We start from the raw sequence: 285,455 nt of genomic DNA, 5'->3' as shown, positions 1-285,455 counted from the left end.
TAATTTGAGGTAGTGCTAAGCAGAGGTAAAAAGTAGCTAGACAGTTCACCAGGGGAGGAAGTTAATCACAGCCTGAGGGAAGGGAAAAGCCTCTGAAAACAGAAGAGATTACATATATTTGAATCAGGTCTTCAATGCCTATTGTTATACTAGTGGAGCTTAGAGGGTGGGAATTGATCATAGGGAGGCATTTTCTGATGAAGAGTATGAGCAAAGGTCCTCATGACTTTGGTTTTTTCCTTCTGTGTAATTTTTATAACTGGAGATCTAAATTTAGAGCAGGTGTTGTCAAGCATTCATAAAGACAAGGAAATGCATTTTATTACTTCCTTGTTCTGTTTCAAAAGGAGTAGTGTTCAGCTTTACAAAGAGTTTTGTTTTTTTTTTTTTTTAACATGCATTTTCGTTTGATTTTCACCACTACTTTGTAAGGTATTGATGAGGGCACAGTCTCTGGGAGCCCCCTTGAACTGTCCTTGAATCTTCCAACTGGATCCGGCCTTCCCCTAAGGCCACAAGCCTCACATTATCATTAGGCCCAAATCTCTACCTAGCCTCACCCTTTGTTGTTCAGCTACTTCCCACCCTTAATCCCATTACCTCACCTTGCCCTCCTTGGACTTCCCCTCAAGACCCTCCCTAAACCCCTCCTCTAGTCACCCCAGACCACCCCTCAATCCCTCCTACAATCTTTGTGTATATAATCTCCATCTTGCCTCCATGAAGGTGCTCAGGTTCAATCTAATTCAGTAGGTTGAATCTGGCCCGCTTGTGGAAACAGGCGTCACAAAGGGTGGGATTTCTTAAGACACCCCATTGTGGTGAATCCCTAATAAACTTTGTCTTTTCCCTTGGCTGAGAAGGCTTGAGTCGAATTCTTTCGGCAGGACCCGGTGTGTCAATATTTTGGGGTGCCCAGCACTCCTCAACCTTAAACCTCCTCAGTATTACAAGTTATTACCCCTCTCTTATAGAGCAAGAAACTAAGACTAAGAGGTCAAGAGCCTTGCTTTTTGTCTTCCAGCTAATAATTTTCAACCCAGGTCTCTCTGGATTCCCAGTCTGTTTCTCCTACATCATGCTGCCTTCATATCACATAAGGCTCTGAAACCCACTAAGAAACACAGATCAACTAGCCAAGTGAAAATGAGTATATCTCCCTATCAATGCGCCATCATTTTCATCATCGGCACTTAATAAATGTTCATTGATTAAAAGCTAGAATTCATATAGCACTTTAAAGTTTACAAGGCTCTTTAAAAATATTTTCTCATTTTTTCCTGACAACAACCATGTCTATATTGCCCACAAGCAATTTAAAGATTCCAGTCACCAAAGGGACCTAATGAAATATAGCGGAGAGCTGGCTCTTGGGTCAGAATCTGGAGTTCAAATCCTACCCTGATACTTACTACCTTTGTGACCTTGGGCAGGTCACTGTTATGTGACTCCCTGGGTTTCATTTTCTTCACCTCTAAAATGAGGAGGTCAGACTAGATGGCCTCTGAAACCCTTTCCAGTTCTAGGCCTGTGATTTTGTACTGATAAGGCCATGTTATATATGTATTAGAGATCAGATCTGAGTTTGGGACTTCCAGACTCCTCAGCCATGCACCATGTCCACTGCTCCCTGTAATGCTGTATCCCTCTAAACACTTGTGATGTTAAATTGTCATTTCATGAAGCCAAAGTTGGGCAGTTCTTTAAACTTATGAAGTGGAAGCTCTGGGACAATATACTATGACCAAAGAGTTATTTTGTCTTTTGAAACTAAGGTTAATTTATGAATTCAGGAAAAAAAAAACATTCTTGGGCATAACCTACCTGTATAGTTCTTTACTCACCTGTATATTTTATCCTAGGAAAAGGGGAGAAATATTGAGACTCCTTTGAGACAAATCTTTCACCACCTCTTCCCTCCTTCCATCTTCCTCCCACATATGCTTCTAAAGAGAATTACCAAGGTACCTTTGCTATTTCTGAAGCAGGACTAAAGAAGCTAATAAACAAATGCATACTAATTATGGAATGAGCCCATGTAAGAGGTTTGAAAATGTATGTGAGAGAAAACATAATAAAAATCTTAATTTTTGTTTTGATGTATGATAAAATCACATTCTTAAAAATAAATATATTGTTCATTAATAAAATACAAAATGACTACTCTTTTTACTATTAATTTTGTTGGAGTTATGCTTGAACCATTATAATTTTAGATACTGACTTCTGAGTTACTCATAAAAACGGCTGGGTGAACGGGGGACGGGTGAGGAATCAAGATTTTGGCCAATAAGAGCCCACTCAAATCCTACCTTCTTATAGGGAGTTCTTGAACTCTCCCTCCCCCTTTCCTTTCCTCTGAGATTACCTTCCTTTTACATGGTATGGATCTTGTATATACATAGTCATGTATTTGCATGTTGTTCCCCCTGTTAAGAAGTGAGCTCCGCAAGAGTGAAGGACTATGTTTTTACTTTCTTTGTATCACCAGAGCTTAGCCTAGTGTCTGCTCAGGGCTTACTAAATATTTTGTTGGCTGATGTCATATTCTAAGGGGATCAGAAATGTTTGCTTCATGAAGAAAGTAGTTGAATTTAGGATCTTTCCTATATTACATGTATTCTGGGCTCATAGGATCATAGATTTAGGGCTGAAAAGGACCTTAGAAGTCTAGTCCAACCCCCTTACAGGCTTGGAAGTAAAATGAGTTACCCAAAGTCACACAGGCCGTAAGTGGTAGAACCAAGATCTGAACCCTAGTACTCTGACCATCACTCTTTCCATCATACCGCAAGTATGTCATCTGATTTCCTATGATTAAGCATATACCCTAAACTGCTTTGTAGAATATAATTCTTCTTCGTTACACTCATTTTTCACTGTTCTCCATATGGGGAAATGTTCTTCTACTCACAGTGAAATTCCTGGTTTTGATGCAGCTGTGTCAATGACCCTTCCAGTTATAGCCTTCAGGGAGATGTTCTCACTGAAGCAAACATAAGCCATCTTATTCATTCTCCTGACTTTGGAAGGACCATGCCTAAGCATTCCAGAAAGATTAAAATTCATAGATTCTGAATGCCTTCCAGAATGGAAAATTCCAAAAGGAACATATCCCTTTATTAAAGCAATGCACCACAGCAAGTTACTAAAATTAAAAGCATGTCTTTGTCTATTTTCCCTCTTGTATTTGCATATGTCCGTCTTGGTGAATTGATTTGTCTAGGTAGCTAGGTGGCCCAGTGGTTAGAGCACTGGACCAAGAGTCGAATTCTGCCCTAGTTCAGATTCTGCCCTAGACCTTATCTTTGTGATTCTAAGCTAATCACTTAACTTCTGACTGTTCCAGTTTTCTCCTTGGTAAAGTGGGGATTATAATTGGCTTGTTGAGAGCCTAAAATGAGATAATACTTGCACTTTGCAGATACTAGAAACACTACATAAATGCTAACCATTGATTTCTCACTGGGCAGGGTCTGTGTCAGTTTGGCAGAGCACCTTATGCACTTAGTAGGTAGCTGTTGCCAGACAGATGTGTACTGCACTGTTATAACTTTCAGATAGTTAAGAGGGAAAGAAAGCCCCTAGAACTGGTGGCTAAATACCTCTTTTGGGAAAGCTGACAATTCTTTCAATTCAGGAAGCATTTAAGTGCTTGAAAATGTTGTCAAACAGTCCTAGGCACTTTAGATACAAAAATAAGTGAAATCATCCCTGATTTCAAGGCCCTTACAATAAAATGGGGGAGGAAATATATCCGTGGCTAAGTAAAAAGTAAAGGAAGATAAGGCACCACTAATAATCAGAGGGGAAAGAGATATCAGGAAAGGCCTCATTTAAGAGCTGTCACTTGAGCTGAGCTCCTAAGGCTTGTAAAGCCTATCAGTAAGTGAAAAGATCTTTCCCACCCATTGAATAGGCTTCAGGTGGGGCTTCTGGTGGGGCCAACCAAGGGAGATCTGATTAGAGAGAGAGGCCCACACCCTTTCACTAATTAGGTGTGAGGTCCCAGGCTGGTTAGCAAACCATTTTCTTAGTTTGAGAGAGGTGGGAAGCCCTCAGGGCCCTAAGGGGAGTTCCTAAGACCAGAGCCAATGGTATGTGCCTGAGTTCTAGTCAATCAGATGACATCTTAGTCAATCAGATGACTGCTAAGGGCTGTATAAAAGAAGAGAACAGAGCTTAGAAACTGCAGAAGCTTTAGAAACTGAGGAATGGAGGACTGAAGTGAGAAGCTGCAGAAACAGCAGCAGGATTCAGGAGCACGAGTATGGTCTGGCTTGATGCTATGATATTTTGTTGTAACCTCCTTGTTACTATAGTGAGGTGAGCTTATTGGTTTTGGAATGTTGTTGCCACAGTATCCAACTGGGGGCTTTGGTCCTTGGGTCTGATCCTTTGGAGTCTAAATAAATGTTATAATTCCTCTGCCTTCTACCCAGAGAATTCATTATATTGTTATATTCATATTCAGGCATGCTCATGGTCCTCTTTGAGGTCATGAATTTTGCCATAATGATATAAGGACTTCCAAGAAGGAGAAGTTAGGGTGACTATTCCAGGCTTTCTGGGTGGAGATAGTTTAGGCAAAGGCATGGAAGCAGGGGATGGAGTATTATATATGGGAAACAAGAAGTGATCCCATTTGTCTGGAATGAGTGGTAGTCATGTGTGATCAGTGTAGAAATAGAGGCAGAGGTGTTCTGAGAAATTGTTAGCAGCTGCCTCTCCCCCTACCCCACGCAATACATACTTAATACACTTTTAAGTTTAATCTACATTATTAATATTTTCCCCATCACTTTTTTAAGTCTACAATCAACAAAGTAATCAGGCCCTGATTTGTAGCATTTCCTAATTTCCAAGGTGTAACTGCTCACACTGAACGCTTAACAATATCTCTGAGGTCCACGATGACACTAGCATCCCTTGGATAAGTCAGCCACATTTTGAAAGGTTTTAAATGCCAAGCAGAGGAGTTTGAATTTTATTCCAAGGGCAATAAGGAACCACTGAAGCTTCTTAAACAAGAAAGGAACAGGTAAACTAGTAGTAGCTTAGGACTATTAATTTAGCAGCTTGTGCAATGGGTAAGCTGGGATGATGAGAGACAGAAGGCAGAGAGATCAATTAAAAGGCTGTTGTCATTGTCTAGGTGAGAACTGATCTCATCACCATGTTAGAAACATACTTACATTGTCTAGGAATAAACAAGACTGGTTGGGAAGCCAGGAACATTTTAATTATAACTTAAATTTATTCCCCCTGAATAAATGGGTACCTCCCTTGAACAGAGTACAGGAGAAAGTACAAAGGACTCAGATGGATGTTAGTACTTTAGTAGACCCTCACCTCAAATCTCCCACCAGGCTCTTCATTGGCCAGATACAACCCCCTGACTGCCTATGTCATACCCTCCTCAAATGGCTTGTTTAATCATGCGTACAAGCCTCTGACCTTTCACCTGACCGACCTGAGGCCTGGTTTCTGCTTAAGCTGGGGTGAGGGAGGGGGAAAGGGACACCTTCAGCTCTGTGGAAACAAAACTTCTCCCCCCCCCCACCCCCCACCCCGCCAGGATCTGGTCCATGTGATTAGAGAAACCTTGTGGAGGGAGAAACAACAAAACTTGGTAACTGAGCAGATGTGCAGAGTGAGGGAAAATGAGTGGAGGATGATAAAGTTGTGAACCTGGGTGATTGGAAAAATGGTGTGATCCTCGACAGGAATAAAGTAGTTCAGAGGAAGGGTAGGTTTAGAAGAAAAGACACTTCAGGCCAAGATAATTACCTGAATAGTCAGAGCTCCAAGCAAAAACCTGAAATTCACACCAGATGAACTAATGAAGAAATCCAATGAGACACCATGGTAAGTGACTTTTTCTGCCCCAAAAGTGCATAAAAAGAAAAGGGTCTACCAGCACCAGAATACACAAACAGCCCTGCAGCCTTGCCTGCTAATGTAGGAAGAAATGGGTCAGACATATGTTGTTTGCAAAGCCCTGTGTCCCTAGGCATCAAGAACACAGTGCTCCCCCAAGGAAGCTCCAGGGGCATCAGAAAACTGTAGCAAGTAATTTGCTTTGGGGATTAAGGGGGTGCTTTGAACTTTGGGCTCAGAAGTCTCTAGCACTCTATCCTGAGATGCCATAGAAAACTAGAACTGACCAAACAAAAATAATTCCATGTGACAGCAACAGTTTTAAAAATTAAAAGATTGAAAAAATAGAAGAAAATGTAAGATATCTCATAATAAAACAAATAGCTTGGAAAATAGATCAAGGAGAGATAATTTAGGAATCACTGGACTCTATGAAAACTATGATTTTAAAAGCCTGGAAACCATATTTCAGGAAATCAGAAATTTAAACCACCTAGATGCATTTCAACCAGAGGGCAAAGTGAAAATAGAGGTCACTGATCACATCCTGAAAGAAAACAAATGGAAAAAAACATCAAAGCAATGTCATAGTCAAAATCTAAATCTACCTTTCCTTCCCTAATTTCTCTGCCAACCTCCAGTTTTGCATCTCCAACTGCCTTTCAGACATCGCAAACTGGATGTCCAGTAGATACCTTAAATTCAGCATATTCTAAAATTGAACTTATCTTTCACCTTAACCCTTCCCCCCAACCTATCCTACCATCCCTAGTCCCTATTACTATAGAAGGTGGTAACATCTTCCAGTCCCTCAGGCTGGCAACCTAGGAGTTCTGGATTCCTCACCATCTCTCTCTCATTGCCTGTATCCAAGCTCTTGCTAAGCCCTGCTGATTTCACCTTTGCAATATCTCTTGAATACACACCCTTCTCTCCTCTGATCCTGCCACCACACTGCGGTAGGCCCTCATCACCTCACCTGCTGGTGGGTCTGCCTACCTCAAGTTTCTCCCTGTTCCATTCCTTCCTCCATTCAGACACTGTGGAAAAACCATTATTTCTCTCTTGTATTTAATAACTATTGCATTAGGACCAATATTTTTCCCCTTTTCTACTTCCTCACCCAGAGATTAACCAGTATGGGAAATCTTTCTAAAACATCCAGCCAGGATAGCTAAGATATAATCAAAGATAGTAAAAGAAATTCTAGATTTGGGCTAATGGATATATCCCTCCTCATTGTGTTTGCTTAGGTCTGGGAAGTGTTGATTCTCCCTTTTGCCAGGTGATATGGAAATTGATAAGTCTCTTTGACCAAGATTTGGGTGACCCAAGTCACTACCCCAAGACCCTCAATGTAATATAGCCCATCCTCTCATTGTAATATTCATTCTTTCATTAATTGTTAACCAGTCAGAGTTGATTACCACCTTCAGGAACACCTGCTCTTCCAAGGGCATATGAACTGTGAGCCCACCACCATGAGAGGTCTTTGGTCTAAGAGGATCATCATTTTATTAATAAACATGCTGACCTTATAAATAAAATGATTAAATTACCCAGAAATTATGTCTCTTGGAATTTTTTTGAATGCCACAATACTATAGTGATTTTTCTCAAAACTTAGGTTCAATCATGTTATCTCCCTATCAATAAACTTCAATGGCTTCCTACAGCTTCTGGAATCAAACACAAAATGCTCTATTTGGCATTCAAAGCCCTTCATAAACTAATCCCCCTCCTACCTTTCTAGTCTTCTTACACTTACTCCCCACAAGTATTCTTCAGTGCAGTGACACTGGCCTCCTGGATGTTCCATGAATAAGACACTGCAACTCCAGACTCCCTGCATCTTCGTTGGCTGTCCTCCATGCCTGGAGCCCTTCCTCCTCTTCAGGCCCACTTACTGACTTTCTGGCTTCAAGTCCCAACAAAAAATCTCCTCTTTTACAGGAAACTTTTCCCAACACCTCAATTGTAATGACTTCCCTCTGTTAATTATTTCCTTTTTATCTTGTACATAGCTTACTTTGCTTACATTTGTTTGCATGTTGTCTCTCCCATTAGATTGTAAACTCCTTGTGAGTGGTGACTGTCTTTTGCCTCTTTTTTGTCTCAGCACTTAGGACAGTGCCTGGCACATGGTAGGCCTTCATAAATGTTTATTAATTGATCGATGTCAAAGAAAACTACTATGAGCATCCAGAAAGGAATTCAAGTACCAGTGAACCACCAAGGATCACACAAGGCCTGGCAGCTTCTACTACTGATAATAATAGCTAGCACACTGTAACAACAATGTGGCTAGCAGCTGTGTGGCTGTGTAAAACCAACAACAACCAGCACACAGAAGGCCACTAACACAGGTTATTTTGATCTGCTTTACTAAGCAAAGTAACTAAAGGGTTAACAATCTTACTTTAATCCAACATACAAATATCATTCACTTAGTTCAGGAGGAAAAGCCAGCAACCTGAACTTCAGAGCAAATACAAACAAATTACAAACATCTACAGACAGACCTTGTCTGATTCAAATCTCAATGCATAGTTACCAGAGTTTAACAAAGTCCAAACATCCGGGTTTACAAGCTGGAGGGCTCTTAACTACAGCTGCCCAGAGTCTCCACATCAGCACACCACCAAGAGTGAGAGTCCTAAGCAAATAGCTCTGTTCTCTCTATTTATTCACTCTTTAGCCAACATCAAATGTCATCTGAACGACCAGAACTTAGGCTCTTACTATAGGCTCTGGTGCTGGCAACTCCCCTTAGGACCCTGAAGGCTTCACACCCACATAGGCTTAGCACCTAGTAGATAGGGGTTTGGGCCTGGGGCTTTGGACCTAGTAAAGCTCAATCAAAGACACTTAATTAATCAATTAATGCAAATACAGGAATCAAAAGGTATACCTAGATAGACAAATTTATTTGAGCAAATAGAAGGAGTTATGTGATGATATAGTGCTAAAGTTCTAATATAGGGAGAAGAAACAAGTATTCCTCCATAATGTTAGTTCTCTCAAAGGGTACTGAGGAATTTAGATTTTTTGAAAATTGAGGACATGGGTTAGGATTGGTTTTCTTTTGGGGGTTTTGAGAGGGAAAAGAAAAAGGAGGACAAAAGGAATACCCTGATGTCAAAAAGAGGAAGAAGGGGGTAGAACTCACTATTCCTCATAATTGGAATGTGTAAGGAGAAAATAAAACATGGAGGAAAGGGGTAGACAAAGCAGCATCAGATGAACCACACTATTACCTGAAATGGAAAAAAAAAGTTTGAATTTATACACAGTGCTGTGTACAAAAACATCAAACTCAACAGGAAAACTAACAGGGAGAGGAGAAGGGGGTTTAAGAGGTAAGATAATATCTGAGAGGGAATGGTCTTGAATGGAAACAATGAAAAGTGAAAGGGGTGATGAAAATAGGGGAAGAGGAGGAAAGAAGTGGAAGGAGGGTATGATAGGAACAGACAGACCTACTAGGGTTCTCCCCTCCCTGACTTGAATTGAATTAGATTTTTCCTGAAAAGGAGTCAAAGCCAGGACTTCATTGGCCTAGTAGTAGAGCAAGACTCCATGCTTCCCTAGATTCAGTTTCCTGGTACCTTCTGGTTGTATTGACTTGGGTTTCTGAGCACTTAAAGTCATAAAAAGGCCTACCCACATGGAGTCAGAACCCTTCAGACTTGATGGATGTCCTGTGTGCCCTGAGATCACAGGTGTCAGCACACCTCGCTCTCCCAAAGAGAAGTGTTTCCTTATAGAGCTAAGAGCTACAGTAGCTTAGTTGGATGTCCTTTGTATGCTAGGACTAATCAAACCGCTTGTTATTAACTAATGGATTAATCCATTGATTCCCAACAACCTCATGAAAGTGCAAATTGTGTTTTTATTAGGACCTGTGAAATTATGCAAACTTCCTGAATGGAAATTAGCTTCTGTGATGCAGGTCAGCAATTTATCTGCAAGCAACAGTCTTAGTTGCCTGGGGCACTGCCAGTTTAAGTGACTTGCCTAAGGTTGTATGGGTCAGTTTAAATTAGACTTAGATCCAGGTCTTTCTGATTCCTAACAAGGTCTCTATCCATTACACCATGCTTTCTCTCTGCAAGTATAATTGTCAACTTTTTTTCCACATTATGAAACTAATATTTAGAAATTAAGTATGTTAGTTTTAAGTTATCATAGGATCATAGCTAGAGGTCTGGAAAGAACTTGAGGCCATCTATTTATAGGATCGTAGATTTATAAATTTTTATAGATGACCAAACTGAGGCCCAAAAAGGTTAAATTATTTGTCCTAGCCCTCATAGAATGATAGAAGCATAATTTAGAATCAAAGCTATGTCATATTCCAACCCCCTCATTAGAATGTGAACTCCTTGGGGACAGGACTGTCTTTTGCCTCTTTTTGAATCCTAGTGTGTGGAACAAGTGAAGACCTCTCATAAAGGGGACAAATTAAATAAATAGAAATGAGTCCCATTTCTCTACTTAGATATTTTCCTTTCTGTAAAGCCATTTCAATACTTAGATGTTTTCCCCTCCATAAGCCAAGCTAGTGACCGTAAGGCCCCCAAGGTTAAGAATAGGACACAGGATGCTCACATCCTGTGTATTTACCTAATGGTGAGAGGCCTGAAAGAAAGAAGGGTTGAGGTGAATAAGTCAGCAACCATAAAATCCTCTGAGAGTAAGGATAGGACACAGGATGCTCACCTCCTGTGTATTGACCCCAAGATAAGGGACCCCCAGCTCGGAAGAAGAATGGATGAAAAGCCAGAAAGCCAGGTGCAATGTAGACGTGCAAGACCAGTTAGGTATGAGAATGATGGGAGACAAGGTGTAAGGGTGCTGGGGATATCTGTCACAGATGTAAAGGTGATGGGAAAGGCTAGTTTGCCACAGATGTGAAGATGAGGTAACCAACAACTGGCTTCTGCCTGTCACAGATAACCAAACCATTTGTTCATTGTCATTGTCATTAAGATAGATTTATCACTTCAGATTAATGGGAGAATGGGATAAGAATGGTGGGAAGGTTATGTCTGTCACCTGCTTGTCAAAAATAATTAAAACTTTGTTCTTTGCCATTGTCCCTGGGATAGATTTATCACATCCAGATTGTACCCTCAAAGCTTACATCTGCAAGCTGAGAGGAAGGAGGTTGGGAGGGGGAGTTGCAGTTAGGGACCTATATAAACAGCCCAATTTTCTGTGTCCAGTGCGCTCTGACACTGAGAGGTGTCTGGAGTTGCCCTTTCCTGCGGGATCTTAATAAATTTTCCTTTCTACTTTCATCTTGAGATGCCTCTGTTTTTAATTCTTGGATTCGTAAATCCATGACACACACTAGTGTTTGTTTAGCATATAGTAGATATTTAATGAATGTTTTTGATCAATTTTACAACTTTCAGAATAGAAAGGCCAAGAGAAGTTAGGTGGCTTTTTCAAGGTGATAAGTAGCAGAGCTAGGATTTTGAATGCAGGTCCCCTGAGCCTAAAGTGTTTTCACTGTTATCCCACAGCTTCTAAGAATGTTGGAGCTAGGATTCAAACATCAGTCTTTCTGCTTCAAGATCCCATCTCCTTCTGGCCAGTAACTCTTCAACAAGAGTCCCAACCACCTTACCTGCAGTATCAGAGTCCTTAATTGGTCTCAAGGATTACAGAGAAGATTTTGTGTAGGAGGCAGAATTTCAAGAGAATACTTGCTTTCTAATGGTATCTTTGGGGAATGGGAAAGCCATGAGTTACCTTTTTGCTGTTGAGTCGTTTACAATTGTGACCTCATTTGGGGTTTTCTTGGCAAAGATGCTGGAGTGGTTTGTCATTTCCTTCTCCAGATCATTTTACAGATGAGGAAACTGAGGCAAAGAGGGTTAAGTGAGATGCCTAGGGTCACACAGCTAATAAAATGTCTGAAGCTGGATTTGAAGTCCGAAAGATAGATGAGTCTTCTTGATTCCAGGCCCAGCACTCTATCCACTGGACTACTTTGCTGTTTGCTTAGGAAGGGATTATTTGAATGCATAGAATTCAGAGTGAGATTCTGACAAAGGATACCACTTCCAAGAACAGTTAAGGTCCTCTTTTGTAAAACAATTAGGAGTTAGGGAGATGTTAAAAGGGAGAGATATTTCCCTTTAAGCTATTCCTGAAGCATTTGCTGAGGTGTCATTTAGTCAAAACAAGCAAAGTAACAGCAAATACAGAACAAAATAGAACTGGTTATATTAATTCTTAACCAATCTCTTTTAACTCTTAAAAAAAACCCCTATTTCAATAGACACTTAGTCAATAAAACTCATCTTGAGTTCAAATTGGGCCTCAGACACTAGCTGTGTGACCTTGGCCAAGTCACTTAACCTCTGCCTCAGTTTCCTCATCAGTAAAAATGAGGATAATAGCACCTACCTGCTGGGATTTTTGTGAGGATGAAATGATATCATAACTGTGAATAGCACATAGCAAACACTTCATAAATGTTTGTTTCCTTCTTTCCTTCCCCTCTCCTCTAGCTATTGCACTCATCGCCTTTTCTGTGACCTTTCTCTTGACAATCCTTTCAGATTATGTGAACCCCAATAATATCCAAAGCATCCAAACTGCTTTTGCTCTACTCTGAAAATGCCCTTTCTGCGTCAGCAACTTCAAAGACCAGATAAGAATGACAAGGGGTATCTTTTCTGTTGGTGACAGGATGTCTGCAACCAGAACAGTGGGATTTCTTTTATCTTGATATTCTAGGGACATTTGCATCTTGTGATCATAATCTCTAAGTGACATTGTCTCGTTCAACTAAGAATTTCCTTTCTTAAGCTGTGGAGATCATAAACTGGAGTTGGGATTGTCACTTAAACCTTGTCTTTCTTCTTTCAGTCAATCAGAAGTTTCATGTATCTGCCAGCTTTAAGGGAATAAACAATAAGAATTATATATCACCTAACTTGTTTATGTCCTTTAACCAAACTTTCAGGTTGACACTCTACATCCCTGCCACACAATTCTTAATATACTGTCCTATGACAGTTTGTTTTGCTTCCTAAGCACAGTAGCCTTCAGAACACTATAGCTATTTTCTAAGAACTTTGTAGAAGATACACTGTGCCATTACTGTTGCTAAGGGCAAGAATGGGCAATGAGGCCACAGTAAGGACTTGGCATGGATACGGTTCTGTGTGGGATGGATTTTACGAATCCAAGAATTAAAAACAGAGGCATGTCAAGGTGCAAGTAGAAAGGAAAATTTATTACGATCCTGCAGGAAAGGGCAACCCGGACATTGAAAGGACTGGGGGTCCTCTCAGTGTCAGAGCGCACTGGACACAGAAAATTGGGGTGTTTATATAGGTCCCTAACCGCAGTTCCCCATCCCAACCTCCTTCCTCTCAGCTTGCAGACGTAAGCTTTGAGGGTACAATCTGGACGCGATAAATCTACCCAGGGACAATGGCAAGGAACAAACAGTATGGTTATTTTTGACAAGCAGGTGACAGACATAACCTTCCCACCATTCTTATCCCATTCTCCAATCAATCTGAAGTGATAAATCTATCTTAATGACAATAACAATGAACAAATAGTTTGGTTGTCTGTGACAGGCAGAAGCCAGTTGTTGGTTACCTCATCTTCACATCTGTGGCAAACTAGCCTTTCCCATCACCCATACATCTGTGACGGATATCCCCAGCACCCTTACACCTTGTCTCCCATCATTCATACCTGACTGGTCTTGCACGTCTACATTGCACCTGGCTTTCCAGCTTTTCATTCATTTTTCTGCTGAGCTGAGGGTCCCTTATCCTGGGGTCAGTACACAGGGGGTGAGCATCCTGTGTCCTATCCTTACTTTCAGAGGATTTTATGGTTGCTGACTTATTCACCTCAACCCTTCTTTCTTTCAGGCCTCTCGCCATTAGGTAAATACACAGGATGCGAGCATCCTGTGTCCTATTCTTAACCTCGGGGGCCTTATGGTCACTAGCTAAGCTTGTGGAGGGGAAAACATCTAAGTAGAGAAATGGCTTTACAGAAAGGAAAATATCTAAGTAGAGGAATGGGACTCACTATCCTACTTATTTCTATTTATTTAATTTGTCCTCTTTTATGAGAGGTCTTCACTTGTCCCACACAGTTCCAACACTTTCTGGGTCTGCTCTAATTTTCCTGGTACAGGGAAGAGATGGGTGCTGACAACAGAGGTGGAAATATGGAAAATACAAAGGAAACACTGTCCTCCAGGCACACAGGGTTTAGAGGGAAAAAAGACTATAATTACCCCTGCCCCATCTTTTGTATGAGTTGCTCCTACTGCCACCCCTACAGGTCAAACTCATTAAATAGCCCTCCTCATTCCTGAAGAAGGTGGAGGAAGGAAAAAGACCAATACTAATAAGAGATCCCTGGGACAGGCCAGAACAGCTGAGATCTATCATTGAACTCCCTTTGTATTCTGCTTGTCGTCTATAATCCCTTCTCTTAAAGTATGTCTTAAATTCCTTTGGAACAAAAACTGCTGCTTATTATTTGTTTTTAGTTCTTCAACACTTGAAAGGCACCTTGATATCTTGAATAGAGTCAGCCTGGAAATTAAGAACTGGATTAAATTTCCAACCTCTGATCCAGGCTGTATGACCCTGAATGTGTCACTTAACTGACAAAGTACCCACTGACAAATCCCTAAGATTTAATTGCAGAGCAGGTGTAGATCTGAACTGATATAGGGAGTTTCCTCACCAAAACTTCTCAACAGGAAATCACAGGTTCTGTGGAAAAATACAACTACAAAATCTTCATCGCTTAGAATAGCACCTTTCACATAAGTAGGTGCTCAGTATTGTTTCTCCTCCCCAAAATAATCTTCTTTTCTATTTCATCATCCTAAGGGAGAAAAGGAAATAAATAACCCTAGCAAAAAAAAAACAATGTATTATGACAAGAAATTCTTAGAATTAAAATAAGTTTCATGTGGGCAAGACTATTATATCTTTTTTTCCATTTAATTATACATATACATACATATATTTTCCCCTGAATACTCAGTATTGGTTATAACTCTTATTTTTAAAAAAAGAGGATAGAGGACTCAAACCCACTGGATCAGGGTTCGTGATGGGAAGATATTGCAGGAGGAGCTATTGTGGCCGTAGGATGTGTTCTTTGACTCTCCAAAGAGATCAAAAACACTTCTACTCTTTCTCACAACTAGGGAGACCAAAGTGTCAATTCATTTCTCCAGATCTACCATCCCTGGAATAATCCTGATTATAAAGGAGAAGTAGAAGTAGAAGTCTTAGTTCAATATGCCTCAAGGTTTGGAGCCCCACAAAGACCAAAGAGGAGTTAGGTGTCTCCTCAGCCTCTACGTTTGCATATAGCTAGTAGCTATACTTGCAACTGCTTCCAGAGACAGTTAGATGGGTTTATTGTTCTAACTTTGGGCAGAAGTCTCAGAGTCCTGTGGGACAAAAGCCAAATGTAGGGTAGATATTTATAAGATACCTTGTCAATCCGTCTATTGTCAGTCAGAGAATGAATGCCAAACATATAACACAATTCATGATTTGATACCCACTTCTAAAATTTGTCCGTGATAATATTTTCAAGAAATTAGAAAAGCAGAAAATTAGATGGCAGAACAAAGACAATGGAAAGAGAATCATTTTTGAACCTATAATACTGTTTGTTTTTGTGCTAAGTTCATTGTAAAATGATATTTCCTGCTAAACTCATACATCTAGCAAAGACACTGTTTTTTTTAAAAAAAATTGTATGTCTCTCCCAGAAAATAAATCATTAAGTGGCTAAAGGATCTGAACAACAGTTTTCAAAAGAATTGCACACTGCCAAAAAACCTTAAGAAATATTGCTTCAAATCAAGACCCCACCTGCACCCATGGCACCCAATCTAGTTAGTGGGAATTTTGTTTGCCACTTTAATTGCCAGTCTCCCCCCAGGTGGGGGGGGGAGCTGACCTCCTGAGGAGCAAGCCCCTTTTTGGTGGATGGGTGGACTCCCTTGACCCCCTGGGTCACTACAGTCAGGTCCGCTCCATCCTATGGGGGAGCCAGCTGCAGCTTATGTGTGTGTGGAGCAACTCAGCTAGAGTAAACGATTTGAGTCTCTTCCTTCCCTTCCCTCCTCTCAACCCCTTTCCAGCTCATCGTAGCTTTTAGAACTTGGTTAGGAGTCTTCTGGCCCCTGATCCTCAAGACCAAATTCCTTACAACCCCCAAGTTTAAGACGTGTATGTGTGTGTGTGTGTGAGTGGGTGGTATGTTTGTCTATACATGTATGTGTACATATATACAGTGGTTAGATAGATGAATATAGATAGATATACATTATGTAGATACATACTATATACATACATATATATGTATATATATACATATATATATGTATATATACACATATATATTGAGAATACCAGGTATAAATTATGCCTGAGGGCAAAGAAGACTTGTATTTTGCACATTTTGTAAAAACTCTAAGAGAAGAGTGATTTCTGCCTGTATATTTCTAAAAAGAGAAACAACCTCCTCTACCCCCAACCTCAAGAAAGCCTGATAGAGACTAATTTTGTTAGGAAAAAAAAAAGCTGAAAAAAAGCCTCCAATCCTGGTTTTGTCCCAGGTTTTTGGTCCTCAGTCTGTCCTTCCTTACCACCAAGAGTGGTGAGGGGAGTTCAGGTCTGGGAGACCAGATCCCTGACTCTGCCTCCTCCCCAGCAATGCTGATTGCCTGTGGCATGGTGCCTAGTATTTATATGTATTGAGGCCTGGCTTTTTAGGAGAGAGGGAAGGGGTATCTCCCAAAACACCAACCTGGCACAGTCCATGGTGCCACTGTTCACACTCACTGCCACCCCAGCCCCTTCCCTTAATGCCATCCTAGGAAGGGAAAGGTATGATCTGGGGAAAAGAAGGGGCACTGGAGGGCATCTCAGAGAACCCCTGCCCATGCCCCACTTCTATGTCTGATATACTTTGCATGTCTCAGTCTTCCACACAGAAGCTTTAACCTGCCTTGTGTCAAAAAGCAAAATCCCTGACAGACAGCCAAAACGGGCCTCACAGAGGCTGACCCACTATAGGTCTTGGGGGGTGGGGGGTTGGGACGGTGTGACTGCTAAAAAGCTACCTGCAAACATAGCAATAAAGACAAGTCGTTTTTCAAAAAAGAAAAAAGAAAAAAAGAAAGATTGCTTCAAATCATTAATAATAAATCATTAATAATAAAAGGAATGCAAATTTTTAAAAATCTCATATCCAGTTTATTGGAAAAGATGACAACAAAAATGGTCATTATTGGAGGCCTGCATGAAACCATGTATATCAATACACTTTTTTTGGTGGAGCTATGAATTGGTCCAATTGTTCTGGAAAATGATTTCAAAATGGGGGGGTGGAGAGAGAGAGACAGAGAGAGAGAGAGAGAGAGAGAGAGAAATCCCATTGCTAAGCATATACCTTAAGGAAGTCAAAGACAGAAAGACCCCACATGCATTAAAATATGTATAGCAGTACTTCTCGTGGAAGCAAAATAATGTAAGCAAAGTGGATGCCAATTAATTTGAGAATGGCTGAAAAATGGTGGCATATCATCGTGCCATAAGAAAAGGGAATTCCTGAAAGTATAAGACTTGTATGAACTGATAGAGTAAAGTAAGCTGGGAAAAGTAAAGTAAAACTGGGAAAACATAAACAAGGAGTAAAATAATGTAAAGCAAAATAGCACAACAATGAAGCTGAATATTGTCTCATTTTAAAGAGCACTTGTGGTACCAGGGATGGGAATATGTACCGCTCTCTTTCCTTTGGAGAGGTTGGGGGCTACGTACACCCTGACAAATGTGGTTACTATATCAATTGGTTTTACTTGACTGTTTTTCTCTTAGGAGAAAGGCTCACTAAGTGGATGGTGACTTGGGGAAGGAGGATATATATCTTGTAATAACTGTGATATAAAAAAATCATCAATAAAACATTAATTTAGAAAAAAATCATCATCATTATTGACAAATGGGCATCTGTGTAAGTCCATGGCTCATGTTAATCTGAATGAACTTAAAATGAACTCTTAACCTACTTTATGAAAGTTATTTCTTAAATCATTAAAGGAAAAATTGTTTGGGGACCTATACCAATTGCCTTTGCTTTAAAGAGGAAAATGTTTTGATGGAAGGAGAATCTAGGCTTACAATGATTTCTTCCCTCAACACCTTCTGTCATAGAACTTTATGTGACAGTTGTCTTTCACTTCTGAAGGACAAAGCCCTGACTATGTCTCATAGCATAAAATACTTGAACATAGTAGATATATTTAATAAATATTCAGATGAATGGAAGGAATTTTTTCATGAAGCTTGCTTCTTAACATGCTACTCATGATGACCTATCCATATTCAACTACGCATAAAACATATTCCAAAGCATTTGTTTATGATGGTGCTTCCTTAATCATTTTAACTGCTATTTTTTTTGAGGGAAGGAGGAGGATGCTACATCTGCAAGTTATTTCATGTTGGTATTATCTCTACTTCAGATTATAAATTCACTTTTTCCACTATTCAGTGCCCCACATATAGGCTTTAGATGCCGTGGTACCTGTTGTCCTAAGAGCCCCAGCCTACCCAGGCCTGTCCAATTTGTCTTCTGTGCCCAGGCTATCTGCCTCCTGCCTCCACTCATTCCAAAATCCACTAAAGTGTATGATGGGCTTCAGGTACAATTCTGGGGGGTGACAGCTTTGGTTCAACATAATTCGGCTCTAAGAAATGTCAAGGTATAAGGAGTTTTCTTCTCTGCAAAATGAGGAGGTTGAATTAGATCATGGGTTCTTAACTTTGTTTGTGTCATGGACCCCTTTGACAGCCTGGGGAAACCTATGGACCCTTTCTCAGAATAATGTCTTTAAATGTACAAAATAAAACATATAGGATTACAAAGGAAACTTCGTTGTTCAGTTGTTTTAGTAACGTCTGACTCTTTGTGACTCCATCTGGGGTTTTCTTGGCAAAGATACTGGAGTGGTTTGCTATTTCCTTCTCCACACAAAGAAAACTAGTTATATTGAAATACAGTTATCAAAGCATATATTTAAAAAAAGTTCGCAGACATCCAGGTTAAAAAACTCCTGACTCTATGACCTTTAAGGTTCCTTCTAGTTTTAAATATGATCTTCTCTACAATATGATCCCTATAATTTAAGCAAAAATGAGAAATCTTGCCTCTGAAGCATGATTTTTGCTCAATAGTGGTACCTTAATGTGCATTCAATTGTTTTTCAGTTGTGTCTGACTAACCCCATTTGGGGTTTTCTTGGCAAAAATACTGGAGTGGTTTGCCATTTTTTCTCCAGCTCATTTTACAGATGGGAAAACTGAGGTAAACAGGGTTAAATGACTTCCCCAAGGTCACACAATTAGTAAGGGTCTGAGGTCAGATTTGAACCCATGAAGATGAGCCTGCCTGACTTCAGGCCAGGCACTCTATCCACTGGACCCTATCAGTTATGCTTTCCTTTTAAAACATGACAACCCATCTCTTCTTCCAGTTATACATTTTTTTGAAAATATCATTAACACACACAATTTCTTTTAAGTAGTTCTGTGTTATAAATTGGTGGCATCCTATTCATGCCCACTATGGGCCTCTCTGTGGTCTTTTGGGTGACTTGCAATTTGAATTCTTTGGAGACCATGGTATCCCATGGTTTGTAGCCATGTAGTATCACTGGAAGAATGTTCGGGGTTTGGTTTTGTTTTTTAAGGTATCTAGGAGAAGGGAAAAGCTTAGGGGTCTTTGAGAGCACTCGTCACTTTTCCAAAGTGTGAGAATTATCACAAATTCGCCTCTTGGAAGAGGAAGACAAGAAGTGCTGTATTTACAAGTTTGGCCACATTGGTGTTACACTTCGGGAAAAGTCTAAATCATCTTTATGCTGTCTGCGACTCTGAAGAGATTGTTGTACCATAACTTTTACTGAAAACTACTACGCAGGAAGTTTGTCTTCACACTCCTGTGTTGCCCTCCTAGTTCCTTTCATGTAGAAGTTGCTCAAGAAATATTTATTCAATGAATGAGCTCAGAATTTTGACAGCCCAGCCACTTCACTTCAACATCTACTATAACCTTGTGAATCATGTTAAAAAATTCCTGGAGAATGAATCTTTGCCTTCTTTCTGGCAACCATTGCTGAAATGCAAATGAGATGAGATCTAATAGTCCCTTGGCTTAGATAGAAGGACTCAAGGTTACGGGGGAAAAGAAGTTTCCTATATCCTTGTGAGATACAGATGCTTTTCTTAATTAGTAGTTAATTCCATGGTAAAGAAAAAAAAGAGAAATTATCTCTTGACTTCTTTAAGGTTCTTATTTGATATGTAGCTTCTTTCTAAATACTCTAGATTTCTTAGTTATTGGGGATAAATGTCCCCAAATACTGAGTATTGAGTGATAGTTTAGACTAGTATTTCTGGTTCCAGAAAGGAGATAACATCTCTTTATATTAAACTCCTACTTGTCTTTCTGCTACCCTTCCCTATCAGTTTCAAGAGTCAGAAAGAAAGCTAAAATGGCAAGAGTGTCCTGAGGAGGAGGGAACTTACGGATCTTGCCTTTGGAGATTGCTGTAGCAGAAAACCACACACAAAGGAGCAACCTGGACCTATGCCTTCATGTGAACCATGTGGACTATGTAAATCCCTGGAGAGAGGGGAGTGGTAAATGGGGGAGTGAAGGGCACATATTCCAGCGACCCTGGTCTAGGAAGTATATCACTGTAAATTGGAGAGACTGCACAGGTTTCTGTAAAAAAAGGAAGAGAGTTTCCCTGTTGTATGAGGGACTGTAGTATAAGACTATTCTGAATTTGTTTGCGAGACTAAAAAAAGCCTTTTCCTATAGTCCATGTCTCGTTGGCCTTGTGAGTGTTTGTAGGGGAGCTCAGCGTCCCTATGGGGAAAGCAAAATGACACATATTGATATTCCCAGTATTTCTCTGGCTGGGGACATGAATTAAAGATTAATAATAATAATATTATAACAATGATTGTTGTTGTCATTGCTGTCAGGTGAGAGGATATTGCCAGGGCTCTCCTAGAGGGGGGGAAGGCGGGCACGATGTTACAAGATCTCCCCAAATTGTATCCATGTTTATCATTTCAGGATCTAGACCCCACATGACACCCTCATAGCCGTTGGCTTCAATATTTTTATTTCAAATTTGTTTGTTTGTTTAAGGGAAGAGAATAAGCATTTATACAGCACCTACTGTGTACTGGGTGCTGTGCTAAGCACTTTACAAATATTATGTCATTTTGATCCTCACAACAACCTTAAAAGGTAGGTGCTGTTATTATTCCCATCTTACAGGTGAAGAAATGGAAATAGAGTTTATAAGTGGTTTTCCCAGACTCACACAGCTAGGAAGTATGTGAGGCTGGATTTGAACTCAAGTCTTCCTGATTTGTGGCCTAGCACTCTGCTATGCTGCCACTTAGCTGCCTGCGTTTTCTTTTAAGAATGGAAGAGATCTTGGCATATCCTTTGATGTTCATCACTTTGCTTTTAAATAAATACTCTGCCTCATTAGAACTTCACATTTGGGGCAGCTAGGTGGCACAGTGAGTAGAGCACCGGCCCTGAAGTCGGGAAGACCTGAGTTCAAATTCAGCCTCAGACACTTGACACACTAACTGTGTGACTTTGGGCAAGTCACTTAACCCCGATTGCCCTGCGTTCCCCCCTGCAAAACAAAACAAAACAAAACAAAAAAACAAAACAGAACTTCACATTGGTTCAAATGTTCTTCCAAGAATCAAGATAGTTGCTTAGTTTTTGTTTGTGAAGAGCTTTTCATACATCAGATAATCTATAATGTACATCCTGCTGTTTCCTGTCAGTGTACATGATTGTGCTTTGTCTTTCCACGAAGGCTGCTTGAAGGCAGGGACTGCTTTCATTTTTGGCAGTGCAGCCTCAGTTCCCAGCAGAGTCCCTTGCAATAGTCAAGTAGGTGTTTAATTCATGTTTGTTGAATTGAAGCAGCTTTTCTCCACCATCAAAGCTATTCAAGAAACATTAGAGAAATGTGTCTTAACTTTGAATCACAGAATCTGAGTTGGAAGGAACCTGCAACATAGTTCAATTCATCACTTTGCATGTGAGGAAACTGAAGTCAAGTCAAAGTAAAAAATCAAAGCCAAAATCATCCAATAATGTATTTCATTAAGTTTTTTAAAAAAATAATTAAAGGAGAATTGATCTACCAAATAGGTAGTTTCTTTTCAAGAGCTATGTTCTTCCACTCTTACTGACTCTCTTCTCAACTACCAGGGATGGCTCTCTTGACCAACACCTTAGAGAGAATGTATACCTTCAGAACTTGGTGGTTTTTTAAAAGCCACCAGGGGTGTGAGTGATCCTCAACCAACAGGGTGAGCCAGCCAACCAATAGGGCTATAGAGCTAAATGCCCCATAATTCCAGCAAATTGATGGAGAAAATTTCTTCATAACTCCTAAAGGATCAATAAAACAAACTTTTTATATTCCTTTACAAGTGTGAACTAGACACTCCCAGTTTTTAACACAATAAAATCTATAAATCGGCCACTCAGGGTGTTAAGTCTCTCAAGGTCTCACAGCATTTATGAGGTTTAAGTGGGACTACTTTAAGTCTGAAGCAGGTGGGACCTTAGTCCCTCCTCTCTGTTTTCTGCCCCTTACATCTTATTATTTCATTAAGTGGGCTGGGGAACTCAATTGATCAAAGATTCCATGATCAGTCTTCCTACTATGCATTTAAATTAATTTATACCTTGTTTAAAATAGTTATAGAACAAATTTTGGGGAGCTGATCTTGTGCTAGCTGACCTTGTCTTATAGAGGAATATGTTTTAATGGAGAATCCATTCCTTTAACTAATTTATATTTTAAACAATTATATGTTCTTATAACAATAATTGTATGTTCATATATATGTTGTATATGACAGTCATTTGAGAGATATTTTAAAGTGTAGAACATTGATATGTGGCTCATTTCTACCTTCCCACCTCTGAAAAGAAAAGCAGACCCAAATATATTCAGGAACTCATGAAGATAGAAGGGAGAAAGCTTGGGAGGGGGAAGAGAAAAAGAGAAATGGATAAATATGTTCATAGTAAGTAGTTATTTACTATTGTAAACATGTATATACTCACTCTGGGCTATTTCCTTTCTCTCATTTGCTCTGTGGAGCTAGGGAATAATTATTTTTCCCCTTGGGATTTTAGGGATAACTCTAAGGAGTTGAGGGCTTTTCTATTACTATTCCTCATGAGCCCAAATCAGTGTACTTTCCATTAATTACCAAAGAGTCATACTAAATTAGCTTTTAGAAAATAGAGGTGGAGTAACAACAGTTGGTCAAAACCATTCCCCCAAAAGACTCAGATGCAGTCTTCCACCAGTACATTCTGAATCCAGGGTACAGTGGTCCTGCTTTATGGAAGTCTTTTTCTCCCACTGTGGAGTCCTCATGAAGTTCTCCTGTGTGTGTGTGTGTGTGTGTGTGTGTGTGTGTGCGTGCGTGTGCGTGTGCATGTGCATGTCTTGTGTTTCTCTATTGGGTTCCAAGGGTTGATGCCTTTATAGCTTGAGTGAAGCTTCCTTTCCTCAGTGTATCTAATTTGTCCTTGATCCCAACATTAATGGAAGTCTAAATCATAGACCTTTCAAAGTTCACAAGTTCATCTTACTGTAGGGTATGAGGGTGGCAAAGAATGATATCTCTTCTTCCCCTCTGTTATCCCACAAGTAATTGCCTTTCAAAATCTTAGCTGAAACTGCTGCATTGTAAGGGTTCACTTCTATTGGAATTCTGGACTGTCTTGTTTAATTCAAGGCTTGCAGGGTATGACTGATTCTCTTCAATTATAACAAGACTTTTCTAGTATGATATCATCTGTTTGAATTCAATTTGTACCTAGTTCAGGGCTGTCCAACTTTAGGTTTTTATTGAAACAATAGACGATATATTTTGATTTGCCATTTTAGTGAGAGCTCTGCGGTAGCTCGGGCCACACTTTGGACAGCCCTGAGTCCTAGTTTATACCCTTGATTGACCAAGTCATGGCAATATCTGGATCTGTTCATAACTAGTTTATACCTTTGGTTGCTTGATAAATGCATTAAGTCATCGATAATGCTGTTGTATTCATTGGAGTTGAAGGGTATGGGATGCCATTCTTACACATGTAAAAGGGTACTTCATAACTATCGAATCTCAGAGGGCTTTCCTTTCCAATAGGGCTATACACAAAAGAGTTTTTCTTAACTAAAAGAAATAGCTAAGGGGTACATGAAAATATAAGTAACTTGAGAGTGTATCACAAATGACAGATGGGATGGACTTTAGAAACCACTTAGTGTAATACCCTCATTTTATAGATTAGGAACTAAAGACAGAGAAGTTAAAAGGTTTGTCCAAAGTCACACACACAATGAGTAGCAGAGTCAGCATTCAAACCCAGATCCTTGACTCCATACCCACCATTCTTTCCACTAGTGGATTAATGGGAAAGACTTGAAGCTGAGACCTCTCTATCACCATATGGGCATGACCCCAATGTGATTGTAGCCTCGCTTCCTAATTATGCTTCTAGAAGTGGGGAAAGGAGGAAAGGGAAAGTATGTGAAGTTATCTTCTACACACCATGCTGTCCTTGTCTGTATCAGAGACAAAGAAGGGAAGTGACGTCCATAAAGATGAGAAGGCAAGGAGGTAGAAAATTAAGGGTAGTCTTTGTGTGTTAATGCTATGCTGTTCCTCCCTCTTGAGCATCCTTTCAATTTTTCTCAGCAATACCTCCGACAGGCATATTTGTGTCAGAATTACTCCTACCTCTGCCCGCTCCCCATGTCTAATTCCATAGCAGCACTTGAAAATGTCTAGAAAGGTGACATGATCCCAACAATGAAATGAACAAAATGAGGAGTAATCAGTCTACTTAATGTGCAGTATTAAATGTTATCATCTTTTATGTCTGTTGAACTTAGAAGAAGAAGAAAAAAAGAAACTTTAGTGAAAATACCTCTGAGCCAAAAATAGACTAAAGTTGCTCCTTACTGCTGTTTGATTAACATAGTGAACAGTAAATTTAATTTTGGGAAAATCCAATGAACTATCAATTTTATTCTTGTTAGTAAAATGGGCTGAATTTTAAGTTAAAATCCAATGGATGTGACTCTTCTTTCTCATGTTCTTGGAGTACTAATGTTAGAAGCACTCTCTCACTTTTTCCTACACAGTCTTTTCAAGCCAGGTTAATTTTTTATTGAAGGAAGAAAATTAGTTGCCCATGACCTGTATTATAGCTGGTTGCATCTGATGTTAACACTTAAAAAATGGTACCAGAGATTGAAACAAATGTAAAAAATGGTGGGGTATGTGTTGCAGATTTGTCAAGAGCTACTGTACCAAGACCAGGAGAAACCTTAGTCATATTCACAAGAAATTTTGGCGTAGGCCATATCCCCAAGTGTCAGGAAAACTTCCACTCTCCTACCCCTCCACCATCTCTCATCTAAAAATCTTAATATCACTGTCCTCAAACAGAGACATTATTATTCTATGAGGTTCACTGCAAACTAAAAATACAACTAGGGAACATTACCAAGAGAACTAAATTCTTTCCAGAAAAAGATCTATCTCTTTCCTTTCTATATCTCCAGATATTAAGTCTTACGCAAACCCTGCTTCTTTTTTTTATTTTTATTTTTTTTTGTCATGTAAAAATATTTATTTGTCATAGTTGTGAAAGAAGAAATAAAATAAAGAAAAAAACATGAGAAACAATAAAGTAAGTGGAGGAAAAAATATGTTTCAATCTGCATTCAGAATTCATTAGCTCTTTGGATATGGATAGCATTTTCCTTCATGAGTCATTTATTCTTGTCCTGGATCATTGTGTTTTTTTTTAATTTATTTATTTAATTTATGTAATATATTTAGTTTTCAGCATTGATTTTCACAAGAGTTTGAATTACAAATTTTCTCCCCATTTCTACCCACCTCCCCCACTCCAAGATGGTGTATATTCTGGTTGCTCCATTCCCCAGTCAGCCCTCCCTTCTGTCACCCCACTCCCCTCCCATCCCCTTTTCCCTTTCTTTCTTGTAGGGCAAGATAAATTTCTATGCCCCATTGCCTGTGTATCTTATTTCCTAATTGCATGCAAAAACATTTTTTTTTTTGTTTTTGAACATCTGTTTTTAAAACTTTGAGTTCCAAATTCTCTTCCCTCTTCCCTTCCCACCCACCCTCCCTAAGAAGGCAAGCAATTCAACATAGGCCACATGTGTATCATTATGTAAAACCCTTCCACAATAATCATGTTGTGAAAGACTAACTATATTTTGCTCCTTCCTAACCTATCCCCCGTTACTGAATTTTCTCCCTTGACTCTGTCCCTTTTCGAAAGTATTTGTTTTTGATTACCTCCTCCCCCTATCTGCCCTCCCTTCTATCATCCCCCCTTTTTTATCTTCTTCCTCCTTCTTTCCTGTGGTGTAAGATACCCAATTGAGTGTGTATGGTATTCTCTCCTCAGGTCAAATCCGATGAGAGCAAGATTCACTCATTCCCCCTCACGTGCCCCCCTTCCCTTCCTATAGAACTGCTCTTTCTTGGCACTTTTATGTGAGATAATTTACGCCATTCTATCTCTCCCTTTCTCCCTCTCTCAATATATTCCTCTCTCATCCCTTAATTTGATTTTATTTTTTTAGATATCATCCCTTCATATTCAACTCACCCTGTGCCCTTTGTCTATATATATGTGTATATATGTATTTATATGTATGTATATGTATATTCCCTTCAGCTACCCTAATACTGAAGTCTCATGAATTATACACATCATCTTTCCATGTAGGAATGTAAACAAAACAGTTCAACTTTAGTAAGTCCCTTGTGATTTCTTTTTCTTGTTTACCTTTTCATGCTTCTCTTGATTCTTTTGTTTGAAAGTCAAATTTTCTATTCAGCTCTGGTCTTTTCACTGAGAAAGCTTGAAAGTCCTCTATTTTATTGAAAATCCATATTTTGCCTTGGAGCATGATACTCAGTTTTGCTGGGTAGGTGATTCTTTTTTTTAATCCTAGCTCCATTGACCTCCAGAATATCATATTCCAAGCCCTTCATTCCCTTAATGTAGAAGCTGCTAGATCTTGTGTTATTCTGATTATGTTTCCACAATACTGAAACTGCTTCTTTCTGGCTGCTTGCAGTATTTTCTCCTTGATCTGGGAGCTCTGGAATTTGGCAACAATATTCCTAGGATATTTCTTTTTGGGATCTAATTGAGGAGGCAATCGGTGGATTCTTTCAATTTCTATTTTGCCCTCTGGCTCTAGAATATCAGGGCAGTTCTCCTTGATAATTTCTTAAAAGATGATATCTAGGCTCTTTTTTTGATCATGACTTTTATGTAGTCCAATAATTTTTAAATTATCTCTCCTGGATTTGCTAAAATGATACCAGTATTTGTTCCAGTTTCATCTCAACTATGACAAACCTGGACATTTTAGATGTTTATCAAAGGTCTTTTATTGGGAAGAAAGTAATTGTATGAAATACATGTGTGACATTTATGAGTAATGTTTGCTCTAAACAAACTTTTGAAAACTCAGTTGACAAAATTTTGGATCAACTAAAAAAAGCATGACTTTTGAAATCTCTGAATGCCTTGGTTCTCAGTATTATCATTCTTTATTGAATTTATTTCTTATTAAAATATGTAGTTTTAAGACTTTTTTTCTGACAGTATTATGTAATTTTTTTAGAGTGGGTAGATGGGAGTGTCACTTGTATGCTACCGTACAGCTGACATGTATTTTGTCTATTCTTTATTATCTTAGTAGTTTCATGCTATGTATGTACCATAACCAACTTATTGCCTATGAGAAACATGTAAGATAATGTATTTACAGCCATTGTTACAAGTTTATCATGTATTTTTCTATCTTGTTTTATATGTATGTTATATAACATTCAAAAAGAATATTTTTCCTGATTGAGAAAAAGATACAAAATGCAAAACCCATAATTTTGATAACTGAAAATTGCTAATTGTTTTGCAGTACTTTATTATATTGAGAGTGTTGTCTTTCTTGGGCTTTTAGTTAGCTACTGAATGAATACATTAGACACATTCAGGTTTTAGTTGGGATTTTACATAGCTTGCATTTTAATTCTTTGGTTCTTTGCTGTTTCTATTAACCCATAGCATTATTTTAATAAATGTTATAATACCAACCTAACAAAAAATAAATTATCTCTCCTGGATCTATTTTCCTTTTTCCAATGAGATATTTCACATTGTCTCCCACTTTTTCATTCCTTTGGTTCTGTTTTATAATATCTTGATTTTTCATAAAGTCACTAGCTTCCACTTGCTCCAATCTAATTTTTAAGGTAGTATTTTCTTCAGTGGTCTTTTGGACCTCCTTTTCCATTTGGCTAATTCTTCCTTTCAAGGCATTCTTCTCCTCATTGGCTTTCTGGAGCTCTTTTGCCATTTGAGTCAGTCTATTTTTTAAGGTGTTATTTTCTTTAGTATTTTTTTGGGTCTCCTTTAGCAAATCATTGACTTGTTTTTCATGGTTTTCTCACATCCTTCTCATTTCTCTTCTCAATTTTTCCTCTAATTCTCTAACTTGCTTTTCCAAATCCTTTTAGAGCTCTTCCATGGCCTGAGTTCATGTTTTTCTTGGAGGCTTTTGATATAGGTTCTTTGACTTTGTTGACTTCTTCTGGCTGGATGTTTTGGTCTTCTTTGTCACCAAAAAAAGATTCAAAGTCTGAGTCTGAATCTGAATCTGTTTTCGCTGCCTGGCCACGTTCCCAGCCAACTACTTGACCCTTGAGTTTTTCATCAGGGTATGACTGCTTGTAGAGTAGAGAGTACTTTGTCCCAAGCTTGAGGGGATGTGCTGTTGTTTTCAGAGCTATTTCTATACAGCCAGCTCTGCCACACCAGCACTCCTCCTTCCCCAAGAACTGCCAACCTGGACTAGACTCAGATCTTAAGTAGGCTCTGCACTCCTGCCCTGATCCTCTGCCACTTAGTTCCTCCCAGCAGGTGGGCCTAGGGCCAGAAGCAACTGCAGCTATAGTTCTGTAGCTGCACAACGTCTGCTGCCCCCCAGGGAGGTGGTGGAACTGTGAACTCCTTTCACTCTGTCCCAGCAGCCTTTCCCTCTAACCTTCTCTGTTGTCTTTGGTGTTTGTGGGTTGAGAAGTCTGGTAACTGCCACAGCTCACTGATTCAGGGAGCTAAGGCCTTTTCCGCCTGACTCCTGGTCTGGTTGGCCCGCGTGGCCCATGCTGTGCTCTGCTCCCCTTCCGCTCCCAGCTCCATGCACACTAGACCTCACCCAGAGACCATCCAGGCTGTCCTGGGCTGGAGCCCTGCTATTTTGTGGGTTCTGCAGTTCTAGAATTTGTTCAGAGCCATTTTTTATAGGTTTTTGGAGGGACTTGGCAGGGAGCTCATGCAAGTCCCTGCTTTCCAGCTGCCATCTTGGCTCCGCCCCCTGATCATTCTCAAACTCCACTTCTAAAAGGAATAAATGGCTAATGCTGCCTAGTTTATTATGGTCTTTCCTATTTCATAGAGTATTTTCCACCTTTTGGACCTAAAAACTTTCAATAAGCATTTATTAAAGACCTACTATGTGCCAAGCTTTGTGCTAAGCACTAAGAATACAAAAAAAAAAAAAAAAGAAAGAAAGAAAAGACAATCCCTGCCCTGAAAGTCCTTAAAATCTAATAGAGGAGAGAACAAGCAAACAAATATGTGCAAACAAACTATACACAAGATAAACAAAAAATAATCAACAAAGAGAAGGGATAGAATTAAGAGGAGTTAGGGAAGGCTTCCAATAAAATATGGGATTTTAGTTGGGAGTTATAGGAAGCCAGGGAGATCAGTAAGCAGAACTAAGGAGGGAGAGATTCCAGGCATGTGGGACAGTTAGAGAAAATACCTCACTTTGAACGTGGTCATTGGGTTACTAATTTCTTCTGGCATGGAGCTCAGGAGCCAGCCTCTTTCCTTGCAATAATATGCTCATTGAAATAATCTGCCTTATCTTCTCTCTCCCCTCATTACCTATCTTATCCAGGATGTATGCTAATACATACATAATAATGTATGCTAATTCCAGGAACATCTCACATTTGCTGATCAACATGCAGGTGAACGCACTTGAAAAAAATTAATCATGATTTGATTTAGATCTACTCCCCAAAATATGGTTCAGATTTCATTTTATTTTTTTAAAAATAAATTTTGTTGATGTCTTTTGTTCTTATATCAGCTACATTTCCATATGTATCCTTCTCCTTCTCCCTGATCTAGAAAGTCATCCCTTATACTAGAAAATAATAGAGAGGGGGGAAAACTATTTAATAAAACCAGTCAACATATCAAAATAGCTTAATGTCTTCAGAATTCTAGAATCCTATGGTATATGTTGTCATATGTTGCTCTACACCTAATTTTTATGAGACTGCTTTCCAGTTTTCCCAGCAATTCTTGTTAAATAAAGAGTTCTTTTATGCCCAAAGGGCTATAAAACTTTGTATATACCCTTTGATCCAACAATACTACTGCTATTTATTTGTTGTAAGAAAGGATTCTAGAGAGTTGAGGGTGGATCATTGGGAAATAACAGTGATATGAAAAAGAAAAAGTACTAATGGAAGATTTACAAGGAACCAAAAAGGAATTTTGTGAGAGACATGTACTTTCCTACACGGTTTGTGAGGGAACCAGCCCTGAAAATCTGGCCCTGTAGAAAGCGATAATTGGAGTTACTGAGCAGTATGCTTACTAGACAAAGAAGATGTGTGATCCCTATGTGATCCCTACAATTGGAGATCCGTAAAGGACTACTAAAGCCATCAGATGGGACAACAGAAAACCTACACTTTGCTCCCTACTATTCTAGTGAGTTACTCAGATATTACAAGTCTGATGGGAAGGGAGTATTTAATAGCCCCAAAGTATGTGTACCTTATAGGGGGAATCTAAGTCATAGGGTACCACCAAGAATCTGGAGGGACTGTATAAGAATCTGTAGAAGAAAAGGATTTCACCAGACTTGGTAGGGTGTTTTCACAAAGGCATCCTCAATTTAAATTTCCTTCCAAGGGGAGTTTGTGCATTATTATGAATTTTTTTAGTGTCTAGTGCTTAGTGCTTTTATCTCAGCATCATATACAAAACAGGTAAATGCTAATTTAATGTTCATTAAATTGATTTTTGATAGTTATAATGGTTCAAATACTTCTTAGCATTTGGGTTCAAAAAACTAACTGTATAAGTATGGAATGGGGAGATATAATTAGAAATCTGTTCATATGAAAAAATACTTAAGGCTTTCAATGTACTGTGTGTTTAATGTGAGCTAATAACGTGATATAACAGCCAAAAAAAAGCTAATATGATCTTGGCTACATTAACAGAGGGAAAGTGTTCAGAACAAGGGTGGTTGCAGACATGTGATACAATGTCTTCCCTGGTAAAACCACAGCTACAATATTGTGTTCAGTTCTGGTTGCAATATTTGAGAAAGGACATTGATGGCTAACACAAATCTGTCTATAAAAGGAACTGGGAATGTTAAGTCTGGAGAAGAGAAAACTAGGGGCAAAGGGGAAGAAGCAGGAAGAAGGAAGAACACAGGTATGACGGTTGTTTCCAAACATCTGAAGCATCATCACACATAGAGAGATTAGATTTTTTCCTGCTTGGCTAAGAAGGTACAACTGGGAGCAATGAGTTGAAGTTAAAAGAGTTAGATTTTAGCTGTAATTGTTATGAGGTCTTTTCTTTTATTTAACGCTGCAAAAATAGAATTGGTTTCCTTGATGGATGGTGAATTCCCTGTCACTGGATATTTTTGAGTAGAAGCTAAAAGATAACTTGTTGACAGAAGATATTAGTGAGGAGATCCTAGCCTCAAGTGAAGATTGGATTCACTGGTCCTTTACATTTCCAAGAATCCACAATTCCATGATTTATCTTTCAAGAATCACTTTAATTTCTATAACCATTGTTTCCCATTGTACAAGATGGGCATATTGTTTGTAAAGTGGGAATACATCTCATAATAGTTCCAAAATTGCTCCTAATTCTGCATGTCACTCTTTTAGTAGTAGTAGTCAAAATATTCAAAGGATTAGTTTTTTTAATGGAATGATTTCTGATAGCATTTGAATGGCATTTATAGAATAAGCCTTTGATAATAAACTCAGTGGGGATAATCAGGAACATAGAAAATCTAAAATTTCTAAAATTATTTACCTTTAAAATGACTATGTATTTACACTTACATATTTCAGTTTACTAGAATTCACTTTGAACAAAATAGTGGCTTATCTATAGCATGCTGAAGAGGTAAACATGATGTAGTAGGAAAACCACTGGATTAGAAATGAGAGGATATGGACTCGAGTTCTGCCTCTACTATTTATTACTTGTGTGATCTAGGGCAAGTCATTGAGCCCCTCAGTTTCCATGTTTGTAAAACAAATGAATTGGACCAAATTAATTTCAAGTTCTCTTTCAGCTCCAAATTTGTGACCCTATGAGTCTCCCTCCTAGCTCTTAATTCTGATCCTATGAAGACGTAATTCTGTAGTAACCAGAATTCACAACCACCGCATACCATCTCCTTCCCCCAACCCTAACTCCTTCTTTTACCTGACTTCAGACTAGGACCATTATGATGCACAGTTAGCTTTCATTTTTAGTCATTATTAAGAACTTGGGTTTTCAAAGTTTTTTCCTATGCACAAAATCTGATGAAGTAATTTGAAAAAAATCAGTAAAACTGTAATTAAACAGATCAAGTACAACTTGCCAATAGTGAATTCCTGAGATGTCAATCAAGTAGAAGCTAGATAATAAATGTAAAGGTCCTGAGTAAGTTCAATACGGACAATCTGTCTGGGATAATGGAGCAGCAGTCACTGGATTCAGATAGGAAATTGTCAGCTGAACTATTAGAGGAAGAGGGATAATTGTTGGGTAAGAATAATGTCTTTGTGACTTTCATGTTGAGTATTAAGTCAGTTTCATGATGAGTTCAGGTGTCCTTCATTTTACAACATAATTGAATTCATTAAAAGCAGATTTGTAAATCAACTCTTAGTGTGGATGCATTAGGGGACCCTAACATTTAAAGGAATACTCTAAATGAATCCTTTTATGACACCAAATCTTGGGATGCAAAGAATGTCAACAGTTTCAAGTCAGGGTATTGATATATTGGGGAATACCTGTATTAATACCTTATCATATTTTTTTCTTACTAAAACAGTTATCTTGGAGCAATTGTTAGAGCACAGCTTGGGGAACTTGAAAGGTTTAAATTCTGTCTTCTTTCTGTTGCTATGGGCAAGCTGTTTGAATGACTTGAACAGAATCTTGCACTGAACAGAGATTGCATCCCACTCAGTTATAATTTTACTGTGTGGAAGCTAGAAATCGAGAGTAAAAAAATGAAAGAGGTCACTGGGGTTCACATTTAATGTTCTGTGTGGGATGAAGCTGATAATTGGAGAGGTAAAACGTGACCTAGTCAAAGACAGATCTTGCTTCATGCTCTGAAATGGATTCTGGTAACTTTGACTTTAAATTTTCATAAGCTTATAGAATAATGACTCCCATGATGAAGAAAAATAACAGTTCACCTTTACATAGCTTTTAACAAAGTGAATTCTTCATAACAGCCCTATGAAGTAGGCATTATAAATATTATTATATGTGAATAAGAAAGAGGTGATTCTTCTTCTTGCTAAGGTTAATCATCTGTTTGTGTCCTTGACCCCATTCCTTCTCTTGCCAGAGTTTATTCTTTCAACCATTCCTCATATTATAACTCTCTTACCTACTGATCCCTATGTACTTATGAACAAACTCAAGTTTCCCACAGGCTTTTTAAAAACAAAATGAAAAACTCATGCCTATTTCCTCAAGCTAGCATTCTGTATAGCTTTCTTCTCTTCACTATTACACTCCAAGAACCCTTTGCAATAAGGCTTTCAACCCCATCTCTTTATCAAAACTACTTTCTCAGAGGTAACTGATGTTCTCTTAACTGCTATATTACTCAGACTTCATCCTTCTTTATCTTCCTTGGAAGCTTTTGACAGCATTGGCCATACCCTCTTGCCTCGGTTTCTGTGACATTGCTCTCTCTTGGTTCTGCTTCTACTTGTCTGGCTGTTCCTTTTTCTCTTCCATGCTGGATCATCAGTCATCTCTATCAAACACTGGTGCATCTAAAGGCTCTGTCCTAGACTTTCTTATCTATGCTTTTTTTCTATGGTCTTCACCTTGGAGATCTCATATAATCTTTATGCGTTCAATTACTATCTCTTTATACACGACTCTTAAATCTGTATTCCCAGTTATAACTCTTTGTCAGAAGTCCAGTCCCACATCACGAACTGCTTTCTGTACATCTTTTATCTATATGTCCCATTTAGTACCACCTCAAACTCCATATCGCTAAAACAGAGCTCATATCCGTCTTCCCTAGCCCAAACCTAACTCTTCTCCGAAATTCCCTGTTTCTGTTAAGAATACTACCATTCTTCCAGTTACCTGGGCTCATAAACCCTGAGTCATCTCATACTCTTTTTACTTCCTTAACCCCCATATTTAATCAGTTGCAAATTCCTACTGATTTTGATATGATAACATCTTTTGAATCTGTCCCCTTTTTTTCCATTTACATAGTCATATCCTAGATTAGGTCCTCATCATCTCTTTCCTGAACTTTTAAACAGTTTACTAATTGGTCTTCTGGTTTCTAGTCTCTTCTGTCTTCAATCAGTCCCATATATTACAAAACTCAAATAGATCTATGATTTTATGGATATGGCTAATCTCTCCAATTATGCATCCTTGCCTGTTAATCTTGTTAACCTTTTATCCAAGCTCTTTCATAAACCTATCATAAATGATTCACTTAATATAGGAATGATTTCCTAGCATTCTCCTAGAATTGTATGGATTCCACCATGGCATGCTGGCTGTTCATCAGATATTGCTAACATTTGTTACATGATCAGTCATTTTTTTTCTAGTAAAACATTCTATAACATCCTTTCCATTCCTACGTAGTTCTTAATTTGTAATGAGCACTTGCACATGTCCACCATTAGCCATTGTACTTTGGATGATTCTCAACTTCTTTCTTACAGGGATGGGGAGATTATATTTTATTCTAGAGGCAATAGGGAGGCACTGAAGAGTTTTGGTCCAATAGCTATATTATCAGACCTATCCCTTAGGAAGATTATTTTGGTAGCTATATGGAAGTCTCAAGCCTTTAGTGGATCAAATACAAACTCCTCTGATTGGCATTTTAGGTGCTCCACAATCTGACTCCTATCTACCTTTCCAGTTTTATTTATTCTAAATTGCTACTACAACATTCCAGTTAAATTGAACTACTGACTGTTCCTTTTATTCAGTATTCCAGTCCATCCTCCATTCATTTCCAGAAGTAATATGCAAATTTTTGCTAATTGTAAAAGTCTCCTATGCCTAGAATGTACTTAGTCACTCTCTTAGAATCTGTATTTCATTCAAGGCTCAACTCCTGTGCCGTTTTCTCTGATAAACTATCCTTAATCCTGCCCCCACCCCCTTTAGTGCTTTCTTCATCCTCAAATTAATTGTATTTACTTGTTTGTTTTGTTTTTGTCTTTGTATTCCCAGTGTCTAGCATGACACCTTGCACCTATGTAACCCATGGGTCAATTGGACAATGACCCTTTCCACATTCAATTTTGGGGAGGTCCCTCTCAAAATTTCTCTAGCTTTTAGCTCCCTGAAGGAAACCCTGGGAACATCCATGCGTAGCTTATTTTGCTCTCATAAAAAGGGCCCTCAGCTCCTGGCAAAGTACTTAGGCTAATAGAACATCAAATGGAGGAATTGTTTTATTCACATAGCAAAAACACAGAAAGGATTTACACCCAAGCCTATGGACAAACAAGAAAACTCTCCTACCTTCCTCATGGGGAAAGAACACAGGGATACTTGACTCTCCATTCACTCCTCTTCTCCACACATTCAGCACATATGAATTACAGCAGCAACAAAGAGAGAGGTCTGGGCTGTTTCTCATTATTTTTGTTCAGTCATTTTTCAGTTGTGGCCAATTCTTCATGACCCCAACTGAAGTTTTCTTGGCACAGATAGAGGAGTGGTTTGCCATTTCCTTCTCTAGCTCATTTTACAGAGGAGGAAACTGAGGTCAACAGGGTTAAGTGACTTGCCCAGGATCACAAAGCTAGAAAGTGTCTGAGGCCAGATTTGAATCTTCCTGACTCCAGGTCCAACATTCTATCCACTGTGTCATCTAGCTGCCCTTGGCCTGCTCCTCAGCACCCAACAAAACGTGACCCCTCATGAGACAACATCACAATAAGTGGTGACCTATTTTTTTCAGTTTCTCGTTCTCTATCCTTTGCTAAGTAGTTCTTCATTGAGGCTCTTTCCTCTTTTTCTCTTTCTTGTGGTTCTGTCTTTTGTGGGGACATGTTCCAGCACTGTGCAGGTGTGCTTTCTATCTCTGTATCTCTGTTACAGAGATACCATCTTTACCTGGCACTGTTTCCTTGGTGCATGTAACTGAGCTTAGTATTTCCTCTTAGATTGAGAAGCAGGCCTGGGAATCTTCTATGAATAAGGTAGAAGACCTAAATTCCTACTATATCTAATAGGAGCTTAATGACTGTTTGTTGAATTAAAATGATGGAAATAGAAGTCTAAAATATGACACCAACTGTTAAAGGTTACAATTCTAATATATGGCACAGATCTGGCTCTCAAAACTTAGACTTTGACTCTACATTTAATGTACTTTTCACCACAGTACATTGTATCAAACCATTAAAATATAGCTTGTAGATTTAATAAAAGGCATGCATCTTTAAAAGAGATATAATAGCCTACCCTTGAGCAGGCAGCACACCTCTGGGATTACTGGATGGGAAAGACAGAGAGAAAGAGAGGAAAAGGAAAGCAGAGAAGGCAAAAACTCTGTGTTCCTGAGTCGTCTCAATCAGTCAATCAATCAATAAACTTATAAGGTGTCCACTATGTGCCAGGCATTGTACTAGATATCTGTTGGGGATAATCCCTACTTGTGGAGAGTTTGCAGTCTAACAAAAAAAAGTGGACACTAATCCTAATAAAAGTGGTTATGGGGCATACACAGAAGATAAAGTCTTGGATTTGGAGTGAGGAAAACCTGAATTCAAACTCTGTCTCATATACTTACAGCTGTGTGACCTTTGGCAAGTCACTTAACCTATCTCAGACTCAGTTTATTCATCCGTAAAAGGGTAGTAATGATAGCAGCTGGCTTGTTATAGGGATCAAATGTGTATTTAGTGCTTTGCCAACTTTAAAGCAATATATAAATACTAGCTATTGTTATTATTCTAGCAGAACATTTTGCCTTGGGTGGGAAAGATCTGAGGGTCAGACAACTTGCTAGCTCCTCATGGGAGAGTCTAGGGATAAGAACTCAACTCCAGCTTGCCTGCTAAAGGGAGATTTGGGCCTAATTTGAGGAGGATAACTCAGACAATTAATTCCTATTATTCTGATTGATTTTATATGCAATATATTTTATTTTTAAAAATAGTATTTTTTCCTAAGTACGTGTCAAGACAATTTTTTAGCATTCATTTTACAAGCTTTTGAGTTCCAAATTTTTCTCCCTTCCTCCCTCCTCTCCCCTCTTCCTAAAGTGATAGGTAATTCGATATGAGTTATACATGTGCTATCCTATAAAACATATTTCCATATTAGTTGCAATTGTGAAAGAAGAAACAGATAAAAAGAAAAGTAGCCACAAAAAAGAATAAAGTGAACAAAGTATGCTTCAATCTGCATTCAGAGCCCATCAGTTCTTTATCTGGATGTGGATAGCATTTTCCTTTGTGAGTCCTTTGTACTTGTCTTAGATCATTGTGTTACTAAGAAGAGCTGAGTCAGTTGATCGTCACACAATGTTGCTAATACTGTGTATAATGTTTTCCTGGTTCTGTTCATTTCACTTTGCATCAGTTCATGCAAGTCTTTCCAAGATTTTTGGAAATCATCTGTTCATCATTTCTTATTCTGGGTAGTATTCCATTACATTCATATTCTACAGCTTATACAGCCATTCCCAATTGATGGGCATCCACTCAGTTTCTAATATTTTTGCCACCACACAAAGGGCTACTATAAAAATTTTTCTACATGTAAGGCCTTTTCCCTTTTTATCATCTCTTTGGGATATAGACCTAATAGTAGTATTGCTGGATCAAAGGGTATGCACAGTTTGATTGCCCTTGTTCCAAGTTACCAGAATGGTCGGATCAGTTCACAACTCCATTAGCGTCCCAATTTTCCTCCATCCTCTCCAACATTTATCATTTTCCTTTTTTTGCCACATTAGTTGATCTGATAGGTGTGAGATGGTACTTCAGGGTTGTTTTAATTTTTATTTCTCTAATCAAAAGTGATTTAGAGCACTTATTCTTATGCCTATAGATATCTTTGATTTCTTCATCTGAAAACTACCTGTTCATATCCTTTGACCATTTATCAATTAGGGAATGACTTGTTTTTATATAAATTTGACAGTTCTCTATATGTTTGAGAAATGAGGCCTTATCAGAGATACTTGCTGTAAAGATTGTTTGCCAACTTTCTCTTTTCCTTCTAATCTTGGTTACAACGGTTTTGTTTGTGCAAAAGCTTTTTAATTTAATATAATCATTTATCTATTTTACATTTCATAAGGTTCTCTATCTTTTCTCTGGTCATGAATCTGTAATGCACTTAACTTCTTTAAGATTTGGATGCTTTACTACTTGGTGCATATATGTTTAGTATTGATATTACTTCATTGTCTATGGTACCTTTTAGCAAGATGTAGTTTCCTTCCTTATCTCTTTTAATTAGGTCTATTTTTGCTTTTACTTTGACTGAGATCAAGATTGCTATCCCTGGTATTAGTGTATGCCTGTTATACCACACTGGGGCTTACGAATTCCCACTGGTTTGCTGATGTGGGACTTACTGCTGGCTTGATGGGATGTTTCTTGTCCTGGACTGCATTCCCCTTTTACCTGAGTGAGACGGATCTTTCTTGCTGATCTTCCAAGTTTCTTGGGCTCAAAGATTGTTTCACCCCATCTTTTTGCTGGTTCTGCTGTTCCAGGATTTGTTTCAGGGCACTATGTTATGGTTGTTTGGAGGTGAATATGGGAGAGTTATGGTGATTTACTGCTCACTCTGCCATCTTGGCTCCTGGAAATCTGCAATATGCCTTAAAATGGAATTAATGAGTCATGGCTAGTAACATAAGGAAGGAGAGGGGCTAGGGAGTGGGCTCTCTATCTTTCATCCAGTTGGGTAATCTATACCAACTGTAGATATAGGAAAAAAATTTGGGTTACTGAGTCATAGCCATTATCATAGTGCCTGAAAGAGGCCTCCAAAACTGGATGATGCCCAGGGGCTCCCTCTGGTGTTCTTTGTTGCACTAACAGGTGAAATGAATGCACATCAACAGGTTCTTGCTATGGAATAAGAGCAAGTACCATCCATAGTAATGTCAGCATCATCTCCAGCAAAGACTGTGATTCAATACCTTTAGATTATTAATCTATGTTACGCCTGATGTTGCTTCGCATTTTGAGAGGAGCTGAGGCAGGGTGAAAAGTGCTGAACTTGGAATGCTGAGCATGGAGTCACTGGACTAGGGTTTGGATCCAAACTGTGCTTCTTACTCTCTGTGTGACTTTGGGTAAGCCACTAGACTTCTTTGGCCTTCCATTTCTCCAAATGTAAAATGAGGGGAATGAGCTAATGTAAGGTCCTTTGCAACTTTAAGTCTATAATCTTATAATCATTTAACAGGCCAGCACAACCCATATGTTTCAGATAAAATCTTAGTAAACCACCCCCACAATTTTGTTTATTTAAGGTTAGATTCCAAGCTTTGCTCTGTATTTGGAGTCAAAACCTACATGTATATACTTCATTAAGATAGAACAAAACACTTAGGGACCTATTCCCAACATAAAAGAAAATGTTTCACTCTCTTGGGAGATTTCCATGTCATTTTCCAAAGACTAGAGGAACACCTAAAACAGTAAATGGAAGACCTGATTATTTGAAAGATAAGAACAGTGGAAATAACGTAATCTAAATGTATTTAACCCTTGTGATCAGGTTTGATTCCTTGTAACTGTGGCAGGTAGGGGCAAATGTATTTGAGGATTTCACAAACACTGAGATTGCAAAGTTTTGGAATTAAATTTCTACTTGCTATGCTATCAAAATTATCTCCAGAACTTTATTTCTGCAGTTCAGGGATCTGATTGATTTGGATTTTTTATATACTATTTGTATTTTTACTAGCATCCTCTTTCAGGATTCAAAGTGACCTCTGAGGTCCCTTCTAACTTTAAATCCATGATCCTTCCAATATGTATACATATATGTGTATATGGTATGTATGTGTATCTATCTAAATATATATATCTGTCTGTCTGCTAAAGTATGGCAAGCAATTAATGCCTATCAGTGATAAGCACATTAGTTAATAACATAATGGTCTATTTAACTGTAACTACAAGGTGCTCTGGCATTTCAAAGAAAGAATAATCTTACTCAGACCTCCTCTTGCCACCCCCCAAAAAGGAAAATTAGACATGAATGGCAATTAAACAATGCAAACAAGCACAATATTTCTTTGTGCTAAATGGCCCATAAAAAAGACAAACACTTATTTATGTCTTTAAGACAGAAATCATTAGGATGAAAATAGAAATGATTGAACAGAGTGAAGATGTCTAGCCTGGATAACAAAATTTAGGGGAGACATGATAGTTGCCTTCAAATATTTTAGAGGTTATCCTATAGAGGAGGGATTATACTTGTACTGTTTTACCCCAGAGAGATAAACTATAAACAATCACCGGAAGTTACAAAATAGGAGGTTTAAGCTTGACGTAAAAAAAAAAAAACCAAACTTCTGGGCAATTATATTTGCTCAAAAATGAAACAGGTTGCATCAGGAGATAGTAAATTCTCTCTTAATGGAGTTCTTTAAGGCACTACTAGATAGAGAATACAGTTGTGAAAATTAATATTGATTTTGTATCTTGTGATTTTATTCTGTAACCACATTCTGCATTCTGTGTAAGGAACCTAAGCCTCTTCTCTTCCTCTGAGTAGAGAAGCATGTGAGTTCAAAAGTTCAGCCTCCATCTCTGAAGTTAGATTCAAAAATTTAAGCTTTCCCACAACCACCATTAAAGGAAAAAGCTCTTATCTCAGCACTACCTGCAAAGTTTGTTGTTATCCCTCATAACTTAAACTTCCAAGGCAATGTGTGTAGTATCTTTGAGAAGCCAACTATTTGACCTTGTCCTATCTTTAGCCTCATCCTTGTTGATTAAAAAGATAGTCTTATCTAATCCCTAGGCATCAGTGGGTCTATATCTGTGGGTCCATATCAATGATGTCTGGATGCAGCTGGTACCCATACATTCACAAAAGCATTTTTAGGGTGGCCTTAATTCCACATATGTGCTGTGCCCACTTTCTTTAATGTAACCAATCATGATCCCTCAACCCCATGATGTTGACAGTTCCATAATTAATGATATAACTTTTGTTCTGTTTTTGGTTCTAGTTTATAAAAATGAGTTGCATTTCCAGTTCTGGATCTTTGACTGGAAACTAAGACAAGTCGTTAACCTGTTTTATTGGTTGTCTGGTAGCACCCCTGCTAATAAATCATAATCTTGCTTGGAGATACATGTCTTGGTTAATCCTTTTGTTAAATTTCAATCACAACAGAGTGCTGGAATTGAAGTCAGGAAGACCTAAATTTGGATCCTGACATAGATGATAATTAGCTGTGTGACTATAGACAAATCACTCAACTTCTTAGTTTATTGAGAGGTTCCTGATCTCCAGTTTCTTCATCTATAGACTGAGGATAATAAAACCTATAGTACCTAACTCATAGGGTGGCTGAAATCAGATAACGTATGTGTAGCATAAATAATTATTAACCAAGAAAATTGCAGGTGGCCACCTGTCAATTATGTTGCAGAGTGGATATTTGTTCAAATATGGGTTGGGCTGAGATACTTTCCAACCTTTAAGAATCTGCAATTCTCTAATTAGTAGAAAAACAAGCTATGTTAGTTGTTTGATGGACTCTATCAGCAACACATGTTTATATGCTTAAAGTTTGCACTAGAACTTTACTTTAGAATTATGAACTTAAAAGCATGAAAAATAGATGGATCCATCAGTGTTGGAGTGTCTGTTGCCTTGCCTTCTGTGGCTGCTGCTGGTGAATATCACTACCTTGAAACAAACTTCATTCCCTATTATTGTGATAAATGAATGAGTAAGACTTTTGTTTTTTCTTCAGATATAGCTTCTCTGTCCTCAAGCAGAGAATCAGTCCTTATCTTGCCTGGTATAGATATTTTCAGATGACAACAGAAGAATATGTCAAGAAGTTGAAGAATTTCCAACTTTGGATGATTTTCACCGGGTATTATTCTTGAAATTTGTGAAAAAAATCAAGTTACCTTAAAAGAAGTTATTCAGATGAGCGAATTGTAAATAGAAACTGACACATGTAACAGACTTAAATCTATTCTCTAAGCCTGACTTTTCAGCCCTAAGTTTTTGGCTTCTACAAAGATTTGACCAGAATGAAACAATGGCATAAAATTACTTTCATGTGTATTCCTTGTTCTTTTCAGGTTTGTGAATTTTCTGTCAGCTCTTAGAGCTAAGTCAAATCAATGTAAACACGTGCTTAAATTGAATGACGAAACAAAAAATTATTCCAATATTCTCCAGGATGTATCTGAGAAACCTGCTTCAAAGCAATCCAGATACAGCCTAACTTGAGACTGCTATGATCAAAGAAATATTTAGAAAATTCTTGAAATTCATTTCTTAGGAAAATCATGTGTAGAAACACCACATAGATTCCTATCACCATCTGTTTTAGTCTTATAAAAATATTAGGGAGATATTTTACAAAGATACTAGTGAAGTCATTATTGAGATTGTGTGGGAAGGACACATAGACATTCATGGGCAGGGGATCTGGGTTCATGTCCTGGCTCCACCAGTTACTTGGGCAGCTTACTTATTAACCTCTCAACTACACTTTCTCTATTTGCAAAATGGAAACCATAACATTCTTATCACCTATTGTGAAAATGAAATAACAATGCATAAAATGCATTTTGTGAGCACAAAGCATTACATAAAATATAAGTTATCACCATTAGCTAAGTATAGAAAGGCTTGTCATAGGAAGCTTGGATCATAGCTCATTAGTTTTTTTTTTTTTGGCCCTAGTGACCTCAAATACTCAAATGGATCTGTGAGCTCTTTTATTTGGGTGACCCCATCAATAGTGCTGATCATATATAACCCACTTGGGCTTATGCATCTTAGGTAATTCTTGCCCAAGTCATCTCAGAACTTTGTCACAAGAGGTCCATCCTAAGTACTGGAATCCTTTCTTATTTTTTCTTGACATCATAAAGACACACTCTAGCTGTCTACCTGTCATCCCTCAACTTGTGATCAGCCTATCTTTTCTCTATGCTGGTCTGCAATAGATAAAAGTATAAAACAACATTCTGTCTTTTGTGGCTGCCTTTCATTTCTACAGTGATGGTGGCAAAGTGGTGGAAAAAGGGATGGTGCATGCTAACAATACCATTTTAGGCCACCTAAAATATTAACTTAGAACTTCATATGTGTAAGAAACAGGGGGAGGAGTTTTGTTTCCACAGAGCTGAAGGTGTGCCTTTCCCCCTCCCCACCCCAGCTTTAGCAGAAACCAGGCCTCAGGTCGGTCAGGTGAAAGGTCAGAGGCTTGTACGCACGATTAAATGAGCCATTTGAGGAGGATATTATGTAGGCAGTCAGGGGGTTGTATCTGGCCAATGAAGAGCCTGGCGGAAGATTCAAGGTGAGGGTCTATAAAAGGATTGGCATCCATCTGAGTCCTTTGTACTTTATCCTATACTCTGTTCAGGGGATGTACCCATTTATTCAGGGGGAATAAATGTAAATTATAATTAAAACGTTCCTGGCTTCCCAACAAGTCTTGTTTATTCCTAGACAATGTAAGTATGTTTCTAACATATCTTCCATAGACCAGTGAGATGATATACCACAGGAATTGAATCACATCCATACTGACCTTGTTGTAAATGAAAGCTGAAGACGTGAAAAGTTCATATTTAGGTGTCACATTGGTACCCTCGGTATATTAAAAGAACTATTGTAAGGCTTCTAGTGCATGGGGCAAATTCCTCTGGGAAAAGCAGGAACAAAAATCAAATAGGATGAGAGAACATGAAGGAATACCAATCTCCATGAACAAAGGGAGCAAATCGCTTGAGATCTTTGGAAGTGTTATTATTGATTATTACCTAATGATTATTATTCAATGACATTTATTTAGTGATATGGTTATTAGGTAATATAATGAATTTACTACATCGCAGTCATGCCATATCAACTCTAAGGGAAAGGAAATCTATGTTTTCAGATTGTAGCATTCTCTATGTATCAAAAACATTTACTCTCCAAGCTGGAGTTAAGGATAGAAGGTATTTTTTAGGGGTATAGGGAAAAGGAAAAAGAGACAACTATATGCCTAACACATCTTTAAAAAACTATTCAACTAGGCAAGCAAACTTTGCATGTTTTATGCAATGGTAATATAATCCGAACTTTTAATTATGCTAAAGCATATTTTACTATTCTTCAATACAGTGACATTGTTCTCCTATCTATTCTTCAAAAAAGACAATCCATCTCTCACCTCTAGACATTTTTACTGGCTGTCCCCCATGCCTAGAATGCTTTCTCTCATCCCTACCTCCTAGCTTCCCTGGCTTCCTTCAAGTTCCAGCTAAAAATCTCACCTTCTACAAAAAGCCAATACCTCTTAATTCTAACATCTTACCTCTGTTGATTATTTCCTATTTATGTTGTATGTAGCTTGTTTGTACATAGTTGTCTCCTCCAATAGATTGTAAGCAATGTGAGGGCAGGGACTATCTTTTTGCCTTTCTTTGTATCCCCAGCACTTAGCAAATAATAGGCACTTAATAAATGCTTATTTCCTGTTGGATTGACAACTACAAGGTAATACAACTTGTGACTGGTGAGATAAATAAAAGAATACTTGTGACAATATCTCTATGGTTACTTTCCTTAACCTGCCAATACGTTGCTATCTCAAAATAGATCTAACCATCCTCAAAAAGAAATGGTTCTCATTATCAGAAAAAAATTACAAATCATGTCACAAGTTTGATGCTCAGAGATCACAAAGAAGCTTCTGTTGATCACTCAGCTTTAATCTCCCACTAGGGATGGCCATTTTGATTTGGTTGTTTGATCTTCCTCTTGGGTCTGAGTAAGAGAGTTTGCCTCCAGCCCAGTGTATCATTTTTAGAAGATTCTTTGTAGAAGAAAGAATAGCAGACTTGTGTACCCTGGAGAGCTGTGGACCTAGAATTAAATCCTTAGGTGACCCTGATACCTTGAGATAGAATATCTTTCAGCTGTTTTCTGGGTTCCTGGAAGTTGTGGGAGGAAAGAAGACAGATGTTCAGAAGACTTGAGAATTCATGATTTTATCATTTTATTTCTAGTATCATAGAGTCCATCTCCCTCATTTTCTATAGGAGGAACTGTGGTTAAGAGATTAAATGACTTGCCTGGGGTGTCACAAATAACAAGTATCTGAAGTGAGATTTGAACCCGGGTCTTCCTGACTCTAGGTCTAGCGCTCTATTGACTACTCCATATTAAGTAGACAGAAACACAGAATGTTATAGTGATACTTAAAAACTATTGTTATTTGTAGGACCTCAAGCCAAAATAATTTTCATCTGTATTTTTGGTTAACCGATTCATGTAAGTGTAGCTGATAAGAATGAGTATTTTGCATATAATGTATTTTTGATGGAATACTCATTTGTTTGTCTCTAGAAACCCTGAAGAACATACCCTTTCTATTTGTACTCTAGCAACCTTCACAGTTCCTTTATTCACTAAGTTGGAGAAATGTTTCCTCCTTCAGACAGCTCCCAAATCCCAACTCCACATCAACCTTGTTCTCTTTCAGCTTAACACATTCTTGATATGTGGATGATGACAATGATGGTTTGAACTTGTATTTATGTAGAGTGTCTCAAAAGTCTTAGGACAGTTTTAAGCTTAAATAGGCTTAAATTAAAATTCTAAGCTACTTAAGTTAAAGTTTTAAGCTTCAAAAATAATTTTAAGTTTTTAAAAAACTTTAATTTTAAGCTTAAAGCTGATCTAAGACTTTTGAGATGCCTTATATAATTGCTTTATGGTTACAAAACCCTTTTACACAATAAGGTGTGAAGTGGGTAGTACTAGTAATACCCTCATTTCACACAAGAGGAGACAGAAGATATACAGGTTGCGACTTACACCACTAGTATGTAGTAGAGTCAGGAGTCAAGCCCAATTTTTTAAAATTTCAAATTCAATGATGTTTTAATTATTATTTATTCCTAATAATTGTAACTCACCCTTCCATAGTGCTTTAAGGCCAATAAAGTATCTCTCTTCCAGCAACCCTGTAAAAGAGAAAACATAGGTATTACACATGAGGGAACTGAGTCATGAAGAGTTAAATGACTTTCCCAAGACCAAACAGAGGTTGACTAAATAAGAGATAGACCCTATAGTTGAACCCAAGTCTTCTGACTTCAAGTCCATTGTTCACTATAGCATACTGGCTTTGAGGAGGGACAATATTCCAGAAACTATTTATTACTACGAAGATTCTATCCTTCTGTTAAAACTCTCTGGCTACACCCTGGATTCTTATCCAGGTTTGATTAATTTTATTGGTAGGAGTCACTCTTCCTAGGGAAATCAGCCTGGCATGAGTCCCATAACAGGGACTGTCAAATTGTCACAATTTAATTAGGAATATATGAAACAAAACAGTAATAACACAGCATTTTAAAAAGATCAGTAAACAGAGATTTGGAGAGATCAGGGTTCTCATCTTTTGTCACCTCACACCTGGACTACTGCCATAGCTTGCTGGTTGGTCTCAAGTCTTTTTCCATTCCAGTCCATTCCCCACTCAGCTATCAAATTGATTTTTCTGAAGTGGAGGTCATCTTACATTCCTTCCTACCCCACCACCTTCAATAAATTCCATTGTCTCTCTATTGCCTCCAGATCAATTATAAAACCCGCTGTCTGGTTTTTTAAAACCCTTCATAAACTACTCCCACCTACCTCCATAGTCTTCTTATACTTTGCTCCCCTCTACACATTCTGTGATACAGTGACACTGGCTTCCTTGCTGTCCCTCACATGAGACAGTCCATCTTTTGACTCTCACCTCCTCAAATCATTTCCCAAAGTAGGATTTCATCATACTCCCCACCCCAAATCACCCCTCTTTTCAGCCCCTATGTACATATTGTCTTCCTCCATTAGAGTGTGAGCTCCTTGAGGGTAGAGACTATCTTGTGACTTACTTTGTACCTCCAGCAGTTAGCAAAGTGCCTGGCACATCATAGGTGTTTAATAAATATTGATTGATTCTCGCTTTGCCTCTGGCCCTGATTCTGAGTGTTTTCACTATTGCTGCTGTCTGGAACTCTCTCTTTCCTCATCTCTGCCTCCTAGTTTCCTTGGCTTTTAAGTCTCAGCTGAAGTCACATTTCTGCAAGAAGCCTTTCCTAGTCCTCTTTAATTTCAGTGCTCTCCCTTTGAGACTACTTTCAATTTATCCTGTAGATACTTTGTATATATTTTGTTTGTACATAGTTATTTGCATGTTGTCTCCCAAAACAGACTGTGAGTTCCTTGAGAGCAGGGACTGTCTTTTGCCTTCCTTTGTATAGAAAGTGCTTAGCACAGTGCCTGGCACATAGTGGTGGTTTAATAAATTCCAGTTGACTAACTGACTAGTTACCATGTCTGCCATAGACCATAGGTGTGCCCTTGGAAAAAGACAACTTTTGTAAAATGAAGAGGTGGTTAAAATGAACTCTGAAGTCCCTGCTGGCTCTAAAATATTATGATTGTACTGTGAAATTTGCTTCTGTACACAAACTTCAATTAAAGTCAAGAGGAGCTCTGTGTAGCAGGAAAATCTAGACCGATGTTTTTAATAAGATAGAGTAATCTTATGGAGCAATAACTGCTATTATTTTGAAACCAAATCGCATCTTATCTCTTTGGGCAGATATGAAATAGCTAGCTAGGATGCCAGCACTTACAGACCAAAACTAGTGCATGAGCATAGCCTGTTGGCAAGCGAGGGAAATTACAAGACATTCATTTTACAGAATCAGTGAATTTTCAAGCTAGGAGGGATTTCGGAGGTCATCTCACACAAGCCCCTCATTTTGTAAATGAGGAAACTGTAGCCAGAGTGATTAAGTGACTTGCCAAAGGTCATAAAGTGGGTCAGCAGCAGAACCAAACCCAGAACCTCAGATTCTTTACTGTCCTCTTTCTTGTTTACCACACTAGCCCTTCCTCACATAAATCAAAGTCAGCTGCAAGTCACATCATTGTTTCCTTGATGCCATGGTCCTCTTTGAAAACAAAGGACAGACACAATAACCACCTTATAAATTCAGTCACATTCAAAGCTGGTTGGCACTAACACAGGAGTCAGCTTACACCATTGAATATTCACACTTTGCACATTGACTTGTTTAGTTCTTATTTTTTATTATTAATTTTAAGCATTTTCTTACTTTTGAACAATTTAATTGTCTACTGAGAAGAAGGAGTGTGATATAGCCGGCCTCAAAGTCAAGAATTAGGTTCAAGTTAGCGTCTGAAGTATACTGGCTAATGTGACCTTAGGCTTACTTTCTCAGTATCCTGGGCAGCTTTCTAAGTCCTATAGAATTAGAGCATTACCTGCAAGGCGATGGAATCCCATCTACCACAGGGGCCTATATCATCCACTAGGCCAGATATATCAAACTCATGGCTTGATATCAAAATTTTCTAGGACAGTGGAACCAGATTAAAACATAGTTGGGAAATGTTTAACAAACAAAACAAAAATATAATAAAACAGAATGTTAATTTGTTTTCTAAGACAATATGCAGTCAACAGGGAACCATTACTATTTGAGTTTAACACCACCATCCTAGATTATAGCACCTACCCTAAAGTGGAGCTCCCCTGTGCCCCGCTCATAAACATTTTCTCACATATATTTGTGTGGACCTCTGTCTTTTCCAGAGCTAATACGATTTTCCCAACTCATAGTACTATTCTAAATGGCCCTGACCAACCCTCCCCATTGAGAAAGAACTGGGGAGTCCAGCAACCCTCCCCTCTGGTGGGTCTTATATTCTTCTACACCTACACAGTTCACATCACTCAGTACATAGTGAAGGGATAGGTTGGATCCTGCTATCTCAAACACCTTGCATCTCTGTTTGGTGTTGATTCTTATCTATATCTATCCTCTATGCTGTTAGTCCGCCATCTTGGCTCTGCCTCTGGTGACCATTTCTTGATATTCCCTGGGAAGGAGACAGAGATGAAGATACTTGCCTGTGCATGGCCACTACCAATTAAAAAGATATCATGGAAAGATGGAGGGAAAAAGATTTGAGACAGTAGAAGAAAGAGGAGATGATTTCTGGAACAAGGCAGAAGAAGGTAAGATCAATGATACCAGTAGAGGGATAACAAAACCAATGGTCTCATGTATATGTGTGTATATGCACACGAAAGGGTAAAATGATAGGGGCTTTAGGGGAAAAATGGCCATTTCATCTTATAACAGAGAAGAAAAGAAAGCCATGCCAAATCTTACATGCACTCTAGACTTTGAGAGAGCAGATTTCAAAGAGGAAGGATAGATAAGTTCCCATAGCCCAGAATTCTATAAGGAAAGACAAGGGAAGATGAGAAGCATTTCAAGGGTAATTCTAAGGACACCAAAAGCAATTCTAACAAGAAGGAAAAAAGCAGATTATCTAAAGAGACTGATGTCTCTGAATTTATTAATCCAATTTGATAAACATATATTAAGCCTATATTGTATAAAGCACTGTGCTATATAGCAGAGAGAACAAGCCAAAAATAAAACAATCCCTGTCTCATTGATCCCTTTCCCTTACTCACCACTTCCAGGAGAAGATGGGATTATCAGGAATGCTGCTACATACATTTTATTGATGATGTTGAAAAGTTGGAAGGCTGCAGGATGAAGACAATCAGGTGATCAGTAAGATGGCAGAGAACCAACCAGGATAACAAAGGTGACCATTCCATATGAGGACTGGCTAAAAGAATTGGGAATGGTTAGCTGGGAGAAGAGAACAATGTGGGACATGATACCTATGGAAGAGTTATTAGACTTGGTCTGTGTGGCTCCAGAAGGTAGAACTAGGTACAACAGTGGGAAGTTGTCAAGAGACAAATTGATATATTTGCCTACGGAAAAACTTCCCTACCACTGGGGCTGTCCAAAAGTGGAATGGATTTCCTTGGAAAGTCTATGTTCTGCCTTCCAGGAGGCCTTGGAGCAATGCCTCAATCACCACTTGGTTGATATATTGTAGAGGTAAATCTTGTTCAGGTATGGGTTGAATTAGATGGCTTTGGTGTCCCTTCCTACTCTGAGATTCAGTGATTCTATATTTTCCTTAATGAAAAGTAGGGATGCTTTGAGACAGGAGGGAAGGAAGAAAGAAAAAGTTTTGAGAATGGAGGATAGGTGAGGAAGTTCTTATCACAAGATCTCAATCTCAATAAGAGATAGTAGGATATAATGGGAAGAATTCTGGACTTGGAGTGATAAGATATATGAATTTAAACCTTTACCAAGCAAATCACTCAGGGTCTCCAATATTCATTTCCTTGGGAAAAACTGCAGTCCTAATGCCTGTAGTAGGTAATTTTATTGAGTTGTAATGAGAATTGAATAAAATAATACCTTTGTAACCACCAGGTATGGCAGAGGAACACAGGTGTTTAGGCTTCCTTCTGAAGGAGGAACCGAAGTAATACCAATAGTAAAACTGAAGTCATGCCAATAGTAAAAGGGTAGAAAAAATACTCCATATTTCAAAGGCTCTCTGTCTTTTGGAAGAGATATGGAGCTGTTAATAAGAAATAAAATTAGTCAACATTAGCTGGTTCTTGCTCCAAGGCAAAGAGAAAAACCCCCAATCTACATACAAAGTGAGATGAAGAAAACTCCTGTATTGTACATGCTACATGGTCTTAGGTCAACCACATATGATTTATATAAAGATGCATTCAGGATGAAATAATATGTGAAACATAACCAGGGAACAGATGGTAACATTTTCTTGATACACCAAACAGGGAAATACAGAAAGGGAGGTTGGATAGAGACAATTCAGTTCAGCCACATTCTCTACATGGCATCTCTAATTTGCTAGGTCACCTGCTACAGTTTCTATACCTCTCTGATGATCATGGACCTGAAAAGGGATAACTGCTATGCTGCCTTTGACTGCCTTAGCCACCAGTGGTTTTTCTCTCCTTTTGGCATCCCTTTCCTAGCTTAGGTTTTCATTATCCAGCAAATTTCAGGGGCTTAAAGATATAAGATTTGAGTTCAAACCCTACCTCAGATACTTACTAGTTATATGACCAGGGCAAATCACTTAACTACTCTGTGCCTCAGTTTCCTCATTTGTAAAATGAAGGGATTGGACTTGATGATATACAAGGTACCTCCCAGCTTTAGAACTATTATCCTATGATCCTAGAGTTTATTCTCACATCCCATGTGTTAGGCATGGTGAACTTCATCTCCCATGGCAATATGTGATTAGTCCTTAGTCATTTGCCTGGTTGGAGTGTGTATGTTTTGGTGCCTTGTAAATCTTAAAGTCATATGTAAATGACAGCTCTTATTATTAGTGGTACTATTTCATCTTTTTCAAAGAACCAAAACTATTTTCCCCCTATATTTTCCACTATTGTGATATACAAAGGGGAGACTAAAAATGCCAATATAGCCTTTTCAAATTAAAGTAGTTCTTTAAAAACATCATTTCAGTAATATAATTTCCATTTCCTTTAAAGATAATCCTCTTTCAAAAATAAAATATTGGAGGCTGGAGATCTTTGGGTAGGTATTTTGCAAAAAGAAAAAAAAAGATTTTTAGAATTGTCATGTTACTGTCCTAAAAATTAATTCAATGACAGAAATCAATATAATTTCTTTAATAGAATAACACTTAATTTTTTTGAGATTTTTCAAAAGACAATGTACATTATAAATTTTTGGAGAAGTAGGATGTCAGATGCATTCACTAAAGAAAGCAAATTTCCTTTGTATTGTTTGATAAATGATGTAATTTGTAAGATTGATGACTTTTTAAAAAACCTATCTGTCCATTTTCTGTGAAATTTCTGTCTCCTCCTGCCATTCTTTTAATAGCCCACTGGAAAAAAACAACACCCATTATGTTTAGCACAGAATTCTGACAGCCCAATAGATGAAAAACATCCATTATTTGAGCTATCTCAAATATGAAATGGAAATTACTTTGATCGAAAGGGACATTTCTGAAGATACACTGCTAGTGGATTAAATAGCAAAAGGTCCTATTTTTTCTTTGCTTCAAAAGGACAATTACAATATCCTGAGTAGTATTGATGGTAACCTGGTAAGACATTTTGTAATAATCAGGAAAAATAGTGTTATTTCTTAAACAGCTTAGGAAATTTTATTTATTTTCTTTTAAGGTATCATTAAAATAGGATCTTAAATTTCCAAGTTCCTACGGTATTACTTTGTATTCAGAATTAACTTTAAGAGGCAATAAAATTCTGTACCTCTGATCCTGTTGGTGAGCTCATAGCTGGATGGTTTACATGGTTCTGAAGAGGAGATAGAACAAACTGAATATCGAGGAGAAAGATCAAGTGTTCTACAAGAAATAATAGCTAGAATTTATATAGTGTTTTCAGTTTTGTAAAATCCTTAAAGCTATTATCTCATTTCTTATTATACCATTTTACAGATGAGGAAACTGAGGCAGAGGTTAAGTGACTTGCCCAGGGTCACATGGCTAGTAAGTGTCTGAAGCTAAATTTGACCTCAGGTCTTCCTGATGCCAGGTCTAGGGGCTGGAAGTCTGTCACTAATTACCTGTGTGACCTTTTAGTTCTAAAGTTTTGTGATTTTTATGACTTAAATATTGATCTTTTAGATGAAAGTGACAAACCATAGAGAAAGCTTGGAAGAAGAGGCCACTTGTAATCCAAGGTGCACATAGATACTGTCTTTACTATTATACATGTTAACTAGTGCCATGGAAACACTAATTAGACTTATGCTTAGTGTATGTGATCAAACTTTATGAATCAAAATGTGCTTAGCAATTCAAATGATACTCTCCTCTAAGAATAAACCACCAACTTAAGTTTTAGAGGTTAAGGTAACCTTCTTTAATACAGGACTCACAAGATTTCCCTTTCTGCCCATGTGGAGGCCATGTAAATACAGACTTACTCCCGCCTCTAGTAAGGGGTAGGAATGTAGCAGCCAGTCACAATTATAACCTAGGAACCAAGATGATGGCTGGGGGCCCTGAGGATCTTTTTTATAATTTAGTGGTGGTTGTTCTTAAACTGTTTATCAGGTAATTTGATTGGTAGTTTACTATATAAATTATTAATAAAGTTGTTTATGATTTTTTTATTGGGCAATCTGTCTTATCAGAGGGCTACATATATTTATCAGTAGTTTAAAACACATACACGTTGTTTACTACATGATATCGCAGAAGTGCTTTTCTTATTATTGAAAAATCACTGATAGAAAAACAACTAACTCAAAACGACTCAATCAAAAAATGAAGGTTTAAAACAAAATGGAGGCAGTTACGCTAAATCGACAAGCTTATTCCCACTAACTATGGTACTAAAACATTCTTACAGGTGTAAGCCCATGATTGACTATGTAATTTCAGCATTTATACTGGGGTTCCTAAAGATTAGGAGTCTTCCTGGGCATTTTCTCTGGCTTTCCTCCATGTCAGGAATGCTCTTCTTCATCTGCAAGGACTACCAGCCTTCCTGTCTTCCTTGAAGTCCCAACCAAAATCCCACCTACAGGAAGCCTTTCCCAATGCCTCTTAATTCCAATGCTTTCCCTCTTTTAATTAACTCCTATTTATCCTGTATATAGTTTGCTTTGAATATATTTGTTTGCCTCTTGTCTCCCCCATTAGATTGTAAGCTCCTTGAAGGCAAGTATGGTCTTTTGCCTCTTTTTGAATCCCTTGTGCTTAGCACAGTGCCTGGCAGATACTAGGTGCATAATAAGTATTTTATTTACTGATTGATAGAGATCCCCTTCTCTTTCACACCTCTAAGATATCAGGCAGAGAAGAAAAGTAGCCAAACAGGTTCTTCAGAATTCGTGTACCCTTGACCCAAGAACAATGCCTTTAAGAAGTAGATTCACTGCTGTAAAATGGAGTTAACTGAGAATGGCACACTGGGAAGTGTTTAGATATCATTAACTTTCTCAGCTTAGCAGAGCAAAGAATAACCCCTCAATGTGCTTCAGATTGTGCTTCTTCCTTCTTTTGTGTCATAGAAATATCTCCTTCTCTCTCTGTCTCTCTGACAGACATCTTCTTCTCCTTCTCTCAGTGATTATAGCCTGAGGTGTAGACAAACCAGGGTATTTTTAATTGTATTAGGAAAGATCTTGGGGGAACCGTCTGTCCGTAGCATGCTAATATATCTTTGAGCTGTAGAATTTCTGGGGTGATAAAGTGATCCCTAGAAGTACATCAAGGCCTTCCAGGCTGGGGTCTTGTGATGATAATGGTGGTGGTAGTGTGTGGAATTATGAAAAGTCATCAGAACTTATTATTATTATTTGTAAGTTGAGGGAATTCTGCTTAGTGGCAGAGATAGAGTTAGCATAGAGATGCATTTGCCCCTCAGACTATAGGAATGAGATTTAGGGCAAGTGATCTAACCTTTCAGCTGTAAAGTGAGACTTCTCTCTATCATCTGCTTCCATAGCTCTATCATCTGTAAACTGAACCTATCTCTATCACATGTATCTGTAGCTCTAGAATGTGTACACTGAGCCCCTTCTCTGACATCTTGCTTCCATAGCTCTATCATCTGTAAACTGAGCCCAATCTCTATCACCTGTATCTGCAGCTCTAGAATGTGTAAACTGAGCCCCTTCTCTGTCATCTCCTTCCATAGCTCTATCATCTGTAAACTGAGCCTATCTCTATCACCTGTATCTGCAGCTCTAGAATGTGTAAACTGAGCCCCTTCTCTGTCATCTCCTTCCATAGCTCTATCATCTGTAAACTGAGCCTATCTCTATCACCTGTATCTGCAACTCTATAATGTATAAACTGAGCCCCTTCTCTGTCATCTGCTTCCATAGCTCTATCATCTGTAAACTGAGCCAATCTCTATCACCTGTATCTGCAGCTCTAGAATGTGTGAACTGAGCCCCTTCTCTGACATCTTGCTTCCATAGCTCTATCATTTGTAAACTGAGCCTATCTCTATCGCCTGTATCTGCAGCTCTAGAATGTGTAAACTGAGCCCCTTCTCTGTCATTTGCTTCCATAGCTCTATCATCTGTAAACTGAGCCTATCTCTATCACCTGTATCTGCAGCTCTAGAATGTGTAAACTGAGCCTATCTCTATCACCTGTATCTAAAACCCGGCCCTAAATCGCTCCTCTCTCAGGGTAGCTTAGGGGAACAAATAAAATACTTTCTGTAAAGCCCGGTGCAAAAAACCAAACAAACAAAACTTAATGCTTTATAAAGCGAGCATTTATTACTATAGTGAAACTGGGTTTTAGACAAAAGATTTGAGAGATTCTAAGGTAGACTGAATGGGTATAGAGGGAGGAGACTGGGCTGACCAGTAAAAAAAAAATAAAAACGACAAAAAACAAAGCTTTAATAGCCAAAAACAGTGAGTGGGAAGGGCATCCAGGGCAAGGATGGGAAAATGATCAAGGGGCGGTTTTATTTTCTGTACGTTTGTATCCTCAGAAAATATAAGCACACAGTTGGCTCCTAATAAACGCTGACTGACTGACTGTTGATCGAATGGCTATAATTTGAAGAAAGCGCAGCCCGGACTATATGTGTGGGAGGGGAAAGAGATGTCTTACGTAGGCCAAGGCCAGGGGAGATTAATGACATAATTAGAAAGCGTGAGGGAAGGTGTAGGGGTGGAAAGCGGGGGTCCCGACGCCACTACCAGAAATACCCGGAGTGGTCGCCCCCTCCCTTCCTCGCAGCCCCTGCTTGCCCCCACCCCCCCCAGCTGCTGGGCATCCTGTCGCCCAGTATGTCACCAGCTTTAGCTTCTTCTTCCCCTCCCCCCTCCCCTTTTCAGTCAGAAACGCAGGCTGGACTCGAACTCGCGCTTCCTGGGGGTGGGCCCAGGCCCCGCCCCGAGCAGGGACGGCTACGCCCTCCCTCCGTCCGTGATAGGCCGCTTCCTCTCTCCTTTCCCTTTCCTCCCTGTCTCAGCCCCAGTCCTGATTGGCTTTCTCCTCCCTCCCCTCTCCTCCCCACCCCGCTCTTCCCCCGCCGGGCCGCCTCTCCCCCTCCCCCCAGGCTGGCCGGGTAGAGCTTCGAACGGGCCCGGGATTGGCTGTGGTCTCGAGCCGGATTCGGCCTTGACAGCTCCTAGCAACCCCGGGGACGCGGCACCTCCCGAGGGCTGCCGAACTGGGCTCGCCCCCTCCAAGCCCTCAGGCACCATGGCTTCGAAACAAGCCAAAAAGAAAGAGGTTCACCGCATCAACTCCGCGCACGGGTTCGAGAAGACGAAAGAGTAAGGGAGCACGTCCCACCTTATCCTCCCTTGCTCACAGCCTTACCCCTGCCCCGGTGACGGGCGGGGCGGGGGGAGGGGCAGCAGCCCGCAGAAGCACCCCCAAATCTCTTAGGAGCACACATCTAGAGACCATTCAGCCCGACCCCCTCGCTTTTCTGAGGAGGAGACTGAGGGCCAGGGAGGTTGAGCGACTTGACCAAAGTTACACAGAGTCAGAGGCGGGGTTCCCTCACTCCAGACCCACCCTTATACCCTGCCTCTCCTGGTCACCCCAAAACCACGTTTCTTCCCCATTTATGTTTCCCCTCCCCCAACCTCCTTACCTGAGCAGCACCCCTCCCCCACCAGTGCCTTGTAAAGGCCCCGGCTGGCGCAGGTAGGTGACAGGTTGGCTTGGAAGACCTGAGTTCAAATTCGCACACAGACACTTACTAGTGGTATGACCCTGGGCAAGTCACTCAACTTTTAGTACTGCTTAGCCTCATTGCATATTAACTAGCACTCCCCGAGCATTCTAACCCTGACCCCAGCCCCTTTGGGAACCATCAGCCAAAAACTGACGCTTTATAAGGTAAGTGATGCTTCACCCCCGCTTGATTCAATAAAAATTCATGGTTAAATGACATAGTAGATATAAAATCACCTGGAATTAAGTTAAAAGTTCTATAAGAATGTGAGATTGTTAATACATCTTAGTGTTAATTAATGCTAATTTTATTTTTTTTTCCTAAGAAGAAGTACTGCCTAGCTTATCCTTTGGACCACCGACATTTGGGTCTGTTTGGGGCACATAGTCTTGTTTCTCCTTTCTCTCCAGAGGTGTATGTTTAAGGTCGGGATTGTTTGATTTTTTACTTTTATTCCCAATACCTAGCAGCACAGGTACTTGGTATAAAGTAAGTGCTCAATAAATAAATGCTTGTTGGATAGAATGGAATTGAGCAAGAATAGGGTTTAAGTCTTGGCAGTCCTTATATTCCTGTCTTTTTTCCAGTTGTGATGGTGTCACTGAAATTTAGGTTCACACATGAGTGATATGTGATGCTCCTACCGCAAAGAGGTAATTTTTTTTTTCCTTTTTAAAAAGGAACATATTTAAGTGAGACCAATCCATTCAGCATTTGTGGCTGTCTGAGCTCTGGATTTCATATTGGCTGTTGCACTTACTCTGACTGAAGTAGCCTTTTTGTGTTGTTTTTATTTACATATTGATAATCATTTAATATCAGTTTAGTAACTCCAATAAGGGCCAGAGCCTGAACTAATCAACCAGAGGAGAAGTTTGGACCTAACAACTTCTTTGTTCTCTTAGTAAACTCAGAGAATACCTCTTCTTATGTCAACAAGCCCAGATGGGGCTGACTTAAGAACATTCTTTCCTCTGTTCATGGCCATTAAAGATGAGACCCTTAACCTGAAACACTGTCTTGAATAATGGGACTTTTTCTTAATATTTTATGGATGTATACTATGTTATGGTATGTTAATGATAAAGAAAACACAGATGTCCTGGATCATAATTCCTTTTTTTTTAAATTTCTTTTTTATTTTTAGTTTACAACACTCAGTTCCACAAGTTTATGGGTTCCAAATTCTCTCTCTTCCACTCCTCCCAACCCCCCAAGATGGCATGTAATCCAATGCAGGTTCTACATATACCTTCACCTTGAACCTATTTACGTAATAATCCAGTTGTAATGAAGAATTATAACTAGTGGAATGAATCATGAGAAACAAGAAACGAACCCCCCTCCCCCCAAAAAAAGGAAAAAAAAGAGCAAAAAGTTTGCCTCAATCTGCATTCAGACGCCATAATTCTTTCTCTGGATGTGTATAGCTTTTTCGATCATGAGTCTTTTGGAGCTGTCTTTGAACCTTGCATTGATGAGAAGAGTCAAGTCTATCAAAGTTAGTCCTTACAGATCACCGTCTGTCTGTAATCATGTATAATGATCTCCTGGTTCTGCTCCCCTCACTCAGCATCAGTTCATGTAAGTCATTCCAGGTAATAATGAAGTCTGTCTGCTCCTCATTTCTTATAGCAGAATAGTATTCCATTACATTCATATACCACAATTTGTCTAGCCATTCGCCAGTTGATGGGCATCCCCTTGATTTCCAGTTCTTTGCCACCACAAAAAGAGCTGCTATAAATATTTTTGTACATACAGTTTCCTTTCCCACATGTATGATGTCTTTGTGATATAGCCCTAGAAGTGGTATTGCTGTGTCAAAGGGTACGCACATTGTTATAGCCCTTTGGGCATAGTCTGGATTGCAATTTCAATTTGACATTTTGTCAACTCTCTTATCTTATTGTATTTACAACCTATCCAATTAAGAAATTCCTTTCTTATACTGTGATTAAACATACATGGAGATCATAAATTTTGAGTGACACAGACATGCTGAGCTGGGACTGTCCTGAGATGCATTTAAGCCTTCTCATTCTTTTGTTCAGACAGTCAGATTTCGACTGGCTCCATACATGTATGCTAGTTTTAAGGGAATAAACAATATGGATTTACATATCACCTAGCCTGTTTGCCTCCTTTAACTAAACTTTCAGGTCGACAATATGTTGTTCTCTTGGTTCTAATTGTCTCAATCTATATCAGTTTATACAAGTTTTTTCATGATTTTCTGCATTGTCTTTGAGTATTAGGGAGACTGATGTGGCTGCTGTGACCCAGAAAGTTGCAGAGGGGAGGATTTTGCTTAACATTTAGAGCTTCTTAACAACTAGAGTTTGTCTTTGACTTTCTTTGGGACAGTAGTGGTACTGCTGGGTCAAATTTTAACTTTTCTTGTATAGTTCCAGGTTGTTTTTAAAATAAGTTTGTACCCTTTTACAACTCTGCCACTAGTAGTGTGCTTGACTTCCCTGGGCCATGCAACTTGGACTATTTTTGTTTTTGATCATATTTGTCAATTTGATGAGTGTGAGGTGAAACCTTAGAATTGTTTCAATTTGCATTTCTCTTATCACTGATTTAGAGTATTTTTACATATGGTCATTTGGTCACTGATAATTTATATTTCTTTTGAAAACTGCTTCTTCATATCATTTTAAATAGGATTTTCTTTTTTCCAATTACATGTAAAAACAATTTTTAACATTCTTTTTTTTAATAAAATTTGAATTCCAAATTTTCTCCTTTCCTCTCTCTTCTCCCTTCTCCCTAAGAATGTAAGCAGTTTGATATAGGTTATATGTGTGCAATCATCTTCATATCTTTCCCTCACTTACCTATTGGAGAATAGTTCTTGGTCTTGCACTTTTGTGTCAATTCCCTATATAACTTGGAAATTATACTTTTGTTAGATAAATTTGATGTAAAGATTTTTTCTCCACTTTACAGCTTCTATTTTTGTTTTAACTATTAGTTTTTGTTCTTGCAAAAACTTTTAAAACTTTGTGAAACATGGCTCCTTCCATGCTCTTCTCATCATGATATGTCATCATGTCTCTATTAGGTGCTTGTTGTGGTACGCAGTATTACAGATTCTGTTTTAAACCTATTTTCTGTTTAGAAAAACTTTTCTATTTTTTCCAGCAATTTCTGTTGAATAAGGATCCTTTCCTACAGTAGTTGTGATCTAGGGTTTACATGTTTGTTTACCTTTGGGTCTTGCTTATATGTTCAGTTCCATTGATCTACTTTGCTATCTTTTAATAAAGTACCAAATTCCTGTTGATGAGTACAATTTTATAGACTAATTTAAGATTTGGTATTGAGTCATTCTTGTTTTTTCCATTGACATTCTTGACTTTTTTGTTCCATACTAATTTTGTTATTTTTTTGTCATCATTTTCTTCAGTTTTATAATACCCTTTGGTAGTGATCGGGTGCTTGGGTGCCTGTGCTTGGACCCTAATTCTAACATCACATTTCTCCTTAGACTCTACTTGGGTGCCTGTGCTTGGAGCCCAATTCCAAAACCACATCCAGCTCTAAAATCACATCTTTCCCTAGCCTCAAAATACTGTCTTAGGCAGTTTCTCTCCAGTTCAAGGGCAGCATGCCCTAGCAAAATACTTATCTCTTCTTCTGACACAGTAGCCAGCTGCACCTATAGAATTTATTAGTTTGGACTCACTGTGTACATGCTAGACTGACTGTGTACTAGTTCATAACTATATTTACTATTTACTGACCTATTATGTGTATCCTAGACCTAGATATATGTAATACTCCCTTAAGTTTATCTTGCCTAAAAAGACATTGATGGAGGCAGCCTAGATATTTCCAGTCGGCCCTGACCATTAGTTGACTTAGTGACTTTTCAGGCCTAAAACCACACTTGCATATAGCCCCCAACCTTGGGCTATTTCCTAGTGAACTCTGGGAAAAACCACCTGTGCAGTAGATACTAAATGTGCGTGTTCCTTTAAGAACTAACCACTGCTTAACCACTCCCTAATCCCACCTCAAAACAACTAATTAGCATATTTGGCACATGTTTTACCACTGAATATCTTATATAAACTATACCTGTATCCCCTTTTAGATCGCAGGTTCCCAAAGAACTCTTGCCTGCTGAAAAGCGTAACAATAAACTTTTGCCAACTTGACTTAAAGATTGCTTGGGTCCGCGAATTCATTTCAGGTGACCTTGCCCCAGGAACTTTAGTTTTGGGATTCCTGAATCTCTGAGTTTCTCCCTCAACAGTAGTCTGGTTAAATCTATAAAATAATTTAGATAGTAGCATGATCTTGATTCTGTTGAAATGGCCTAGCTATGAACAATGAATCTCTTTCAGATTTTTAAAGCCTTCTTTTATGTATATTATATATATATATATATATATATATATAATATATGTGTGTGTATATATATATGTGTATATATATATATATGAATACTTTATAATTGTATTTATATAGATCTTAAACAGGTCTTAAAGGTTAAATCCCAGGGTTGTTTTTTTTTGTTGATGTTATTTTGAATGGAATTTCTCTTTCTGTTTCCTTCTCTTGGGTTTTGTTAGCAATATATATGAAGGCTAATGATGTTTGCAGGTTTCTTTTGTATCCTACTTTGTTGTCATTATTGTTTTAATTAGCTTTTTTATTGAATTATTTCTATTCTCTAAGGAAACTATCATGTTATTTGCATATAGACATAATTTTGCTTCCTCTTTGCCCATGGTGATTCCTTAGATTTCTTTTCCTTGTCTTATTGCTATAGCTGGCATTTCTAGCAATATATCAAACAATGAGGGAGATGGTGGACATTCTTGTTTTACTTCAGTCTCACTAGGAAAGCTTTTGGTGTTTTTCCATTGCAAATAACACATGCTGTTAATTTTCAATTTTCTCAAAATGTTTGCCTGAAGCTTGAGTTTCAGAGGTCTGAAGGAATTAGTTTTTTCCCATTTCTAATACTGATACTTTGAAATAACTGATTACTATGGTAGGGAACTTGTGAGTCAAAACAACAGCCCAGAAAATCTGTGATTTTGCCATGTAGGGCTGTGTTATGAATTTTGAAAGATAAAATTGAACATGCAAAATTTAGTTTTGAAATACAGGGAGTTGAAATTTAACTGTTTAATAACCACTCTGTCAGAGACATGTACTTGTTTTGATATTTTAAAAAAAGATCTGTGATTTTGTCAGTGTGGGTATTTACTTCACTAGAAAAGGTGACAATCCCTCCAACAGTAGAAGGTACATTGGTCTCAAAGTCAAGAGACCTGAGTTGGAGTCCTAACTGTCACTAACTTACTGTGTGATCCTGGGTAACTCACTTAATCTCTCTGAGCCTCAGTTTTCTCATCTTCAGAGTGAAAGGATTGAACTTACTGCCCCTCTTTTTCTACTTTTGTCAAACGTTTAAAAAAAGCCAAACAAACCACTGGCTCCTTTATTTCATCTAATGAGCTATGAATCATCACATACAAAAAAATCATCACCTAGTAGCCAATTTTCCATCGATGAGACTCTCCATTTTTAGCTATGACTTGGATAACAGCCACACAGACTTTCACTGTTACCATACTTGAAGCCTTTCCAACTTAGTAGAAACTTGGGAGTTTATGCTTTGTTGGTGTAGCCTTTGCGAATTCAGAGTTAACTCTAAGTCATAAGGAGGTATCAGGACAGCTTCTTAGGGTTTCCAGAGCAATACTGACCTTGAAGATATGTGCCTGCTAGTCAGGATGTAAATCCTCCAAGCTCCTCTTCATCTTTGGGATTTACACAACTGGATTTAACTAACAAATTTCACTCCCTGATTCTTAAAAGGTGAGTACAGAAATGCCATTGGGAATGAATGTGCTGATAAAGGGAGATAAGGGGAAGAAGCCCAGAGGAGAGAGAGAATACTGGTGAGGAAATGATGGATATACCTCCCTCCATTCCTTTATTCTTCCCTTCCTTTCTTTCTCTTTCTTTTCTTCCCTTCTCCCTCTCTTCCTTCCTAATACAGAGCTAGAGTTTTCTCACTTCTTGTCCTTTCTCTTTCTTTTCCCTCTTGGGACATAGTTCTGACCCTTCCCCAATTTCTGTTTCATGAGAGGTTTATTTTTTCTGTTTTACTGTGCTTTAAAGGTGGTTTCTCCAGAATAAATGTGGTTAACCATTGTATAACTGATCTATGTGTGTCCCTGTGCAGAGGACACAGAGGGAGAAGCAATAGTTGATAGAATTCAATTGGAGATATAAAAAAATTCTCAGGGTTATTTCATGGTATAGGTGTTGCAGTGATAAAAGATACAAATAAAAGATAAATATTGATTTATATTTTTATAACTTCCAAGAGGACAAAAAAATGTGAAAGGCCATAAAGGGAGGCTTTGATGAGCTGGAGCTGGTTTAAGAGCCGCACATTTTCTCTTCCCATTGTTTTTTGCCCCAGTCAGCTTGAAAGGAAAACCAAGACACACCTGTTATCACAAGCCCACATATACACCCAAGGGGCAAAGCCAAGAAGGTGAAGAGAGGAAAAAGTCATACCCAAAGGAGAGGACAAAAGGAATGGTTGGTATGTAGTGTAACCTGTACAAAGGTAGGGTCTAAAAAGAAGGTATGATTAGCTTCTCTCCCTCAGGCCAACACACACATTACAAAAGCTTTTGAGTTTGTTTCTCAACTTCTTCACAGTTTTGGCCAAATAGATTTTGGGAAAATATTTTGTAAACATTTGATTACTGACTTAAAGCTCATTTGCATATGACTGTTCATTGGTGGAGATTGATTACTCAATGTTCTATACCTGTGTAAAAGGAAAAGTTGTATAGCACTTGAGAGAAGAGAAGTCTTAGTCTTCTGGCTTTCAGCTTTGAGAGAGAAGTTACAAAGTTCTGAATTCTGTTTTGGTCCCTGAAGTGAGAGAAAGACTCTGGGAAGAAGCTGACATTTAGAAGAGTTGGTACTTTGATCATATCTCTAGCCCCATCTTGCTACACAAAACACTTTGGTGCATGAAATCTGGGGCTCTCTTAGTTGAGATGAGACAATGTAGCTCCCGATAAAGATCTCATTTGCTCTTTGTATTGTCTGGGATATTGTCATCTATATACCTTCTTTGATTTCTGTTTGTTATCGGATTGACTAAAATGGTTTATCTGCTGTTTGCTATTTGTGGTGGTACAGTAGATAAAGTGGTGGGCCAGGAGTCAAGAAGACCTAAGTTCAAAGCAATACTCAGACACTTACTACTATATGACTCTGGGCCAGTTACTTGACTTTTGTCTGTTTCAGTTTCCTTTAACAGTAGGGAAGCCTTTCAATAACAGGAAAAGACAAGTTATATCATCATGCTGAAGAAGGAACAAAGACAACAAACACAAGATCAATACTATGGCTATGTGGCAACTTTATAGTTTTTTAACTCTTTTTCAGACACTAGATTCTAGCCTCAGCATTACTTAGCTCCAGAGGGCAGAATTAGAAGCAAAGGGTGAAGTTGCAGAGAGGCTGATTTAGACTTTTATGTAGGGATAAACTTCCGGGAGGAAGAGAGTGCAGATTTGCAGTCATATGACCTATGCTCCAGTTCTGCTACTTATTACCTGTGTTACGTTGGGCAAATAATTTAATTTCTCTGATCCTCACTTTGCTCATTTGTGAAATAAACAGATTTTCTAGATAATCTCTAAGATCCTTCTGTTATCCAACCTCTTGACTCCTCCAGGACCTTTCCTAATCAGTTATCAATTCTTTGCAATCTTTAGTTTCCTTCCATTGTGACCTCAAAATCCCAATCTGCAACAAAAGGACACTGATGCACTCCAAGCAGTTTCAATTTATTAGGGAAACCATGGTCCTTAAAAAACTGGATCCAAGACTCACTTCTGAAGTCATGAACTGCTTAGTTTTGAGGCAATATTTATACAATCTGTGAAATCACTAAAAATAGAATGAGGTGGTACAATTCTCCAATTGGTCAATTCCAAAAAGGGGAAATCCACATGATTGGCTAAGGGAAATGTCCATTAGTCACTTGAATTTAGTTATCAGACTTTTCACATGTCACCAAGCATGAGTGTTTAGTCAGTGACCAGGCAACAGGATTCTGGGACTTTCCACGAGCATGTTATGAACATCAGGTATAAAGAACAAAGTAAAAAAGGTGAAACTTGTTTTTCTGGAACACAGCAGCTTCCAGGGCACATTCACAGGAGGGGGCTGGGGCGGTAGGATAGCAAGTTTCTATCTCTATCCCTAACACAGGCCTAAATAACAAACTATAAATCTTTATAGTATAAATCTTCCTTATAAATCTTTTAAAAGCAAGATAATCATCGATACAAAATGAGTTAATTAATTCTAACCTACATAATTCCCATTCTGACAGCATTAACCAACTCAAATTTAATTCTGTACTACCAAACTCACTAATGCAATCATTGACTGAAGGGGAAAGTGAAAAATGTTGGAGGGGATGTGGAAAAATTAGGATACTAATTCATTGTTGGTGGAATTGTGAACCAATCCAACCATTTTGGAGAACAATCTGGAATTATGTCCAAAGAGTTATTAAATTGCCTATATCCTTTCACTCAGCAATATCACTACTAGGTCTGTTTCCAGAGATGATGAGAGAAAAAGGGAAAGCCCCTATATGTTCTAAAATATTTATAGCAGCTCTCTTTGTGATGGCAAAGAACTGGAAATTATGAGGAGGCCCATCATTGGAGCATGGCTGAACAAGTTGTGGTAAATGATTGTGATAGAATACTACTATGCTATAAGAAATGATGAGCTCGGTGATCTTAGAAAAATATGAATAGACTTGCATGGAATAATGAAGAGCTAAACGAGCAGAACCAAGAGAATGTTGTGTCTAGTGACAGCAATATTGTTTTAAGAACAACTTTGAGTGAATATGTCATTTTGATCATCATAAATACCCAAATTAACTCCAAAGGACCTATGAAGGAAGATGCTATCAGCATCCAGAGAAAGAAATGATAAATAGACATATGTATGGAATAATTTTACACATATATGTGTATGTCTCTCTCCATATACTTACATACACACACATTTGTGTCTAATGGTACCCATTGCTAAGGCAGGATAGGGGGAGGAAAAAAAGTAAAAAAAGGCAATTTATATGATAACTTTATATTTAAAAGGAATGACCAGTTGTACATAATAGATTTGCAGTTTCATGTGCAATCACCCTTTTTATTATACTATGTTATGGAAATGCTTGTTTTATTCCATAAATTAAAAAGAAATAAAAGTTAAACCAAAAAAGGAACTCCAATAGCAGACAGGACTATAGGGATGGTATGTACTACATTCTGTTCCCATGTAATTTTGATCTTGTCTGTTGGATCTCAGTACTCTGAAAGCTTTTTATTCAAATGGCATAGGGCTTAGGGATTAATGCAGCATCTATTAAAATGTTGTTTTTAACATTTTATGGTTCATTGTTATGTTTGGGCATTTGTGGGCCTTACCTTGGTCTGTGGTAACACTCTGGTTCAAGTACAGTTTAATCGTTGTCTGTTCAAGCATATTTTGGGGTCTGTATGGCTTCCTCTAAGACAGCTCAAATGTCATCTTCTATAGGAGGCCTTTCCAGAACTCTACAGTGGTTAGTATCTTTCCCTCTAGGTTACCTGCCATTTATTCTGGATGTGTCTTATATTTATTTATATATTTTCTCTTCAGTGTAATATAAGCTCTTTTAAAGCAACGACTGTTTTTGCCTTTCTTTGTATACTCATTGTTTAGAACAGTGCTTGTACTTTGGTAAGTACTTAATAAATGCTTATTGAGTGACTAGCTGATCATATTTCTGGTGTGAAGATTTATTGTGTTAGTCTGTGAAAGACAGTGAGTTCTTATTTTGCTGGGTGTTTGGCCCATGCTAGATTATTTTTAGCCTAAAATTATTTGTTTCTATCATTTCCTTTATTGTATTTATCGTATTGATTATGATAGCACAGATATACGTATATCTATATCTATATATATCTATCTATATCTAGTTCTATATCTATATATATGTGAGGTCCCCCAGTGGGGGACCTCAACTTTCCCCTCACAGAACTAGGTAAATATAATCCTAAAATAAATAAGAAAGAAGTTATCGAGATGAATAGAATTTTTGAAAAATTTGCTATGATAGATATCTGGAGAAAATTGAGTGGAAATAAAAAGGCATATACCTTTTACTTAGCTCTGTTATGGCACTTTCACAAATATTGGCCATGTATTAGGACATTAAAAACTTCACAATCAAATAAACAGAAATATTAAATGCACCCTCTTAAAACCATAATGCAACAGGAATTACATTCAATTAAGGTCAGTGGAAGCACAGACTAAAAATTAATTGGAAACTAAATAATCTCATCCTAAAGAATGGATGCATCAAAGAAAAAACTATAGAAACAGTAAGTAATTTCATTAATGAGAATGAAACAAGATAACATACAACATTTGTGGGATGTAGCCAAAGCAATACTTAGGGGAAATTTTGTATCTTGTTTTAAATGCATATGTCAGTAAAATGGAGAAAGATCAGATCAGTGAATTAATTGGGCATGCAGCTAAAAAAAAAAACTAGACAGAGCACAAATTAAAACCTCAGATTAAACACAAAAATGAAAATCCTGAAAACCAAAGGAGAGATTAATAAAATTGAAAGTTAAAAAAACCACTGTACTAATAAATAAAACTAGGAGCTGGTTTTACAAAAAAAGCAACAAAACAGATAAACCATTGGTTGATTTGATTAATAAAAAGAAAAAATCCAAATTATCAGTCTCAAAAGGGGAAAAGGTGAATATATCACCAATGAAGATGAAATTAAAGCAATTATTAGGAGTTACGTTGTCCAATTATATGCCAGTAAAGTAAACAGAAGAAGAAATAGAATATTTAAATATCTCTATCTTTAAAAAAGGCATTGAATAAGTCATAAATGATCTCCTTAAAAAAAAGAAAATCCCTAGGACTAGATGGATTCACAAGTGAATTCTACCAGACATTTAAGGAACAATTAATACCTCAATGGGTATTACCTACGCCAATGAAATCACGTCTAATAAAAAACCCAATGAACTTGGCTCTACCAATTCCTTTATTAGGTTCTCCAAGGAGAAACTTTGATCCATACTTCATTTATCTGCAGCTTCCTTCTTTCTTCTAGTTTATTTATGTTGAAAATATCATTGATATAACTCAGTTCCTTCAAGACTATTTCCACTCATTGTTTATTGGACAAGGATATCTCATTTATAGTACTGATAGTTAAATTTAAATTTATACGTGGTCTAAAAAACCTGTAATTCTCTTACTTGCCTTTTAGTCACCATCTCTACCGAAGTGATCACACAGAACAGAGTGGTTAATTATGTTTTATTCTTTGTTTCATGGAATTCAAAGAATTCATGAACTCAAAGAACTCATGACTAAGAGTAGCCTATTGGTGATGAGTCTCTCTGTATTTAACTAGGGCCGTCTTTGAAAAAATAAACTTACTCTGTTGCTAGGATCGTATTCAAAGTCTTTTCTGCCAGATCTTGTGCTTCACTGGTATAACCTTTGAGAACCCAGGATCACCAAGCAGGACATTAGCAGGATGCTAATATTACCTAAAGTAATGTACAGATTTAGTCCTATGCCAATAATATTCTTAATGATACTTCATAATATCAGATAAAACAATAACAACTTGGAGAAATGGAAGGTCTTCTGTAGGGGAAATAATAAAATGGGATGGATCACCAAATTATGAAATGTCAAACTATAAAATAGTAATAATCAAAATAATTTTATGTTGGTTAAAATTTAGAAAAGTAATCAATGGAAAAGACTGTGCAAGCAAAATCTACAAGTGATAACATTTGCTTAGTGTTTGCTAAACACTAAAGTTTAAGTCACTAGTTGGAGAACTTCATCTTTAAAAAGAACTACTAGGAAAAGTGTAAGAAGTCTGGTAGGAATTTAGGCTAAATCTTTTTCCTTCTTTAATGACTTTTTTAACATTTAATTTTTATTTTATTTTTTCTCAATTACACATCAACATTTTTAACAAATATATTTAAAAAATTTTTGAGCTCCATATTCTTTCTGCCTTGCTTCCCTCCTCCTTTCTTGAGAAGATAAGAAATTTTATTTAGACCATACATGTGTACTCATGTAAAACATTTTCATGTTAACCATGCTACCAAAGAAAACATAGACTGCCTCTCAAAAACCCCAAATAAACTCAAAACAAAAAACTCGAACCCAAATAATGAAGTGAATAAAGTATGATTCAATCTGCATTCACATTCCATCAGTTCTTTCTCTGGAGGTGGATAGCATTTTTCATCATAAGTCCTTCTGAATTGGATTTTGAATCTAATGCTGAGAATTGCTAAGTAATTCATAGTTGATATACAATATTGCTGTTACTATGTACAATGTTGTAATTCTGCTCATTTTACTTTGCATTGGTTATTGTAAGTTTTCCTCCTTCTCCTAGTGCATCCTTCTTTCTCACCCCTTAATTTTGTTTTTTGGAATCATCCCATCATAGTCAACTCATACCTGTGCCCTCTGTCTATGTATACTCCTAACTACTATAATAATGATAAAATTCTTAGAAGTTAGAATTATCATCTTACCATACAAGAATATAAACATTTTAACCTTATTGATTCCCTTATGATTTCTCTTTCATGTTTATCTTTTATGCTTCTTTTGAGTTTTGTATTTGAAAGTCAGATTTACTATTCAGCTCTTGTCATCAGGAATGCTTGAAAGTCCTATAAATGTCCACTTATTTCATATGAAGGATTATATTCAGTTTTTTTGGATAGATTATTCTTAGTTGTAATCCTGGTTCCTTTGCCTTCTGGAACCATATTCCAAGCCCTCCACTCCTTTAACATAAAAGTTGTTAAATCTGGTGTGATCCTGACTGTGGTTTTATGATATCTGAATTTTTTCATTCTGGCTGTTTGCAGTATTTTCTCCTTCACCTGAGAGCTCTGGAATTTGTTTATAATATTGCTGGGAGTTTTCATTTTGGGATCTCTTTCAGGAGTTGATCAGTGGATTCTTTCAATTTCTATTTTACCCTCTGGTTCTAGGGCAGTTTTCCTTGATAATTTCTTGAAATACTGTATTTAGGTTCTTTTTTTGATCATGGCTTTCAGGTAGTCCAATAATTCTTAAATGATCTCTCCTGGATCTCATTTTCGGCTAAGTTATTTTTCCAATGAGATATTTCATATATATTTTCATTTTTTTGATTTTATTTTATTGTTTCTTGATATCTCACAGAGTCATTAGTTTCCACTAGCCCAATTCCAATTTTTAAGGAATGATTTTCTTCATTAAGCTTTTGTACCTCTTTTTCTACTTGGCCAATTCTTCTTAAGTTCCTTTCTTCAGTGAATTTTTGTACTTATTTTTCCATTTGGCTAATTTGGAATTTGGTAGGACTCCACCTACTTTTCCAAATCGATTATGCAGATAGATGTATAGATTATATAGTGTTGGGATTAATTGTTCTTTAAATGTTTGGTAGAATTTGCTTGTGAATCCATCTGGCCCTAGGGATTTCTTCTTAGGGATTTAATTGATGGTTCCATTCTTTTTCTAAGATGAGATTATTTAAGTGTTCTATTTAATTTTTTATTAATCTGGGCAAGTTATATTTTTAAAAAATATTCATCCATTTCACTTAGGCTGTCATTTTATTGGCTTTATTTTATCCTATACACGGTTACAAGCTTAAACAGGAAAAATGATTAGTTGACACAAGGAAAAGCATATTTCCAGGGGGTAAGTAGACTTGTGAATATAAGATATTTCCCCCAGGTACTTATAGTATACAGAAACACATAGTCATGCTGGTTCACAACTGGTAGTTATTGGATTTGGGAACTCTTTGTTGTTTTAGGCTTGGAAAGATGGAGGCTTTCTTACCTGAATCTGTCCTCGGCCGCAAGGTTCTGAGACAGGTTGGCCTGGCCCTTTTTGTCTTTTGATTGTTCTTGCAAGAGAATTGGGATAAAGGAAGATAAAACATAGACTAAGATGTAATTACTCATTTACACTTGAAAGAAAGGTTTATTCTAAAATGGCATTACTTGGGCAAAGAAAAGGAAAATAAAGTGACCTCTGCCATTACAACAATGTATCTCTAGCTATGTTTCCCTGTTGTCTGCACTCGTTGTACTTGGGGGTGCATATACCTCTTCTTCTGGAGTAGGATTTATTTCCAGAAAGCATTACCCTTGTCCAGAGAAGATGACCACTTCCTCCTGGCAAAAACCCCACTATAAGGCTCATGTCATTTTTGCTCCACAGGAAAGCACTTGCATTACTCCCAGTTGTCCTTTCTACTAGTCTGAGATCTACCCTTTCAATTTCCCCTCACCTGGGCGTCTCTTCTTTAGTGCTCATATCTAATCTCCCATAGCTTCCTATGTATATCAGAAAAAATAAGAACATTTGTTATTTCTTTCTCTCCTTGGACACATGTAAAAATATACTCTTGCCTTTCTTTGGCCTTTGCGTCTCCTCTTGAGCGACTATATTGTGTATTCTGTCTGTTAATAATTTATGAATTCTATAAAATGCTTTTTTTCTGTTTGTTTTCATTATTTCTGAGCAATTTTTTTGTTACTGCATTTTGTAGTCTACCTCTGATACATTCTGGCTGGATGTGCCTAGGTAACGTCTCAGTCATTCTAGGTAACCCTCTGAGACTATATGATGTAGAGACAGTATTCACCTGCTTTGTTAGTGGGAATTTTCTAACTGGGAGTTCCTTCATCATATTTTTCTGGGATACCTAAGCTATGTAGGTTATCTCTGTGCATTCTGTTTTCAAAGGTAGTCATCTTGGCTTATATAGAATTCATATCTTCTTCTAAAGTTGTTATCTTTTGCTTATGTTTTTAAAAATTTTCTTCCACTTGCATATTTTTGTTTTCTAAGTCTGTAATAACCTTCAGAGTCTGTACTCATTTATAGGGACTATTCTGCCTTGTGTGTTCTAGGTTGTCTACTCTCTTATCTTTCATCCTAATATCCTTTAATTATTTTATTTCTTTTTTGAACCAGTCTGGAGGTTATTGTTATTATTCCATTATTTCTTGGGAACTCTTAGGATTTTTCTTGCTTTTTTCTCCCATTGGCCATTTTGTTTGTTTTTCTATAAAACGTATTTATTGTGTGATTTATTGTGATATGTCTTTTTCTAGAGTGTTTGCATGTTTTTCTTTTGTACCAACTCTTTTTGGGCAAGTAGCTCCACTGCTAGATACTGTGGGTGATTGGGGGAATAAAGGAAAGGTAATTCCTCCTTCCCCTCAAGAATTGAAGATCGGGGTTCTTTTCCAACTGCTATTTCCTCCCTTGATGGATACAAAGTGACTAGGCTGTGTGTTTTAGGGATTCCCCAGTGCATGGTCAGTCATTGTTCATCCAGTGATGTTTTTTACCTTCTTACTCTTTGGGAAAGAGGTACTTGTACTTCATAAATGAAGTACACAAGATGGTAACATCTTGATATTGTATCTTCTGAACATCAGTTGAGTTATGAGGAACAAAACCTTCCCTTAAATTTTACCCCCATTTAAAAAATTTTCTCATCCAGCAAATCAACAGGAGTGGTTTTCTGGCCAAGTCCATGTGACACAGTTAAGAAATTAACATTCTTCCATGACAATCTAGGCCTACCATAGCTAGTGAACTTGGGTATTACCCTTATCACTAAATGCAGCTTTATGTAATTTAACATAATTTTACAAAATTCTCGTGGGTTACTTCTTATATTGGTGTTTGCAAAGTCCTCCTCCAACCCAAATACGATTAAGAAAAGAGAAATGAAAAGTTTCTCCTTCACACAGAAAGAAAGCCTGGTCTTTACAGAGCTCTCAGTACAAAGGGAATTTTCCCCACAGGAGAATTTTACCAGGAATCAACATCAAGTTCAGTGTCCTATCATTTAAAGAATCTTGCTTCTTCCTTGTTTTGGAAATTGAAATATCTATTCCCTTCCTGATCCTGTGGCATCTCTTCCATCTTCCGTGATTGTGTATGGAGGTTTTGAAGTAGAGGCTAGATGACCACTTGTCAAATATGTATACTATAAATTCCTTTTAGGTCTGGGTTGGCCTAGATAATCCCTGAGGTCCCTCACAACTCTTGATTTTGTGATTATATGACAAAAATGAATGTTGTCAGCTATTTCGGGGGCAAAAGGGAAATCACAATGGTGAAGGACAATTGTTTGGGGGTATATAAGACAATGATCCTTGAAAATGAAGAGAAATAATACGTATTCAAATTTATTTTTGCTTTTTTCATTTCATCTTCTCCACCAAGGAATGATCTCCAAGGACAGAGCAAAAATAGTAGATGGAATTGAAACTCAAGGAAAATGAGGCCTGAAGGAATAAAAGAACATGAAGTTACCCTCAATGAATTCAAGATTCTAGACCAAGATAAGCTACCTTTTAGAGTACACCCCACTTTCATTCTTGAGAGCTCTAATTATTAGTCTCTGTTTGTTCTGAGCTCTTGCTCTTCTGACATTGTTGCAGAATTCCTTCAATCTTTCATACTCATTCTTGGATACTTGCCTAATCTTCCATATTTTGTACATGTCTTATTAAAATCCATGTGTAGGCAATGAGTTATATAGTCATACATCATCTCATTAAACCCCTCTCCTTCCTCTTTGGAGTCCACTCCAATTTTTATTTTATTTTATTTTTTTCTCATAAGCATTTAATTCTTCATAACATACAGACACTCTTGGGCTTATTTCCTGTATAAAATTTAGGGTGTAGGATTCTTCCTAGCCTTACTGTCAACTCCTTGACAGTATTCTTCCCAAGTATGATGTGTATGTAAAACTATACTAGCTTTTTCTTTTCTTATCTATCAAACTCTAAAATGGAATGGTCACTTGTTAGGGGTTCTCATCATTTCTTCTAGAAAACCTTATCTTCTTTATTGGTTTCTTTGTTGTTCCTTTTACTTACTGAGGAATGCAATTATTATTAAGGCAAGGCAAGTATTCGTGAACTGCTGCTTTTTGATAGAGAGCTTGAGAGCTTCTGTATATATTTAGATAGTTGAATCTTTATCTGTACTACATCCTACCTCAGTGCCAAATTTTTGGTCTGTTTGCCACATTTGTAAACCATTTCTGTCTCCTGGGTAGTGGACCATACTACGTGCATTCAAATCTGGCCTCAGAAAGCATGACCCTTAATAGGTCACTGAACCTCTACTTATGTCAGTTTCTTCATTTGTGAAATGGGCCTAATAACAGCACCTACCTCCTCAGATTGTTGTGCAGATAACAAAACACTTTTAAAACCTTAAAGCACTATTCTAGCTATTGTTATTATAATACACTATGATATTGTTTCTATTCCTCTGTTATTGATCTGTAGCAAATGTTCTCCATCTAATGATTCTTTGCTCCCTTTAGCATTGAGAGGCCCTTCATGTGATCCACGACCTGAGCAGAGAATCATAGGATTATTGATTTAGAGCAGGGAGGAATCTCTGATACCCTAAGAAAATAGATTCCCACAGAGGTGACATGACTTGCCAAGGTCAGAGAAATAATAAGTAACCTTTGACTTTGGATCTTATGCTCTTTTTACAGGACCATAGATATATAGTACTACTCCATACTGAGATTTTGTTTTGCTTCACTATGCCTACTTGTTACAATACCGCTGCCCCGCCCATCCTCCACAAGTGGAGGAAAGGGTGGGAGAAAGAGAAAAATAAATTCTTGTGGATTGAAAAAAGATAAAAATTAATTCAGAAAACAATTTCTGATCCATCAGCTAGAGTCAGATATAGGTATAATAGTTATCTTGTATATTCTTCCCCATATTTCACTTATACCCTCGCAGAGGTTCCCAAAGTGGGTGATACCGCCCCTTGGTGGACACTGGAACAATCCAAGGGGACAGTAATAGTCTCAGGTGCAATTGTATACATAATCTAAGACTTCTTTCCTAGTTTGTAAGATTTCCAAGTGGGCACTGAGGGATTTTTTTTTTAAATGAAAAGGGGGCGGTAGGCCAAATAAGTTTGGGAATCTATGCAAGAAAGACAAGGACATGCAAATGACAGATTATGGGTCTTTGATACATGAAGCACTTAAGTCAGGATCATTTACTTTATTCTTTCCTACTCTTCATTCCCTGTATCTAACCAGTTGGTCAATTCCGGTCTAGCTAACCTCCTAAAATGTCTCTTCCATCCATCTTCTTTTACTATTGTTAATATTGTAATATTACTAGTACTAGTACTACTACCTTCTTTAAAATGATTCCCCCCAGTCCCTCACCTTTCTAATTGAATCATCATTCTGCTACCAAAATAATTGTATTTATACACAAACTTCATAGGAATTCTTACTTGTTTGAAAACCTTTAATGGCTCTTCATTGGCTAAGGGGTATAACTCAAACTTCTTAGTTTGGAATTTAGGTTCTCCACATTCTAGTTCCAACAGTCCTTTTTACTCCCCTCCCCATCTTCAGCCCCCCACCCCCTTTCTTCAGGGACTCTGTTTTGGCTAAATTGTACTATATGTTATTGTTCCTTATCTCATTCTGACCAATGCCTCCCCTACGTTCCAAGGTAGAAATGATACCTTTTACTTTGATTCTTCCGTATCTTTTTATTTGATTTCTCTTCTCTGCACTTATAAAAGAAGACCCAAAAAATGAATTAAAAATATATTAAGTTCTTACTGTATATATATATACACATACACACACACATATGTCAGGCACTGTGCTAAGTTTTGGGAATATAAAAACAAGCAAGAAAAACAGGTTTTTTTCCCTTAAGGAGCTTACATTCTAAAAGGGGAAAACATAAAGAGGAGCTAGAGTTGGAAAGGTATAGGGGAAGATGTGAGCACTGACGCCTGTTTTGAAAATGACTTGAAATGGTATGAAAGCTCACTTATCAGATCCTAGTGTTCCAGGGGTAGAGTCTGAGTTCAGTTATTGGTTTGGGCTTGTCTTTTTTCTTAGTTGTTATATACTTGACATTATGTTGGAATTACCCATAGAATGGTTTTGTGGGATCATATATGCTCCCAGATATGTTTCTCTATGGGTTTTTGGCAACAGTGTTTGAACTCTCCATGCAAAGAATATAGTTGCATTATGTGAATTAAAAATATAAATGTAACCTAGGGAATTATCTGTCAAGTGATAACACTTTAGTTCTTTTAGTTTATAAGCTTAGTTTGAGTCACCTAGTAGTGGCTGTAGGATCCAAGACTTAGAGATTCAAAGGACTTTAGAGGCTACTGAGTCTAAACCCTTCATTTTATAGGTGAGGAAACTGAGGCATAGAGAAGTTAAGAAATTTGCTTATGAATCTGAGAGAATAGCATTACAGAAGAGGTAAATTTTGAGGGGATCATGGAGATCTATAGCAAGAGTTTCCCAAACTGAAGCATGGAACTCCAATATGACATGCCACATGAATAGGGATTATATGATATAATTGCAATGCTGGTTATAATTTCCCCACTGAAACATTCAATATGAAATGATGTATTGTCAAAAATGCTCATGCATACTCATTTTTGGATATTAAGCTAGGGTTAATTTTGCATAAATATTTAATGTGAAAGAATTGCTATTCCCACAGAGTCACTGGGTTTCAGATTGGAAGGGGCCTCAGTAGCCATCTAGTATAGTCTGTGTCTGCATGAGAATCCTAACTACAGCATTCCCAGCAAGTGGCCATGTAGACTTTGCTTAAAGAAAAGCAGGCCACTTTCTCCCAATGCAGCTGCCTATTTTACTTATTTGTTGTTCAGTTATATATCTGACTCCATGTGGCCCAGTGGACAAAGTCCATGGTTATCTTGGCAAAGGTACTGGAGTGGTTTGCCATTTTCTTCCCTTTCCAAACCCCCCTGCCAATTTTATAGATGAGGAGCTGAGACAAATAGGGTTAAGTGACTTGCCCAGGGTCACAGAGCTAGTAAGTGTTTGAGGCCAGATTTAAACTTAAATCTTCCTGACTCCAGGCCTGGTGCTCTATCCAATTTACTACCTAGCTGCCCCATGCCACTTATAGGGGAGATATAATTATAAAGAAATTGTCCCTCAAATCAAGCCTAATTTCTCTCTTTTTAGATTTTGTTCATTGCTATTAGTACAGCCCTCTGGGGCCAAGCTAGAACAAATCTAGAACAAACTAGAACAAATCTAGTACCAAGAACCTAAAATTTGCTACCCAAACATAATACTCCAGATATGGTTTGACCATTGACAGAGTATAGCAGGACTTATTTTACTAGAATTAGACACTATGCTTCTCTTAATGGAGATTAAGATCTATTAGGCATACTGAATTGGCCTCTAACCTGTGGATGGCTATAACCAAAAAGATCAGGCTAAAGACAGGAGAGTCAGGAATCAAACAGAAGTTTAATTTCAAAGTGAGGGAAATGGCTTGCAAGCAAGGAGGCAGATTAGCCTTGTACTGGGCCCTGCCCCTAGTGGAGGGACTCAGCAGTGCGGGGAGATCTTACTCTACTTATACCATTGGCTATGCAATGAGCTGCAGCACTGACAGTGAGAGGTAACAGTAACAATGAGATAAGTTTGATTCATAGCAGGCTTCATGACCAGAACATGGATGCAGCAGGTACTTATCTGAGCTCAGAGAACAACTGGTACTGGTCAGTTCTGGGATTTTGCTGTGGCTATTACCCAGACTCTAGAGAGTGAGCACAAAGGATTGTTGTTATGCTAATCTCAGGGCACAGCTTGCTTGCTGGGCCTTAGCTCTGGGCAACAGGATATCTCATATCTTGACATTTCCCCCTTTTGGCCAAAAGAAGGGGGTTTGTCTTCTGACAAATAGAGAAGAGGCAGGTATGGACCAAGGTGTCATGAGAGGCCCTTTGGGCCAGGAGGAGATGTTGCCCAGAGGGTTGTTAGTTCCTGGGGAGGACCTATTGGGGAAGTGTGTCCCAGTTATTATTGCTAGCCATTGTTTGCTTGCAAGCAGAAGAGAGAAGGGGGACAAGAATGCAGAGAGAGAAAATGCCATCACAAACTTGAATCAGGTACTTGGTGGTTGGGCACATAACAAAAGGAAAGGGGACAGTATTATACTCAGTGCTCGTCCAGAGTCTTGAGACAGCTGTCTCATCTGGATGTTGGCTGCTTCTGGGTCCATAGTAGTTGAACCTTGAGGTCCCTGGAGGGTTCTTCTGTTCACTCAGGAGCAAGAGCTTTCTTCAGATGATCCAGCAGTTCACACCCACAAGTCTGACAGCTGTGGAGTAGTCAGAAGGACCTGGTAGGTACCTTTAGAAGACATATGGGTTAACAATTGTGAGAGAACTCCTTGTATCAATCTTTGGATCTGAGTTTCTGGTCAGCATAACATAGGTCCTTGGTTTAGGATCTCTAAACAGCACATAGAGATAATCCAGTTTCCCAGCCACACAGAGCTAGGTTCAAACAGTTCAGTACAGTTTTCTCACAGTTCCCATAGTTGCATAATTACATTAAGTCAGGTACAGATCAAACTATTTAGAGGGCTCACAATGGACTAGTTTTGAGAAGGGAATCAGCAAGGTAATCAAGAAAACTTAAACATAAACCATGCAAAGCAACACAATAATCACCAATGTTAACTAATAACAAATCTCCTTGTATCTTAGTAACCCATTCTCAAATTCCATTTATTTTTTAAAATTAATTAATTTTTAGTGTTCAACATTCACTTACATAAGATTTTGAGTTTTAGATTTTCTTCCTCTTTCTCCTCTCCCCACTACCCAAGATGATATAGACTCTACATATACATTCATATTAAACATTTTTGCATTAGTCATGTTATAAAGAAGGATTAGAACCAATGGGAGGGACCACGAGAAAGAAGAAACAAAAAAAAAACCAGGAAATATTATGCTTTGATCCACATTCAGACACCATAGTTGTTTCTCTGGATATAAATAAAATTTTCCATGATGAGTCTTTTGGACTTGTCTTAAATCCTTGCATTACTGAGAAGAGCTAAGTCTCTCAAAGTTAGTCATAGCATGATATTGCTGTTATTGTGTACAATGTTCTCCTGGTTCTGCTCATTTCACTCAACATCAGTTCATGCAAGTCATTCCAGGTTTTTCTGGAGTCTACCTACTTATCATTTCTTATAGCACAATAGTATTCCATTACATTCATATACCATAACTTGTTCAGCTATTTCCCAATTGATGAGCATACCTCGATTTTCAATTCTTGGCTACCACAAAAAGAGCTGCTATAAATATTTTGGTACTTGTGTGTCCTTTTCCCATTTTTATGATCTCTTTCAGGCATAGACCCAAGAAGTGGTATTGCTGGGTCAAGGAGTATGCAGTTTTCTAGCCCTTTGGGCATATTTTCAAATTGTTCTCCAGAATGGTTAGATCAGTTCGCAGCTCTACCAACAAGGCATTAGTGTTCCATTTTCTCCACATCTTCTCCAACATTTATCATTTTCCTGTTTTGTCATATTAGCCAACCTGATAGATGTGATGTGGTATTTCAGAGTTGTTTTGATTTGCATTTTCTCTACTCAGTAGTGATTTAGAGCATCTTTTCCTATGACTATAGATAGGTAAAATTTCTTCCTCTGAAAACTGCCTGTTCATATTCTTTGACCATTTATCAATTATGGAATGACTTGTATTCTTATAAATTTGACTCAGTTCTCTATTTTAGAAATGAGGCCTTTATCAGAGACACTGGCTGTAAAAATTGTTTCTCAGCTTTCTGCTTCTCTTCTAATCTGGTTGCATTGGTTTTGTGCAAAAAAATTTCAATCTAATGTAATCAAAATTGTCCATTTTGCATTTCATGATGTTCTGTTGTTTGGTCATAAATTCTTCCGTTCTCCACAAATTTGACAGGTAAACTCCTTGCTCTCCTAATTTGCTTATGGTATAAGCCTTTATATCTAAATCGTACACCCATTTTGACTTTATCTTGACATATGGTGTAACATGTTGGTCTGTGCCTAGTTTCTGCTATACTATTTTCCACTTTTCTCAGTAATTTTTGTTAAATAGTGAGCCTTGGGTTTACCAAACAGTAGATTACTATAGTCATTGACTATTGTGTCTTATGTACCTAAGCTATTCCACTAATCCAGCACTCTGTTTCTTAGCCAGTACCAAGTAGTTTTGATGATTGCTGCTTTATAATATAATTTAAAGTCTGGCACAGCTAGGCCATCTTCCCTTGAATTTCTTTACATTAATCCCCTTGATATTCTGGACCTTTTGTTTTTTCAGATTAATTTTGTTATTATTTTTTCTAGCTCTATAAAATAATTTTTTGGTAGTTTAATTGGTATGGCACTGAATAAGTAAATTAATTTAGGTGGAATTGTCATTTCTATTATATTAGCTTGGCCTGCTCTTGAGCAACTGATAATTTTCCAGTTATTTAGATCTGACTTTATTTGTGTGAAAAGTGTTTTGTAATTGTGTTCATATAGTTCTTGGGTTTGTCTTGGCAGATAGACTCCCAAATATTTTATAATGTTTATAGTAACTTTAAATGGAATTTCTCTTTCTATCTCTTACTGTTTGACCTTGTTAGTAATATATAGAAATACTGATGATTTATATGGGTTTATTTTATATCCTGCAACTTTGCTAAATTTGTTTATTATTTCAAGTAGTTTTTCACTTGATTCTCTAAGTATACCATCAAATCATCTGAAAAGAGCGATAGCTTTGTTTCTTCTTTGCCTATTCTAATTCTTTCAACTTCTTTTTCCTCTTTTATTGCTAAAGCTAACATTTCTAGTACAATATTAGATAACAGTACAATATTAGATAATGGGCATCCTTGTTTCACCCCGATCTTATTGGAAATTCTTCTAGCTCATCCCCATTACATATAATGCTTGCTAATGGTCTTAGATAGATGCTACTTGTCATTCTAAGGAAAACTCCATTTATTCCTACGATTTCTAGTTTTTTCTAACAGCAATACGTGTTGTATTCTGTCAAAAGCTTTTTCTGCATCTATTGAGATAATCATATGATTTCTGTTAGTTTTGTTGTTGTTGTCAACTATGCTGATAGTTTTCCTGATATTGAGCCAGCCCTGCATTCCTGGTATAAATCCTGTCTGGTTATAGGGTATTGTATCTTCAAGATAAGTTGCTGTAATCTCTTTGCTAATATTTTATTTAAAATTTTTGCATGTATATTCATTAGGGAAATTGGTCTATGCTTTTCTTTCTCTGTTTTGACTCTTTCCAGTTTAGGTATCAGCCCCATATTTGTATCATAAAAAGAATTTGGTAGGACTCCTTCTTTGCCTGTTTTCCCAAATAGTTTATATAGTATTGGAATTAATTGTTCTTTAAACATTTGATGGAATTTACTTGTAAATCCATCTAACCCTGGAGATTTTTTTCCTTAGGGAGTTCATTGATGGCTTGTTCAATTTCTTTTTCTGAAATGGGGTTAAGTATTTTGTTTCCTGTTCTGTTAATCTGGGCAATTTATATTTTTGTAAATATATATCCATTTCACCAAGATTGTCAAATTTATTGGCATACAGTTGGGCAAAATAGCTCCTAATTATTGTTTTAATTTCTTCTTTATTAGTGGTGAATTCACCCTTTTCATTTTTGATACTGGTAATTTGTTTTTCTTCTGTTTTAAACCAAATTAACCAAAGGTTTATCTATTTTATTGGTTTTTTTTTCATAAAACCAGCTCTTAGTTTTATTTATTAGTTCAATAGTTTCCTTGGTTTCAATTTCATTAATCTCTCTTTTGGTTTTCAGAATTTCTCATTTGGTATTTAATTGGGGATTTTTAATTAGTACTTTTTCTAGCTTTTTTAGTTGCATATCCAGTTCATTGATCTCCTCTTTCTGTATTTTATTCATATAAGTATTTAGAGATATAAAACTTCCCCTAAGAATTGCTTTCACCGCATCCCATAAGTTTTGGTATGTTGTCTCATTATTGACATTCTCTTGGTTGAAATTATTGATTGTTTCTGTGATTTGTTGTCTGACCCATTCATTCTTTAGGATTAGATTACTTAGTTGGCCCTTTATTACATGTAATTTTTTTTGCATCATGATCTGAAAAGGATGCATTTAATATTTCTGCCTGTCTGCATTGGATTGTGAGGTTTTTATGCCCTAGTACATGGTCAATTTTTGTGTAGGTGCCATGTACTGCTGAGAAAAAGGAATATTCCTTTCCATCCCCATTCAGTTTTCTCCAGAGGTATACCACATCTAATTTTTCTAAAGTTCTATTCATCGCCTTAATTTCTTTCTTGTTTATTTTGTGGTTAGATTTATGTAGTTCTGAGAGGGTGAGGTTGAGGTCCCCCACTGGTATAGTTTTGTTGTCTTTTTCCTCCTGTAACTCCCTTAATTTTTCCTTTAAAAATTTGGATGCTGTACCACTTGGTGCATATATGTTTAGTGATGATATTACTTCATTGTCTATGGTACTTTTTAGCAGGATGTAGTTTCCTTCCTTATCTATTTTAATTAGAGCTATTTTTGCTTTTGCGTTGTCCGAGATCAGGAATGTTCCCCTGGTTTTTTTTTTTTTTACTTCACCTGAAGCATAATATATTCTGTTCCAATCTTTTACTTTTACTCCATGTGTATCCCTCTGCTTCAGATATGTTTCTTGTAAACAACATATTGTAGGATTTTAGTTTTTGATCCACTCTGCTATCCACTTACATATTGTGGTAGAGTTCATCCCATTCACAATTATGATTACTGTCTCTGTCTTTCTCTCCATCCTATTTTCCCCCTGCCCTGTTTATGCTTTTCTCTCTCCTTTCTCCCTTCCCTCTTTATTAGAGTTTTGCTTTTGCCCAACACCTCCCTCAGTCTGCCGTGCCTTCTATCCCCCTCCCTTTTCTTTTCCTTTTCCCTTCCAACTTCTTCTCTCCCTTCTATCCACCGCTTCTCTTTTCTTTCCCCTTTTCCCACCTACTTCCTATAGGGTAAGTTAGATTTCTGTAGCTAACTGAGTATATTATTCCCTCTTTGAGCCAAATCTGATGAGACCAATATTCAGATAATGCTCATCTCCCTCCCTTCTTTCCCTCTACTGTAATAGGTCCTTGTGCCTCTTCATGTGATATAATTTACCCTTTTCTGCCTCCTCCTTTCCTCTTCTCCTGGTGCAATCTTTTTTCATCCCTTAATTAATGTTTTTTATCATCATATCAAAGTCAACCCACACCCTCTGTCTATGTATACTTTCTTTTTTGTTGTTTATTCAAAATTTTGGTTTTCAGCATTAATATTCACAAGAGTTTGAATTATAAATTTTCTCCCATTTCTACCACCCCCCACTCCAAGATGGAATATATTCTGATTGCCCCGTTCCCCAGTCAACTCTCCCTTCTGTCACCCCACTCCCTCCATCCACTTTTCCCTTACTTTCTTGTATGGCAAGATAGATTTTTATGCCCCAAGGCCTGTATATATTACTTCCTAGTTGCATGCAAAAACTTTTTTTATAACAACTTCTTTTAAAACTTTGAGTTCCAAATTATCTCCCTCTTCCCTCCCCACCCACCCTCCCTAAGAGGGCAAGCAATTCAACATAGGCCACATGCGTATCATTATGTTAAACCCTTCCACAATATTCATGTTGTGAAAGACTAACTATATTTCCCTCCATCCTATCCTGTCCCCTTTTATTCAATTTTCTCCCTTGACCCTGTCCCTTTTCAAAAGTATTTGCTTTTGATTACCTCCTCCCCCATCTGCCTTCCTTTCTGTCGTCCCCCCTTTTTTATCCCCTTCCTCCTTCTTTTCTGTGGAGTGAGATACCCAATCGAGTGTGTATGTTATTCCCTCCTCAGGTCAAATCCGATGAGAGCAAGATTCACTCATCCCACTCACCTGCCACCTCTTCCCTCCCAGCAGAATTGCTTTTTCTTGCCACTTTTATGTGAGATAATTTACGCCATTTTATCTCTCCCTTTCTCTTTCTCTCAATATATTCCTCTCTCATCCCTTAATTTGATTTTATTTTTTTAGATATCATCCCTTCATATTCAACTCACCCTGTGCCCTCTGTCTATATATATGTGTGTATGTGTGTATATATATATATATATGTATGTATGTATGTATGTATGTATGTATGTATATTCCCTTCAGCTACCCTAATACTGAGGTCTCATGAATTATAAACATCATCTTTCCATGTGTTCAACTTTAGTAAGTCCCTTATGATGTCTCTTTCTTGATTACTTTTTCATGCTTCTCTTGATTCTTGTGTTTGAAAGTCAAATTTTCTATTCAGCTTTGTTCTTTTCACTGAGAAAGCTTGAAAGTCCTCTATGTTATTGAAAATCCATATTTTGCCTTGGAGCATGATACTTAGTTTTGCTGGGTGGGTGATTCTTGGTTTTAATCCTAGCTCCATTGACCTCCGGAATATCATATTCCAAGCCCTTCAATCCCTTAATGTAGCAGCTGCTAGATCTTGTGTTATTTTGATCATGTTTCCACAATACTCAAATTGATTCTTTCTGGCTGCTTGCACTGTTTTCTCCTTGATCTGGGAGTGCTGGAATTTGGCGACAATATTCCTAGGAGTTTTCTTTTTAGGATCTTTTTGAGGAGGTGATCTGTGGATTCTTTCAATTTCTATTTTGCCCTGTGGCTCTAGAATATCAGGGCAGTTCTCCTTGATAATTCCTTGAAAGATGATATCTAGGCTCTTTTTTTGATCATGCCTTTTAGGTAGTCCAATAATTTTTAAATTATCTCTCCTGGATCTATTTTCCAGGTCAGTGGTTTTCCCAATGAGATATTTCACATTGTCTTCCACTTTTTCATTCTTTTGGTTCTGTTTTATAATATCTTGATTTCTCATAAAGTCACTAGCTTCCACTTACTCTAATCTAATTTTTAAGGTAGTATTTTCTTCAGTGGTCTTTTGGACCTCCTTTTCAATTTGTCTAATTCTGCCTTTCAAAACATTCTTCTCCTCATTGGCTTTTTGAAGCTCTTTTGCCATTTCAGTTAGTCTATTTTTTAAAGTGTTATTTTCTTTAGTATTTTTTTGGTTCTCCTTTAGCAAGTCATTGACTTGTTTTTCATGGTTTTCTCGCCTCACTCTCATTTCTCTTCTCATTTTTTCCTCTACGTCTCTAACTTGCTTTTCCAAATCCTTTTTGAACTCTTCCATGGCCTGAGGCCAGTTCATGTTTTTCTTGGAGGCTTTTGATAGAGGCTCTTTGACTTTGTTGACTTCTTTAGGCTGTATGTTTTGGTCTTCTTTGTCACCAAAGAAAGATTCAAAGTCTGAGACTGAATCTGTGTGCGTTTTTGCTGCCTGGCCATATTCCCAGCCAAATACTTGACCCTTGAGTTTTTCATCGGGCTATGACTGCTTGTAGAGTAGAGAGTACTTTGTTCCAAGCTTGAGCGCTGTTGTTTTCAGAACTATTTCTACACAGCAAGCTCTGCAACATGAGTGCTTCTCCTCCCCCAAGAACTGCCAACCCAGACTGGACTCAGATCTTAACCAGGCTCTGCACTCCTGCTCTGATCTGCCACTTAATTCCTCCCACCAGGTGGGCCTGGGGCGGGAAGCAACTGCAGCTGTACTTCTGTCCTCAGAGCTGCACCACCTCCGCTGTCCCTGGGGTGGTGGCCGCACTGCGAACTCCTTTCACTCTGTCCCAGAAGCTTTTCCCACTAATCTTCTCTGTTCTTTGGTGTTTGTGGGTTGGGAAGTCTGGTAACTGCCACAGCTCACTGATTCAGGGCATTAGGGCCTGTTCTGCCCAGCACCAGGTCTAGTTGGTCCAGGTGCAGCCCACGCTGGGCTCTGCTCCCCTCTGCTCCCAGCTCTGTGGGATAGACCTCACCCAGCAACCATCCAGGCTGTCCTGGGCTTGAGCCCTTCTTCCCTCTGCTATTCCATGGATTCTGCAGCTCTATAATTTGTTCAGAGCCATTTTTATAGGTTTTTGGAGGGACCTGGGCAGGGAGCTCACACAAGTTCCTGCTTGCTAGCCAGCGTCTTGGCTCCGCCCCCATGTATACTTTCTAGATGTCATAGTAAAGATACTGTTCTCATGAGTTACAAGTATCATCTTCCCATTTAGGGATGTAAATAGTTTGCCCTTATTGAATAACATGGTTTTTTTCCTTTCCTTTTAATCTTTTTATGCCTCACTTGAGCCTTGTATTTGAAGATCAAATTTTCTGTTGAGCTCTGGTCTTTTCATCAGGAAGGTTTGGAAGTCCACTATTTCATTGAATGGCCATCTCCTCCTCTGAAAGATTATGCTCATTTTCCCTGGGTAGTTGATCCTTGGTTGTAAGAATATTATATTCCAAGCCCTCCGATCTTTTAATGTAGAAGCTGTAAGGTCCTGTGTAATCCTGACTGTGGTTTCTATATTTAAATTGTTTCTCTCTGGCTGCTTTCAGTATTTTCTCCTTGACCCGATAATTCTGTAATTTGGGTACAGTATTCCTTGGCGTTTTGAATTTGGGATCTCTTTCAGGAGGTGATCCAGTAGATTCTTTCCATGACTATTTTACCTTCTGGTTTTAGGACCACAGGGCAGTTTTCCTTGAGGATTTCTTGAAAGACACTGTCTAGGCTCTTTTTTTGATCATGGCTTTCAGGTAGACCAATAATTCTTAAATTATTTCTCCTGGATCTATTTTCCAGGTCGGTTATTTTTCCAGTGAGGTAGTTTACATTTTCTTTTATTCTTTCATTCTTTTGATTTTGTTTGAGTGATTCTTGATGTCTCATAGAGTCATTAGCTTTGACTTGACCAGTTCTAATTTTTAATGGATTATTTTCTCCAATTAGCTTTTGTACCTCCTTTTCCATGTGGCCAATTCTACTTTTTGAGGAATTTTTTTTCTTCAGTGAGTTTTTGTGCCTCCTTTATCATTTGGCCAATTGTATTTTTCAAGGACTTGTTTTCTCCAGTGTACTTTTTTCCCATTTGGCCAATTGTGTTTTTTAAGGATTTGTTTTCTAGAGTCAGTTTTTGTCCTTCCTTTTCCAAGCTATTGGCTCTCTCTTGCATACCTCTCATTTCTTTTCCCAATTTTTCTTCTATCTCCTCTTATTTGACTTTTAGAATCCTTTTTGAGCTCTTCTAAGAAGGCTTTTTGGGTTTGAGACCAGTTCATATTCCCCTTTGAAGTTTCAGATATGGGTATATTGACAATGTTGTCCTTTTATGAATTTGTGCCTTGATCTTCCCTGTCCCCATAATAAGAATCTGTGGTCAGTGTCCATTTCTGCCTCTTGTTTATGGTGTTTGCCTAATTCCTGGCTTTTACAGTTGAGCTCTCTTGCTAGAGCACAGGGTGCACTGACCCGAGCTTCTTGTGCTGGGAGCCCAGGACCTGGTCACTGGTTTTGTGTTCTGGGGCCTCAGGTATTGGCAACTAGAGGCTGTAAGGGTCTGACAACTTACGTAGTGCTGAGTTGGGGTCAGCAACACTGGCACTCTTGGGATGGATGTAAGGGGTCTGGCCCCTGGAGTACACCTGCTCACCTGTGCTTCTTTAAAGCACTTGAATGTTTGGCTCCTGGAGGATGTCTGCCAGCCTGGAGCTGTGCCTCCTGGAGCTGTGCCTCCTGGAGTTGTGCTGAAACAGGAGGAGTTTTGCTTGCTGGAGGATGCCTGCCCACCAGTGCATGTGGTGGTTTTCTGAGCTGGTGTCTACCAGTTCCCCTGCTTGTGCTGAGGCACTCGGAGGGTCCTGGTGTTGGCGCTTGCCTGCTCAACCACCATGCGGCTCAAGATCTTCCCTTGCCTTGCTGAGGTGGAGCTTGCTACTGGCTTACTGGAATGCCTTCCGTCCTGTACTGCTCCCCCTATCCCAGAGCTAGAGGGACCTTTCCCACTAATCCTTCAAGCTTCCTGAGCTACAAGACTAATGCACCCCATCTGTCTGCTGGTTCAGCTATTCCAGGGTTTTTCCTGAGGTAATATTTTCTGGGCTTTCAGAGGTCAATAAGGGAGAGTGAGAGTGACTTATTTCTTACAGTTTATTTGTAAAACTCAATTTTGAGAACGTATTACCAAAACATGCTTAAAGTCTTGATTTCCATGATAAGATAAATTTTGGAAGCTAATCATATACATATGTATATAGTTCTTGGGAAAAAACAGTCTAATCCTGTTGCTTTTCTCAAAATTTACTACTCAAATAAAGTTAGAAAACTTTCACATTACATTTTTGTCTAATTGTTTTATTTAATCATTTTCCTCTTGAGAAGATATAATCCTTATATTATAATTTGACCACAAATATAGGTTAGAATTGTATGACGTTCATACTTGTATCCTATTATAGTGCTATTTAATATATTTAGTATGGTACTTAGAAAACTTCTTGATTATAGAAATTTGTTATGAAAGGAAAAAGAGGGACATAGTTATTGCAATGTCACATATCATAACAGAGGGAAAAACTCTCTTACCTCTGTTTGATTCCAGGTAAGAGCTCTATCTGACAGCCAATCATGTAGTCACAGAGTGTTAAAAGCAAGATTCATTATTAACCAGGTGGGAATTTTCCTTTTTAGAAAAGAAATTACACCGTGGTGAAGCAGAGTCAGGAGGATCCTATTTTTCTCAGGCACAGAATCCAACTTTAGCAGTTCCCAGACTGCAGCAATGCCATTTTCTACTATTGGCTTCATGACAGTTCAGACAAGTATCCCTGTAATCAAAGCTCAAATCTATAGTAAATTACATTCCCAGGAATTTTTGCCACAAATAGCAAAGTTTCACTAACTAGAACTTAGGGCTTGAATATCTTTCTTGATATTTCCCTAACAGTTAATATTTCATTAATCCTTTACTTAAAAATTAAAACTACCCACATTTTGGGGCCTCAGACATATAGCTCATATCTGATGGTTGAGTCATCATTAATATTTTGGAGCCACATCTTTCAGCTACTCTATCCATTTTCATGATAGCCAAAAATTTCAAACGAAAATTATATATTATCTGCTTTATAACAAAATATACCTCAGTAAATATTTAACAATTTTCCAATATCTATTTTTATCACATCCTTTTAAAAGCCTAATGCACGTGTAACAGCATCCAGATTAAAAAGTTGTTTTGTCTAACAGCATTTCTGTTACAATGGTTTCTCAAATTTCACAATATAAAAGAATTTAGAAATATGATAACACAAACAATAAACTTTAGATAACATCAATTGCATTTCCAATTATCACATCTAAAAATCATTGATCTTATTACTTTTGACATTTTAAAACTACTTTAGAGTTATCACATATGGAACAATTACATTAAATTAAAGAAATAATAATAATGTAGTGTTTAGCATATTCCAGTAACTGTGTTAAGCGCTTTATTGTAATTATAATATTTATAATTTATTAGGACATTTGTAATTTATTAGGAGAGGTTTGGGGAAAGAAGATATATTTTGTATGGTTTCAGATATATTGTTTGATGTTCTGTGTACTGAACTTGAAGTTAGAGTTTGTATTTTGGCCCTGTCACTAGTTGGCTGACTTTGAGCAAGGTGCTTAATCACCCTAAGTTGCTCATATGTAAAATGAGTAGATTGAGCAATTTATCTCTGTGTTCTCCTTCAGCTATAATGTTTCATTTTCATCAATCAATCAGTAAATATTTATTAAGCACTCACAGTGTGTCAAGCACTGTGTTAAATACTGGGGATACAAAAAGAAGCTAAAGACAGTCCTTGCTCTCGAGGAGTATACCATCTAATAGGGAGATAGTGTGCAAATCCTCTTGAATTAAGATCAAAAGATCATTGTTTTAAAGCAGAAAGAGAACTTAGAGGTCATCTAGTCTAACTTCATCTTTTCATAGATGAGGAAACCAAAGCCCAGGGATGTTGAGTGACCTACTCAAACTCCCATTGGTAGTAAGTAGTCTTCTGACTCTCAAGTCTAGCCTCCCACCCCCCACTATACTGATTTCTAATAGTCTATGAATCTGTAAGTCAATGAAGTTAACATTTAGGTAAAGATATTCAGCAGCCAGATGGAAATATGAGAAATATGGGAACTCTGGGGAAGTGTTTTCAGTGACCAGATAGACTTGGGAATCATTTTTGTAAAGATAAGTTATGAGAGTGAATAAAATTATCAAGAGAAAGAGAAAGTCAAGGATAGAACCCTTTCAAGGCCTCTATGTTTTAGTAAAAGTCTTGGAAGTTTATGATAACAGTGTATGATTTGAATCAGTAGGATTTTGAATTAGTAAATAGGTAGTTACAGTGAATTAAAACATGTAGCTACATCTGTGGATCTCTAATGACTTCTTTGTTGTTTTTCTAAGGATTTTCTTAAGTCTCTGGATCTATAAGACTTATTTGAGCCATAGTTATTCTTCTGATGTATATATTTAAGCATAGGACTTTCAAATAATATAATCCCTTTATTTTCTGTGAGTTCCAAATGTTTTTAATTAACTTATCTTGCTTTTTCTAGTCAATCATCTTTTGGGAGTAGCACACAGTCTGGTTTGACGGAAATAAAAAGAGGAAAATTCCCGATTTGGCCAGAATGGAATGAAGCAGATATAAATGCAGAAAAGTGGGATGGAGGAAAAGGAGCAAAGGAAAAAGATAAATCTGGAAAAAGTCCCATTTTAGTAAGTAGAATATAAGTTTTCTGAATTTTCATTTTCAAGTTCGTTTAAAAATTTTTGTTTACTGTATGCTTATGTACCTAGTGATATATGGTAATTTGGAGCAGCCCCATCACCAGGTCACCTTCAGCATGATTAATTTTTTGAATTCAGTTACTCTTGAAGATTATCTAATAAATTTCATTTAGACTACAGAGATAAGAGGAAGTCCCTTTGAAATATTCCCATAGAATCATTTCAAAATTACCCAAATTTTGGAGTTTTTATTTGCTTTGGCACTCATGCTATACTTTTGCTTGCCTTCATGTTCTCAGTGCTTAATACAGTGCCTGGCATGTAGTAGGTGCCTAATAAATGTTGAATGACTGATCCACACTGATGAAATCATAGTTCATTTAAGTATTTTCTTGTTTTCAAAAACATCTGTGACTTTCTTGTTCAGGCTGCTAGGTTGAGCTCAGCATTTAAATATGTTTTTAAGTTGTAATTTACTTAACAGTAATACTCCTAGAGGAATAGTTCTTAACCTTTTTTGTATCATGGGCCCCTTTGGCCATCTGATAAAGCCTATGGACCCCCTTTATAAGATTTTAAATGCATAAAATTACAAACATAGGATAACTAGGGAATTAAGATAGAATTATTAAAGTATTTTTTTTAAAATAAGGTCACAGAATCCCCTCATGTTGAGAAATTCTGTCCTAAAACCTCATAAAAATTTTTAACATGCTAGGCTAATAGGCAGAATTTTAGTTGTAAATACTGGGCAGTTAGGTGGCATCATGGATAAAGCACTAGGCCTGGACTCAGAAAGACCTGAATTCACATCTGGCCTCTGACACCTACTACCTGTGTGGCCCTGGGGAGGTAACTTAACCTCTCTTTGCCTTAGTTTCCTCATATGTAAAATGGGGATAAAGTAACACCTATCTCCTAGGGTTGTTGTGAGGATCAAGCGAAATAATTTTAAAGGGCTTAGCACAGTGCCTAGCACATAGTAAACACTATATCGCTATTATTATTTTAATAAAGTATTATGAAGTTGTAGGCAGTAACACTGTTCTGTTCATTGAATGTTGTAATACCAAGGATGAATTGTATAGAATACTTTGTATATAACAGGTACTTAATAGTCCCCAACTGTTAGTTATGTCATAGTTTTGATAAAATGCTAAATATTGACATGTGAGAAAATATTCTGGAGACATTCTAGTTAATATTTTGTACAGCTACACACATTTCCTAGTAAGATTTGATCATGAGTCTGTGTGAAAAGTCTTGAAAAAGTATAAAATATGAATCACATATAGTTATAAATTTAATGAATCATAGAATGATTAGGTCAGATTTAGAGCTGGGAAATACCTTACAGACCATTTATTCTGACCATCCCCTTAATTTATAGATATGGGAACTGAGGCCCAGAGAGGTTAAATTATTTGCCCCTAGTTAATAAATGGTATCAGGAAGCTAGGTGGCTCAGTGGTTAGAGTGCTGGGCCTGGAGTCAGGAGGACTCATCTTCCTGAGTTCAAATCTAGCCTCTGATACTAACTATGTGACCTTGGGCAAGTCATTTAATTCTCTTTGCCTCAGTTTCCTCATCTGTAAGGTGAGCTGGAGAAGAAAATGGTAAACCACTTCAGTATCTTTGCCAAGAAAACCCCAAATGGGATCATGAAGAATTGGACATGACTGAAAAATGACTGGTTGTTATCAGTACAAATAGTAAGCTACTGGAAAGTTTTAAACCTAGGTCCTCTGACTTCCCTTTATTGAAAAGAATAGAACATGACAGAAAATAGAAGATTTATAAAAATCAGTAATTTAAGTATTTGTCCTTTAATTTCTGTTATTCATATACTCTTGATAATAAATGGTGGGTTATTATGTGCACACTCTGTTTACTAATTGTTTATTTAAAAGTTTTGAAACATCTCTCGGCAAGTCTCTGGATAATTAATTTTGCCTATCTAGAGAAAGTTTCCTTTTTCAGTGGTTGTTAATGGCTTTTTGATTCCCTAATGTGCACCTTTTCTTTTTTACTTGTAATAGCATTCATTTGAGGACCCTGAAGGGAAGATTGAAATACCGCCATCACTAAAAGTTTTTTCATGGAAACGTCCCCAGGAAGTTTTGATTAACAAGGTACAAAACTATTGATCAACAACTTGGATACAGTATTAGAAATATGAATATAATAATGATAGCTACCACATATATATATATATATATATATGTATATAGTTGTATATACATAGCTCTTTAAGGTTTGAAACTTGCATTACAAATATTGACTCATTTGATCCTCACAACCACCACGGGAAGTAGATGCCACTATTATCCCCATTTTGTATGTGAAAACTGAGGCAGAAAGTGGTTAATTGACTTGCTCAGGTTCACACAGCTAGTAAGTGTCTGAGTTTGGCTTTGAACTTAGGTCTTCCTAACTCCAGACCCAGTGCTCTCTCCATTGTGGTACCTAGCTGCTTCTAAATGCACAAACTCTTGCTTTCTATTGATAAGAAAATACATATTTTCCTCTAATATTCATGAAGAATAAATAGTCCACATATTTATTATTTCTTGATGTTTGAAAATTTAAAATTATGAGGTGACATATAGCCTAATTTTTATTTTGCTTTATTGCTCTTATATCTTTCCTTTGCCTCAAATGCCAAGAGACAGTTTCAATTTTAGTTATATTCTTGAGAGAGTTTTTATATGAGTATGGTAGACTGAGCCGCTGCCTGAGGAGATGCCAGAGTGTTTGATTGACAGCTGTTTCATTGCCACTTCTCAGGAGGACTTTCATTGTAACTCCAAGGTCACTTTAAGTCTAGCTTGTTTTATTATTTTTTTCCCAGTGCTTATTAAAATTAGCTCTTTTGTGTGTTCCAGTTCTTTAAGTCTCAGTTTGAATGCATCAATTTCACTATGCATAATGATAGAATACTAATTTATTTGGTAGTAGAATTACGTGTTTTCCTCTAGTTGATAATTTCATATTATTTCCATGTAATATACTTAGAAAATCAGATACCTAAGAAGTTATGAGGGTCAGACAGATGGTGCAGTGGATAGAGTGCTTGATCTGACATTAGGAAGATTCAACTTTGTGAGTGCAAATTTGGCCTCAAACACTTACTAGCTGGGCAAGTTACTTAACCCTGTGCCTCAGTTTCCTCATCTGTAGAATGAGTTGGAGAAGGAAATGACCAACCACTCCAGAATCTTTGCCAGGAAAACCTCAAATGAGGTCATGGAGAATTGGACAGGGCTGAAAAATGACTTAACAACAATCACAACAAGAAGTTATGAGACTAATCAAGGTGAAATGATAATATTGGAGCTTTCCTCTGATGTGTAGACCTTTGTAGCACCTATAAAATAATATTTCTGATATAACAAAAAAAATTGAACAGCGTGAAGTTACAGTTTCTTATGTGACCCATGTATCAATTGGGCTTTCATTCTCTAAGATAATGTAAAATCTTAGGTGGTTTCTCATAAATTTTCTTTGGCTCATGCCTTCTTCCAAGGTTCGCCTTGGGAATATAATATGTTTTATATCTTTCCTTAAAAGAACTCTCAGCTTCACATTAAGCATCCAGACTTATAAATATATAATCTTTAGATCATATTTTATTTAACCTGTCAAAAATATAAAAATAGAGCCTTGGTGGGAAAATTATCCTTTCTTTAATCAACGGATCAACAAATATTTATGATGTGTCTACTACGTACCATTGACTACCATCTCTTATGGAATACCCTTTTCTCTCTGAGTTATCATGACACTGCTCTCTGGTACATGATACACTTGTCTGGTAAGTTCTTCTGTACCCCTAATCATGGGTTTACCCCAAAGCTCTGTCCAGGGTTGCCTTCTTGCCTTCCTATATACTTGCTCTCTTGGTGACCTCATTAGCTCCCAATTCAGTTATCATTTCTGTGCAAGTGCCTTACAGATCTATATAACCAGCCCTAGTCTTTCTCCTGAACTCCAGCCCTATTCCATGAATTGACTTTCAAATTGACTGACCTATATGGATCTTAAACTCAACATGTCCAAAACAAAACTTATTATTTTTCCCTAAAACTCACAGTCATTTCTAGTTATTCAGCTGTTATCAAGAACAGTGACATCCCTCTAGTGGAAGTTAGTCTATGTTAGCAATCTGTCATAATTAATATTATCAACTTCTCTTGGGAACTTTGGGTGGGTGTTCATTGTTATATACAACTGATACTGGTATAGATAGGATATATCTGTTTTATTGGGCATTAAGATGTTATACAAAATGTCCAGTGTCATATAGCTAGTGTATCAGAGGTAGTATGTGAACACAGTTCTTCCCAACTTAAATGTTAGTCCTCTGTTCACTATTGTAACTTGCTTATCTTTTCATTATAGATGAAAAAAGAGGAATTTCCTAGATATCAGATGTTTACTGAACAACAAATTCAATTCAGGAGACTTATTAAATAGGCTTTTATATTTTGTATTTTTGTCTTTATGTAAATAGCTGATTAAATTTCATGTTGATAAGGTGATAATTTACCGTTGTCATTTCTGATAAATATTAACTGTAATTTTGTTGATTTTATATTGTTAAATAATTTAATTATTTTTTATCCTTTCAGACTCCTGTGGTAGTGAAAAATGAAACTTCATTTGACTTATTTTCTGGAAGTGGACATATAATCGGCAGTGAGGTATGTGTAGAGGAGAAATGAGCCATATTCTTAAGTGAACTGGATCAGTTTTATAGCTGAGTGATGAGGTTGGAAGCTAGAATACAGAGAGTTAAAAATAAATGAGAAGAGAGGAAGCAGAGACAATAAATGTAGATAACATTTTTGAGAAATTTGACTGAAAAGGGGAGAAGAGACAGGACAATAGCTTCATAGAATTGTATGGTCAGTTGAAGTTTTTTTTTTTTTTTTTTTTTTTTTAGGATGAGGGAGAGTTGGGTTTAAGGCTAAAAATTTAAGTTCGTGTCTTTGTTCCACTGGTAAGCTTTATAGAAGCACCAGGTACATTTTAAAATGGTCTTATTCATATAGGTTCTTTTTTTTTTTTTTGCAGAGGGGAAGGCAGGGCAATTGGGGTTAAGTGACTTGCCCAAGGTCACACAACTAGTAAATGTGTCAAGTGTCTGAGGCCGGATTTGAACTCAGGTACTCCTGACTCCAGGGCCAGTGCTCTACTCACTGTGCTACCTAGCTACCCCATTCATATAGATTCTTACCAACAAAGGGAATCCAGTAAGAAAGCATAAGTATATGATTTATCACCACCCAGCATCAACACTGAAAAAGCACACACAGCTCTTGTCCTACTGATGATGTACAATAGCATCATTTTTATATCCGAAACACAACATATACAATTTATATTAAACATCCCTGCGATATTCCATTATTCTGTCATACTCTTTGGTTTAGGATACTTTTCAAATTGCCTAACTACAATAGAACAACAAATCTGATCTCCAAAATTGTCTATACATATTTGTCTTCTAAAATAAAATAGTAGCAAATCTTAATGTGCCTTTAAGCTAATTGATAATTATCAGTGTTGTAAAAATATATGTATATTTGCAAAAGTAGGAAAACCAAGCCTAGTATTTAAATTGTATAAGTTACTATACTTATTTATGAAAATTATTTCATAATTCAATATATTGCACAGAAATTAAATATTACCATTTCGGTGGGCATTCAATGCTATTTTTTCTAAGTTGTGATTTTCTAAAATTATTATAGCTTCTGATTTGTCTATACATATCTGTCTCCCAAAATAAAATGTTATTTTTCTAAATTGTAATTTCATAAATAAATTTTAAATGTATTTAGAAAATTATTGTAATATATCAATATTAATATAAATAAATCAATATAAATATATTAATATGGTATATAATTGTTATAGTATATTATACATAACAGTACATAATACATATATCCTTTCTAAGTTTTCATGACACTGCCTTTGTCTTTGTCTTTCATTTTTTCTAATTTTTTAATTTCACTTTATTATCTACTATTATTACCCTCCTTGTTTTAACTTTTCAGTTGCATTATATGTTTTAGAACAACCTCCAACTCTTGATTGTAATGCACATGTACTCATAATACATAAATATATTTTCATTATATATTTTTTTTCTAAATTTGAATTTTCTAAAGACAATTCAGATGGTCTTTAGAAAATTACAATTTTGAAAAAATAGCATTTCATTTTAGGAGATAGATGTGTATAGACAAATCTGAAGCTTTAATAATTTTTTTCTTAATTACAATTTAGAAAAATAATAGATCACATTATAATATAGTAATAATGTTTTCCTAAATTCATTTTAAATATATTTAGAAAATTACAGTTTAGAAAAAATAGCATTTTAAATTTGGTAGCATTTTAATTTAAAAGTAACTGATACCAATTTTTTTTGTCTTCAGCTGATGAGATGGATTATCAGTGAGATACATTCAGTATGGAAGATACATAATGGAAATATTTTAAGCCATCCAACAGATCCTCCTGTTCTAAATTGGAAACCCTGGGAACATATATATTCTCTATGCAAGGCAGTGAAAGGGCATATGCCTTTATATAATAGCTATGGAAAATATATTGTGAAACTTTATTGGATGGTAAGTTCACATGCATTAAAATACATTTAAAAAATATTGCCTGCATGACCATTGGTGCAACTTGTATCATTTCATAGAGTAGCAGTTGTGTGGCTATTGGCAAAGATAGATTCTGGAAATGAATCTCTGACTTGATACTTATTTCTCAGCCCCTGCCCCTGCTGCAATTCTTTCTTCTAGTTCGAGGGCTGCCTCTCAATTTAACTCAACAAACTTTTGTTGTTATTGTTGTTTTAATTAAGTGTGAGCACAATGCCAGTTGCTAACAATGAAGCAGTCCCTACCTTCAAGGAAATTACATTTTATTGGGGAAAAATAGAAGGTTATTTGAGAAAAGAGTAAACATTAACAACTGGGAGGATCAATGAAATCTTCATGGAGCAGGTGGCGTCTGAGATGAGCCTTGAAGGCACTTCTCAGCTTCTCCTTTACTGTACATCTCTGTGCCCTCCTGAGATAACCTAACACTTAGAACCAATTCTTATCCTAAAGTTATGGATCCAGCTTGCAGACTCCTTATATCTCCATTGTTCCCTCATTCATCTCCAAGACCTGCTGGGAGAATAGGGTAATTTTGATTATAAAGATTATAAAAATTTTGCCATTTTTACTGATTTTAGAATGTGAAAAATGTAAATCTTCCATCTTTAGGTGTTATTTTTTCATGAAAAGTTTGCTAGAATTCTACTTTGATTCCATCTGAGCCAGGTTTTGTTTTGTTTCCTTTAAAATTAGGCGAATCCTTTTTTTTCTTCCTAAAAGGGCATTTTTTTCCTCCTAATAATTTTGTGCCTCTTTTTTTCTCTCTCTTCTTCTTTCTTTCTTTATTCCTTCCTTCCTTTCTTTTGTTTTTCTTCCTTCTTTCCTGTGGTGGCAAGTAGGGTGGGACTTTTTGCTGGTTTTTCTTTTGGAGTGCTACTCAGCACTAAGGTAATCAAGTGCCTTTGACTGAGCTTTGCCTTTGTTTCAATCGAGAGTATTTGATTGAATCAAGAATCTTTGATGACCTGCTTAAATCACAAGAAAGCCTAAGTTACATGAGTTTGAGTCATGTGGTTGTGATGCCTTCTGACCCTGAAGAAGTGTATATATACTCTGAGGTTAGCATTTTGCCTTGGGGGCTCACTCATTGGAAGAGTGTTCATGTGATTTAGCCAGACAAGACTCTGGGTAGCCATTAAGGAGCCCTCTGGCTTTGAAAAACCTAAATGTTAGTACCTGTCTCTCTGGTAACTATGTATGTAATGTCTTGGTCAGACAGCTAGAAGCCTGTTTGTTGATTTGTGTTTATTTGCTCTATTTACATAATTTCTGTTTGTAATTTCTGTTTGTATTCTCTCTGAAGTCCAGGGTGCTGGCTTTTCCCCCTGAACTAAGTGAATGATATATGTATGTTTAATTAAAGTAAGATTGTTAAACCCTTAAAGTTGATTTCCTTAGAAAAGCAGATCAAAGAACCTGTGCTAGCAGCCCTCCTGTATGCTGGTATTATTGGTCTTACACCCCCACAGCAGCTGCTAGCAACATTGTTATTACACTTCCTTCCTTCCTTCCTCTGTTTCTTTCTCTCCCTCATAATTACCTATATCTATTTAATTTATTCCTTCATGATTTATGAACATTTTGGGAACATTTATTACTAATCCCTCCTATTTCACTCTCACTGAACAGTTTAAAAAGAAAATAGGATGCTCAAAGCAAGTATGTAGAGCACAAATTATCATATTGGCCGTGTTGAAAAAGGTATGCCACATTCTGAATTTTAAGTCTATCAACTCTCTGGCAGTTGCAGGCCAATTTCTAAATGATGTCATTTCTTCCTTTCAGGTTGTTCTATTTAAACGATTATTTTCCTAGTGTGTCAGTTTTAGCAATTTATGTTTTTGTAAATCATCAATTTTGTTTTTTAACTAATTAGTCAGCAAGTACAATGTCTTTCATTTTGAATTTATGTATGGCTACTCTATGTCTTGTTGTATGATCCTTTGTGTAGGTTTTTAATGTGTACTTGAAGATAAAGCCTATTTCCTGTTTTTTCCTGTTTCTTTATATTTCTTAAGAAAACAGTTAAATCCGTGATTTCTTTATTGTTAATCTTTCATTTTTTAAATGTTCTGATGATAAAATACTGAGTCTTGTATTTGATTTATTATTATGTTACTTTTAATATTTTAAAATTATAATTTAGCTGTCGAATTGTTTAATGTATATGTGGTAGAAATTATTACATATTATTTATTTTTCATCTAACTATAATGCTTTTGTCTTTGCCTTTTGTTTTTTTCTAATTTTAATTTTACTTTATTATATGCCATTATTACTCCTTGGTTTTTTGCATTTTCAGTTGCATGATATGTTTTAGAACAATTCTTTATTCTTAATTTTAATTTGGTTGTATCTTTCCCATTATCTGTGGTTCCTATAAGCAACGTATGAATGGGATTTTTTCTTGATTTTATCCTTTTTAAAGGAAAATTTGGATCATTGTTAATTGTAATTGTTAAAAGCAATGCATTTGATTTGTTTTTTGTCATTTTCTTATTGTTTGTGATAAAAGGAGTTGAACTTATATTAATCTTATATAGCTATTTCAGCTCTTAAAATAGCAAAGAAAACAGGTTGTATTTCCATTTTTAAACTGTTGATATTTCCCTGAGCTTTAACTGTTTTGAGGGGTTGTCAAGTTCTTTCTTCTTTTCCTTCTTCATTTTTGTCATTTTGTTGTGTACGTGTGTGTGTGTGTGTGTGTGTGTGTGTGTGTGTGTGTGTGTATGTGGCTATGGGTTTCTTTTTAGTATTCTTTTACCCTTTTGTGTTAATCATTAAAATACCTATTTTTATCTCCAAACTTCAGTTTTATTATTTCAGTTTGTCAGATAAAATTTTATAAATTACCCATATATCTACATAATAGATTCTAACAGAAGGTAATAACACAGTTTTTGTTAGTCATTTATGGTTGTCAGTTTTAGACATTCTTTCCCATCACTTATAGAGATCTCTTTAGTTGTGGGTTTTTATTGATAAATTTGGTCATATCTTGGAGCTGAATTCATCTGTTTTCAAATAATATGGTCACATTTTCAAGGCTTATATTTTTTGGATCTAGAACTATTTTTAGTATTTTTTTTGTCCTTTTTTGGATTTTGGAAAAGCAGATGTTATTCCAGTTGATTTTATTATTCTAGTTAGCTTTTCTTTAGGTATGCTTTTTTTTTTGTTTTGACTGTTGAAAATTTTTTTCTTTGTCTCTGGTTTTTTTCTTTGTCTTTGTATTAGTCACAACATATGGGGGCAGGGAATGGGCTGTGTATCTCAGCAGATAGGGTCTTAGCACCACTGTGATGATCTAATATTTAGGATTAGACTCTGGGTTAGTCCTGGCTCCCACCTTTTCCATTGGAGGGTTAGGCTGCAAGGGTTTCACTCTCTTCTGCTCTTGGCAAAAAGGGGGTGAAACTGGGCTGGGTAACACAGTTGGGAGTCCAGGCAGCTTGGAATGCTGGATTATGGACTGATATTGGAGGGTGGGGCTTGGAGGGACAGTTCTCAGCTCTTTCGATTGATGTGAAACAGTTGTGTGGGATTTACCAGAATTTTGGTCAGAGTGGCATAAATAAAGGCAGGGGTGGTTTTTCTTTCTACTCAGACCTGTGTACTCTGACATGGTAGCACTTGGGTCATATGGTTTCGATCAGGCACACAGTAATGAGGAGGCCTGGAGACTTAGCTTAGGCCTGTGATTGGTATAAAATTTAGGTCCAACACTCTGCCCTCTCCCTAATCACTTAGATGAGCTCAGGCCACTTTAATGTGGAAGATATTATCAGTTCAGAAAGGATCATAGCCCTTCTTCTTCCTCTGATCCAAGGAAGTTGGACAGGAAGGGATGGATGGAGGTGCTAAAGGGTTCAATGCATTCAGTCTAGTTCAGTTTTGGCTCTAGGGCTACCAGACTGAGCAAGCTATAAAGGTAGCTTTTATAGTCTCTGTCCGGATCATTCCCTTGATTTTCCTTTTTCCTGTTTCTATTCTCATTTCTTCCTTCATTATTCTTTGGGGGTATGTTTCACACCTTTCATGTTTTCCTTTCATGACTGGTGAGGAGGTCTTGGAAGAAGCTTTCTCCCATGGGTTTCTTACTGTTTAGCCACATTTTTTCCAAAGTGCTTTACAAATATGCGCTTATTTAATCTTTACAACTCCACAAGGGAAGTGCTGTTATTATCCCTAATTTACAGATGAGGAACTTGTGGTTGAGGGTTATAGATTTAAGTGTGAAAGGGACTATGGGAGATCGCTTATTATAAGGCAGAACTTGGATCTGAACTCAGGTTCTAAGTCCAGCATTTTTCCTACTGGACCCTTGCCTTTTACCTCTGTAGATGAAAACAGAACCAATGGGAATAGATGAAATCATCCAGACATCACAGAATTTCACAACTGGAAGGTATGTTAGTGGCTGTCTAGGGCAACTCATACCTGAAAAAGAATTACCACTACAACATACCCAACAAGTGGTCATTAAGAGTTTACTTGAATACTTCTAGAGAGAAGGAATGTACTACTTTTAAGGACAACCCATTCCATTTTGGAATTGCTGTAATTGTTAGAAAGTTTTTCCCCCCTCATATTAAGTCTAAATTTACCTCTTTACTACTTCTAACCATTGTTTGAAGTTCTATCTTTTGGGACCAAATAGAATAAATGTGATCCTCAGGGAACAATACAAAAGAATTATTAACTCTTCACTTTTGGAAGCTATTCCTCTCTCAGTGTAGCCCATTAGAGGCCATATAATACTTGTAATATTTAGCTTGCAATCCCCTAAACCTCTACGATTTTTTCAGATAAACTGTGGTCCATACATTCCTTCCTCATATTGTTTATATGAAGATAATTTTTTGAACCCAAGCATAAGACTTTATATTTATAATTACTGAATTTCATCTTAGTAGATTTAGCCCACTGATTAATCTTTTAGCAAGATCTTTTTGGATGCCAGCCGATTCTCTCATTTAATATGTTAGCTGTATCTCCTGGCTTTGTGTCATCTACAGGTTTGATAAAAATGCTATATATTCCTTTACTTAAGTCATTGGTAAAAATGATGTGTAACACAAGGCCAAGCAAAGATCCTTGGGGCACTCCTCTGGAGATGTCCTTTCAGGTTGGCCTAGAATCAGGAGATTAGAAGCCTCAGTGATTGGTTTGGGTGTTTAGGTTGGTGAACATCTTCCTTGAGATCTAGCTGAGCTCTGGTTCTAGTTCCATTGCTTCATGATGGTGGTGGTGGAAGTTAGGGAAGTTTCATGCCCTGAAAATATAGCACACATGGAAGATGCACTCATCTCTTGCTTGAGCTTAACATGTGAGTCCTTGGTCCTAAACAAGACCTTGGCCTTGGGAGGCTTCATGTCTGGATATTTTGTAGTTGTGGTGGGCTGAGGTATGAGGTACTGTTGGATTTGGTGGAGCCAGCTGGATTAGGTTGTACCACCTAGCGTGGCATTAACTCCCAGATGAAGAGGATTCCAGACTCAGTTCTGAGAAGAGTTAGGGTTAGAGCCAACTTCTTGTTAAGGGGATATAAAATGGAGGAATAGACTCTGGGGAAGGAGCCCTGCTGTCAGTGGTGTACCAGACTCTAACCGTCACTCCCTTTCATTTCCAACCAGGGTGTGGAGTTTGATGACACAGGATAGAATAGAATAAGGGCTATATAATAAGCCACTGTAGTACAGAAGAGATTACTGGCTCTGAAGTCAGAGGACCTAGGTTCAGGCATTTATCACCTGTGTGGCCTTGGGAAAGTCACTGCTGTTCACTAGACCTTAGTTTCCAAATCTGGAAAATGAAGGGTATAGGCTCTGAGATTTCTTTTAGTCCTGATCCTATGACAAATGCCACCAGGTTCCAGAGTGTAGGGGACTCCAAACCCAGGCACCAAGGGGCCTCAAAAATTTGAGGCCCTTATGCTCTCAAACTGAAGTGAGGGACCCCATTTCTTTGCTGTCCCATTTGGTCATGGTAAATATACTGCTACATGAAACTGAAATGAGCTAGATGGAACTTGAGGAAATGGGATAAAAGGAAATATATGTCTCCCAACCATATTTCCTTTCTTCCCCCTCTGCCATAGCTTGAACTTCAGTAGACAATGTCATTCCAGAGTGATAAAACATCTGATACAGAGCTTAATTTTTAGGTAGAATTAGGTAAACACAGGGCAGCTGGGTGTCACAGTGGAGTACTGGTCCTGAAGTCATGAAGATTCTTCTTAGATACTAGCTGTGTGGTCCTGAGCAAGTCATTTAACCTTATTTGCCTCAGTTATTCATCTGCAAAATGAGTTGGAGAAACAAATAGAAAACCACTCCAGTGTCTTTGCCAAGAATACCTCAAATGGGGTCATGAACAGTCAGACACAATTGAAAATCGACTGAACAACAACAATAAGGCAAACACAGATCCACTGGTCTTAAGGAACCATATTAAGTAGTGATCTAGCATAAGTAAAACATTCTTTGGGAATTAGTGATGCAATTTTCAAATAAATTCGGCCCTGGAATTTACACATCAGTGGCCTTTCCCTCTGACTGGAAGTCTCATATGAGAACCTCCATTTAAAGAGAACTCCTAGGTCAGCCGTGTCTTCATTTTCCATCAGGCTGCACTTGAGAATTTTCTACCAGGCCCCTGAGCCAAGTACCTTCATTCCTTCCCCCTACCTTTTTAAAGCTTCTTTTTATGTATTGTCTTCTCTCGTTAGGATGTAAGCTCCTTGAGGGTGGGGACCATTTTTATTTTAGCTTGTATTTCTATTCTCATCACTTAGCACAGGGTCTCCCGTTTAATAATGACTTAATTGACTGACTGACAATTGGCTGTCACTGGGAAAGTTTTTCTTCTGGAATAGAAGTGTCAAAGTGCCAAAAGTAGTGAACAACACTCCTGAGTATAGCATGAAGCAGATTAAAATGTAATTGGAAAATATTTAATAAAATCAATAAAAATAAAATAAGACATATACAGTTTTACTTTTTAAAACTAAGTCAATATGTGGCCCACAGGGATCCTTATATATGATTTTATCCCCCCCGCCCTGACCCCGTCACTGTTTTCTATTTGAGTTTGATAGCCCTATTCTAAAAAATGAAATAATGCCTATTTACCTGCATGTTTTCTCTTCTTATAGTGCATATTTGATTATTAAAATGCAGGAAGCCATGGGAATATTGATGCTGCTATTCCAAGACTAAATTAAGGAAATGTAGTTATAGAATGGGGCCCAGGTTTATCCCAAATGAACTTGTGAGGGTTTAAGAACAGTTAAAGAAGTAATAATAGAGCTTAAAACACTTGCTTTAACTTTCAGCCTGCAGGGTTTTTATTTTCTTCCCCCAACTGTTTTGACAAAGCTGTTGACAAGTGGGAGTGTATGTAGAATTATGCAAAGAAAAACATCTTATGTGTATTTCCTCAAAAACGTTGCAGGTTGGAAGACATGCAAAAATGGAAAAAAGTACAAGTAAACATTATAGTGTTTGTGGAGTGGGGAACCCTGATTGTTGGGGCTGAGATTTGGCCTTTAGCTTGATTTACTTGAACTTTCCTCACTCATTGCTGCTGCGGTGCTGAACTACACTGATTGTCCTGTTGAAAGAATAGCTTCTCTAGGATTAAAAGCACTGAAGAGCTGTGAATAGTTATAAATATAATAATCCACATTTCAAAGTAACATAGAATATGACACAATATTCTGGGCCCCTTGGGAAGAGCTAGAATGTTCTTTGACATTTCAAAACCTACTTGAACTTCTGTGATTTTAACACATTCTTTCTCCCTCTAATTGCTTCCCTCTTTTCCATCTACTACTTCCTCTGCATGTGATTTTCTCCTTTTCGTATATCTCTGTCCTTCCTAAAATTGTCAGATTTTGATATGTGACCCTATAGCTTGTAGGGGGCCTTTCTGTCTTGGTTGATCCTTGAAAGATTACTCCTATGAGGTTTAGACTATGCTTCGAGGATTTCAGAGACCATCTCTTTTACTTGTTCTGAATGTCTCAATGATCCTGAACTCCTTCGAATCCCTCCTTTCATCCTAACTCCCTATACCAGAAAAACCCTTCCCTAATTTACCTCCAAATGTTTCTTCCTGGGCTTCAGGTTTTCTTACACTCACCTGACCTCTGCTTCTTTCTATAGACATCAGTGACTCCAACCATTGGACAGCCTTTGTCACATTTAATCTGTTCTTTTTCATTTGTTTTTCCTGAAGCACAAGACAGTGATTTTGCTTTTTAGTGAAGCTTATTTAATCTCTCTATCATACTAGACTGATATTTGGGCAGCATCCTCCCTATAGGGCACCAGGCCATACAATTAGCCTTTCTGAACTAGTATGGGTGTCCACTAGGCTAACATCTTTCTTTTGTTCAAATAAGTACCTTCTCTTGCTGTCTTGCCACCAAATTCCTATTTCATGGATGATTCTGACTCCCAAATTAATGGTAAAATTGAGATAGCAGATATCCTCTGGAACCAATGAAGATTGCAATCCTCTCCCCCAGGTTAGGAACCCTGAATTCTCAGAATGACTTCCCACATCTAGTCCTTTTCCTCTTTAACCTATTCCTCATAGTGCTACCAGATTGAGCTTGGGGGATTTTGGTTCGCATATACTGTCTTGGTTAGTTGATAGTACATATAATATTGTTTACCTATACTCCCCCATTTCTATAAGCTAGGGAATTAATTTTGGAAGGGCCAACTGGTCACTATAATTGTGCAGCATTCAGTTTTAGGTTTTGTTCCTTTCCTTTACATCCATTTACATATTGTTGCAGGGATTGTTTTCTTTCTTAAGTTTACTTTACTCTGAAATAGTTAAATTTCTGCCCGCTTCTCTGAATTTTTCATAATCATTGTTTCTTATGGTGAAGTAACATTCCACAATTTGTTTAGCTATTTCCTTACTGGTGGAATCTGTTTTGCTGTCTATTTTTTTGCTACCATAAAAAGTGCTGCTATTAATATTTCCAGAATTATTGGACCAATTAATGATCTCAACAGCAGCGGATTAGTGTTTCTATATTTCCACAGCCTGCCCGACATTAACTATTTCCATCATTTGTCATCTTTGTCAATTTAATGGATGTGAGTTGAGATCTCAGAGTTCTTTTAGTTTGCATTTCTTTTATTTTTAGTGATTTGGAACAATGCTTCATATGATTGTTAATAGTTTGTAATTCTTTTGACAATTGTACATTCATTTCCTTTGACCATTGAACCACTGGGGAATGACTCTTAGTCAAAGCTAGTCTTTTTAGCAATGATATTACAGAAGAATTACAAGTGACACAAAGCACAGTGGAAGGACTTATGGTGGGTGTGAGTAGACTGCAGCCAGTGCGAAGTGGTATAAGGGTACGTAATCAAGGATATGCGTGACCAGAAAAGGAGACAGATCAGTAGCCAGTGAGTGATAACAAATGGATAGCCCGAGTGTTGTGCTGGTCTCTATGAAGTATTGAAAAAGCCAGACGAAGGTCTTCAACTCATTGATTAAGGAATATTTATGGGAGGAAATATATAAGAATTGTACAAAGTGAGAAGTGAATGTCTTGTAATCTGTCCTGGTTAAAGGAGTATTCACATACTGATAAGATTATGAATCCATTTAGTGTACTTTAAATGAGAGATACCCTGTGTTACCATATTCTTTTTATGAGTTGCATTCTATTAAGTTTCAATGATGTCTATCATTGAAATATTTATATATTATATAATATAAATTTACATTTTTAGATATTATATAATAAATTATATAATTTATAATAATTATTTTATATAATATGTAATTATATAATAATTATATTTATATATTGTATAATAAATTATATAATTTATAAATACAAACTTATAAATTATATAAATATATTTATATAAATATTTATATAATACAGAAATATCTATAGTATTTATATAATATTTAATAATAGTGACAAGTGAACAAAAATAAATGTTTTAATGGATGTAATTATGCCAGATATATTTATAATCTGTAAACTACATGGAATTAAAAGCTTTCAAAATATAAAGACCTATTAGAGGAAGACAAAATACAGGAGCAGCATGTTGTATATATTTCTGTTGTCCTGACTGTGCTGAAGTTATGCTGAGGGTGCTTGAAGTGATCCCATAGAGGATGTTTATATCCTAATATTTATCTATAAAAAGTTATTTTATGCACCTGCGTAATAGTCAGTAGAACATTAAAAAAGAATGTTTTGAAAGAACATAAAACATGAAAAAGAGAAATAGCAGGATAGTGACACTTGTCCCAGGACTGTTTCTATCTGAACACCATAAAAAGATGACACTTGCTGAGATGAAATAATAAGAAATTTTAGAATAGGTAGCAGAGATGACAACACTGATTAAAATATTTCAATTCAGAAATTAAACCAAAATCAGTTGTGGAAAATTGAGAGAGAGCAAAAGCTCTCCAGAAGCTTTCATCAAAAACCATGTTAGTCAGCAAACATTTCACTTATTTGCTAAATGGAGAGAGATGACTGGCAAAGGCAATGGAAGGTGAGAATGTAAACATTTAATAATATTACAGAGAAGGATAATGGGCATTTATGAGCAAGAATATTTCATAAAGAATAGAGTTTAAAGAAATCTTGATAACATATCCATCCCAATTAAGTAAGATCATTCCAAGGACATTCAAGAATTAAAATGGAAAGAGGGTTACAAGTAATAAAAATTGAAAAAAAATTTGAAGCATTTTAATAAGCTTTTCTTTATTAAGGGCAATGGAAACACCATCCAGGGACCCTACCATCAGAGTCCTAGATGTTCTTATAGAGGAGTTAAAATAGCACTAAATAAACTAGAGCTGGGAAAAATATACAGAGAAAACCAAGTCTGTATAAAAGAGATCTGTACTGAAAGGAATATTATTGTGAGGGTATTTAGGTTGTTATATACAAGGCATCTGAAGAAAAGAAACATACCAAAGGTGTAGAAACAATGTCAGACCTTCTTAATACTGATAGTTGACTGACAGAGCATCAATAATAATCTACCTATATGCCTAGACTTCCATTGTGAAAAAAATTGTGATGGTGGCCTACAAACAAATTGAGGGCATTTTCAGTAAGTATATTTTTAGAGAACAAGTAGATTTTGTGTTTATTGTTCCTAATTAAGAAAAGTGCTTGATTTCATAGTACAACACAAAACACCGTCTTAAAATTTGTCTTTTGTTTTTTAACAAGAAGGTGACAATGGATATGGCCAAATATGTATGTGTGACATACACACACACACACACACACACACACACACGGTGGGTGGGAACATGTTGCAAAATATAAACCAATGAGAAACACAGAAGAAAAACAAGAGTAAAAGAGATTATTAAGGAATTATGTGATAGAAGAAGTTGTAATCGTTAAGTGGCAAGAATGGGAGATGGCAGATGAATAGCCTGAAGGTACCTCCACTAGTCCCTTCACAATGTCAGGAGAAAGTGAGGAAGTCCTCTAGCATATAGGCTGAACGCTGTGTGGTGAATTTTTTGAAGGACATGTACAAGACATGTATAAGACTTATACGAGATGAACAGCCACGGATGGAGTGTAAATGCATTGTTAGGGGGAAGCTCCAACTAGTTAAGATCAGAGGTTCACTTGAGTATTAATTAAAATAGATTATACTTACCAAGTGCTTTTTGATTTTCATAGCATTTACCTCCATTATATCATTTGAACCTCACAGGAAACCTCGTGAAGTGTGTCCTCCAGGTATTATTATCCTGATTTTATAAAGAAACTGAGAGGGCTGAAGTGATTTGCCCAGATTTGAATCCAGGCAGCATGATATTGTGTGTGTTGGATATGGAGTCAGGAAGACTGAATTCAAACCCATCTTATGGCACTTAATAGCTTTGTACCCATAGGCAAGTCACAACCTCTATAGGCCTTAGTTTCTTACTCTACAAATTAAAGGAATTGGACTAGGTTACCTGCAAAATTCCTTCCAGCTCAAAATTTATTATCCTATGATCCTATGAATTCTTCTGCCCAAAGTCTGGGACTGTTACCACTATGTTAGTTTTTTTAGTTCCTTTTGTTTAGTTCATACTTGTTCATTTCTATGGTATTGGGGTTAGTGGTTGAATGGGGAAGTTCCTCCCCTCTCCTCCACTTTCTTTATGCATTTATGGAAAAATTAGATTAATTTGAAGTCTAGGCTGGCAAGCACCTTATAATTTACCCAGGATGAGTCTTTGCATAGAGATTCAGTGAAAGCCATGCTTGATCAGTGTCTTCTAAAGTTATCGTAATGCTCTAAAAGTTACTAAAAGGACATAGTGTAGTGAAAACTATTTGTTCTGTGACTATAGAGGACCAGATTCAAGGCTGTACATAAAGCCTTTTTTATTGGCATATTGGGAGGGATTGTTCTTTGTTGCTAGAGGAAGGGACCCCTTGTTAGGGAACTGTCAGCTGTTTAGAGTTTTTGGACAGCCATTAATATTAAAGTGGTCCATCAGTACATATATCTTGGATAAACATCACAGATGGACAATGAACCAGGCCCACAATTAAATAGAATGAAATGGATAAGTTAGATTGCATTTAGAAAATTATGTAGTCTTTTTAATAACTCTAGGCTTCTCCCTGAAGCTAAAATCCATCTTTTTAACATTAGTATTCTTATAATACTCTGTAGCAACAAGTCATGGAATACTATAATCTCTGAAGAATCAAAATTAAGTCACCCAAAAGGCAATGAGGTAGTCTGTGGTGGTATATATGGACTGGGATTTGTCATCAGTGGTGACTTACATACAAGAATTAGCATAGTATCTTCCAAGATACAAATGGCTTAAAAGGAGGCAGGCTGACCATTTAGTAAGAGTAAGGAGTAGCAGTTGGATAGTGCAAATGATTATGTGTACTAAAAACCTAAAGGAAAGCATGTTGAATAGATTCTCTTGTGGAGGGTTTATGGCAGGATATGAGTAAAAGTTGAACAGAACAAGAAAGCATGAATGAGTTGTGATTTTTGCCGTGGTGGGATTGATGAGGTCATCCAGTCAACAGATTCCCAAATGGTCAATGGATAGATTTCAGGGGTTCCATGAATTTGGATGAAAAATTTAAATAAATTCACTATCAACTGCAAGATACTATTTACTTCAAATATGAATTAAAAAAATTATTACGAAAGTGGTTTATTGCCTTCACCAGTCTGCCAGAGTGGTCCATGAAACAAAATGGTTAAGACTTCTAAGATTCAAGTATTGAAATATTGAGTCTCCCCACCACTAGTAGGTCTTATTCCTTTTGCTAAGATCCCTGTGGTAATCTAGCTTCCCAGGGACATTTCCTTCATGTATGTTCTGTTGGAGTGCCTCTAATGTGGGAAGGGAAGCTAGCTGGGCATATTCTCCCTGTATCCCTACAGGTGTGTCATGTGATTGCAGCTGCTTTTTTTTTTTGACTATCTTGGTCTGGACATAGCCAGTACTCTAAAGACTGGCTTAAGATGAATCTGTGCTGGCTCACTTCCATTCATGAAAGGTTGCTGGTCAGTGATAATATATCATAGCACTTCTTAGGTGCTTTTCATGCACTATTTTGTATTTGTGTGCATGTTTTCTCTCTCCGTTATATTATAAACTGTTTGAGGGCTGCAGATGTCTTTTTGTTCTATGAATCCCCCACAGCATTTAGTTCAGTTCTTTTTAATCATAGCACACAATAAGTGAACAACTGTAATATGAACAGCATGAGTCACTGAAGAGTAGTGCAAAGAACTTTGTATCTAGTGTTTAGGAGATTTTAGTTCAAGTTCTGACCTTGACACTGACTGGTGCTGGCATATTTGCCATTTAACCTCTCAAGTTAAAACAGAATTTCAACACTTGCTACTCTTAGGTACAGAAAATTAATGTTATCATAGAAATACTTATTTCCTACCCTGAGTCTTGTTATGTAGGTGTAGATACAAATTTAAGAATGTTAATAAGATCATGGGTTTAGATCTGGGAAGGACATAAGAGGTCATCATATCCAACCCTCTCGTTTTACAGATGAGGTAACTGAGTGTATTTGTTTTTGAGGTGAGATTTGAACCCCTACAGTCCTGGCTTTATTCCAGTGTCCTATCTACTATGCTATGCTGTCTCTAATTATTTAAGAATTTAGGAAACAAAAATATTAGAGCTTTACTATATGGTAGGAGTGGCATGCTTGAATCTAACATAAAGAGAAATAAGAATTAGTTGCTCAAATTTGAATTTTAAAATGAGCAAAAATTACTGTTAGGCTCTTTAGGTAATACCTATACTTATCTTTTAGTAGCACAATGTTTTGGTTGTGCTCTTTGAAACCATTTTAATTCCTATTTTGTTTAAAAAGTTAAATGAACACAGTTGGTCCTGTAAGCAAAGGCTTTGTTTTGTCGTAAAATTTTCAAACTTGGCACAAAAGATTTGATCTTTGTAGAATAGGATAAAACTACAAATGAACAGTTATGTTTTTATTGACAAACTTATTAATGACATTATTTAAAATTCCACTGTACATCTCTTTGGCTTTTTATTTTGCAACATGATTGTACTGATATTTGTTCCCCCTACACTCACATCCACCTCCAGCCCCACCTACATTTTGAATATACACAAAACAAAATGCCAATTCCTGAGCAATTTGAAATTCTCAGCAGAAGTGATGCTAGATATCACTGTCTCATTTTTCAGATGCAGGTGCTAACCATGCAAGTGCGTAACCATGATATTAATAGTAGTCACAATTGACCATTGAATTTTAATTAGTGGTACCATTTATAATTTGTAGCAAGAATATAAAATATTTGCTAAAGATCTAAGTCTAGTAATTAATTTTGTCTGTAGCATTATAAAATCTGGTTAAAATAATTAGAAATTCTTGGTTGTATGTCTTTCATAGATGCTGACTTTTAAAATTTTCATTACATGTTTAAAATTTCTTCTTATTTTTAGGGTTGTTGGAGAAAGATAACTGTTGATGACACCCTACCTTTTGATGAAGAGAATAGATTATTACTTCCAGCCACAACTTGTGACATTGAACTTTGGCCAATGATATTAGCTAAAGCCATCATTAAGCTCACAAATGTCGAGTATGTTGAAGGAGCAAGCCATCAATATTTCTATAAAAACAAACCAAAAATCCAGTTTTAATGGCATACAAAAACTCTTAATTATTTCTGAAGTGACTGCAAGTGATATACAATAGCTTTAGAGGCCTAGTGTGAATGTGAACACCATAAGGCCAATAATTAAAATAAATCTTCAAAGCCCAGCTTGAATCCATATAAGTAGTTTGTTTCCTTTTGAGAAGCACATTGGGAGATTTTGATTTCAAGTGCTGCTGCCACACAATAGCATAATGTAACATTCTGGTGTTTGATTACTCTAGGGGAATGGTCCTCCATTTCCCAAATCCAGTAATCTTGTCAGTAGCTTCTAGAACCAGATAATTCAGGTGCTGGCTTAATTCATCATCAAACAAATGACTTGTAAAATTGTAGTGAGACTTTGCTGCCTTATCTCTGTATGTCAAAATAATATATAGATAGTTTATAAAAAGTTGGGTTCCTTTTTTTTCACTTAAGAAGTGAAGACTCAGGTAACATGTGACAGGTTTTATAAAAATTATGTCAGTAGCCTGTTAATGTTAACAGTGATTAGTAATACCTTGAGGTCGCATAATTTTTTGGGGGGGAAGAAATATGTTCTGTTCCTTAGGGATAGGGAATGGACTTGTGATTTCATTACTCTTGGGAACTCCTGGGTGAAAAATTCCCTCTACTAATGCAGTTTGGCATTTCTGTAGCTTCAAACACTTAGAGCACTGCTTAGAGCATTGGGAGGTTGGTTAACAGAACCAGTATGGGTCAGGAATAGTACTTGCGCCCACATCTTCCTGACTTCATGGCTGTCCCATGTTGCCTCTCTTTATTTATGTGACTCCATTTTTCTTCCTATACAGCTTCAGCTAATATTCCAATTTCCCTGAAACTGAGATTTAGCTAGATGATTTCTTTTTCCTTAATTTAAAGTAGTGAAATTTAAATACCATTGTCATGTATGTAAAGGTTTGATTATTATGAGCATTTCAAAGTCATCTCAACAATAAATTTATTTAAGATACTGTTAAAATTTAATTTGAAATCATGCCAAGAGAAGTTTTAGCAGCACTGATACTTTTTTTGCTGAAGAAGAGTGAAGGACCTGATTTCTTCCTGAAGTTCCATGAGTTTCTCACCCTCTTTTTGTGGGCCTTATATAATATTTGGATATTTTTATAGGACTATGTCAATTGACAAAATTATATTTTATTTAGACTCAATATCTGAAGCTTATAACTATGATTGACAGTTAATATAGGCATTATAAAGTTTATGTTTAGGAAAGAGTTATTTAATAATGACTTCTTGTTCCTTAAATATTTGTCCAAATTTTGGTATTTTGTTAACGTGAAGAAACTTGTTGACTTTTCTTTTCTAGCATCCACATGGCTGACCAGAGAGAGTTAGGAGAATTCACAGTTCTTCATGCACTTACCGGATGGTTACCAGAAATTATTCCTCTCCGGTAAATTTCTTTATTAAATTACTAATTTATCCTTTTTTGAAAGATTTTTTTTGAAATAAAAGGCTTTAAGAATAAAATTCAAGAAAGGTTGTATTTTGAAATAGTGTCAGCTAGCCAGTTACTCAACAAATTTTTATTAAGCATCTACTATATACCATCTAAGAGCTGGATAGCATTTTAAGAACTTGTAAAAATTACTTGAGAAATTTAATATAAAGGCTTCTGATTTCATATACTGTAATATAATTACTGAAATATGTGATTTATGAATGATAAAAGTAGTGATTATTCAACAAAAGAAACTCCTGTTTTATTTTCACAAATAAACTTAATTTGCTTCAACACAGAGAAAAAAACCCACCTCAATCTCAGCTGATTATTAAGTAGTCAGGATGTATAGATATAGAAATGCTTTTACTATGAGAAAAAAAGAATTCTAAGATGTTCTAAGTAATGAAGAAAAATAATAGGAAAGTTTTTACATGTGTGAAGACAGATGTGAAGGTCTGATCTAGAGCTGTCTTCATGTGAATTGGGGGGTTATAAGAGATGACATATAATTTGAATTGATCAGACTTGATTGGTCATTGATTGCCTTTGAAGGGATGAGGGAGAATGAAAAAATGAAGGTGAATTTATGGCTTGAGACCTGTTATATAAATGGCCTAGCCATCACCTAGGCGTTGCCAGTCACTGGTGGAAATGCTTTCCATACTTGGTACGGATAATATATATGATAGGACATAAGAAAGAAATAATAAAAGCATAATAGGAAGGAAAGTGCTTGGAGAATCGGGAGGAGTAGAAAGAGAAAGGAACCAGCAAACTAGCCCGGAGAAGACAAGAATCAGAAAGAAAAGGCAACATCTAATGGTATACTTTACTCTTGTCTATCCCTAGTATCAAAAAAGGGTTCCTGGTTTTGTCACAGACAAACCAAAAGTGATTAGAGAAATTATTACAAGGCCAAAGAGGAGGGTTAGGATCTAAATAAATTATTTACTCAATAACTATGAGGCAGCATGAGGTGGTGGATGGAGAGCTGGCCTTGGAACTTTGAAGACCTAGGTTCAAGTCTGGATGACATGCTGATTGTTTGACTCCGTGCAAGTCATTTTTCCTCTTCATTTTCTATGAATCTCTCTAAGGCTAAAAGTCGCAAATAAGGAGCTGACCTGCATTGGTAGAGGGAGTTGCCCCATCTGGGAGTTTTCTCTGTCAATGAAATCATAGGTCTAGTCACTATCCCTGTAAGAAGGAGGGAAGTTTCTCTAAATAGGATAATTGGTTAGTTAGCTGAACAAATATACCAGTTCCGTTAAGGGGATTCTTCAAAGTACCAAGAAATATAAGATAACATGAACCCAAGAATAATGATATAGGATGTTGAACTTAGGGAAGTGGGAGAAAGTGTATGTGTGTATGTATAAGAGGGACAAACAAGCAGATGGACAGAGAGACAGATGGGGAATGTACTCCCCTGCTCAAAAACTTTCAGTGATTATTTTCTAAAGCACAGAGTATAAATTCCTTAGCCTGGTGTCTAAGTCCCCTCCTCAGTTTGGTTCCTACCTACTTTTCTAACCTTATTTCATACCATTCATCTTCATGATTTCTACATTACGGTAAAGCTAAACTACCAGCCATTTCCTAAACTCTGTGTACTTTCTATCTCTTTGTCCTGTTCTGAGAGTGAACTCTTTTCTAGTCTCCATCTCTCAGAATCCTAGTCTTGCTTAAATGGTCCGTTCAGATGCCATTTCCTCTGTGAATAATTCCAAATTGTTAACGCTCTCTCCCTCTTCAATTTTACTTATATTCCCCTTATTTCTATTCATGGTATAGGACATAGATGCTTATTTTTCTTTGAACCCCTAGTACCTAGCACAATACCTTGCACAGAAGTGCTTATTAAATGAACCTAGGTGACTAGAAGAATGGTAATATTTCCAATGGAAATAAAAAGTTTGGAGAAAGGGTTGGTTTAGGTTTAAAGGAATTGAATTCTTCTTTGGGCATCCTGAATTAATGAACACGTACTGCACTGCCCTTGAGGCTCTTGTATCATTAAAATATGCATATTACACAGTCAGTATAAAACATGAGCTCATGGATGTCTTTATTGAACAAATAAAACTTGATGTTGGCCTTAAAGAATTAGTAGGATTTGACTAAGCAAAGGGGCGGGGGGAACGAAACTCTAGAGAAATACTATATGCTTAGGCCTGGAGTAGGAATATGCATGGTGCAAATAGGATCGTAAAATTCTAAACTTAGAGATGTGAGAGAGCATTTAATCCAACTCTCTCATGTTACAGATGAGGAAACTGAAGCACAGAGAGGTTGGATGACTTTCTTAAGTCATATAGGCAGTAAATTACCAAAGGCAATCTTTGAACCCAAGTCTTCTGATTTTAGAGCCAGTGAGAAAAGAGTTGTCTGTCTTTACAATATTGTTTTAATCATACTTCCTACTTATAAATCATAATATAACTGTATAAAGGGAAGGGTTAAAAAGAATAGAAAGCCCTCATAATTATAAATAAGTATTCTGTTAACTACTTTTATTCATTTAGTCATTCAATCACATCCAACTCTTCATGACCCCTTGGACCATAGCACACCATTACTGTCCCTGGGGTTTTCTTGGCAAAGATATTGGAGTGGTTTCCATTTCCTTCTCCAGTGGATTTTAATGTATACTTCTAAATACTTCCTTATGTGTCTTTGTCCTGTCTTTGGATTGCCCCAGACCATTTTCATGGTTTCTAACCTTAGTCAGCTTTTTGCAATATTTTTGGCCCTTTCAGAAAAAGGGATATATATTTTAGAAAAAAGTATATATGTTTTAAATAAATGACATCTCCAAGTGTGAAATACTTAACTCCTAGACACTCACTCTGGCACTAACTGCCTTCAAGTGGTTCTTAATTTCTCCCATTCTGTTTTTTATCCAGCCACCTAGGGCTCCAAGCCTCTGATTTCTTTTTGTTTTCTCCTCAGAACTGCTCATTAAGGGAAATCGATAGTCTTATTACATTTGCCCCTAGTTTCTAATTTATTCACTCAGTGCTGATATCTTAGATGAATTACCCAACTTTATTTTTTAAAGAAGTCAGACCCCTTCTCAACATTTTGAAGCTTTACAATAACTAACAAAATATGGTGTAGATTTCTTACTGAGCAATAGACTAGATTGCTTGGAGTGATAGGAGAAGTTTGGGCAGGTAGACTGGGATCAGAATTGAGAAAGCCTTGAATGCATGACAGGTAAAGGAAGTCTGGGCTTTGTACTGTGTTGATTTAAAATCTGAAATAGAAAAGTCTGAGGCTCAAAGCTTCTGAGTATAATGATTTATTTGCAAGGCTAGCAGTTCTGACTCCTCAGTAGTCAGACACAAAGAAGTGGATTACAGAACTTATTTTAATAACAGAAAAAAAGGAATTACAAATTATAGCAATCTTAGGAAACTTCTTTTGAACATAATTTAGTTGGACAAGGCAGGTCATCTGACGTTTTCTTCACTGGGGCTTTCCTAATACAGCTTGCTGCTATTGCCAATATTTGGAGTGTGGTTATGCCAGGGGAATAACAGGAAGTTTCTACGGTGGGGCAACCATTAAATCTGATGTTCTGTTGGATTATGGCCTGTGTCTGTCAACCTGTCTGTCGAAGTGAGATTGCCTTAGAAATCTTGCCTAACATGATACCCAATCTAATTATGTCAATGATACATAAGAATTAGTATAGCGAGAATCATTATGGAATTAATAACTATTAAAATTGCTCTTCTAGGATGAGCATATTATATCAAAAAACCTACTTAAAATACTTTCTTTTCCAGTCTGAGTGTTAATATAAAAATAAGGGTTTAATAAATATTTAACAGGTGATACTTGCATGATACTTGAAACAGAATAGCATTTGTAAGACTGACTTGCTAGCAAGTGTACCTTAGACGAAGAGAAAAAAGTTTCATTTGGAAAAAAAACTAAATGTTGACATATCTGTTTTTAAGCCAAGGATATCTGGACAAAGTATGGGAATTCTTGAAAGAAGTATTGCCAGAATTTAAACTGACAGAGGACAGCAGTTCTGAAAAACTGTCAGATTCGAAATCAAAAGATGGAAAAGATTCTAAAGATGGAAAAGATGGCAAGGATGTAAAAAATGGGAAAGAGGAAAAAGGTGGAAAAAATGGAAGAGAGGAAAGAGGTGGAAAAAATGGAAGAGAAGAAAGAGGTGGAAAAAATGGAAGAGAAGAAAGAGGTGGAAAAAATGGAAGAGAAGAAAGAGGTGGAAAAAATGGAAAAGAAGAAAGAGGTGGAAGAGAAGGAAAAGAAAGCAAAAGTGAAAGTACACAGGGAAGAGGAGCTGATAAAGGTGATAAATCTGGAAAAGGTAGGCAATTATTTTAAAATGTTAAAGTCTCTAGATATTGCTTACAAAGATTTCATAATAATTATTCAATTAAATACCTGATAATTTTCCTAGTATTTACTGACTTTCATATGCATAGGAATACTATTAAAAAACAAAGAATGTAAAGAGACATGATCCATGCTAAGTTTTTACAATCTACAATATATTTTGTGATGTGTTTCTGTTTTGCTCTTTAAGAAAACTTAAAAAAAATTCTCCAGTTTTTAAATATTGAATTTCTGGTCTTTGTTTTATAAGAAGATATTAGAATAAACAATTTCAATCCAATACATTTATTAAAAAAGTATTAGCTGTCCAAAGGGAATAAAGGAGAAAAAACAAATGTTATAATTGGTTAATTAAAAATATTTAATCAGGAGAAAAACTTAACTTCAGTATTAAATTATTAGGAAGGAATTTCATGTTTGAAAAAGGTAAAAACAATAAGCAAAATCAAAAAGAAAGGACAAGAAAAAGTTCCAGTTTTACTGCTTTCTAAGTAAATCTAATTTTTCAAAAGGGGGAACAATATGGAAAAATTAGCTACATGTTTAATGCTAAATATAATTGTAATATGCTGTGCCTCATGTTTCTTTTATGTCTTTCATATAGACACTATTCTAATGAACATAATATTCATAAATAGAATTTGGAATTAAACATAGTATTAATAGAAAAATAGACATTAACATATTTTAGATGAGCTTAGCTATGCTGTAAAACTTGTTCAGTGTCTCTTACAGCTTTTGGGAAGTTGATGGTTTGAAAAATACCTAGAACATTTTAGCAGTCTCTTTTCCATTTTCTATGGGGCAGCAAGGTGACATGGTGGATAGAGTGCCAGTTGTGCAGTCAAAACAATTCATCTTCCAGAGTTCAAATACAGCCTCAGATACTTACTAGCTATACTATCTTGGCAAGTCACTTAATACTGTTTGCCTCAATTTCTCATCTATAAAATGGGCTGGAGAAGGAAATCACAAAACATTCCAGTATTCGTGCCAAGAAAATCCAAAACGGAGTCATGGAGCGTTAGACGTGACTTAAACGACTAAACAACAACAACATATGGGTATCAGTCCATATTTATTTATCTTTATGTCTTCAAAAAAGACTTTAGAATAAGAATTTGATAACTAAGAAATTAATTGACTACACTTTTAAAAACGGCTTGTTTTATCACCCAGTTTGAAAGTGAGTTAAGTAAGTGAGTTACAGATAAGAGCTCTGGCACATAAATCTTTTTGTTTCCATTTTAAAGCTTCTCAGTTTAATGTTGCTCACTGTTTGAAATTATACAGTTGTTTCTATTTCTAATATCATGTGGCAAATTACTGTGTTAAATTAAGATCTTTACATATAAGGTAAGAATTCTTTTGGGGAATGACTGTTAAAGGTTTTAAGTGAAGTAATTTTTAGCTCTATGGTTACAATGCATATCTATATAAGCCATTACTCATTGGATTTCTTTTTTTAAAATATATTTTATTGATTTTATTAAGTATTTCCCAATTACATGTAAAAAGAGTTTTTAACAATTATTTTTTAAAAATTTGAGTTCCAAATCTTCTTCTTCCCTCCTGCTCCACTCCCCTTCTTGAGAAGGCAAGCAATTTGTACTGATTATATGTGAAATAATGCAAAGCATATTTCCACACTACCCATGTTGAAAGAAAAAAACACAGACAAAAACCCCCAAGAAAAATAAAGAAAGTTCATAAGTATGCTTCAGTTTGCCTTTGGAATTCATCAGTTCTCTCACTGGAGGTGGATAGTATTTTTCGTCATAACTTCTTTGGAATTGCCTTGAATCATTGTTGTGATCAGAACAGCTAAGCCTTTTACAGTTGATTATTGTACAATATTACTGTTTTTGTATACATTGTTCTTGTTCTGCTCACTTGTCTTTGCATGAAGTCATATAATTCTTTCCAGGTTTTTCTGAAACCCGTCCTGCTCATCATTTCTTATAGTTTAATGTTACATCACAATCCTGTACCACAACTCGTTCAGCCATTCCTTAGATGATGGGCATCTCCTCAATTCCAATTTTTTTGCCACCACAGAAAGAGCTGCTATGAATATTTTTATACTACTTAAGTCCTTTTTCCTTTTCTTAGATCTCTTTGGGATCAAGACCTAGTAGTGGTATTTTTGGGGTTGTGCAGTTTGCTAACCTTTTGGGCCTAGTTCCAAATTGTTCTCCAGAATTGTTGGACTATTTCACAACTCCACCAACGGTACATTAGTGCCCCAATTTTTCCACATCCTCTCCAGCATTTGTCATTTTCCTTTCCTGTCATGTTAGCCAATCTGAGAGGTGTGAGATGGTATCTCAGAATTGTTTTAATTTGCATTTCTCTAATCAGTAGTGATTTACAACATTTTGTATGTGACTATTGATAGCTTTGATTGCTTCTTTGAAAATTGCCTGTTCATATCCTTTGACCATTTATCAGCTGGGGAATGGCTCTTATTTTTTTTTTTTATAAATTTGACTCAGTTCCCTATATATTTGAGAAATGAGGCCTTTATCACTGAAACTTGCCAGAATTTCTCCCTGCCCCCCCCACAGTTAACTGTTTTATTTCTGATTTTGGCTGCACTGGTTTTGTTTGTCCAAAAGCCTGTTAATTTCGTGTAATCAAAATTATCTATTTCCCATAATCCTCCCTTGTCTCTTACCATAGATTCTCTTATCCAGAGATCTGATAGGTACATTTCCCCCTGCTCCTCCAATTTACTTATGATGTATCACTCTTTAAGTCTAAATCATTTATCCATTTTGACCTTATTTTGGTACACGGTATGAGATGGTGGTCTGTGCCTAGTTTTTGCTAAAATGCTTTCCAGTTTTCTCAGCAGTTTTAGTCAAATGGTGAGTTTGAAGCTTGGATCTTTGGATTTATTAACTCTAGATTACTCTGGTCATTTGCTACTGTGTATTATCTATTTAATCTGTTCCACTGATCCACCACTTTAAACTTTAGCCAGGACCACATTATTTTGATGATTACCACTTCTTAATATAGTTTGAAATCTGAAACTGCTTGATCACCTTTCTTCACCTTGTTTTTCCCATTGATTGCCTTGATATTCTTGACCTTTGGTTCTTCCAGATAAATTTTGTTGTTATTTTTTCTAGCTCTATAAAAATTCTTTAGTAGTTTGATTAGTATGGCACTGAATAAATTAACTTAGGTAGAATTGTTATTTTTATTATATTGACTCAGCCTACCCATGAGCAATTAATATTTCTCCAGTTGTTTAGATCTATCTTTATTTGTATGAAGTATATTGTATTTGTGTTAATATAATCCCTGTGTTTGCCTTGGCAGGTAGACTACCAAGTGTTTTATATTGTCCTCAGTTATTTTAAATGTAATTCTTTTTTCTCTCTCTTCATGCTGGTTCATGCTTCGTTGGTGATATATAGAAATGCTGATAATTTACATGGGTTAATTGCTGAAGTTGTTAACGGTTTCAACTAGTTTTTTCTTTGATTCTCTAGGGTTCTCTAAGTATACCAATATATCATTTGCAAAGAGTTTTGTTTCTTACTTGTCTATTTTTATTCCTTCAATTTCTTTTTCTTGTTGCTATAGCTATCATTTCTAGTACAATATTGGATAATAGTTATTACAGTGGACATCCTTGCTTTACCCTTGACCTTGTTGGGAAGGCTTCAAGTTTATCCCCATTACAGATAATGATTGCTTTTGGTTTTAAATAGATATTGCTTATCATTTTAAGAAAGGCTCCATTGATTCCTGTGCTTCCTATTGTTTGTAGTAAGAATGGGTGCTGTGTCTTGTCAAAGGCTTTTTCTGCATCTGTTGAGTTAATCATATGGTTTTTCTTGTTTTTGTTATGGATGTAATCAGTTATGCTGATAGTTTTTCAATATTGAGCCAGTCATGCATTCCTGATGTGAATCTCACCTCATCATAGAATATGATGTCTGTGATATGTTATAATCTCCATGCTAGTACTTTATTTAATATTTTTGCATTAGTATTCATTAAGGACATTGGCCATTGGTTTTCTTTCTCTGTTTTTGGTTTAGGTATCAAAACCAGATTTGTGTCACAAGAGGAATTTGATAGGACTCCTTCTTTACCTATTTTTAAAAATAGTTTATATAGTATTGGGATTAATTGTTCCTTAATGTTTGGTAGAATTCACTTGTAAATCCATTTTGTCCCAGGGTGTTATTCTTAGGGAGCTCATTGATAGCTTGTTTAATTTCTTTTTCTAAAATAGGGGTATTTCACTTTTTCATTTCCTCTTCTGTTAATCTAGGCAGTTTATATTTTTGTAAATATTCATCCATTTCAATTATATTGCCAGTTTTACTGGCATATAATTGGGCAAAATAATTCCTGATAATTGCTTTGATTTCATCTTCATTGGTGATGCATCCATCATTTTCCTTTTTGATACTAGTAATTCGGTTTTCTTCTTTTTATTTTTAATCAAATTAACCAGTGGTTCCTATTTTTATTTATAAAACCAACTCCTAGTTTTATTTATTAATTACATGTTTTTTTTACACTTTGAATTTTATTTATTTTAATTCTGTTTTTACAAGATTTCCATTTTGGTGTTTAGTTGGTTATTTTTATATTGTTATTTTTCTAGTGTTTTAGTTGTATCCCCAATTCATTTATTTGCTCTTTCTCCTTTTTATTGATGTACTCATTTGGAGATAAAATTTTTCCCTACATACTGTTTTGGCTGCATCCCACAAGTTTTGGAATATTATCTCATTGTTGTCATTTTCTATAATGAAATTATTGAGTGTTTCTATGATTTGATCTTTGACTCACCCATTCTTTAGAATTAGGTAATTTAGCTTCCAATGAACTTTTAGTCTATCCTTCCAACACCCTTTATTAGATTTTTTTTATTGCATTATGATCTGAAAAGGGTACATTTAATATTTCTGCTTTTCTGCATTTTCTTGTGACTTTTTTAATGCTCTAATACATGGTCAGTTTTTGTGAAGGTTCAATATACAGCTGAGAAAAAGGTATATTCCTGTCTATTCTCATTCAGTTTTCTCTAGAGGTCTAGCATATATATTTTTCTCAGATTTTTGCTCATCCTCTTGACTTCTTTCTTATTTATTTTATAGTTAGATTCATCTAGCTCTGAGAGGGGAAAGTTGAGGTCTTCTACTAGTATAGTTTTACTGTATTTCCTCCAGTAATTCATTTAACTTTTCCTCTAAGAATATGGATACTATGCCATTTGGTAATATACGTTTAGTATTGACATTACATCATTTGTCCATGATACCTTTTAGCAGTACTTTTATGTATTTTAAATTACATATTTCCCCTACTTACCTACTTTAACTAGGTCTATTTTTGCTTTTGAGATCATGATTGCTGCCATGGAGTTTTTAACTTAAGCTGGAGGATAATAGATTCTACTTGAGCTACTTGTTTTGACTTTGTGTGTCTTTCTGTTTCAGATGTGTTCTTATAAACAAAAATATTTTTGGATTCTGGTTTCTAATTCATTCTGCTATATGCTTCAGTTTTATAGGTGAATTTATCCCATTCACATTCACAGTTATGATTACCAACTGTGTATTTCTTGCCATCCTATTTTCTTCTTTTTCATTCTTTCTCTCTTTTGATCCTATAAAGTCTGTTTTGCCTTTTATCTGCCCTCCATTTTATCACTCCTTCCTTTCCTTTTTCCTCTTTTCCCTTCTACTTCCCTGTTTGGTAAGATAGATTTTTATTACCAATATACTCTGTGTGTGTGTGTGTATATGTATATACATATAAATATTTATGTATTTTTCCCCTTAGACAAAATTTAGATGTGAGTGAGGTTTAAGCATTGCCTGCCCCCTCCATTCCATTTTCCCTCAAATGTAAAAAGCTCTTCCTTGTACACCTCCTTTATGTGAGATAATTTTCCCCATTCTTTTGTCCTTTTCCTTTTCTCCTGGAGTATCTCTCTTTCTTACCTATCCATTTTTTACATCATTTCAACATAAGACACTCATTCCTGCACCCTCTTTCTATGTAGAATCCTTTTAGGTGACCTAATAATGATACAGTTCTTAGATGTTACATGTATCATCTCCGCAAATATAAAGGTAAATAGTTTAACCTTATTGAGTCCCTTATAATTTATTTTTCATTTTTAACTTTTTATGCTTCTCTGGAGTCTTGTATTTGAAAGCAACTATCTATTCAGCTCTTTTTTTTTTTCATCAGGAATGCCTGTAAGTCCTCTGTTTCATTAAATATCCATTTTTTTCCTCCTAGGATTTACTCAGTTTTTCTGGGTAGGTTATTTTTGGTTGTACTTCTAGCTCCTTTGGCTCCTGGAATATCATATTACAAGCCTTCTGCTCTTTTCTCATAGTAGCTGCTAAATCTTGTGTGATCCTGACTGTGGCTCCGTGGTTTTTGAATGATTTATTTCTGGCTATTTGAAGTGTTTTCTCTTTGAACTGTGCACTCTGGAATTTGGCTATAATATTCCTGGGAGTCTTCATTTTGGAATCTCTTTCAGGTGGTGATCAATGGATTCTTTCAATTCCTATTTTACCTCCAGTTTTAGGATATCAGGGTACTTTAATAATTTCTTGAAATACTATTTCTTGGCTTTTTCTTTCATCATGGAATTCAGGTAGTCCAATAATTCTTTAGTTATCTCTTCCAATCTATTTTCCAGGGAAGTTGGTTTTTCTAGTGAGATATTTCACATTTTCTTCTATTTTTTCATTCTTTTGACTTCGTTTTATTTTTCTTGACATCTGATAGAGTAATTAGCTCTGTTTGTCCAATTCTGATTTTTAAGGATTATTTTCTTCAGTGAGCTTTTGCATTTCTTTTTCCATTTTGTCAATTTTGCTTTTTAATCTGCTATTTTCACCAATGAATTTTTTTATCTCTTTTTCCATTTGGCTAATTCTGTTTCTAAAATTATTTTCTTCAGCATTTTTATACCTCTTTACCAAGCTGTTAATTGTCTTTTCATAATTTTCTTCCTTTGCTTTTATTTCTTTACTTAATTTTTCTTCTACCCCTCTGACTTTTAAAATATTTTTTTTTAGTTCTTTGAGGAATTCTGGTTGGGCTTCTAATTCACATTTTTTCCTTTGAGGCTTTGTTTGTAGATATTTTGAATTCATCATTTTCTTCTAAGTTTTTGTCTTGATCATCCCTCTCACCATGGTAGTTTTGTATCATTGTGATTTGTTGTTGTTATTTGCTCATTTTCCCACCTTATTTCATAATTTTAAACTTTATGTTAAAGTTGGGCATGCTGTGGAGGACAGGCAGTGTCTCAAGCTCCAAGCTTTTTCACACTGCTATTTTTCAGAGCTAGTTCTGGGGTTTTAGAAGTTTTAGGTGCTTCCAAGGTGGTATGATTTAGGGAGAGGTGTGGTCACTGTTTTTTTTGGTCTACACTTTGGTTCTTACTTAGGAAGGACCCCTGATCCCTTGGGACTAGAAGTAATACTGTTCTTCAGGGTTGCTGAGCCCTTGTGACCAGAACTGATACTTATCCTCAGGGTTTCTGCTCCCTCCTGTCAAAAGTGTTCCTCTCTGCCCTTGAGCTCTGACCTAAAAGTGGGTATAGGCAATGGAGTTTTCAAACAGCTTCTGGTCTGCATCCCATGCTAGCATAGTCATCTCCTGTAATATCTTTCTGACTAGTTGCCAGATCCCCTTACCAGCTCTGGCTTGAAAACTCCCAAAGCTGTTGCTATTTTTCTCACCATCACGTATTCCCACCACTGATGTTTCATCCGTATGGTCTCTGGGCCAGCCTTTATCCCCAGGTTACAGATTTTTCTTCCTGACTTCCTAAGTTGTCTTGGGCTGGAAGAATGTCTCACTCTGACCTTTTGTTGGCTCTGCTACTCCAGAATTAAATTTGAGGTTTTGTTTTAAAGTTGTTTGGAGGGAAGTGTTGGGAGAGCTCAGCTGAATGCTTTTTGAACTCTGCTATCTTGTCTCCACCCTTGGAAGTCCTACCTATTGGGATTTAACAGAAGACCAACATGAAGAAATGGAAAAGTATATGACAAGAAGAATATGGTTGGCGTTGTTCTAAGAGAGTACCATGACCTTTCTCAGGGTAAATGTACCAGGAGTAGAAGGGCTGAAAATTCAATGAGAAATATTCCTAGGTAAAGTTGGGGGGTGGTGTTTAGTAGAGATAAATCCTGAAGAAGGATTAAAATTATTCTTTTAAACGTTGTCATAAGAAAAAGGACTTACTCTAGTATTTTCATGTTATGTGACTATATTATTATATTCAGCAGAAAATCTCAATGAAAGATAATTTGATACATAGTTCAAAGTAAATATAGTATTATTTTGAATTACAGGCTGTACTTGCTTGCCCCTCCTTATCTGCCTTATTTAAAATTAAATGTAATATATATATATATATATATATATAAAATCTATTATTTTACATAAATGCCTTTATTCAGTTTTTTTTTCCTTTCAAAGAGTTCTCTTTTAGGATATGATCTTTAGGCATGGCCTTCCTTTGAATCAATATGATAATGATAACAGCACCTTCATAATATTTAATTATTTTTGACATATGTACAAAAATATTCATAGCAGCTCTTTTTGTGGTGGCAAAGAATTGGAAATCAAAGGGATGCCCATCAATTGGAGAATGGCTGAACAAATTGTGGTATAGGAATGTAATGGAATACTATTGTGCTATAAGAAATGAGGAGCAGATGGACTTCATTATAACCTGGAAAGACTTAAATGAACTGATACTGAGTGAGGGGATCAGAACTAGGAGATCATTATATATGATTACAGACACATGGTATCTGTAAGGACTAACTTTGATAGACTTGGCTCTTCTCATCAATGTGAGGTTCAAAGATAGCTCCAAAAGACTCATGATGGAAAAAGCTATGCACATCCAGGGAAAGAATTACAGAGTCTGAATGCAGATTGAGACAAACTATTTGCTCTCTCTTTTTTCCCTTCTTTTTTGGTTTCATTTCTTCTTTCTCATGATTCATTCCATTGGTTATAATTCTTCTTTACAACTGGACTATTATGTAAATAAGTTCAATGCGAAGGTATATGTAGAACCTATATTGGATTACATGCCATCTTGGGTAGGGCAGGGGGGAGGAGAGGAAGGGAGAGAAAATTTGGAACTCAAAACTTTTTGAACTGAGTGTTGTAAATTAAAAATAAAAATAAATTAAAAAATAATTATTTTTGACACAGCCTCTAAGTAAAGTATTCCAAGACTGTATCCTTAAACTTTCAAGTATCTAGTCAATTCAGTAATAAATTTTCTTGTTTGTTTGGGGTATTTCTAAATGTTGGGCAGTTATGTTTCAAAGGACTCTGGAGGCTCTGTTATTATAGTTGAAGAATATTTTTCTTTTGGCCTGCCCTTTCAATAAAATATGCATTTTGAGGTTTTGAAATAGAACTGAATATAATTTTTTTTCTTTTTATATATAATAGAGAAAGTAGATATGAAAGAAGGAAAGAAGAAGGTGAAAGAATTGGAGAAGGAGAGAGCCAGGATGCCTGCTCATAATTCAAGGCTTCTATCAGATGTGCAACATTCTCTGCCTCAATCTCTGAACTCCATAGAGAGTAAGCTGCCATGCTCTCAGGATAATCACTGGATATTTTGGTTGTGCAAGGAATGTGTGGAGTATTCTTGTGCTAGCAGGATCAAGGAAGTTAGAAGGCTTTGGATCTAATGTTGTGGGAGGCTGTGAGTATGAGGCACACATAGTGGGCAGTCTCCAGAAAGTAAATTGTACAGTTTCTCCTGGTTAGGCCACTGTTTTGAGGTTTTCAGAATTGTTAGGCTAATATTTCACTTTTTCTTGAATTCCACAGAAAATTCCTCATTACCCCATGTTATCTCACACATCACTAGATATTCCAATGCAGGACACATTTGTTGAATTCATAAGAGCATATAGCCAGGCAGTTGTGAAGATTCTCTGTAACCCTTCTCAGTATTATAATCAATACCTACCAGAATCTAAGGCTTCCAAAAGGGTTGTCTCTTGACACTATGAAGCTTACTTTATCCCCTTTCTTTGTGATTTGCATAGTGCCTATGTGCATCTCATTTCAGATAGACTATGACTGTCATTGGTGTGCTTTTTCAAATTTAACTACCTATTGACATCACATTTCAAAATGTGTTGTTTGCTTGTTGTTAGCCAGTGTTTTTCCTCTTTGGGTTTGCTAATTGATTTATAAAACCATTGTTAAGGTTCCAGGGCAAAGATGTCAACATAGAATAGATTTGGCTTGTTCCTCTCCTCTTTCTACCTCTCCATGGCACCTAGTACCATGTATGGCTAATTGTAGGCACTCAGAATTACTCATTGTATTACACTTATGGTTGTTGTTGTTCAGTCGTTTTTCAATCATGTCTGACTCTTCATGACCCCACTTGTGATGTTCTTGGCAAAGACACTGAAGTGGTTTAGCATTGCCTTCCCCAACATTTATTGTAAGGGTATATTACTTGTATTTTCTGTATGATTCTTTTTCTTACAGGTCCATTCAAGTCTAAACTGGCTAATCTTTTCTTGTTGTTGTTGCTTATAATTGGGATTTTAAGTGGATAGTCCCTCTAGAAGGAAATGGCTCTGATAAAAAGAATAAATTAATTGGGCTTCTTTTTAAGGGATGTTTTTGTTATATCATCAGATTATCCATAATGTAATAATTTCCCCCTGTAAACCATCCTTCTCTGCACAGTTGAAAGTGCTTCTTTTTTAAAAAAAATTGACAGAACATGTTTTATTTGGTTTCCTTGTGATTCCTTTTTATGTGATTGTTGGTGATAATATTGGAGGATGTCTATATTTTTCTTTCATTTTTAAATTTTTATAATGGTAGCAACTCATGGTCTACATTCATTGGAATTTCTTCATTCATGGGAGATAATTGAAATCCTCTACAAAATCCTATTTGGATGTCTCATCATGATGTGGAGGTTGCTCTTGGTTCTCTACAACTATGCTATATCTGGAAGATTCTACCTGCTTTCTGGGCAGCAACTGAGCAAAGTGTGGAGGGGCCCAAAACTATTGGGCTGTCTATTTGGTGAAAGACACTTTGTTTACTACAGCCCATGAAAGAAAAAGAAAATAATACAACAATATGGTCATCAATCCCGTAAAGCCACTTTTGACTTCTTTAGAGACAATAACAATGGTAGAGAAGGCATCAGAGGGTACTGACTCACATTGTCTCATGCTGTTTATGAGTGGACATATTACTAGAATAACCAAATCATATTAATTTTGAGATCCTTATTTTTTAAACTATAAGAAAAGAGTCAAATAGAAATATGGTTCACAGGTTTTCATTGGAGAAGAAAATAAAAGCATTGTGAAATTGGTTTATTGCACATCTAAAAGCAGTAAGAAATATTATTCCATGGTGTACTTGGTCATTTCATATTACAAGAGAAGTTTGTACAGCATGTAAGTAATCTGTGGCGATTTTTAGCTATACAATTAAAATATATCAATACTAGCCACAACCCATTGTATGGATGTTTGTATGTATATGCATATATATATATATATACATACACATATTTACACACATATTTGTTTATACAAATGATATATGGATATCTTCTACACAAAAGAAAATCAGGAGCCTCTGAACATTTTAAGGACTTGAGTGTATTGAAACAGGAAATAACATAACTGATGTGTGAGTTATTTTTAAATAAACTTTATGTATGCAGTCAGACTGTCTATTTGTTAAAGATCAAAATCATTGCTTTTGTATATAATTAAACCTCCTCCAACTGACTCACTTAAATTAGCTGTTGGCACTGCAAAATAAATTGAAGAACGGATATATATGCAGGCTATCACTATTTTCTAAGTTTAATTGAGGTAAACCAAACATCACAAGAAGGGTAGAAAATCCTAAAAACTGCCTTTTCCAATAAATATTTGATCTCCTTGCCAAGTAGATGGATGTGTTAAACAAGGACAACACTGTTTTTGGATAGAAACTCATTTGTAAAACCTTATTAAAGAAGATGACTAGTGGTTATGAGGAGTATCATTCCTGTTTTATGCTATACTGCTAGATATTAGCAATCAGATTTGCAAATGACATTTTCCTGACTGCATCAAGCCTAAGAACAAATGTTCAGAGCCTCTTAAATGATCCCAGGATCTTAGCTTTTGAGATAGAAGGGAATTTGGGGATCGTTTAGTATGACCTTCTCTTTTTATAGATGAGGAAACCGAGACCAAAAGAAGGGAAAAAAAACTTTCTGAAGATCACATAGGGAACAATAAAAGTGAGATTTGAACCAACTTAACTTAAAAAATCCAAGGTTCTTTCCTCTGAAACATATGAAATCCATAATTACTCAAAAGAATTTGACCTAAGTACATCAAAGGAAAAACAAAATGGATGGAGAATGTCTGTTGTCTAGACCATGATGTGCAGTTGAATAACAACCTATAAAATAAATATATCTTGAAAAGTTACTAAGATGGACAATGAATTGGACCCATATTTGAACAGAATGAAGATATCCAGCCAAATTGTTTTTGAGAGCTAAATAGTTCTTTTAATGATCACAAGCTTCTTCTGAAATGACAGGGCCATCTTAAAACTAGTAATCTTCATGTGTCATTGAATTCCACAGACTTTGATGAATTGAAGGTGATTACCCAAAGAGCAATAAAGAGTACTGTACTGTGTGAGTGTGAATGTGTGTGTGTGTGTGTGTGTGTGTAGGCTGTGACATATTACAGTTGAAAAATTGCCAGAAACAAGAATAACTCGAGGACAGTCAACACACTCCATTTGTGATTTACACTGTGTCAAGAAATATTGAGAAAAATGTATTAATTGGTCTCTGGAGGATTTACAAGAGGACATCGAGAAAAATTGTACTAGATAAAGAGTCATGAGTCAGTTATGATCCATACTCTTGGAAAGACTACCCACATTCATGATAATACAGATTCATTGGAGTACTGTAGAAGTATTAAAATAATAATGATATTTTAATAATATGAAAGGTTCCTGAGTATAATTATAAATGAAATGAACTTTTGATGCCCATAATTCTATCTTAAAATTTATTCTGTGGTACTTTGAGCTAGTGGAATAGTAGTTCCTATGCTTGGATTTAATTAATTCATTTACATTTTGAAAATGATAATTCCTCTTTGTTGCCCCATTTAAAAAAATAAGGTAATGGCCCCTAATTAAAATTCTAGCTTGACTTATTAATTATTTTTCTGAATGTAGAGCTCCCATATCTTGAAATTATGTAGCTTTCTGTGGTGCTCAGAGCACTTAGAAGGGTTCATACTTACCTCATTTATCCTCACAGCATTCCTGGAAAATAGTTATTGGTTTTGCAGTTTTAGAAGTGAGATAATTCAGGCCCAGCACTTTTAAGTGACTTGTAAATAATTGGTGCTTGACTATTGAATTATTCTTTACTTTCCCCCCTAGACTATACTATCTGCAGGAGTTTTACTCAAGCTTTTGTTTCATTGATTTACATTTTATTATGTTTATTAGTATAACTTTTGTAGACTGACATCATAAGAGAGACTATGTCCAAATTCAGTCTATTTGTGAGCATATATTATTAATGAAAACTGTTGGCTCCTTTAATTCTTTAATACTCAGAAAGTTAAATCTGAGTTGGAAGAGGGGTGAATGTTGCGGTAACATTCACATGATTTAGTTTGATCATCCATGCATTTTCTTTAGGCCAAGCAAGTAATGAACTCTGAGTAATTTAAAGGCCATTCACAAATCATAAGCTGCGGTTAGAAGTAATAGCTGACCTAAAAGGCATTATTTTCTAAGTTTACTTTGCTTTTTAGTCTAATAGTCCATATGAATAATATTTTCTAAGATTTGGGAGTAAATTTGTCTTAAAATAAACAGGCCATTTGGATTAGTAATCAATTATAAGGCTTATTTAAAGTAGTTTTATTTTTAATGAAGATGCTATACTGATGTCCTCCCCCAAAGGAATGAGATACCTTTCTGCCCATTGTCTCATTGGTTCTGTTAAAGCAGTAAATTTACTACAGCTACTGTTTTAAGCATTTGGAAGAGTCACAGATCCAAAGTTCATTTAATGTGCTGTGCTTTATTTCTTTCTTCTGAAATTGACTGCTGTCATGATAAAATAGTGGGAAAACAAGTAAGAAACCTTTTCAGCGATCTTGACCTTTTAGCTCTCTGAAGACTGACAAAAATCCAAACTGATTAAATCTTTCCTTTTTTCATTCTACAGTTTAAAATACAGATAGATAGATGGTAATTGGCACAGCAATAACCACCACCTTAGGTTTCCTAATTGATTCTTTGCAACCATGTTTTCAGATTTTTACTATTACTAAGAAGTATCATGATTTTAATCAGTTTCTGTAGTATTTCAAATTCACTTGTTTCAGTGATTATAGTTTTATTCGTTTAGGATTTATATACGCTAATAATTTGTTAGGGCCCTGTAATAAAGTGTTTCACAATCCATCTGCACTGTGTATCACAGCTTTTAGGTTCCAATTGGTATTTGCTACAGTAATTCTATTTGAGTAAAATACTTTGTCACATGAAAAATTGGTAAAGCAGCATAAATTCTGATCCTATCTTTTGGGGTAATATCTGGAACAAAAGCATATACAATAAGAATAAGACAAAACTATACGTATTCAGGTAAAAAATGTTGTGACATTATATACCCATGCACAGTTTTCAGATGCACTTTTTTTGGTAAACAGTATTTTATTTTTTTCCAATTACGTGTAAAGATAGTTTTCAACATTCTTTTTTTTTAATAAGATTTTGAGTTCCAAATATCTACTTCCTCTTTCCCTTCTACCTCCCCAAGATGGCAAGCAATCTGATATAAGTTATACATGTGTTAGTCATGTTGTGAAAGAAGAAACAGAACAAAATCAGAAAGTCACAAGAAACAACAAAAGTAAAAATAGTATGCTTTGATCAGCATTCAGACTCCATAGATCTTTCTCCAGATGTGGATAGCATTTTCTGTCATGAGTCTTTTGGAATTGTCTTGGATCATTGTATTGCTGAGAAAAGCTAAATCAGTCATAGTTGATCATTGCACAGTGTTGCTGTTACTGTGTACAATGTTCTTCTGGTTCTGCTCACTTCACTCAGCATTAGTTCATGTAAGTTTTCCCAGGTTTTTCTGAAATCTTCCTGCTTATCACTTCTTATAGCACAGTAGTATTCCATTACATTCGTATACCACAACTTGTTCAGCCATTCCCCAATTGATGGGCATCCTCTTGATTTCAAATTCTTTGCCACCACACAAAATCTGCTATAAATATGGTTGTACATGTAGGTTTCCCCCACCCCCCTTTTTATGATTAGCTTGGGATATAGACATAGTAGTAGCATTGCTGGATTAAAGGGTATGCACAGCTTGGTTACCATTCGGGCATGGTTCCAAATTGTTCTTCAGACTGGGATACAGATGTAGTAGTAGCATTGCTGGATCAAAGGGTATGCATAGTTTGGTTACCCTTTGAACATAGTTCCAAATTGCTCTCTGAAATGGTTGTATCAGTTCACAACTCCACCAACAATGCATTAGTGTCTCAATTTTCCCACATATTCTCCCAACATTTATCATTTTCCTTTTCTGTCATATTAGCCAATCTGATGTGGTGTGATGTACCTCAGAGTAGTTTTAATTTACATTTCTCTAATCAATAGTGATTTAGAGCATTTTTATATGATTATAGATAGCTTTAATTTCTTCATCAAATGTGCTTTCAAAGAAATGATTGGTAATATCCTTGAGTAAACACCATAACCATCATGCAAGTTAATTATCAAATAGCTATTCCAAAGCACATAACTTTTAATAATTCTGCCATTAAGTAGATGACTTTGAGCAAATCATTTAACCTTTCTGAGTCTCAGTTTTCTTGTTTGTAAAATTCAGTTCAATCATTTATTAAGTGCCTCTTTTGTGCCTACTATACTAGAAACTTGGAATGCAAAGATGAAGATAAAATTGTCCCAACTCTCAAGGAATGATAAATTATTGTACTATCTAACTTACAGGGATGGTGTGAACAAGTCTTCAATCAGTAATAATGGTGTTTATTATTTTAAAAAATGTGCTATATGCAATTTTAGGCAAAATAACCTTGTTATTGGCCACGAGTTTTGTTTTAAAATGTATAAAATTAGCATTTATCAAGTTGGAAATATTTTTTGTTCATAGGATATGCCAGTTTATAATTAATGAAGCCCTAAAATTGAAATTTTAAAGGAAGTAGCTCATTTAGCACCTATTTTGTGGCTATGGTTATTTAATAAAGAAAATAATTTCCATTATTGACCAAATATGTAACAAATAATTTTTTAAGCTGAAAAACCAAGCTAACTCCCAAATATTAAACTACCCATGAAAAGTATTCTATATATGTTTGTCTCATTCTTAAATGTGCCATATATGTCAAGTATGTAGTATAATGTATCTTGCCACTTTAGGATTGTGAGCTGTCAGTCACTATTTTAAATCTTTTATCGGTTCATAAGATACCTGTGAATTTCAAACATTTTGGTACGCCCATAGATTTACATCAAAGAATGAGAAATGAATGTTCTTCTTATCCTATCCTAGCCATATACCAATTTATATTTCTGCCCTAAGGCAGGGCAAATTTGGGCTAAATATAAGGAAAAAATTCCTAACATACTCCCAGTAAATGTTCACCTATCCAGAACAAAATCAAGTCAAATAATCAGAATTCTTATCTATCCTAAATAATAACTAATGTTCACTGATTTAATTCATTTATAGTTAAATTCATTATATTAAATTAAACAGTGACCTAGAAGGGCTATAGGATATGGGAGTGGTTTATAAGGATTAATTTATTAAAGAACCAATGAGCTGGAAGGGAGTTGATAGTTTCTGAGTACTCTGCAACGGTCAGTCCGTTTTCTTATAGAATCTCAGACCTGGAAGGAGTTCAAGTAGAACCTATATTTGAACCATCATCTTTACAATTTCCCTAACATATGTCATTAGGAATATTGCATATAGTTCTAGGTATCACATTTTAGGAAGAATAATGACCAATTAGATCATATTCAGTGGATAAATCATGGAGTTAAAACTTTGGCAGATGAGGATCACTTGAGAATGCTTAGCTTGCAGAGGAGAAGGTATAGACGGCATATGATTTAAAGGTCTGTCTTATGGAAAGGAAATAAGGAAATTAGATTTGGCAGGGGATTTTTATCCTAGAAAGCAGAACTAGAAACAATATGAACTATTGGAGAACAAATCCAGAGGTCAAAATAAGGGAAAAACATTTTTTATGTAATCAGATCTGGCCAAAAGTGGAATGAGCTTACCTGAGAAGACTTAACATTGGAGCTTTTTAGAAGAAGCTGAATAAGTGCTTGTGAGGGATGTTATGGGTAGGATTCATGCATTAGGTAGCAGTTGGGTGATACAGCCACTGAGATCCCTTTTAATTGGAGGCTCTATAACATTTAAAATAAATTCAGAATCCCTGAATTATAGAGTTAGAAGGAACTTGATTTGCCATTTAATCCAACTATACCTGAAGAAGAATTTTCTTTATAACATCTCCAACAAGTGGTGATCTTTAATTTTCAAGACTTCCTATGAAGAAGAACCAAGTATCTCACTACATATCTTGTTCAAATTTTTGATATATCCTATTGGAAATAAGTTTTTCCTTTTGTTGTTGAGTTGTTTCAGTCATGTTCAACTCTCCATGACCCCATTTGGGGTTTTCTTGGCAAAGATACTAGAATGGTTTGCCATTTCCTTTTCCAGCTCATTTTTCAGATAAGGAGCTAGGCAAACAGGGTTAAGCCCAGTTCACTATCCATTGCACCTGCTACTTTAAGGATTTCCATCCCTAAATATGCTGGGGAAGAAAATGGCAAACCACTCTAGTATCTTTGCCAAGGAAACCACAAAAAGGAGTCACAGAGTTGGACAAGACTAAAAAATGACTTAGCAATAACATACAAGGTACTATACTAGGTGCAAAGAGAGTTAAAAAGCCTTTAACAAAATGGACATGATAAAACGGTATGAAAAAACATAAGAAAGGCATGCACAAAGAAGTATGAAAGTTCAGAGAGATGGATGATTTCTGGCTTGGAGAATCAGGGAAAGCTAAATGGAGGAGGTGGTATTTGAACTGGGCCTTGAAGGTGGGGAGGATTCCAGCTGCTAAAAATAAATGGTTGGCAGTTTATTTTGGGTAGAAGAAATTGCCTGGGCAAAGTAGCATGAGTAAACAGTGAGGAGAAGGAGGAAATATTTTTTGGAGTCAGACTGAAGAGAATCTTGAATTGTAGGTTGAAGATTTTGGACTATTTGGTAGACAGTTGGGAGCCACAGAAAGTTTATATGAAGATGCTTAAGGATTCACTAAAAAAGAACAATAAAATTTAAATAAAAAGGAGAAAAGGGGAAAAACATTTCCTTCTAGTAATGATTCCCTTAACCATACAATGATTTTACTATAGTAAATCTAAATGAAATGTAGTAATTTTATCAATGTAAAATAATATTTATATATTAGTGGTATTTTATTGTGTAAATAATATAAAATGAAGAAATTATATTTTAATGATAAATTCTATGTTCACTAATTATTATTCATTTTCCTATTTATGCATTGTTTCTTAAAAAGCATTCCCTATAAGTTACATTTATATTAGGGTCTGTTTGTTTTTTTCTGTATAAAAAAATAGAGCTTTTATGTATGACAGCTGAGGTAATTTCCAGGATCACAATCATGACCTATGGGGCTTCCTCCAAAATTGAGCATAGTCTGGGGTGGTAGCTAGAGAAAGATTTAACAATGTGTATCATTGTAATGTATGAGGAAAGTGCGTTAAGGTAGTTATGACATCATGAAAGTCAGAATAATGTAAAATAAACTTGCATTATTTGCAGCTTAACATTAATTTCTAAGTATCACTCCCCCAATTTCTTATTAGCTAAGATATGTTTAGATGGAAATTTGAACCAGATATGATGACGTATTTAAAGGCTTACTTTAGTGTATTAATTATGTGATTTTTTTTTTAGCTGGAGCAGTAGCAGGGATTCAACCACCTGTTCCACTGTTGCCTCAGATGGTTGTATATGGTACTTTTACACCTCTGAATTTGTTTGAAAAGAAGATCTTTACATTAGAGAAAATGGTAAGTGAGTAGTGGACTCACTACAATTTGATTATATTTTCAATCCTAGTGTTTCAGCTTTGTGTAATGGAGAACAAAGAGAACTGGACATAGGGAAATTCAGGATCCATTACTCAATCTGCCCTTAATTTATGGTGAGACTTTGGCCAAGTCAGTTGATTTATTCACCTAAATCTTAGTTACCTCATGTTTAAAATGGAGATGTACAGCTAAATTGGCTTTAAAGTATTTTCTAATTCCATCAATGAAACAATTAGGATTACTCTGCAGGCTGGTAGGCAAAAAGCCTATTGTCCTTGGGGAAAATCTAACCATTCCTTTATGTTACTTTATTTATTATTATTATTATTATATTTGCCATCCAGATCTTTAATTCCTAAAAGGCTGTGAGCTGAGTCTTCTGGTATTTAAGCTTACGCTTAGAATCTGTGAATGTTTGTTTAAATATTGAACGAGAATTAGGTTGAAATGGAGATGCCCCAACGTATTGTCTATTCCATGTATAATTTACAATTTGCATTTAAATTTGCCTTTTGGATGAAGTGCCTTGTTGCATAATATAATCATCTCTGCTGCTCTCTTTGGCTGTTGCTCCCTCTCTCTTTGCTCACTACCATTGTCATATTGCTGGAATAATAGGATTTATAGATGAGAAAGAACCTTAGAGGTCATCTAGCCGATTATTTTGTTTTACAAATGATGAAACTGAAACGCTGAGAGGTAGAGATAATAAGCGGCAGAGCCAGCACTCAAGTCTAGGTCTTCTGATTTCAGAACTCATGCTCTTTCTATTGCATTATGCTACTTCTCTGAGGCACGATGCTGGTTCTGTGGAACTACATTTTGTGGTACTAAAACAAAAAGGATAACATTAAAACGTGGAGTACTAAAGAGTAGGTGCTAATTTTGCCCAATTAATTATATGCCAATAAATTTAACAGTTTAAGTGAAATGGAAGATTATTTACAAAAATATAAACTTAGATTAGCAGAAGAGGAAATAGAATATCTAAATAGAACTGTTTTAGAAAAAGAAATTGAACAGGTCATAAATGGTTTCCTAAGAAAAAAAGCACCAGAACCAGATGGTGAATTCTATCAGACATTTAAAGACCAACTAATGCCAATATTAAATAAATTATTTGGAATAATAGGTAAAGAGGGGGTCCTACCAAACACCTTTTATGAAGCAAATATGATATTGACACGTAGACCAGGAAAACTAAAAATGGAAAGAAAATTATAGACCAATTTCGTTAATGAATATGGATACAAAAATCCTAAATAAGATTCTACCTAGGAGATTACAACATATTACAAAGATTTTCCCTTGTGACCAAGTGAGATTTATACCAGGAGTATAGAGATGATTTAACATAAGGATAGGTATCTGGTATCATGGGTAGGGCAAGTCAATATGATAAAATATAATACTAGCTAAATTATTTATTTAGTGATTTGACAACCAAATTACCTAAGGATTACTTTAGAGAACTAAGAAAAATAACAAAATTAATCTGGAGGAAAAACAAATCAAGAGTATCAAAAGAATTATTGGGAAAAGAGAGGGAAGGAAGGAGACTTGGCAGCATCAGATCTCAAACTATGCTACAAAGCTGAAATAATTAAAACAATTTTATACTGGGAAATAAATGGAGAGGTTAATCAATGGAAAAGATTAGATACAGAATATATAGAAGTAATGAGCATGGTAGCCTAGTATTTGACAAACCCCCAAATCCCAGCCATTAGGACAAGAACTCACTATTTGATAAAAAATGTTAGGAAAACTTGTAAGCAGTCTGGCAGGTATTAGGTATACATCAACATCTCACAGTCTATGTCAAAACAAACTCCAAATGGGTACATGATTTTGACAGGCGCCCCCCCCCCCCACCCCATGACTCCATGGCCTCACCTTTGTAGCTGGGAATGGTGGTGTGGCAAAGGGGACAAAACAAACATGGCAGACTTAGCATATGACCATGCCCATGTATTAAAGTTGGGCAGGAATCAGGAACTGCAAGGGCTTTCAGAAGAGGAGCAGGAATGCATGGCACAATCATAAAATTATAAAGTATTGTAGAGACAGACTACGGTACTCATTTCAGAAGTGTGGCTTATAAAATGCTTCCTGATCTCATATAAACCTCCCTTTTCTGGCTTTCTGCTTCTTGCTTCCTTTCATTCTGTTCAGATTTCAGTTTTTCTGACATAACCAGGTCTTTGATTGATGCCAATTTGGACTATGCCAGGCTTACTTTCAAGGTCTGTATGAGGAAATTCTCAGGACCAGCGAATGCCTTAATCCTTGACAAGCATTGGCTCCTCCATATGGGATACAATAAAAAATAAGCCTGGAAAACTAGGTTGTAGCAAAAATCTAGAGGGCCTTCAATGCCAGGCTAATGAGTTTGAGTTTTAACCTCCAGACAATGGAGAATTATTTACATCTTTTCAAAGTAGAGTTTTGTGAAGAAGTATGGTGGGATGGATTGCAGGAGAGGTAAATAGAACAATTATGAGGTCTGTAATACCTGAGTAAAAAGTTTGTAACTGTAATTTGAAAATTAGGAAATTGAGACCCAAAGCAGGTCACATAGCTAAAATTGAAACTGAGGTCCTCCGAGTTCTCTTAATTATATATTTAAGAAATATCATTATCTAATTAACAAATCCCTGGACAAGCAGAAGGATTGGGTTCAAATTATGACTCCAACATTTACTAGCTCGAAGAGGACAAACCTCTGGGGTATACCCTCACACAGGCAACAAGAAATGCATGATGATTTTGCAAAAGAGATTGAGAAAGACCTATCAGACAGGCAGAGTAGGAAGTACCAAGAGAGAGCATTATGTCAAAAATCCATACAGCAGGTCTAGGGGGAGGGAGAAGGGATGGGAGAGGTGGAAGATAAATTGGTTGAGATCAGAGTAGGGAGTGCTCAGTATGAGATTGTGGAGAGGTAGTAGTTCTAAAAGATCACCAAGTTCCAAGGTACAGCCATGTGCAGGGCCCTGTGGAAGTGGAATAGATTATTGGTTCAGGAGCTAAAAGTCTGTGAGAGAGACAGTGTTAGGTGTTTCCATAGAGGGGTAGAAGAAACCCAGGGATGCAGGGATCCCAAACCAAAGTGCCCAGGGCTAGGCCACCTGGAATGAATTCGCGGACACACGCATTCTTTAAGACAAGGAGGCAAAGATTTATTATGCTTTTTTCAGTGGGCCAGAGTTCTTAGGGAACCTGCAACCATGCAGAGGTGCAGGGGGAGTCTTTATAGAAGCTGATAGGGGATTAAGGGGGGATATGTCAGTTCGTTGTTTGGGGGTGGGATTAGGGAGTGGTTTAGGGTGTGTTCAAGGAATGGTTAGTTCTTAAAGGAACGTGCACGTTTAGTATCTATATTGCAGGCATATTACCCAGAGTTCTCTAGGAAATAGCCAACAGTGGGGTTACTAGGGGGTGTGGTCTTTACTGTGAAATGTCACTAAGTTCACTATCGGTTGGGGCTAAAGGGAATAGTTTCTCATCTAGTGTCTTGTTAGACAAAATACTATCTCTAAGATACATGTTGGAAAGGCCAGTGAATAGTAAATATGGTTATGACTCAGTGTTCAGTCGGTTATCAGCATCCAGAAATCAATCTATAGTTGTGCATAGCTGCTTACGAAGGAGGAAGCAGAGATAATTTGGGGCAGGCTGCCCTTTAGCTAGAGAGAGAGAGCCTGGGAAAGAATATGTTTTGAGAACTGTATGTGTTTATGAGAACTGGATGTTTTGGAATTGGGGTTCAGGCACAGGCACCCAAGCAGAGACTGTTAGAATTTAGGGTCCAAGCACAAGCACCTCATCATTTCAAAGGTGATGGACTCACCAGGCAAACTGAAGCATTTTTTTGGACACGGCTAATGAAGGAATTTGTTTTGCTTCATTATACATATTTTAAATTTTTCTTTCATTCTTAATTGGTAAGGGAGAAGAGATAGGAAGGACAGAATATGGAACAAAATAAAATTGAATGAACATAACAATGTATTACTATACATATCTTCCCATATCCCTTTCAATGATTGTTTTCTTCCTTTTTTGGTCATCCTGTACCACTAAGGCAAGATTCATGATGTCAAAGGTGATCATGAATATACTTGTATAGTTCAGTATCACAAAATATAAGAGACTCTCTATATAGAAGGCAGATGAAACATTTATTCAGACACCAGATGATCAAATCCCAAAACCAATAATTCCAATTTGACATAGCAACAATTGTATCCCCAAACCAGTAAGATCATGAAAGATCTAGGGGCCACAGAGTGATCCATGTGGCCACTCTGGTAATGAGATGTTATGTTATGTATTTTGTAAATGTGAAGCTCATGATGTGTTTATTTTGTGGGGATTTTGTTGCACTTAAGAAATATTAATACTTATTCAGACACAAGTTGCCTTTGTAATGGATGTGAAAGATCTTGGGGCCAAATGAGCAGCTAATTGTGACTAAAGATCTTTCCTGCCCATTCATCCCCTTAAAAGGCCTCAGGTGGAGCTAGTTAAGGGAAGCTTGATTAGAGGACGCTTGTTTGTAGGAAGGCCCACACCCTTTTGCTAAGTAGGTGATAAGCCCCAGGTCCACACCCTTTTGCTGATTAGGTATGAAGCCCTCAGGCCCTAAATGGGGTATATATACTCTGAGGGTAGTAATTAAGCTCAGAATAGAGAGAGCTTCCAAGAAGAGAGAACTTCAAGAAAGACTGAGAACTGGAAGAGAAGAGACAGAGAGAGAACTGGAAGGGCTCTGAGAACTTCAAGGGCTTTCAGAACTTCAGGAGGAGAGAACAAAGGCAAGAAGACAGGATTCGTGAGTGAGTATTTATGAAAAGGCCCCAATAGAGGGCAGTTACAGGGTGGTTTGGCTTCTTGCGGTGATGTTGTGTTTTAATTTCCTTGCTGTTACATTGAAGTGGACTTACTGGTTTTGGGATACAATTGTTACGTCGAATTAGAATTATTGGTTTTGGGATTTGATCCTCTGGGGTCTGAATAAATGTTTTACTTCTTCTGCCTTCTATATAGAGAGTCTCTTATATTTTACGATTCCAAACAATATAGGCATATTCATGGTCACTATCGATACTGATGCACATCCTTGCCAATCTTATTGATATGAGGTAGAACTACAGTAAAATTTTCATTTGTCTTATTATTAATGATTTGTGATATGTTATGTCATTTTTGATAGCTTCCTTTTCTTCTGAAAGTCTAATTCATGTCTTGTGACTGAAAATTCATCCGTTAGGGAATGGCTGTTATTATATAGTTGCATTAATACTCTGTATATTTTGAATATTAGACCTTTATCAGAGAAATATGCAATAAAGATTTTCCAGTCAGTTTTTCCCTTCTAATTTTAACTGCAAGAGATTATTTTTATGCAAAAACTTCAACTTTATATGATAAAAATTGTCCATTTTTTCCTATAATCCTCTCTTTCCCTCCAAAAGTCTTCCCCCATACATAATTGTGAAAGGTATCACTTTCTTTAATTTGTTTGTTATGTGACTTTTTATAGCTAGGTTATGTATTCATTTGGAGCTTATTATGGTTGAGATACTAATTTCTGCCATATGGTATTCTACTTTTCCTATGAGTTTTTGTTAAATGATGAATCCTTACACCAGTAGTAGTTTTCTTTGGTTTTATCTAAACATTGTTCACATGCTTTGGATCTTGTGTAACAAATATAGTCCATTGATGAACTTTTCTATTTCATTATGCTCCTTTTAATGTAGCCTGAAACTTTAGCCTAAGGGCCATGTTGGACATTGACTGTGTCATCCAGTGTGTTAGTTCTCCTTTCCAAGTTTTGGATCATCTGCAACACTAATCTGTATATTTAATATATATGGGACACTTAATAGAGAAAGTCTGCACTGTCATCTAATTGTGGATGATTATACTTAAAACTAATTTGAGTCCAGTCATTTTTCTGCATCACTTACCTGATCTACCAGCCAGTAACTATGTTAGTAGGCATATTAAATTACCTTTTAGCTACTTGTCCTTGAAGTCATATTGGTTGTTTCTTATCACTCTTCCCTTTTATACGTGTTGCTGGTTATGCATTTTATAAAAGAGCTGAGTCTTGAAGGAAGCTAAGGTTTCTAAGAGGTAGAATCAAAGGTTAACTGCATTTGAGATAGAGGGGGTAGTTCAGGCAAAGGCACAGAGATAGGAAATAAAATGCCAAGTTAAAGAAACAAAGTAGGAGAATTTAGCTGGAACATAGAGCCATACAATTAACGTATCTAATTAGTCAAGGTAATTTAGTGTGATTTAGCGATGAAAATTTGTAAAGGGTTTTAAATACTCCAAAGAGAAGATTGCATTTTATTTTCTCCTAGGGACAGTGGGTGTGTGTGTGTGAATGAAGATTATTGGGAGTAGTTATTAACTCCCAATACCTTAGGCAAGAAATGAATGTCAACTAACACGTATCATTTAAATTGCAGGAGGAAATTCATAGGATTATAGATTTAGAGTTGTAAGAGACTTCAGAAGCTATTGAGTCTAACTCCATCATTTTGCAGATGAGATAACTGAAACTCAAGGAGATTGATTTGTGTAAGGTCTCACAGGGATAAATACCAGAGTTGGGAATTGAATTTAGATCCTCTGACTCCAGTGCTCATTTTACTGTGTAGACACAACTGTAGAGAACATATTCATCCTATTAAAAATGCTCTGAGAACTTTAATGGCTTTAGCTTTACATTTAATTTAAATATAGTATTTATAATATTACTATATCTGTTTCTGTCATCCTAGGGTTCTGGTTTGATAAATACTAGCAATAAAGGGTACCATTCAAGTGCTAATGTGACTTAGTTTTACTTAGTGTATCAGGCTCAATAGGATTAAAAATAGGATTAGGATATCTATTCATATTTGGGAACATTCGTCATGACAATGCTATTGGAATTTGAAATTCACCATAGGACACAATTTATGAGTTTCTGCTTCACTAGCAGTTAGTTGTCTAAATGTAGAGTATCTTAAAATGGGGCAGTGACAACTAACTACCTTTTAGCTATAAAAAAGTAATAGTTACTTTTTAATGTTATAATACATTATTCTTTGGAGTCAGTGACCTGGATTTGAATATTGGTTACTTTAAGTGGTTTGAGGTAATTGATTGACTTAGTTGGCCCCCACCATCACAGTGACCTTGAGCAAATTGTCTAACTTCACTGAACCTCAATTTCCTTATCTACAAATGGGGTTGTTAATATTTGAACCATCTAAAAAATTTCAATTCTTGCTACAATGCATGCCATTACAACAAAATCTTCTAAAGCAATTCTCAAAGCCTAACTGATGTATGACCCTTTTCAAGCAATATCTGATATAATAAAATTTTTCTTCAGTTTGTTCTGAATTTAACTCAGAATTCAAAGGATATTTTTGCCCTCATTCTCTTTGTCATCTCTATCCTGTATCTTTTAGGTGGAATCTGCTGAGAAGCTCAGAGAATATGGACTTTGCCATATACGTAGCCATCCTGTGCTGGTGACCAGAACTAGGTCTTGTCCACTTATAGCTCCACCAAAACCACCAGCTGTCCCTGCTTGGAAACTTATTCGCCAAAAGAAAGAGACTGTTGTGACAGATGAACCTCAAGGTTTGTTTCTTATTTGTTGTCTTAGGAAATGATCATTTCTAATTTACTAATCTCCTGAGTGAAGGCTCCCTTTGATTTAGATTGGTAGATTTGTAAAACAAAACCTAATCCGAAGTAAATTCAAGGTCTTCCCTTCTTTCTTCTCACATTTTTCAATTTTTTGCTTTCATATTTTGATTTTTTTACTTTTAAAAATTTATTATTTATTTTTAACATTCTTCTATTTTTAAATTTTGAATTCCAAATTCTCCCCTTCCTTCCCACACCTTCCCATATCCACTGAGAAGGGAAGCAATATGATTCAGTTAGACACGTGAAATTATGCAAAACTTATTTTCATATTATCTATATTTTTAAGGAAGCAAAAAATGAAGAAAGTTATCCCTTTGGTAGTTTGATTGGCCTAGCACTAAATTTGTTAGTTAACTTTGGTAGTATTGTCATTTCTATGATATTAACAAGGCCTGAGCACTGAATATTCTTCTACCTATTTAAGTTGTTCTTTAATTCTTTTTAAAAATATTTTTATGGGGCAGCTAGGTGTCGCAGTGAGTAGAGCACCAGCCCTGGAGTCAGGAGGACCTGAGTTCAAATGCGGCCTCAGGCACTTGACACACTTACTAGCAGTGTGACCTTGGGCAAGTCACTTAACCTCAATTGCCCTGCCCTCCCCCCCCCAAAAAATTACAAAATAAACAAATTTTAAAAAATTTTATTTTATTATTTATTTTTAACATTCTTTTCTTTTTAAATTTTGAATTCCAATTTCTCTCCTTTCCACACCACTTACCCCACCCATTGAGAAAGCAAACAATACGATGTCAATTATACATGTGAAATGATGTAAAACATATTTCTATGTTAGTCCCATTGCAAAAAAAGCAAAAAAAAAATTAAGAAAGCATTGTACTTCAGTTTGCACCCAGAAATAATCAGTTCTCACTCTGGAGGTGGATAGCATTTTTTCTTCATGAACCCTTTGGAATTATCTTGGATTATTGCATTGATCACAGTAGTTAAGTCTTTCATAGTTGAACATCACTGCAGCATTGCTGTTATTGTGAAGAAAGAGTTTTCCCCTTTTTCTCACTTCACTGTGCTTCAGTTCATATAGGTCTTGCCAGGTTTTTTTTTTTCTTCCTGAAACCACCTCTTGTTATTTCTTGTAGCACAATAGTACTCCATTACAATCATATACCACTACTTGTTCAACTATTCCCCGATTAGTGACCATCCTCTTGATTTCCAGATCTTTGCGACCACAAAAAGAACTGCTATAAATATTTTTGTTCGTATAGGTCCTCTTCATTTTTCTTTCATTTCTTTGGAATGCAGGCCTAGAAATGGTATTGCTGGGTCAAAGGGTATGCACAGTTTTCTACCTTTTTTGGCATAGTTCCAAATTTTTCTCCAGAATGGTTGGACCATTTCACTATTCCACTAGCAGTTCATTAGTATACCTATTTTTCCTTGATCCCTTCCAGCAGTTATCATTTCTGACAGGTGTTAAGTGGTGCCTCAAAGTTGTTTTAATCTGCCTTTCTTTAATCACTAGAGATTTAGAGCATTTTTTTCATATGACTATGAATAGCTTTGAATAATTCTTCTGAAAACTACCTGTTTATATCCTTTGACCACTTATCGGTCGGGGAATGGCTCTTATTTTTATAAAGTCAGCACAGTTTTATACTCATTGTATATTTGAGAAATAAGGCTTATGTCAGAGAAACTTGCTGTAAAATTTTTTGATATTTTTCATTATCTATGGTACCTTTTAGCATAATGTAGTTTCCATGATTATCTCTCAATTAGGTCTAGTTTTACTTTTGCTTCATCTGAGATTCATGATTGCTATCCCTGCCTTTTTTATTTTAGCTGAAGCATATCAGATCCTGCTCCAGCCCTTTATTTTAACTGTGTATGTGTGTGTGTGTCTCTTGTAAACAACATATTGTTGGATTCTGATTTTTAATCTATTCTATCTGCTTCTGTTTTATGGGTGAGTTCATCCCATTCATATTCATAATTATAATTACTGTATCTTTTCCTCCATCCTATTTTCTTCTGTTTCTTACTCTCTTTTTATCCTGTACCTCATTAAAAGTCTATTTTGCTTCCAAACACTGCTTCCCTTAATACTTCCTCCCTTTTATCATCACCTCCTCTTTCTCTTATCCTCTTCCCCTCTCGCTTCCCTATTGGGTAAGTTATATTTCTATACACAACCAAATGTGTGTGTGTGTATATATATATCTATATATGTATATCTATATATATATATACGTATGTATGTATATATATATGTATTCTGCCCTCTTTGAACCAATTCTGATGTGAGTTAGGTTCAAGCATTGCCTGGCACTTCCTCCTTTTCCCCTCCATTGTAAAAGCTCTTCTTGCACCCCTTTTATGTGAGAAAAATTTCCCCATTCTACCTGTCCCATACCCCTTCTCCTAGTGCATCCCTCTTTATCATCGTTCATTTTTTTGGAGATCATTCCAACATAGTCAACTCATACCCATACCTTATGTCTATGTAAACTCCTTTTAATTGCTGTAATAATGATAAAGTTCTTAGGAGTTACAGGTATCATTTTCCCATTTAGGAATGTAAAAAGTTTAACCTGAGTCCTTTATGATTTCTCATTTATGTTTACCTTTTTAATACTTCTTTTGATTCTTGTTTTTGAATGTCAAATTTTTTTCTTTAGCTCTGGTCTTTTCATTAGGAATGCTTGAAAGTCCTTTATTTCTTTGTATATCCATTTTCCCCTGAACGATTGCAGTCATTTTTGCTGGGTAGGTTATTCTTTTTCTTTTTTTTTCAGTTAACAAGGATTTGTTTTCTCTCTCTTTCACCTCCACCCCAAATAAAACAAAACAAAAACCTTTTAACAAATATGCATAGTCAAGCAAAACAAATTCCCACATTAACCAGGTCCAAAAACATAGTATCTCATCTGCACCTTGAATTCATCTCTTCTCTGTCAGAAGTAAGGGGTGACATGGTTCATCATTGGTCCTCTGGAATTGTAGTTGGTCACTTGTATCAGTAAGGCAATGATAACAATGTAGATGATAATCGTCAAAATGCCTATGTAGTTTTGTATCGCAAAGTTATGAGACTCTCCACATAGAAGGCAGAAGAAGTAAACCATTTATTCAGACACCAGAGAACCATATCCCCCAAGCCATTTATCCAGTCAGTCCACTTCATCATAACAGCAAGTAACCCAAAACATTCAGTACACAATATAACAACCTGGAGCCTCGCCATCCCAAAATAAACTCATAGTACAGCTAAGTCAGCCTGTTCAGTTCTAACCATCACAAGGGCAGCCATTAGTAGCCCTACTTTCTCTCCCCTTTCCCCTCTCCCCCCTTCTCTCCCCCTCCCTCCCCCCTTCCCCCCCTTCCCCCATCCTTTCCTCCCCCCTCCCCAGCTCTCTCTCTCTCAGCATTTCCTGTGACATAACTTCCTTTTCCTGTCAGGAAGCGCCTCCCACCATATGTGTCTTAGGCTTCCTGTGATGTAAGTAGGTCTAATGGGTGGGAAAGATCTTCAAATCTAATTGCTACTACATCACTACATTGATTAGAGTTCTTTTTTAAAAATTAAATGTTTTTTCAATAAAAAATTTCTTTTCTCTTCTATTTCCCTCCACTAAAAAAAGGAAAAAGAAAGCCCTTGTAACAGATATGAAGAATTAAAGCAAATTACTATGTTGGCCAAGTCTAAAAACATGTCTCTTTCTGTACCTTGAGTTCACCATCTTTCTGTCAGGAGGTAGGTAGGATGCCTCATCATCAGTCCTTTGGAATTGTGGTTGGTCACTGCATTGCACTGATCAGAATTCCTAAGTCTTTTTTTTTTAATTTAATATATTTAGTTTTCAGCATTGATTTTCACAAGAGTTTGAATTACAAATTTTCTCCCCATTTCTACCCTCCCCCCACTCCAAGATGGCGTATATTCTGGTTGCCCTGTTCCCCAGTCAGCCCTCCCTTCTGTCACCCCATTCCCCTCCCATCCCCTTTTCCCTTCCTTTCTTGTAGGGCAAGATACATTTTCTAAGCCACATTGCTTGTGTATCTTATTTTCTAGTTGCATGCAAAAACTTTTTTTTTGTTTTTGAACATCTATTTTTAAAACTTTGAGTTCCAAATTTTCTCCCCTCTTCCTTTCCCACCCACCCTCCCTAAGATGTCAAGCAATTCACCATGGGCCACATGCGTATCATTATGTGTAACCCTTCCACAATACTCATGTTGTGAAAGACTAACTATATTTTGCTTCTTCCTAACCTATCCCCCTTTATTGAATTTTCCCCCTTGACCCTGTCCCTTTTTGAAAGTATTTGTTTTTGATTACTTCCACCCCCATCTGTCCTCCCTTCTATAATCCCCCCTTTTTTATCTTCTTCCTCCTTCTTTCCTGTGGGGTAAGATACCCAATTGCGTATGTATAGTATTCCCTCCTCAGGTCAAATCTGATGAGAGCAAGATTCACTCATTCCCCCTCACCTGCCTTCTCTTCTCTTCCTACAGAACTGCTTTTTCTTGCCACTTTTATGGGAGATAATTTACCCCATTCTATCTCTCCCTATCTCCCTCTCTCAATATATTCCTCTCTCATCCCTTAATTTGATTTTATTTCTTTTAGATATCTTCCCTTCATCTTCAACTCACCCTGTGCCCTCTCTCTCTATATGTATATGTATATCTATATATATCTATATATATCTATATATGTATATACATATACACATACATACACTCACATATACATATATATACATAAACATATACATATGTGTGTATATATATATATATATATATATATATATATATATATATATATACACATATATATATATACACACACATGCATATTCCCTTCAGCTACCCTAATACTGAGGTCTCATGAATCATACACGTCATCTTTCCACGTAAGAATGTAAACAAAACAGTTCAACTCTAGTAAGTCCCTTGCAATTTCTTTTTCTTGTTCTTTTTCTTGATTACCTTTTCATGCTTCTCTTGATTCTTGTGTTTGAAAGTCAAATTTTCTATTCAGCTCTTTTCTTTTCACTGAGAAAGCTTGAAAGTCCTCTATTTTATTGAAAATCCATATTTTGCCTTGGAGCATGATACTCAGTTTTGCTGGGTAGGTGATTCTTGGTTTTAATCCGAGCTCCATTGACCTCCGGAATATCGTATTCCAAGCCCTTTGATCCCTTAATGTAGAAGCTGCCAGATCTTGGGTTATTCTGATTGTGTTTCCACAATACTCAAATTGTTTCTTTCTGGCTGCTTGAAGTATTTTCTCCTTGATCTGGGAGCTCTGGAATTTGGCGATAATATTCCTAGGAGATTTCTTTTTAGGATCTATTTGAGGAGGCGATCGATGGATTTCTATTTTGCCCTGTGGCTCTAGTTCTCCTTGATAATTTCTTTCTTTTTTTTTTTTAAATGCAATTTATTTATTTAACATATTTGGTTTTCAGCATTGATTTTCACAACAGTTTGAATTACAAAGTTTCTCCCCATTTCTGCCCTCCCCCCCCACTCCAAGATGGCGTATATTCTGGTTGCCCTGTTCCCCAGTCAGCCCTCCCCTCTGTCACCCCCCTCCCCTCTCATCCCCTTTTCCCTTCCTTTCTTGTAGGGCAAGATAAATTTCTACACCCCATTGCCTGTGTATCTTATTTTTTAGTTGCATACAAAAAGTTTTTTTGTTTTTGAACATCTGATTTTAAAACTTTGAGTTCCAAATTCCCTTCCCTCTTCCCTTCCCACCCACCCTCCCTAAGAAGTTGAGCAATTCAACCTAGGCCACACATGTATTATTATGTATAACCCTTCCACAATACTCATGTTGTGAAAGGCTAACTACATTTTGCTCCTTCCCAACCCATCCCGCTTTATTGAATTTTCTCCCTTGACCCTGTCCCCTTTCCAAAGTGTTTGTTTTGATTACCTCCACCTCCACCTCTGCCCTCCACTCCATCATCCCCCCGCCTTTTATTTTATTTTATTTTTTTTTATCTTCCTCCCTCTTCTTTCCTGTGGGGTAAGATACCCAACTGAGTATGTATGGTATTCCCCCTCAGGCCAAATCTGATGAGAGCAAGGTTCACTCATTCCCCCCTCACCTGCCCTCTCCCCTCCTCCCATAGAACTGCTTCCTCTTGCCACCTTTATGCGAGATAATCCACCCCATTCTATCTCTCCCTATCTCCCTCTCTCAGTATGTTACTCTCTCATCCCTTAATTTCATTTTATTTCTTTTAGCTATCTTCCCTTCATCCTCAGCTCACCCTGTGTCTGCTCTCTCTCTTTTACATATATATATATACACATACATACACATACATACATATACACATAGATACATACATACATACACATTCACTTATATATATACATAAACATATATATATACGCATATATATACATGCATATTCCCTTCAACTACCCTAATACTGAGGTCTCATGAATCATACTCATCATCTTTCCATGTAGGAATGTAAACAAAACAGTTCAACTTTAGTAAGTCCCTTGCAATTTCCGTTTCTTGATTACCTTTTCATGCTTCTCTTGATTCTTGTGTTTGAAAGTCAAATTTTCTATTCAGTTCTGGTCTTTTCACTGAGAAAGCTTGAAAGTCCTCTATTTTATTGAAAATCCATATTTTGCCTTGGAGCATGATACTCAGTTTTGCTGGGTAGGTGATTCTTGGTTTTAATCCGAGCTCCATTGACCTCCGGAATATCGTATTCCAAGCCCTTCGATCTCTTAATGTAGAAGCTGCCAGATCTTGGGTTATTCTGATTGGGTTTCCACAATACTCAAATTGTTTCTTTCTGGCTGCTTGCAATATTTTCTCCTTGATCTGGGAGCTCTGGAATTTGGCAACAATATTCCTAGGAGATTTCTTTTTGGGATCTATTTGCGGAGGCGATCGATGGATTCTTTCAATTTCTATTTTGCCCTGTGGTTCTAGAATATCAGGGCAGTTCTCCTTGATAATTTCTTGAAAGATGATATCTAGGCTCTTTTTTTGATCATGGCTTTCAGGTAATCCAATAATTTTTAAATTATCTCTCCTGGATCTATTTTCCAGGTCAGTGGTTTTTCCAAGGAGATATTTCACATTGTCTTCCATTTTTTCGTTCCTTTGGTTCTGTTTGATAATATCTTGATTTCTCATCAAGTCACTAGCTTCCACTTGCTCCAATCTAATTTTTAAGGTAGTATTTTCTTCAGTGGTCTTTTGGACCTCCTTTTCCATTTGGCTAATTCTGCCTTTCAAGGCATTCTTCTCCTCATTGGCTCTTTGGAGCTCTTTTGCCATTTGAGTTAGTCTATTTTTTAAGGTGTTGTTTTCTTCAGTGTATTTTTCAGTATTTTTTGGGGTCTCCTTTAGCAAGTCATTGACTTGTTTTTTCATGGTTTTCTTGCATCCTTCTCATTTCTCTTCCCAATTTTTCCTCTACTTCTCTAACTTACTTTTCCAAATCCTTTTTGAGCTCTTCCATGGCCTGAGACCAGTTCGTGTTTTTCTTGGAGGCTTTTGTTGTAGGCTCTTTGACTTTGTTGACTTCTTCTGGCTGGATGTTTTGGTCTTCTTTGTCACCAAAGAAAGATTCCAAAGTCTGAGACTGCATCTGGGTGCGTTTTTGCTGCCTGGCCATGTTCCCAGCCAACTCACTTGTCCCTTGAGTTTTTCAGCAGGGTATGACTGCTTGTAGAGTAAAGAGTTCTATGTTCCAAGCTTGGGGGGATTGTGCCAGCTCTGCCCCAGCAGCACTCCTCCTTCCCCAAGAACCCCCAACCCAGACTGGACTTAGATCTTCAGCAGGCTCTTCAGTCCTTCTCTGATCTGCCACTTAATTCCTCCCACCAGGTGGGCCTGTGTTTCAACAATCCAGCTAGCAGCTTCTGTGGGGGTATAAGATCCACCCACAGCCAGCACCCAGAAAGCTGCCAACAGCACAGGTTCTTTTGATCTTCTTAACTAAGGAAAGCAAGGTGAAGGGGTTGACAAGTTTACTTTAATCCAGCATAGAGACAACATTCACTTACTTCAGGGGAAAAAGCCAGCACCCTGAACTTCAAAACAAAATACAAACAAATTACAAACATCAACAGACAGACCCAATACAGATTCATAGTTACAATCATCTAGGTTCAGCCCGGGAGCTCAGAACAAGGGCTGGCCCAGAGTCACACATGCCACTACTGCTGTGAGTAAGAGAGCTCCAAAGAACAGACAGCCAACCCCTGGTTTTTATATCTTTTTCAGCGTCAGGGGTGAGTCACACATGTGACTCAACCACGTGACCTAGAATCGTCACAGACAGGCAGACTTAAACCCACGTGGTCTAAAAGCCTCTGCTCTTCCTGGAGTTAGCCCCACCTTGGGCCCCACCTTAGTTGCCAATCCACACCCACTAAGGTTTTACACCTAATAGGGGTTTGGGCCTGGGGCTTAGCACCTAGTAAGACTCAATCAAGGACACTGAATTAATCAAAGGAAACAAAGGCCAAACTCTTCAAGGGCACTTGTTGAACTAAAAGCTAAGGAGCCCATTTTGATTACCAGCACAGCCTGGGGCCGGAAGCAACTGCAGCTGTAGTTCTGTAGCTGTCCCACCTCCGCTGCCTCCAGGGCGGTGGCTGAACCGCAAACTCTATACCCCTGTCCCCAGCAGCTTTTCCCACTAACCTTCTCTGTTGTCTTTGGTGTTTGTGGGTTGAGAAGTCTGGTAACTACTGCAGCTCACTGATTCAGAGCACTAGGGCATGCTCTGCTCAGCTCCTGGTCTGGTTGGTCCGCTCTGCTCTGCTCCGCTCCCCTCCCAGCTCTGTGTGCGAAAGACCTCACCCAGCAACCATCCAGGCTGTCCTGGGCTGGAGCCCTGCTTCCCTCCGCTATTTTGTACGTTCTGCAGTTCTTCTCTGTTGTCTTTGGTGCTTGTGGGTTGAGAAGTCTGGCAACTGCCACAGCTCACTGATTCAGGGCCCTAGGGTCCGCTCCACCAGGCTCCTGGTCTGGTTTGTCCATGCGGTCCACGCTGGGCTCTGCTTCGCTCCCAGCTCCATGGGCAAAAGACCTCACCCATCAACCATCCAGGCTGTCCTGGAGCCCTGCTTCCCTCTACTATTTTGTGGGTTCTGAAGTTCTAGAATTGGTTCAGAGCCATTTTTTATAGGTTTTTGGAGGGACTTGGCTGGGAGCTTACGCTAGTCCCTGCTTACCAGCCGCCATCTTGGCTCCACCCGGGTAGGTTATTCTTGATTGTAATCCTAGCTCCTTTGCCTTCTGAAATATCACTCCACACCCTCCACTCCATTGAAGTGGAAGCTGTTAGATCTTATGTGATCTTGACTGTGGTTCCATGATATTTGAATAGTTTCTTTCTGGCTGCTTAAAGTATTTTCTCTTTGACCTGAGAGCTCTGGAATCTGGCTATAATATTCCTGGAGGTTTTCATTTTGGGATCTCTTTCAGGAGGTGGTCCATATATTCTTTCAATTTCTATTTTACCCTTTGTATATTAAGACCGTTTTCTTTGATAATTTCTGGAAATATAATGTCTAGGCACTTTCTTTGACCATGGCTTTCAGGTAGTCTAATAATTCTTAAATTATGTCTCCTCAATTTATTTTCCCCAATTGTTTTTCTGATGAGATATTTCACATTTTCTTATACTTTTCATTCTTTTGACTTTGTTTTATTGTTCCTTCATGTCTCATGGAGTCATTAGTTTCCACTTGCTCAATTCTAATTTTTAAGAAGTGATTTTCTTCAGTGACCTTTTGTACTTCTTTTTTGCCAATTTTGCTTTTTGAGGAATTCTTTTTGTAGGTGAATTTTTGTGCCTCTTTTACCATTAGGCCCATTCTATTTTTCAGGGTGTTATTTTCCTCAATATATTTTGTGCCTCTTTTATTAAACTGTTAATTCTCTCTTCATAATTTTCTTGTATCACTCTTATTTCTTTTCCCAGTTTTTCCTCTACCACTTCTATTGGTTTCTTAGCTCTTCCAGGAACCCTTGTTGGGATGAGTTTGGCTCTAATTAGTAATTTTTGAGGTTTTTTTTTGTGTAACTGTTTTCATATTGTTGTCTTTTTCTGAGTTTATGTCTTGGTCTTCTCTGCCACCATAGTAGCTTTTTATGGTCAAATTCTTTTTTGTTGTTTGTTCTTTTTTCTAGTCTATTTCTTGACTTTGAACTTTGTATTAAAGTTGAACTCTGCTCACCTGGAGGTGGTGAGGCACTGTTCCAAACTTCAGGCTTTTCCTGCTGCTATTTTCAGAGTTAGTTCTGAGAGTCTGTAAGTTTTTGGTGATTCCAAGGTGGTGTGATCCTAGGCGAGGTATGATCACTACTCTCCTCATCTATGTTCTGGTGTTTACTCAGAAAGGGCCCTTGGTCCCTTGCAGCCATAAGTATTAGCACTCCTCTTTGCTTTGGAAGTGTAATGAGGGCTTCTTCTCCCTTGTGATTGTCAGCTCTTCTCTATCTTGGAACTGTGACTCAGAACTGCATAGGGTCAATAGAGTTGCCAATCAGTGCCAGGTGTACCCAGTGCCAGGAATGGGTTCTCTATCATCTCTTTCTGACCAGTTGTCCAACCTCCTTACCATCTCTGGGTTGAGAAGTTCTGAAGCTGCCACTGTTGTTGCTGCTGCCACATGTGTGGGCTCTACCACAGTGTCGCAGACTTTTCCTGTCAACCTCTTAAGTTCTGTTAGGTCAGAAAAATGTCTCACTCTGACCTTCTCTTGACTTTGCCACTCCAAAATTTGGTTTGAGGCATTACTTTAAGTTGTTGAGAAGGGAATATTGGAAGAGTTCAGCTATGTGGCTGCCCCTAACCTACCAAATGGCTCTCTCATTTTTATATTTTTCAAGAAAAGACATCCCTTTAGACCTAAAATATGTTCAAAGTTAAACAAAATATTCCAGTTGTGCCTCTATGAATAAGCTAAATAAAATTATTTATAAACCCATGTCATATTGTAACATCACTACAACTATTTTGGTAGAGTTATGAAATTGTCATATGCTTTTATTGAATTAATACAGCTATTACTATAAGATGTATTTCATGATTTAAATGAAAGACTGGCATAGATATTCTTGAGAGAAATTTGGGGGAACATAACAATGACTGAACTTATTAGTACCTTGAACTTCCATCAGAGAAGAGCTTCTGACAAGTGGAAGCATGGGTGTTTATATTTTATTAATGTAGTAGATAGTGAATGAAATTGATGGATTTAGTGGAGCAAAAATTTAAGAGCAAGATTTTCCCAGTTATGATTATTATTATAATCAATAGAAATATTTATTGTATCTACCTGTTTCCTTCAATATTTTATTTTTAGTACTCGTTAGTCATTCAGTTACTTTTTCTTCACTGCTTCTTGGGACAACATGTCCTTTTTCCCGAATAGTAAATGTGACTGGAATATTTACACTTTATCATTGACTCATTCTTGAACCCCTTACAGTCTAACTTCTGTGCCCAATACTTTGCTGAAACTACTCTCTCAAAGGCCACCATTAGCCCCCTTATTATCAAGTCCAGAGTCCTATTCTCAGTCCTTGTCTTTGACCTCCCTGCCGCTTTTGACATTGTTTATCTCTTAGCTGTAACATTCTTCCCTTGGCTTTTAAGATATTATGCTTTCTTAGTTCTTTTCCTGCTTTTAGCTTTAAAAAATATGATGCTAACAATTATAAATGGGTACAAATATTTCAGTATCTTAGAAGAGCAAAAATACTATTACATATGAAATGGTTAGCTTCTATTAAATGCAATTGGTTTTTAAATATATTTTACATTTAGGGAGATAGCAAAATAAAAAGGCCTATTTGTTTATGACTCTTTATGAATTTCTTTTTTTCCTTGTATTTTAAAATGTTTTGTTGGTACTTCTTTCTTTTTGGTTTTGTGCTTCTTTCTTTTAAAAAAATTTCTCCTTCACTATCTACTAGCTCACCCTTCCCCTTATTAGAAGCTGTTGCTTGCAACAAAAAACAAATAAATATAGGCAAACATAACAATTAAACACGTTGGCCATGCTTGTCTGAAAATGTATGTCTTATTCTTCACCTCTCACCCATCATCTCTCTGCCAATTAATCAATCAACAAGCATTTAGTAAGTGCCTACTATGTGCTAGGCAGTCTGTTAAGTGCTAGTGACATAAAGAAAAAGCAACTTCAGTCTATGCCCTCACTCTAGTGGGGAAGACCGCATATACATATAAATACACACACACGCACACACACACATATATATATGGACATACAACATAGATATAGAGATTGAGATTACCTTAGAGGGGAAGCCAGCAGGTGGGGATCTCCTGAAAAAGATGGTATTTGACCTGAATCTTTAAAGAGCTAAAGTATTTTAAGAGGCAAAGGTGAGGAAAGAGAGCATTCCAGACATGGAGGACTATCAGTGCCAAGGGATAAAAATGGGAGATGGGATGTCATTATGAGATTCAGCAAGCAGGCTAATGTAGCTGGACAATAGAGGGCTTAGAAGCCCTTTAGTCCGTGGTCTAGGGTACGTCTCATGGAACTCTCACTGTTTTATATAGGACATGTGCTCTGGTCCCTTTCTAAAGAATATACATGGTCTCTGGTTGCAGTAATAAAGACTGATAAAAGAAAAACAAAACAAGTTTCAAGAGGTCTGGATCCCAATAGTCACCAAATATGATATGATTCTGAATCTTTTTGTTCTTTAGTTAATGGTGTTCAAATCAAGATCCATGAAGATTTCTGATCAGTGGTAGAATAAGACCCGGATGCTTACATAATTCTGTAGGCATTAGGTAGCACAGTGGATAGAGCGCTGGGCATGTAGTCAGGAAGACACTGAATTCAAATCCAGCCTCAGGTACTTATTAGCTGTAAGACTCTGGGTAAGTCACTTAACCTCTGTTTGCTTCAATTTTCTCAACTGTAAAATGGGACTAATAATAGTACTTACCTCACAGGGTGACTTTGAGGAACAAATGAGGTAAAATTTATGAAGTGCTCAACAGAGTGCCTGGCACATTGTAGGATACACACACACACACACACACACACACACATACACACACACACGTGTGTGTGTGTGTGTATGTGTGTGTATGTATGTATATATGTATGTATGTATATACACATTCCCTTTCATCCCACCTCCGTTTCTCCTTTCTCTTCTCTATTTGCCTACTTTTGGAATAAAAATACCTTTTTTAAAAAGGTGAAGAGAATCCTGTGACTAAGACTATAACAACCTAGCTGTAAGTAAGTAGGTTACTACATGATTTATCTTTTCTCATGACCATTTCATTTTTATCATCTAAAATCCTTTGCCACTATGACACATCTTGTTTTCTACCTGGTATTTAATAGGCAATCGATAAATACTTAATTGAACTAATCACTTAATCACTCTTTTTCAGACCCAATAATAAAGAAACCTGAACAGTTTCTTGAGATTTGTAGCACATTTTTGAACCACAGAATGAATCCAATTCCAATTCCAACAGAAACGTAAGTATATCATATTATTTCCTAACAAATGGATGTTTAACAACAACACAACGATGACAGCAAGAACATTTTGTGCTTTGTTTTGGAAGAAACATCCCAATCTTTCCCTTCCAGGCAGAGGGGGTTGATAGTTAATTGAACAGCAATAATAATAACTCACAATAATCAATATATTTATCCTAATCAATATCTTTAGGTGGACTTAATTCCTTTTATCTCTCCAAAACTTTATTGGTTTTTAACATTGAAACAGTAATCCCAGAAAACCTAGTTAACAATCTTACAAGTTTCATAAGTGCTGGCAGAATTGTTTTAGCTGTGACCTTAACAAGGTAGGGTTAGCAAGGCTGAGAAAGTAACTTCACCAGTTTTACACAATTGTTTTCATTTTGTAGTTTCACCAAAATTCAGATTAAAGATTGCTTTGTCTAATCTCATTTCTAGTCACTTAAATTTTACAATATAGGAGAATTTTACTGCAATTCAGAAGTACAATAATAGTACAAACAGAAAAATTTCAGATGAGATTAATTGCGTTCCCAAATCATTACATCTATTGGGCTTACCAAGTGTAGAGGCTTTTCTTCTCTCCTCACAGTTGCAGAGCCTGGTTGTGGACTGAGGGGTGCCGAGAAGCTGCAGAGTCCAGCACCTGAATTAAAGGTCTAATGGGTCATTGAGGAGGGTCCCTGAGGGACCTTTACTTTCTAATAGAGGTTTCTGGGTTTGGGAGACTAAGAGCAAAAATTCCAGGTTCCGGTGGTATGGGAGCAAGGACTTGAGGTCTTGGGAGGAGAGGTTCCTCTGATAACCTATTGCCTAGAAGTGTGGGCTTCAGGGTGCCCAGAGGTGCAGGGTTGTTGTCAGTGGGATATGAGAGGGCAACAAAGTAGCAAAGTCGAGAACAGGGAATAGAGCCTTTGTTGCGACATGTATCTTATTTTCTGCAGTTTCTATGTTATTAAGATTTAATTTATATTAGAACTTTTACGTGAAAGACACCTCAGAATAAAGGGCCTAAATAAGAAAAAGCAGCTAATACACAGGGCAATTATTTTGAAAAGGAGCCAACTCTCTATTGTATATTTGCAGCCGAATCACTTTTTAAACTTTCCAAGTAGCAAATGTAGGAAAATCACAGCAAGCTAGAAATGTTTTCACCCGAGCAGCCCCGGTTATATCTATAGAGGTAATTGCTATCTGAAGAAGTATTTTGGTTTCTCAGGAATACAGTAACAGTCTTTTGGGTAAAATATGTTCAGATTGACTCTCATGTTCGGCTTTTATTTCTCTGTTTTGGAAGCTTTAAATCACTTGTTTCGAAAAGTAGGAATGAGGGTTACTAAAGTGCACACAAGGAGCTCTGTAGTTGTATATAGAAAAGTACTTATTAACTCTACAGATCTATTTAATACCTTCATGTTAATAATACTTCATGTTATTGAATATTTTCCAATTTTTATATTTACTAGTCCTGTGGCAATTCTCATTAACCACACATGAATTAAACCATCTTTGTATATACTTCTGACATTGAGCTGGAATTCTAAACCCCCAAAGGAGTGTACGGATTGGAGGGGGGTACAGAATATCTTTTGTCATATAAACTGATTTTTCTTCATATTCATACGTGTATTATTATTTTGAGAAAGGTTTCCTATGCTTCACCAGATTATCTGTAGTTAACAAAATCTGCTAAAGAATTTTTTGCTGCTCTGTCATATATTGCAGCCCTGGCTCAGTCCGAGACAGGTGAAAAGATCTTAATGGTTCTGCTTTTAGCTTGAGTAAATTTTACTTCTGTGTTCACTCCTTAAAAACTTTTTCGGAAGTGAGAACTTTGAATTTGCCAGTCAAAGGTGAGTGGGACTCTGGAAAAAAAAATCCAGTGGCGCCTTATCCCTTCTCCTTGTACTGGGAGACTCAGAGTGTCTCTTTATTTGAGATCCATGCATTTTCCGAATTTGCCTTAGTGCCAAATGGTATAAGAAATTCTGACTTTATCTTAAGCATCAAATCAGGAGTAACATTTCATATAAATTTCAGGGAAAAGTTCCCGCTTTCTTTCTTATCTCTCTTCACATCCAAACTGGCCACGTTTGGAATGAAGAGAGAAAGAAAGAGCATTATTTCTAGCAATTTTAAACCGTTAAACAAGAAGACATTTTTCTCTCTTTCTCACTCCCCTGACCCCCTGCTCCTCTGAAGAGACTGGAGTCAGGGAGGGAGAGAAAGAGATAGGAGACATTATAGGGTGTCAGATTACACACTCAAACAGAAGCGTAGACACAGACACAGAGACAAAAAAAACGGAATTTTTTGAATCCTATACACAAAGTACTTGGCCCTCTGATGTAACAGAGGCCAGGTACCATGCCTTAATGGATTTATATTGAGGAGTTGGGAGAGGGGCCGAAGGAAACTTCATTCTTTCCTCCGGATCCTATTCTAAGTTGCTTTTTTCTGGTATCTTGTCCTTGGAGTCTAACCCTGTTGTGGTGTGGTGCCCCTAACTCCCCCTTTTTGTTTTTGCCAGTATGTTTTGAGAGGTTTTTGCATGCGGATCAAGGGGGTGGTTTGAGCGGACAGAGACAACTGCCGCACCATCCTTTCTCTTGCCCCCTCATCCTCCTCCATGGCAGCCTTTATGATAGTATACAGGCAAAAGGTGCTGGGTTCGTGCCCTACAGGTTTTTCCCATTCATAAGATGTGAGCTGCTCTCCCACTACTCTCCAAGCTGTCAAAGTGACAGGGGGACACTGCTCTATCCAAGGAAAGACTGCCTTAAGAATGTTTTTGAAATCCCTAATTTTTCTAACGTGGATCATGCATCCCTGTTTCTTGCTAAGCTTATAAATTATTCTACAGAATGTCTCTAAGTCCTGAGATTCTGTGAAGGATGCAGATTGCCCCATTGGTAAGGCCTCAGCTCTTACCTCCTCTGAAAGTCTTACGTGGCACTCTGGCCCTGCTTTCAGGTTGTGTCCTGGAGGCTCATCTGTCTGTCTTTCCTGGGCGAGCTGGGTTGAGTGAATCCTCCGTGAGCAGCTCGGCTCTGTGGCAGCCGATGCGGTCCTTCCCTCAGTGCGGTTGAGGGGCCTCACGGGACGTGGAGCTCTTTTCCATGGTGCATTCCTTTCCCCTGAACCCCACGCTGGGCGCCAAGTGTGGGGGGTCCCTGACCAGCAAGGACCCCAATCTCTGGACGCAATGATGAGGCGGGAGTCAAGAGTAGATACAACTCCGATTTGTTGGGAGACATTATCCAGTTTTATAGGGTTTGCACTACATGAGCAGAAGCAGGTGTTCAGGGGTAAGGGGATGACAGCATGGGAAGATCGATATCGGGTGGGAAGAATCTGGATTGTTGCAAACTATGGTTTCTACAAGCGTATGGGAAAAATTAGGGCTGTTGCAAGGTAGTTTCTATGGGAGTATGGGGAAAAAAGGGGGGTGCTGTCCTACAGTATCTACGGAGGCATGGGAAGGCTCAGACATGTAGCAAGCTGATATCAGAGCTGTATGAGCTATGTGAGGCACAGGGCAGGATACCCTTGTAAAGTATCAAAGATGTTCCAGTAAGTAAAGTATCAAAGCATTGTTGTGTTAGACACTGGTTCAAGAGCATTAAGTAATGGCCAGCTGGGTTCCTCCTTCTGGGCTTGTGAGTGCCTTATGGATGGACTCTGCCTGCATTTGTAGGAAGACTACAAGGGGCTGTTAAGGGTGGAGGCCCTCCCTCTGGGTGCCTGCCGTTCCAGCTCCTACTAAGCCTGTCTGGTTTTACCCAGGAAACAGGCCAAGTGCTAGGGTCCTAACAGCCCCGGGGTCGGCACCAACCCCTTACAAGTCAGTAAGGTACCACTGAAGATTTTTGCATAGAACCATGACACGACTGCATCAATTTTCGTAAGAAGTCGTATGCCACCAAAATAGATTAAAGGAGAGAGAGAAAGTGGAATCAAAAAGGTGATTATTGCCATAGTCCAAACATGTAGAAAATAAGTTTCTTTCTATACTGTAATGATGTCAGGGAAAATAGTGTGGGGAGGAAAGATTTGAAAGATGTTGCAGAGGTTAAATTGACAGACTTTTAAAATTGATTGAATATAAGAGAAAAAAGAGAGGGAAGAACCAGAAATAATGCCAACGTTATGAACATCGAGTGAGTAGTGTTACTCCAGATGAGAATAATGAAGTCAGAAGGAGAAGCAGGTTTGGAGAAAAATACAATGAGTTCAGGCTCGGATACTTTGAGTTTGAGGTACCAATAAGGTAATGAAGCAATAATATCCTATAGGCAGTTGAAAATTCCAGGCTGAAATTGAGAATGGTCAGTGTTGGTGAAAGAGATTTGAGAGCAATGGGCAATTCAAATTATGGAAGTGAATGAAATTCTTAAGTGAGAGAATGTGGAGATAGGTATTCCTCTTAAAGAATACTCTTATAGAGCAAATTAAGAGAGCATGGGATATTTTATCTGTCAGATTATGGATAAGGGAAGAATTTAGGACCAAAGGAGATATAGAGAGCATTATAAAATGTAAAACAGATGATTTTGATTATACAAAGTTAAAAAGTTTTGCATAAACAAAACCAATGCAACCAAAATTATTAGGAAAGCAGAAAACTAGGAATTTTTTTTTTGTAAAAAGCTATCTCTGATAAAGGCCTCATTTCTCAAATATATAGAGAATTGAATCAAATTTATATAAAAATACAAATCATTCCCCAATTGGTAAATGATCAAAAGATATGAACAAGTAGTTTTCAGATGAAGAAATAAAAAACTATCTAGAGTCATGTGAAAAATGCTTTAAATCACTATTGATCAGAAATGCAAATTAAAACAACTGAGATATCATCTCACACCTATCAGAGTGGCTAATATGACAAAAAGGAAAATGTTGGATGTTGGAGGGATTGTGGGGAAACTGGGACACTAATGCACTCTTGGTTCATTCTGCAGAACAATTTGGAACTATGCCCAAAGGGCTATCTAACTGTGCATAACCTTTGATCCGTTGCTAGGTCTGTATCCCAAAGACATACAAAAAAGGGAAAAGGACCTATTTGTACAAAAATATCTATAGCAGCTCTTTTTGTGATGGCTAAGAATTGGAAATGAAAGGGACGCCCATCAATTGGGGAATGGTTAAACAAGCTGTGCTATATGATTGTAATGGAATATTATTGTGCTATAAGAAATGACAAGCAGGATGGTTTCAGAAAAACCTGGAAAGACTTACACAAACTGATGCACAGAAAAGTGAACAGAACCAGGAGAACAGTGTACACAGTAATATTGTTTGATGAAGAATTGTGAATGACTTAGCTATTCTCAGCAATACAATGATCTAAGACAATCCCAGAGAACTAATGATGAAGCGTACTATCTATCCACCTTTAGAGAAAGACTTGATATTGACTGAATACAGACTGAAGCATGCTTTCTTTCATTTCTCCTTTTTATTCAAGTCTTCTTGTACAAAATGACTAATATGGAAATGTTTTACATAATTGCACATGTATAACCTATATCTGATAAAGTGATTAAGTTTATAATGAAAAATAAAATTTAATTGAAAAGCCCCCAAACAAGAGTAGTATGGATTTGGTTACTATTCCTAGAGCAAGAGTTAGAAAGTAAAGCAGTGGGGAAGAGAGACATAGCAGCAAAATATGGTGAGGGGAGTAGAGCCAATAAGATATAGTGAAATCTCACTAATCAGCACTGCCTCAGGTTGGGAGCTGGAGATCTCATTGGGAGAGTGCAAGACAGGAAACTGGAGTGACAGGGCAGGAAAATTGTGAGGCGAAATGTTTGTGGCCAGAAAGATGTAAGGAGCTTACACCACTGAGCACAGCTATTCAAGAGTATTTGTAGAGGGAGTCCAGAGCAGAAAGAGGAATGGGAGGAAGTATCAGTGGTATCAAAAGCTACAGAGAAATTAAGGAGCTCAGAAAGAGAACATGGACAGCTCTCAACGCGACATGTAGCATTTATTATATAGACTTTCTTGAAATGGAAATTTATTGCTATATATCTTGAATCCTTTTTTATATTCTGTGCATATGACATGTTTTTTCTTTTTTCTTTTGTATTTAAGCTTCAATATTTAAATTTACATTATGTTTCTTTTTCTTTTCTTATTGTATATTTAAATTTTAGTAATAAAAAAGGAAATTTAGGAGCTTGAGAACTGAAATATCCATTTCACTTAATGGTTAGGAGGACTTTAAGAAACTTATTTTCTACAAAGTGATGAGGGTAGAAGCACAATTTCAAGGGGCTTAGGAAAGAACAGATAGTGAGGCAGTGGAAATAACTAAGTATGTCTTTCTCTCCAGTTACTTTGATTTTATTCTTTATGTTTTGTATGTAAAGTATTAAGAATATACATTCATATATGTATATGTGTATATGCACACATATATAAATGTATATGTGCACACACATATTAACTTAGAATATTGTTCCTTCAGGGCGTTCCATTTTTATCTTTGTGTCCCCAGTACCTATCACAGTGCCAGACACATAATAAATGCTTATTGCTTGATGGCTTGACAGACAGAAAGGTCAAGCAAAGACATTTTTAAGTTTGGGGAGTGTTACGGGCAGAGTTAGAGCCAAGCCCTGTCCTCCTCGGACCTCCAGGCCCAGGGGCCTGCTGAGATAGACTCAGGGCTTTGGGATGTGGGTGGAGCCAGGAGGAGGGGTCTTGCCTTTGTTGCCTCCCTAGCGATTCCAGGTCCCACCGGCCTGACCACGTGGAACTTCCGGCTCTCTGGCAGAGCATGTGGAACTTCCGGCTGCCTGACCACGTGGAGTTTCCGGTCTTTGCCTGGACTGCCTGCCCGCAGGGAGCTTTGGGTAGTGCGGGAAGAGAAGGGGAGGAGAGTAGGCGGAGTCAGGGCGGTCCTAGTCCCCAGGTGTATAGTTTTACCTGTCCTTCACCCACGTAACCAAAGAGTGTACCTATGTCACTAAAGGTATAAATGTGCTGCTTGCTGAAATAATAAACGGAGTCATTTACCATCTTGTTCGGCTCCCGCCCCGTACATTGTCCGCGAGATCAGGTCCTTTGCTTAGGCAGAGGCCTGGGGCTTGGGGGGAACCCCGAGCGTAGTCACGAGGCTTCGGAAGCCCGTGACAGGGGAGAAATGAGAATACATATAGGTAGATGGGTGGATTTGAGCCTAGATCTTTTTGACTGGGAGGTCAGCCCTCTATCTATTACATCATAACAACCTTTCTATCCTTAAAAAAATGTTCTACATTTAAACAATTTAACATTGGTCCTCAAGGGTAGTCCCTGTTTAAAAGACATAATTAATGAAAAATAGTCAGTACTTGGAGTTCCTTACCTTACGGGGATGGCATTCAATAGCGTCTAAGATGATAATTACGTGACTGTGACAGATTAGCTGCCTGGCTCAAGGTAGCACTTGCTTTGCTGGAGAATGATGCCCTCAAAAGTATGTGTATGTTTCCCTCTAGTGGCAGTTTTGTAGAAGTTTAAAGACTATTAACTGATGCCAAGTAAAAGAAATTTCCTTTTTTGTTGTTTCCTCCTACTGGAAGAGTACCATAAATTGGGGAGACCCAGATGTATGAAATTAAACTTTTATATTTGTATCAAGTTTCCTAAAATATTTATACTGTAGGATATTTTATAAATAGGATATGTATAAATGTTTCTTTTTCCTAGAGTTGTAATTACCTTATTTGTACTCACTGTTATGGGGAGCAGAGATGGAGAGGTTTTTAAGCCTACATTTTGGTTACTGAATTTCAAAAGGTATTACCCAATACTTATATGAAAGCATGCAAAATAAATGGTTGGCTACAAATTGCTAGGCAAATAAAGTTATCTAGAATTTGAATGGACTAGAGATATATTAACAAAATATTAATAGATATCACCATCTTTTAATACAGGAAACTATACAATTATTGCTTATTTATATACAACCACAGTTTTTTTCCTACTGCTTCACTTTTAATGTCTATATTTCATATGAATCATCCCATTTCATTTTCGTTCATTAGGCATTATGTACAATCTGTGGTTAAGAAGGGGGTTCCTTTTATTGGCTTACCTTCTCTAATTGAAGCTGATGAAAGTCAGAGTATTCAGGATATGAGCCAAACTACAGGAACTTTGACTTTGCAAAATGTTTCTCAGGTAATATTTAGCTAAAAGGGTTATTTTATAAAGGGAGGGGATATTTTATTAGGTTAAGGATTTTATTTAAACCTTTTGGGGAGGCTAAATTTTTAATTTGTTTTGCTAGTTTGCATTTAAATTTATCTGTATATCATACTTTCTGTGAATATCATTTCCAATTTGGAAATCTGTTTGGATAAAAGGCATTATATTGTTGATTTATAAAGACTTACATCAATTTATCAATTTAATAATAAAGAAAATTTTGGGAATAAAATACTTTCATCAAGTAAAATGTTATAATCCAGATAGCTTTGTGCCTTTTTATTCTTAAGCTGAAGTATCAAAGCTCCATTTAAATCAATTTTAAAACAGATAAAATGGAGACAAGTTACTGAGCCTTTAGCAATTTAGTCTTATAGAACTTTAGATTTCAAAGGGACCATGTGGTCCAATAGTATATTGGTCATTGGTCATATAGTATTTGAAAATAGAAATAGCTTCCATAAGAAATTATTTTATATAACAAAAAATCATGATAAAAGGACTAATAACTTACATTTATGTAATCTTTAAGATTAATAAAGTAATTTCTTCACAATAACTCTGAGAGACTATTCTCTAAATATAATTTCTAGAGCTACAAATGAGGAAACTTATAAAGCTTAAATAATAAGCCCAGGGTTACATGGTTAGCAAGTATCAGAGTATAGATTGAAATCTAGATCTGTTCATGACTCCAATATTTGTTAGGCTTGAGTCTTAATAATTAAACTTTACATACCAGGAAAACAATATATACAATTACTATTAAAATATGAATGGAGAGAACAGCACAAAAATAATAACTTAATGCTGTGAAATGTAATGACCAACTTGACCCCAAAGAAATGATATGAGGAAGTACTACCCTTCTTTGCACAGGTTGGGAACTATGGAAATGGAACAGTACATCTAATGTGGGACTTGGTTGATATATTGATTAGTTTTACTGAAATTTAAATGTTTTTTTTCCTCCATTATAGCTTTCAAAGGAGTTGGAAGGGGAAGAATATACTAGGAAATGAAGTTGGTGTAAAAATTAACATAAATATTATTAAAATTTAAGCAATTGAAATGATTTCCTTTTAAATTTATACTATTATTTATTTAATAATGGCTAATACTGATATAGCATTTAAGACTTGCAAAGCACTTTACAAATCTTTTTTCATTTGATTCACACAGAAACCCTGAGTCTTAGGAAACTGAGACAGAGATTAAATGAATTGCCCAGGGTTACACAGCTAGTAGTGTTTGAAGCTGAAATTGACTTCAGATCTCCTTGACTCCAAGCCCAGCACTCTATCTAATGTGGCACCCAGCTGCCATTGCTGTCATTTCTCAATCATATCTTCTACTGAATGGAATGTTTTCTTGTAGCAGAAAAATATAGTTGAGAAATACGAACTTTAACCAATGACTAATTGGTTAAATTTATATTCTGTACCCATAGTCTACCACCTCTTTATGGAGGAGGAGAAGAAGAAGAAAGAATTTTTCATCATAAATCCTTTGGAGTTAAAATTAGTCACTATATTAAACTGCATTTTAATATCTTTTAGTATTATCTTCCTTTACATTATTTTGGTCATTGTGTTTTTGTTTTCATTTTTGGCTTTTTTTTAGCTTTCTTTGCATCAGCTTATATAAGTAGTTCCATGTTTTTTCTGAATTTTTCATATTCTTCCTTTTACAGTACAATAACATCCTATTACATTCACATACCCCAATTTTTTCAATCATTTCCCAACCAATAGGCCTTTGTTTCTAGGATTTTTTTTTTGCTACCACAAAAAAGTGCTACTTTATATTTTTTGGTATGTGGGAACTTTAACCCTCTCTGCCAAACACTAAATATATCTAGTTGCTTTTTATTTTAAAATGTTTTTATTATGGGGTTGAGGAATTTGATTAAAATCATTTAAAAAACAGTATAATGGCCAGACAAAGCCTGGTCTTATAATTAGAAAACCTGAGATCAAGTCCTCTGCTGCTTTGGCTGATGTCCTCAACAAATTACTATGAACCTCAGTTTTCTCAGCTGTAATATAGGGTTAGTAACATCTCTACTACCTACTTCAAAGAGTTTTTGTGAGGAAAATACCTTGTAAAATTCTATTAAAAAAAGGTGAGCTATTACTGTTTCCTTCTATGTTAATGGCACCTGTTGAAATCTGATCCTTTTGCTTCTAGTTCCTTCTTAAGAAGCCCAATGCTGTTATCACTGCTTGAAAACCTTTTATGTTTTGGACACAACAAATGATATTTACAAATTTGGTTTACTTGGTGTGTGTTTTCCTAACCAACAGATGAATCTTGGTGTTGCCAATGGAACTTCTAGAGGTAAATCCTAACTTTATTGAAATTTTATTGAAAAAATTAACTTTATTGAAAAAAATGTAAAACAATACTTTGACCAGTTGATGAATTCTATAAATTATAGAGTTTAAAAGAGGGGATTAGCTACCTAAAATGCTTGTCAAAAGGTATTTATTTACTTTGTGCTTTATTGTATAAAGCAATTACTTTTATTCCCTTTCTTCCCCCTCCCACCCTATAAAAATTTTTGCTTTAAGAACACATTAACAGTGGTATCTTTTCACAAAGTATTTAAAAAGCAGAGGCCATTTGATTAGAGAGCATTTTTTCACACGGTAGACAACTTCTCTTCCCCCTCTAGAATTTTCTATACCATGGATGGAGAAATCTGCTCAGCTTCTTCCCCCTGCTGGTAAGTAGAGAGATTAGTAGGGCCTGAAGCAAAGACCCTCCCTGGGGGAGGAGGGTGGGGGTGGGGGAACGACCATGTTTACCTGGAGAGAGTAAAATGAAGGCAAAACTGAAGAAACCCAAAGATGTTCAGAGTGGGAAATCCAGAGGTCTGAGACTGGGGGCAGGAAATACAGTATTTTTAGCAGTTTTCCAAAGTTAGGAGGTTAGTGAGGAATGTCAGGGAGAGAGTACTACTATAAAAAACAAGGGGCATTGAGGCTTCTTTGGAATTATTTTGTGGCAATTTATGAAATTTATTTTATGGCCTGCTGGTTATATCCTCTTCTGTTTCCCTCTGTTGCCTTCTAAGTTAGCTCTATGTGGAACAGAACAAATTTTAACCTCCTTACCTTCCTTTAGAAGAATATTGGCCCCTGGCATCCCCCGAAAATAGTTAAATTCTGCTACATTCACTCAGTCAGGGAGCAGTGTTTTTTCCCCAAGTGTACTGTCAGGGCTCAAGTTCAATGAAGAAAACCACATGAAAAATGGGAATGGAACTGAGTTGAGGAGGGAAAGAGAACAATAATCCTTTATAGTAATGGTAAACTTTTTGGGCTCCAACAAAGGAATTTCAGAGGAATATAGCAAAGTTGGATTCTTGCAGGTATAGCAAGATTTTACAAAGATCAATTTGTAAATTGTCTGATTTGTCAAACTTGTCAATGATGAATGAAATCTTCTTTGTAAAAATACAACAGCTAATTTGGCATTGCTGAGGAATCAGTCATCAATAGTTCAACAGTCATTTGTACCAGACATGATAGTACATACTGGGGATATGGTAAAGATGAAGCAGAAATAACTAGAATACCCATGTGACATTGACAAATTACTTAAATTCTCTGAGCCTGTTTCTTTAGCTATAACATAGGGAAAATTCATTTATACCACCTACTTTAAGGGTTATTGTGAGGAAAGCATTTTGTAAAGTTCCATAAAAAGGTGAGCTATTATTATTTTTCGTTACTCTCTGTGTTAATAGTGTCTGTGAAAATGTTGCATTAGTTTTTCAAGATTCCACACAAGTGAATTTTTCAGATACCAGAAGTTTATTCCTCTAAGTGCTCCAACTAGTTTTACTTAATTACTTTATACAAATTTCCTGTAAATCCATTAAGTGTGATTCTGCCTTCTCAAACAGAAGACCCTGAATCACTTTAATTTTTTTATTACTGAGCAGCATAATTATGAATATTAATTATTGTTCTGTGCTGGTATAATGTATTGATACCCTCAGAGGATATTTGCTTCCCATATTCATCATCTTCCAAATTGTCTTCACTGCCCCATCTTCTTCGTCTTATTTGTAAAATAGTCAGATAATAACCAAGATTTATTCTAAATAATACCCAACATCTCCTTAATCTAAATTCAATGATCCTGTGACCAATTAACATCATTTTTTCTACTTTTACCAATAAACTATTTCTGTGGTTGATGGGTTGAGATTAAATGGGCTACTATAACTTCAAAAAATTTGGAAATCACTAAGTGTCCTAGGTTAATACTTTGTACCACAGATATACTTGAACAAAATTTTATTTATTCTTAGCAATAAATTGTTTCAAGTTCCTGTTCTTTTTGAATTTTTAGGTCAGCTTTTTTTTTTTAATCAATTTTTGTCTTCCTTTCTCTCCTCTCTTAAAGTGACTACTTCTAACATGGCCACCTCTTTTTGACCTGGGGAATAAGATAATCAAGCACGTTAGAATTATGTTAAAGATCATAGTAAATAAACCTGCGTGACTTTCTGGCATGTGTTTATTTGCATAAGGGCCTTTGCCAACCACTTTTTGGTTTGCCTTTGGGCTTTGGTCTATGTTCCCAATAGTTAAAGTTGCTGAATGAATCACCTCTGATTCTGTTCATTGTGACTTCACCAAAAATATCACCAAAATTAGAACTAAAAATAAGTTTTTACTAGTGTTTTTAAGATAAACAGAACAAAGTAAGATTGAATCTAAACCAAAACTCTTGCAGTGTTGTTGTTGTTGTTATTAATTATGTAGTAGAGGTTACACTCCATGGAGTATGCAAGGGAATGAACCTATAGAAAGTCTCATTTCAGAAAGCATGCATTAGGACTTCTCTGGAAACTTTTAGGGAGCCTGTATAGATCTATTTCATACATGCTCCATGGAGTATAACCTCTTCTACACTTATATTTTATCATCCCATGCCAGCCTATTCTTTTTCCTCTTTGGATACTCCTTTAGTGCAAAGCTGTAATTAAGTGTGGTCTGGGACCCTCTACATTTTTTAACATTATAAAATCACTGTATCACAGAATTTTAGGGTTGCTAAGGGACCTTAGTATCCATTTCTTCCAAACTGTACACAAAAGAAATCCCTGCAATAAATTGCAGCAGCTTATCTTCCTCACTTCCCCCAGTACAACCTTTTCTTCTAAAAGTACCTCATGAAATACATTTTTTAGTAAAAAATTTTCTCTAATAAGTTTTTGAGCCTCCTTGGAAAACTCATTGCCACACATCCAGGGTCAAGAATCAAATAGAACATGGGAACAATTCTTGTCACAATGAATAATAGTAGCTAGCATCTTTCACATATGTTGATTCTTAAAACAACTCTGTCCTATCATTATATAGCCTGAGGACACTGACATTAAATGACTTGTCCAGGGTCACACTGCTAAAAGTGTCTGAAGCAGAATTTGAACTCAGGTCTTATTGATCCCAAGTCCAGTACTCTGTCCACCATGACACCTAGCAGCCTATAGCAATCCTTTCTGTTGTCTCTGAAGTACCTTTTCTCTACAGATAGATTCTGAAGCAGGTTTCAGGATTATGAGTTAGGATGCCTACTTTAGAAAGTTATATAGGAGGAAAATGGAAAGACTGCAAAAACATCAGTGTGAGACTTTCTGAGGCTATTGGTCTATATTTGTAAGTGTAAAACTTTTGACATACATGTGTCCTTTTTAGCACACATATTCATAAATATGAACTTGGCAGATTCTCCTCCTTTTTCACATATCATTGACTCCCATTCTTTTTGTTCTTCCTATGTATACAGACGAACAACCAGAAACTGTGTATAACGTTACGGTTCGTCAGTCAGAGGCCACTGACTTATACAGCCAGTTAACGTCCACCTTGGATAAATCTCAAGAAGAAATGTTAGCAGAAAATGCTCCTATATGCAAAGAAATCTGGATTGACTATGATGACTTCTGCAGATGCTTCCAGTAAGGATTAAAAAGTTCCCCACCCCTACATATTTAATATACCAGGATTATAAAGTATTCATTTTTCAACTTGAGTTTAAATACTTCTGTTAGAGTGTACTATGTGAGAAATCAAGTAGATTAGTGTAATTAGATGATTTGGTACATGGAAGGGAGCAAAGTATAAGGAAACTGAAAATGTAGGAAGGAGCCAGGGTATAATATTATGTAATATTATTATATGATAATATAATAAATACATATTAAATACCAAACAAGAATCTGTATTCAATCCTGCAAGATAATAGGCAGTCATTAGAGTTTATTGAATAGGGATAGTTTATGGAGTATTATTGATATGGTTAGATCTATGCTTTAAAAAATTACTATGTTTGAAGCATGGAGTATGAATTGGAGAGGGGAGAGACTTGAGGCAAGGAGACCAATTGGAAGGTCAAGGTAAGAAGAGAATGTCATCTGCATCAGTGAAGTAACCACATGGATGAAGTCATGGGTTATCTGGAGTATTGAAGTATTATTCATACATTTTGACTGATAGTGTCCCATTTTGAAACATTGACCTTAGTGAATTTTGCTTAAAGGTCAACTAATTCAAATATTAAATAAATTATTTGGAATAATAGGCAAAGAGTCCTATGATACTCCTTTTATGAAGCAAATATGGTGCTGACACCTAAATTAGGAAGAGCAAAAACAGAGAAAGAATATTATAGACCAATTTCACTAATGAGTATGGTACAAAAATCCTAAATAAAAAACTAGCTAGGAGACTGCAACAGTGTATCACAAAAATTATACATTGTGATCAAGTGGGATTTATACCAGGAGTGTAGGGTTGGTTTAACATAAGAAAAACTATTTATCAATAATAAAAGTAATAAAAATCATATGATTATATCAATAGATGCAGAAAAAGCTGTTGACAAAATACAACACTCATTCCTATTTAAAACACTTGGAAGGATATGTATATAAATGAATTTTTCCTTAAAATGATAAGAAGCATCTACCTAAAACCATCAGCAAAGTATTATTTGTAATGGGGATAAGCTAGAGGCCTTCCCAGGAAAATCAGGAGTGAAACAAGGATGCTGGTTATCACTAATATTATTCAATATTGTATTAGAAATGCTAGCAATAGCAATAAGAGAAGAAAAAGAAATTGAAGGACTCAGAATGGGCAGTGAGGTAATAAAACTATCTCTTTTGCAGATAATATAATGATATGCTTGGAAAATCCTAGAGATTTAACAAAAAGCTAGTTGAAACAATTTATTTTAGCAAAGTAAGAGAGTATAAAATAAACCTGCATAAACCATCATCATTTCTATATAAAACCAACAAAACCCTACAAGAAGAGCTAGTAACAGATACCCTATTTAAAATAACCATAGACAACATAAAATACCTGGAAGTGTATCTGCCAAGACAAACCCAGGAATTACATGAACATAATTATAAAACACTTTTTAAACAAATAAAGTCACATTTAAATAGTAGGGGCAATATTAATTGTTCATGGTTGGGCAAAGCCAATATAATAAAAACAAAAATTCTACCTAAATTAATCTACTTCAGTGCCATCTCAATTAAATTATCAAAAATTATTTTATTGAGCTAGAAAATATAATAACATAATTTGTTTGGAAGAACATAGGGTCAAGAATATAAAAGGAATTAATTGGAAAAATTTTAAAAGAAGGAGGCTTAGCAGTACCTGATCTTAAACTATATTTACAAGGTGGTAATTATCAAAATATTTTGGTGTTGGCTAAGAAATATAAAGGTGAATCAGTGGAACAGAGTAGACATACAATACACAGTAGTAAATGATTACAATAACCTTGTTTTTGACAAATATAAAGATTTAAATTTGCAGGATAAGAATTCACTATTTAGTAAAAAATTGTTGGGAAAACTGGAAAACAGTCTGGCAGAAATTGGTATAGACCGATATCTTACACCATTTACCAAGATAAGATCAAAATGGATGTATGACCTAGATATAAAGGGAGGTATCATAGTAAATTAGAACATGGAATATATTACCTTTTAGACTTATGGATAAGAGAATTTATCAATAAACAAGAGATAGAGAGCATTGTGAGATGTTAAATGGATAATTTTGATTACATTAAATTAAAAATGTTTTGTACAAATAAAACCATTGTAGCCAAGATTAGAAGAAAAACAGAAAACTGGGGAAAATTTTTATAGACAGTTTCTCAGATAAAGGTCTCATATCTCAAATATATAGAGAAATTTGTCAAATTTATAAGAATATGAGTCATTCCCCAATTGATAAGTGGTCAAAGGATATAAATAGCTAGTTTTTCAATGAAGAAATCAAAGCTATATATAGTCATATGAAAAAATGTTCTAACTCGTTATTGATTATAGAAATGCAAATTAAAACAACTTTGAGATATCATCTTATACCTATCATGTTGCTGAAATGATAGGGAAAATGACAAATGTTGTAGGGGAATGTGGAAAAATTGGGACACTAATACACTGTTTGATGGAACTGTGAACTGATCCCACCATTTTGTTTTTTTTGTTGTTTTTTAAATTTTTTTTAATTTTTAATTTTTTAAAATTTAACATATTTAGTTTTCAGCATTGATTTTCACAAGAGTTTGAATTACAAATTTTCTCCCCATTTCTACCCTCCCCCCCACTCCAAGATGAATTATATTCTGGTTGCCCTGTTCCCCATTCAGCCCTCCCTTCTGTCACCCCACTCCCCTCCCATCCCCCTTTCCCCTTCTTTCTTGTAGGGCAAGATAAATTTCTACGCCCCATTGCCTGTGTATCTTATTTTCTAGTTGCATGCAAAAACCTTTTTTTTTTTGTTTTTGAACATCTATTTTTAAAACTTTGAGTTCCAAATTCTCTCTTCTCTTCCCACCCACCCTCCCTAAGAAGTCAAGCAATTCAACATAGGCCACATGTGTATCATTATGTATAACCCTTCCACAATACTCATGTTGTGAAAGACTAACTATATTTTGCTCCTTCCCAACCCATCCCCCTTTGTTGAATTTTCTCCCTTGACCCTGTCCCCTTTCCAAAGTGTTTGTTTTTGATTACCTCCATCCCCATCTGCCCTCCCCCCTCCATCATCCCCCCCTTTTTTATCTTCTTCCCTCTTCTTTCCTTTGGGGTAAGATACCCAATTGAGTATGTATGGTATTCCCTCCTCAGGCCAAATTTGATGAGAGTAAGATTCACTCATTCCTCCCCCTTACCTGCCCTCTCCCCTCCTCCCACAGAACTGCTTCCTCTTGCCACCTTTATGTGAGATAATCCACCCCATTCTATCTCTCCCTATCTCCCTCTCTCAATATATTCCTCTCTCATTACTTAATTTGATTTTATTTCTTTTAGATATCTTCCCTTCATCTTCAACTCACCCTGTGTCCGCTCTCTCTTTCTTGTTTACCTTTTCATGCTTCTCTTGATTCTTGTGTTTCAAAGTCTGGTCTTTTCATTGAGAAAACTTGAAAGTCCTCTATTTTATTGAAAGTCCATATTTTGCCTTGGAGCGTGATACTCAGTTTTGCTGAGTAGGTGATTCTAGGTTTTAATCCTAGCTCCATTGACCTCCAGAATATCGTATTCCAAGCCCTTCAATCTCTTAATGTAGAAGCTGCCAGATCTTGGGTTATTCTGATTGGGTTTCCACAATACTCAAATTGTTTCTTTCTGGCTGCTTGCAGTATTTTCTCCTTGATCTGGGAGCTCTGGAATTTGGCGATAATACTCCTAGGAGATTTCTTTTTGGGATCTATTTGAGGAGGCGATCAGTGGATTCTTTCAATTTCTATTTTGCCCTGTGGCTCTAGAATATCCGGGCAGTTCTCCTTGATAATTTCTTGAAAGATGATATCTAAGCTCTTTTTTTGATCATGGCTTTCAGGTAGTCCAATAATTTTTAAATTATCTCTCCTGGATCTATTTTCTAGGTCAGTGGTTTTTCCAATGAGATATTTCACATTGTCTTCCATTTTTTCATTCCTTTGGTTCTGTTTTATAATACCTTGATTTCTCATAAAGTCACTAGCTTCCACTTGCTCCAATCTAATTTTTAAGGTAGTATTTTCTTCAGTGGTCTTTTGGACCTCCTTTTCCATTTGGCTAATTCTGCCTTTCAAGGCATTCTTCTCCTCATTGGCTTTTTGGAGCTCTTTTGCCATTTGAGTTAGTCTGTTTTTTAAGGTGTTGTTTTCTTCAGTGTAGTTTTCAGTATTTTTTTAGGTCTCCTTTAGCAAGTCATTGACTTGTTTTTTCATGGTTTTCTTGCATCCTTCTCATTTCTCTTCCCAACTTTTCCTCTACTTCTCTAACTTGCTTTTCCAAATCCTTTTTGAGCTCTTCCATGGCCTGGGACCAGTTCATGTTTTTCTTGGAGGCTTTTGGTGTAGGCTCTTGCACTTTGTTGACTTCTTTAGGCTGTATGTTTTGGTCTTCTTTATCACCAAAGAAAGAATCCAAAGTCTGAGACTGAATCTGGGTATGTTTTCGCTCCCTGGCCATATTCCCAACCAACTAACTTGACCCTTGAGTTTTTCAGCAGAGTATGACTGCTTGTAGACTAAAGAGTTCTATGTTCCACTTTTGGGGGGGATGCGCCAGCTCTGCCCCACCAGCACTCCTCCTTCCCCAAGAACCCCCAACCTGGACTGGGCTTATATCTTCAGCAGGCTGTGCACTCCTGCTCTGATCCGCCACTTAATTCCTCCCACCAGGTGGGCCTGGGGCCAGAAGCAACAGCAGCTGTAGCTGCCCCACCTCCATGGCCGCCCCCCCCCCCCACCAGCGGTAGCCGAACTAGGAACTCCTTCCACTCCCGCAGCTTTTCCCACTAACCTTCTCGGCTGTCTTTGGTGTTTGTGGGTTGAGAAGTCTGGTAACTGCCACAGCTCACTGATTCAGGGCACTAGGGCCCGCTCCGCCTGGCTCCTGGTCTGGTTGGTCCGAGCAGCTCACGCTGGGCTCTGCTCAGCTGCGCTCCCAGATCCCAGAAGGATAGACCTCACTCAGAGACCATCCAGGCTGTCCTGGGCTGGAGCCCTGCTTCTCTCTGCTGTCTTGTGGGTTCTGGAGTTGTAGAATTGGTTCAGAGCCATTTTTTTATAGGTTTTTGGAGGGACTCAGCAGGGAGCTCACTGCTTTCCAGCTACCATCTTGGCTCCGCCCCCCTGATTCCACCATTTTGGAGAGAAATCTGGAATTATGCCCAAAGAATTATAAAACTGTGTATATCCTTTGATCCAGCAATACCAATATTAGGCCTGAGATTAGTGATTAGGGAAAAAGAAAAAGAACCTATATGTTCTAAAACATTTATAGCAGCTCTCTTTGTGGTGGCAAAGAACTGGAAATTGAAGGGATACCCATTAGTTGGGGAATGACTAAACAAGTTGTTGTATATGGTTGTGTTGGAATACTCCTGTGCTGTAAGAAATGATGAACAAGTTGATTTTAGGAAAAAAAATCATGAAAAGACTTGCCTGAAATAATGAAGAGTAAAATGAGCAGGACCAAGAGAATGTTGTATATAGTAACAATAGTATTGTTTAAGGAATAACTGTGAATGATATTCTAAATATTATAAATATTCACATCAGCTACAAAGGACCTATGAGGGAAGACACTATCTACCTCCAGAGAAAGAACTGATAAGCAGAAGCATGCATAGTGAGGTTTTACATATATATGCACATATACATAAATACATGTACACATACACAATACATACATGTATGTGCACATGTGTATGTGCACGTGTATATATGTGTCTCTGTGTACATCTATGTATAAATATCTGCTACGTATGTGTATATGTATATGTGTATCTCTCTCATATATATATATATATATATATATATATATATACATGTATATATAAATGTATGCATGTATCTGTGTCAAATGGCCTTCTCTAGCACAGGATGGAGAGAGAGGTGGGAGACAGTTCAGAACTTAAAATGTAACCAAAAAATAAATAAAATTGATTGTTAGAAAGGTAACATTGCTCTTAGGCTTATGTCAATATGACAATGAACAATTTGTAAACAGAGGAAAAATGATTGAATTTACCTATTGTTTGATTTCATCCTCTGTTCAAAACATTGTCAGTTGGCTGAAACAAAGGGATTTTTTTCTTACACATTCATTTCTGCCTCCATCCTCCTAAGACAATTGAATCAATTCAGTCTTTTTTGTTTTTCTCAGCCTTTCAATATATTAATTCACTCATGCTGATTAAAGAGCTACTGTAATTTGTTGCCTAAAGTGATATTTGCATATCTGAATGGAATTAACTAAGAACTGTCTTTTCAGGAATGTGTATATTTTCCACAAACCAAATTCATATATCTATAACTATCAGAAGTCAGACTTTAAGGTAAGTGAAGTATTAAATTTTTTTTTGTTTGTTAAAAATCAAATCACATTAGGGCATGAAACCCTTAGCTTAATCAAATATTTATGAATCTATTGTCACACTTATATGGACTTAATTCTTAATATTATAGGCTGTGGTTTGCAATCATTGATTTTTATTCAAACTCTCCCAACTTTTATCTACTTTATCTCCTTAATCTATGTGAACAAGTGCTCCTATATTTTCCTGGCCACTACTTTTAGGTTCCTAATAATGGGTAGACAAGTGGGTTAATGAAAAAATTACATTATTATATGCAAATCCCATGTAGCAGACTTTGATTTCAAGGGATAAATACAGACATTTTGTCTCCCAATCATCTTCTAAACCTCTTATTTTCCTTTGTCCCTACTATCTCGGCCCATATTTAAGGGCAGGAGGTAGCAGGGTTCAGAAGTATTCAAGAAGATTCATTTTAGGCAACAATTACATATAACCTAATTACACCTTGCAATTAGCCACAAGCTAGTCTTGTCTTTTATTCCCCAGCAATCCCTTTTTTTTTTGCAGGGGGGAAGGCAGGGCAATTGGGGTTAAGTGACTTGCTCAAGGTCATACAGCTAGTAAGTGTGTCAAGTGTCTGATGCCAGATTTGAACTCAGGTCCTCCTGACTTCAGGGCCAGTGCTCTACTCACTGTGCCACCTCGCTGCCCCCCAGCAATCACTTTTAAAGCACTGGGTGCCCACGGTTTTCAGCTAAGTCTCTAGTCCAAGTATAGTGGTCTTTAAGACTGTCCTGAGTATCAGAAACTGTACTGTGACTTTTTAAGAACCCCACAGTGCCCTGTGGACACCCTTTGCGTTTTTCACCAGAAAAAGGTCCATCCTGAAATTTCAATGGGCCCTAGGCATAGAATGCTAATGCTGAGCTCTTCTGTGAACTCAAGGCCTTACAACTATAATCAGAATCTACTGAATTTTCCTTGTGTTACCAAGTAGCCCTGATGAGGAACCTGGACCTCTAGTGCAATTACTGTTGTCCCAAATAAAACCAAATTGTTGGTTCAGTGAGCCTCAGGGCTCTAGGAGAGTGGCTGCAACTTAGTTCTCAATGTGACTTTAAATTGACCATCAGGAAGACTTTTTGACCAAGGCCTGAAAGGAAATTTAGAGATAGTAACCTATTCCTGATGTTAGGCTGCTCACTTTCCCTCTGATTCCCATCACTTATACCCTTAGCAGGAAACAACCAAACGTCTGTGAAGGTCAGTCTAATCCATTTTTCATAGCAGTGCTAAAATGTTTTATGAGAATTGTTGATTTCATGCATGTAATACTTAATATTTAATACCAACTGAGGTGTACTGTCTCTGTCAGTTAATACTCTGTCTCCCAAAAAGATTACCTCCCCAGTTACTGGTCAAACACCTGGTTCCTGCATCAAGGCAGGTTCTCTTATCCCCACGTCAGAGTCTGGGCCCAGGTGTTTCCTAGAGATAGATCTGGTTCCAGTGTTTACTCATAAGCTACATTAAATTTTGCATCCACCAAGGGAGCAAGGCTTGATGAAACATCCAGATAAGAAAATAATCTAGAATTGGGTTAGGGTCTCCATATTATAGAGATGACTAAAATGAATCTCAAATGATAATCTTGGAGGGAAGTACAGGATTGGGAGCTCAAGTTGATTGCATTAGAAAGACGCAGTGATATGCTTTAACAACCACCTCTTTGAAAAAATATATGGCACAATAAACTTTTAAGTGAAATCTTCTTTATTAAAATTTCCCCATTATTTTCTTAAGTCTAAACAATAAACAAAACAATACATCAAGCCCTGAATTGTAGTCTTGGTAGATTTCTGAGGTGTAAATGCTCACAGTGAAAATTTAACCCTAGGCTCTGGAAAGCATGTTGGAGCTGGCTCCAGCATACCTCCCTACCCCAACTACTCAGGAATATCCTTAGAACCCTGAGGGGGAAATGTTGCTCTGGAATCTGAGACTCATAGATAAGAATGGGACCTGGGATAAAGATTATATGGGTTACACTGAAATTTAGGAAAGCCCTTTTTGAGTTTGATAGCATAGATCCAATTGGTAGAACAATTATCTCAAGAGAATAAATTTGCAAAAGACACCATTTTCTGTAATCATCATAAATGAATGCATTCTACCACAAAATTTGATTGAAAGTATAAAAACATTGAAGGGCAAGCATGCAATCATATAATTAGCTGCTATTGCTACAGGGGAAAAGGTAGAGCTACTGAGGAATATTTCTACAGATAATAGGTAGCAATTATATAGTGCTTTAAGGTTTGCAAAGTACTTTACAAATACTGTCTCATTTTGTCCTTGCAACCACCCTGGGAAGTAGATTATATTATCCCCATTTTACAGATAAGGTAACTGGAGGCAGATAGCAGTTAAGTGACTTTCCCAAAATCACACAGCTAGTAACTGCTCTCCTACCTACAGGGCCATCTATCCTCTGTATCACATAGCTGCCTAACTAAGATGGATATTGAACACATCATGACAGAAGCAACTCAACAAGAAGACATTTGAAGATTATATTAATATTTAGCTGGGACATACAGTAGAATACAAACACCATATCAAAAGACAACACAAAAAATCCACACAATGAAAATCTGTCACAGAAAAGTGCATATATCAGAAAGTCCAGAGTCCCTTATTCAGCAATTGAAAGCAAATGTCAAAGGGTAAAAGTGTCAAAAAACTAATGCAAGAATTTAAAGTAGTATAAAAGACGTACTAAGAATTCAAAACCAATTTTTTAAAAAAAATCTTTACTTCAGAGGCTTGAAAAAAAAGAATTTGGAGGAGAGAGAGAACTTCTAAAGAAAGAGGATGTGGAAAAATCTGTCAGCATGAGAAATCCAGTGCAGAAGAACAAATCGTATAAACAAGAAACAGAAAGCTTCTCCACAATTAATGTAATGAACAATAGAAGTTAAATCAAGGTCAAAACTGGAAAAGCAGAGTGGCTGGAGAAGATTCATAATTATGGGCTCTAGCATTTCACAGAGCTGCATGAATTACCCTCCCAGCAATTTTCCAGCTTCCTTTCAGATACAAGCTTGACCTCACCTTTTGTAACAGAAGACATTACATAGCTACTATTCAAAGATGAGAACAAGTTACAAATGTAGTCCAATTGCATGTTTATATACTTGATACAAAGCAATCGTAGCTTGTGTCACTAAAAAGTCTGAAAACAATGACAAGAAGAAAAAATAGTGGCAAAAAGAGTGTTTCAGAGAATCCGAAGGGTGTAAAGAATGAGAACTTATTAGTTGAGTCATTTGTTCATCATTTGTCCTTTGTCCTCGAAGAGGACCATGATATCAGGGAGGTTATGTCATGACTTGCAAGTGAATTGGATTTAAGTGAGGAAGGGCTGTGCAGAGTCACCAGCCTCACTTTCTCCTCTGGAGCCATCTGGGTCCAGTGGCAAGACATAGATCAGGATGACTAGAGAATGCCCTGGATGTGGTGGGAGACCTTGGCCTTTTTAAGCTAAGGTCGTTCGTAGGTCTCAGTTTGACTGAGGCCTGTCAGTTCAGTAATTATTCAGTAAAACCCACCTAACAGCTTCATGACATCTAAACTGCCTTTACTGATTATCACAAAACCTTTCTCTCAGTTCTGTACTAAAGACTTAGTCTTTTACTGCAAATATATAAAATACGTCCAAGTATAATGAGAATAAATGAATAAAACATTTGTCACATGCTTAGTATGGAGTAAGTATATAAATAGAATATGATATAAACTGTATGCTTATAATTTGTATATAAATATATAAGATATGGTATACAAATAGAAAAGTAAGATAATTCTTCCTTTCAAGGAGGGCACATTTTAATGGGGGAGAATGCTGGCATATTTAATATAAGCATGGAAAACCATTCTTTATTTAAAACATGCCCCCAAAATAATACTGTCAAGAAAAATTGATATAGGGAGAGCTAAGTGATGCAGTACAGAAAGTACTGAGCCTCGAGTTAGGAAGAGCTGGGTTCAAATCCAGCCACAGACACTTTACTGGCTGTGTGTCTCTGGACAAGTCACTTTGTATTAGGAGGGCAGAGTTTATAATTTCAAAGAGGATCATATGCATGTCTGAAAGGTTCGGAACCGCCGGATATAAGAAATTCTCAAGATAAGAGGCAGAAGAATCAAAGCATACATTTAGGCTCAACAGTAACCAACCCATGAACCAGCATCCCCATTTTGATATATTGATCAAAAGCTTCCAGGCCCAATAAGTCCACCTCACAAGAGTAACCAGGAGGCCACAGAGAAGCATGATGGTGTACAGCAAAATCATATACATGCTTCCCCTCTATGGTAAAAAGATTACCCACTGGCCTCAAGTCCTTGTTCAGCTTCCTCCCGTAGGTCAGCTCTGCTACCGGCAGCTCCTGCTTCAGCTTCGGCTGTGGCTGTAGCAGCCTCTGGCTCCAATAGAAGCTGTTTTTAACCATCCGGCTTCTGCGGGGGTGTAAGGTACGCCGGGGAAAGCACAAGTTTTTTCGATCTGCTTAAGCAAGGTGAAGGGGTTGACTGGGAAAGCACAGGTTCTTTCAATCAGCTTAAGCAAGGGAAGCAAGGTGAAGGGGCCAACACGCTTACTCCAATCCAACATACAAACAGCATTCAGTTCAGGGGAAAAAGCCAAACTAGTCAAGGGCACTTGTTGACTAAGTGCTAAGGAGCCCAGTTTTGGTTACCAATACACACTTAACCTCTTTTTTCATCAGTTTCCTCATCTGTAAAATGTGGATAATAATAGCACCTGCCTCCTAGACTTGTTATGAGATCAAAGAGATAATAATTGTAAAGTGCTTAGCACAGTGCCTAGTACAAAATACATGCTTTATAAATATTAGCTTTTATGTAAAACATGGTATTTTTAAGTGAGGCAGATTAAGCCCATTATGGTTCTGCTTGGCTGTAAATTCATTGTAATTTTTCCAGCTAGAACTAAATGTAATTTTGAAGTTAAACAGGGACTTGAACCAAAACACTTTATTAATTACCTGATATATAGAGATGATATCAAATTATGTGAGTAAACAGACAACTGCACATGAAACAGCTCTTTCATCTCATGGAATCTTTCTCCAAAAATATAAAAAAAATTTGAACCAAGTAAGTGTAATATTATTAATGCATATCAAGGAAAGATAAAAGCTAAAAAGAAGTCTTCAAGCTTACATCTGAAAGTTACATTGAACCATTGGATGAAGGCAGTCCCTACATTTGCCTTAGTCTCCTCCAGGTAAGACTTCAGGAGAATAAAGATATTAAATAGAAGGCTGGGTCTGAATAGGTTGGACTTATTGGCAATCTGATATCAAACCTGAATGGGAAAAACTTATTTAAAGGAATTAATAATATCTATAAAATGCCCTTCCTAACGTACACTCCCTGAACTCTAAAATGGACCATAATGAATTTGGAAAGTCTTCTATTAAATATCCTAACAATGTTAATGAAATACAGGACTTAGCACCCTAGGATAATTATAGAAAGAATAACACTTTTTATCACAAAGGAGAAAGAAATTTGATAGATGTTCTTTGATCACATGATAATGAGGTTAAAAAAAACCTATAGAAATGCTTTTGAAAAAAGTGGATATCATTTCACCAAGTAATAATAAAGGTTGATTACAGGTTTATACCATTGCATTTGTCAACTATAATTGAAAGTACTTTACCTCTGGATTGAGCCTATAAAATGGCAGTGATCCAAAGCGTAATCACAAGATCCTCAATCAAAGATATGTCAACAATGAAGCATCAGACAAATGGTTTTTGCTTATGGATTTGGTTATGGAAAGAGAAGAGATTTTGATGACAATTCAGAATAGGTCATTTGGCAACAGAAATTTTGGAAGGGTTTTCCTTAAGGAGCCTCGATGTCATGATTAACGTAGGTCATGCAAGGAAATGGTTGAGACTACATAGCACATCACTGCAGACTATACGATATAGCCTCTACCAAGTATCTAGGAAGACATAACTTGGTATACCAATCTATACATTAGAAACTCTTTTCCATCATTTAATAAATTATAACTCCCCATCCTACTAACATACACCTCAAATGCCCTAAAGAACTCAATCAATAAATTATCCTGGAACTGAGCCATTATTACAGACTGCTCTGTTGACTACATAACATTGATATTATTTTCCAGGCATGATGTTGATCCATAAAACTTTTAAAACAAAAATTTTAATAGATATCACTGTACCAAATAATCATAACTGCCAAAGTACATGAAATGAAAAGCTTTTAAAATATAGAGACCTGGCAGAATAGATTAAAATAAGGTCAGAAAAACTGACATTCATAACATTCCTGCTTTTCTATCACTAGAATACTGTCGTCTATCTACCCTCTGAGAGTGTTTGCAGTGAGCCTTCATAAGATGAGCCTATATTTTAATACTTTTATTCAACTGCAACAAAAAGTTATTTTATCCACCTGCACTAGTCTATAGAACATTAGATGCAAAGGGATGACGGCAGGATAGTAACTTGTCCTAAAACAAGTTCTGCTTTTTCAGAGGGGCTCACGTAGAACCCCACTGAAAATATGAAAATTCAATAATGATTACGATTTTATAAAATCCTTGAAAGTTTGCAAAATGCTTTGCTCTTAACAACCTTCTGAAATAAGTAGTGCCAGTGTTATCTTCATTTTACTTGCAAATAGAGAAGGATATATGTTTTTGTCAGGCTGGTAGACTCCCTTTGCCAATACAAATCACAGCTCATAATTAATGTGGACTTAGTAGACAAGGCCATGGTTTTTGCCTGAAGCACCGAGAGTTAAGTGACTTGATCAGGATCCTGCAGTTATTTTCAGAGGAAGGGTTTTGACATAGATCTTCCTAAGTCCATGCTGTCCATGGTGCCATGCTGCTTTTACTCCTATTTTAGCAATGAGGAAACTGATGATCCAAGAGGTCAAGTGACTTGCCCATAGTGAACTAGTCTCACTTGGGATAGTTCCTACCCTCTAATTTTACCACTAATTGGTTAGTTGTTTCTGAAGTTACAGATTACTAGCAGGGAGAAACATGGGAAAACTTATAGGAAATGATACCCAGGAAAGTAAGCAGAACTAGGAAAACTGTACACAGTAACTACAATGATGTAAATGGAAAAAACAATAACATGAAACTGAGTGATGTATAATTATAATGAGCAATAGTATAGAAGAGCTTGAGGACTATATAGAACAAAGCAAATAATCAAGGCTTGATTTGTCAATAATCAAAACTGAACTGTTTCTTTAAACCTTTGTTGTAAAGAAGGTTTGCTGGGGGGTGCAGATAAGCCTTATGATATGGCATGAACTTTAAATGAAACATTGAAAAAGTCTAATAACTTTACTAGCCCTGAATTATATATTATTTGCCCCTGTTTTTTCAGTCTGCAGATGACCGAGTGTTTTATTATTTATTTGTGGATAGTCTAAAGCCTATTGAACTTCTGGTTTGCTTTTCTGCATTGGTACGCTGGGGAGAATCTGGAGGTAAGAGATCTTTGAAGAAAATAAGTATCATTTTTGTTGTGATGCTAGTGGAGGCACTATGCAATTTAAAACAAAAAAGAGAGAGCACTTTACACTTATTGCCTCTGTTTTCTCACCACACTGATACTCTTCAGCTCCTTGCAGTCTGACTGCAAACCCTACTGCTCTATTTGAATAACTCTCTTACAGGTCACCAATGGTTAATTGCTAAAGTGATGCCCTGTTCTCAGCCCTTTTCTTTCTTGACATTTCCACAGTATTTAATACTGTGGTCAACCCTTCCTCCTTGTTACTTGCCTTAATCTTTGCATGGTAGAGCTTTTCCCTGGTTCTTCTATGTCTGGCCATTCCTTCTCTGTCTCCTTAATTGGTTCATCATGCTTTTCCCACCCCATTAATGTGACTGTCTCCAGGATTCTGTCCTCAAGTTTCCTCCCCCCCTAGACTGGACTTTCCTCTCTAATTCCTTCCTCTGGCTTAAATTATCTTTTTTTTGTTCAACTAATTCCCTAAAGTTTCTCCTGAACTCCAGTTCTACATTTCTGACTGCTAGACATCTCCACATGGATATCTGCCCCAGATATCTAAATATGTCCATACCTGACCTCAGCACCTCCACACCTAAACCAATCTTAACTTACCTCTTTTAATTAATGTTACCATCTTCTTCCCAGTCATTCAGACTCATTAAAAACCCACTACATTTGTATCTTCCCTCCCTGTTACCCATAACATCTTTTAAATCTATCCCCTTTTCTCTTTTTATATTATCACTCTTAATGCCCTCATTGATATATCTTTCCAAGATTATTGACTCTTATTCTGTGTCATTGTCTCCTAGGTCTTTGTCCTAAATCTTCTTCTTTCCCCTCCCTATCCCTTCTCTTCCCTTCTCTATTCTCTTCTCCCCTTTTCTCTCTCCACCCTCTTTCAGTGAGCTTATTAGTTCTGAAGGCTCTAATTATTTATTTTATATAGAATATTTATTTTCACTTCTCATCTCTCTCCTGAACTCCAGTCCTCTATCACCACATGCCTTCAGAACATTTCTACCTAGTTGTCTTGTCGGCATCCCAAAATTTATGTCTAAAACTAAGCTGATTATCTCTCTCCCTCTCTCTGCCCCCAAATTTGACCCTCCTCCAAACTTCACAATTTGTTTTTTAAAATCTGTTATCTATTCATTTATTTTTAGCAATCATTTAAAAAATTTTCAGTTCCAAATCTTCTCCCTCCTTCAGTTTCTCCCTCACCAATTGAGAAGGTGAGCAATATGATATCCACTACACATGTGAAGTCATGCAAAACATATTTCCATATTACCAAAAAGCAGGAAAAAATAAAATGAAAAAAAAACCCATGCTTTATTATTCACTCAGAGTTCATTGGTTCTCTCTGATAGCCTGAGTCCTATATGCCAGTAAAAACTGGCATACATTACCTAGGAACACTCTTCAACTCTCAGGGTATATTTCATAGATAGATCATTGTCTTGATCAGAGTAGCCAAGTCTTTCACAGTTGATCATCCTTATAGTATTGGTGTTATTGTGTACATTGTTCTCCTAGTTCTGCTTGCTTTACTGTGTATCAGTTCATATAAGTCCTTCCAGGTTTTTCTGAAACTTTGTTTTTCTGAAACCTTCTGCTTGTCATTTCTTATAGCACAATAATATGTCATCACAGTCATAAACCACAACTTGTTCAACTGTTTCTCAATTGATGGGCATCACCATAATTTCCAGTGTTTGCCTCAATTTCTATTAATGTGGTGCCACTACACAGTCACCTAGGTTGAATGTTGGAGTCATCTATACTCTTTCCTCTTCTTCACTTCAATATCTAATCACTCAATAAAATCTTCCCAATTTATCCTTCATAACATCTCTTGCATCTATTCCTTTCTCTTCACACATAGAGTGAACCCCTTTGTTCACAGCTTTTATCACTCCTTACCTCCACTGTTGGAATAACCTCTTAGTCACACTCCCTGATTTTCTCTCTAACTTTTCCAAACCATTTTGTGCAGTGCTGTCAAAATTATCTTTCTGAGGCACAGACCATGCTATTCCCTTGCTCAAGGAACTTCGCTGGCTCTCTTATGGTTCCAGAATGAAATGCAAAGTGCTTATCTTGGCATTTAAAGACCTATGCAATATAGGTTCTTGTCTTCCTTTCTAGGAATTTAATTTTTTTCATAAACTCTTTAGACAGACTTTCCTCCTCATAAGGTAGACCAAAGGAAATAATATATGTAAAGCACTTAGTAAACCTTAGAATATTACATAAAAGCTAGGTATCATCATCATCATCATCATCATCACCATCATCAGGAAAGTACTCTCTTCTTACTTCTGCCTTTTTACAATCCTTATCTTCCTTCAAGGCTCAGATTATCTCCTAAACAAAGCTGTTCCGAAACCCCAGTAATTAATGCTGTCCTTCAAATTACCTCCTGTTTACTTATCTGTTGACACATTATATTCTCCAGTAATACACATTTTTAAGGTCAGTAAGTATTTTTCATTTCTGTCTTTGGCTACCCATTCAAGAGCTAGCACCAGGTACAGTACTTTCCCTGCAATAGATGCTTAATAAATACTTCTTGAATTTAATAAAATTGAAAACAATTTTAAGGCTCTATAGTACCACATGGGTTGATGGTCAGACTTCATCCTTAAAGGACAGTGGCACACCATTTTAACTTGATTTTCTTTACTTTTTCTTAAAGCTTTACAGAAAGACAGTCCTTTTGTAGAACCTGGTCTACTTACAGCAGAAACGTTTTCTTGGAAATCTCTGACTCAGCGGAACCTTGTACTAAAGATACATACATATGCTACCAAAGCTACAATGATTCGCCTTCCTGTTGGGTGTGTAATTGCCTTGACTTCTCTAATTACAAGAATCTCCTGACATCCTGAATAACCATTATAAAATTCAATAGTATTGTCTAAGACTAAGTTATCAAACTCAGTAACTGGTTGCCTGAAGCCACCTGAACCATATTAAAATATAATTGGGAAATGTTTAACAAAATAAATTAAAATATAATATAGAAAATGTTAATTCATAGTTCTCTAAGTCAATATGCTGGCAGAAAGAATCTGTTTTTATTTGAGTTTGATACCATTGGTCTAAGAAATTCCCCACAATTTATGGATAGAAAACTAATTGTATAATTTAATTTAATATAACTTTTACTTGTAAAAATAAGAACTTTATTAAATATGGCTTATTTGATAATTTCCCTTGAATTTGATAATTTAGGTAGTTTTCAAGTAGTAACTCATTACATATAATGTGGAAGAAATATCTACTCTGTCAAATGTAACATTAAACAGGATGTTTTGGTGAATCCAAATCTCAATCTTGTTCATAAAGGAATTTGGTGGGCTTTATATAGTCAGTGACATCCCCTTCCCCCACCTCCCACTATCAAGGGTATGGGAGGTATTGTCCTGTTCTTCTGTATATTTAAGGAGCTAGAAAATTAATTATGGAATATAAAAATTGGCATATTGTACCTAGGGACAGTCTTCAACTCTCAGGGTGTATTTCATAGTTAAGATACTCTGTGGATGTACCCTTAGAATATGAACTCCTTGAGGGCAGGGACCATGATTTTGCCTTTCTTTGTATCCATAACATTTAGAACAGTGCTTGGAACATGGTAAATACTTAATAATATGTGTTGACTGGCTAAAATTGAAGTCTCCAAGCCCTTATCAGTATACTTACCTTGAACAATCAGCCAGAGAATGCAATTATTTTAAAGCAAAGGCAGGCAATAAAATGACATAATAAGACATATAACAACAAGGTGTTATCTCCATAAGCCTTTCCAGTGCTTACATATTACTTCGAGAGGAAGAATTTACACCCATTGGGAACATACCTGGAGAGATTCATGTGTGAGGAAACATGGCCGACATACTCGGAGGAATAAATCAAGGCTTTGATACTCTAGGGTCATTGATGTCTTCTAGTGATGCTTCTGTCAGGCCTGCTTCATGATATTCTTGTAGCTATTGCTAGATACATAATCTTTGCAGTAAGCTGCTCAGTCTCTCCCTGCTTCTAGCTGAAGGCAAGTTCTTGAAAAAATGGGTGATGCCATGCTTTTCTTTAAAGCATAAAGCCTATATGTATACTTTTCTCCAACGTTTGTTTTAGTAAAGGCAGAAAAACCTGTGTTCCAAGAACCAGGTGAAAGCTTCTTATGTCTTGTTATCCTAGAAATATGCCTTCTGTGCTTACTCATCTTCCTAGATAAGAATTCTTAACCTGGGGTCCATGAACTTTAAAAAAATATACTTTGATAATTATATTTCAATATAAGTGATTTCTTTTGTAATGTATATTTTACTTCATGTATTTTAAAACATTATTTAAAGAAAAGGTCTGCAGACTTCACCAGAATTCCAAAGGATCAATGGCATACAAAAAAAATTAGGAACTCTTGCCCTGGGGTGACATTTTCAGCCTCAGGATGCCAAGCTCATTAGAACAAAAAGCAGGGTCACTCTGACTAACTAGTGCTCTTCGACATAGTCTTTTCTTTGGACTCCTGAGTTTGGGGCACCTCAGTCAGATATGTATCATTCATGTATATACACACATATATATACACACACATATATGACATATATGATTATTCTATGTGTGTGTATATATATTTATAATTATTCCACATAGTTCACATTTTTACCTCTGAAGGCTAGAATATAAACCATGTAAAAATTATTTGTCCAATAAATAACAAACTGCCCTGAGGTTTGGTATTCCTTAGTTTTTCCTCAGCCCTACTATAAATCCCTTTTTCCATGGAGATGAGCAAGCAGGGGAAGAAAAAATGAAACAACTACTATGAGAAGAGACAAGCCTAAGCCCAGGGACCAAGGTCATCATGACTGCTCGCTATTCAGCTATACCCCTGGCCCTTTCCTGTGTAGCAGCCATCATCAAAATCTGAAAGAGACTTGTTCCAGATTTAGGACATGGCTCAATTTGCTCGGAATTAGGATAAGAAAGAAAAAAAGTGGGCCTTCTTATACCTGCCTATTTATTATCTGCTAAAGGAGTTAATCAGGCAAGTAGTGATTGTACCACTGGGGCCAGCCAAAGTTAATGAATTAATCAAAGGCTGGTTCTGTTTCTCTGTTTCCCCAACAATTGATCATTCAGAGAATTGCTGTTATAAGCCTAGCAATATGCTAGGTCTATGGGGAATATTAAAGTACAAAGAAATAGTCTGGGTCCTTTGGGAGCTTACAGTCTAGTTAAGAAAACAAAAAAAATGGGCTAACAAACATCCAAGGACAATTTTAAGTGTTAAGGAGTTCCCTTTAGTATGGTGCTCTTGGTAGCAGGAGGTGTTTTTAAACATTTTGAGCAATGAATATAAATGTTTAATTTAGAACTATTTCTTCACCATAGAAATGATAAGCCCTGGACTTAGTTTCTATGGTCCTGGTTGGCTGTAATGTTTTCTTATTTATCCCTTTGGTCTTTGCCATCAGAAAATTATATTTCCATCTGCTTAGACTGGTTATTGGACTTTTAGCATTCTGATACTTAGAGGGATAATGTAGTTGCTCTCTAAATTTGCTTCCTAAAACTAACACTGTCTACTTCAGAGAGAATGTTTAGTTATCCTATTCCATCTTCTCTTTTTAGGCGGCATATGTTAATTTTTACTGCACATTCACCAGTAGGACATCATATTCACCTGTGCAGCATGGTATCCTTTGTCTTTGGAGAAGAAGATGTTGTCATGCCTTATTTTGAGAAGGTACATGTTATAACAATTTCTTTTAGACTTAATTGTTGGCCGTTGCTTTCTTTGGGCTAGTGAAAACTTTCAGTTGTTTTTTGCATTCAGAACTTGGAACCTGAAAGATAAGTACAGAATTGATTCAGAAAGAAAAAGATGACTGGATTGTGAACTGCTTGAAAGATGAGACTGTTTCTTTGCTTTCTTGCTTAGCATTGCTAAGTCCATCAACAGATGGACTAAAATGTCTTCATTTTATTGAGATAAAATATAAAATTTAAAATGTAATTTTCATGCAAAGGACTTCTGAACTATCATATAAACAAGTAAATGGAACTATTAATTCTTTTATCATTCAAATTTCATAAATTTTAAAACATAAAATATGACTATGAGATATTCCCCATGATAATTTAATGCAACAAATTATAAACAAGGCATTTTGATAGTCTTGAGAATTCAAAGATGAAAATCAAATAATCCCTGCTCTCAAGGTACTTAGCTTTTGCTGCAATATGAAAATAAATCCAACTCAGGGTAGTAGATACAAGGCTTTAATGCATGCCTGTATTAACACTAGAAAAGGTAGCAAGATTGAACAGCATCCACAAGCACCGTAATTCAAGGAGCCACTAAAAACATTTGTGGAAGTTTTGTATGAGATGCAATCTGATACCTAAGCCTTCAATTTCAACAAATGATTCAGTTATTTCCCCTTCCCTGCCACCGATTTAAAAAAGGGAGAAATGAATTTGTCAACTCAACTCCCTATTGATTGACAGTTTTTCCCTCCTCTCTTACTTTATGTCTCTTTTTTAAAATCTATAAACTTGAAATGAAGATGAGGTTTATCCTCCAAAGACACTAAACAAAGGATTAAACAAGGGATTATGATAAAACTCAATTTAAATTTTGTTGACTTAATTAAAAAATTATATGGTTGCAAATTTTGTAGAAAACTATTTTTTTAGATTAGTCTTGATTATGTGCTTTGAAACAGTCTATAATACCGAAGCCTCTCAATTTTGCAGTTTGGGAATATGATATATTTACATCATTAATATTCATATCAATATCAGCTCTGTTGTATCCTGTTGGAGGGTTTAAATGGTTTAAATCACCAAATGTATATTCTAGATGTGGATAGAGTTATTCCCTTTCTTGAAGAGTTTATGCAACTGGTGTGCTTCAGAAAAATTAAACTGACTTTTTAATAAAAAGGTTTTCATGTTAACTGTCATTTTCATTTCTTAACTATCTCCTCTTTATTTTTGATTTATTCAGTTAGCATGATCCCTTACCACTTTAGCTTTACATTTCATTGACATTCATGCCATAAAGTAGTGAATAATATAGAAACAATGGCTACATGTACCAGAACTACTTGAAAAATGATTTTTTTTAGGGTGTGAGTGATCTTCCTCTATGTTTCATTTTTATTCTATTTTATTCTATTCTATTTTATTAATCACATTTTCATGAATTAGGACAAGGCAAGCAAAATAAAAATTTAAATGTTATAGGATTTTCCGTATGTGACATGTTCATTTTGCATGTTACTAAATTTATATTATTTGTGTCATCTCAATGGAAAGGGAGAAAGTCATTTCCCTTCTTTGAGTCCATGAACCTATAATTAAATAAATAATTGAATGATTTAGCAATGGCCATCTTAGTAAAATATGAGAGTCAGCGTGGTGTAATGAATAGAGAGCTGTCCTCAAAGTCAGGAAGAATTCAGGTCAAGTCCTGACTGATACGTATCGGTTCTGTGATCCTGGCTAAGTCACATTTAACTCCTCAAAAGGCTCTGTCAGACCAAGTTACAGAACAGGTGCTTCTCTGCATTAGATGAAATTTATCAATATATGAATGAAATCCCATGTTCAGTTTAAAAAGTATAGTAGTAGAAATAAAATATCTGCCCTACAGATAAGACTCCAATAAATTCTGTTGCTAATAGTCATCTGTCATATATCTCCACAGGAAAGTCTACGATTTGTAGAACATGCTGTGAAAATCTTAAAAGCTCTTGGATCTGTTATGAATAATTTTAGAGATAAGGAAAAACTTGCTGTTGCTATGAAAGAATTACGGATGGCTCACTATCCTCCAAACCTGAATGATTTGGAGCTATCGGAACAACACTTCGAGGTAAATGGGTATATGTGTCTTGTTTCTGAAAGGATGCCACCAGGTGTTGGTTTTGTTGTACATTGTTATTTTTTTCTTACTAAGTTCTCGGTATGCTATAAAAGGAACATCTAATTCTATATTCTGAAATCCCTGGATAATTACTCTGTGATCTCATTATTTCCTGGTTTCAGTATATCTCAGAGTTATAAGGCACTTTGGGTGCCATCTTGTTCAATATGTTGCTTAACAGTAGTCATTTCCACCAGAAAAGTGGGCATATATCCTTTGGCTGAAGTCCTTTAGTGAAGACAGTGTACCACCTATGGGCAGCTAGGCGGCACAGAGGAAAGAGCACTGTTGTCAGGAGGACCTGAGTCTAAAGCTGCCCCCTGATGCTTACTAGCTGTGTGACCTGGGGAAAATCACTTAATCTCTGTTTACCTTAGTTTCTTCATCTGCAAAATGGGAATAATAATAGCCCCTACAGCCCAGGGGTGTTGTGATAACCAAATGAGATAATAATCCTAAAGCACACAATAAACATGGTGCCTGGCACATAGTAGGGATGATGTAAATGCTAGATTCTTCTCCATCAGCATCCTTATTTTTGTTATTCTGCTGAGGCAGCCCATTCCAGATTTGGCGATCTCTAACTGATAAGATGTTTCCCTTTGTATCAAATCTAAACGTGCCTCTGTACAACTTCTAACCACTGTTAATAATTATATCCTTTTGGGTCACACAGAGCATGTGTATCCTTCTTCCGCGTGTCAACCCTTCTAATCCGTCATCTCCCAAATCTTCTCTTCCAAAGGCTGTCATCGTTTCCTTCAACCTGTGTTCATTTGATTTAATCTTGTAACCCTATTCACTCGGGACTCCAACTTATGATGGGCCTTCTTAAAATGAGAGAATTAGGAATCAACACTGTCCTGACCAAGGATGAGTATAGGTGGATTCCTACCTGCCTTTTCCCACATGTTGTGCTTCTCTGTGCACCCTAAGTTTACATGAGCTTTTTTGTTTTCCATTTCACTCTCTATGCACATTGAACTTCTTTCTGGCCCTTCGTCTACCATCCTTTACTTGCAAAGTAGATTTTTTTTGAACACAAGTAAGATAATTTGTACTATCTTACAAAAGCCAATCTCATAATAACATTTACATAACACTTACTATGTACCAGCCACTGTTCTAAGGGCTTTACAGTTATTATCATGTTTAATCCTTGTAACAACCCTGGAAGGTAGTTATTAGTATCTCTATTTTACACCTAAGTGTTGGGGTCTCCTGTCCTCTGGGGGTCCTTGTCCACCAAGGACCTGTCTCAGCATGCAATGATGAGGCAGGAGTCAAGGTGGAAGGAACTCCAATTTATTGGGAGAAATCATCCATTTTTATAGGGTTTGCACTACATGCACATAAGCAAGTGGCCAATGGGTATGAGGATGACAGCATGGGAAGGAACAGAAATGTCGCAGTGGGAAAGGATAGCGATGCTGCAGTATGGGTATACTGTTGCACTTTGTTTCAGTATGGGTATTGGTGTGGGCATGGGAAGGATTTGGATTGTTGCAATGTATGTGCACTATAGTATCTACAAGGGTATAGGAAGGATCAGGACTGTTGCAAGGCAGTATCTGTAGGGATATGGGAACGAGGGGGAATGTTGTACTACAGTGTCTATGAGGGCATGGGAATGCTCGGGCATGTTGCAAGATGGTATCAGAGCTATGAGCTATGTGAGACATGAGGTAGGATGTCCCCGTAAAGTATCCAAGATGTTCCAGTAAGTAAAGTAACAAAGCACTGCGTTAGGCACCAGTTCAAGAGTATTAGGTAATGTCCAGCTGGGTCCCTCCTTCTGGGCTTGTGAGTCCCTCGTGGACAGGCTCTGCCTGCATGTGTAGGACAACTACAGGGGCTTCCCAAAGGCGGAGGCCCTCCCTCCGGGTGCCTGCCGTTCCGCTCCTACTAAGCCTGTCTGGTTTACCCAGGAAACAGGCCAAGTGCTAGGGTCCTAACAGCCCCAGGGTCAGCACCAACCCCTTATACCTGAGAAAACTGAGGCAGAGGTTATTTAACTTGTCCAGGGTTACATAGCTAATAAGTATCTGAAGTGGGAATTGAACTCAGATCTTCTTTACTCTAAGCTGCTCTATTCTGCATTATCTAGCTGCCCCCTTATTAGATTCAATCCAATTTTCTAATATCTCAGAATCTTTATGGACACTGATCCTGTTATACAGTATGCTGGCTATTTGACCTCATAGCATATTTAATAAGCATTCCATCTATCCTCTTATCTAACACTAATAAAAATATTAAACAGCACAGGTATAGAATAATATGGAATAAATGGCAAAAGTATAGAATCCTTTGGTGCACCACTGGAAACCTTCTTTCAAGCTGATACTGAACCATTAATAATTCTCTTTGGCTTTGGCCACTTAACTATTTCTGAATTCACCTAATTATAGTATTGTTTAGTGCATATCTCCCTGTCTTTTCAATAAGAACAGAATAATCAAAAAAGGAAGTAAAATTACTCAGGCATTACCTGTTCTTTATCAAGCCATGCTTGCCAACATTATTTTTATCATAATTTCTTTTTGCAATATTCATTAACCATCATTTTTAATAATAGGTTCTAGAATTTCATAAGGAATGAAAGTGAAGCTCATTGATCTATAATTTATTCTATACTCTCTTACCTTTTAGGTAAGATGTTCTTCAGTTCTGTGATACTTCTCTTAAAAGTTAACGATTATTTACTGCTCAGCGATTGCTGATGGTGACTGAACAATCACATATACCCCTTTCATTTCCTGGGGAGGCAGCATACCTTCAATGTTACCTCAATGCTGTTGTTAGCACTCTGTCCTACAGGCAGCTAGGTGGAGCAGTGGAGAGTGCCGGGTCTGGAATCAGGAAGACTCATCCTCCTAAGTGTAGACATGCCCTCAGATACTTACTTGCTACGTGACCCTGGGCAAGTCACTTAACCCCATTTGCCTCAGTTTCCTCATCTGTAAAATGAGCTGGAGAAGGAAATGGCAAAACCACTCCAGTGTCTCTTCCAAGGAACACCCAAACGGGGTCATGACTGAAACAACTGAAGAATAGTAACAGTACCAACAGCAACAACAACAACAACTCTTGTATCTGGATTGGTTATTGCAGAAGCATTTTTCTCCCTCCCCCTTCTTTGCAGCTTAAAAGCGTTTTGATCAGATTTAGATTTAGTTGTATCATGTCCCTGGCCAGTGGCTTGCCATTCTTAGCTTTTAAGCCATACTCCATGAATCTAAATTTGATTTAATCAATCAATCATTTGACAAAATCTCTATTGAGTTCTTGCTATGTGTAAGACACTGTGATAGTATTGGGGATTCAAAGATAAGTCCATACTCAAGGCTTGAAAACAAAAAGATTAATTGAAATTAATTACAAAGCATATATAGTGAATATGTAATCCTGATAAACTTTCTGAAGTTGTGAGATTAAAAAAAACATTTAAAGCTACGGTGTTTTTGTTACTTTATTAAAATTGAAAGAATATGTTTCCATTTATAATTTGTAATAGTTTAACACTGATAGGAATACCAAATAGAAGAAAGACAGTTTTAGTCTCTAAGAGTTCAAAATTAAATGAGGCAAGATATATGCAAAAAAAATTTAAGGAATAATGCCTGACAAAAATTGATTACCTCCCAAGTGAATGTCAGAGATAATCTGGTACAATTTAAAGAAGGAAGAGATATATAGGGAGTGGAATGTTAGGGGAGGACTTTCTGAAGTTAAGAGTTGAGCTGGTCTTTGAAGAATGACCAGGATTTGGATTTGAGCACAGAAGAAGAGCACTGCAAGTATCTGGAATAGTCGATATTAAGTCTTGAGATTGAGAATAAGTATGATATGTTTAGGATCCAGGGAATAGATTCTATGGTTCTATGTGTTTATAGATTATCTATGAATATTAATTATAGCATAACACCTTTTAAATAAATCAAAACTTTCTCGCCAAAATCTCTTAATTGCTAAATCTAATTACTTTTTCTCATTCCTCTCTCTTCTGGCTTTTTTTTTTTTAAAATAGAATTTTAACTCTTTTTGCCACTCTTTTAATCTTAAAACTCTTTCTTCTCTGTCAGTGATGCAGTGACCTCTCCTTTTTCTCTTCTTACTAGTCTGACTGCTCATGTTCTCTTTTATATTCCTCTTTTGACCCTCTAATTGTGGATGTCCTATCCCTTCCAGGCTTCAATCTTGAATCCGGTCTCTTCTATCCTTACCGTCTTAACTTTGGCAACCTCATCCATTTTAGTGGATGGCCTCAATTTTGACTTCCGTGCAGATTAACTCTGAAGTGGTCCAAATCCAGCCTTGGTATTTCCCCTCAGCTCCTAGCTCTCTATTTTCAAGAGGCTATTGGACATTTTCCAATTCTTTCATTCCTCAAATACACCACATCCAAAACTGAACTCACCATCTTCATCATACACACACACACACACACAGTTACTCCTGCCAACTTCCATCTTTCTTTTGATAGTTTTGTAAGTTTAACAAAAACAAGAACAATGATGATGAAGATAATGCAAGGACTGAAAGGTTTCTTATTCAAGATCACCAGTGCCTTGCGCATACTAAATTTGTAAATATTTATTGAATTGTGCGTGGCAATAGGGAGCTAGCCTCAGATTCAGGAAGACTGGGTTTAAGTCACATCTCTGACACATAGTGCCTTCAGACCCTTGACAAAACACCTAACATTTCAATGCCACAAGGCAACTGTAAGTTTATAAAACATACTGTTGTAGAAGCATCTCCTCATTGGGGGTTCTCTACACAGATAAAACCACAGTTACAGGTGTTTTTTTTAGTGAGATATCCTGATAGGAAAATAATCCTAAATCTTTTTTTAACCTAATTGCAGGTTTTCCATATTTCTTTATGGCGCTTGTTGAAAAAAGTATCTGGACTTAAGGCTCCACCCAATTTCAGAGTTGCATTCCGAGCTCTTACTTTGGACTTCACCATACTTGATACCTTTCCAGAAGAGGCTTCTTTAGGTACTAGGTTTTTTTATTCCTTTATGGCATTTGTAATAACTAAACAAGTTGACTGAGACATAACAGAAAAGGACCCTGGAGTAGGGGTTAGGAAATGGGTCTCAACTCTCAAAATAGGTAACGTTGGGTAAATCTTTTTACAAAACTGTTTTGGCCTCTAATGATTTACATGTAAAATGATGGCATTGGGCCAGAGCACGGATTGATTGTTAATCTTTTTTTTTTTTTAAGTCATAGTCCATTTTCTTTTGAAAGTCTGGTGAAGCCTATGGACCCCTTACCAAAATAATGTTTTTAAGCAATTGAAGGAAATGCTAATTTTCAGTTAGAAGTAAGTGAAATTTTTTTTCCAAATCCAAATTTTCAGACCCCCCCGAAATCTATCCATGGATTGTTTGGGCGTTCATGGGCTCCAGGTTACAAACCCCTAGGTGAAATCATCTCTGTGGTGGCTTTTAGCGCTACGTTTATTTGATTCTAAAGAATTTGGGTTCAAGACTGATGCCTGGCTTTCCATGTATATAGAATAGGAAATAGCCTACAATTGAAGAGTGTTAGGAAGGTCCCTATACCAGCCTCCCAAAATGGGTTACTTCTCTATATAGTATTTATTCATCCTTTCAATTGTGTCTCAAGCCTGGGGCCTATATTGTAATGCCCCGGCTTTCTTGTCACTAAAAGAAGTAATCTCTTAAAGCTAATTCATACTAGCATACAATTGACTTTACCTGGTAAGGAGAATCGTATTTTGCAAGAAATTGCCTAGAGAAGGCAAATGACACAGAGTTGAGAATAACCCTCAATGCAGGCAGTGCTTTTTTGTTTGTTTGTGTGTTTTTCCCAGTCATTCCCTCTTAACTCAGGAAAAGAGAAGATAGGAGTTGATGGTTATACCTAGCATGTGTATGAGGGAGACATTCTACCTATCATGTGCTATTCACATCTATATCTGTCTATGTAGATACTTAGATATCCGTCTAGATATATAGATATGTCAATGTCAATATATCGATATATCTATATATCAGTTACGTTTTATATATATTTGTGAATGTGTTATGTATGTATATGTAAAAGAAGGTGCCCTGTTAGCATGTATATATATAAATATGTGTATGTATATGCATATGTATATGTGTGCGTGTGTGTATATATATATATATATATATATGCATATATATATATATTTCTTTTTCTTTCCTTCTTAGCATGGTAGGAAGAATGTCCATTTTAATGTGTGTATATATATATATGTCTGTGTATATATATATATATGTCTATGTGTGTATATACATATATGTATGTATGCTGTATATACATATACCTACATATGCATAAATATATATGCTTATTAAGCGGAAACTGTTATATAAATAGCCCTGGGAAAGGTATTATGCACTTTCCATTTTGCCCTTATAATGCAAGGATAAGGATTTGAAATTTTCTGTGGGTGGTAATTGAACTCCCTAAATGATTAAAACCGCTTGAAAATCACAGTGCTTGGATAGGCTAAAGGCATATGCTGAAATTTTACAGAAAATTTGAGAATAAATTTAAATTAAAGCCATTTTTTTCTCCCCCAGTGGAGTGGGTAGATATTAAATATCCTATTGCGATAGAAGACAGAAACTACTCTTGTGAAGAATTAGTGGCAGCAATTAGACTGCAAGCTTATTGGAGAGGAGCTTATATTAGGCTTGTCATGAAGGCCAGAAAGCCAGGTATACTTTTACATTTAATAAATTGTTAATGATTTAGTGTAAATATTATAAAATATCAGTATAACCAATTAAACTTGTTTTATTACTATTTTTCTTTAAATAAATGCAATTTCAACCATGAAATGTCATATTTTTTGTCTATCAATCAAAAACTCCATCAGGATCCTTTATTCACTTTTACATGTGTATGGTTATAGCTAGCATGTATGTACTGGGTACACACACACACACACACACACACACACATATATACACATACATGTGTATATATATACACACATACACACATACATATATATACACATACACACACTCACATATATATATATATATATATGTGAGTGTGTGTGTGTGTGTGTGTGCATGCATGTACTTTGCATTACTTCATTTCAATTCAGTGCAATTCAATAAACACTAATTAAGCATCTGCCTTATATGCCAGGCACTGTGTGCTAAGCTCTGAAAACCAAGCAGAGCTGCTGATGGAGAATGGAGAGTTCCCTGGAAAGTTCTGAAACTTCAGAGTCTTCTGTAAAGGAAAGCTTTGGAAGTAATTTGTTGCTCTGCCCTTTAGCCCTCCAGAGGGGAGAGGCATCTGAGGGAGTTGAAAAGGTATTGAAAACTGAGTCAGTTCAGCCTGTGATCAATCAGCTTATCCTAGTGGAAGGCTTGATGTTCCATGGAGTAGAAACCAAGCAGAGCAGTTGAGGGAGAATGGAGTGTTACCTGGAAAAACTTCATAACCTTATTTTTCTGCTTTTTAAAAAATATTCCTCTTACTAAGATGTCCCATAGGTATCCAAAATTTAATATATTCAAAAAAGAACTATCTCTTCCCTCTCTCTCCCCACTTGTATTCCTAACTTCCGTATTTCTGGGGAGTACCCTACTATCCTCCCAGGTTTGCATCTTTAGTCTTTCTCAACTTTTCAGTTTGACTCTCTTCCCATATCCAATTAATTGTCACATCCTATAAATTCAACCTCTGTAACATAACTCACACGTGTCTCTTCCTCTCCAGTCACACTGCTGTTGCCTAAGTTCAGGCCTTCATTACCTTTTGTTTATACTACCATGATAGTTTTAAAAATGATCTATCTCTACTCATTCCTTTCTCCACTGTATCTCCCACACAGCTGCCTAATATTCCTAAAGTAGAGGTCTGACTATTACTCCTGATCAAGGAAATTTAGTAGCTCCCTATCACCTATAGGAAAATATGCCAATTAATGTATTTGTCATTTAAAGTCCATCAAAATCTAATTAAATCCTATCTTTTCAAACTAATTGCACATGATTCCCCCTCATATGTTCAACATTCTAGCCAAACTTTAAAATTTCTATTCTTCATAAACGTTCCAACACTACCTCTGTGCCTAGAATGCTCTGCCTTCTCACCTGTGCCTTTTAGAATTCCTAGGTCCCCTTAAGACAATTCAAATGCCATTTCATTTCATACCATGCCTTTTCTGATTATCTCAATTGTCAGTATCCCTTCCAATTATTTTGTATTTACTTATCTGCATACATACTCTTCCCCCCTACTCCCATATAAGCTCCTTGAGGGCTGGGATAATTTTGATTTTTTTTTTATTTGTATATTCAGTACCTACACATTGCCAGACACATTAGTAGGTGTTTAAGAAATGCTTGTTGAATGAATGCCTTGAATCTTATTTGTACTCCATGTACTTCATTACATGAATGTGCCAATATTTTGCTTCTGTTTTTCAGTCACAGTGTCCTTTAGATGACATGTTGGTTGAACTGATTTCTTAGATGTGATGATGTATGCTGTATCTCTAGTGAAAAGAAATGGACTTTTCATATAAATCTTGGTTACAGTAATTTTGTTGATTCAAATTGTATTTTATGAGTTATGCATTAAAGGTGAAGGAGAATGCACTCAAGTACAATATTGTACTGGGAGTTAGGAGACCTCGGCTCCAGTACTGATTCTACCACCAATAAAGTTTGACTTCATGCAAGTTGCTACTTCTGTTGAACTCAATTTTCTCAACTATAAGATAAGAGGATTGTATGATATGATTCCCTAAGCCCCTTGTAGATTTTAAGTTCTTTGATTTCTTTTTGTTATTTGCAGACACACAGGAAAATATTGAGGTTGCAGACACTCTACAAAAACTTTGGAGTTTGCTGGATTTCAATATAGAACAATATTCAGTCTCTCTCTTAAGGTAACAGGCAACATAAGCCATTTCCATATTGTATTGACAAGCATCATCTAGTCATAATGACTGAATCCTGAAAATATTTATCTAAATTATTTGAGAATGTACCACAATGAATCAGACTAATTTAAAGTGGTATGGTGCCAATTTTAAGAGTAGTATCTCTAGACTCTGCTACATTTTAGTCCTATAGGTATTTTGAGTATTGCAATGTCCTTCGTTTATAAGTTGCTATCATGATGACCATTATTTAATGAGAAGCTTAATTTCTGTGTATTTGTTATTTATATATATCCAAATATTAGCCTAGTAGACACTTTAAAACCAAAATGAAACTGAGTTTCCAATTTAGTTAACCAGTTTGACCAAACACCATGTCTACATTGAAATATTTAAACTTGTTGAAGTGACAATGAAGAATCTCTTATTCTTCCCTCTGTTGAATTTATAGTATCACAGAATCATTCAACACCTAGCTCTTTATAGTTGAGGAAACTGAGGCTCAGGTTATGTAACCTGATGAAAAATCACACAGCTACTAAGTGTCAGAGGCAGAATTTGAAGCAAATTCTTCCCCACTTCAGTTATAAAGGCTGGACTCTAAACAATAGATTTGTGGTTAGAAGACCAGAGTTCAAATTTTGGTCTTGCTTCCTTCTCACTGTGTGACCCTTAGGCAAGCTCTTTTACTTCTTCAAATCTCTGTTTCCCCATCTGTAAAATAAAAGATTTGGCCTACACCATCTCTAAAGACCTCTTCCAGTTTATAAAAGGTAAGTTCTTATGCTGTGTATATTAGTGCTACCACCACAACCCTTTCTCCTTCATCCTAGTCTCCTTTGATTGGCTGCAGCCTCCTAACCCGTTTCTCCCTTCATCAGATGAAAGATTCATTTGATCTGTTCTGCTTCAGGTTGTCCTCATAACCCATTGCGTTAATCATCTCCTTTACCCTGTGGATCAGAACCCTGTCTTACTTTCTTTTTAAAGCTCCTATAGAGTCATATTAAGAAAAGTAATATTCCCCAAGCCACTCTGCTCCTTCCAAGTAGATTTAATGCCTACTTTATCTGTTCATTTATTTTCTCCTTTGGCTTTTTTCATACTATCTAAGCAATATGATGGAGCACTGGACTTGACATTAAAAGGAAGACGTGGGTGCAAATCCTAGCTTTTTCATTTATTATGTTTGTCATCATGGGCCAGATGCTTAATTTCTCTGAAGCTGTTTCCTCTTCTTTAAAATTGGAATGTTAATATTTACACTAAAGTATCTTTCTGGGTTGTTGAAAAGAAAGTATTTTGTAAATCTTAGTGGATTATATAAATGTAGCCTATTAATTCTTCATTTACAATATGCCCAATTTCCTCTGCATTTAAAATTATTTTATTAAAATTTTTTATTTAAAAACTCCAAATTACTAAGTACAAACTATGATTTTGCTAGCAGATAGCAGGACTCGTCAGCCACAGTCCCTATGCATGCAACCTCAGCATGCCACCCAGTTTTTGGATGTCTTAGGGTTTGGCTGTCCAGGTGCATAACTACAGCCTTTGAATGCTCTTTTTTCACATTAGTCATGTTGTATAAAAGAATTAGAACCAATGGGAGAAACCACAAAGAAAAAGAAACAAAAAACCATAAATGAGAGAGAGAGAGAGAGAGAGAGAGAGAGAGAGAGAGAGAGAGAGAGAGAGAGGGAGAGGGAGAGAAAGAGAAAGCAAATAGTATGCTTCGTTCTGCATTCAGACTCCATAGTTCTTTTTCTGGATGTGGATAGCATTTTCTATCACGAGTCTTTTGGAGTTGTCATATATGCTTGCATTGCTGAGAAGAGCTAAGTCTATCAAAGTTAGTCTTTGTGCAGTGTTGCTGTTACATGTGTATTATGTTCTTCTGGTTGTACTCACTTCACTTAGCATTAGCTCATGTAAGTCTTTCCAAGTTTTTCTGAAGTCCACCTGTGGATAATTTCTTGTGGAACAGTAGTATTTCATTACATTCATATACCTTGTTCAGCCATTCCCCAATTGATGGGCATCTCTCAATTTCCAACTCTTGGCCACCACAAAAAGAGCTGCTATAAATATTTTTGTACATGTGGGTCCTTTTCCCATTTTTATGATCTCTTTGGGATACAGACCCAGAAGAAGTATTGCTGGGTCAAAGGGTATGCACAGTTTTATAGTCCTTTGGGCAGAGTTCCAAATTGCTCTCCAGAATGATTAGATCAGTTCATAACTCCACCAACAATGCATTAGTGTTCCAATCTTCCCACATCTTCTCCAGCATTTATCATTTTCCTGTTTTGTCACATCAGCAAATCTGATAGGTGTTATGTGGTACCTCAGAGTTGTTTTGATTTGTATTTCTCTAATCAATAGTGATTTAGAGCATTTTATGTGACTATAAATACCTTTAATTTCTTCCTCTGAAAACTTCCTGTTCATATCTTTTGACCATTTATTAATTGGGAAATGACTTGTATTTTTATAAATTCAACTCAGTTCTCCATATAGTTTAGAAATGAAGCCTTTATAAAAAAATAAAAGTCCTAAGTGGCCCCTTTCCCCAGTGATGATGATAGGTTGGTACAAAAGGACTACTGTGGATAAGAATGACAGTTTTTAGATTGTCTACATGTTTTATTTAACTCTAGATACTCTAAATGTGAGATTTATGTCCAGTGACCAAAAAATGCCACACTATGGAAAGAACTAAACTATATAAATTAAAGAAACTTTGAGGTTCCATCTTTTGCCCATCATATTGACAAAGAAGATAAATGAGGAAAATGGTAAATGTTAGAAGGGCTACAGGAAAACAGTTACACAGTGCTATGTTGTTAGAGACAAGAATTGGTTGTGCCATCATCACTGGGGAAAGGGGCCACATAGGACTGAGCAGTCATTTATTTTTCTTTAATGGCTTTTCATGGTTAAGGAATTTTATGATTTTCTTCTTTTTCATACTCATTAAATGATTAAACATTGTTTATATCTCTTTAATTGTTATAGTATGAAAACATGTAGAGGCTCTATTATGATTAACGACACCAGATCAGACCACTAGTGCGGGAAATTAGATGATTTGGAGAAATAACAGCAAATGGATGAAGCTGTTATCTTAGTACAGTAATACTGATAAGAATAACACTGTGAATAATGAAAAGCAGATGAAGCTAATACACAGACTAGATTTTGTGTCTGGGCTAACAGTATCTTACTTCTACCCCATTGAATCAATTCATCTTTGGCATTCCTAGCCCTGAGTAAACTGACCCTACTTAACCAATTTAGGTCACTGTATCCTCAGAAGAACTTTATCTTCCAGGAAGGCCAGTATCCTCATTATCATCTACAATATTCATATTTTCATCTCCCTCTTCCCACCCCCATTTATGTCCTCCTTTCTTCTCAAGGCCTATCCAACTTGTTCAAAGTCAATATTGAGTCCTTGACAACATTGGTCCATATCATTTCCCCTCCTGATCTCGCAAAGTACTCAATCTCTGTTCCATACATGTTGCATTTATGTATAGTCAATTTAGCATTTTCTAATTTACTCATGTGTAAGACTTGTCATTCTCAACAAGACTATAAGCTTTTTGAGGGCAAAAGCCATAGTACATACATCTTTTGTATCTCCTACTATGCCTATAATTAATGATCAGTCACTCAACAAACACCTGTTAAGCATCTACTATGAGATGAGCAGGGCAGATAAGTGGTGCAGTGGGGATAGAGTATTGGGCCTGGAGTCAGGAAGACTCATCCTCCTGAGTTCAAATCTAGCCTCAGACTCTAACTAGCTGTGTGACCCTGAGCAAGTCACTTAACCCTGTTTGCTTCAGTTTCCTCATTGTAAAATGAACTGGAGAAGAAAATGGCAAACCACTCCAGTATCTTTGCCAAGAAAACCACAAATGGACTCATGAACAGTTGGATACAACTGACAAACAACTGAACAACAACATTTAAAATTGGGGTAACTAGGTAGCTCAGTGTATAGAGTGCCAGGGCTTTAGCCAGGAAGACTTGTCTTTCTGAGTTCAAATCTGGTCTAAGAAATTTCCTATCTGGGTGATGCTGGGCGAATCATTTAGCCCTGTTTGCCTCAGTTCCTCATCTGTAATATGAGCTAGGGAAGGAAATGGCAACTCATTCCAGTATCTTTTCCTAGAAAACCTCAAAATGGGGTCATGAAAAGTCAGAAACCACTGAAATGACTGAACAAGTGAGATAAGCACCACTTGTCATGTGTCATGCTATGAAAGAAAACACAGATGAAAAAACCCCAAGAAAAATAAGCAAAAAGTATGCTTTGACCTGCATTCAGACTCTATAAGTTCTTTCTCTGGAGATTGACAGCATTTTTCATAATAAGTTCTTCAGAATTATCTTGGATCACTGTATTGCTGAGATTAGCTAAGTTATTCACAGTTGATCATTATACAATATTGCTGTTATACAATGTTTTCCTGGTTCTGCTTATTTCACTTTGTATTAGTTCACATAGTTCTTTCCAGGTTTTCATGATAGCATCCTGCTTGTCATTTCTTATAGCAGCATTATTCCATTATAATAGTATTGTATTAGTATTCCATTACAATCATATACAACAACTTGTTCAGCCATTCCCCAATTGATGGACATCCCCCAATTTCCAATTCTTTGCTCCCACTAAAAGAGCTGCCACAAATATTTTTGTACATATGGTCCTTTCCTTTTTGTTTTTGAATCTCTTTGGGAAACAAACCTAGTAGTAGTATTATTTGATCAAAGGGTATGTTTTGTAGTCCTTTGGGCATAGTTCCAAATTGCTTTCCAGAACAGTTGAATCAGTTCGCAACTCCACCAACAATTCATTAGTGTTTTTCCACATCCTCTTCAACATTTGGCATTTTCCATTTCTGTCATGTTAGCCAATCTGAAAGATGTGAGGTGGTAGCCCAAGTTGTTTTAATTTGCCTTTGTCTAATCAATAGATTTAGAGCATTTTTATATGACTCTAGATAACTTTGATTTCTTTGTCTGAAAACTAATTTCATATGCTTTTATCCATTTATCAATCAAGAAATATCTCTTATTTCTATAAACTTGACTTTTATGTATTTGAGAAATGAGATCTTTATCAGGGAGACTTGCTGTAATTTTTTTCATATTAATGATGACTATGTATTTCCCTCCATCCTATTTCTCCCTGTTTATCCTACTCTCTCTCTCCTTTCACCCAGTCCATTCTCAAAAATATTTTGTTTCTGACTTTTACCTCCCCCAATAGCCCTTCTTCTATAAGACCCCATTCTCTTATCCCCCCTTCTACTTTCCTGTATGGTAAGATAGATTTCTACACCCGAGTGGGTAGGTTATTCCCTCTTTGAGCCAATTCTAGTGAGAAGATGGTTCATGCTCCTCCCTCCTTCCACTTCCCTCATCTTCATCTCCATTTAAAATCTCTTTCACACCTCTTTTATATCAGATAATTTACCCCATTCAGCTTCTCCCTTTCCCTGTCTCCCAGTATATTCTTCTTTCTCACCCCTTTATTTTATTTTTTAAAGATAATTATCCCAACATAGTCAACTCACACCCATGGCTTCCATCTATGTATACGTCTTCTAACTGTCATAATAATGAGAAAGTTTTTAGGAGTTAGAAAAATCATTTTCCCATGTAGGAAAGTAAACTGTTTAACCTTATTAAGCCCCTTATGATTTTTCTTTCCTGTTTACCTCTTTATGCTTCCCTTGAGTCTTTTATTTGAAAGTCAAATTTTCTATTCAGCTCTATTCTTTTCATCAGGAATGCTTAAAAGTCCTTTATGTCATTGAATGTCCATTTTTCCCTTGAAGGTTTATATTGTTTGGCTGAGTAGGTGATTCTTGCTCATAATCCTAGTTCTTTTGTCCTCTGGAATATCACATTCCAAGCTTTCTGATCCTTCAGTGTAGAAATCACTAAATCTTGTGTTATCCTGACTGTGACTCCACAATATTTGAACTTTTTTAGCTGCTTGCAATATTGTCTCCTTGACCTGGGAGCTCTGGAATTTGGCCATAATATTCCTGGGAGTTTTTCATTTTGGTATCCCTTTCAGGAGTTGATCAGTGGACTTTTTCAATTTGTATTTTATTTCTATTTTCTAAAACAGCAGGGCAGTTTTCCTTGATAAGTGTTTGAAAGATGATGTTTAGTCCCCTTTTTTATCATGGCTTTCAAGCAGAACAATTTTATGCTTCCTGGATCTATTTTCCTGATCATTTGTTTTTCTAGTGAGATATTTCACATTTCTTCTATTTTTCCTTCTTTTGATTTTTGTTTTATTCTTTCTTGATGGCTCATAAAATCATTAACTTCCCCTTGCTCAATTCTAATTTTTAAGGAATTATTTTCTTCAGTGAGCTTTTGTACCTCCTTGTCCATTTGGCCAATTCTACTTTTTAAGGAATTCTTTGCTTTAGTAAATTTTTGTGTATCTTTTTCCTTTTGACTCGTTCTGCTTTTTAAAGCATTCTTCTTTTCATTGGACTTTTATGCCCCTTTTTGCCATTCGGCCTATTCTGTTTTTTAAAGTGTTATTTTCTTCAGTGTTTTTTGTGCCTCTTTTACCAAGTTTTTGACCTTTTTTCACGATATCCTTGCACCCCTCTCATTTCTCTTCCCAATCTTTCTTCTACCTCTCTTACTTGATTTTTAAAATCCTTTTTGAGCTCTTCCATGGCTTGAGGACAATTCACATTTTTCTTTGAGGCTTTGGATGGAGGAGTTTTGACTTTGTTGTCTTCTTCTGAGTTTATGTTTTGACCTTCCCTGACACCATAGTAACTTTCAATAGTCACGATCTTTTCCTGGTGTTTGATCATTTTTCAGCCTGCTTCTTGACTTTTAACTCAATGTTAAAGTAGGACTCTGATTCCGGAGTGGAGAAGGCACTGTAGCAAGCTTCAGGGTTTTTTTGTGCAGCTGTTTTTCAGAGGTAATTCTGGAGACCTGTGCATTTTCAGTTCTTCTAAGGTGGAGTGACCTAGAGAGAGGTATGTTCACTACTTTTCTGGCCTGTGCTCTGGTCTGTGAGCGACCACAAGCACTCTTTTCCACCCTGAAACTTTGACCAGGGTCTCAGCTCCTCTGTGGCCAGAAGCTCTGGTGTGTTAGTGTTCCCTCTCACTCTGGGATTGAGACCCAAGACCCAGATCCTAGTGTAGATAATGCAACAGAGTCCTGCCTCTAGTGCTGGCAAAAAGACCTCTGTGATCTCCTTCTGACTAGTTGCCTGACTCCTTTACCATCTGTGGGCTGAGAGGTCTGGAAATCACCACTGCCACCATAGATTCAGTTGCCCTTCAAGGCTTACTGTTGATTTCCTGGGGGTGGTTTGTGTTGAACTATGCTCCATTCTTACCCTGGTGCAACAGACCTTTCCTGCCAGCTTTCTAAGTTGTCTTGGACTGGAAAATTGTTTCATTCCATCCTTTTGTGGGTTCTGCTGCTCTAGAATTTGTTTTGAGGTATTGTTTAAAGGTATTCAGTGGGATTTTGGGGAGAGCTCAGGTGAGTCTCTGCCTTTTCTCAATGTTGGCTCTATCTCTGCCTAGGAGATTTTCTTAAGATGTGTATTCATAATCTTGCCCTATATCAGCTCCCATGACTCCTTCCTCTCCTACTTACTACCTCTGTGACTTCAGATGAGTCATTCAATCTTTTTGATTCTAATTATAAACTTATGGGCCAAATTAGATTACCTTATAGGTACCTTCTACCTCTAAATTAATATTCTATTGTTATATCTTTGTTATATCTTTGTTATATCTTCATCTCTTCAGAATATCAGGTACATTTAACACATTGCCCATATAGATTACAAATTATTATTTAGTTAATTATTATTTAGTTAAAAGATATTCACTGATCCATCTTCTGTCATTAGAAGGACTAAATTTATCTTGTTTTGTAGAATCCTCATTGATAGTTACATGATAATTTTTGATTATAATAAAAGATATATGCTATAGAAGTGGTAATGCTCAGGGCCTTGCTCTCTCATTCCCCTACTCCATTGTTAGCTTTGATCCCAGAGCTTACCTAGCTACTATATCCTTAGAGTTCTAGGGGGGTAACCCTGAGATGTTCAGGATATTTTTCTAATGCTTTTGCTCACAAGCCCCCATCAGGATGTTTCCCCACTGATTATCAATTGGTAACAAGTGACCAGCTAGATTTAATTAGCTTTTAGAAATGAATTTTTACTGTTGTAGCATAGTACAAATAGTTGGTACAAAGCATTTCCTTAAACTAGAGACACACTCTCCCACAAATACAAACAGAGCCCAAGGGAAAGTAGGGGCAAATATTGAGAGTATATGTGTCAAAGAGGTAACTCATAGCTCTTAGATGCCAGAAGTCCTTTTTCCTCCTTTGTAGGGTCCTGGTGAAATTCTCTTTTTGCATGGTATAGCTTACTGTTATCCTACTTAAAGAGTCCTGAAGCTGCATTTCTCATTGTGCTTAGTTTGTTTCTAGCTCCTAATACAGATACTAACATTTAGTCACTGCTATTTTGGGAATAATCTTACCATTACAAATGAGAAATCCCAAATCATCTGACCCTTTGAAGTTCACAAGTCCTTTCTGTAGTCAAGTGGTGAAGGGAGAAGACAGTGGTTTTCTCCTCCTCCCTCTTCTACTAGCAGTTCTCTCTCAGGAACATGACTGGTACTTCTACCACTGGGTTGGAAGGCAGAGATTCCAACTGGCTTGCTGTTTTATACAAGGACCCACAGGGAATGACTGAGTCTCTTCAAGCAATCTCAGTATACTTCTGTATAATTTCATTTAATTCCATCACTTTGTCCAAATCGATTAAGGACTTTTAAACGTGGTTTAAAGCCTTCGACTGACTGATTGAAGTATTCTCACCTGAAAAAAGTATCAAGGCTTATTAATTATTTTAGTTACTTTAGTTATTACTTTATTAGTTACCTTAAGGAGGGGAAAGAGACTTATTGAATAACCCCACTCTTATTTTCCATCTTATTTTTTCCTTATTTCTTCTTTTCATGAATAAGACATATGTAGGAAATATTGTTCTTTTATGAAAGATATGCTCTTTCATTTTTTTCAGGTTAATGTTTAAAAGCAAATGCAAGTCTTTTGAGCTATATCCATGTTATAAAGATGAAGAAACTAAGATAGCTTTTGCTGATTATTCTATCAGCTATCCTGATCAGCCACCAAATTCTTGGTTTATAGTTTTTAGGTAAGGTTTTGAAAATATTTTCACCCTCTCTAAATTAAATTTTATTTATTAAAATGGTTTTCTGTGTATATTTAATATAAGTAGCTTGAGAGACGGGGTTTGTTTGTTTTTTTTTGAGCTTTGTATCCCTAGCACTGAGCACAGTGCCTGGGATACTGATCCTGATAAATTGTTTGATTGCTTTTAATCAATTGTTTAATCTACTATAGTATATAATTAGTCAATTTATAATTTTGTTTTAAAAAAATAAAACTTCAGGGTTGTTTTTCTTACCTTCCCTAAAAGTCATCCTACTTTTGTATATATAAAACCATTTAAAAAAATGTTTTATTTGCATTTTTAGTAAAAAAAATAGAAAAATAAAAAATATATTATGTAACTACTTTATTCATGTTTGCATTTAATTAGCTTTCACTTTAACTTTTTGATATTATCATAATTCTTTGTATTCATTATATGTTATCTCCCCTATTAGACTCTAAGCACCTTAGGACAGAGACTCATTTCATCTTTGTATCCTTAGTACCTAGAGTAGTGCTGTGCCCATTTAGAGTAGTTACTAAATAAATACTTGTTAAATTGATTTGAAATGCTGCTCAGAGGATGTATAATGTTATGATAGTGGGGTAAAAGTCTCTCATTTGCTAGATAATATTTAAGTAGCTGTAATATAAAAATTATTATATATAGAAAATTTATATTTCTAGATAAATAAGGTCAATAGCAAGAATCATTAATTCAATTCAGTTCAAAAACATTTATTTCTTAAGTACTTATCATACTCTAGGCATTGTGCTAGGCTTTGGGGACACAGAGATTAAAAAGTGAAACCTACTGAGGAAGAATATGGATACAGAGAAGTAAATATAAAGTATAAACGTAATACAAAGTAATTTTTTGGGAGGCAAGTTCAGAGAGGACTAACAACCAAAGGATCAAGATGGGTCTCTTATAGGAAGTAACACTTGTGCTGAGACTCTGAAGAGGCAGAGGGAAGGAGGGAGAGCATTAAATACATGGGGACAACTTGTATAGAGGTAGATAGGTGGGAGGTGGTAGAGAGAACAGCAAATTGGCCAGTTTGGATGGAATATGAAGTTTATGAAGAGGAATTGTGAAATTCATCCAGAAACAGAATTTGGAGTCAGGTTGTGAAGAGCCTAAATGACAAACAGAAATTTTTTATTTTATCCTAGAGGCAATAGGGAGTCACTTCAGTTTAACGAGCAGGGGAACACCATGATCAGATTTATATATTTATTCATGTGGATGCTTTTGTGTTTTCTGTGTTTTTGGAATGTCAGTGTGGCAACTATGTAGAGGGATGGTTTGGAGAGGGGAAAAACTGCAAGCAGAGTGAGGAGTCTAATGCTATTGTCCAGGTGAGAGGTATTGAGGACCAAAATATATGTGGTGACAGGCTGAGTGGAGAGAGGAGGATAGATATGAGAGAGGTAAAGGCAGAATTAATTGATTGGATGTGGCAGTTGACTAGATATGGGTAGAGGTGGAATAAATGAGACTAAAAAATTGAGACTGACTCAGAGGTGGCAAGCTTGGGTCACTAAAAGGAGGGTAGCATCCCCAATGGGATGAAGACAATAAGTTCTGTTTTGGACATGTTGAGTTGGAGAAGTCTATAGGACAGTTGTGTAGAGACGCCCAACAAACAAACTGTCCTTGTTTCTAGACTGGTGTTCAAGATAGAGATGAGGGTTAGATATGCAAGTTTGAAAGTCAGTCACTTAGAATTGATCATTAAATGTATGGGAACTGATAAGATCACCAATAGAAAGTACAGAGGGAGAAGAGAAGATAGTCCTGGACAAAGCCCTGAGGTATACTCATACCTAGGATCAGGATATAAATGATGATCCAGCAAAGGAATTTGAACAGGAGCTCTTAGACAGGAGAAGAAAAGGAGAGGGAAATGTCAAGAAAAACCAGGGAAGAGAGTATCCCTACAACCAAAAAATCATCGATTAGAGGTAGAAGAGACTTCAGAATTTATCAAGCCAACTCCCCTCATTTTATAGATAGGGAAACTGAAGCCTAGGGAGAGGTGACTTGCCCAGGGTCATACAACAAGGAAGTGCCCGAGGTAGGATTGCTGCAGAGATATCAAGAAGGATGACGACTGAGCAAATACTTTTGGAAAGAGCAAGTAATAGGTCATTGAGAACTTTAGAGAGAGCAAATTCCATCAAATGTTGGGGTTGGAAGCCATATTGCAAGGACCGGAGTAATGTGTGAAATATAAGGAAGTAGAGGCAAAATATACAGAGAGCTCTCCCTAAATGTGGGTTGTGAAAGGCAGAAGAGATGAAAAGAATATCATTATATGCAAATATGTTGAATTTTTATATTTTCAAAGTTATTTAACTTTAATTTACTACAGTTTCTATTTATTCACTTAAAATCCAACTGATTTTCTAAAGGATCCTTTTTTTTAATTGCAGAGAAACATTTTATGTAGCTCAAGATATGCTCTTGATGCCTAAAGTGTACACTAATCTTCCAGTCTGTATGCTCCATGTTGTTAATAATGACACAATGGAGGAACTTCCGCGAGTGTTCCTCAAAGTGATACCTTATGTCTATACCAAGAATAAGGTAAGATTGAATATTATTAACACCCAATGACAGTTAGAAATTTTATTTTTATAGAGGATGAAAAGATAATGTCTACATACTTTTGCTGTATTTCTCTGCTGAGAAAATCCCAGAAGTGATCTGAAAAACTAACTAACTAAACTAAGCAATAAAAATGCTGTTGCTGAAGTTAATGTGTGCACAGCAATAATTAATTCTTTCCTTTGAATACTTTCAGGGAGTAGAATAAGATAGTCATAGCTGCCAGAGTGATTTTCTCAAAGCACAGGTCAGACTATATATATAATTCCTCTACTCTATAAACTACAGTGTTTCCGTGTGGACTCTAGGATTAAATAAAACTCTTATGTTTGGCCTTTGAAGTCCTATTCAACAACCTGGCCTCAGCCGACCTTCCCATTGTTATTGTACATTACTCCCCTTCACAGATACTATGGTCTAGCCAAATTAGCCTTCTTAATGTTCCTCATGCGTGGTATTCCATCTCCCACCTCCACACCTTTGCATTAGTTGTCCACCATGTCTAGAATGCACTCCTTCCTCATTCATCTCGTAGAATCACAAGTTTCCTTCAAGGTTCATACCTAGCATCACCCTGTACAGGAAGCCTTTCTTGATTCCCTTAACTTCTGTTTATTTCTCCCATAAATCATCTCATTTCTAGTTTGTATTTATTGTAAATACTTTGTAACTACATATTGTGTCCCTTAGATAGACTATAAGCTCAAAGACAATGATTATTTCACTTATCTCTTTCTCTTCCAAGTGCCTAACACAATGCCTGGAACATAGTAAGTGCTTAACACATGATATTTTTTCTCTTCATCCGTCTATCCACTCATCCATCCATATAGGTCAATGAACTGGAAGCACAAAGGGATCTGAGGCAGAGGTAGTGCTGATTCTAGAGGAGCTTATAATATGAATAACATCATATATTTAGAGCTGGAATGGATCTTAGAGGCTGCAGAGTCCCACTCCTTCATTCTATAGGTGAAGAAACCAAATCCCAGAGAGAATCAGTGACTTACCCAAAGTCCCACAGCTAGTATCTAAAGGGGGATTTGAATCCAGGTATTCTTGACTTCAAATACAGCATCATCCATTACACCACACCCCTCTCTTCTCCTACCCATCAGATTGGCTGATGACAAAAGAGAAAATGATAAATGTTGGAAGGCCTATAGGAAGACAGGCACATTGATGCGCTGTTAGTGGTGTACAGGTATACCCTGTAAATGGGTACAACCATCATAGAAACCTATTTGGCATTATACACAAAAAGTTACTAAACAGTACAGGTTCTTTGACCTAACTGTATCATTGAGACATTTTTCTAATACATTTTTCACCGAAGCTTACGTTTGATTTGAAGTCACCAAATCAATGCATATATTCCTTTATTCAGAGGATCTTGTCAAGTTCTTCGTAAAATTGCTTCTACCCCTTTATCCAGATGCTGGAACATAGTGTGATTTCCTTCTTGAAAGTGTCTTTTTGTTTATGTTGTTTATTAGCACTGCCATGTGAGATGATTATGTGTCCCAAATGCTGTTCCTCATTGTCTTTAGACGAATGAAGAAAGCAACTCTACCAAGTCCTTTGTTTCCTCTTCAAGGAAACCTGTGAAATTTCCATTTAGTAGCCACTACCTTATTTTTTCATGTTTCTTTTAGAACCAGAATGTTAGTTTTGATATGGGCTCTTAGGGTCATATATTTAGATCTGGAAAGAACCAGATTCTTACAAATAAGAAAACTGAGGCCCAGAAAGCTTAAATGATTCACCCAAGGCAACACAGCCATTGGGGTACAGCTGGTATTTGAACCCAGGTCCCTAGAGTCTGGAGATCTCATGCCCTTTCCCATGCCTTATCCAGTAATATTTTGATATTTATTATTGAACAAATATCTCCCATTTACAGTACCTATAGTTTAATTATTATTTGTAGATATTTTTAAAATGCTATGATTCTTATCATGTTATCCTTTTTGTTTCTTTCTTCTACTATCACTATAAAAGCAGAAGGGAGTTGTACACGTATATTTATCCTTTTTTGGTTTAGTGTTGATTTTTATCTTTGGTCAGATCAGTGGATAGTCTAATTTCATATGGACAAATGATCCCTCTATTTGCAGCAAAACATTCCTTAGTCTTGAATAATATTTACCAATATGTTTTTTCTCTCTCTCTTTCCCTACACTAGCTTATCATTGAAGACTGTTTTGTATCTTCCTTTTTTTCTTGGGTTCCCATAGCCAAAGAATTCATCACATAGATAGTCAAACTACTAGTGATATGCCTCTTCCATACTTAACTATTCATCCTTCGACAGCAGACAGTTCATTGCCCAGACCATACTCAAAATCTTTAAAACTTGGGAGAATCTGCTGGAATTCTCATTCTTATGAGATTTAAGGTCACTTTCATGTCACAATGAGGCATAGGATTAGAATTCTGATAGAGGGATTTTAATGAGATTTTAGTGACCTTTTAAAAATAAGAATAATTGAGTGACTTCTTGATGAAATACATTTATGTGATATTTTGGTCTAATTAAATTTTAAATAATTCCTGCTCCGATTATATACTATACTAAAAGCTTAAAATTATTTTTAATATAAGCTAAACATTTTTTCTGTTATCCTGAGCCATAAGATTGCTGAATATTATAATCAGATCTTGCTGTTTCAAGTTGTTAATTAAATAACAATTTGTTACTTGTTAATTTTACCTTGTGTTAATTTAGAGTCACTATTTACAGTTGTTGAGAAAAATATTGATGAGACACTGTCTCCCTTTGTTCTGTTATCAATTTTCACATCTTAGCATAATTTTTAATAAAATCCATTTGGTTATAGTCAAAAGATAGGAATGATTTAATATGTCTTTGCTTCTGAAAGGAGTACTTAAATTCATAAGAACACAGGGAAGAAATTTGTTCACAGATGTAATTTTCATAGAATCTATACAAAACATATTATGCTAAATCTTATAATTTGATCCTATTTATGGCTCAGCTACCATCTCCTACAAAAGGTCTTTCCTGAATCCTCTGTCCCTCCCAATACCCATCAGCTGTTCTCTCCCTTTTCTACATACTTTCCATTAAGTATCTGTACTCATGTTGTAACCCCCAGAAGAATATATGTTCTTTGAGGTTAAAAAATTTATCTCCAATGACTGTCTTATACCTAGTAGGAACTTAATAAATTTTCTTCGCCACAGAATTTTTTCTTTCTCTAAGTGATTCTCAAGCACAGCTTTTGTTTGTCAGTAGTGAGTTAACAATATTGAATTGACAGCCAATAGTAAAGATTTTTGTCTCTTCTTACTGCAATGGAACTTGTGTGTTGCAAGAAAAAGTTAAAACAGTTCCTAGGGGCAGAACTGATTCTCATTTAACCAACCAGTGTCTTCATCTGCTGGAGGCACTGTTTAATCTTTTTTAGTTTGTTTATGGCAATATAGTCCTAAAGTATGTAAACAAATTGTGTAGTAGTTAAAACGATTATGTACATTTCATCAGAAAAAAGAGAGGCAGCTCTCATTTTATGATATAAACAAGTTCCTTTTCTGTTTCCAGTTCTATGGATGACATCAAAGTGTTCCCCCAAGTTATGGAACAAAAAAACCTCCCTGACCTGCCTTTTGAATATTCACCATTTCACATGGCATTTTTCTGGTTTAGACTATAGTTTACAGCAGTATATCTTCAGAGCTAACCAGCACTTTTGCAGCATAAATTGTTTTCATGACTGGATGAAGCTATTAACAATATTGTTTACCACATTAAACATCTAAAATGTTTATATCTATATTTGATTTATTTAGTTTAGTCTGGATTGTTAGTTCACTCGGTTAAAGCTTGGCAAAAAGTCATAGTAATCAAGTTCTCATAGGAGTCAGATAACTTCAAATAGAGATTAAACCAATCAGTCAATCAGTCAGCAAACATCAATTTACCAAGTACCTATTGTGTCCCAGGAATCATGCTAGGTTTTGGGGCTGCAAGTACAAAAAACGAAACCATTCTTACTTGTAAATAGCTGATGTTTGAATGGGGAGACAAGTATGTACATATATATATATACATATATATGAATAGAATATGTATATATGAAACATGTGTAAGTATAAATAATACAAACTCTCAAATGACAATCAATTGTCAGAGATTTGAATATCCTATTAATAAATAACATATCTCTGTGATCTCCATCTAACAGTTATATGTCTATATATACACATATATACACAATATGTTATGTATGCATATACATACATACGTACATATATAGATGTGTGATGTATGTATATATACATGTGTGTATACACACATATATGTAAATACACACACACACACACACACACACACACACATATATATATATATATATATATATAGACACACTTTAGTGGCATAATTTTTTTTTTTTTGCTCCTTCCCAACCCATCCCACTTTATTGAATTTTCTCCCTTGACCCTGTCCCCTTTCCAAAGTGTTTGTTTTGATTCCCTCCACCCCCATCTGCCCTCCCCTCCATCATCCCCCCCCTTTTATTTTTTTTTTATCTTCCTCCCTCTTCTTTCCTGTGGGGTAAGATACCCAACTGAGTATGTATGGTATTCCCTCCTCAGGCCAAATCTGATAAGAGCAAGGTTCACTCATTCCCCCCTCACCTGCCCTCTCCCCTCCTCCCACAGAACTATCTTGCCACCTTTATGCAAGATAATCCACCCCATTCTATCTCTCCCTATCTCCCTCTCTCAGTATGTTACTCTCTCATCCCTTAATTTCATTTTATTTCTTTTAGATATCTTCCCTTCATCTTCAACTCACCCTGTGTCTGCTCTCTCTCTTTTACATATATATATACACATATATACATATATATATGTATATACATATATAAAAACACACACACATATATATATATACATACATACACATGCATACACATACACATAGATACATACATACACATTCACTTATATATATATATATATATATATACATAAAGAAATACATATGCATATTCCCTTCAACTACCCTAATACTGAGGTCTCATGAATCATACACATCATCTTTCCATGTAGGAATGTAAACAAAACAGTTCAACTTTAGTAAGTCCCTTGCAATTTCCGTTTCTTGATTACCTTTTCATGCTTCTCTTGATTCTTGTGTTTGAAAGTCAAATTTTCTATTCAGTTCTGGTCTTTTCACTGAGAAAGCTTGAAAGTCCTCTATTTTATTGAAAGTCAATATTTTGCCTTGGAACATGATACTCAGTTTTGCTGGGTAGGTGATTCTAGGTTTTAATCCTAGCTCCATTGACCTCCGGAATATCGCATTCCAAGCCCTTCAATCTCTTAATGTAGAAGCTGCCAGATCTTGGGTTATTCTGATTGGGTTTCCACAATACTCAAATTGTTTCTTTCTGGCTGCTTGCAGTATTTTCTCCTTGATCTGGGAGCTCTGGAATTTGGCAACAATATTCCTAGGAGATTTCTTTTTGGGATCTATTTGAGGAGATGATCGGTGGATTCTTTCAATTTCTATTTTGCCCTGTGGCTCTAGAATATCAGGGCAGTTCTCCTTGATAATTTCTTGAAAGATGATATCTAGGCTCTTTTTTTGATCATGGCTTTCAGGTAGTCCAATAATTTTTAAATTATCTCTCCTGGATCTATTTTCCAGGTCAGTGGTTTTTCCAAGGAGATATTTCACATTGTCTTCCATTTTTTCATTCCTTTGGTTCTGTTTTATAATATCCTGATTTCTCATAAAGTCACTAGCTTCCACTTGCTCCAATCTAATTTTTAAAGTAGTATTTTCTTCAGTGGTCTTTTAGACCTCCTTTTCCATTTGGCTAATTCTGCCTTTCAAGGCATTCTTCTCCTCATTGGCTTTTTGGAGCTCTTTTGCCATTTGAATTAGTCTGTTTTTTAAGGTGTTGTTTTCTTCAGTGTATTTTTCAGTATTTTTTTGGGTCTCCTTTAGCAAATCATTGACTTGTTTTTCATGGTTTTCTCGCATCCTTCTCATTTCTCTTCCCAATTTTTCCTCTACTTCTCTAACTTGCTTTTCCAACTCCTTTTTGAGCTCTTCCATGGCCTGGGACCAGTTCCTGTTTTTCTTGGAGGTTTCTGTTGTAGGCTCTTTGACTTTATTAATTTCTTCTGTCTGTATGTTTTGGTCTTCTTTGTCAGCAAAGAAAGAATGCCAAGTCTGAGACTGAATCTGGGTGCGTTTTCGCTGCCTGGCCATATTCCCAGTCAACTAACTTGACCCTTGAGTTTTTCAGTGGGGTATGACTGCTTGTAGATTACAGAGTTCTATGTTCCACGTTTGGGGGGGAGGTGCCGGCTCTGCCACACCAGCACTGCTCCTTCCCCAAGAACCCCAACCTGAACTGGGCTTAGATCTTCGGCAGGCTGTGCACCCCTGCTCTGATCCGCCACTTAATTCCTCCCACCAGGTGGGCCTGGAGCCGGAAGTAACAACAGCTGTAGCTGCCCCACCTCCACTGCCCCCCGGGGCTGGAAGCCGAACCGCGAACTCCTTCCACTCCCGCAGCTTTTCCCACTAACCTTCTCCGCAGTCTTTGGTGTTTGTGGGTTGAGAAGTCTCGTAACTGCTGCAGCTCACTGAATCAGGGCACTAGGGCCCCCTTCGCCCGGCTTCTGGTCTGGATGGTCCATGCCGCTCAGGCTGGGCTCTGCTCCACTCCGTTCCCAGCTCCCAGCTCCGAGCTCCGTGTGGGATAGACCTCACCCAGAGACCATCCAGGCTGTCCTGGGCTGGAGCCCTGCTTCCCTCTGCTGTTTTGTGGGTTCTGCCGTTCTAGAATTGGTTCAGAGCCATTTTTTATAAGTTTTTGGAGGGTCTCCGTACAGAGCTCACACTATTCCCTGCTTACCAGCCGCCATCTTGGCTCTAGTGGCATAATTTTAAACAAAAAGTCCTCAAAGTCATGGTGAGGAAGATTCAGAAAAATAAACTGATCCACATAAAGCTTAGAGTTTATCAAATCAAGAAATGGGTTTTGCATGCCTAAATTCAATTCAAGACACATTTATCAAGCATCTATTATGTGCTCCTGCTATATTTTCTATTAAGAATTTGATGAGACCCTCTCAAAGCAGGCAGCTAGGTAGAGCAGTGGTTAGAGCACCAGGCCTGTTGTCAGGAAGATTCTAGCCTCAGACACTAGCTCTCTGACCCTGGACAAGTCACTTACCCTGTTTGCCTCAGTTTCCTCACTTGTAAAATGAGCTAGAGAAGGAAATGGCTCCAGTATCTTTGCCAAGAAAACCTCAAATGGGGTCATAAAGAGTTGGACTTGACTGAAATGACTGAACAGCAACAACCTCAAATATACTCAGATAATTGGTGACTTCAGTGCAGATGCAGAAAAAGACAAGGTGGGAAAGATATATGGGAAACCATGTGTCGGGTATAGTGGGTAGAATGAAACTGGCCAAAGACTTGTAGAAGCTTCTTGCTTTAATGTTATGAACACTTTCTTTGAGAAAAGAATTGGCAGATATCGGACGTGGTGATACCCAGATAGCAACAAAAATATGAAGCAAATTATACTTTAACTGGCAGGAAAATATTTGGCATTGATATGATCCCTTAATCAGTCTTCTGTGTTTATGTGATGAATACAAAGACACATGGAAAGACCTGCATGAATGGAGGCAAACTGAAGTAAGCAGAGCCAAGAAAACAATATACACAATAACTACAACACTGTAAATGGCAAGAACAAGTGCAGACAAAAAAATCAAAAGTAAATGTAAAAAAGGCCAAGTATGACTTAAATGAAGAGATAGGAGAGGACACCTCTAATCCATCCTTTGGTGGAAGTTTTAGGTCCACAGATGTTACACATTGAACATATTTTGGACTTCTCAACGTGTTATTCAATTGTGCTGATTTTTTTTCTCTTTAAAAATACTATTTTTATAGGGATAGCTTTTTGGCAGGGGGAAGGAAAATAATGTGAATAACTGTGATGATGTTAAAAAACAGAAAATAATTATAACTTTTTTTTAGAAGTTTGGCAAGACATCAGCTTAGCAAAATCGTCTAAATGACATTTAATGATGAAAATAGAAAGTGAGAAGCAAACAAAATAAAAATGTTATAATGAACTATTTTCTCCATCAAGGGCAATGGAACCACCATACTCAATTGCTAATAGTTTAGTCCTGGATATGTTTTGGGTAGGAAAAAATGGTAGTAAAGAGAATACCAGATAAGCATAAGTGAATATAGAAAAGATTCATGTTGGAGAGGATATAATTGTGAGGAAACTGAAGTATTGACATACAAGGTACCCAAAATAGGGGAAGAGACTGTAAAAATTGAAAAGAAAATCTCAGATCTAATTAATATTGGAAAAAGTAACATCAGTAACTACTGACCTATTTGTCATATAATAAAATATTTAAGAGTGGTATGAGTTATAAGTACTATAAGAGTCCAGAGCTAGAAGAGATCATTTTTGGCTAGAATAATGGGGGAAGACTTTACAATGAAGTTGAAAATTGATGGTGGCTAGTATTTGAATAGACAAAGTGAAGAAGGAAAGAGAGAAGAGCATATTAACTTAACAACATGGGGGTGGAGCAGTGAATAAAGAGAGGTCTGACTCTAGAAATAATGCCACCATCATGGGACCAGCCTAACCAGAGGGAAGGGACTGTATTTGGGCACATACATAATACCAAGAGTAAAGTGATATACCAAGAATGGCAGAAAGCTATGAAGAATCTTGAGAGCCAGGCAGAAGAGTTTGGTCTTGATGATTTTGGAATGTTGGGTGAGTTTGGAATCCCAGTGTCATGAGCAAAGGAGTCACATGTGTCTTAGGAAGATTTGTCTGGCAAGCAGGATGGATAACAGCAATGTTGTACTATCCTCAGAGGGAACAACAGGACTGTGGTGCTTTAAGGAGGTGGTGGCAGAGAGGAAAAGGGGCAAATCCAGAAAAGGTTTGTATAAATATAGAATATTAGAACTGGAAGCAGTGAGGGAGGCAGGATAAAAATGAGAAGAATGCTGTGTCATAGAAGACAAGGAAGGAAAGAATTTCAAGCCTGTAGAAATTTGTGGAAGGAAAGGAGAGCTTAAGGTTGCAAATTCATATGAAATATAAGCAAAAGAAAAAAAGCATTCTGTGTCCAACTTTGGCAAGATATTTAGCTACATGAAATATGATGTATACTTTATTTGGAACCCTCCAAGCTATTTCATTACTCAATTTGTTGAAAACATCATATTTCAGGGTCCAGTATGGAAAAGATAAACAATGAGATGAGTTTTTATTCATCCTAATATTGTATAAACAAAATGAAATCTGCCAACGAAGATGCAAAAACACTCACAAACCCATTCAACCTAATTATGTCAGTCTATGTTTGTTAATTACCATGCCAAATTTAACTTTGGCATTAACCTTGAGGGCACTAATGTTTTAGAATTAATCAACTAAAATACAGAATAGGAAACCTACTTTGAAACTATTGAATGAGAGATACATATGTAGAAGCCAATGCACAGTTGGGAAAATGAGTGCCAACCATGATTTCAGAGGACTAATGATAAACCATATAACTCACCTCTTTATGGATAGGTTAAGGAATCAAGAGGCAGCATGAGATGTGACTGATGTAAGAATTTGTTTTGTTCGACTATGCATATTTGTTGCGAGAGTTTTGTTTTCCTTTTTTTTTCCAGTGGGGTGGGGAGGTAGGAGGGAGAGATATAAGTTTTTGTTAATTGAAAAAAACAAAAAAGAAAAAAATAGTCCAAAACATATACTCAGAATATACAAGAACACATGTTAATAATGAATTTGAAAGATAATTTGGAGTTTACCACCTTCTCATCTTCTCTACCACAAGTAAAACTAATTAAAGAGAAGATTTTATACCAAATTATATGGTAATTCAACCTACAAAGAAACTTTTCTGTAGGATATCTATCAAGTGGGCATCTAATTTTTACTTAAAGACTCATTAGTAAGGATGAATACATTTCTTTGGGTAGTCCTAGTTAAACTTTTAAATAGCTCTAATTTGAAAAAATATTTCTGTATATCAAATTTAAATCTGCTTCTCTTTAAGTCAGCCATCATTCCTAGTTCTGGCCTCTGGTACCATGAAAAACAATTTAATCTGTCTTCTACATGATAGGCCTTTAACTACTTAGAGACAGTTTGCATGACCCCCAGAGTTTTCTCTTTGCTAGTCTACATATCTCTAGTTCATTCAACCTGTTTTCAATCTAAAGACCCTAAGTTGCCATTCGCTGGTCTTTCTCCAGTTGTAAATGCCCTTCCTCAAATGTGGTAGGCAGAAAAGAATACAGTAGTAGTAGACAAGTTCAGAAACATTGTCTCCATAATGCTAGATACTATGTCTCTCTAAATACACCCTAAGATTACATTAGTTGTTTTGCAGTCTGCTAAAACTCCTAGATTTTTTTCAGACTGTTCTCTAGCCATATTTTATACTTCTCTAGTCCCCTTTATACTTGTAAAATTTACTGTTTAACCTGAATATAAAGCTTCACATACATTTCTATTAAATTTATTTTGTAATTTTTTAGCTGCAGTCTATGCTGTGAACATAGTTTTGGTTTACAGCTGTATCATCAAATGTGGGAATCATCCCTCTTAATTTTGAGTTATCTGCAAATTTTACAAACATGTCATCTATACCTTTATCCAAGTCATTGACTTAAAATATTAATCATCATAATAGTCATCATCATCATTACCATCATCACAACCAGCATTGAAAAGTAGTAACTCACTTGGGGGCATCTTGGTGCTAGAGTAGATAAAATGCTGGGTCTGGGATCAGGAAGCCCTGAGTTCAAATCCAGCCTCAGATATTTACTTGCTGTGTGGCTGGGCAAATCACTTAACCTCTATTTGCTTCAATTACTTCATCTGTAAAATGGGGATAATAATAACACCTATATTCCAGGGTTTTTGTGAGGAACAAATGAAATAATAAATTGTAAAGTGGTTAGCACAGTGCCTGGCACATCCAAGGGGCTATGCAAATATTAGCTATTAATACTTTATCTTCACAACAACTGCACAAGCTAGATGCTTTATACATGAAGAAATTGAGTTGAGGAAAGGTTAAATGACTTGCACAGTCACACACCAAATAAGTATTTGAGGCAGGATTTGAACACAGTTCTTACAGATTCTAGGTCCAGAATTCTGTCCACTGCCATACACATATCTTTGGGGTGACAGGAAATGTGCTTCCAAGTTCAATTTATTGATGTTTGCTCCTTGAGTCCGGCCTTTCAAATCATTATCACTTCACTTAAATATGTAATCATGTAGCCCATATCTCTCTATCTTATTTAAAAAATTAGTATGACATTTTTTCAAATGCAGCTACATCCTGATATGTATGCATAATAATTCACCTGAATGGTTGCATGTATTTCAAATCACATTATTTGAAGTTATAATTATATAAAATATGATCATTGTTTTTATCCCAATGGAAATATGAAATGCAAATTCAAATAATATAATTTACTCTAATTGGGACCTAGTTGTACTTAATTCAAATCTAAGTAACTATGTATATATATATGTATATATATATATATACACACATTATATTGTCCTTGATATTCCTGTCTACTAACCCTATAAAGAAAGGAAATTATGTTAGTAGTTTGATATGACCTATTCTTGATGAATGTTAATAGCTCTCATGATCATTTATTCCCTTTCAATATGTTTACTAGCTTTCCTTTTAATATATTCTAGGATCTTTTTTAAAGTCTAGCTCACTTGCTTAAAATGTGCAGATTATACTTTCATTTAAAAAAATCAAGACATTTATGCTTTTCTAGTCCCATAACATATTTCTTGTACTCCATGTTTTTTCAGAGAATGATAGGAACTCTCTCAATCACATGTGCTGTCTTTCATTTCTCTGGCATGTTTTCATCTGGGCCTGGTGATTGGAGGGGGAGCTAAGTATTCTTTAATTATCTTATAGCCTTTTCGAGGTTTCATTTTTGTTTAGCCATTTTGTTTTATCCTTTCCAGTTCAGAGATCATATTTTTTGGCATAAAAAGTTGAATAGATCTGCCTTCCCTGCATTCTACGTTATCATTACCCCATCTACCTTAAGGCATGGACACACACACACACACACACACACACACACACACACATATATATACATATAATTTACATACAGTATATATATGGGTGTTTTGAGGCTCAAATAAGATACTGAATGTAAAACACTTTGCAAACTTGAAAGCACTATCTATATAAATGCCAGTTGTTATCATTGTCAAGTATTTTTTTTATTTTTATGATTATTAGTATTACAATTAGCCTTTAGTCACCAGACATCTAGTCTGGTGTTGACTTCATTCCCTGAATCTTCTACTACATTCCTCCCAATATTTGTAAAGCAACATAAGGGTATCCTGGTACGTGTGGGTAAAAAAATGTATGCACACATTCTTTTAAGTTTGACCTATATTATTAATACTTCCCTAAGTTTAGAAATCAGTAATACAACTGATTTGTAGTGATTGCTGATTTCTCTCCAGCTTCTGATCCTATTCTTTTTTTGAGTGTACTCTTTTCTCCAAGGCTTAAAAACAAAAACCAAAAAAAACCTTCATAACTTTTTTTTGTTGTCCGTAACTTGCCTCTCCAACCTCAGATCATTTGTGCTTAGAATATCAGTCTTGTGATCCGATAGCTTTGGGAATAATAATCAACAGTACTTTTCTTGGGAAGAGTGTGTCAAATGTTCTATTATGTGGTATTTTATAATTTGTATTCACTCAGTTGTAGTATTGTAACTTTCCTAACCAAAACATCCTTCCCTGACCACTACTTCATTATGTTTTGTCTTTCCCTGTTGGAATGTGAGCTCCTAGAGGATAGAAATTGTTTTCCTTTTTTCTCTTCATAATCCCTAGTACTCAGCAAAGTGTCTGGCACATAGTAAGTGCTTAATAAATGCTTTTTAATTTTCTCGTTCATAATATAAACCCAAATATATACTAATTTCTTATAGATAACATTTTGTTACGTTTATTCAGGTTCAAAATTCTCCCTTTTTCAAAATCACCACGTTCATTCAAAATTCAGCTTGACAATAAAGTGTTTTCTTTAAAATACTGAAATTCATTTTTCCTCCAGTGATTTTAACTTATTATGTGTATTTAAAATAACTGGTTACTATAGATTCAGAATATTTTATAGTCACTTAAATTGACTTTTTGGTAGAAACTTTCTGTTATCGCATGATTTTTAATGTGTCAGAAAAATAATTTGCAATGTAACTCTGTTCTCAGATTTTAAATAATAATAATGCACGTCTCACAATAATTTTGGATTTAGCAGGGAGAATAAGAAAAATATTCCTATAACAAAACTATTCTCAGTTGTCTCTTCTTTTTTCTCTGTATTCTCTACGTTTTCTAATTCATCAGTTCCTTGGGTTTAATTATCATTTCTATACAGGTGACTACTAGATCTATATATCCAGCCTCAGTTGAACTCCATTCTCATCTCCAGTGATGCCTTTTTCAAACTGAATGTTCCTGAGACAACTCAACATTTCCAAAACAGAACACATTATCTTTTCTCTACACTCTGCCTATCTCTCTGCAAAATTTCTGCATTTATATTCTGGTCTCCCAAGTTTATAATCTCAACATCATTCTTGAGTCCTTATACTCAATCCTTTTTTTAATATAAATTTTTATTGGTGGCTTTTGTTTTTTATGTCATCATAGTTTTCCCTAGTATGCACACTCCCTTTCTCAGAGAGTTATCCTATATAACAAGTAGTATTTTTTAAAGACAAAAAAGGGAAAATAGAGAAAAAATCAGTACAAGTAATTAATACATTGAAACAGTCTGAAAACATGTGTAATGTGCCACCTCTGTGAGTCTCCCACCTCTAAAAAGGTTGGGCAGGGGGTTCTCTCATATTTCTTCATTTGAGTCATGCATGATCTTTCTAATTGTGTTATATTCACTTTTGATTTTTTGGTGTGTGGTTGTTCTTTTTATTTACATTGTTGTAATTACTGTAAATATGTTTTTTTCTTGGCTCTACTAACTTCACTCTACATCAGTTCAAGTAGATCTTTCTGTGCTTCTTTGCAGTCATCACATTTATCATTTCTTGTTGTTTTTCAGTCATTTCAGTGAGGTCTGATTCTTTGTGACCCCATTTGGGATTTTCTTAGCAAAGATACTGGAGGGCTTTGTCACTTCCATCTCCAGCTCACTTTATATATGAGGAAACCAAGGTAAACAGGGTTAAGTGACTTGCCCAGGGACACACAGCTATGAAGTGTTTGAGGCCATATTTGAACTCAAGAGGAACCTGAACTCATCATTTCTCATAGCACACTAATATAGCGTTACCTTTTCAGTTTTGAATTCTCTTCTTTCTCTACTTCTACCTCCACTTCTCCTACCCGTTGAAAAGCCAAGAAAAACAAAACTTATCATGAATATCTATAGGCATGCAAAACAAATTTTGGCATTAGTCATGTTCAGGAAAAAAGAAAGAAAGAAAAGAAAGATTCTTCAATCTCTGAGGCCATATTTTTTTTAATCTAGAAGGGGGTATCATATTTTGTTATAAATCTTTTAAAATTGTGTTAGAGTTACTAAGTCTTTAAAGTTGATTGTCTTTCCAATACTGCTATTACTGTATCAACTGTTCTCCTGCTTCTACCTACCACTTTGTATCAGTTCATAAGGGTCTTCCCAGGTTTTTCTGAAAATATCCTCTTATAATTTTTTACAGCAAAACCGTATTTTATTGCATTAAAATGCCTACCTTGTTCGGTCTTAATTGATGGGCATAACCTCAGTTTCCAATTCTTTGCCACTACAGAAAGAGTCACTATGATTATTTTTACACATATGGGTCCTTTTCCTCTGACTTTGATCTTGTTGAGGTATAGCCCTAGTATCATGGGATCAAAAAGTGTATGCATCTTAATAGTTTTTAACTATTAATATTTAATAGCTTATAGCTCTTCCAACAGTACATTATTGTGCCTGTTTTTCCACAGTCCCCCAGCAATTGTCATTTGCCTTTTTTGTCAACTTTGTCAGTCTGATAGGTGTGAGGTGATACCTCAGACTTATTTTAATTTACATTACTCCAATTATTACAAATTTAAAGCAATTTTCATATGGCTATTTAAACCTTGAATTTCTTCTTTTGAAAACTGTCTATTCATATCCTTTTATCAGTTAGAGACTGGTTCTTATTCAGATAAATTTGACTCAGTTCTTTATATATCTTAGAAGTGAGACTTTTATCAGAGAATCTTGTTGTAAAGATTTTTCCAAGTTCCTGCTTTCCTTCTAATTTTAGCTACTTTGATTTTTGTTGCATAAAATTAAAAGGGTTTTAATTTTATATAATCAAAACTATCCATTTTACCTCCTGTTAACCTGTCTTTTGTTTGGTAATGAACTCATCCCCTATCTACACATCTGACAGATAATTTCTTACATACTCCACTAATTTGCTTATGCTACTACACTTTATGTATAAATCATGTATCCACTTTGTGCTTACCTTGGTATATGGTGTGAGATGTTGGTCTATGCCTAGTTTTTGCCAGAATATTTTCTAGTTTTCTCAGCAATATGTATCATATAAGTGGGTTCTTGTACTAATAGCTAGGATCTCTGCATTTATCAATTATTAGATAACTGTCCATTTATTTCTGTATCTTGTAAACCTAATCTGTTCCATGATTAACCACACTCTATTTCTTCCCAAGTACGAGGTTATTTTTACAATTATAACTTCGTAATATAGTTTGAGATCTGGTACTGATAGCCCCACTTCCTGTGTTTTAACCTTTTATACCTCTAATTCAACTTTGTTACGATTTTTTCTACCTCCATGAAGTAAATTTTTAAAAATAATTTGATTGGTATGGCACCCCATAAGTTAATTATTTGAAGTAATATTGTCAGTTTTAGTGTATTGGCTTCATCTACCTATGGACAATTGATATTTCTCCAGTTTTTATATTATATTTACAGTGTTTATTTGTGTGAATATAATTGTGTTTATAAAGTTCCCCTGTAGAGCTTGGCAGGTGAATTCCCAAGTATTCTATACTGCCCTTAGTTGTTTTAAATGGAATTTCTCTTTCTAGCTCATCCTGCTAGGTTTTGTTGGTAATATGTATAAATACTGATTATTTACATCGGTTTATTTTATACTTTAACTTTCCTTAAGTTAATTTTTAATTTTTTTTAGTTGACTATCTATTGTTCTCTAAATAAACTATGATATCATTTGCAGAAAGTCATAGTTCCACCCCCCTTTGCCTGCACTTATTTCTTCAATTCCTTTTTCTTGTCTTTTTGCTACAGCTAGCATTTCTAGTACAATATTGAATAATAGTGGTGTTAATGGACATGCTTGCTTCACCTCAGATTTTATTGGGAAGGTTTCTAGCTTATCCTCATTACAGATATTGCGTGCTCTTGATTTTAGATAGTTACTACGTAAGATAATAAGGAAAATTCCATTCATTCCTATACTTTCTAGTGTTTTTAATAGGAATAGGTGTGATATTTGTCTGTATCTACTGAAATAACCATATGAATCTGTTGTCTTTGTTGTTAATATGATCAATTATGTTTATAGTTTTTCTTAGTACTGAATAAGTCCTGGTCTAAATTCATCCTAATCATAGTGTATGACCTTTGTAATCTATTGGTTAAATCTACTTCCTAGTATTTTATTCTGCTATAAATATACTGATAGGCGGCTAGACTTGGAATCAGGAAAACATCTTCCTGAGTTCAAAATCTGGCCGTAGACACTTAGTAGCTTTGTGATCTTGGGCATCTCCTTTAATCCTGTTTGCCTCAGTTTTCTCATCAGTAGAATGTACTGGAAAAGGAAATAGCAAACCATTCTAGTATCTTTGCTAATAAAAAAACCAAAACTGGGGTCATGAAGAATTGGACATGACTGAAATGACTCAATAACAACAAAATATATTGATGTCTATGGAGACTTTCTTCTTATCAGTCTTCCTTGAGATAGAAACTCAATATTGGAATCTCTGATTCAGCCTTACACTCTCTTTATCCACATATCCTCCTGATTCCCACTTTATACAATTCCTCACTTTATTCAAGAGCCAGCTCAGGTACTATCTTCTCCATGAAGCCTTTCATGATTACCTCAAGTACTAGGGCCCTCTCTCCCTAGTTGTCTTTAATTTAGCTATGTTGTATTTATTTTGTATTTCTGTATATACCTTTATATGTATTTTCTCCCTTCATACAGAATTAAATCCCTTGAATGTAGGGACAGTTTACTTTTCATATTCATATCCCAATGCTTAGCATAATGCTTGGCATCTAAAGAGTCTACTTAATAAACAAACCACTTGTTGATGGATTGATTGTTTGCATTGAAATCTTCTTTACTGAGTTGTTGTTCACAAGCAAGTCAGTGTTTCTCATTTTGAATTTGAAATGCAAAATCATGGATTCATATGTTATAGATTTTAATGTTGCAATAGAAATTTAAAAAATAATCTAGTACAGTCCCATTATTTAACAATTGATGCAACTGAGGCAAGAAAGTTAAAGTAACTTCCAAGATTTCATCCTTCCTCTGACTCCAAATACAGACAGCATCCTGTAGATGCTATTTTATTCTACTTAAAATTTATATAGATAATTTTGAGGCAGAAATTCAGGTATAACTAGGATAGAGCCATAGTGGACTTGATTACAGCAACAACCTGAAATGGCATTCCTTCCCCATGATATTATTCATCATGAACAGACATCAGGTTTCCAGCAGGTTGGTTGGTGTATGAGGAGCAAGTGGGGACAGGGTCCACTGGGAATATGCTACTTCTCCAGATCAGGAGAAGCCACCAGCACCTCCAAACACATCTAACCTTGCATTCTATGAGGCTACCTCCAGTATATGTTAGAGTATTTTTTCCTTGCAGCCATGTGAAAATGTTATGTTTTTCCTTTGTAATGATTGTGATTTTAAAGTGGACTTGTTTTCATTTTTTTTTAGAAGGGATACTCATTTGTGGCAGAAGCCTACACGAGTGATTTTTATATAACAGCTGGAAAATGGAGACTCCGTATCATTGGTTCTTATGCTCCCCTGCCATATCTTGGTCGAGAGACTGTATGCAGTTTATTTTCCATGAGGGAAATTAAAGACTATTATATTCCTAATGACAAGCAAATTATGTTCAGGTATATGTTTATTTCCAAAAGGGAAAATATTTTAATATTTTAAGTTCATTCTTATATAAAACCATCACAAGGTGTTTGTTAGGATCAAATGAGGTAATATTTGTAAAGCATTTAGCACAGTGTCTGACACATGGTAGGTATTTAATTAATTCTTGTTTTCTTCTAATAAGGTATCAGTGTCCAAAGCAACCAATATGCCTCCATAATCTGATTGTATATTCGCTATGAATCAACTGGAAGCTCACATTAAAAGAATTCAGACAGAAACATTTAATTTGATGGAGAAAAACCTTTTAAATAAGAGATGGTGTATCCTCAGGGATTTTCACACTGTGGTACAAGATATTGATTGAATATATATCTAAATAATTTGGGCACAGGTCTTCCTAAAATCATAAATTGAAGGGTTAGTAGTGATAGACATTTGGGAAAATCTGAAAGTGAAAAATGTGATTTTTAAAGGGGAGAGTGTTATCCAGAGTGACTGACTTATTTATATTTTTAACATATTATTTTTAATAAATTCAAGTTAATTTCAGTTTAATTGAATTGCTGTAATTATAAAATTAATTATACATAACAAAAGCAAAGTAAAATAGAAGGAAAAATTCCAATTGTGATTTATTTGTCTTTGCACCAAAGATATTTACATCACCTAGGGTAAAGGTGCATATACTATCAAATCTCAAGATAAAAATCTTTAAAATGTCTAAAATTATAGCAAAATTTTGGGGAGTATATCTATATTTGATATGACTAACATTTATCCAAACCATGTATATATTTAAAAGAAAAATACAAATTCAGGGATTCCCAGCCACCTTAATAAAGGAAAAATATTTTTCATTTCCAAAAATCTGTCAATACTGGGACTGGCGCATGGGGAGATACAACAGATTGGGGATGGCTAGAAGGGTAGTTTACATAAAGCTGCTAAAAAGAGGTAGAGAGAGAGGCAGAGCCAAGATGATACAGTAGAAGTGCTAAAGCTGACCTCTCTCAACATTCCCTTTGAAAAAACTTTAAAATAGCCCTTCAAATTGAATTGTGAAGTGGCAAAGCCAACAAAAGGTCAGGGTGAGATGTTCTTCCAGCCCAAGACAACTTAGGAGGTTGAAAGGAGAGGTCGATGACATTGGGCTGGGGCCTCACCTGGAGCCCATGTGGGTACAGCGCAAGTGGTGGGACTTGATGGTGGTGACAGAAGCAGCAGCATCTTCAAGGGCTTTCAAGCTAGAGAAAGTAAAGGGATTAGGAAATTCATTAGAAACAGATTACAGAAAATCCTTGTATTAGCCCTGGGCACAGAACTGGATGCTTCTTGGTAACTCCAATGCCTATAGGCATAATGGGTATTCCGACTTACAGATCACAGTTCAAGGGCAAAAATGAGTGCTCTCCATCATGAGGGAGCAGAGCCCTGAGGAGTTTTCAGTGCTTCTAAGATAGTATGATCCAGGGAAGAGGTATGGTAGCTGATCTGATCTATGCTGTGGTCCTTAACCAAGAAAGGCTTCTGCTTCCTTGTGACTACAAGGCAAAAAAGAGTGCTATCCTTCAAAAGAAAAATGAATTGGACATAAGCCCGAGTATTCCTGGAGGAGCTAAAAATTATTATAAAGACAAATAAGAGTGGTAGAGAAAAAATTGGTAAGTGGAAAAGGAGGTACAAAAGCTCACTGAAGAAAATAATCCCTTAAAAATTAGAACTGGCCAAGTGGAAGCTAATTACTCCATGAGACATCAAGAAACAATAAAACAAAATCATAAGAATGAAAAAAATAGAAGAAAATCTAAAATATCTCATTGAAAAAAACAACTGACCTGGAGAATAGATTGAAAAGAGATAATTTAAGAATTATTAGACAGTCTGAAAGCCATGATCAAAGAAAGTGCCCAGACATCATACTTCAAAAAAAATTATCAAAGAAAATCACCCTGATATCCTAGAACCAGAGGGTAAAGTAGAAGTCAAAAGAACACACCAATCACCTCCTGAAAGAGATCCCAAAATGAAAACTCCCAGGAAAATTACAGCCAAATTCCAGAGCTCCCAGGTCAAGGAGAAAATACTGCAAGCAGCCGGAAAGAAACAATTCAAATATCATGGAGTCACAATCTGGATTACACAGGATTTAGCAGCCTTTACCTTACTGAAGGGAAAGGAGCTAGGATTACAACCAAGAATCACCAAATGATTATACTTAGTGAAGTTAAGTATAAACCTTCGGAGGGAAAATGGATATTCAGTGAAATAGAGGAAGGACTTTAAAGCATTCCTCATGAAATGACCAGAGCTGAATAGAAAATTTGATTTTCAAATACAAGACTTAAGAGAAAGTACTGTAAGCAATGAAGTAATATCAACACTAAACATATATGCACCAAATTGCATAGTATCCAAATTCTTAAAGGAAAAGTTAAATGCGTTAGCAGAAAAAATAGATAGTAAAACTCTACTGGGGGAGGAGGGAATATCATCAACTTCCCCCTCTTAGAGCTACATAAATCTATTTATGAAATAAATAAGAAAGACGTTAAGGAGATGAATAGAATTTTAGAAAGTTTTGATATGATACATCTTTGGAGAAAATTGAGTGGGAAAAGAGAGTTAATTTTATGAAAACAACAACAACAATAAAATAGACAAACTTTTTGTTAATTTGATTAAAAAAGAAAGAAGACAAAATTAGTAGTCTCAAAAATGAAAAGGATGAATGCATCACCAATGAAGATGAAATTAAAGCAATCATTAGGGGTTATTTTGCCCAATTATATGCCAATAAATCTGACAGTCTAAGCAAAATGGATGAATATCTACAAAAATATACATTGTCCAGATTAACAGAAGAGGATATAGAATATATAAATAATCCTATTTTAGAAAAAGAAATTGAACAAGTCATAAATGACCTCCCCAAGAAAAAAGTCCTTGGGACTAGATGGATTTACAAGTGAATGCTACCAAACATTTAAGGAAAAATTAATCCTAATACTATATAAACTATTTGAAAAAAAACAGGTAAAGAAGAAGTCCTACCAAATTCCTTTTATGACACAAATATGGTTTGGATACCTAAACAAGGGACAACAAAAACACTAAAAGAAAACTATACTCCAATTACCCTAAAAATATAGATGCAAATATTTGAAATAAAACACTTAGATCGTAGACTATGACCAGATATGATTTAAAATAGTAATGCAGGATTGGTTCATTATTAGGAAAACTATCAGCATAATTGACCATATCAATAACAAAACCAACAAGAATCATATGATTATCTCAATAGATGCAGAAGAAGCTTTTGACAAAATACAGTACCCATTCCTATTAAAAATACTAGAAAGCCTAGGAATAAATTGAGCTTTTAAAAATATGAGGTATATTAAAATGGGTGGAATTTCACCAGGTTAGGCTTCTAGAATTATTTAGAAATTCCATAATGTTGGCTAGATAAGGAGAGACTTAATCTAAATGATACATTAATGCAAACTTATGAAATCTTCTTAAAGAAAGTCTCATATTAGTTTCCTCTTTATATCCTATTCTAGTAGCTTAAAAAAATTTTGACAGTTAAGAGATTTTAGTGAAATAGCATTTTTGTAGATTATTATACTAGCAAAATTTATAATTGCCTTTTCTTGGATTACAGAAAAAATAGTAAATTGTTCACAGAGTTATTATTTTTATTATTGTTATTTTACTTTCATAGGTACTCGGTAAAAGTGTCACAAGGGCTCGTTGTTACAGTACAGGTACGCACTTCTAAAACTGATGTTTTCATCAAACTACAGATCCTGGAAAATGAAGAAGAGGCTGTAAGCACTGTTGGAAAAGGCCATGCTATTATTCCTACATTTTTTTTTCTTAGTAATGAAAAAGCTTTAAGCTCTCAATGTAAGTAACTTATTTTTAATTCTTTTAAAAATACTTGGATTGAAGAATATTTGCTTCTTCACGTTTTAAAATCATTTACTTGGAGAAAACAAAAAGACAAATGTGTGAAAATGTGAAATAGCACAGCTATCATCACATGAAGTCATCACTTAATACATAATCCTATCATATTAATACATATATACACAACATATATACATACCTATACATTTATATACCATACAAGTATATACATATATTAACCATTTTGCTGCTGCTGCTGTGTGTGTGTGTGTCTGTTTGTCTGTATGTAGCAGCAAATGTTTAGTACATGATTAGTAACACTTCACAAAAAGCTTCTGTTGTGATATCTCCTGGAGGTGATCTTGTATTCTTTGGGCTGTGCTAGTGAAGCACAAGCTCTGATAGGTTCTCCCATGCTGGAACAGTTTTGAGTCTAATTTCCACAATGAACTGCATTGTCTTCCCAAGATGCTCAAGACCAGTAGGCTGAACATTGGGTGATAAATTCTTTGGCTTTAGTAACCAGGAAACAACAAAAAATACTTTGGCAGTGATGGTAGCAGAATGGTGGCAAAGGTGACAGAGAATGATAGTTTTCCGACCACCTTCCTATCACATTAATTTAACTGTTAATGCTCTAAATGTGAGATCCTTGTCCAGTGACCAGTGAACTTCTTACTGCACAAATCAAATTATATCAATATTGATATTCTTGCTTTTAGTGTAATGAGAAGATATAAGGAAGTTGCAGCTTAGTGGCAAGGGGAGGTAGACAGAGGAACAAACATTCATTAAGCATCTATTATGTGCCAGGCACTGTGCTAGGTGCTTTACAAATATTGTCTTATTTAATCTTTATAACCATCCTCGGAGGTAGGTACTATTATTATCCCATTTTGCATTTGAAGGAACAGAGGCAGACAAAGGTTAAGTGACTAGGTCATAGAGCTAGTACTTATCTGAAGCTGGATTTAAACTCAGGTCTTTCTGACTCCCAGGCTCATGGCTTTCTCCATTGCACTACCATTCATGAAAGGGTTAGTGGACTTGGTTTCATTAAGGGTACAAACACTTCTAGAAACATCATTTCATGAGACAGTTGTTCATCTCACCTTTCAGTGCTCATGGTTAAGTGTAAGCAAAAAAAAATACTAAGATTCTTGCAGCAAAGTTAAAGAGAAATCATATAAAGAGCTCAATAAGAAATTAATTCCATCATTCTGCGCTTTGATGTTATCTTTCTCCTCAAAACTTCCCCTGTTCCCAAGTTCCTTATTACTGTCAAGTGTGCTGCCATGCTTCTTCAAGTCAACTAGGCTTGCAAGCTTAGTCTCCTCTCTTAGAGAGGAAACCCATTGCCACTTATCAATCTCTCTATTTTTTACCCCGTAACAAATTGTCCTAATGATTACAGCTTTTTAGTATAGTCTAAGATCTAGTATTGCTAGGCCCCCTTCCTTCCCGCTTGTTTTCATTAATTTCCTTGTTATTCTTGACCTTTTTTCTCTGGATGTATTTTGCTGTTTTTTTTTCTAGCTCTAGAAAATAATCCTTTGGTAGTTTAGGTCTTAGTTCAAATCTAGTCTCAGACATTTCCTAGAAGTGTGACCCTGGTCAAGTCATTTAATCTCTGTTTGCCTGAACCCACTAGAAAAGGAAATGGCAAACCATACCAGTGTCTTTGCCAAGAAAACCCCATGGATAGTATCAGTGTCCTATGATCCATGGGGTCACAAAGAGTCAAATATGATTGAATGAACAACAAAGCTTTATTAATATGGCACTGAATAAATAAATTACTTTAGATAATACTGCTACTTTTATTTTATTGGCTATTCGTACCCATGATTAACTACTATTTCTCCAGTTATTAAGATCTGTTTTTATTTGATTAAAGAGTGTTTTGTAATTATATTCGTGTAGTTTCTGTGTATGTCTTGACAGGTAGACTCCCAATTATTTTGTACTGTTCCTGGTTAAAATTAAATTGCTCTTTCTACCTCTCTACTAGATTTTGTTGGTAATATACAAAAATGACAGATTTATGTGGGTTTATATTTATATCCTACAACTTTGTTGAAGTTGTTAATTGTTACAGTCAGTCTTTTTAGTTAATTCCCTAGGGTTCTCCATATAAGTCTTATCAAATGATCTACAGAAAGTAATGTTTGTTTCCCTTTTGCTTATGCTTATTACTTCTTTTTCTTGTCTTATTGCTATAGCTAGGATTATTAACACTGTATGGAATAGTAACAACCATAAAGGGCATCCTTGCTTTACCTGTAATCTTACTAGAAAGACTCTTAGTTTATCCCTTTTATGCATATTGCTGACTCTTGGCTTTAGGTAGATGCTACTTCTCATATTAAGGAAAGCTCCATCATTCTTATTCTTTTTTTAAAATTTTATTTAGTATTTTATTTTCCCCCAGTTACATGTAAAACAATTTTAACATTTATTTTTAAAGCTTTGAATTCCAAGTTCTCTTCCTTCCTCCCTCCCCACCTAGTCTTGGTTTTTTTCTTTGGGAGTTCATTTACAACTTGTTCAATTTCTTTTTATGGGATAGAGTAATTTAATTCTTCTGTTTCCTGTTCTGTTAATCTGACCAACTTATAATTCTATAAATATTCATCTATTGCATTTTAGCTGTTAGTTTTGGTGGTATATAATTGGGAGAAATAGTTTCTTATATTTTTAAAGTTTCTTAGTCTCTGGTTATGAATGGTGTATCTATTTTATTAGTTTTTTTGTTAAAATCAGTTTTTATTAATGTTTTTGCTTTCAATTTTGTTATCTCTTCTTTGTTTTTGAAAATATTTATTTTGAAGTTTTAATTGGGGAGTTTTAATTTGTTGGTTTTTTAATATTTTTAGATAAATTCTCAATTAATTCATCTATTCTTCTCTTTTTTTCTTTATGTACTGTTTGACTGCATGCCACAGATTTTGGTATGGTGTCTCACTGTTGTCATTATACTTAATGAAATTGTTTATTTCAATGATTCATTCTTTGACCCACCCATTCTTTAGCATTAAGTTATTTAGTTCCCAATTAATTTTGATTCTTTGATTCAAAGGTCCTTTATTGCATATAAATTTCATGGCATCATGGTCCATAAAGATGCATTTATTATTTTCTGCATTTGTTTATGAGATATTTATCCATTAATTCAATCAGTTTTTGTGAAAGTGATATTCACAACTGAGAAGTACGGATACTTCTCTCCATTCTAATTCAGTAATCTTTAGAGGTCATTACATGTGACTTTTCTAAAATTCTATTCTGATCTTTTATTTCTTTTTTAAAGTTTTAGTTAGAATTATCTAGGTCTGAGAGGGGTAAGTTGAGTTCCCCTACTATTATAGTTTTGTTGTCTATTTCTCCCTGTAACTTTTTAAACTTTTCCTTTAAGAATTTAGTTGCTAATAAATGCCATATAGTACATATATTTTTATTATAAATATTACTAATTTATTGTCTATGGTGCTTTCTGCCCACCATCTTCCTTTTTATCTCATTTAATTGGGTCTGTTTTTGTTCTTGCTTTGCATGAGATCATGATTGCTACCCATGCCTTTTTTACTTCAGCTAAAACATAACAGAGTCTCTTCTAGTCCTTTGTTTTAACTTTATTTGCATCTTTCTGTTTAAAATATTTCTTGTAAATAACCTACTGTTAGATTTTGTTTTCTAATTTATTCTGCTATCTTCTTTTTTGTGGATGAGTTCAGTGCATTCACATTCAGAATTATGATTGCTGTGTATTTCCCTTCCTTCTATTCAATGATACTTTTCCTTCTCTTTGTTTCTTGCCCCCACTTTAAGAGTTTGTTTTGCTTGTGAATAATCTCTTTCTTTATCTATCCTGACCTTTTATTCTCCTATTTCCTTTGACCTCTTTTCCTCTTGTTTTCTTATTGTGTGAAATGCATTTCTGTACCCAATTGTGTCTATATGTATATTCAGAGTTCAGAGGAGAGTGAGGTTCAAGTGTTGACTACTTCACCCTTTCCTCTTTATTGTATAGGCTTCTACTTGTACCGTTCAGCAAAAGAATGGGGCAAGCTGGAAGTGGTAAGGCATCCCTGCCAGTGGCCAGACTGCTGCTAAACTGTGCTGCCTAGTTTATGGCTTTAAGAATCCTTTTTTATATGCTGAAACTATAGACTATGGCTGGGCAAGTAGCAGCTGTTTTCTCTTTATTTTCTGCCATGAGGATCTGATACTGTCTACTTTGCAAATGTAGCACTGAAAATGATTGACTTCCTTGCAAATAATTCAGGGTATCCTTAGATTTATGGATTGGTCTTTTGGTTCAATTTAAATCCCTTTAAAGGTTGTTAGTCTACCTACATTTATATTTTCTAGTTTTCTATAGTAGTAGCCTGAGCAATATGATGCCTAACTATTGCAACTAACAATTCTTTCAAGTAGTTTCAGCTCTTCTATTTCTGGTAGTGCAATTTGCAAACACTGTATAAGCACCTTAATACAATAGGATGAAAAGCACATATTTAAAAATAAGAGTTAGCATTGTTTGCAATGGAATCCAATGTGAGCTTTTCCAGTAAAATGGGGTTAAAACAAAGGGTTTTTTGCATGTAATATTGTTTGAAACAGTTCTACAAATGATAACTATGATGATTAGAATAAAATATCAAAGATAGAGAAGTAAATTAAGAGGAGGCAGAAGCATAACTATTTGCAGATGATATTATGGTGTACATAGAAAACCCCATTGAATCAGTAAAGAAACAGATAATTAGTAGCTATCACAAGGTAATAGGCTATAAAATAAAATCTTTAAAATCATTATCATTGCTATATAATACTAATAAAATCCAGGAACAAAAGATAATAAGATAAATACCATTTGAAATAACTACATAATATACCTGGAATTTGACCTACCAAGCCACACACAGAGATTTATGTCAATACAAAAATAAAACTTTCTTGACAGAAATAAAGGGCTATAAAAACAACTGGAGAGATATTCACTGTTTATGATTGGGCTATTCAAATACAATCAAGCATTAAGCCTTTTCAATATTATTTCACATTTTTCCCTTTCATATACTCTGCTGTTGTCCATATAGGTATATCAGATTGCCCTGGCAAGCATAAGACATCCTAGATACTCTCCTTTATCACCCTAAAATTTTTCCTTAATGTGGAACTGAGTTTGGAATCTCGGCCAATAAGGAAAACAGTATCTTCCTAATCTACTTACACATGGTCTATTTGTGTCTGACTTGTGGTAGAACATTCTGAGTTCATATTGGTTTGATCAGCCATAGTCACACACACTGGAGCTTGACCCTGGCACAATGATGTAATTTTGGTCCTCTTCAAGAATGAAGGAGAACAACCAACCACCAATATATGAAATTTATGTAGTGCTTCCAAGTTTACAAAATACTTTACAAAACATTTTCTCACTTGATCTTTACAATGATGGTGATGCCGCAAAGTAGCTCATGAAAACATTTTCCCCATTCTTCATTTTGCAGATGAGAAGACAAGCTTAGATAGATAAAATGTCTTTCCCAAGATCTTACCACTAGGGATGTAAATGCAGGATTTTAATTTTCAAGTCCAGTTTTTTTCAGTTTATTCCATGGCAGGCAATACTGTATACAGATTTCAGTGCAGCAAAATAACTCGCGTCATCATTTGAAGCTTGTTATGGCAGGACACAACAAAACAAAGACAATAAGGTGTTAAATGCATGTTATTAATGATTAAACTCAGAATAAATATTTTCCCCTATATCAGCTAGCAAGCAAGTTGTTTCTCATAATATTGCTGCCAAGAAAGAACCAGATGTACTACAAACCAAGAAAAAAGCTGCTGCAGGAGCTCCAAAAGTTACTAAGACACGACCTGCTGGTATAGTTGAAAGTGGTCAAACACCTGTTCCTGATGATGATTCTGTTAGCCTTCCAAATGTAGATGAAAACTCTCAAGTTTCCCAACAGGTGAGAGATTTACATTGAAAAGAAGTATCTGCCAGGTAATAGTTTAAAACAACTATTTTACTTTCTTCAAGACAGCCTTGATTTAAAGAAAAAAGTATTGAAATTATAAAAATTCTCTATTCTAAAAATCAAGCTATATTTTAACTGTTTTTTTGTTCTATTTAGTGGAAATAAGGTCTCAAATAAAAAATGGAATAATGGTTGCTTTTATTGATTGAAATGATAAAAAATATGTATGATAGTTTTTTTATCATTTCAGGGGAAGGAATGAGGCAATTTAGTAATTTCCCTACAGATACATACTTGAACACAGACATTTAGAGATATTTATTGGTATTAAAAAAAACACAAAAAACCTAAGATTGTAAATTAGAGAATTGTATAATTGGAAGGTATAGCACATAAATATCAGTTTCCTTATTTTATAGATTAGGCAAGTGAGGTCTATAGAAATTAAATTCAAAGTCATGATTAATTGAATTATGTACCATGAACTTTTAGACTTCATTGGTCTATGAAATTATTATAATGCCATCTTGATGAGAAAGAGAACTTTTATTTTCTAAGAAAATTGAATTTTAGTTTTTCAGCTGGAAGGAATTCAGTAGTGATAAGCTGCAAATAGCTGATATGATTTATTGAGATAGAGTTCTAAATTTGGAGTTAGAGGACTATGTTCAAATCCTATTTCTGCCCTCCCTAGCTGTCTTATCTTGTAAAAGTCCTTTCACGTCTAGGATTGAGATTCCTCATCTAAAAATGAAGATATTTGAATTAGATGACTTTCAAGATTCTTTCTAGCTCTGAATCCAAGATACTATGATCTCCACATTCATTCTTTGCGCACTCCAACCATTTTGTCTTTACACTGAGGTAACTGGTATTGAGTTATCAGTTTGAGGGCCGATTAGTTTTGCATTTAATATACTGTATATTCACATTACTTCTTCACTAAACACTGCATTTTATTTCAGAGTTATAAGTATATCATACAAGCTACAGTATTATATAACAGTTGGCCCCTTACAGAAAGCCAGTTGGCATTTGTTCAGACACTTAAAGACTTGGAGAAAAATGATCTCAGAGGTATGTTACTTTAAATTCTTGCATTTATATGCACATTATATTTGTGTATTTATCTTATAATTTCAATGTAATTTCAAACATTATTTTCTGCATATATGGTATATATTCTTTGGTTTTCCTCATTTTTTAATTCTTAAAAATTCCAATATTTTTGTAATTGATTTGTTGAACCAAAAATATGTGGAACATTTTAGACCCAGATGAAAACTAACTTTCCCTCATCAAATCATCATAATTTATTATACTCTGCTAGACAATCTTCAAGTAATTTAGGGAAAATAGATTTTCACAAAATTTAATTTATGACAATTCATTTACAAAATTTGGATGTTTCTAGTATCAGTATTTTAGCATTTCAGCAGGTGGAGGTATTGCTACATGAAAGAGGACTTTTTGATGCATAAAATATTGTGTAATATAGTTCACTTTGTAGAGCAAAAAATAATAGGTTTTATTCTTTAAAAATCAAGTCCAGACACCCATAATGTTCAAGCTCTAGGCAAAAAATAGATTAGTTTCACATTTTCAACGATACAGTTTTCAGAAGCATAGACCTAGTATTTATCTCTCAGAACTTTTCCAAAAAAGTGTTCTTTTTTGATTGCTACAGAATAGTAACTAAGTGTAGGCTTCACATTTTATTGATGATCTATTTATGTAAAAATAAGCAACACTTATTAGAGAAGGGTTTTTTTTGGTATTGTTTTTAGGAGTCCTTAAAAGATTTTTTTTGGCCAAGGGACAAGGACTAGGACAAGGACAAGAAATAATACTCTTAGTTTTTTTTCAAAGTTCCTCCAGAATATGGTAGGGGACAAGGGCATCATTGCCAGATGTTACAGCTGGGATGAAGGTTCTGAAGGGAGATAATATGTTCCATATCCTCAACAGGAGATTAAGCAGAAGATATAGGGATGCAATGGAGTGGAAACTTGAAGGCCAAATGTGAGGGAGTAGGCAAAAGTGGAAACCAAGCCTGAAATGAGTTTGAAGAGAGAGAACACCATGGAAAGCAGACATAACTACAGCCATTCCTTGACATTCATGGGTGTTTGGGGAGCTGAACCCCTACAAATGTGAAAAACTGTGAATAACTGTAGGACCTACCCCCCAAATTTATTTTTAATAATTCTGATTATATTTATTTAACATTTAACACACAAACAAGTAAAACAACATATTGCACCCATAAAAAGTAGCAGTTTCTACATGAGAGAGAGTAGTATCTTGCACACTAGGCAGAGTCTTTGCAGGTGCAGTATAGATGCAGCAACTACTTCATGGATTTCCTTCTCCAATGAAAAGCACAGGATACAGTGATCACTGGGAGAAAATAACATGATTGGGTCTGGATGATAGAGGGACAAAGAGGAGGCATTCCCAAGAGAGTACACAGGTCGTAGTTCTTTAGTGCACTGAAACTTTTAACAAAATTTTACTGTTTATAATAAATTTATATATGTATACTTATGATAGTAAATGATAAAATAGATTAATATATACAATATCATGCATTTATGACTTACTAAGATTTTTTTTCCTTACTTATGCACATTGTCTGGGATTTTTTGCAGTATGCTGCAAATCTCCAAAAATTCATATTTAATTATCAGTTGCCCACCCCGCCCCAGATAACCAAAACTGCCAGTGTGAAACCCAGGAATGTTGAGTATGATTGTAGATGGGCCAGAACAAAGACAGCATAGCCAGTAGTGAAAAATGACCATGTATTTGGAAGCAGAGGAGCTTTTCAACAATAAAGACATGTCATTAGGGTGGCTTATTAGGATGGAATGCTAGAGCATAAGGGCATTTTAAAGGAGCCCCACTGCTGAAAAAAGAATATTTCTTTATTCTTCAAGAGATCACACTAAGAATGTGTCTTTTTCCTGGATACAGAATTGATTAGGTAGGAATCCTGAGATGATGCCTATATATAGCTCTTCTAGGTCTTAAAAAGGAGAAGGGGCTGCAAAGAAACTGTAGAAAGTATTATGTGTATATGTGTTTTTTTTAGAGTTGGATCAGTATTAAAAAGGCTGCAGTGAAACACACACACACATTACCATAAAGGACTGTGGGGGAGCTGTTTCCTAGTACTATAATTGTTTCCTTTTTCTTCTGGACACTTTTCTTCTCTTATGCAATCTAGCATATCATTATAACATCATCTTTTTTGACTGCTGCTTCACACCTCAGTCACACTAATGACTCATATTGAACTTGCACCATACTGAAACTTCCAGATCTTTACTATCAGAAAGCTTTTCTAGCTGAACTTTAAAAATCTTGTACTTCTGAAGTTAAGTTTTGAAACCCAAGGACTGAACTTCTCATTTATCCTCATTGAATTTCATTTTATTCCATTTGGCCCATTATTTTAGCTTGTCAAGATCTTTTTGGCTCCTGGCTCTAATCCAACATGCTTGAGATCCTCCCCAGCTTTGAGTAACTGCATATTTGATAAGCATGTCATCTATGATAAAAGATTAAAATGTGGAACAGACTGTGTCAGGACAGTGTGATGCATATTCCATTATGGATCTCTCTCCATGCTGAGACAGAAAGGTTAACAATTACTCTTTGGTCTGGTCATTTAGTCAGTTCTCGGTCTACCTACTAGTTTGTCATTCGATTAAGCTAGGGTAGGTTCAGATTCAGATCCGCACTGGCAATAAGACATACTCCCAACAGAATAGTTTTTATTGAAAGACAGGGAAATGCTACATTGACCCCACAACCACATTAATCAACAATTCCTAACAAACACAGTGACAGAGACAAAGACACAGATGACATAGATGCATCATCTCTCAGGGGAATGCTAGCACTTAATCCTTTCAAAGCTGAGGGGAACCCGGTTTACACAGCTCGATTAAGGCCTCCAAAGGGAAGGTAGTCCCAGGCAAAGCGTCCTCTCCATGGGTGAGATCCAACGTGATTCACCCACATGGTGATTTTTATAGGACCCTGAACAAAGAAAGTTTTTTGCCGCCACAGTTTCTCCCTCCCACCCCCATTCCTAAGAACTGGCTAGGTTCTTAGAAGGTAATGTAATGTTTCCTATTCTTGTCCTAACCCTAATATATACAGGGGAGAAACAAAATCCAAATTCTTATTTTCTAAGGGGAAACTTTGAGTGGGGTCCAAATAAGCTAAATTCTTATGTTCCCAAAAGCAATGCTACATGGGATCATCAACCATGGACTTTACAGAATGAGGCTCCTAAAATAAGGCCAGCCCTTCTCATTAGGCACAATTGATAAACATGGCATATACCTAGTTCGTTGTGTAACACAGTATTTTTCATGTAATAAATTTTTTAAAAATTAGATTGAAATTCTACATCATGCCACAAGGACAGTATGTACAAATTTGTGAAATTCTGTATTGAAATATGAGTTTACAATGTGTAATATTGGTGATCTATTAGTATTGCTATCCTGTCAAATAAAAGGAAATCAGGTTAGTCTGCCATGAGCTGTTCCTGATGAAGCCTTGATAGGTTTTAGTGGCCACTACTTCCCTTCCTCAAAAGGCATTCCTTTATCAATGTTTTCTTGAACTATGCTAGATAGTACAATGGATAGAGGTCAGGAAGACTCATCTTTCTGAGTTCAAATGTGACCTCAGACACTTACCAGCTCTGTGACTCTGAATAAGTAGCTTAATCCTTTTGCCTCAGTTCCTTCTCATAAAATGAACTGGAGAAGGAAATGGCAAACCACTCCACTATCTTTGCCAAGAAAATCCCAAATAGCGTCACAAAGAGTCAGACATGACTAAAACAACTGAAAAACAACTTCCCTTTTTCAAAAGCCATCCGTTTATCAATGTTTTCTTGAAATAGGCTAGGAACAAAAGGTTAGCCTTCCTATTCTTATTTTTTAAAAATTTATGTTTCGATCTGTATTCAGACACCATCGGTTCTTTCTCTGGGGATGGATAGCATCTTTCATCATGTCTTTCAGAGTTGTCTTGAATCATTGTTTTGCTGAGAATAGCTAAGTCATTTACAGCTGATCATCTTACAATATTATTGTTACTTTGTACACAGTACCTTTCCCTTTGCATCAGTCCATGCAAATGTTTCCAGGTTTTTGAGAGCATCCTGCTTGTCATTTCTTATAGTATGATAGTATTCCATCATAATCACATACCACGACTTGTTCAGCCATTCCACAATTGATGAGTATCCTCTCAACTTCTAATACGCCCAGAAAAGAACTGCTATAAATATTTTTGTAATAGGTTCTTTTCCTTTTTGTTTTTTGTCTCTTTTGGGAAACAGACCTAGTAGTGGTATTGCTAGGTCAAAGGGTATGGGTGATTTTATAGCCCTTTGAGCATAGTTCTAAATTGCTCTACAAAATGGTTGAATCAATTCACAACTCCACCAACAGTGCATCAAAGTCTCATTTTTCCATTTCCCCTCCAACATTTGTCATTTACCTTTTCTGTCCTATTAGCCAATCTAATAGGTATGAGGTTAATTTGCATTTCTCCAATCTATAGTGAGAGTATTTTTTCATGTATCTATTGATACCTTTGATTTTTTCATCTGAAAACTGTTCATATCTTTTGATCATTTATCAATCGGGGAATGGCTCTTATTTTTATAAATTTGACTCAGTTCTCTGTATGTTTGGTAAATGAGGCCTTTATCAGAGAAACTTGCTTCAAAATGTTTTTCACAGTTACTATTGCTAACTGTCTTTCCCTCTATCCTATTTCCCCCCTCCCAATTCATTCTATTCTCTTTCTCCTTTCAGCCTGTCCCTCCTCAAAAGTGTTTTGCTTCTGACTGCCCCCTCCCACTTTTCCCTCCCTTTTATCACCGGCCCACCCCCACCCTCCTTTCTCTTATCCCCCTCTTCTCCTACCTGCCTGTAGGGTAAGGTAGATTGTTATACCCAGTTGTATGTGTATGTTATTCCTTCTTTGAGCCAATTCTGATGAGAATAAGGTTCACTCACTCACTCTCACCTCCCCCCCTTCCCCTCCACTGCAAAAGCTTTTTCTTGCCTCTTTTAAGTGAGATGTTTTACCCTATTCTACCTCTCTCTTTGTATTTCTTCCAGTACATTCTTCTCTCACCCCTTAATGTTATTTTTAGATATCATCCCTTCATATTCAACTTCCTCCTGTGCCCTCTATCTATATATGCTTCTTCTAGCTACCCTAATAATGAGAAAGGTCTTATGAGTTACAAGTATCATCTTCTCATGTAGGAATGTAAACAGTTTAAATTTATTAAGTCCCTTATGATTTACCTTCCCTGTTTACCTTTTTATGCTTCTCTTGAGTTTTGTATTTGGAAGTCAAATTTTCTATTCAGGTCTGGTCATTTTATCAAGAATACTTGTAAGTTCTCTATCTCATTGAATGTGTATTTTCTCCCTGACAGATTATATGTAGTTTTGCTGGATAGGTGATTCTTAGTTGTAAATCTACCCCTTTTGCCCTCCAGAATATCATATTCTAAGCCCTTTGATCCTTTAATGTAGGAACTGCTAAATCTTCTGTTATCCTTACTGTGGCTCCATGATAACTTGAATTATTTCTTTTTGGCTACTTGCAATATTTTCTCCTTGACCTGGGAACACTGGAATTTGGCTATAATATTCTTGGGAGTTTTAATTTTGGGATCTCTTTCAGGAGGTGATCAGTGGATTCTTTCCATTTCATTTTGCCCTCTGGTTCTAGAATATCAGGGCAATTTTCCTTGATAATTTCTTGAAAGATGATGTTTAGGTTCTTTTTTGATCATGGCTTTCAGGTAGTCCAATAATTTTAAAATTCTCTCTCCACAATCTATTTTCCAGGTCATTTGTTTTTCCAGTGAGATATTTCACAGTCTTCTTTTTTTTTCATTCCTTTGGTTTTGTTTTATTGTTTTTTGATTTCTCATAAAGTCATTAGCTTTCACTTACTTCATTCTAATTTTTAAAGAATTCTTTTCTTCAGTGAGCTTTTGGACCTCCTTTTCATTTGGCTAATTCTGCTTTTTTAGGCATTTTTCTCCTTGTTGGCTTTTTGGACTTCTTTTACCATTTGGCCTAGTCTGTTTTTTAAGGTGTTATTTTCTTCATTATTTTTTTTGTGTCCCTTTTACCAAGCTGTTGACTAGGTTTTCATGATTTTCTCGAATCACTCTCATTTCTCTTCCCAGTTTTTCCTCTCCTCCTCTTATTTGACTTTCAAAGTCCTTTTTGAGCTCTTCCATGACCTGAGATCAATTCATATTTTTCTTGGAGGCTTTGGATGTAGGAGCTTTGACTTTAGTAGCTTCTTCTGAGTATATGTTTTGATCTTTCTTGTCACCATAATAACTTTCAATAGTCAGAGTCTTTTTCAGCTGTTTGCTCATTTCCCCAGCCTATTAGTTAACTTTTAACTCTGTTAAAGTAGGACTCTGCTTCCAGGGTGGAAGGTTCACTGTCCCAAGCTTCAGGGGTTTTGTGCAGCTGTTTTCAGAGATACTTCTAGGGACCTTTAAATTTTCAGTTCTTTCAAGGTGGTATGATCTAAGGAGAGAGCTGTTTGCTCCTCTTCTGGCCTGTACTCTGATCTATGAGTGGCCATAAGCACTCTTTTCTGCCCTGGAACTTCTAGGAGGGTTCTGCTCCACTGCTGCCACAAGCTCTGCTATGCTAATCCTCTCCCTCCCTCTGGGACTGGCACCCAGGATTGCAACCTGGATCCAAGTATGGGCGAAGAAACAGAGTCCTGCCTCAGTGCTAGCAAAAAGACCCCTGTAATCTCCTTCTTACCAGTTGTTCTACTCCCTTACTGTGTGTGGGCTGAGAGCTCTGGAAACTGCCACTGAAGCTGCTGCTACTAATTCAGTTCCTCTGAAGGCCTGTTTCTGGTTTGCTAGCACCAGGACTGTGCTGAAATGGCCTGTGCTCCTCTCTCACCCAGTGTGGCAGACTTTTCCTGCTGACCTTCTAAATTGTCTTTGTTGTCTGTGGACTGAGAGGTCTGGAAACTGCCACTGCTGCCAGTGATTCAGTTGCTCAGAGGCCTGCTCCAGGTTTACTGAGGCCAGGTCTGTGCTGTACTCCTCTCTCACCCTGGTGCAACAGACCTTTCCTGCCAGCCTTCCAAGTAGTCTTGGGCTGGAGATTTGTTTCACTCCAAATGTTTAGGGGTTCTGCTGCTCTAGAATTTGTTTAGAGTCATTTTTTAAAGGTATTTGGAGGGGTTTGAAGGAGAATGTGGGCTAGTCCCTGCCTTTACTCTGCCATCTTGGCTCTGCCTCCCTTATTTTAAAATTTTGTTGATATCTTTTGTTTTTATACCACTTTATTTCCCAAATATATTCCTCTCCCCCTCTCTAATCTAGAGAGCCATCCCTTGTAACAAAAAAAGTAGAAATTGAAAGGGACAATTCTGATTACCTGATTAACGTTCAGGCTGATAGGGTGTAGGTGAGAAATCAGTCTCTGACTCATCTGTTTTACTGGAAATTGTGTTAAATCTCACATAGATCAGGGTTATAAGGAATGAGAATTGGAGCAGTAATGAGGATGAGAATTACAAACTCTGATTTAAAAAAAAAAGCTTCTAGTTTATCCTATTTCTGCCACCTAGAGCATGGTTTCCTCCACAAAGGAGTTGGAAGCAGGCTTTCACCATCAAAGAATTGGGAATCTTCAAGAGAAGTTTGGATAACAAACTGATTAGTCATTTTAACAATAGTTGTTAAGTATGAGGGCCAAGGGAGCCAATTCAGAGATCCTCTTCACAATAGTGTTTAATCAGTTGAGAGAGATTCCAGAGGACTTGCATTTTGCAAAGTAAGTTCAATCATTTAGAAGCTCCAGACGACACCTATTTATAATGTCCCTTATTATGTGGAGTTACACAAGATTAAATGTAATAGCTGAGTTAAGGGAGGGAGGGAGACATAGTTAATAAAACCTTTCTATTAAAAAGAGTTGGCAGTTTTCTTGGATTATAATTTCAATGTGAGTTAAAGTATGGCATGATAGTCAAGAAAAAACAAAAACAAAATAACCTTAATGATACAATAAAAGAGGCATAGTATCCAAAACCTGTGATTTCATATCCATGTGGGCAGCTCCTGGTGCAGACATTCCCTTTACTAATGCTGATTGGCAACTTATCTGTAACTTGAGTTGTCTGTTGCATTGAGAAGTTAAGCAATTTGTCCATGGTTAACACAGATTGTTTCGGAAGCAAAACTTGAACCCAGGCTTTCCTGATGCCAAGATCATCTACTTTATCCATGATGTGCCTATATAATATCCTTATGCCTCTTAATTCTAAACTGGAATCTAGAATGAAAGCAGTAGTAGTTCCTTTATATTTTTCCCTGGGGAGGACACATTTAGAATACCACTACTAGGTCTGTACCCCAAAGAGATTAAGAAAAAAGGAAAAGGACCTATTGGCACAAAAATATTCATAGTAGCTTTTTTGTGGTGGGAAAGAATTGGAAATTGAGGGCATGCCCCTCAACTGGAGAATGACAGAACAAGTTGTGGTATATGACTGTGTTGGAATTCTTTTGTGCTATAAGAAGTGCTGGAGCAGTATGTTTCAGAAAAAGCTGAGAAGATTTATATGAACTGAAACAAAGGTAAAGTGAGCAGAACCAGAACATTGTACACAAATAACAGCAGTATTGTACAATGATCAACTGTGAATAACTTTGCTACTCTGAGCAATGCAGTGATCCAAGATAATTTTAAAGAACATATGATAAAAAATGCTATCCACCTCTTAAATCTGAATGCAAATATATATTTCACTTTCCTTTTTTTGGTCTGTGTTCTCTGTTGCAATATGGCTAATATGGAAATATGTTTTTCATGACTTTACATGTATAATCTATATCAAATGGTTTGCCTTCTCAAGAAGAGGGGAAGGGAGAAGGGAATTTGAAACTCAAAATTTTAAAAACAAATGTTTAAATTTCTTTTACATGTAATTGAGAAAAATCAAGTAAAATAAAAGGAAAATGATTTCAATTTCAAAATAATTTAATTTAATTTAAAAATATTCAGTTAGTTCTCTAAGTTCTGGGTCTGAAAGTTATTACATCATTCTCATAACACACTTGAGTTTGGTTCTGTAAACTATAAATGAAGAAACTAAGCACCAGGAAACAAAATTACCTGTTACTGGGCACAACTAACAAGCTTGGTGGAAAGAGCAGGGCCTAAATCCTAGTTTTCTACTGACTGTGTCTGGTATTCTTTACAATATCTTCAGAATTACATTGTTAATAACTAGGGAGGCTAAATTCTCAAGGTTGCAAAGTTTTATCTTTTCAAAGCTGGAAGTGTTGTAACTGACTTTCCTTTATTGAAAAAGACAAAGATAACATTTTATTTTTTAAAGTTTATTTAATATATTTAGTTTTCAGCGTTGATTTTCACAAGAGTTTGAATTACAGATTTTCTCCCCATTTCTACCCTCCTGCCCACTCCAAGATGGCGTATATTCTGGTTGCCCCATTCCCTAGTCAGCCCTCCCATCTGTCACCTTACTCTGCTACCATCCCCCTTTCCCTTCTTCTCTTGTAGGGCAAGATAAATTTCTGCGCCCCATTGCCTGTGTACCTTATTTCCTAGTTGCATGCAAAAACTTTTTTTTGTTGTTTTTGAATGTCTGTTTTTAAAACTTGGAGTTCCAAATTGTCTCCCCTCTTCCCTCCCCACCCACCCTCCCTAAGAAGGCAAGCAATTCAACATAGGCCACATGTGTATCATTATGTAAAACCCTTCCACAATACTCATGTTGTGAAAGATTAACTATGTTTTGCTCCTTCCTAACCTATCCACCTTTACTGAATTTTCTCCCTTGACCCTGTCCCTTTTCAAAAGTGTTTGTTTTTGATTACCTCCTCCCGCTGTCTGCCCACCCTTCTATGGTCCCCCCTTTTTTATCTTCTTCTTCCTCCTTTCCTGTGGGGTAAGATACCCAATTGAGTGTGTACGGTATTCCCTCCTCAGGTCAAATCTGATGAGAGCAAGATTCACTCATTCCCCCTCACCTGCCTTCTCTTCTCTTCCTACAGAACTGCTTTTTCTTGCCACTTTTATGCGAGATAATTTACCCCATTCTGTCTCTCCCTATCTCCCTCTCTCAATATATTCCTCTCTCATCCCTTAATTTGATTTTATTTCTTTTAGATATCTTCCCTTCATCTTCAACTCACCCTGTGCCCTCTCCCTCCCTCCCTCCCCCCCCCCCGCCCCCCCCCTGTCTCTCTCTCTGTCTCTCTCTCTCTCTCTCTCTATATATATATATACACACATACATGTATACATACATACATACATACATACATACTCACATATACATATATATATACATAAACACACACATATATATGTATATATGCATATTCCCTTCAGCTACCCTAATACTGAGGTCTTGTGAATCATACACATCATCTTTCCATGTAGGAATGTAAACAAAACAGTTCAACTTTAGTAAGTCCCTTGCAATTTCTTTTTCTTTTTCTTGATTACCTTTTCATGCTTCTCTTGATTCTTATGTTTGAAAGTCAAATTTTCTATTCAGCTCTGGTCTTTTCACTGAGAAAGCTTGAAAGTCCTCTATTTTATTGAAAATCCATATTTTGCCTTGCAGCACGATACTCAGTTTTGCTGGGTAAGTGATTCTTGGTTTTAATCCGAGCTCCATTGACCTCCAGAATATCGTATTCCAAGCCCTGCGATTTCTTAATGTAGAAGCTGCTAGATCTTGGGTTATTCTGATTATGTTTCCACAATACTCAAATTATTTCTTTCTGGCTATTTACAGTATTTTCTCCTTGATCTGGGAGCTCTGGAATTTGGCGACAATATTCCTAGGAGATTTCTTTTTGGGATCTATTTGAGGAGGCAATCTGTGGATTCTTTCAATTTCTATTTTGCCCTGTGGCTCTAGAATATCAGGGCAGTTCTTCTTGATAATTTCTTGAAAGATGATATCTAGGCTCTTTTTTTGATCATGGCTTTCAGATAGTCCAATGATTTTTAAATTATCTCTCCTGGATCTATTTTCCAGGTCAGTGGTTTTTCCAATGAGATATTTCACATTGTCTTCCATTTTTTCATTCCTTTGGTTCTGTTTTATAATATCTTGATTTCTCATCAAGTCACTAGCTTCCACTTGCTCCAATCTAATTTTTAAGGTAGTATTTTCTTCATTGGTCTTTTGGACCTCCTTTTCCATTTGGCTAATTCTTCCTTTCAAGGCATTCTTCTCCTCATTGGCTTTTTGGAGCTCTTTTGCCGTTTGACTTAGTCTATTTTTTAAGGTGTTGTTTTCTTCAGTATATTTTTCAGTATTTTTTTGGGCATCCTTTAGCAAGTCATTGACTTGTTTTTCATGGTTTTCTCGCATCCTTCTCATTTCTCTTCCCAATTTTTCCTCTACTTCTCTAACTTGCTTTTCCAACTCCTTTTTGAGCTCTTCCATGGCCTGAGACCAGTTCATGTTTTTCTTGGAGGCTTTTGGTGTAGGCTCTTTGACTTTGTTGACTTCTTCAGGCTGTGTGTTTTTGTCTTCTTTGTCACCAAAGAATGATTCCAGAGTCTGAGACTGAATCTGTGTGCGTTTTCACTGCCTGGCCATATTCCCAGCCAACTAATTTGACCATTGAGTTTTTCAGCAGGGTATGACTGCTTGTAGAGTTAAGAGAACTATGTTCCAAGCTTGGGGGGATGCGCCAGCTCTGCCCCACCAGCACTCCTCCTTCCCCAAGAACCCCCAACCCAGACTGGACTTAGATCTTCAGCAGGCTTTTCACTCCTGCTCTGATCCACCACTTAATTCCTCCCACCAGGTGGGCCTGGGGCCGGAAGCAACTGCAGCTGTAGTTCTGTAGCTACCCTACCTCCACTGCCCCAGGAGCGGTGGCTGAACTGCGAACTCCTTTTTTCACTCTGTCCCCAGCATCTTTTTCCACTAACCTTCTCTGTTGTCTTTGGTGTCTGTAGGTTGAAAAGTCTGGTAACGGCTGCAGCTCACTGATTCAGGATGCTAGGGCACATTCCGCCAGCTCCTGGTGTGGTTGGTCTGCGCCGCCCACGCTGGGCTGTGCTCTGCTCCGCTCTGCTCCCAGCTCCGTGTGGGATAGACCTCACCCAGAGACCATCCAGGGTGTCCTGGGCTGGAGCCCTGCTTCCCTCTGCTCTTTTGTGGGTTCTGCAGTTCTAGAATTGGTTCAGAGCCATTTTTTTTATAGGTTTTTGGAGGGACTTGGCGGGGAGTTCATGCTAGTCCTTGCTTTCCAGCCACCATCTTGCCTCCCAAGTTAGTCTATTTTTTTAGTGTTGTTTTCTTCAATATTTTTTTCAGTATTTTTTTGGGTCTCCTTTAGCAAGTCATTGACTTGTTTTTCATGGTTTTCTTGCATCATTCTCATTTCTCTTCCCGATTTTTCCTCTACTTCTCTAACTTGCTTTTCCAACTCCTTTTTGAGCTCTTCCATGGCCTGAGACCAGTTCATGTTTTTCTTGGAGGCTTTTGGTGTAGGCTCTTTGACTTTGTTGACTTCTTCAGGCTGTATGTTTTGGTCTTCTTTGTCACCAAAGAAAGATTCCAAAGTCTGAGACTGAATCTGAGTGCGTTTTTGCTGCCTGGACATCTTCCCAGCCAACTTACTTGACCCTTGAGTTTTTCGTTGGGGTATGACTGCTTGTAGAGCAAAGAGTACTTTGTTCCAAGCTTGAGGGGATGCTCTGTTGATTTCAGAGCTCTTTGTATACCGCCAGCTCTGCCACAGCAGCACTCCTCCTTCCCCAAGAACCACCAACCCAGACCTGACCTTAAGCAGGCTCTGCACTCCTGCTCTGATGCACCACTTAATTCCTCCCACCAGGTGGGCCTGGGGCCAGAAGTAACTGCAGCTATAGTTCTGTAGCTGCACCACCCTTGCTGCCCCTGGGGTGGTGGCCGAACCCCAAACTCTGTCCCTCGCAGCTTTTTCCACTAACCTTCTCTGTTGTCTTTGGTGTTTGTAGGTTGAGAAGTCTGATAACTCCCACAGCTCACTGATTTATGGCACTAGGGCCTGTTCTGCCCAGCTCCCTGTCTGGTTGGTCTTGCCACCACCCACGCTGAGCTGCACTCCCCTCCGCTCTGTGCAGGATAGACCTCATCCAGCGACCATCCAAGCTGTCCTGGGCCGGATCCCTGCTTCCCTCTGCTATTTTGTGGGTTCTGCAGTTCTAGAATTTGTTCAGAGCCATTTTTTATAGGTTTTTGGAGGGAACTGGCGGGGAGCTCATGCAAGTCCCTGCTTTCTAGCTGCCATCTTGGCTCCACCCCCCAAAAGATAACATTTTAAAGCCTTGGTATATTTATTTCCAAATTTTATATTCCCAATTTGGCAGTCCACAATGAAAAGCTTCTTAAGGAAATCCACCATGAAATCAGGTATTAAGAAAGTTTTATTATAAATTGTACTTAATCATCTATTTAAATTTCAAAACTCTCATGACTCCTATGAAATCATAAATTTAGTTCTTATAGATGTCTCAAAGACAAGAGAGTCTTTTTTCCTTTCTTTTTCTTTGTTTCTAATTGGCCAGATCAGGAGAAATTAACAAGTATCGATAAAAATAACTGCTCAAATATCAAAGTTTTAGAAGATAAGAAACTTCTTATTGAAGAAATCTCTTTTCTTGACTCCAATGTATTGTAAAAGTGGATAGGCTTACCCCCTTCTTACTGAAGAGTTAGTGACAAATTAAATAGGCATTGATGTGCAAATATTTATGCACTCATCCGTGTAGAGACACTAAAGTTTTAGTTGCCTTAAGTATATGGATTTTTCTGCTGATAGGTAAGCTTAACAGAGAAGGAATGAGGGATAAGTAGGTAGAGAACACTGTTCTCAGCTCTATCTTTAGCTCAATTTTTGTCCTTGTTCAAACTCGTGCTATGCCAAGGAGGATCTCAGGAGTATTTTTTAAAAAAATTTTATTTTTTTCTAAATTACATGTAAAAAAATTAAATGTTTTTTTTTAAAATTTTGAGTTTTAAATTCTTTCCCTCCTTTCCTTCCCCTCTCTTTGAGAAGGCAAACCATTTGATGTAGATTATACATGTAAAGTCATGAGAAACATATTTCCATAGTAGCCATATTGCAAAAGAGAACAGAGACCAAAAAAAAAATAAAAAGGAAAGTAAAAAGTATATATACTTTAATCTTTATTCAGACTTAATCAGTTCTTTATCTGGAGGTGGATAGCATTTTTCATCATAAGTCCTTTGGAATTGTCTTGGATCACTGTATTGGTCAGAGTAGGAAATTGATCATTGTATAATATTGCTGTTACTTGTGTACAGTGTTCTAGTTCTGCTCACTTCACTTTGTTTCAGTCCATATAAATCTCAGGTTTTTCTGAAACATACTTCTCCATCATTTCTTATAGCACAAAAGAATTCCAACACAATTGTATACCACAACTTGTTCTGGGCATGCCCTCAATTTCCAGTTCTTTCCCACCACAAAAGAGCTACTACATTCTTGTATAAATAGGTCCTTTTCCTTTTTTTCTTAATCTTTTTGGGATATAGACGTAGTCATGGTACTGGTAGATCAAAGGGTCTGGAAAGTTTTACAGTCGTTTAAGCGTAGTTCCAAATTGTTCTCCAGAATGGTTGGATCAATTTATAACTCAGCCAACTAATGCAACAGTGCACTAATGTCCCAGTTTTTCCACATCCTGTCTAACAATTGTCATTTTCCTTTTCTGTCATATTAGGCACACTAATAGGTATGAGGTGGTACCTCGGAGCTGTTTTAATTTGCATTTCTCTAATCAATAGCGATTTAGAGCATTTTTATATGACTATTAGTAGCTTTGATTTCTTCTTCTGAAAACTGCCTTGTTTATATCCTTTGACAATTTATCAGTTGGGGAATGATTTGTATTCTTAAAATTTTGACTCAGTTTTCTATACATTTGAGAAGTAAGGCTTTTATCAGAGAAATTTCTGATAATTTTTCTCCCAGTTCTCTGCTTTCCTTCTAATCTTGGCTGCATTGGTTTTGTTTGGGCAAACACTTTTTAATTTAATGTAGTCAGAATTATCCATATTATATCCCATAATGCTCTCCATTTCTTCTTTGGTTATAAATTCTTTCCTCATTTGTATATGAGGAAAATTTGTATGACAGATAAAGTATTCCATGCTCCTCTAATTTGTTTATAATATCATCCTTTATGTCTAAATCATTGTAACACTAACGTTACTAGCAACTGCTGTGGAGGTGTAAGGTCAGTAACACTAGCATACAAGAGGGCTGCTAGCACAGGTTCTTTGATCTGCTTTTCTGAAGGAAAACAACTTAAAGAAGTTTACAATCTCACTTTAATTAAACATACATATATCACTCACTTAGTTCAGGGGGAAAAGTCAGCACCCTGAACTTCAGAGAAAACACAAGCAGGAATTACAAGCGCGAATTAACACAAATCAACAGACAGGGCTTTTTGCTATCTGAACAAAGCTATACATACATAGTTACCAAAGAGAGAAGCACCAACTTCTGGGTTTTCAAAGTTGGGGAGACTCCTTAATGGCTACTCAGAGTCTCATCTGGCTACATCATACAAACACTCTTCCCATAAGTGATCCCCAAAGCAAAATTCTAACCTCATAGTATATGTACACTTCTTCAGGGTCAGAGGGCATCACAACCCTCCAGCTCTAACTGCTCTTTCTGTTCCATCCCCTCCCTTTCCACTCATTCAGCAAGCTCCTCCCACCATAGGCTTCATGTAACTTAGGCTTCCATGTGACATAAGCAGGGCCTATTAATAGGTGGAAAGATCTTCAAATTTACAAAAATACATTAGCAATATAATCACAGACCCTTTTTGACTTTATCTTGGTATATTGTGTGAGATGTTGGTCTAATTTTTACCAAATTGCTTTCCAATTTTTCCAGCAATTTTTGTCAAGTAATGAGTTCTTGTCCCAAAAGCTTGGATCTTTTCATTTATCAAATGCTAGATTACTATGATAATTTACTAGTGTGTATTATATACCTAATATGTTCTGCTGATCCACCGCTTTATTTCTTAGCTTGTACCAGATTGTTTTGATGATTATCACTTTGTAGTACATTTTGAGATCTGGTACTTGTAGGCCACCTTGCTTCACATTTTTTTAATTGATTCCCTTGATAGTCTTGAACTTTTCTTCTTCAAGATGAATTTTGTCATTATTTTTTCTAACTCTGTAAAATAAGTTTTGGTAATTTTATTGGTATGACACTGAATAGTGAATTAATTTAGTTAGAATTGTCATTTTTATTATATTGGCTCAGCCTACTCATGAACAATTGGTATTTCTCCAATTGTTTATTATTTATGACTTTGTGTGAAAAGCATTTTCTAATTATATTTATATATTTCTGGGTTTGTCTTGACAGGTTGATTCCTAAGTATTTTATATTGTCTGTGGTTATTTTAAATGGAATTTCTCTTTCTATCTCTTTGATCTCAGGAGTATTTAATTCTAAATTAGATAGTTAATCTGTATCAGAGGGCTTTGATTTTGGCCCAGACATAGGCATAGAAAAGGGAAGACCTGTTCTTAGCCTTGAGACAGTCTACCTGGCTTTTGTTAAGCTGGTGTGGTGGCTGTCACTAGAGAGCTTTTAGCCTGCCTTCATCAGGATGAACTTTTTTCCATTATACCTTCGCAGACAGAAGCTTAGAAGGTTTGGGTGACTTTGAAGAGATGAACTCAGAAGATAACATCAAGGAACAATTCTTAGCAGTAACTATGTACCCAAGTAGCAACTGCAGAAATTGTAGTTGAGACTAAAGGGAACAGGAAAGTGACATCTTCAGCGGCAGAGCCCTGAACCTTTTGAGCAATTTATCCAAGAGAGTCTAAGGCCAGCAGGGCAATACACCACCAGAAATTATCTGCACAAGAGTCACCACAGATAATACAAAAGTTATTTAACTTTTCAGGGCTCCATGTCACCACATAGAACTTTCTCTCCTGGGTCTGTTTTATCTTTTTGTATTTCTTTGTCTTTTGGAGTTCTCAGTATTTAACCGGGAGTTATTGGGCTAGTCTGAAACAATTCATTTCTATTTTAAACAGGTTGGGGGGGTCCCCTTTTTTCCTTATGAGTTGTTTTCTAAATGGCTGGGGAGTGCCGCTTGCCTTGCATTTTTTTGTTTTTGTTTCCCCCTGCAGGCGACCCTAAAGTAGTAATCAAGAAGAAAAAAGGAAACCCTGTTGCAGAAACTGGTATGTCTGTTATGGGCCCATCTTCAGAACCCCTATTATTTTTCTTTCCCACATTTTTTCTTTTGGTTTGAAAACGACATTATAGCACAGAGGAAATTTATTACCAAAGTCCTGTTCATCACTGAGCCTTAAAAGTTAAATGTTTAGGAACATTTAATGTTCTCTGAATGTTCCATGAACATTAACAGAAGAAGGGTGGTGGTAAGGGGAGCATACAACTTATGCTGGGCAGGAGGCATTACCAAAAGTTAATTCCAAATTATTATCCCAAAACGACCGAACCAATTCACAGCTCCAACAACATATTAACCTATCTGTCTTCCTATGTGTTTTGTTTCTAAAACACAGGTTAATTTCTTCATCTCTTTTACAAGGCCAAAACTGGTCATCATTATACATCATTCTCTTTTATTGTTCTTTCCTTTATATTGTTGTAGTCATTTTATATATTATTTTGTTTTGGCTTACTTCACTTAGAATCAGTTCATACAAGTCTTTCCCAGTTTCTCTGAATTCTTCAATTTCATTGTTTCTTGTGGCATAGTAGTATTCCATTGCATTCATTTATACCACAATTTGCTTGGCCATCCTTCAGTTGATGATCGTCTACTTTGTTTCCAATTCTTTGCTACCCCACAACATGAGCGCAAGTGCACATGCATTCACAAAACTACTGTTATGAATATATGTACTTATCCATGTTATGTATGTATGTACCGGACCTTTCTATTTATCTTTGACAATGCCCAGCAATACGATTTCTGGATCAAAGGATATGAACACAGTCATTTTTCTTCCCACAAAATTACAAATTTCTTTCTTAATGGTTGAATCAATTAGCAGTTTCACCAACAATATATTCATGCGCATATCTTCCCATAGTCTCTCTAATGGTAAATATTTCTTTGTCATTTTGCCAGTTTGCTTGGAATGAAGTGAAACTTCAGATTTGTTATGATCTTAGCTTCTCTCAGTAGTGATTTGGAGGAATATTTCGTACAGTTGTTAATTATTTGTAAGTCTTGTTTTGAGATTTGTTTGGTCATATACTTTAATCATTTATCTATTGGGGAATGGATATTCTTTTTCTAAAATGTATGTTTATATTTGTTGTTTTTTAATGTAATCATCATTTCTAAATACATCCATCCTCTGTTCCCTTCCCAGAGATATGTTTTACCAAAAAAATTTTAAAAGAGAAAAATAGTTTGGCAAAATTAACATATATATCAACTAAGACTGACATTTTTATAGGAAATGTACTATATACACAGTCTTTCAATCTACGATGAAGAAAGAAAGGTCCATTCTCTCTCCACTTCATCTTCAGAGCCAAGATTGGTCATTATAATGTCACAGGGTCCAGTTTTAACTTTCGTCATTGTTAGTAATGGTGCTTATTGTTTTTGTGACTGTTTCATTTTGTCTCTGTTCATGTCTTCTCACACTTCTCTATTTTCCATATTCATAATTTCTTATTATTCTGTAGCATTCCATTAACTTCATGTACTTCAATTTATTTAGCTCCGAAAGGATTCTTTTTCATATGTATGTACATACATATATACATATGTATGTGTGTATATATTTGTCATTGTTAAGATTTTATATATTATATACATTAGAAAAATTTGATGCAAAACTTTCCTTAATTGACAATTTCCCTTCTTAGCCTAGCTGCCTTGATTTCGTTTGTCCAAAATTTTTCAATTTCAACTATATATGACTTTATAGCACATTCAGAAAAACATGAAGAATTAATTTCAATGGGATTTTCAGATGCCCATGGCTCCACTGATGGGCAAAAAATCACACCTACTGCCAAAACAACTCGAAAAGGTAAAGATAAAGGAGCTGACAAGGCAGAAAAAGAGAAGGCAGCTAAAGAAAAAGTGGCACCTAAAGTTGAACCTCAGGTAAGAATGATATTCCTCATTTGAAAAATTTTATGAAATGTGGATTTTGACAAGGCTTGGCCCTAAATGGGCAGGAATTGTGGTATCACATATGTAAATCCCCTATAGCTCTCATAATTCCAGTTTTCAAAATAGAGAAACTAAATTGTACATGTATGTGTACTACTCATCTTCTAGCAAATTGTTTCTGCGTGCCATGAGCCATTGAGAGGCAACTGAAGAGCACCAGGATAGTGAGGGCAGGCCTAGAGGGATAGGAGGAAGAGTCAATGCCAAAGAAAAATTTTCCCCCAGATCACAGTCTTGCTTAAGGCCACATCTGCTTGGTATAATCAGAATTTAAAATATTGGTTTTGGTTTTCAATAAAAATGGACCCTTCGCAGGACATTTTATTGAGAAAACTGCATATAATTAAATTGAAATTTTTACCTAAAAAGAGAAATTCCTCCTTAGTAAAGCAAGCAAATAAAAATTCATGAATTACCTAGTGTTTCTCCTAATCAGTTTCCATTCTCCAATTTCTCCTCCCTTTAATCCACGGATGCTAAAATATATTCTTCAAAGAACTGTTTTGACAGTGTCACTCTCCTACTCAGAACCCTTCAATGGTTCATTATTGCTTTTACAATAAAATACAAACTTCTCAGTCTGATATTTAAAGCCCTCCACAACCTGATTTTATCTTTCTTAACAACTTTACTCATTATTCCCCTTTATGTACTCTTAAGCCAAATTAGTAGCTGCTCCTTAGACCCAACATTCATGACCTTAGATCCACCTTCATAACTTTCCAGAAGACATCCTCCACCCTACCCCATACCTGCGATATACTCCTTGTTCATCTCTCTTTCAGAATTTCTATTTTCCTTCAAGACTCAGTTCAAGTGCTATCACTTCCTGTTACCTGTAATTTCTAGTGTATTTTCTATCAGATTTCCTTTTATTTTGCTTATCTGCATTCCATGTCATATCCCTAAAGAAAAATATAAGCTACTCAAGATGAAGGATTATTTTATTTTTGTAAGTATACTGTACATGTGGCAGTGCTATTATAGAGGTGTAGTCTTGTAGTCTTGGGGTCTTGGATTCAAGTCTTGCCCTTGTCATATATTAGCTGGTGCTCTGGACAAGTAACTTAACCACTCAGTACCCTCAGCAACTCTTTAAGATTGTAGGCTACAGAGAAATCACATTTCCTTTATTAAGTTTCCAGACTGAGCATTCCTCACCAGTGAAATCATAAGTTTGTAACAATCTCCCTTCTGCTGCCCCCACATCACCCCTCCCACTCCAGCCAAATCTGTTTCTAATGCAGTGCCTTGTACATATTAGGTGTTCAATAAATGTTTATTGAACTGTAAAGACTTAGAAAGCATTGTGTTGAATGCACTTTTTTTTCTTACATGGCACGTTATTATAACTCGCCCTTACCCTTAGGCAATTTCATTGACAAGATCCCAGGTTTCCAATAGCACAGCCTGTGCCAATTCAGAATAACACAGAGACTTTGGAAAAACTGTCACGAAAAACCCTAGCTCCTAGAATCACACTGCTCTGCTACAGAGGCTTACTCAAGTCCTCTTATTCTCCCTCTTTATGGTGCTATGCCTCCACATCCCAGTGTATCTCCCAGGATAAGTTTTAGTTAAAAAGTTCAGGCTTTCCTTACTTTTATGTGCTTTCTGCAGGCAGCTTTAGAATAAGAAGTGAATGTTTTCCTTAGGATTATTGGCAAAAGCTGTTGCCTTAGATCAACTGCTCTCTTTTGCTGATAGTGGCAATATCTTGATAATCATAATGTATGAGACCTAGGTTTCCTAATTTATTCACATGAAAAATCAAAATAAGATATACATGTACCATGTTATTTTTAGTTAAAAGAGTGTTAAAGATTTGCTAAATCCCCTTCATTCTTATTATTTTTTAAATTTCCCTTTGGTATTCTTGACTTTTTTTTCCTCCAGATGAATTTTATTACTACTTTCTATAGTCCTATTAAGTAACCATTTAGTAGTTTGTTTGGGTATGGAACTGAATCTATAGATTAATTTTGTATTGTAATTTTATTACATTACCGTGGCCCCATCATGACTAATTAAATATTAGCAATTATTTATATATTGTTTTATTTTCAGAAAGTGTTACCTAGTTATGTTCATGTAATTCTTGTGTCTTGGTAGGTGAATTCTCAGATATTTTATATATTCTGCAGTAATTTTAATGCATTTTTTCCATATCTCATCTTGATTTTTTTGATAATATGAAAACTGATGATTTGTATGAGTTTATTTCTTATCCTACTACTTTTTTGAAGTTATTGTTTCAATTAATCTTAGTTGAGTCTCTAGTGTTCTCTCAGTAAATCATATCATTTGCAAAATGCAATAATTTTGTTTCTTCTTTGCCTCTAGTCATTACCTTAAATTTTCTATTTCTCATTTTATTTCTGTAACTAGCATTTCTATAAGTATATCCAATAATAATGGTGATAACGGAAATGCTTGCTTTGCCCTTGGTATTATGGGAAAGTCCTTTAGCATTACTCCATTACGAATAATGCCTGTTCTTGGTTTAAAAAAGAGACTCTACAACATTAAGGAAAGGTCTACCTATCCTTTTAATGTTTTTAGCATAAATTTGGTATTGTATTTTGTCAAAAGCCTTTTCTGAATCTACTGATATGGTCATATAATTTGTATTATTTTTATTATTACAGTTCTCCTAATAATAAGTAACTCTGCATTTCTGGTCATAGGGTTTGGTATTTTAAATATATTGTTGCAGCTTCTTTGCTAATATTTTGTCCAATATTCTTGCATTGACATTTATGAGAGATAGTGGTCTGTTATTTTCTTCCTCTGCTTTATTTCTTCTTGGTTTAGGTAGTACCACCACTACTACAATATTTTCCCCCCAGAAAGATTTTGGAAGAATATTTTCTTTCTTTTCTGCAAACAAGTTGTGCGATACTGGAGTTAGATGTTTAAATGTTTGATAGAATTCAATTGCAGATCTATCTGTGTCTGGATTTTCTTTTTCATTTGTTCATATGTGGCTTTTCAATTTTATTTTGTGAAATTAAGTGATTTAAATGTTTTTTAATCTGTTAATCTAGACATTATTCATTTTTGTTAAAATATATTTCATTTGTTATCAACTTTATTGGTGTTTAATAGGGCAAAAGAAGTTTGTAATACTTTCTTTTATTTCCTCTTCATTTGTTGTGATTTCTTTTTCTTAATTTATTTTTGAGTGTGATAATTTGATTTTTTTATTATGTTTAGTTGGGTTTATTCATTGCCTTTCTAATTTTTAAGAAGTTGTATGTCCAGTTTGACGATCTCTTCTTTCTTTTGTTGATAAAAGTGTTTAAAGATGCAATTTTTCCTAATTACTTTTTTGACTATATTCCAAAAGTTTTGTTATATTGTCTCATCATAATTTCTGTTAATGACAGTTGTCTATTGATTTTCTATAAAGCTGAGAACTATGGGTACGACTTCATTTCCCATTTAGTAGTCACCATAATACTTTCCTAAAATTCTATTCTGGTCCCAAACTTTTTCTTGTTTATTTAAAATTTTTTTTTCTAAGGATGATAGATGTGTATTGAGGTCTCCAAATATTATACTTTTGTTGTGTATTATCCCATGCAATTTTATTATCTTTTCCTCTAAATAAGCAGAGACTATATTTCCTGCATATATATGTGCATATATATATGTATATATATATATGTACACAGATATTATTTCATCATATATCATGTCCTTAAAAACACAATGTAGTTTCCTTGCTTGGCTCCTTTAAGTATATCAGTTTTTATGGTTCTCTTGTCTAAAATCTTGATTTCCATGCCTGATTTTTAAAAAATCATCTGAAGAATAATAAATTCAGTTCCAACACATCATTTCAACTCTGTGTGAGTCTTTATATTTCAAGTATGAACTACTATTTTCATTCTGTAGTCATTTTGAATGGAATTTCTTTTTATATCTCATGGAATTTATTTTTGTATCCCATCTTGCTGCAATTTTTTCCAAGAAAAATCCCAGATCAATTGAACATATATCTCTCTATATCTATGTGTGTGTATGTGTGTGGATATATATATATATATCTATATATATATATATATGCATATGCATATATTTTCCATGTAGCCCCTCTGATGCTAGATCAGGAAACATGTGATAGCTTATTTAATTCCATAGTTAAGTGCTTTCAAAGATTGTGTCTCCTAGTCGTGGTAGATTCTATTCAGTCTCCTTTTCTCTCCCATGTGAATCTTATTACCTCTATTATTTTAGACTCATTTTGATTCCCTGTCCACACACATACCAGGGATGGGAATATCTTTATAGTTCAGCAACTTTATACCTTTCTGTCATATATTTCCAACTAGATATAGTCCATCTCTTTCCGCTAAGCTAGCACATATTTGACTTGACTGGTTGAAAGAAAGTAAGTTTATAATCATTCTTTACTAGTTTACCTCAAATAGTGGCCTACTCACTTTTCTAAAGGGAAATGTTCTGTTCAGTGAATTCTTCTGGGTTTTAGGGACAATGAGGAGACAATGCAGCATAGTGGAAAGTGGACTGAATTTGTTATTACAATATCTTGTACTGGTTTCCTGTTCTGCCACTTAATATCGTGTGACTTTGGGCAAGTGAATTTTCTGCTCTGGATTTCATTATCGTCACCTATAAAACCAGGGAATTAGTCCAAAAAACCTCCAAGACCCCTTCTGGCTCTGAGTCTATGATTCTAAGTTTGTTTTCACAAGCCCTAGAGAGGTAGATTTCTCTTAAATGCTCAAATCAAGGAGATTTTTCTTGAACCTTATCTTCCTATTCTTCATTTTTGCAATGCAGGAGTTAAGCAGAACAGCATTATTTCATACTATTCCCCTTTACATTCTTTCCTCATATATTTCAGTCTGATTTTCAAGTACAGTAATACTGGAAAAGAAGTTACATTAAGTATTAATTTTGTTTCTACCACTGTTCCAAATTGGTCCATATTGTTTATGAACAGGTCTAGAAATAAATGAGTGATTAAAAAAAAACCAAGATTACTGATTGTGAGCATAAGAAAAAACTAGAATGAAATACCCCATAAAGAAATTTAAAAACACCAATCATTCATTAAGAGCTTGTAAATCTAGCCATCTTTCTTTTTGGTCACCCATCCTCAATTTTAGCCTCAGCAAGATCCAAATAAACCTTATTGGGTGCTGCGCCTGGTTACTGAAATGAATGAGACTGACATTCTGGAAGTTAAGAAGGATACAGAAAGAGCTGATGAAATCCGAGCAATGAAACAAGCCTGGGAGTCTGCTGAGCCAGGCAGATCTGTCAAGGTAACCACAGTTGGAGAGGTTATTTTAGTTGTCTTCATTCTGGAGTGGTCTGGAAGCAACAAAATGCAGGAAATATATCTATAATCAAGAACCTGAGAGGGGTTGAGGGGGATTAATAATATTGAATAAATGACTTTTCCAAACAGCAACTATGCAGGTGCTTGTCTCTTCCCTCCTTCCTTCCTGTCTTTTTTCCAATCAAATGATAACTTTGTTGTAAGGCTGATGCTTTAGGTCTGCTTGATAACCATAATAAGTTAGCTCTTGATGATACTTTTTGGTTTTAAATCCCTGGCAGCCTTTCTCCCAAGGGCTGGAAGTTTATTTTCATTTACAAAGCCCTGACTATGCCCATTCCTCAGTTCACTTCTCCAAAGAAGGAAGCATAAACATGTACTTGTAGATACATAAGAGAACCTTACAAACACATGAACACATGCATACTTACAGTCTCTCTCTTATAATACCCCTCCCCCTCAGAATTTGCAAAATTCTTTGCACTTCTCTTATGCACTTATCATGTTTTTTGTTATTATTTTTGTATGTATTCTAGCCCCCTCCTATCATGTAAAGCTCCACAAGAATAGGGATTATATATTATTTAAACTTTTTATCTACTTCAGAGATGGTGTAGTTCTGTTCGTAGAGTAGGTACTTTGTTGGTGATAATAAATTTAACGGACAACGGATTGATGGAGTATATATGTTTGAAATATGATACTATAGGACTAATTAATAGGCATATTTGATGGCTAATATACTTAATACCTATAGTTTGCTAATTAAAATTTAGAACGAATTTATATGTATATATATATAATATGTTATATAATGACACTTATTTCAATAGATAATTCATTCAATAACAATTTATTAAGCACTTATTGGATACAAAGCACTTTACTAGGTACTGGGAGAGGTACAATGACAATTTAGACAAAAGTACTGTCTTCATGAAGCTTACAATCTAGTAAATTACAATTATGATAACATGTTATTATATTGGTTAATAATACCCTGTTTAGAAAGATGTTCTCTAAGGGTATTACATTTATTAGAGTTGCTTATTTGTTGGCTGACAAAAAAGGTTCCATGTATGAAAAGCACTAAGTGCTCAGTATTTTAATGTGTTTGATCACTTGCTAACCTCAGTTTGCTAAGACACAGCTAAAATAATTTTGCTAATTTCACATTTTCTTCTTTTCTTAGAGGCTTTATAAAGGTGATTAGTCTATAGTCAGTCATTTTCAAAGATCTTGTCTTCTAACATTTGTTCTCCAGGCTGCTCAAGCTCGCTTACACTTTATCAACAAATTTGCCAAGAAATCTGAGGATGAGGCAGAACCTGGAGATATAACTAAGATCCTGGAAGAAGGTACTGATTTTATTCATGGACCAAATGAGTCTGACCATTCACAAGTATTGTTGGTGCATTTTCCAGGGTAGTTTCAATGGAGAGGGAAGAGCAGGAGAGACAAGAGAGACAGAGACAGAGAGACAGAGACAGAGAGAGAGAGAAGGAGAGAGAGAGAGAGAACACATGAGCGTAGAATGAAATTTCTCAGCCATTAAAGAAATACTATAAATCTCTCATGCTTCAAGATCTTTAAAAAGTAGAGCAACTCCATGACATCCCAAATGTAGATTTGGTCAGAGAGTATTTACATTTTAAACACTGCCTCCCCGTCCACTTCTTATACTTTCAGGAGGAATATTAAAGTCTAGCTATTGTGACTGTTTTAAAAATGTTTACTCCATCTTTTTCTAACATGGAAGTCTTCTGTCCCTAAAAATCACCTTTTTTTGAGGTGGTGAATAATATCTTTGGTTCTATAAAGTTAAACTTATTTCTGTCAATGTGGGTTTAGCCAGGTGGCACCATGGATAGAGTGCTGAACCTGGAGTCAGGAAGACTCATCTCCCAAGTTCAGATCTGGCCTCAGATGTGACCGTGGGCAAGTCACTTATAACTCTGTCTCATCTGTCAAATGAGCTGGAGAAGGAAATGGCAAGCCACTCCAATATCTTTGCTAAGAAAACCCCAAATGGGGTCGCAGAGAGTCAGATGTGACTGAAAAGTGACTGGACAACAGCTATGAATGTGGATTTTAATGCTAGAAAATGGCAGAGGACTATACAAAATTAGTAAATATACGATGAGTCAGTCATTGTCACTTTGGGAAGTGAGTAGTATTTTGTATTGCTGATTTGAAACCTGTTGTAGGTTCTTAGCATCAGGAAATACTTTTTTTTTTCCTATAACATAACAGGACTCTAACTAATGATTATGTAAATAGACCCCTGTACTCAATTCCCTTCCAATCCTGAGATTCTGTGAATTTATCATTCCTAATACTTCCTGACAACCCATCAAACATTTAAAGACAACCATCATCCTCTGTAGGCACCTAGGTAGTGCAGTGGATAGAGTACTAGGCCTGGAGTCAGGAAGATCTGAGTTCAAATCCAGCCTCAGACACTTATTAGATGTGAGACCCTAGGCAAGTCACTTTACCTCTGTTTGCCTTAATCCACTGGAGAAGGAAATGGCAAACCACTCCAGTATCTTTGCTAAGAAAATTCCATGGACAATATTGGGTCCACAGGGTCACAAAGGGTCAGACATGACTGAACAACAACAATCATCCTTCTGTGTTTTTTTTTGTCTGTGTCTTCTCTTCTCCAACCTAAACACCCCTAGTTGTTCTCCAACCTAAACGTGCTTCAATTCATCCTTAAATGGCAGTCTCCAGAACTCACAACATCCTAGTGGCTTTTTTCTGGATGTTGGTATGGTCTGCATTCAGGTTCACAGTGTTTTCCATATTATCATCATGATTATAATGATCTTGTCTGCAAGGTGAGGGATTGAGTGTTTTTTTTTTCCATTGATTATTAGCTCTAGCTCCCATTCTATAGCATCCCCCTTTAAACATTTTTAAGTTCCAAATTTTCTCCCTCCCTTCAGTCTACCCACTGAGAAGACGAGCAATATGACACCCATTATACATATGAAGTTATGCAAAACATCCTTCTGTATTAGCCATGTTGGATCAAATAAGGGATTAGACTATTTGAGATGGAAAGAACAATAATTACAATTGCTGAGCCAAGGCAGAACTGCACAACTCTTATTGTACTTCTCTTTTGTCCACCAAGGAAAATTGATATACTGTAATGGTAATCAGGGCGGGGCTTTTTGCTGTTCTTCTCTTAAAGGCCTTTAATGATTTTGGCCTTTGTTTGAATGGGACTGGTGAAGTGGGATCTTGTCTTGGAATGTTTCTCAGCACTGAGACAATTGGGAGTCATTGACTGGAAACCCTGTATATGGTGTACTAGGGATTAACTAACTTTCCCACACCCTAAATGGGACTTTTCACTGTTCTTCCTTTGAGTGCTTCTAGCACTGAGGTAATCAAGTGCCCCAGGGCCCTGAGACAGGTATATAAGATCAGAGGTTGGTGTTTGACTTTTGGGGCTCACTCATGGAAGGAATGCTGAGACTCTGGGCAAGCCATCATGACTGACCCCCGGCTTTTATAACCCAGACAAATATTGGTGCTTCTGTGGTAACGATGAATTATGATTTGAATCAGACAAGGTCTGTTTGTTGATGTTTGTATTTGCCTTGAAGTTCCAAGGGCTGATCTTTTCCCCCTGAACTAAGTGATTGATGTATGTATGTTTAATTAAACTGAGATTGTTAACCCCTTAAAGTTGCTTTCCTTAGAAAAGCAGATCAAAGAACCTGTGCTAGCAGCCCTCCTGTATGCTGGTGTTATTGGTTTTACACAGCCACAGCGGCTGCTAGCCAGATTGTTGCTACACATACCAATCAGACAGACAACTCGTTATTTTAAAGAACTACCCAAAATAATAATGAAATTCATTTGGAAGAAAAAAGAGGTTAAGAATTTCAGGGGCAATAATGAAGAAAAATGGCATAAAGGAGACAAAACATTACTAGAATTCAAAGTGTATTATGAAGGAGTCATCAAAATGATTTGATTGTGTTTAGAACATACAAGAGACCAGTGGAATTGATTAGATAAACAAGACCCAGTTGAGCCCCACATTCCAAATATTTCAATCTCTTAGTTTTAGTAACATTCATTTATGGCAGCCCATTGTAAGTGATGCTAAGTAACATGACCTTGAGCATGTCACTAAGCTCTTCTAGGCTTCAGTTTTTTTTATCTGTAAAATGAAATGGTTGGATTAGATAACCTCTAATGCCTCTTACAACTCTAAATTTATGATCCTATGAATCTACAGCTTATACTGTATGACATGCTAGAATCTCATCTCCTATTCATAGTCTCTATGAATAAATATATTTCCTTTGTTTTCCTTATGACTCCCCTAAAAGTATGCTTATGAGATACCAAAGTCTCCATCCTTCTCTATCTAATCCAACTAGTAACATGATTATGTATCTCTCCCACCCCCATGCCTTTCTCTCCATTACTTTGTTTAAAGGATATTCTTCTAAGTACTTCCATTCCTAAAATTCTTAATTCATGAGGGAGATCATGTGATGTAGTTGAAGGAGATCTATTTACTAATCCAGGGGATTTTGGCCAAAGGTAGGTTTTGAGTGGACTCAAAACCTGCATATCCTGAGATTAGCCATATCATTTCCCTAGACCCAGGTACTCCTATTTGGTTGTCCTTTGTGTGAAGGATACACAGGAATTTAGATTCTTCCTCTCCCAAGTGAGAATGTGGTATGCACCCCAGTCCTTTCCTCATCTAGTTATTAGCAAATGATGTTTATTTCTTGAATATGGACCTGTGGGTACTATATAATGTAAAATTGTTAGCCTGAGTCAATTTAATTTTCTATCTCTCAGCCCTATAAGTCTGTATCTTCCCAATTCGGTCAGTGATTTCTTTGAGGGCACTTACTGATAACTACAAGAACTTTTATTTAGCAGGGATTCAATAAATATTTGTTTTGCTAATGAAATTCTCTAAGCTAGAGTAGGATAGTTTTTTCCATGTCTGTTGTTTAGCTGCAGAGTAAAATGACAGAAACTAGACATTAAACACAAAGTAAAATTTTCTTTTAAATAAAACCATATCAAGTAAGGCAAGATCAATCAATGATAAAGGAAAAAAGGGAAATATACATTTTGAAATGGGGGTGATATAAAAACAAATGATATCAATATAACCTTTAAAGTTAAAAATGACTTTATGTTTTTTTTTATTACAAATGGAATGACTTTAGGAGAAAGAGGAAGACTCTCTGGTGTTGGAGCCATACCAACTGTAGTGACTCCTTACACAACGGTAGCATCTGTGAAGAAGGAATTAGAATCTTTGGACCTTACTCCATATTTCCTGTAAGTTATAGTAAATGTGAATAAATGCATAAATCTGTGTTCTTGGAGCTGAAATTACATTGCCAGTTCTGTAGCAATGATAAATTAGAAATAAATACCCATTATATTTTTATAGTATGAATCAGACATGTGAATCTTGAGCTGTATATAAGCTGGCATTTTTATTTCAATAAGGGTTTATCAGTTGTATTTGATTCTAAATATGGGCTTCTTTTGTGGCTCTATCCTTCCCTATCTATGTCTTGGTGAGCCCATAAGATACCATGAGTTCCATAGTCATTTATAGGCAGATAACTCCATAATTTATATCTAGCCCTCATTTTTCTTCCTGTGCTCCAGTCTTACATTTCCAGCTGCCTGTTGGATAGTCCTACCCCAGTGCCTCATTGAAATATCAAACTTTACATACTAAATATTGAACTGATTATTTGTGCCATTTTAGATATTCTTTATAAAATCTTAGGGTTGAAAGGGCTATTTAGTCTAATCCATAGACCCTCTATAACCTACAAAATCATGGAATTTGAGAAATCCAGGGAACCTCAGCAGTCATCTAGTCTAACACATATTCCCTCCCCCAAATCCCCATTATAACACATATGGAAAGTAGTCACCTAGCCTCTGACTGATACTGAAGACCTGCAAGGAGGAAGAACTATCACTTCTCTAAATAGGCCTTTCCATTTTTAGACAACTCCGTTAGGATTTTTTTCTTTGACATCAAGCCTGAATTTTTCATTTGCAACTTACACTCATTGCTCCTGGATCTATCCTCTGGGTCCAAACAGAACAGAACTAATCTTTCTTTGAGATCCTTTCAGATACATGAAAATAAGTCTTTTTTTTTCTCTAGGAAAAATACTAACCTTCCACCCCATTCCATCATCCTATATCCATATCGCATGGAATTAAGACTTTTCACCTTTTTGGTTGCCTTCAGGATGCCTTTTAACCTATCAATGTCTCTCCTAAACTGTGGTGTCTAATTTTGAACACCATATTATAGATGAGGTCTCATGAGACTACTATACCTCCTTATACCTGAAAACTTTGCCTTTCTTCCTTCAGCTGAAGATCACATTTCCTGCTGCTACAGCATACTACTAATGCATATTAAGTTTGAAGTCCACTAAGATTCCTGGATTTTTTTTTCGGGTGAACTCTTTTCTAATCATGCCTCTTCCATCTTTCACTTGTAGTATTCATTTATTTTTTGCACCCAAAAGTAAGACTTTCTACTCTATTAAGTTTAATCTTGTTAGTTTTAGCTTAGTATTCTACTCTGTCACTATCTTTTTGGATTTTGACTCCATATTCTTGTGCGTTAGTCATCCTTTCCAGCTTTGTGCAATCTTTACACTTGAAGAACATGTCATTTATAGAAGAAAATGTAGTAAAATGATAGAATTCTGGACTTGGAGCCAGGAAGAGCCAGGTTTGAATCCTGTATTAGATACTTATTACCTGTACAACCCTGGGCAAGCCATGTGACCTTCTCTAAGCCTAAGCCTCATTTGTAAAATGATTTGAAGATCTCTATGGCTCCTCCATCTCTAAATCTATAAGCCTGATTGTCTGCCTTTATCCAAGTCATTGATTAAAAAAAATTTAATAGCACAAGGCCAAACATAAGTTCCTAGGTTATTCTATCCTAGACCATATAGACGTTGAACCATTAATGACTATTCTTTAAGTGAGGCCACGCAACCAGTTCTGAATTTATCTAATTATCATATAATCTAGTTTATCTATCTCCATCTTCCCCATGATATGAAATACTCATCAAAAGCTTTTTTTTTCTAAAATCCAGGTAAATTATATCTATAACATTCCTTATCTACCAGTTTAATGACCTTTAAAAAATGAAGCAAAGTTAATCTCGCAGGAACTGCTCTAGATAAAGCCATGCTAGCTTTTTCATAATCACTGTTTTCCTTTTTAGATGTTCACCAACCCTATCTTTTATGGTTAAGTTTGATTCTTAGGAATTGAAGTCAAGCTCACTGGCCTATAGTTTATAGACTACCCACTACCCCCTTTTTAAAGACTGATACCACATTTATCCTTTTCCAGTCTTATGGTACCTCTCCCATTTGCTATAATGTTACTGGCTCAGAAATAACACCTTTTAGTTGTTTGAGTATCTGAGGACGTATTTTGTCTGGGCCAGTTGATTTGGTTTCATCAAGGGTAAATCAGGGTATGTTCTTACTCCACTTGCTTTTCTGAGATATTGGCTTACTGTTAACCATGTTTGTTCTGCTTTATCTAGTGCAAAGGTCATTCTCCGTTCCTCTCCTCTAGCTTTTGCTAGAAGGCCTACAAAGAGGCAGAGCCTACTATTTCTCAAGGAAGTTAATTTGTCTTTTGGGAAGGGAACAAGGATTTATTAAATACCTATTATGTGCTAGACCCTGTCCTAAATGCTTTACAAATATTATATCATTTGATCCTTACAACAAGCCTGTGAAATAGGTACAATTTTGATCCCCATTTTATTGTTGAGGAAACTGAGACAAAAAGAGGTTGAGTGATTTTTTGCCCAGGGTCACACAGCTAATAAGTGTCTAAAGCCAGATATGAACTCAGGTTTCTCTGATAGCTCCAGTCATTAGGACATTATCACTTCCAAACTAAATTTGCCCCTAAATTTCAACTCCTTATTTCTAGTTCTTAGTTCTGGGCTAAGCAGAATAAATCTAATGTCACATTCACTTAAGAATACCCTGAAGGACTAAGCTACATTCAATTAATGCAGTGTACTTACACATACTAGGGATAACAGATTAAAAAGATTTATTTTAAATTAAAATTATAATATATACTTGTAATTATTTACATTTGAAGTGTATTTGTACAGATAGTAGAAAATGTCTTTTGTTAACTGATGTACTTGACATGCCTGATCCTTGAAGGTGGCTATCATGTGCCTCCTAAGTCTTCTCAAGGCTAAACACCCCTTGTTCCTTTAAAAGATGCACATATGACATGACCTCTAGGCATTTCAGTATTTCATTTGTCATCCTCTTCTCCTCTAAACATGTTCTTCCCCCAGACTTCCCTATTTCTGATGAGGACTTTCACCCAGGTCCATCATCTCAGACTCTTTCTTGATTATTCTCTCTCCTGCTCTCCCCCATATCTAAGTAGTTTTCTAGTCTTATCCATTCCTTTCTCTTCACTCAGTGCCACTACCTTAATACAGGCAAAGAGAGATGAAGTGATATGTCCAGGATCACCCAGCTAATAAGTGTCTGAGGCCAGATGTTAGCTCAGGTCTTCCTGATAGCCAGAATCTCTAACTTGGATTTCAGTGTTTTCAGTGTCTTCTCTAGCCAGTCCTTCTTGAATATAACTACTAAAATAATCTGCATAAGGAACAGGTTTGACCACATCACTCTCTTGCTCAAAAATTGTCTTCGGCTCCCATTTGCCTCCAGGATAAAGAACAAAGTCATCACCTTACCATTTTAAATTGCCCACAACCCAGCTCCAACTTACATTTACACATTGATTTCATATTACTCCTTTTCATGTACTCAGCATTCCAGTCAAACTGGCCTACTAACTGTTTCTCAGATTCAGCATTTTATGTCTGTGGTGTCATAGACAACTGTCCCTTATGCCTGGAAGGCACTCCCTTTTCTTCTCCACATCTTAGAATTCTCGTTTTCCTTTAAAGCTCATTTCAGGCATTATTACCTTCTATGTGAATATTCCCCTAACATCCCATTCTTTAAGTGTTCTCTCCTTTCTGAACTTAAATTTGTTTTTAGTTATCTGTATCTGTATTGTATCCCTCGATGGAATGGAAACTCTGAGGGTAAACCCAGTTTAATTTTTCTCCTACTGTCTTTAATGCTTAGCATGATGCATGTCATATTGTGTGTCGTTAATAAATGTTTCTTGAACAAAGTTGACATTTTGATATCCTCAGATAAACTTTAAGTTTGATGACTGGGGCAAATAGAGCTACAGAGTATTCATGCTGTGTCTCCTATGCTTTTCAAAGTAGATTTATGATTGTTTGAAGTTTAGCCAATAAAGATAATCTTGAGGAATAGCTGCAAGATCTTGAAGACTGATGACAAACTTTAAAATGTGATCAATACTTTTTGTCTTCACAAATTCAAAAGTACAGCTGGAATAACCTTTCTTAGAAATCAAAATGTATTTCATAATGACTTTATGCAATCAATTGGACAAAAGAGATCAGGTTGCCCCAAAAGGATGACAACAGCAAAAATGAATGGCAGTAAAAATTTCCTAGATGGTTTAATACTCTTTGCTTTTTAAAATTCAGTATAAGTTACTGTATTATCAGTATGGCCACAAGAGACTAAAATAATGGTGAACATTGGCCTAAGATCTTTGTGATGCTTTGCCATAGATAGAGTTGGGTCTTTTAATCACTTGGTTCCCCCAAGAAAATAGTTTAAAGCCAAGTTCCAAAATGAGTTAAACATCTCTCTTGATGTTCATCCCAAGACAAACAATTGATGAGCCTATGTTATACAATGAGATTTTGGCCCAGCAACAAGAAATGCAGAAGGCAGAAGAAGTGCATCAGTTTCGCCAGTATCGAGAAAGAGTACTTAACAAAAGAGATCTTGAGTATGCAGCACGGAAGAAGCTAAAGACAAAAGTTTTGGATACCTATGGAGACATCCGTGTAAGTAAGAGCATGTAAATGTATGTCAATCTTGATAAACCTTTTTAATTTTTTAAAAAAATTTGACATCTTATATGTTGTTATCCATCCATGTAATTAGCAAGTTAATGGCGATTTGCCCCTGATCCTTTTTAGAATAACATTCTATCTTTTTCCATCACATGGGATAACATCTTTTTTTTTATATTCATGAGATGTACTGCTCCCCACAAATGTTTTTTTTTAATTGTGAGAACCCAATCTGGAGCCATTGTGATAGCCAAGAATGTTACACTTTAACTCTGCTATTGATATGCCATCTCCTGAATTTCACTTTTCTCCCTTGTTCATTATTATTCTTCAAATATTCAGACCACACTTGCATTTCATATGTCAGGGAGAGCACATATTCATTTTCAAGTAGCATCGAAGGTTGATGATTTATGTCCTTAAGTTAATAAACTTTGAGGAACATTTTAAAATCACTTAATAAGTTCATTTGTGTGTTTTGCACCTCTGAGATGGCTATAAAATGTTTTCAGAATTTTAATGTCCTCATGAATGAAGTATAGCTAGTCCGATAAAACTCTGCCAATGGCAGAATGGACTCTGTTCAATAATGCTCTATATCTGGAGCAAATACTTTGGGTATTTGTTATCATGTCTTAATGATTTGTTTTCATACATTACTGGTAATGCTGATTCCCCTTCCTACTGATGCCCATTTCTTCTAGCTTTTTAAAAAGTGGGGAGTAACATAGCACGTTATTCATTAAGGAGGATATTATTCATATATCCATGGTCCTTCCGTACTTTGTCAACCATCTCTAATAAGCATGAATTTTTAACAGGTGATCATTTAATTTCTTTTCAAGTATAGAATTTGAAAAGGTGATAAAGGTGTACTCTACCTCCTAATGTCATTAATTGGCTATAAGAAAACAGGTAAAATAATGTAGAGGGCAGTTAGTTCCCTGGGAATAATATTATGAATGAATATTGCCTCCCATGATGATGATGATGATAATAATAATTTTCTTAATGCTTTGAAGTTTGCAAGGTGAGATATATAAATGCATACGTATACATATATGCATGTGTCTGTGTGTTTATAAAATGGGGGTAATAACAGCATCTATCTCACAAGATAGTTGAAATGGTCAAGTGAGATGATAGATAACATTATAGAAATATATATATGTAATTTTATATTACTTATTATATAATAGAACATATTAATGATATGTTACCATATATAATGTATATTGTCTCACTTGATCATGTCAATTCTGTGAGGTAGGTGGCATAATTATCCCCATTTTACAGATGGCAAAACTAATTTTATATATTATATATGTTGTATGTAACATATACATTTATATATTTATGCATAATATATAAATTATATAAAACACATAACTGAATTTATATATAATATATATGTATGTGTGCATCCAAAATATCACTAGATCATTTCAATAATCCTGTGGGGTAGGTACTGTAATTATCTCCATTTTACAGATGGTAAAACTGAAGCTGAACAAGGTTAAATGACTTGTCCAGGGAAGCACAATTATTGTCTTGGAGTCTTCCTGACTCCAATTCTACTACTCTATCCACTGTTAATAGTTTTATAGTGAATTTGGTTATGTTGTCTTACAAGGGTGGTTAGGCAGCCTTAGGGCTGGTATGCCTAAACCATGTCCTTTTTCAGTCAGTCAATAAACATTTATTAAACGCACAGTGTGCCAGGTACAGGACTAATTGATGTGGATATGAAGGGTAAAAGAGAATCATTGCCTTTAAGGAATTCACAGTTCAATGGCAGTTGCTATATGCATATTATCCCAATGCACACATGGTGGAGAAAAATTGATTTCATATTGTACCCCCATTTATTAAAAATTATTAAATTGTTTATTATTCACTTAGCAAATTCATAGTATACTTTACAATAGCTCTTCCTTCAGTTTTGTAGCAAGATAGCTTGAGTTTATAATTAAAGATCTATTAGAAGTAGTTTTCTTGTAGAAGAAATATTGTTGTAGCACTTTATGACTTCTTACAAAGATCAGTTACTAACACATGTAAACTAAAGTGTGTGAGACACTGTGGTGTAGTGGGTAGAGAGCTGGCCTCCAGTTCAGGACCACTTAGATTCCTCTCCTTGCTCCCTATGTACAAGTCTCTAAGACTGTATATTGTAAATGTCTAGTCTAGACTTGTAGATGAAACGCCTCACTGGGAAACTTCTACACTAATAAATCATATATTTGATCAATAAATATAAGCAAACAAAACTTAGGTATGTAAAGTTATTACCAGCACCTAACATGGGGAAAATCATTTAGATGAGATAGGAAATTATAGTATCATAAGTATTATCCAAGCAAGACTCCATTTCTGATTTGAATCCTTGTGTATCACAGGAAAAAAAAATGAATGGATTTATTTTATGATGCCAAATTCACTACTTTTTGTGTTTGGTTTCGTTTCGGTGGGGGGCAACAGACATCTTTACAGGAGACCCGGGAAATGGTTCTATTGCCCCGGGAACAATACAGGGAGAGGCTGATGGAAGAGGAGCGCCAAAGACTAGAAGCATTAGCAGCAGCAGAAGCAGCCCTCAAACAAGAGCCAGAGAAGAAAAGTCCTGACCATCAGAAAAAAAAAGGAAAAGGAGAGAAAAAAAAGTGACCATAGGAAGCCGAATAGTTCCCTTATTCAGGAAAAGAAAGCTACTTTTAATGAGCAATTGTGTATATTTATGAGATAAAATATTAGACCAATTGAAAGTGTAGTTTTATAAGCATTGTTGCATAATTCCCTAAGCATTTCTAGTTTTTATCTTAATTTACTTTTCCCCTAATTTTAACCTTACAAGTATATGTTGTTCTTATTTAAATTAAGCTATCCTCAAAAGTATATTATAAAGGAATTATCTCCCCCAATCTGAGATGTCTGTCTTTCTTTTTAGAAAAAAAATCCTAGTCAGAAAATCAGGTACTGGAACATTTTCAACAACTGTGAGGAACTAATTGCTATTTTAAAAAGTCTAAACATCCCTGTTTCACTTTAAGATATTTAAATTATTCAAGGCATTTCTATATGATGGAAATTTTTCTCCCTCTCTAGTTTTTTTTTTGTCTTGTCCAATTTTAGGACATTAAGTGGCTATATACTGACTTTTTCATCTAGCAGTTATTTGAATATGTATCTTTGCATGCAGACTTGCTTTTTTAAATACTTTAAATTAGCATTATTCTGACCTATTGTAAGCGTAGACCTTAAAAAATGTTCTGATAGACCGTTATTTCAATGGTCGCAAACCTGTTTACCTGTTATAGCATTTCTTTATTCTCTCCAAGCCAATTCTCCTTTTTCTCTCAAAGTTTTCCAGCTTCTTATTGGTTTGCTAATAGAACCCTGTAATGACAGATAATACTCCATGGCAAGCTTATGTCTTATTCTAACATGGCAGATTATAAAAACGTTGATTTTCTAAACTATTTCTTTTTTGTGTCTGGTTTTATTGTTGTTAATAAAAAAATCCTGTTTCTTCTGAGGATTATTTTGAAGCATTTATTGCTAGGTCATATGATTCATGTGGCTAAATTAATTAGCTGGTGGATCTTCACTGGTGCAAATATTCACATGAAACTGGTTTTCAACTATCCAAATCTATTCCTTTGTTACATAATATTTACAGAAAATAAATCGACTGCTCTCAGTTAATCAATAAGCATTCATCAAGTGCTTATGATGTAACAGGTATTGAGCTAGATAATGGGGTACTAAGACAAACATGGCCTCAAGGATCATGTGTTCTGTTGGGAGATAATACATACATACACACACATACACAAACACACACGTATGTATATGTATATACAGAAAAAATCCAAAGTGTTCACACTGAGTTAAATGTTTGGAGAGCTCAAGAAAAATGTCTAGCTTCCTGATTCAATCAGAAATTTGTCCTTTTGGTCCAGCCAGTTTCAGAGAGTTGAATTACTTTACCAATAGCTTATTTTTTTTTGTATCTGTGGCAAATAATGCCACAAAGGTTTGAATGACATGGGGACAAATTGGTGCAGCAATTTAACTTTGGAAATGGTAAATTTATTTATACCCAATATCTATATTTATACTGGTAAAGATTTTTAATGGCCTGTCTCTGTTTCTTCACATTCAAAGCATATGATACTAAAAAACCATAATTTCAATCTGTAGTCTTAAAATTGATAGTCTTAAAATTGACTGCTCACTCCTAAGAAAGACTTGTTCGTCTTCATTTTAGTTAAACTGCTTCCAATCACAGGTGTGTTTTCATTGAATAAATACATTATATATTGAGGCTTTTTACATGCTTAGGAGCTGGAGGATAAAACATTTCCTGTTTTTTTACTTTTTTGCTGTGGTCACAGATGGCAGTGTCACACCACACAATATGCTGTCTTCTGGAAATTAACATATATGTGTATATATGTATGTGCATTTATATGTGTGTGTATAACAAACTCTTTTTCACCAGCTGTATCTCCCTGTAAGTTTAATCACAGGTTAGTTATTTTTTTATAAATTCAAAGTCTATTCATTGTCATAGAAATTTGTTATATAACCATGTCTTTATCTAACAGGGACTAGCCACCAGGTAACTTAACAGATTAAAAAAAAATTCACTGGTTCCCTTATCAAAACTGCTGATTTCTTCTGGGAGCAAAGATGGTAGACTAAGCAGTAAGTCACACTTACTTTCCCTTCAGACCTTGAAAAATCCAGGAAATACTTCCCCATGAAAAATTCTGGAACAGTGGAGCCAGCAGAAAGATGGGGTTTAACAGTTTTTTTTAGCTTGTGAGGGTAGGGGGATTATCAGGAAAGGTCCCTCTTGCTGTAGCTGAAGGGGACCAGTATAGGATGGGAGGCATCCCAGCAAGCCAGTGGCAAGTCCCACCTCAACAAACCAGCAGGAGATCCTGAGCCCCAGGGTGGTGGAATGGGCAAGTGCCAATGCCAGGACCTCCCACCCCCCATGTGCCTCACACAGACAGGGAAACCAGCAGACACCAGTGCAGCGAATCACCACTTGCATGGTGGACAAGTATCCACCAGTGGCTGAGCCTAACCATGCTCTAGCACAGCCCTGGGCAAGGAAGCAATCTCTAGCAGCCAGACTACCCCCACGCCCACCCTGCACCAGGTAAACTATAGCCTCTACAGCTTCCAGCTGCCAAAACCTGAGGCCCCAAGGAACAAAGCCAATAACTAGGCCCCTAACCCCCAGAAAAAGGAGTGTGGGACAGTGCCTCCTGTGCCCCAGAAATAGAGATCAATTTTAAAAGCCAGGAAAAA

The 285,455-nt window shown here is 36.4% G+C and overlaps 1 protein-coding gene across 1 annotated transcript; it reads left to right on the top strand.

The window, feature by feature from the left end:
• The first annotated feature begins 56,829 nt into the window (after positions 1–56,829).
• Positions 56,830–283,037, top strand: ADGB (androglobin). Its single transcript, XM_036768101.1, has 37 exons — positions 56,830–56,903; positions 90,893–91,055; positions 93,107–93,199; positions 95,699–95,770; positions 97,517–97,711; positions 112,760–112,899; positions 114,290–114,376; positions 118,396–118,778; positions 128,294–128,428; positions 137,943–138,058; positions 145,561–145,735; positions 159,220–159,310; positions 167,365–167,500; positions 169,834–169,867; positions 173,336–173,507; positions 179,856–179,919; positions 182,724–182,861; positions 187,380–187,482; positions 190,213–190,354; positions 193,161–193,275; positions 195,244–195,411; positions 200,333–200,468; positions 202,052–202,189; positions 204,294–204,387; positions 213,506–213,640; positions 216,100–216,253; positions 234,384–234,571; positions 238,288–238,472; positions 244,257–244,459; positions 245,434–245,545; positions 262,763–262,816; positions 264,551–264,732; positions 269,940–270,098; positions 271,380–271,473; positions 275,335–275,449; positions 279,938–280,121; positions 282,612–283,037. The coding sequence occupies exons 1-37, from the start codon at positions 56,830–56,832 to the stop codon at positions 282,795–282,797; spliced, it is 5,115 nt and encodes a 1,704-aa protein (XP_036623996.1). The 3' UTR covers positions 282,798–283,037.
• The last annotated feature ends 2,418 nt before the right edge of the window (positions 283,038–285,455 follow it).

This window comes from Trichosurus vulpecula, chromosome 7 (genome assembly GCF_011100635.1).
Source record: "Trichosurus vulpecula isolate mTriVul1 chromosome 7, mTriVul1.pri, whole genome shotgun sequence".
In the NCBI taxonomy this organism is placed as follows: Eukaryota; Metazoa; Chordata; class Mammalia; order Diprotodontia; family Phalangeridae; genus Trichosurus; species Trichosurus vulpecula.
Note: the sequence above shows the minus strand (reverse complement) of the source record. Positions and strands in the feature narration are given on the sequence as shown.

Coding starts and splice junctions, on each gene's coding strand:
- ADGB (XM_036768101.1), top strand. CDS start 56,830: ATGGCTTCGAAACAAGCCAAAAAGAAAGAGGTTCACCGCATCAACTCC. Junction 138,059..145,560: donor TCTTTACATTAGAGAAAATG/GTAAGTGAGTAG, acceptor TGTATCTTTTAG/GTGGAATCTGCTGAGAAGCT. Junction 238,473..244,256: donor AAAAGCTTTAAGCTCTCAAT/GTAAGTAACTTA, acceptor CCCCTATATCAG/CTAGCAAGCAAGTTGTTTCT.